Raw genomic sequence first — 215,534 nt, 5'->3', positions numbered from 1 at the left:
ACATTTTCTTCTGAATTCAGTTTTGCTGTTCCCCATTGTTTTAGTATAGTGTTTATTTTTCCAATGCTTTTGAGCATTTCCATATTTCTCCTTGCTGTGATCTAAATGTTACGCACCCATCAAATTTGTATCTTCAAATCCTAACCTCCAAAGACAATGGTATTAGGAGGTGGGGCCTTTGGAAGCTGCGTAAATTATGAGGATGGAGCCTTCATGAATGGGATTAGAGCCTGGATAAAAGAAGCTCCAGAAATATCCCTAGGACCCTCCACCATGTAAGGATACAATGAGAGGTGCCTGCTATGAACCAGGAAGAGGACCCTCACCAGAAGGCAACCATACTGACATCTTGATCTTGGATTTCCAGCCTCCAGAACTATGAGAAATAAATTTTGTTATTTAAAATTACCCAGTCTATACTCTGGTTTCTCTTCAGATCGTATAAAATTACCCAGTCTAGGGCAACTGGGTGGCTCAGTCAGTTGAGCTTCCGACTTCAGTTCAGGTCATGATTTCAAGGTTTGTGAATTAGAGCCCCCCCACGTTGTGGAGGAGCTCCCATCCTTACTGTTCCACTCTACTGCCTTACCAAGAAAGAGAAGCTAGTATATTCCATCCCATTTATGGATCCAAGTATCCCAGACATATGACATTTTGTCACCAGGCTAATTCCTTAGGAAAACCCGTTCCATTTGCCAAGCAAATAATACAAAATTAAACTTGCAAACCTTTTGGCTCACCCTCACATTCCAAGAAGAGTAATTTCCTTAGAAGTATAAGGAATGAAAATCTGACTCACAACAACTAATTCTATCAAATATAGTTCTGTACTGCCTCTGACTTTGCCTTTCAGCTTAAATCACTGCCAAGACTAATAGATCCCATAATACTTTCAGGATATAGAGAATAATTAGTGAAATTCATCTCATGGTACAAAATTTTAAAAAGTATTTTTGGGGTGCCTGCGTAGCTCAGTCAGTTAAGTGTCCAACTTCGGCTCAGGTCATGATCTCACAGTTCATGAGTTCAAGCCCCATGTTGGGCTCTGTGCTGACAGCTCAGAGCCTGGAGCCTGCTTCGGATTCTGTTTCTCTCTCTCTCTGCCCCTTCGCCGCTTGTGTTCTGTCTCTCAAAAATGAATAAATGTTAAAAAAAATTTAAGTATTTTTGAAACTAGTAAACATTTATCTTCCAAGGCTATTCTCTTTTCCTTAAAGTATCATATAATAATCCACATGATAGTTTTGCAATATAGATTCCCTAATATTGTTGCCGATTCTTCTCTTATAACTCACTGCCAAAACAAAATAGATTAGCATTTCACATTTTCATTATTATCTAAATATTCAAAACTAAAACCAGGAATATGGAAGGATACAAACAAAAACAGAATACATCCAAAAATGGATAATTTGATACATAAAGCCTTTCTTATTTTGTGGTCATTTGCCTATAATTCCAATAAGAACATTGTCTTGCATATAACAAATACCCAATAAATATTTGTTGAACAAACAAATGAAATCTTGATTGTAACAGATTAAAATAAGCAAATCAGCAATATTCATAAGCATAGTAGAAAATTATTTTTCTTGCCTGCCTCAAACATATTCATCCTATACCAGTGATATGACACCTATTTTGGTGCATTTCTATCCACCATTTGTATAAACATGGTGCCTTCTTAAAACCAAAAGATAAACACGAGGACAAAACTAACAAAGCAGAGATTCTCCAGGACTTTGAATCTAGAGGATAGTTGGAATTCATTCCTCCCAGTAAAGGTAACTTAGCAAGATAATTAAGTAGTCCTTGTTGTCTGGACACTTGGAATTATTCTAGTTCTTGTAAAATTTAAGCTTGATTCTTTAACTTACCCATGGATTTTATTGATTCCCCAGTATCAACATGTTAAAGATGTCTTTTCTGCTTAAATTATCCAGAAGCAATTTCTATAACTTAAAAATGAAGAACAGGCGGGGCCTGGGTGGCTCAGTCAGTTAAGTGTCTGACTCTTGGTTTTGGCTCAGGTCATGGTCTCACAGTTCATGAATTCAAACCCCACATCAGGCTCTGTGCAGGCAATGTGGGTCCTGCCTGGGATTCTCTCCTTCTGTCTCTGCCCCTTCCTCGCTTCAGTTCTCTCTCTCTCTCTCTCTCTCTCTCTCTCTCTCTCAAAATAAATAAACTTAAAAAAAAAGGAAAAGAACATAATTCAGCTTCCACTTAGGATATACAAAGTTGTAAGGACTATCACACTAAAGCTAAAAACTAAAAGGAAAAAGTGTAGTTAATCTACAAAAGCATAACTTTCCTTGAGCTTCAAAGAATTGAGATCACAAGGCAACTGAGTAATCTGAGTTGCAATGAGGCACGAGTTCCTTCAAGGAGAGAAGGAACACATGAACCATTTGACCTTTGGCAGAGTAGGGGAAAAACTGGCTGCCACTAGGCAAGTGAGTAAGAAAAAGAATAGCTATTTTTTTTTTTTAATTAAAGACACATGTGGGCTGATGCATCAGTTTGGGATAGCTGAACATCCCAGAAACAAAGGGAGATTGCATTCATCCTCAAGTTTTCCCATAGACCTCTATAGGGCGCTCACAAAAAGACTGGGAGCAGGGAGGGAGATTTGAGAGAGCCATATGCAGGTATGAAGAAGTAATGGGTGACTGTTTGGAAATGAGCACAAGGCCTTATTTGCTTCCCTGTTTTCTTCTCTCCTGTGAACCAAAAACTTTAAATCGCTAGGAGGAGGGGCAGCAAACCCTCTTACCTGCAGGTTTTAGACAAAACCTCACTGCATCTAAGGAAGGAAAGCAGCAAAATTCACCTGCTTCTGGAGGAGAGGCAAAAAACCACCTTGGATCTTGAATGTTACCAAAGTTCCGCTGCCACTGGAGGAGAGACAAGAAACTCCTGCACAAGAGCAACCCCAGATCCAAGGCAGAGTTTGGTTGCCACAGGTAGGATGTGCGGACATACTGAGAAAGCTCAACCTCCAAGGCCCAGCTGTATAGGGCCTGCCAGAGAATGAGGCTACAAGAGGACAACAGAGAATCCCTCCTGCAACAGCATTCTACCATTGAGGGAGCAGCAAAAGTGTGAGTAGAGACTGAAAGTTAAAAGTGGAGCAGAACCAATTAGAGAAACCCTCCCGCACTCTGTCTCCCATCCCAAGCACAAAGGAGTACTAGCTCCATTGCTGAATTTTAAGGCCGTGTTACACTGAAGACAAAAAAAGCAAAAACAATACCCAAACCTAATTCAGCTTTTGACCTTCTCAACTCAAACCCACATTAATGGTCTGACAGAAGAAGAGGTACTCCCCTATCCAGGAGTAAATACTATTTACCTTGTCTCTACTGTCCTACGCATAATGTCTCACAGGTCAATAAGAAAATTACACGACTTTTATTTTCATTTATTTTTATTTTTTTTAATTTAAACAAAAATTTTTAATTTATTTTTTATCTATTTTTGAGAGAGAAAGACAGAATGCAAGCAGGGGAGGGGCAGAAAGAGAGGGAGATACAGATCTGAAGCAGGCTCCGGGCTGTCAGCACAGAGCCCAACGAGGGACTCGAACTCACAAACCATGAGATCATGACCTTAGCCAAAATTGGACGTTTAACCAACTGAGCCACCGAGGAACCCAACAAGCCTTTTAAAAAGCAAGAAAAAACAACCTACTGAGAGGAGATAGAACAATAAACAATAAACACAAATGTCACAACTATCAGACAGAATCTTTAAAATAATCATAGTTAATAAAGAATCAAATGTAGAAGTTAATAGAACACAAAAATCAATGAGGAAAGTCAGCAGAGAAATAGATCAAGAGCCTCCTAAATTTCTGGTGAAATTCTATTATCAAAGAGACTATGAATGCTGATTGAAACAACACTTAACTGTTTGAGATTTAAAATAAACTTCAGGTTCCCAAGCTTGCACCAGCAAAAAAAAAAAAAAAAAAAAAAAAAAAGAGCTGTGAAAGCTGGGCAGGTCTGTCTAGAAGGATTTGCTTATGGATTGGATGTGGGATATGAGAGAAAAAGAGGGGTTGAGAAGGTCCTATTCATTCTGACTAATTGGAAATATGGACACACATTAACTGAGGTTTGGTGGTGGGTGGGGCAGGGGTTGATGGGGAGACAAGAGGGAGTTCCATGTTAGACATGTTAAGTTTGAGACATTTACCAGACATTCAAGTGAAGCACTCAAGTAGAAAGTTGGATGTATGAGTTTGGAATTTGGGAGAGATATCTGGGCTTGAGAAATAAAATTGGGAGTTAAAAACATATAGATGGGATTTAAAGTCATAAGTCTAGCCAAAAGTACTGAGAAAATGTATATTCATAGAAAAGAAAAGACCTCAAAACTAAGCCCTAAGGCATTCCAAACTTAAAAGATCAAGAAGAAGAGGACCCAACAAAGGAGACTGGTCCATTATCGCAGAGATACCTGATTATATGAAGGGTTGTATAATCCTGACGCTGACAGTTATAACTGAGCCATATTTGACTGGTCACTTTAAAGGTCTGGAAATATGATTGATTTAAATAAGCAGTCACAATATTCTTACCTGTACTAGATTTTTGAGCTATTTACTTATTTATTTTGCCAAAGTTAAATAATTTAGTATGAAAAAATGGTATTTGCTTTTCTTACAGTATTTTTTTAGAAAGGTACAGAGTGGTTAGTTTTGCAACAATTTGCATTTAGTCAAATGTCATACCATTTATATAAATCTGTGAATGTAACAAATGAGATATGGCTTTTACATATTGATGAGAACTTCAAAATTTTTCAGTTTTCTATATTTTTAATATGAATTGTGGCTGTATTTTTTTCAGAGTCAGTTATGAAGTATGACATATTTCTGTGCAATAATGATGCTGCCTAGCTTCTGTACTGATGCGTTGCCATCTGGGGCCTTGCTGAACCTGGAAGGACTACCACTCATAGGAAAAGCTAAATCCTGGAGACAGCAAGCTGCTGGCCTGTCTTTCATATGCGAACTACCAATTAAGAGCCCACACAATCAACCACTTCCTCTAATGGGCTCTCAAACTCAGGGCCACTTTTACTCTGCCCTAATAACCAGGCAGGGCCAGGTGCCAGGAAACTAGCCCATATCTCCCACAGACTGCTGAAATTATTCACACTAGCAAATCCTAAACCTGCTTACCTCACCTCTCCTGTTCCTTACCTCAGAAACCATAGTAAGGTTCTTGCCCACATTTTCCCCTCCTGCTTTTGCCTCCAGACGGACTGTGATAATTCCCTATGTGGCCCTGCAGAGTGTGCTGGGCCTTCTGGCTCTAGGGCTCTGTGACTACAAACTTTCTTCATAACAGCCATTTCTGTTTGCATCCTACCGTGTGTAATTAAGACAAATCCCAGGTAGACAGGACACCTGGGTGGCTCAGTTGGTTAAGCGACCAACTCTTGATTTCAGCTCAGGTCATGATCTCACACTTCCTGGGACTAACCCCCAGGTCCAGCTCTGTGCTGACAGCATGGAGCCTGTTTGGGATTCTCTTTCTCTCTCCCTCTCTCTCTGCCCCTCCCCTGCTTGCTCTTTCTCTTTCTCCGCCCCACTCCTCAAATATATAAATGAACTTAAAAAAAAAAAAAATCCCAGGTTACAAATTAAGACATTCTGCATTTCACCTCACAGTAGGAGCTTTACTTTAACAATACCAATAGCCAAAAAACTAGCTCAGAAAAGGCAAAAATCCTTGCAATTCTAGTTTTTCTTAATGTCTGGCTGGCTTTTTACTTTGAGAAACAAATGATATGTTGTCATCTCTGGTTTACTGCAGGGAGTGTTAAGTAGGAAAATAAAGCTTTCCATTGTCACCATGTAGCATAATTGAAGACTTCAAGGTATAAGGTTTTCAGCTGAAAGAAGCTTCTGTCATTTTTCCCTTTCTCTTTGAGCTATTTTCTTAATTCATCTTTGAAATGATTCAAATCTTACTCCAGTTCTACCTTATTTTCCAGTTTTCTTTTCTGATAATTCTCTGCAGCCACTTTATTTTTACCTCTCTTATATTTATCTCAAATTCATACAAGTTGAGTCTTACTGAATTGCTCCTTTGACATCTTGTATTAAAGTCATTAACGCAGAAATTAATGATATTTTAATATGAAGAAAGGGATGTGGAGAGCTTTTGCCCTTAGGTCATCTCTCGTGAGATTGAATGCTTATCTTTTGTGAGAGGAGATGACCTATGTCCCCAAAAGATTGGACTGTGTCTAAGGAGCACTTTGGTGTCCTTCCAGGGCCTCTCTCAGTCTTCCACTTGAGAGTCACTGAAGCCATGTGGTGTCCATAAATGGAGGTTTCCCCTGAATGTTCCTGCCATACCATACCATGTTCTGACTTGAGTTCAAAGAAATGCCAGAAGTCAGAATCATCAAGGTGTGATGGTCTTCAGGGTGGTTTGGGCCAAAAGTTTTATAAAGTGATAGATTAGAAATAGCAATGTTAATAATGATATTAATGTCAGTATCATTTAGAAGTTCAGAAAGAGATTGGCTGAAAATACCCAAGGAGAGGATACCTAATTGTTCATATTGGGCTGAATGCAAAATAAAATTCGTCACCTCATTAGTTTTTACTTTATTATTGGTTTGTATAATAAATTCAAATTTATTATTATTTTCTTTGTCAAGTGATTGGGGTCTCTGTGGGGAGAATTCAACCAAAGAAATCCTCAAAATATTGAGAAAAGTTAAATTACAGTTATCTACTTCTTTGAAGCAAAAAGAAATGAAAAAATTAACGTATATAAATGGTAACTATTGTCAATTTCTAATAAGTTCAGATTCCAGATTAGGTGCTAAGGTGAGTGTCAACCACCTTGTTATTTTAAATGTTAATATACTAATTCTGGAGTGGATCACAGCTCTCCCCAAACTAACTGTGTTCTTTTGTACAGTATTATCATATCATATTGTATCATATTACCGTGTATCATATTATGCCGTATTAACCATGGCTGATAGAAAGACAGACGTTTCAGGCAGCCGAAGCTGGTTTGGAATACTGAAGACTAAGCTGTCAAGGAAGCTGGAATGGTCCAGTAGAAGGGATGAAAATATATCTGCATACACCTCATTGTCTCACAAACTGGAAAGTCTGCCTGCAGAAACGTGGGAGCAGCTAGGAGATATGCTGCTGGTTGACTGGGATGGAATACAACCTCTTATGTGGCTACAATTGAGCCAAATAAAACTTTCTCTTGCCTCTCATAGCATTGTTTTTGTCATTCTTTTTTATGTTGTTCTGTTTTGCCAATTCATGTTCTTTTGATCACTATCTGAAATTAAACAGGTCATGACTTACCATAGGTTTATATCTTGCAAACAAAGTCAAATCCACATCTCACTGGGATGGCAATTGGGTCCACTGTGTTGGGCTCTGGGGCATATGCTGGGCTCCCTAAGAGGTCTTGCTCCTTGCTCCTTCCCCATTCCTTTCCTGCTTCCCTTCTCTACCTCCCATCTTGGGGCAAGGGTGGGGGCAAGAGTCCAGGAAAGTTTTATGAAGCCTTGTCTCACATACACTACAGATTGCTTGCAAATTTGCAACTTAAAAATTTTCTAAAAAAATAAAATTTCTAGTCCAACTATGGACTATGTCACCAATTGTAGGACTCCTGAGGACAGCTGAAAAACCAAAATCAATGCTAGATGAGAGCCAAAGACACAATACTATACATGAACAGCTATTATAACGTTAGCTGGTATAATTATTGTGTTAGATACAGCACTATTTCATCCAATCCTGCTAAGAATCTTATAAGGTAGGTACTATTACCATCCCCATTTTACAGTTACAAAAAGTGGTTTAGAGAGGTTACCCAAGATGACAGAGTGGGTAGCAGAGCTGGAATTCAAACGCAGGTCTACACAACCTCTCAACTCGACGTCTGCACAAAGGAAATGCTCATTTATTCCCTAAAAGTCATTCTCCAAACTTACCTCTCTCTCTTTTTGCCAACACTGTCTCCTACACAGACTATCCTAAGTCCCCTAATTTATACAGCCAAAGCTTACTCTACTTCTCATCATGCATGTTGTTATTTCTTTTGACATCTGTCTTCCCTGAGCTCTGCGGGGGACAGAACCAAGTCTGCCTTATACTTAGCAGTTACTCAATACAAGTTTTTTGAATATTTTTTTAAGTCTCATAATTTTGGAATTTCCACTTTAAAATACATTAAAACATATGATGCATACACCCTTGGCAACAAATTCTTTTCTTTTTAAAAAAGCTTTAACATTTATTCATTTTTGAGAGACAGAGACAGAGTGTGAGTGGGGGAGGGGCAGAGAAAGAGGGAGACACAGAATCCGAAACAGGCTCCAGGCTCTGAGCTGTCAGCACAGAGCCTGATGTGGGGCTGGAACTCACAAACCACGAGGTCATGACCTAAGCTGAAGTTGGACGCCTAACTGACTGAGCCACCCAGGCACCCCACAAATTCTTTTCTGTATGTAGTATTCATGAAATGAATATGCTAAAACAAAGAATTTGATTCCCTATGGATAAAATTCTTCTTATAACACCCATATTTATAGAATAAGAGAATATGGCTATTAGGAAATGATCAATTCTGTCATTTAAAAATTAGGACCCATAGGACACCTGGGTGGCTCAGTTGGTTAAGCATTCAACTTCGGCTCAGGTCATGATCTTGCGGTTTGTGAGTTTGAGCCCCGCATCAGGCTTGTGTTGACAGCTCAGAGCCTGGAGCCTGCTTCAGATTCTGTGTCTCCCTTTCTCTATCTGCCTCTCTCTCTCTCAAAAATAAATAAACAACAACAACAAAAAAGATTCTGTGTCTCCCTCTTTCTCCACCCTTCCCCTGCTCGCACTATCTCTCTCAAAAATAAATCAACATTAAACATAAATAAATAAATAAAAATAAAAATTAGGGACCAGACCAAAGTCACATAGTAATGCATAGCAGAACTGGAACCAGGAGCCTGACTTCTAGGTTGGTGATCTTTTGAAGTCCACCTATCATTTAATTCAGTTGGCAGCTTTCTATTTATGGAAATATAAGTTCGGGGGTGTAATTGTAGGGGGAAACAATCTGATCAGGGGAGTTTCAGGGGACCTAGTATCATGTGTACATTTAGAGAACCTGGGAGATGAAAAAAGTACCAGAATAACACTGGCTGAATTCTTAGGTGTATTCAATACATTTGGGTGGAAGCTTTGGTCATCAGGCAGCAAAAGAAACATGGCCTCTTTGTGAACATAAAAATGCTTTTTCTCTTTTTGTTTGCATTTATCTTCCCTGCTACTCTAGCATTGTGATCATCGCTGCATTATGTTATACAGATTGAAACCTTTTGTACACATCCAGTATACTTATTGTGGGAGCAGACTCCCTGCCTTGTCTGGCAGATAAATAGAGTTCTGTTGGTGCTGGTACCAAGACAAGTACTCCGCGGTACAATTTCTGAGGGTCAACTGAGCCATAACACTCATAAGGCATGATGTCTTTAAAAACATACTTGAGAGGGGCGCCTGGGTGGCTCAGTCGGTTGAGCGGCCGACTTCGGCTCAGGTCATGATTTCGCGGTCCGTGGGTTTGAGCCCCGCGTCGGGCTCTGTGCTGACAACTCAGAGCCTGGAGCCTGTTTCAGATTCTGTGTCTCCCTCTCTCTCTGACCCTCCCCCGTTCATGCTCTGTCTCTCTCTCTCTCTGTCTCAAAAATAAATAAACGTTAAAAAAAAAAATTAAAAAATAAATAAATAAAAACATACTTGAGAATCCCCTACTTTCACTCACAATGTATTCCTCCAAAAGTCAAATAAATTTGATGTGTGAAATTCAAACAATAGACATGCATGTTATAGCAGTGTGATGATTTCTGTACCAAGGGAATAAAAGCTTAATTACAATCAAATTTTTAGACAGCACCTTTAAATGATACATTTTATCATTTCTATGTCTTTTAAAAATGTGGGAGTTTTTTACAGTTGATTGACATTGTACCAGGTATCTTATTTCATGTATTAGGCTTACTTGCTATAAATAATGAAGAGACAAAAATACAATGGCTAAAACAAAATAGAAACTAATGATCTCCATGTAACAGTCTGCTGGTAGATGGGCTCTAAGTGGCTTTGCTCCACAAGGTCATTCAGGTCCTTGGGGGTTCTTCTATCTTTTTTGTCCTTATTTACAGGACTGACACTCACTCCAATTCCCATGAGAAAAGGAACAAGGAAGTGAGGACAAGCAGCTTCCTCTCAAAGATGATCTTGCCTCTTGCCTGCTTAAAAAGCCTCTTTGTTAGCTCTTGATAGCCTCCAAAGTAAGTCCAGATTCTTAGTTTGATATAAAAGATCCTTAGAAATCTTTCCTCTTCTTACCTCTTTCATTTGGATCCAATTCTACCACCAGCTCCTCTACCCAGCTGTGCAGTCCCCACGTGAACAGGGTCATATAGCTATCATCCAAACAGTTCTGGTCATGGACTTACAGAGAAGTCTCTATCTCTATGATTAGTTATTCAAAATTTTATTTTTAAAAATTTTTAATGTATATTTATTTTTGAGAAAGAGAGAAGAGACAGAGTGTGAGCAGGGGAGGAGCAGAGAGAGAGGGAGACACAGAATCTGAAGCAGGCTCCAGGCTCTGAGCTGTCAGCAAACTCACGAACCGTGAGATCATGACCCGAGCCGAAGTCGGATACTCAACCAACTGAGCCACCCAGGCTCCTCTCAAAATTGTATTTTTAAAGCACAAAGGCTTTATTAACTATATTAAGTAGCCATGGATATTTATATTTCTATAAGTTTCTTCACAGACAATGATGAAATGTAAGGAGATGCCTTTTTCCTGCAAATATCCCTGCTCTAGATGTCTGGGAGTTCCATTTTCTCTTTCTGCAATGAAGTGGGTAGTAGGTGTTTAGGTTACTCTATTTTTTGGTGGGAAAAAACACTTCCAAAATAAATGCTATATATAAAAAAGTTTTTCTTACTCCCTAGAATCATTTATGTCACTGGGGGAATGGTGAAATGTCAAACCATGACTACATGATTTCATGTAGTATGTTGAAGTATAGTCAAGATATTTCCTCTCTTTCAAGGCCACCCTTCCAGCCATATATGGTAGGCTTAGCCATATATCTTGCTGTGACCAACGAAATGGAGTGGAAATGGTGATACTTAGTAAGCAGAAGTATTAAGGGCCTTCATGTGGTTCCATAATTCCAGCAATCTTCCAGTACAGGCTTCTTTTTTCAGTCTGGCCTATAACATCAGATGATGTGGTCCAGAGTTTACTTAATCTTCAGCTAACATGTAATGAGAGTAAGAAAGAAATATTTTTTACAGTAAGCCATCAAGATTTTGGGACTGTTTGTAACTGCCACACCTAGCAAAAAATGGACTGGTATAATTGAGGCTTTGATATTTTCCTGCTTCATATTTCACCATGTGGATTATGCAGATTATTTACACATACTCATCCTTAATCATTTAAGCATCTTTGGTTGGCTTCCATATGCACCATAGAGAGCTCTTAGCATATATCTTCAAAATTCAAAGGGGGGAGGACATTTACTGGCAAAAGTATCAGGCTTGAAAAGGGAACCTAATGTCCTTTGGCTCAATTCCCTATACAGTATTTGAATATTCTATATGGTATCAGTTTAAACAATTCTAGTGATGAGAAATTCACTCTTTCCTGAGGCAACCTACATCATTTGAGAGAGCTTTCTGTGCTAGAAAATTCCTCCTTAAATTTAGTGGAATTTAGTTTGACCTTAACTTCATACAGCCAGTGGTTCTAATTCTACTCTCTTTGGCCATATGTGTCTCTCTTTTCTCTTCATCCAGTCTCCTCTAGGTGAATTATTTCTGGATAATTCCAATGTTCATCTTAGATCATAATTTAAGGGTACCTGCGTGGCTCAGTCAGTTAAGCATCTGACTTTGGATCAGGTCTGTGGGTTCGAGCCCCACATTGGGCTCTGTGCTGATGGCCCAGAGCCTGGAGCCTATTTCAGATTCTGTGTCTCCCTCTCTCTCTGCCCCTCCCCTGCTTGCACTTTGTCTCTCTCTCTCTCTCAAAAATAAATAAACATTAAAAGTAATAATAATAAATAAATGTCTATAGCCATCAGTCAGCTTCTTTCCCCACTCACCCATGCATCATCCAATGGGCTTATGAACAACGTGGCCATGATGACAGAGATGAAGGTTATGAATGGGTTCGGCAACATAGATTTCCACTCACTAAGGCTTACCTGACTGTAACCACTGCTGAGTATACAGTCTACCAGCAGCAGAAACTAACACTGAGCCCTCAAATGACACCATTCCCCAGGGTGATCAGTCAGCTACCTGGTGGCAGATTGATTACCTTGGACTGCTTCCCTCATTTTGTTCTTTCTGGCTTAGACACTAGTCTGGATACAGATTTGCCTTCCTTGTATTTAACACTTCTGATAAAACTACCATCTGTAGACTTACAGAATGCCTTATCCACACATATATCTTATCTTAACTTATACAGTTAAGATAACAGCAAAAAGAAGTATGGCAATGGGCCCATCCTCATGGAATTCACTGGTTTTATCATGATCCCCCACCATCAGGAAGCTGATGCTTTGATAGAACACTGGAATGGCCTTTTCAAAACTTGGTTATGACATCAGCTAGGTGGAAATATCTTGCAGGGCTGGAGCAAGGTTTGGGCTTTGCAACCACTTTGGACTCCTTCATGCTCCTGAATCAAAAAATGAAGAAGGGAATTACTGTGCTGGCTGAGTGATTGATCCTGACTACCAAGGTGAAATTGGACTACTACCCCACAGTGGAGGTAAGGACCAGTATGCCTGAAATACAAGAAATCCCTCAGGACATCTTTTAGTATTACCACGTTCTGTGACTTATGGTCAATAGAAAACTACAATAATCCAATCCAGATAGGACTACTAATGGCCCAGATCCTTCAGGAATGAAGATTTTGGTCATTCCACCAGGTAAGAACCAAGACCAGCTTAGGTGCTTTCTGAAGGGACTACAGAATGTGTAGTGGAAGAAGGTAGTTATAAATACCAGCTACGACCATGTTACCAGTTAAAGAAATGTGCACTTAATTGTAATGAGTATTCCTCCTTATTTTGTTATAAACATGTTTGTGTATACATGTGTATGCATATATATATATATATATATATATGCAAATATCTCTGATTTCTTCCCTCCCTCACTCTCCTATAATGTAACATGTGATGTATTGACTTATTATAAATAAAGTATTATTAATCTTACACCATAGTATTTATGTTATGGGATATCAAGGAAAAGAGTAAACATGACTTAAGGATATTATCTCCTTTAGGGGAAAGGGTTAGTGCATTTCAGTTGGATACAGAATAGTTGTATGATGTTAGGTGAAATTATGACCCTGTGTTGTCTTCATTTGGAGATTAAGTATGCTTTAAGAAGATGCATATGGCTGCCAAGTTGACAAAGGGTGGACTTGTAATGGTTAATTTTATGGGTAAATTTCTGGTAGTTAATTTCATGTGTCAACTTGCCTGGACCAAGGGATGCCCAGATAGTTGTTACAACATTATTTCTTGGTAGGCATGTAAGGATGTTTCTAGATGAGATTAACATTTAAATTGGTAGACTGACATATTCCCAGTGTCATGGGATCAAGCCCTTTGTTGGGTTCTGCATAGAGCATAGAGCCTGCTTAACATTCTCTCTCTCTCCCTCTACCCCTCCCCTGCTTGTATGCTCTCTCTCTAAAATAAAATAAAATAAATAAAATAAAAATTTAAATAGATAGATAGATAGATAGATAGATAGATAGATAGACTGAGTAAAGCAGATTTCCCTCCCCAATGTTGGCGAGGCTCATATAATGTGCTGATGGCCTGAAGAGGAAAAAGACAAGGTATCAGAGAATTTGCTCTCTATACCAGACTGTGTGAGCTGGAACATTGGTATTCTGCTTTTGAACTGGGATTTACATCATTGTTATCCCGGTTTTCAGGCCTTTGGTCTCAGACACTAATTTTCTTGTGTTTCTAATTTGCAGATAAAGATCATGGAACTTTTCCATAATTGTGTGAGCTAATTCCTTATAATGAATACCTTAATTATTTAAAAGTTATTTTCAAATTCAAACCCCTATCTAGCTTTTCATCCTGAAATTCAAGCATTATCTCATTTTTTTTCCTTCGTAGTGTCTGGAAACAAAGGAAATAAAATCCTGAATCTATCAAATTCTAGCAATATAACCTTACATTTTCTGTATTTCATTGCCTCATCTTTTTTTTTTCAAGTTTTTTTATTTTAGAGAGGGATAGAGCATGTGAGAGCAGGAGAGGGGACAGAGGGAGAGAGAGAGAGAATTCCAAACAGGCTCTACACTTAGCGCACAGCCTGACACAGGTCTTGACCCCACAACCCTGGGAACAATGACTTGAGCTGAAATCACAAGTCAGATGCTCAACTGACTGAGCCACACAGGAGCCCCATTGTCTCATCTTTAAAATAGAGATAATAACACTACCAATCTCATAGGTTGTTAGAATTAAATTAGATAAAACGTATGTATGCTTAGAACAAGTACTAGCTCATAGTAAATGCTCAGTAAATGTTAGACATTATCATTATAGTGGAAGAGGAGCTTCTGGTTCCCTTGATGCCCTTTTATCCTTACTTGCCTCTCCTGCTGATGATCTGATGTCTGGGAGTAAGACTAGATAATTACCCCAGGCATCACTGGCTCTCACAGGCTTGCTGATTCTTTGAGACTCAGTTGTATCCTCATCTAGCCTCCCCATTTTGGTTGGTCTACCTGTAACTTTTGATTACAGGGTTCTCTGGCCTCCTGCTATAGTGACTCCCTTATAGATATACTGACTTTTTGATTGTCAATTATTTTCTGTGCTTCTGAGGAGCTGATGTCTATTCTGCATTTTGCTCTATTCAACATTTATCTTTTATAATATCTATTCTCTAGTCCTACAGGCTTTGGCTTTGATGATCCAACCTCAATCTTTTTAGAAACCAAAACAAACAACTTTCCTCTGAATTCCTAGCCCTTGAGAATCAAAAGCTCTTCGGTTTCAGGCTGTAATGCCTGCTGAGTGTTTTAAAAATTCCACTTAACATTTCTATAAACTTCTTTGTTGTAGAACTTTATCTACTTTGCCCTGAAGCAGTGAATATTAAAGCCAGTAGGTGGAGAATTTAGGAGCAGAGAAAATAATTTCAAGGAAAGAAAAGAAAATCCCAAACGATAGAAATGTGGTAGATATGATGGATTGACCAAACACGGAAGACACACCATGTACCTGTGTTAAACACAACACTGCATAAAATACAAAATATGTTTTCAACTTATTGGTGAACTCAAAATTAAGGAAAGGAAAATCCAAAGTGCCAGAAGTGAGCAGAAATTCAAAAGTTAGAAGGATGAGCAATAACTTATAAGGTTATCAGGACTGAATATAGTCCTGAAAAACAGAGAGCTGGGATTTTAACATTTGTATAAGGAGGTAAACCCATGGAATGGGTGCCATGCAGGGGTGACAACAGAGTTGAGGTAGTTACATAAAGCTGGGGATGGGAGTGCCTGGCTGGCTTAGTCATTAGAGCATGCCGCTCTTGATCTCGGGGTTGTCAGTTCAGTCCCCACGTTGGATGTAGAGATTACTTAAAAATAAAATCTTAAAAAAAATAATAATAAAGCTAAGGAAGACTTTATGCCACCTTCTCCATGGACTTCCCCAATGGCTCAGGGACAACAAAACATACATACATATGGAACTAAATGAAAAACTCAGAAATAGATACATGAATATATGGAATCTTGGTATGTGGCAAGAATAGAATAAGAAATGATTGGTGGAAGGATGAAATATTCAATAGATGTTGCTAAAAAATTGCAACTCACATAAAAAAAATTATATGAAAAAATTTACTTACCCATGTACAAAAAATATACTCAAAATAGAGTAAATTAGTAAATAAAGGGGAAAAAATCTTTAAAACTCTTAAAACAAAATGAGAAAAAAACACAAGGCGTTTCTTGTATGTAAGGCTACAGATTTTAGATTTTGTCCTATAGGTTGAGGGAGATATTGGAGTGTTTCAAGCATAGACATGACCCATGCAGAAGATAAATGTGCCTTGGAGAAAGAGAATGACAGCAGAATAAGGTATACTTGATAAGATGTTAACATCAGTTGCAGTACCTCTTTCACATGAAGTGTTGTTGCTAGTGAAAATCAACACATCCCTGAGCCTTGTATGTAAGTCGTTGATCCAGCTTATGCTTTTATTCTCTAAACCTATTAGGAAAACTATCATAAACAGTTTATTTTCAGCTATTAGGACCAATATATTTTCATGCTCCCACCTCATTACAGCAACTCTTCATCCCATACCAACATCTAGTCATTAGGACATTAATGGCTTCTACATTCCATAGGCCTATACTATGCTATATTTCACTGATGATATCCTGATCATTTACCTGGTCTGCAGAAAGTAGAAACTCTTCTAGACATTTTGGTAAGATGCATGAATGTCAGGTGGTAATAAATAAATTCACAAAAATTCAGAGGCCTGACACCTCAGTGAATTTTAGGGTTCTAATTTCTCATTTCTAGGAACATGTTAAGTTATCCCATCCAAAGTGAAAGACAAGTTGTTGTATCTGGCCTCCTTACTACTAAGAAAAGAGCTTAACAATTAGTGTGCTTCTTTGGACTTTGGAGATAATATATAATAATCATTTGGTTGTGCTATTCTGACCTATTTACTATGTAATTAGAAAAGCTGCCAATTTTGAATGGGATTTGGAAGAAATAAAGGTTCTTGAATAGGCCAAGCTGCCATGCAAGCTGCTCTTCCACTTGGGTCATATAACCCAGCAATGTAATGGTGCTGAAAGTATATGTAGTAAACAAGGATGCTACATGGAGCCTTTGACGGGTATGTATAAATGAACTACAGTGCAGACATGAAAGATTTTGCAACAAAGTGATGCCACTCTCAAAATATAACTACACCTCTTTCAAGAAATGGTGTCTGGTTTGTTACTGGGCCCTAGTAGAAAAGGAATATTGACTCACCATGGACCATAAAGTAACATGTATCCAGAGCTGTCCATCATGACCTGAGTGTTTCCAGAGCTGTCCATCATGACCTGAGTGTTGTCTAATCCACCAAGTCATAAATGTTGCTGTGCACAATAGCACTCTGTCATAAAATAAAAATTATATGTATGAAACTGTGGTCTTGAGAAGGTCCTGAAGATACAAGTAGTTTTCATGAGCAAATAGCCCAGGTACCACAGCTTCTATTCCTGCTAAAATTTTTCCTTCCTCTTATGGGATGTTCCCTATGGCCAGTTGACTTAGGGGAAAAAAATGTTTAATTTTACATATTATTCTGCATGATATGCTGACACTACACAAAAGTGGAGTGTGGACTACTACAGCACTATAGCCCCACTCTAGAGAGGCCTTAAAAGGAAATCCTTCCAGTGGGTAGAACTTTACCCAGTATATCTGGTTGCTCATTTTTCTGGCATACCAGAGGTAGAAGTCTACTCTAAGTCATGAACACTGCCTAATGATTTGACTAGATGGTCAGAGAATTGGTAGCAACACAACTGGGAAACTAGTGACAGGAGCTACTATATGTAGATTGATGTTTTTGGAAATGACGATATTTGTGTTGCAGGTAAATGCTCACCAAAGAACAAGCTCATCAGAAAAGGCTCTCAATAATCAGGTGGACATGATGACCGATTCTGTGGCCATCAGTCAAACTCTTTCCCTAGCCACCTCATCCTTGTCTAGTACAATCATGACAAATTGTTCAAGGCAGCAGGAATAAAGGTTATATATTTGCTTAGCAACACAGACTTCTAGTCACCAAGGCTGAGCTGGCTAATTAATCTACCAACCATATGGGGCCATTCCCCAGGGGAATCAAAGAAGCTCCTGACTGATTGTATTGCCTATTTACATCTTGAAAGACAGAGCACTTTGTTCTTACTGTAATAGATACTCAAGATGTGGATTTGTCTTCCCTGCCTACAACATTTCTGCCAAAGCCATCTATGAACTTAGAGAATGCCTTATTCACCATCTGTATATTCCACACATTGCTTCTCATCAAGAGGTTCATTTTATAGTGAATGAAGTATGGCAACAAAAACATGGAATTCACTGGTCTGATCAAGTACTCCACTACTCTGAAGTGGAAGAGCTTTTTGAAGTTTCAGTTAAAAGCATCAGCTAGGGGGCGCCTGGGTGGCTCAGTCCATTAAGTGTCTGACTGGATCGCAGCTCAGGTCAGGATCTCATGGTTTCGGCGATAGAGCCCTGCATCTGGCTTTGTGCTGACAGCATGCAGCCTGCTTGGGATTCTCTCTCTGCACCTCTCTCTCTCTTTCTTTCTCTCTCTCTTCCAAAATAAATAAATAAGCTGTGAAAAAATTTTAAAAAATAAAACATGTTTTCAAAAGAGCATCAGCTAGAGGACAACACTTTACAAGGCTGGGGTAATGTCGCATAGGATACAGTGTGTGTTCTAAATCAGTGGCCAATATATGATGCTCTCCCATTTGCAAAAGTTTATAGGCCTGGGAATCAATTGGCTGAAAAGGGAATGTTTCTCCTCAATATTACCTCAGGGCCAGAATTAGGATGAAATGAACGAAGCACTCAACTACAGTACAAAATTTGAGTGTCAAAAAACTTAATAATAAATTCTAATATTTTAATGCAACATTTTAAAATAAAAACTAACAAAAAATAATGATAAATAATACACAAAAATTTTAAATAATATCTTTGTTTGCTTTATAACTCTATGTTATTGTGCAAAGATAACAGTCATTTCCTATCAGCTCAGAATTCCTGGGTCCAAATGGATATCACACCCCCACCAGGTGGATTATAATGGCATGCAAACAAATTAGGCAACCTCAGGTACCTATATAGTCATGCTTTATATTGTTGTTGTTGCATATTTTCCCTCTTTACATAGGTACTTCCCTTTGTGATCCTCTATGAAAATTTTTGCTTACTGTGTCTATGACTGGGCTGCTGATCTAGACTTTGGGCTTTGCTAATCTAGAGTTTGGGCTTTGCTGGTTAAGAATTCTTAGTTCCCAAGTGTGGCCCATTTCCACCAGGAGACACAGCAACAGTTCCATTAAATTAGAAGTTGAGATGGCTACCTGCCTGCTTGGGGTTTGTTATGCCTGTGAATCACCAAGAAAGAGAGTTAAATATATTACTGGGGTGATTGATTCTGACCATCAAGAAAACATCGTGTTGCTACTATACAATGAAATAAGGAAGAGTATGTCTGGAATGTAAGAGATCACTGGGAGCAACTGAAAATACTTTCATGTTCTGTGATATAACTCAAAAGAAAAAACTACCGACACATACTACAACATGGATGACCCTCAGAAACATTATGCTACTTGAAAGAAGCCAAATGCAAAAGATCACATATTATATGATTTCATTTATATAAAATTTCCAGAAAGGGCAAATCCACAGAGTCAGAAAGTAGGTTTGTTGTTTCCTGACTCTGAGGGTGGAAATAGGGAATTATTTCCAAAGGGACAGGAGGGATCTTGTTGGGACGATGGAGATGTTCTGAAACCGAATTTTGATGATGGTTACACAACTCAGTAAATTTACCAAAAATCATTGAGTTGTACACAAAAAATAGTAAAATTTATGGCATGTAAATTATACTTCAACAAAGCTGTTTTAAATAAGTCAATGGAAAACTACAACAACATATATGCAGGACTCTTAAAGAACCAGACCCTGCAGAAATGAAAGTTTTAGTCACCCATCAAAGAAGGAACAATGACCTACCAAGGTATGTGCTGAGGGCAAACAGGTAGCACAAGGTAGTGATTATAGATACCAGCTACAACTATATGACAAGTTGCGGAAGTAAACAAATTATCTAACATAGATGTGTTAATAATAGTTAGCCAAGTATCTCAGAATTTAAGTTATAGGTTATCAAAAGTGTTTCTGATCCATCTAGAAAAAAAATGGGCATGATCCAATGTACAAGGAAATTTGTATCTCCTTTAGAGAAAGAGTTTGCATGATTTGGGTTGTATAAGAAACATTGGCAACATGTTAGACCGAAGCTTGATTTTGCTGTCATCTTTACTTGATTGTTAAGTCTAGTTTAAAGAAGTGTGTACAAATGTTAAGTTGACAGGAGGTGAACTGTGGTGGCTTTTTACTGTTTCAGCTTATCCAGGCTGGATCTGTTTCCTGTAATCCCCTTTCCTATGTAGTCTCAGGCTACGGTTGGCCACAAGAGAAATTTCGTCAAATCTGTTCAGCGGAAAAAATTTTAAAGTTGCCATTTTTGTGTTCTAAAGTTTGGTATGGGGCACCATCAGCACGGCTGCTCAGACTTGTTATTGCTGATCTTATAGTTAACCTTATTGGTGTGGGATACAATCAGGGTATACAGCTTTTCCAGCTCTCCTCAGATCTCTTCTAGTGTCCTGGGGCCAGGTATGAGTGAAACTCCAAAGTAAAGAACACCAGATTCTCCCAAAGATCCCTCGCACCATGGAGGTTCCAGTTGTCGTCATGGAATCCAGTTTATTCCCATGAGTTCTAGCCATCATTGTAAGATCTAGATTGTTCTTGCTCTCCCCCCAGTTCTCACCCAGCTCCCTTCAACTGCCAGCTCAGCTAACCTATAGTGATGTTAGGCCCACCACCAGGTGCAGAGGCCACACAGTCTGACATAGACTTCTCGATGAGCTTCTACATTTGTGTAAAGTTTACCCCATATCATAAATCCCTTATTCTATATAGCTCAGCGTTGTATTTCTTCTCTGAATGAACCTGGCTGATACAGAAGTTGTGGCAACAATGCTGGCAAGAAGTGATCAACGTTTTTATTTGGCATTTAGTTTGTATCATATGCTATGTTAAGAATTTTGCATGACTTATTCCATTTTAATCTTTACAGCAACATCATAAAGTAGACACTAGTTTCTCTCATTTTGTTGATGAGGGAAATAAGGGTTAGAAAGTCGATAGAATAAAAATATAAAGCATCTGATCCCAGCACAAGCACTGATCTCGAAAGCAGTGTTTGTTATCTTTGTCTCCAGAGTTCCAGCTCTGTACCTATGCTCTACTCAATTGCACATTTTTTCTCCTCATGTTCTCCTTTCAGTAGACTGGAATCACTTCTGAAATTTCCAGAACCAGACATGGCCCATGATTGTGCACTTTTAAAGATCTACTTTTATAGAATACTTAATCTAGCCTTCCCGATACTACCAAGTTTCTCTAGGTCATGGCTCATGTTTTATCCCATGTCCATCTGTCCATTATTATCCTAGAAATGTAGTTGTAGTAAAATACCCTCTTTTTTTTAAAATTTTTTTTAACGTTTTATTTATTTTTGAGACAGAGAGAGACAGAGCATGAACGGGGGAGGGTCAGAGAGAGGGAGACACAGAATCTGAAGCAGGCTCCAGGCTCTGAGCGGTCAGCACAGCGCCCGATGCAGGGCTTGAACTCACGGACCACGAGATCATGACCTGAGCCGAAGTCGGGCCGCTTAACCGACTGAGCCACCCAGGCGCCCCTAAAATACCCTCTTAAGAGAATACCTGAAGTAAAAATGCATGAATCAGATCTCATTCTCTTTATTTCATAAATATTTTTATACAGTCACTGATTCTGTATTGGAAAATTATGCCTAATGCCCCCTTTTAAAGATGCCCTTTCTAAAGGCAGAATGCTTTCCTTTAATTGAATTAGAATATTATAGATATGTTGGTATAGTCACATTTTTTTCTTGCTTTGATATTTCAGGAGAAAAATCATGAATTTTAGATTTATTCAGATCCTCTTATTTAAAGCCTAGAAATTATTTTCCTTCCCCCCCCCCCCCCAATTATTTGGGCCACTTTTATTTTCTAAAGATAAAAATGGAATATTTTGGTATTTTTAGAAGAACAAGATAAATGATATAAGTTACTTGCTCTGTCAATTTATTTTTCTGAAACTGGAAAAAAAATAGCTTAGATTTCAGAAATTAGACCTAGCATCTCAGGGGAATCACAGAACTCTCCCTCTGGATCTTTTTTCTTGTAAATATTGTATGTCTTTAATTGAAGAGCTTGTTAAGCCCAAGGAATATAGAAATTTTATTTCCATTCAGAAACTATATTTCATCATCATATCAAAGGCTTTGAGAATATGCAAGTTGTCAGAAATTAGCCAGTGTAACACTGCAGAGAGATCTTAAACTGCATTTTGTCCTAGTTTTACCTAGTATCTAGGCTAACCAAAGTAAAAAAAAAACAAAAAACCAAACACTTTCTTGAACTTGTAATTGTCTTCAAAATCTAGTAACATACACACACTCACACACACACACACACACACACACACACACACACACACCCTGAGGATGAAAAATGGATCTTTATTCTTATTTTTAAGCTTCAAAGGAAATGTTGTTTAAAAAGGGGCATGGGTCCAGGAAAGACATTATATTGATTGTTCACTACCGTATTCTGTGTGTTCCTTCACTGAGACTATATACGAGGCTTCTTATTTTCATCGGAACTACAATATTAATCAGAAGAGATAGATAAATACAATTAAATCAACTACAAATGTTTCTTGTGTTCTGATTTACTTTGCTGTATTGGAAGTCTCAAAAAGACAGTATACTCTCTGGGCCAACCTAACTTGAAAATTACAATATGAGTCATATTCCTAAAAGAAAAATCGTACTATCATATTCTCCTTTTCAGATGCTATAAAATGGTCTCCAAATGCCAGTCCAATCCAATTAAAATTTCTAATGAAAGCCTTATAGGCCCTCTAGAATTTAAACCCACACAACTTAATTTCTTCTATATTCTAGCCCATGTTTTGCACTCCAGTCCCAGATAGGTCTGCTTATGAAGGCTTATGAATGCTTACCCACTGAAAGTACCCTCCTTCTTTTAAGTTGATTTTGCTGAGTGACCTATAAGCTTCATGAGCTTGGATATTCAAATCTCTTCCCACATCTGGGAAGTTCTCAGCCATTATTTCTTTAAATAAGCTTTTTCCCCCTTCTCTTCTCCTTCTGGAACTTCAGTGATTTGCAAATTGGTCCTTTTGATGGTACCCTGAAGATTAGGTAGACTTTCTTCACTCTATCTCATTCTTTTTTCTTTGTTCTCCTCTGGATAATTTCAAACTTCTTGTCTTCAATTTCGCTGATTCTTTCTTCTGCTTGATAAAGTCAGCTATTGGTGCTCTCTATTGCATTTTTCATTTCATTCATTGAATGCTGCAGTTCCAGAATTTCTGTTTGTTTGTTTTTTTTTATGATTTATAACTACTTGTTAAACTTCTAATTTTGTTCATGTATTGTTTTCCTGATTTCATTGAAGAATTTTTCTGTGTTTTCTTGTAGCTCATTGAGTTTCCTTTAAAAAGCTAATTTGAATTCTTTATTGGGTAAATCATGGATCTGCATGTCTTTGGGTTTATTTACTGGAAGATTATTGTGATCCTTCAGCGGTGTCATGTTTTCTGAATTTTTTTATGTTCTTTGGATTTTTGTGTTGCTGTCTTCTCATTTTAAGTAGCGTCAGTTCCTCCAGTCTATAGTAAATGCCTTTGGGTGAGAAGTACCTTCCATCAGACCCGCTAGAGATTCTGAGTTTTTCTTGGACCTTCCATGAATACATCTGCTCCATGCATCTTACTCCCTCTTGTGGCAGAATTCTTAAGCTACTATGGCTTCTCTCAATCCTGCAACACACCAAGCCCAATGCTGACAGCCTCTTTTGTTTTCCCAAAAGTGGTGCCACAGCTCAAGTTTTGGTCTCTAGCCGGCTGGCAGATTTGGGCCTGCTTTCTGCTTTGCATGCTCACTAGACATCCTCTAAAGCTTGCTGTTGCCCACCATCTTCAAAAGCTTGCGCAGGGTGTTGGCCACAGAGTGGGGAGGCTATGTAGGTGACACACACAGGTGCTAGGGTTGCCCATGGTTCAATTGGGGGTATCCACAGATGAGGTTTTCTCAACACTTTGTGGACAGACTTCCTGATGGAGTTCATAATGCAGTAAATAGGCCCCACTGTCCCTTAAATGCCCTCTGAGTCATGTGTCACTTCCCCAGACTTTTCCCGCCCTCCAGTGATGGAGCTCAGCATTTAGTTCTCTAAATGGGGTGGGAGAGGAATGAGTTTCTTTGGTAGCATCCACACAGCTGTGGAAGCTGGGTGCTCACTCATACCTCTCTCCCTTTGCCTCACAGGAGAAATCATGGGCCCAGGAAGAGCTCTCTTAGCTCTAAACTGTGCCACCTTGGGGGAGGAGTTATTTGGGTAAAATCAAACTGTTCCTCTTACTCCAATGGATCTAAACTCAAATTTTACATTATTTTTCTCTAACAGAGTGCTAGATCTTCTCCTCTGGAAACCTAGACTTCAACAACGGCTCTCTCATACATAGGTGATTGTCTAAATCAGTGTTCTCCAGGGGCTCCTGGACTGGGTTCAAGAGGGGTTGGAGCTAGTTAATGCATCACTTCAATGTCTCTAGCCAAGATCAAGGTCCATCTGCCTATATTACCTGATGCGTGGGTGGGTGAGACTCCTCCTGATGCCCTTGGCCCAGAGCTGTGGTGCTGGATCACACAGCTCCCACAAAGTCCCTTTTATTCATGGATAGGTTCTGCATATTTGTTTTTGGGGAGGGGGAAATAACACATTAAATTCATAGCCAATAGTACTATAACTCATGCCTGAATGAAGCTTAATTTGTAAGGTACATCACTGCTTCCTTGTACTTAGGAAAACATTTTTCCCCCAAAAGCTGAAGAGACTCCCCCCTCCCTACTTCTTAACAGCATTACAGGGGGAAGGGTATCAGGCTCCCAGAAGATTTCCCTGTCTTCATTGTATCCCCTACCCCATGGGGTCAAGTATGACCCAAGCAGAGCCTCCGAAGATGTCACCAGCACTGAAGTCTCATATAATAACAACTTCAAATCTACCAATTTCACTCTCCAATCCAACACACTTTCCAAATGCAGGGACTGGAAGATGGAATATCAGGAAACCTCATTAAGAGAGATAAGGGAGAAAATGATTTTAAGTGGTATCAACATTCTGTAAAGCTCAAATTACACCGCCTCCCTCAAACTGACAAATTAAATAACCCAAACAAATGGCAGTGATGCAGGTCAAAGGGAACAGATGCTGTTCCCTTCATTGTGAGGAGGACAGAAACAACCATGGTGGTCTTATGTCACTATGATGCTGATGTAACTTCTTTACCTTGGCTTTAAAATATATTGTAACATCTGATAAATAAAGCTAGTTCTCTCTTTGCTTTTTGTTTTTAGAATTTTGCTGGCTATTCTCTCTTTTTTGTGGCAGATTGGGATTGGGATAGGTGAAGGTGAAAAATAAAGATTGGATTACAGGAGAGCTATGTCATTTGGCAAGTATGGGAACAACGGTAATTATAAGAACTGTGGAGTTGCTGTAGACTTTTGTTAACTCTTTTAGAAGCCTTGAAGACAAAAAAGACAAGCTCAGGTCATCCAACTATTAATTCATATATTTGTGACTTAATTAGTATTGTTTAAGGTGATCCTTATCTTCTGCAAGCTCTATGAAAATTACACTCAAGATCTGTTTGTAAAGTATCAGTGCTATGACAAATATGGAATGCTCAGCCTTTCCAGGTCTCCAATGTCAAGTCGTGGCCCTGATAGGAAAAGGATGGGATCCTAAAACCCATAGGCAAGCCTGAAACTAATACCCATCAGAATTACTCCAAAGAGCAGAACAGACCCCTGTCCGTTGTTAGAAGAGAGCAATCTCCCCTTAGCTAAAAATCTTGCAAAAACCTCATTTGAGACATATGCCTCAAAGATAACATTTGTCATTATTAAGATCTACCTTCTCCACTCCTCATTGCCTTGAACAGATAGATGTAGTTTCTGCTTGAAGAGAAAGTACAATCATGATTATTCATGGACTCTATATTTGTGAATTTGCCTACCAATTAAAATTTATTTGTAACCCAAAATCAGTACTCACAGCACTTTCATGGTCATTTGTCATCATGCACATAGCTGCAAAAAATTTGAGCTGCTTGTTGCACACATACAAGCTGAAGTCAAACAAGACCATGCTCTACCTTCTTGTTTCAGTTCTCCTACTATAAACAAGCGTCCTTTTTCCGGTCTGTTTAGTGTCATGTTTTCACATTTTTGTCTTTCTTGATGGTGATTTTTCCATTTAAAATAGCCCCCAGGGGCGTCTAAGTGGCTTAGTCAGTTAAGTATTCAACTCTTGGTTTCAGCTCAGGTCATGATCTCACGGTTTGTGAGTTCGAGCCACGCGTTGGACTCTGCACTTACAGTACAGAGCCTGCTTAGGATTTTCTCTCTCCCTCTTTCTCTGCCCCTCCTCGCTTGCTCTCTCTGTATCTCTCTCAAAAATAAATGAAAAAACTTGAAAAAATTAAAGATAAAATAAAATAAAATAGCCCTTAAAGCTAGTTTTGAAATGCTATCTAGTGTTACTAAGTGAAAGAAAGATGTGATGTCTTACAGAGTAAATGTATATGTTACATTAGCTTCATTCAGTCATGAGTTATGGTGCTACTGGCTGTGAGTTCAAGGTTAATGAAAAAATAATACATATTAAATAAGGGATTTTAAAACAGAAACATACATAAATCAAGGTGTGTATTGATTGGTTGAGGAAAGTGTTGTGATTCCAGACTAGTAGAAATCTAACTATGTATTTATCCTACAAGTAATGGCTCAATGACTATATAGAAAATAACTACCTCAAACACTGAGAGTTGACTGCACCTTATACACAAAAGGAATTTCGAGTTATGGCTAAGAAGTATGTATAGGAACTAGAGGAACACCTGTGGGAATAGACTGGTGGTAGTGAAGGCATGGAAATGTAAGACTGGATAGGGAAAATTTCATTGACACAGGGAACATCTTCTCATGCCTTGTGATTCAACATTCTGGCAAGGATGCCTGGAGCCAGTCCTAATATGGTTTGAGACAACATTTTGAAGCCTGAACATGATGATGCCTACATAAATGAGGTGGAGATATTAGAAATGCTTTGGAACAGTATTAAAGAAAGACTCAGAAAGCTCCAGATGTTAGAATTTTGGATAGATATTTAATGTGAGACTGGAGAACCCACCATCTGACTTTGTTTTGTAGAAGAGCCCAGAGGACACATTCTTCACGGAGACAATGAGGAATCCACAAATGAGGAAGCTCAATAACTCAGAGTTGACAGTAGGACATGCTGCCATGGAACAGGTTTTCCTACTTATTACTGGAAGAGTTCTTTTCATGCAGACTGGTAGCATGTAAAAAATTTGACTATTTAACTGGCCATAAAGTAAGTATACACAAATTCAAAGAGTGAAATAATGCACAGAATGTACTCAGACAATTATGCAACAATATTAGACACTTATAGCAAAATCTAACTAGAAAACCTCTTATAGTTTTAGGTTTTACATTTATGTATATCATATATTTTGAGTTAATTTTTCTTTTAAAAATTTTTTTTAAAAATATTTATTTATTTTTGAGACAGAGAGAGAGAGAGAGAAAGAGTGAGAGCATGAGCAGGGGAGGGGCAGAGAGAGAGAGGACACAGAATCCGAAGCAGGCTCCCGGCTCCAAGCTGTGAGCACAGAGCCCGACACGGGGCTCAAACTCACAAACTGTGAGATCATGACCCGAGCTGAAGTCGGACGCTTAACTGACTGAGCCACCCAGGCGCCCCAGAGTTAATTTTTCTATATTGTATGACATATAGATCAAAGCTCTTTTAATATGGATATCTAATTGCTGCGGAGCCTATCTTTCTCCACTGAATATGTAACTTAACCTTATTGCACCTTTGGGAAGGATCAATTGAAAATATATGTATAAGTCTCCTTCTCTATTCTGTTCGGTTGGTCTCTTGTCTATCTTTATAACAATAGTACATTCTGTTGATTTACTGTACATAATATTTATATTTCAACTTTACTAGGGTAAAGGATGCCCAGCTAGCTGGTGAAACAACTTCTGGGTGTGTCTGTGAGGGTGTTGCCAGAATAGAGTAGCATTTGAATCAGTAGACTGAGTAAAGAATATCTACCCTCACCAATGCGGGTGGGCATCAACCAATCTGTTCAGTGCTCAAACAGAACAAAAAGGTAGAGGAAGGTTGACGCCTGTTTTCTTGAGCTGGGGCATCGATTTTCTCCTGCCCACAAGTGACCCGAGCTCCCAGTTCTGGGGCCCTTGTACTCCAGGACTTATAGCAGCTGTGCTGCCTTCTTGCTCTCTCAGACCTTCGGTCTCAAACTGAAGACTGTTACACCATCAGCTCCCCTGGTTCTCAAGCTGTCAGACACTGAATTTATACCTCTGTCTTTCCCTGTTCTCCAGCTTGCAGTTATTGTGGGACTTCCTGGCCTCCAGCACTGTGTGAGACAATTTCTATATTAAATCTCCTCTTATATATATCTCTATATATCCTATTAGTTCTGTTTCTCTGGAGAACCCTAATACTCTGTAATTTTATAATAAATCTTTAAGTCCAGTAGTGTAAGTTTCCCACCTTGGTTCTTTTTCAGAGTTGTTTTAGGTATTCTACATCTTTTGCGATCCATATGAATTTCAGAATCAGCTTGCCAATTTTATAAAAAACCTACTGTAATTTTGCTTGGGATTGTATTGCATCTACAGATGAATGTTGGGGGGGAACTGACATCTTAAAACAGAGTCTTCTGATCCATGAACATGGTGTATTTCTCCATCCATGAACATGGTGTATTTCTCCATTTATTTAGTTCTTCTTTAAGTTCTTACAGTAATGTTTCACAAGTTTCAGTTTATAGGTCTTGCACATCTTTTGTCAGATTTATTCCTAAGCATTCCATATTATTTGATGCTACTGTAAATTGTATTTTTAAAATTTCAGTTTCTAATTGCTTATTACTAAAATGTAAAACCACAATTGATTGTAAAATAATCACCTGGGGGGAGGGGCACCGGGGTGGTTCAGTCGGTTCAGCGTGCGACTTTGGCTCAGGTCACGACCACATAGTTCTTGGGTTGGAGCCCCACATCAGGCTGTGTGCTGACAGCTCAGAGCCTGGAGCCTACTTCGGATTATGTGTCTCCCTCTCTCTCTGCCCAAGAGAGCTTGCTCTCTCTCTCTCTCTCAAAAAAAAGTAAACATTATTTATTTATTTTTTAAAATAACCACCTGGTATCAGGCAACCTTGCTAACTCATTTATTAGTTCTAAAAGCTTTTTTATAAATCTCATGGTGTTTTCTACACAATCTTCTTCAAACAAAATATAGCTTCTTCCTTTCCAATCTGGATGGATTTTATTATTTTTCTTGCCTAATTGCAATGATTAGAACCTCCAGTAAAATGTTGAATAGAAAGGGTGAAAGCAGCCATCCTCATCATGTTTCTAACCTTAAAAAAATTTTGAACTTTCACCACTGTGTATGACATTAGCTGTAGGATTTTTGTATATGGCATTTATCTGGTTGAAGAAATTCCCTTGTCCCAGTTTGCTGAAAGGTTTTGTTTTTTCTTCCAAATCAGGAATGGAAATTGGATTTTGTCAAATGATTTTCTGCATCTATTGAAATGATTATGTTTTTTATTTTACTCTGTTAATGTGGTGAATTACATTGATTTTCAAATGTTAAGACAACTTTGCATTTGTAGGATATAGTCCCACTTGACCATGATATATTATCCCTTCTATACACTGTTGTATTTGATTTGTTAAAATTTCACTTAGAATTTTTACATATATGTTCATAATTGATACTGTTCTGTAGTTTTATTTACTTGCAATATCTTTACGTGATTTTGGTATCAAAGTAATGCTGGCCCCATAGAGTGAGTTGAGAAGTATTCTCTCCTCATTAATTTTCTGGAAGATTTTGTGTGGAATTGATATTCTTTCTTTCCTAAATGCTTTATAGAATTCAGCAGAGTTTGGCATTCATGACTTAAGGTTAGGGCAAACATTTGTTAGATAGGACACAAAAACATGGTAAAAAAGATTGATAAGTTGGACTTCATTAAAATTAAGAACTTCTCTTCTTTGAAAGAGAGCAAAAGGCAAACTACACACTGTTAATAGAGCAAAAAGGCAAACTACAAACTGAAGGAATATATTTGTAAAACCAAATCTGATTAAACACCTGTATTTAAGATATATAAAGAACTTTCAAAAATGTACTAATAAAAAAACCAGTAACACGTAGGTAAAAAGTTTGAACAGACATTTTGCCAAAAAAGACACATAGATGACAATAAGCACACGAAGAGGCATTTGATATCAGTAGTCATTAGGTAAATGTAAATTATAACCACAGTAAGATAATATATTTTGTTAGAATATCTAAAATTAAAAGTGCTAATGTAGAGCAACTGAAACTCTCATACAATTCTATTGGGAATGTAAAATGGTAGACTATCTTAGGAAAACAATTTAGCAGTTTCTTGAAAAGTTAAACATATATGTCCCATATAATCCAGCCATTCTACTCCTATGTATTCACCCAAGATAAATTAAAGTATATGTCCACATGAAGACTTATAAGCAAATATTCATAGTAGCCTTATTGAACTAGCCAAAAACTGAAAACAACCTAAAGGTTGATCAATAGGTATAAATACAGCCATATGTAGAATACTACTCAGCAATAAAAAAAAAAAAACTATTGATACATGAAACATGGATTAATCTAAAAATTATTATGCTAAGTGAAAGAAGGCAAAAAAAGAGTACAGACTGCATGAGAACATTATATAAAATTTTATAAAATACAAATTAATCTATAATGAGACAAGGCACATAAGTCATTGTCTGGAAATAGATGGGCAAGGAGAGGTGGGAGAGAAAGATTACAAAGGGGCATGCTGAAACTTTGAAGATAATGGATATGTTCAATATCATGATTGTGGTGATGGCTTCAGGGGTGTGTGTTTATGTGTATATTATATTTTTTTAAATTCATTGTACATTTAAATATATACAGTTCATTATATGTCAATTTTTCTTCAATAAAGCTGATAAAAATTTAAATACATTAAATATATCATAAGGTAAAAACTCAACTAATAAATGAAGAGAAGATAATTTGCCACAGTATAGATTATAAAGAATTAGGATTCAGTAAATATGCAGATCCCCTAAAAATCAATAAGAAAATAGCTAATAACTCAATAGAAAAGTGGGTTAAAATAATAAATAGAAATTTCATATATAAGGATGCATAAGTGGTTCTCAAATATATGCACTTATATTCAATTTCTTTAGTATGACAATTAAACCACTTTCCAGGTTGGTTAAAATGGAGAAATTAAAGAACAGTAAGTGTATATGAGGATGTGGGGCAATAGGAATTGGCTATAAGTTGGTATAACCACTTTTGGAAACAGTTTGCTACATACAGGAAAATTTAACACACTTAAATTCTACACCCCCACAATTCCACAATTAGCTATATACCTAAATAATTGTCAAATATGTGTGTTTAGAAGCAAGAATACTTATTGCCACATTGTTTAAAAATCATAGAAACAGTCTGAAAATCAGTATATCCGTATATTAACAGTATAAAAGTACATAAAAGTATATAAGCTATGGTATATTCATATAAGAGTATACTCATATTACAAATATGTAAAATGAATGAGTTATAGTATATATATCCACACGATTGTAACTCAAAAACAATGTTAGAGTGAAGGAAGCAAGTTACAGAATAATTCTTACAAATTCTTCTAAATTTCAAAACCAGGCAAAACTGAAGAGTGTATTTTAAGAGCTATTATATGCTTAGGTAGCAAAATACAAATAAAAACAAAAGTCCCACAATAAATATAAAAGAAAGCAAGAGAATGACTAATTCAGGGTACTATGTATCTTTAGATAGGGACAATGAATGAGAAGGTCTCATAGCATGCATCTGAGATACCGTAATATTCTGTTTCTGGTCTGGATATGGGTATATTAATTTTGGTTTATTACTATTATTGAATTTGTACATTTACATTTTACACATTCTTTGTTAGATATACTTTATTTAACAATTTTGGAACACTTAGTAGAAAATACGGAGAAAGGTGACAGATGGTGTGGGAGATTGGCTAAACGGCTAATGCAGTTGTCTACACAAAAGAAATCTAAAGACCTATAGCTCTGTTATCTGTAAGTTGGGGGGTGGGTATGGTGGGTGGCTTGAATAATTATTTGAAGTAAATGAGTTAATGTATGGGCTTTGCATAGTATATGGCCCAAGGTAAGACTCAATAATTGTTAAGTTTTCCACCTTCAACTCTTTTCTCACTGATTCCCATATTCTATATAAGGAGATAGCAGAGAATGAATATATTAGATAAATTTTCAGTACCAATTCCAGAAGTCCAGTACTATCCTAAGTATTCTCAAAGGTTGCCTGACCAATCTTGTATTGGGACTGTTAGTTTGGCTTTGAAGGCAACACAGTAGGGTAGTGGTTCTCAAACTTAAGTGTGCATAAGGATCACACTTAAGTTAAACATGAGAATTACACACATACATAAGGATCATACCTTGTTAAGAGGAAGATTAATTAGAATTCACACAGAAGATTCTGATTTAATAAACTTGAATTGGACCCAGGAATCTGTATTTTTAAAATTTATTTATTTTGAGAGAGAGTGAGCATGCATGGGGTGGGGAGGGGCAGAGAGAGAGTACGAGAGAGAATCCCAAGCAGGCTCCATGCTGTCAGCTCAGAGCCTGACACGGGGCTCGATTTCAGGAACCGTGAAATCCTGACCTGAGCCGAGATTAAAAGTTGGATGCTTAATGGACAGAGCCACCCAGGCACCCCCCCACCAGGAATCTGCATTTTTAAAACAAACACTCCCCAATCATATCCATGCAGATGGTCTAGACTAGACTTTTGGAAATGCTGGTTTTAATGATTAAATTTCTGGAATGCGACTGATCTGGGTTCAGATGAAGTATATCTAGTTCTTTACTTCCTAGGTATAAAATCTTGGGACAGTTATTTTACCTCTCTATGACTCATGTTCATCTTATGAAATGGGACTGTAACAGTTCCCACTTTATAGGACTGCTGTGTGAGTTACATGAAGTGATATATTTTAAAGGTTAGTGCAGAGCCTGGTATGTAGAGAATCTTCTGTCTCTGTTCAAGAGAACTCCTGACAGTGGTGGTGTTAGTGGTGGTGGTGGTGGTGATTTTGTAGTCAATCCAGCTTCTTAACTCCCTACAAAAAATTGATTCAAATGCCTATTACATGCATTTTAGTATCCAAGGTCCTCCTTATGATTTCAAACAAATTTCTGATGGGTTTATATTTTCATGGACCTTTCTGGGTCTGATTTTGTGCTTCTGAGCAATTTTTGTCCCTTATTGTATAATACCTTATGACTTTTCACTTCTTTGCTATAATTTTAAGGCAAAGGTAAAAATGGCTCTTTATACATTATCATCTCCTTCAGAGCAACCACAAATACAAAGCTGTTGCATGTAGTAAAAATTTAGTTGAAAATTTGGTGCCAAGATTAAATGCCATGTAGGACACAACTTGGAATCACATGTTAGATTTTTTAGCTGCCATTGTCTGTACCACTCCATATAAAAACCTTAGTCTCCTGACATCTTGCTAATTCTTCCCTTCCATCTCCCTTATTCCCTACCTCCTGGATTACTCTGAAATTTTGAATTCCCCCTTAATTAAACTGAGCAATTAAGCTCTCTCTAGCTACTCCTAGACTTGCAGAGCTACTTATTAAAAAGAAAAAAACCCAGTACCTTTTATATAGCAAGATTCATCACTTCTTAGAGAAAGCCAGAGATAGAAAGACAGAAAGAAAGAAAGAAAGAAAGAAAGAAAGAAAGAAAGAAAGAAAGAAAGAAAGAAAGAGTGAGGAAGGGAGGAAGAGTGAAGGAAGCAGAGAGAGAAAGAAAGAAGACAGAAAGAAAAAAGAAAAAAAAAATTGAAAAATGACCTTAACTTTCTACCATGGTTCTGCCACATTCCACACATATTATTCAAATAACCCCTTCCTTCAAGTTCCAGATCACAAAAACTAAAAAATCATATTTAACTTCATTCTCTTTAGTTGGATACTCGATAGTTTTTTAACAGAATAATTTAGAAGAAAATTAAACTACCTTTTCCTCCTTTATCCTGTTTCCAGGAAATCAGTGGTTCCAAATAATGAGTTTTAGTGGAAAGAGTTTCTAACACACCTGTGTGAAGTGTAGAGCACTTGAAAGCCTGGGTTTTGGTCCTGGTGTTGCCTCGGAAAATTTTACAAATCACTTAACCTAACTCTCTTCTATTTTTAAAACAGGGAAAATGGGGTGAGGTGTATTAGTTTTCTATTGCTGCTGTAACAAGTTACCACATGCTTGGTGGCTTTTAAAATGACACAAAATTAGGCACCTGGATGGCTTAGTCGGTTAAGTGCCCGACTTCAGCTCAGGTCATGATCTCACAGTTTGGGAGTTCAAGTCCCGCATCAGGCTCTGTCTGTGCTGACAGCTCGGAGCCTGAAGCCTGCTTCAGATTCTGTGTCTCCTTCTCTCTGCCCCTCCCCTGCTCACTTTCTGTCTCTCTCTCTAAAAATAAACACTTAAATACATAAATAATAAGTAAGTAAAATGACACAAAATTATTACCTTACAGTTCAGTAGGTCAGAAATCTGACCTGGGTCTCACTGGGTTAAGATCAAGGTGTCAGCATTGTCATGTTCCTTTCTGAAGACTCTAGGAGAAAGTCAGTTTCTTTGTCCTTTCTGGCTTCTAGAGGCTGCCCACATTGCTAGGCTCCTGGCTCCATTTCTCCATGTTTAATGTCAGCAATGATGTAGAGTCCTCACATTGCATCACTCTCAACTTCTTTGTTTCCCTCTTCCACTGTTAAGGACCCTTGTGACTACGTTGGACCCACAAAGATAGTGCAGGATAATTTCCCTATTTTAATGTCAGCTAATTAGCAACCTTAATTCCATCTGCAATCTTAATTTCCCTTTGTTAACTTAGGTAACATAGTCACAGATTCTGGTAGTTAAGACTTGGACATCTTTGGGAGGACATTATTCTGTCTACCACATCAGGTAACAGAATATTTCTCACATATTTAACCAAAAAATTCTATGATTTTATGATAAAGTCCATCACATTTGGGTGGTAGGGAGGAGAAGGAGTAGTTCTTTACAGTACCACTGAGGAGAAATACTTGTGTTTACTAACACTGTTAAATACATTTTCTTTAGTGGACATTTTTCTTTTACAGAGTGCTTAACTTCTAGTTCATCTAGAAGACGGGAAATTTCTGCTTTTCCACCGATGAGTCCCAGGACTGCTAACTAATTGCCTTATCCTAGGTAAGAAGCAGAAACTGAACCCAAGATACGCCAATGGAATTCTCTCATTAGAAACTGAATTGTGGGAAAAGAACAAGACTGAAAACAATCTATATTTTGCTGTTCCATTGGCTGTCATACGGAAAATGTCGATCAGCAACAACTATTTCAACTCTTTGGAGCTGCCTGGCTCTTGAATGTGCCAAGCCTGATTCTTTAGCTTTCTTTTCTTTCCTACAAGCATCTGTATATTCTGCCATATTTTGCTTTTATTTGTTAACTCCTGGCATGCACTCAGTCAAATTAGTACCCTCTCATTCTTTTTGACCTTGGTGACTGCATTTCCTGTTTTTCTCCCAGCTTGTCTGACAGCTCCAGGCTTTTACCACACCAGGCTCCTTCTTGGACCCCCTTTCTTTTCCCTGTTCTATAACTGTCCATTCTCGGCAGCTTTATCATTCTTTACATTTTCAGTGAGATTTCATTCAGAGCTGTGGCTTTGGCTCTCATATTTACACAGAATTCACAACTTCTGTATTCATCTAACTCGACATTTGCCTGCTATTCATCATCTGCATTTACACTACCAACTCAACCTCACTATGACCCAAGTCATACGCCTCCCATTAATTTAAAAACTAGTTTCTCTCCTTCCTTCCTGACTTCTGTTATCCAGTCACCCAGGATGGAAAATTGATTGAAAGCAGTATTTCTTATTTTCAATGTATGGGGTATCTGTTGCTTTTGTCTACCCTATTTGACAATTTCTTCTAGAAAACTGCACTTCTCTCATTCCATATCAGTCATGGTACCCTGCTTCCTCTCTTCACAGGAATGGTCATGTGGATTATACAGAACCAGTATGTATAATTATTTATAATATTTAGAATTTAATGTTTATTATATTATTATAATTATATAAATGAAACATAAATACTATAATATTTACTTTTTAATGTTTATTTATTTTTGAGAAAGAGAGCAAGGGAGGAGAGGCAGAGAGAAAGGGAGAGGAGAGAACCCCAAGTAGGCTCCACACTGACAGCACAGAGCCTAATGCGGGGTTTGAACCCATGAACCATGAGATCATGACCTGAGCCAAAACCAAGAGCTTGATGCTTAACTGACTAAGCCACCCAGGCACCCCATACTATAATATGTATAATGTATGGATATTGGGAAAGAGAAGGCATTGTTCTTCAGGTTGCTAAGCTGGAAGTATATAAATCTGTCACATGGAGAGAGCCTGTTTGGCAAAACACAATCAATACATAATAACAGATTTAGGACAGATAGCAGAGATAAATACCTTTGAACTCTTGGATCTACCTAAGCCTAAAGCCATGGACAATCTAAACTCTCCAGTTCTTTGACTCAAAAATTCTGCTAATTTTTTGTAAGCTACTTTGAATTGGGCTTGTATCACTTGCTGCATTATATTAAAGAGCCTTAACAGTTACTAAATCCTATTGATTTTACATTCAAATGTCTCACCTGCATCTTTTCTTCTCTCCCACTGCTGCTACACTACTCAATGACTTCATGTAGTTCTTCTATTACAACAACTACCTTACAGGTCTGCTTGCTGCCAATCTTATTTATGTTCATCCTGTATGAACCATCACACTATCAAAGTTACCTTATTAATAAAATGTGAGGTTATATTACTCTTTTCCTTAAATATCCTCAACGGTTCTCTATTGCATGGTGAACAAAGCCCACTTTTTTTTTTTTAATGTTTTATTTATTTATTTATTTATTTATTTTTTAATTTTTTTTTTCAATGTTTGTTTATTTTGGGACAGAGAGAGACAGAGCATGAACGGGGGAGGGGCAGAGAGAGAGGGAGACACAGAATTGGAAACAGGCTCCAGGCTCTGAGCCATCAGCCCAGAGCCTGACGCGGGGCTCGAACTCACAGACCGCGAGATTGTGACCTGGCTGAAGTCGGACGCTTAACCGACTGCGCCACCCAGGCGCCCCTGTTTTATTTATTTTTGAGAGAGACAGAGTGTGAGCGGGAAGGGCAGAGAGAGAGGGAGACACAGAATTGGAAGCAGGCTCCAGGCTTTGAGCTGACAGCATAGAGCCCCACGCAGGGCTTGAACCCACAAACCGTGAGATCATGACCTGAGCCGAAGTCGATGCTTAACCGACTGAGCCACCCAGGGCTTCCCCGAAATTAGCATTATCTAGTCTGAAACTGCCATTCATTCATTTATTCACTCATTCAGTAAATATTTATTGCATACTTACTATGTACCCTACATCATTCTGGATACAGTAAATATAGTGATGACAAAATAGCTTACATTTCAGTGGGAAGGTGGCAACTCTTACAACATCCTTTTATAACATCTGATCTAGTATGATCGAAGGATAATTGTCCTGCAAGACTCTGTTTATGCTGTTCTTAGTTCTCAGTAATCTTCCCCCATTTAACAGCAAAATCCAATGCTAAAATCTCCATGTGGTTGAGATTTAACAGCACTTTCCTTACATTTCCTCAGTGGTTTGTTTATATATATATATATTATAGTACAAAGTAAACTTTTCTTATTTTACTTAATGACTTACATGTCCATCTCACCTTACAGAGAAACTGAGGGAGGAGAACAGGTTTTATTAATCTTTGTACCCTTATTATGCTTTGCATACAGTAGGAACTCTCCGAATGATTATTGTAATAATATAAATACAAGAAAACACTGCATGTTATTGCAAGGTGGGCGTAGGGTTACAGTTATATAACAAAAGTTATCCTAAGTACTTTTCACAGATGATTTCATTTAATCCATATAACTTCACACTTTGGGAAACAAAGAACAAGGGAAATTAAATAATTTATGTGAAGGTCACAGATGGTGGCTATAACAGAACATAAATCCAGATTTTTCTGAATATGAAACTCAACCCTTTTCTAACTCATGACACTCCACTCTGGTTTGTTACTGTCAATACTATGAATGTAATTTTAATTTAGTGGGCCAGATGCACGTTGGCCAAAGATGGGCTTAAATTATAAAAGCTGAGATTTCATGAAAGCTCTTGCCCCATCTGTTCCATGATTTCATAAAGAAACAAATGTTTTATAGATTTGGGTGTTCTTTTTGGTCTATAGGTACTGTCAAAAAATGCACAGCACAAAACTGAAAGAGTGGAAATTTAGCCATAGTTTTGATAAAACACACTAGTAAAACCTGAATATCCAAAAACAAACATATCTTTTCTGAAGAAATGTATTGCATATTAAGAGAGGAAAAAAGTTCTTGGTTTTGTTCTCTCCTACATGCTTTCTCTTTTTTTTCTTAAATCACTTTCAGTTTGTGTTCTAAATTTTACACAAGAGACAAGCTGCAATTCTACTGTTACTAACCCATTTTTGTTAACTTTGAGCAGATTTCTTAACCAGTCAACTATTTTAGTCTCTTCATCTGTAAAGAAATACCCAAAAAGATGAATACTGAACTTCAGATAATAAATTTGTTATCGAACAAAGGGGTTAGAATTATCCCCAAGAAGAAACTTGTACAAGTACTTCGTACTGTACTACAACGCTTTGAACAATTATAATATTTGTAACTTATTAACTATAAAATTACTTCCTCATTTCCAAAGTATTATTCTGCCCTTTGCTTGATATTTAATGTGGTATCATTTGGTTTAGGACACACAATACTGTGTAACAATGAAATATCAGACTCTGTGGACTACTAGTTATCATTCAAAATAATCATAATCTCATGATGGTTTAATAAATTTTTACTTGCACTTATTTTATGTAAAATGCAATATAAAAATAAATGACCTGGTCATCTTCTCCAATAATTAACAACTTCAGCTTATCTGTCCTGGTGATTGTAAACGAAAAACATTTCTGACATACATTACTTTTTTTTTTTTTTTTTTTAAATTTTTTTTCAACGTTTATTTATTTTTGGGACAGAGAGAGACAGAGCATGAACGGGGGAGGGGCAGGGAGAGAGGGAGACACAGAATCGGAAACAGGCTCCAGGCTCTGAGCCATCAGCCCAGAGCCCGACGCGGGGCTCGAACTCACGGAGCGCGAGATCGTGACCTGGCTGAAGTCGGACGCTTAACCGACTGCGCCACCCAGGCGCCCCTGACATACATTACTTTTGAGGGTGTTTTGTTTTAAAAAGTCTTGGAAATCAAGTTGATAATAATAAAAACTAGGGGCGCCTGGGTGGCGCAGTCGGTTAAGCGTCCGACTTCAGCCAGGTCACTATCTCGCAGTCCGTGAGTTCGAGCCCCGCATCAGGCTCTGGGCTGATGGCTCGGAGCCTGGAGCCTGTTTCCGATTCTGTGCCTCCCTCTCTCTCTGCCCCTCCCCCGTTCATGCTCTGTCTCTTTCTGTCCCAAAAATAAATAAAAACGTTGAAAAAAAAATTAAAAAAAAATAATAAAAACTACAAAGTAAATAGCAATAATAATTTACTAATTTTTCTCCACTTTTCCACTCTTGAGTGAAGAGAGAACTCTAGGAAGAAAAGGGCCAAGGTTCTTAGGTCCTAGGCACTATTCTTCTCATTGGTAAAATGGGGGTAATAAAACCTAATCTAATGAGGATTGAGATTACATTTGTCTTGCACAAAACGGCATAAAATCTAGTGCTCTGACACCATTTGAATGATCTTGGCCAAGTTACTTTACTTCTTTGAACTTTCATTTTACTCATTTGTAAAACGGGGCTAGTCTTTCTAGCTTATGCAGGTGTGTTGTGAGGGTCAGATTTGAAAAAAATGGCATGTGAAATGTTTTTATAAAGTATTAGAAAATGTAGAACTGGGGCGCGGGTGGCGCAGTCGGTTAAGCGTCCGACTTCAGCCAGGTCATGATCTCGCGGTCCGTGAGTTCGAGCCCCGCATCAGGCTCTGAGCTGATGGCTCGGAGCCTGGAGCCTGTTTCCAATTCTGTGTCTCCCTCTCTCTCTGCCCCTCCCCCGTTCATGCTCTGTCTCTCTCTGTCCCAAAAATAAATAAAAACGTTGAAAAAAAAATTAAAAAAAAAAAAAAAGAAAATGTAGAACTAATTATTTCCAAAGCAAAATACAATTTTCTCTGCTACATAGTGCTGCAGATTCTTCGGTAAAATATTATATAGGAAAGGATTTAAAGTCTTTTTTCTATAGGATTCCCTTCTTACTGTGTCTGCTTTCCTAGGGAAATAAGATTTAGTTCTATATTTGTACTTGTCTAGGTTATAGGAAAGTCATCAGTGGCAAAGGATAGCAATTGTCTCATGTTAGTTAACGCTAATCATTCAAGAATAACTGAACAGTTAATGAAATTTCTGCCTCTTCTAGTATATAAAAAAACTTCGTGAAACATAGTTTTCTATGTGCTATAAATGATGGTCACCTGTAGAGATTTCTTCTCTAATAAACAACCAACTTGTTGTTAATTAAATGATTGTGAATGTCAACTAACTGAAAACTATGAAACTATACTCTTAAAGTATAATCTTCCTTGAATCAGAGAAACATGTAAGCTAATATAAGAAACAAATAATAGTAAAAGGAAGAAAAATCACAAGATATTTCTAATTGTTGATCATTTTTTTCTTTATTAGTAATTCATTTATTTTCTTAACCAGTGATAAAGTTAAATTGCTGAAATAAATTTAAAGCTGAATATTTTGCTTATTAATTTTCCAGAATGTAGTTATGATGCATCTAACTCTGTAACAGTTGTCAACTGTCTCCTTTGAAAATTAATGATTTGCGGGGCGCCTGGATGGCTCAGTCGGTTGAGCGTCCGACTTCAGCTCAGGTCACGCTCTTACGGTTCGTGAGTTCGAGCCCTGCGTCAGGCTCTGGGCTGATGGCTCAGAGCCTGGAGCCTGCTTCCGATTCTGTGTCTCCCTCTCTCTCTGCCCCTCCCCCATTCATGGTCTGTCTCTCTCTCAAAAATAAATAAACATTAAAAAAATTAAAAAAAAAAAAAGAAAATTAATGATTTGCAACACAGATGGCTGCCCTCTTATTAGAGACCTAGAACTCAAAATCATGTTAAGGAATGGAACAAATTATGTTTATAACTACTCTTTTATTATTAAAGCTGGTCTCTAAAAAGGCACACATTTTAAACAATGAGGACAGTATGAATATTCCAGGATTCTACAAAGAGTCCCTCCAAAATAAAGTATATCAAAAAGTTGTCTTTAATTTGGTCTATATGTGGCTTAATGCTATTTATTGAATTTTCCATGTATGTAGGGCAAATGTCACATCCACAACACAAAACTAAATGTGATTGGAAAGATGTGACATTGTTGCAACATTGTTACATGCTGACACAAAACCTTACATCTAGTCCGAACCCTTTTTTCTCTGTTATTTTCATAATACTTGGATTTCATGGGAACCCTCGAAACAATACAGTAGTTCCTCCCCCACCCCCAATTATCCATGGGGGATATGTTCCAAGAATCCCAGTAGATGCCTAAAACCATGGATAGTATCAAACCCTGTGGATACAGTTTTCCTCTGCATCCATACATATGTTATAGTTTAATTTATAAATTAGGTACAATAATAGATTGACAATAACTAATAAGATAGAATAATTGTAACAATATATTGCAATGAAGTTATGTGAATGTGGTCTTTATCTAATCTTTTTGTTCTGTACTCACCCTCCTCGTGATGATGTAAGATGATAAAATGCCTTCCATGATGAGATGAAATAAGGTGAACGACGTAAATACTATGACTTGATTAGGCTACTATTGACCTTCTGCTGATACATCAGGAGAATCACCTGCTTCCTGACCATGGGTAACTGAAACCATGGAAAGTAAAACTGTGGATAAGGGGGGACTATAGTATAATGAAATTCCCAAAAAAGTAAACTGTATCTCTTGTAGCTCAAGTCAAGGATTTCAAATGGTGAGAAAGCAATTTACCACAACATCCACAGGTTTCTGATCAATGTTATAGACAAATGGTGACTTTGGAGACCATCCACATAGGTTTAAATCCTGCTTCCACCAGATGATAGCTGTGTAACATAGGGTAAGTTGCTTAACTTCTCTGCTCAGTTTTACCTGTCCCCACGTTAAATAATGACAGTAAAGCTACCTTATCTCCCAGCGTTTTGAGGATCAACGAGTTACTATTTGTACGGTACTTGGAATACGGTACACATAATATAAATGTTTGTTAAATTAATTTAACGTAATTGGTAATAAATGGTTACTAAGAGTTTACTGAGGGCCTTCTTAGCACTCTGTTTTTGTCAGTAATGAAAAATATATTTTTTTAAAAATCTGAAAAATTTCCTTGGCTTACTTTAAAGTCACCTGGTATCCATTAAACCTTACTGTGCCTGGTGCCTTGAGGTCACCAAATACGTTTATGTGGTCTCGCCCTCAGGAACTTAAGTCTCTCTGCATTAAGTTTGGCACAAATGCTCGCAAAGTTAAAAGGCACGGTAACAAAAAATATTACAGTGCCACATACCTGTAAGTAAAGCTATGTGAAAAATCAAGTGCTCTATAATGTATATTAATAAAACGCAATTATCAATTGTGAACGCATTTATTCTGACATCAACACAGAAAGCTGCTCAATCCAATGTCTCGCATCAACAGACACTGTGCAGAAATGGTATTTTCCTTATCGCCACCTGGGAGATGTCTGATAAAATCTTGAGAGTGACCCCACAAAATCATGGCGAATGAAAACCGCACTGGAAACATCACGGGGCTTGCGACTGATGCCTGAGAACCGGGAGGACAACGTGGTGGGCTCAGCGAATACCTTGAATCTTCGGAGTAAAGGGAGCTTCCGAGCCACGGTCGACATTAGGGACCAGGTTGTTTCCGCGGCTGAGGCTGACCAGTCCGCACTCGCCAGAGGCAAGAACTAGGGGGTTCCCCTCGCTTGGGATCTCCTACACGCACGTGCGGTTGCCCGGGCCTGCGGGAAGAAGGCGACCTTCGAGCGAGCAGCCGCGGGATTGCGGGGCACAAAGAAAGCAACCCGAGCCCCCTTGCGGCCTCCCGAGGCCCCGCTCCAGGGCTGTGAGACGACGGGTTCCTCGAAGCTAACGGTTCCCACGCCGCCTCCCGTATCTCTGGGATGAGCATCCGACCCAATCCCGGGCCACAACACGCAGTTCGGCGGGCCGCAGAGTCGCCTGTCTGGGTTAGCCTGCACCGCCGCCCCCGAGTCAGGCCCCCTCGCCCCACCGCCCTCGTCCAGGGCGACACGTCACTTCCGGCGCGCGCGCCCGCCCGCGGAGAAAGACCGCGGCCGGCGAGGGGGGCGAGCGAGGGGGGCGGGGCGGGGGAAAGGGGAGTGTCCGCCCGCTGCCGCCGCCGCAGCTACCGCTGTAGCCCCCGGGGCTGGAGAGTTCGCTGAAGCCCTGCCCTCCGAACCGGCCCAGGCTGCTCGTCCGGACTCGGGGCGCCAGCGCCAGGAGCACCCACCGCTTTGACCGGTGCAGAAGCGGGACTTGCCTGAGCCTGTGGAGCGGCGGGGACGGCCCCGGCCCCCCTCCCCTCCCTGACCCCTTCTTTCCATCGCCCCAGTCATGGGGAACGCAGCGACCGCCAAGAAAGGCAGCGAGGTGGAGAGCGGTGAGTCAAGGGCCGGGTCTGGGTACCTACCGGGCGGGCCGGCGCGGGGCACCGATCGCCCCTCCGGGTCGGAGCCCCGAGGCCGCGGGCATGGTCCAGGCCTCGCAGCGGCCGCCGGGAGCTGCTCGAGGGAGCCCTGGGGACCAGCTGCCTTCCTCCTCCATCCCCCCCCCCCCCCCGCCCCAGCTCCGGCGTGAGGGCCCAGCACGGAGGGCCGGATGGAGAGATCGAGGGAGAAGAGTGGTCCCCGAAATTCCCTTTCTCTATAGAGCGAGGGGGACGCACTCGCTAGAACAATTCCCCAAATATGGTCCGGATAAGAAGTCCATAGAACCATCCAAGCCCTTGCTTCCCCTGCCCACGACCACCTCTTTGGGAGCCACAGGTAGTGCTGTGGGCAGAGTTGGCTCTTTTCCCTCCATCACTTGGGGCCAGCCCAACCTATCACAAGGTAAGGGGCTACTAGCCTGGCTTTCCGCAGGTAAGGTTAATTTCTGAGCAAGCGGCTGTGTTTTAGAGACCCTTCCGTCTCTTCAGATTAGGAATGGAAGATATAACAAGACTAAAGTGCAACTTTCTCCTTGAAAAAAGCAAGGCAGGTTTGCCTTTTCTTGAGACATTCAAGACTCTCCTACGGTGTCTGTAAACTTAAAGGTCACTCAAAGTGCTTACAGAATATGGTGAATTTCTTCTGAAAGCTGAAAGTGCAGGCACTCTACATTTTACACCAAATAATAAAAAGTCATGCAAATTGAATTTCTTTATAGTTGAATAAATAAGTAGATAAATAAATAAAATCAGGATAGCTGTGAAAGAAAAACTGGTGTGTCTTTGTCCGGTTCCTCTCAGATTTTATAATTCAGAATGATCAGATAACAAATGGTATTTGTTTTATCACCAGGAGTAAATGACATCTCAGCACTTGAGGGAATGCCAGATCATTTATTTCCGTTTGTGTAAATAGTGTCTTTTAATGTTTCTATGTTTGTAACCTGTTTTAGGTTAATTTTGTAATTTGGCATGAAGGAAATAGCTTTTCTTTTTTTTTTTTTTTTCTATATCAACAAAGCAGAATCAATTTGGAAAGATACAGTCATTCGTTTTGTTTAATGTGAATAATGAGATCAGATTATATGGTTTATGTTTCACCAGTAAGGTTTTAATTTTCAGGAGCCCCAGAAAAGTTTGAGATACTATCATACAAATTATCAATGACCATACTTTAGTATGTGATAGGGAAATTTTTAAAAGCCAATATAGAGGTAGAACTTTGTTATCTTTTCTTTTTCAACTGCAAAAATGTAGTAACTGTACAGAAAGTATAGGAATGTGAAAAGTGTAAAGAATTTTTTGTGTCTGATGAGTTATCATTTTGCCTTTTAAGGTAAAATGTATTAATTGTGTTACAAAAAAGTATGCTTGATAATTGAATCATATCAGTGATTTTCATTAGAAAATACAGGCCTGTACAATGTTTATATTTTTACATTGTAAAAATACAGGCCTGTACAATGTTTATGTTTTTACATTGATAGTAGACTCTTCTCTGATCTGTATATTTCCATTATTAAGTTACCAAACTAATTCTCCCTTAGTACTAATTTGAACCTCATAACTATGGGATAATCTCAGAATATTTACAGAAAACAGAATAAATTTTAAATATGTATTTAAATTATTCCTACGAATAAATTCTTTCCTGAGCTTTAACTATTAGTGACAGTCTATTTAGTAAGTATGTTAGCCAGCTTTTTATGCAAGTTTATTTATGGCAACTGAAGGTCATTATAGTAGTTTGAATAAATATTGTAAAGTGATAAAAGAAAATAGCAAATGATGTCTCATAGGGACAATTATTGAAATGTCACGTGTTGATCACTTTGTAATTTCATTTGGAGCAATGTTATCAGATGTGTGTTGCTGCTGTTCTATAGTTAATAAAGTTTATTGATATCTCTTAAAACTTAATGAAAGAACAGCTTTTACCATTACAGACCTAACTTCTGTTTACTTTTATTTTTTTAATTCTTTTACGTTTATTTATTTATTTTGAGAGAGAGAGCGCGTGCACGTGCAAGTGGGGTAGGGGCAAGGAGCGAGAGTGAGAGAGAGAGAGAAAGAGAGAGAATCCTAGGCAGGTTCCACACAACACAGAGCCTGATGTGGGGCTCTAACTCACTAACCATGAGATCATGACCTTAGCTGAAGTTGGAGGCTTAACCGATTGAGCCACCCAGGTGCCCCTCTTCTGTTTATTTTTTTAAATTATTCTTGACAACATATACCTTTCAAAATTTGAATGTAGTTATTTAAACTTTAGCTAGTAGTAAGAGTATAAACTTTCAGAAATATAAGCGATCTTAGAGATCAGCCTGTATAATCATTCCATTTCAAAGTCAAAGAGCCTGACCTCTGAAGAAGCTGAAGGTGAGATCATATTATTACTGATATCAGAGTAAGGAATAGAATCTGGTGCTCTGATTCCATTCTGCATCACTAAATAATCAATTAATACATACATTTTGAAAATGTCTATCAAGTATATTAGTTCTGTTTGGAGACTCGGTAGGTAAAACCTCAAGAAATTTACAGTGTAGTGTGAGAAAGAAAATATACTTATTGAAGTTAACTGAAAAGTAAATTAGGATAACTGCTAACATTATGGAAAGTAAGATTAGAACTCTGAAAATGACCAACAGGAAAATGTTTGATTTGAAATGATGATTAAAATGTATAACGTTGATTATTATTTGGGGTTTGATCAGGACCATGCCTCATAGAGATGATTCTGGAGTTTCATTATAAAAAGATTCCAGAGGAATGAAGCTTTGGCCATTTGGTGCTTCTGTTGTATTCTATTGAAATCTGTCTATTCCAGGAGGGCACCTGGATGGCTCAGTCAGTTAAGCGTCCGACTTGGGCTCAGGTCTCACAGTTTGTGGGTTCCAGCCCCGCGTCAGGCCCTGTGCTGACAGCTCAGAGCCTGGAGCCTGCTTCAGACTCGGTGTCTCCCTCTCTCTCTGCCCCTCCCCCACTGGCACTCTGTCTCTGTCTCTCAAAAATGAATAAACTTTAAAAAAAAAAAAAGGAAAGAAATCTCTCTACTCTTGGAATAAAACATTTTCCAGGGTAGGACTTGGAGATGCCATTCTCATTTCCACACTTTCTGGAGATAACATTAAGTTGGGTACCTGTTGTTCTGTTGCCATGAACTAAGAAATTGTATTAAGATATCTTGAAAACTTATTGAAAGAACATCTTTTACCATTACATACCTAACTGTGTATTTAAAAAAAAAAATACTCTCAAAAATACGTGTTTCAGAATTCGAATGTAGTTATTTAAACTTCTGCTAATACACAGAAGCATACATTTTAGAAACATGAGTATACAATTTTCTGAGAAGTTTTAAACTCTTGTCATCCAAAATGGTTCTACTTATCCAGTCTCCCACTCTTACTTTACCCACAGTTGCCAACATAAAAAGCAGATGCCACTATTTTATCATGGGAAAGTTCTTTTCATTTATTTCATTTTTTAAGACCCATTAGACCCCACAGGTTGCCTGTGGGGCTTTGTATTACACTCTCATGGCAAAGGTGTTGAGACCAATGGGTGAAGTGTTGATAGAGACTTGGAGGCAGATTCTCCTGTGACTGCAAGTGGTAGAGCCACCTTGTAACCTAGTGTTTACATAATGATCTTTGAATGTTTTCCCAAGTATCTTAGGAACTTTAAGGTGAATAGAAATTAATCAAAGAAAGTCTCCAGTAGACTAGGTTCAACCAAAATGAAGTTTCATAACAACTAGCATTTTTGGAGGGCTTACTATGAGCCTGGTTCTCTGTGTACTTTGCATGCATAATTTCACTTAATCTTTCCAAGCCTGTGAAGTAGTTTAGTTATTTTTCCGTTTTATATATGAGGAAATAGAGGCTCAGAGAGACTAAATGACTTGCCTAAGGTTGTACAGCGAGGAAGGCAAGGAGCAACATTTGAACCTAGGCAGCCTAACCCCAAACCCGAAATCCTAACCACTGTGTGAACAGCCTATGCGTATCCAATGGAAAAGCTAATTCTCAAACACACAGAATAGCTCAGACTTTAATTTTGTTTCAGTTTATTGTCAGTTACAGGAAATTCTGGTTGTTTTCAGTAGTGACTTTATTTGTATATATTTAATTCTTAGAGTTATTGTTTCTGGTACTGTTCTCTAAATTCAGTTTCCTCGTCTGTAAAATGAGGACAAAAGATTAAGTTACTTCGAAAATCTTTAGATTTAATATGGTATAATTTCAAATTAAGCCATATAAATTGATTTATATACTTAAACCCTTCATTGCTATTAGTATTTGTATTTACTTATTTTTTCTCATTTGTGAATACATACTTTCTCTTCCTGACAAAAAGCCAATCAAAAACTTACTATTTGAACTTGTATCGCCATTTTGAAAAGTATTTAGAAATTTGCATTTTACCATGGTTTAGAGGAGCACCATCCAATCAGACTTTCTGCTGTGATGGACATGTTTCTGTGTTGTCTAATGTGGTAGCCACTAGCTGTATGTGGCTCTTGAGCACTTGAAATGTGACCAGGACGACTGAGGAACTGAATTTTTAACTTACATGTGGCTATTAATGTTTGGTGTAGTGGACAGCACAAATTTAAAACATAGCTGTGTAATAAAAATGCTAACCCATCTTTCCATCACTTGGTAACTGGTAGATACTCAACAAGTGTGTGTTGATAAACAGAATGCTGGACTGAGCTTTTCTCATCCTAAGAAGTAACTTATTTCTAAAACATTTCCCCTGAATAAGCCTTTATAAACTTAGTGAACATTACTGTAGCTTAGTGATTTGTGTGTCATGTATAAAGTTCACTACAAAGTTCATTTCCATATTGGGTTCTACTAGAATTAATTTGTTTTAGTTTTCAATACTGAATCTCAGTGAACATATTTTTATTGTAAGTTTTTGTAGATTTAAATGTTGATTAGGAGAAATTTAGTGAGCTCATATCATACTCATGTCTTTAAAGTTTTTAATTATCAGGTATTTTTAAGGGAAAACCAGTAGCAGGTATTTGTACCAATTTACTAGATTGGCAGAAGTATTTGGGAATAGTTTTCTTTGAGTTAAAAAAAATTTTTTTTTTAATTTTTTTTTTCAACGTTTATTTATTTTTGGGACAGAGAGAGACAGAGCATGAACGGGGGAGGGGCAGAGAGAGAGGGAGACACAGAATTGGAAACAGGCTCCAAGCTCTGAGCCATCAGCCCAGAGCCCGACGCGGGGCTCGAACTCACGGACCGTGAGATCGTGACCTGGCTGAAGTCGGACGCTTAACCGACTGTGCCACCCAGGCGCCCCAAAAATTTTTGAAAAAGAAAACAAAAGGTCCCAACAAACAGCAACACTGTCCAAATAATAAATACATTGTTATCTGATCCAGATACATGATTTTGTGATTCACTTTGTACAGATTATCTAATGTATAAAATTATCTCATGTTTAGAAACCATTTTTTCCATTCTCCTGGTCAGTGACCTCCACTTAGGATCTACACAGAATGTTGCTTTTCATTGCCAGCAACAGGATAATTAAAGACCTGAAAGCCAGCTTAGAAAAGTAAGCCACAGTTGAGTGGCAGAAGCAGTCCATGAAAAGATCCTAGGTAAGCCATGATACTTATTAAAATTCTTCAGAGAGTCAGGAGTTGACCATAAATCATTTTGGTATCCCATTAAATTAATAAAATAAAACAATTAGTATAATTTACAAGATTGTCTGTATACCTAGGTGATAATAATGTTAGTACAGATATAAGATCAGATTTTTTTAGGGGAATAAATCTTAAGTTTTGAATAAAGAAAAGTATGTTAAGTAGAAAAATGTGGAATTTATGGAAGTAAATATACCCTGGTCAGTACCACATTATTTTGAGTATTTTAATTTTAAAACTTCCTTCAAGAGTATCCTATATAGTTCTTTTCTTTGTTGGTCCATTCATTCATTCCACATAGTTGAGTTCCTAATATGTGATGGACTCTATGCAAATCTATGGGAGTAAAGATTGAATATGACACTATACCTGCTCCATAGTGCCTACATTCCAGAAATTAGAGACATATTTGTCAACACATTGATGGGGTGAAAGCTGTTACAAGTACTTATGTAAAAACTCAGTGGGGAAACCAGTAGAAAATACGGTCGTTTCCACTGGTGTGGGGAGGGTGAGGTTCTAAAAGGGCTTCAAAGAGGAGGTGAGCTCTGAGTTGAGCATCGAAAATAAGTGTTCAACAGGAGGAAGTGTGCTCTGAGTAGAAGGAACACAAAGTGAACAAAGATGCAGAGGAATGAAACAAAATGGGATATACAGGAAAAGGAAAGTAAGTTGTCCATTGTGACTAACTGAGAGGATAGAATTGGTTGTAGGAAAGAGGGGAAACTATATAATGAAAGATGAGACTGAAGAAATGGACAGAGCCATGTAATGGAAATTCCGATTTTGAATTTTATCCCATAGATATTAGGGAGCTGTGGTGGACTTCAGAATAAGGGAGAGACATGATCAGATTTGGGTTTTACCAAGATTACTTTGGTTGGTAGTGTGAAGATGAGTCACTTTATGGAACGAATGGAGTAAAGGCAGGAAGATCAATTAGAAGACTCTTGCATGCAAGTGAGGGACTTTGAGGGTCTGAATCAAGGCGGTAGAGGTAGGGATGCAGGAAAAGATCTGAAATTTGAGAAGTTTGGAAAATGAAAATGAGCAAACTGTACTTGGGGAATGAAGAAGAAGAGGAATTGGAAATAATGCCCAAGTTTTTCGCTTGTTTGGATGGGTTGTGATGCCAGTAATAGAGTCAGGAAGTAAATAAAAGGCCAGGAGCAGATTTGGGGAGTATTGAATTCAGGGGCATATTGAATTCAGGGTGCCTATGGCATTTCTGAGAAAAGTGATACCTGACTGGTTGTTCTATATGTGGATTGTCTAATTTAATTCTCCCAGTCATGGTGGGGAAATGACCTTGGATGGTTAGAGGATCTGTTCCACATAACATCCTCATTTTGCTCCCTTAAAAAAGGCCAGCTGTTTAGAAATTATAGAACTAAAACACCTGAGGGATGCCTGGGGTGGCTTAGTTGGTTGGGCATCTGACTCTTGATTTCAGCTCAGGTCATGATCTCAGAGTCATGGGATCAAGCCCCACTTTGTAGGGCTTCATGCTGGGTGTAGAGCCTGTTTGAGGTTCTCTCTCTCTCTCTCTCTCTCTCTCTCTCTCTCTCTCTCTCTCCCTCTCTCTCTCTCTCTCTCTCTCTCCCTCTCCCCCCCCTCTCAAAATGAATAAACATAAAAAAAAAAGAACTAAAACATCTAACATAATTCCTAGAAATTCAGAACTACAGCTACTAAAAGTGTAGCTTTTTTGTTTTGAAAAGAGTAAAACCTAAAGCACTGATGAAAACAGTGTAACTTTAAAAGAAACAAAATAATTTAAAATCAGATAAAATATTACTTTTACAGTTAAAGTGTACATCCTGTAAGCTACTGAGTTTGGTAGAACCATGTAGAATAGTGGAAAGAACATGTAAAATACAGTAGCAACATATATTTTACTAAGTAAATACCAGTTTTGTTCCCCTGGAGTGCTTTCAAATAAATATTATAACACTGAGATATAACTTAATGGTAAGGACATGAACTTAGAATAAGAAAAATCTAGATTGTTTTCTAATAGTTTCTATTACTTCACTTTGAACAAGTGTTTGTTTTAATGTCTCCAACGTATACTGTAAAATTGAGAAGAGAGGATTTGATAATGAGGCTGTGGTCTTTTCCAGTTTTATAATCTAATGATTCCAATATATTTATTAAAGAAAGAATGTACATTTAGAAGTACCAACACTTGGGAATAAATTATAGAATGTTCTCAGAAGATTATGTGGAGAAAATTATGTGGGTGGAGAAGTGGTAAATGAGCCTCAGTGTGAGCACATAGAAGGTACTGTATTTAGGGAAATTTTTTACCTGTACCTTCAAGAATGATAACCTATGAATTTTGACCTAGGAAACATTAATGAATCACTATATTGATTGTTGAAGATATTCTCATGTTCTACTACAGGTAAAGGGATCATGTAAATGTTAGTCATCAGAGGAGTGGAAATAAAACACAGAGCATTCTACTATTAATGTAAAACCCTTAGCATACTATGTGTAGTTATGATGTTTTGTGTGTAGTCGAACCAGGGGAAGTTAAGATCAGAGGCAGCTAATAGGTGTAAGAAAATAGAAGGTTTATTGTATGAGAATAAGCTAAAAAAACACAAAACAAACTCTTCAAACTAAAAAGGTTATGGCTACATGATTAAAATGTATAAATCAGGTAGCATTGACAGAACAGCTAGGATTTTTCACTTAAATTTGAATTACAAGAACTCATGAGATATTCCTCAAAACTTAAAAGAGCTAGATGTAGAGCAAATAAAATACAGCAAAACCTTGAGAAACTAGGCTTAGAGAATAAGTCTTTTTAACTGCTTTTTAATCATTTAGGTTTAAAGGTAAAAAAAATCTGTGCTTATAAATTCAGCTAGTATTTTTAGCAACTTAAAAATTGCTAGAAAATTTTCATGCTTTTTTACTCTTTTTATAGGTCTTATAACCCCTTCTGCTTTTTATAACTTCTAAAAGAGTCATTGATATTAACAGATAAACCTTTTTCTTACTAATACTGAGGTTTATTACTATAATGCAAATAATAAATTGTTTTCCCTGATAAGGAGATATAGCTTGAATTACTTAAATTGATATGGATGTATAGCTAAGTTTTTACTTTAATATTCTAATTCATCCATTTATTGGAGCAACTGGGTGGCTCAGTCAGTTAAGATCTGACTCTTCATTTCAGCTCAGGTCATGATCTCACACTTCGTGGGTTTGAGCCCGACGTCGGGCTCTGTCTGTGCTGACAGTGCAGAGCCTGCTTGGGATTCTCTCTCCTCTCTCTCTCCCCCTCTGCTACTTACTCTCTCTCTCTCTCTCTCTCAAAATAAATAAATAAACTTAAAAAAATAATAATTCACCCATTTATTTGATTTTTTAAAAATATCTTGGCGATGGGAGATAAAGAGTTGCCTTTATGGGGGCGCCTGGGTGGCTCAGTCGGTTAAGCGGCCGACTTCGGCTCAGGTCATGATCTCACGGTCCGTGGGTTCCAGCCCCGCGTCGGGCTCTGTGCTGACCGCTCAGAGCCTGGAGCCTGTTTCGGATTCTGTGTCTCCCTCTCTCTGACCCTCCCCCGTTCATGCTCTGTCTCTCTCTGTCTCAAAAATAAATAAATGTTAAAAAAAAAAATTAAAAAAAAAAAAGAGTTGCCTTTATGTAGCTCATAGTCTTTTGGCAGATTTAGATAACTAAAAACATAATTATGAGAATTTTTTAGGACGTATAGTATAGGATGTTTCCTGTGGTGATAATTTTGTTTTTTAACTTTTTGGTTGTAATGTAAATTAGATTCAGTAATGCTCTGTATCTATGCAGATTGGTTTTTTTGAATCAAAGTTAGGACTCTTTTAAAGAGAAATGCACTGACAATTCACAATGATAAATGATGCACCAGCACATGTGACCTTAAAGCTGCCTTAGAAAATCCAGTGTAGATGTTGTATCTTATCTGACTTGCTATTACAAGGTGAAAAGTCCCAGGTTTTATGGCCATGATTTAAGGTTATATTCCCTATTGCCCACTATTCATATAAAGTTAACTTTTCAATGACTTCTGAATTTTTTTTCTTGTAAAATAACTGTTGAATCTAAACCTTTAAGTCCTTGGCAAATCTGAATTCTCCGTCTGGACTTTGTCTTCAAAAAATTAAAGATACGCTCTTGAGATCTCACTTTAGAGTCCTACTTAGTAAAAGGGGGTGGCTGGGTGGCTCAGTAGGTTAAGTATCCAACTCGTGGTTTTGGCTCAGGTCATGATCTCACAGGTTTGTGAGTTCAAGCCCCACGTCGGGCTCTGGGCTGACAGTGCGGAGCCTGCTTAAGATATTCTCTCTCTCTCTCTCTCTCTCTCTCTCTCTCTCTCTCTCTTTCTTTTTCTCTCTTTCTCTCTTTCTCTCTCTCCCTCCCCCTCCCCCTCTCCTTGCCCCTCCCCCACTTGCTGTGTCTGTCTCTCTCAAAATAAATAAATGAAAAAAAAAAGAGTCCTACTTAGTAAAATGAGTATTCAATTTCTATATTACTTACTTATTCTTTAAATATTTCTTTTGTTTAATGTTTATTTATTTTGAGAGAGAGAAAGTCAGAGTGCAAACAGGGGAGGAGCAGAGAGGGAGACACAGGATCTGAAGCAGGCTCCAGGCTCTGAGATGTCAGCACAGAGTCTGACACAGGGCTCGAACCCATGAACCGTGAGATCATGACCTGAGCCAAAGTCAGAGGCTTACCCAATTGAGTCACCCAGGTGCCCCTCTATATTACTTATTCTTTTTTTTTTTTTTTTTTTTTTTTAATTTTTTTTCAACGTTTATTTATTTTTGGGACAGAGAGAGACAGAGCATGAACGGGGGAGGGGCAGAGAGAGGGAGACACAGAATGGGAAACAGGCTCCAGGCTCCGAGCCATCAACCCAGAGCCCGAAGCGGGGCTCGAACTCACGGGCCGCGAGATCGTGACCTGGCTGAAGTCGGACGCTTAACCGACTGCGCCACCCAGGCGCCCCGATATATTACTTATTCTTAAGTAGATGACCATACGGCATCATCCAACTATTGTGCGTAAGCCACAAACTTAAGAGAATATGTTTGTACAGGTATAACTTAGCTTTTTTTGTAGGTGCTAATTCTGCTGATAATTTAGCCCCTCTAATCCAAGGAGAAGAGCTTCCTATCTGAGTAGGAGCCATGAAAGATTAAATTGGGGAAGAATATGAATCCCTCTTTAGGCTGTAGTCTTGAAGTTACTAAGTAAGTCATAGTTCATCTGATAGAATGACAGAGACAGAAAGGTCATTTATTTGTCATTCATTCAATCCTTTAGTTATTCTCAATCAGTATTTACTGAGTGCCTACTGTGTATCAGATTCTGTGCTAGTCCATAAATGCAAATATGTGAGTAAACATAAGACTTGGTTCCTGTTTTAAGCTGGGAGACAGATACATACAGATATTTATGAAAAAATGTAGGGTGATACACAGGTGCCTAAGATTTGATACTAGGCTGAAAATACAACGTAGGAGTGTATATAGGATTAAGTGTTGAATTCCTGAGATCATCTTGGGAGATAGACTATAACCAACTTAAATAGAAACTGGCTTTGAGTCCATTTTGGAGATGTTTACATCTGTGATTATAACACTTAATAGTAGCATTGATTTCTCCATTGTTTCTCCCACTGTAATCTCTAAGGGCAGAGACGGTATCTATCTTGTTTAGTGTTTTAATCCCTAAAATTTGGCACAGTTCCTAGCCCATAGTGGAAACTGAAATCATCTATGGTTAAATGGATACAAAATTTAAGCTTCTTGTAGAAGTGTTTACTCCCCATCTCTCCCCTTAGTTGACAGGTACTTTCTCTTCAATGTATTGACTATTTGGGCCTGTTAGTTGATTTTCTTGAGAAGAGGGTACCTCTTTCCTTGTTTTCTCAGCATATAGTAGTTTGACATATATCACAATTATATCACTTTTAACTGGTATGGAGAGATTGGTCTCAGACTTCAGGTAGGAAGACATTGGATTAGGAAAAACTATCATGCTCCCAACTTCTTGAAAATCCCTGCTCATTTGAGGCCTACTATAGTCTGAATGTTTGTGTTTCCTCAGAATTCATATGTTGAAATCCTAACCCCCATGGTGATAATATTAGAAAGTGCGGCCTTTTGGAGAGTGCTCCCTTGCCCCCTCTGCTAAGTGAGGTTGCCATAAGGAGGAGATGGCTGTCACTTCTTCAAGTGGGCTCTCACCAGATACTAAATTTGCTGGCACCATAATCTTGAACTTTCAGTCTGTAGAACTGTGAGAAATAAATTTCTTTTGCTAATAAGCCACCCAGTCTATGGTATTTTGTTATAGCAGCCCGGACAGGACCAAGACAAGGCCTAAACTAGTCAGCTGTACTACTATGTTCCCATCCTTGTAGCTTTCATTTACCAATCTCTTAACTTACTTTTCTTCACTCATCAAAAACTTTGGCACGGGGCTCACAATCTTTCTCTGTACTCTAAGCCCTGCATTTATCCTAGGTGGTTTCAAATTCTATGTGGATGACCCATTCATTACCATTGCATCTCAGTTCCTTGACCACATTATCTTCTATCCCCTTCTGTTCACTTCATTTCTAATAGCCAGTCTCACCAAGAATCTTGTCATATTTATTAATTGCTCAATAATCACCAATGTATACATGCCATTTTCTGATCACAATGTCCCCTAATTTTCTTTGCTCTTTAAATATTCTCACTATTATTCTTCATCAGAATCTTTCGTCCATCTGTCCATCATGTCTCACTTCATTTTCCTTTTTAACCAGTTTCGATTACATGGTCCCTGAAATCCATTGCACTTTTGTCTTTTTAGCACATCTTTCTGACAAAAATCTAACTGATAAACTCAACTGTCTGTTTTCTTAGTGCTTTCAGCTAAGAGCTAAGCAATACTAGAGAAAGCCACATAGAAGGGCACTATAAATGTAGCCTCAGATAGGCTGTCAACATGATTTGACGATTCTACCATATTTCTCTGATCAACACTGTCTCCCATTCTTTATAATTTTTATTTTATTCACTTCACACTTCTGAAGTCCCCATTATCTCATTTCTAAGAGATGATCTTGCCTCATATCTCACAAAGAAAATGAAATGTATCAGATGAGAGAACCCCTTCAACTTCTTTCTATAAAACACGCACACCTCCTGTATTTTAACTTAATCTATCTTGTTATTCTGTTCTAATAGAAGAATTGCCTATTCTTTTTATCTATTGTTATATCACACATCCTTCCTTCATTTAGTGGCTTAAAGCAATGACAGCATTTATTTTGCTTAGGAAAGTACAGTTTGGGCAGAGCTCTACAAGGACACCTCATCTCTGCTCTGTTTGACAGCAGCTAGCTCAGCTCAAAGGCCAGGGGCTAGAATCACCAAAAGTCTTGCTCATTCATGTGTTCTGGTTTTGCTGGTTGTAGGTAGTTGGAACATTAGCTTGGATTTTCAGCTGAAACATCACATGGCCTCTACATGTGGTTTGGGCTTTCTTATAACATGGTAGCTAAGTTCTAAGGGAGAGAGAGAGAGCCATGTGGAAGCTGTATCACGTTTTATGAGTTAACCTCTAAAGTAATATCATTTCTGCTGCCTTCTATTTATTAGAAGTCACTTAGATGTGTCTATATTTAAAGGAAGGTGAATTAAATTCCACCCTTTGATGGGAGGAATGTAAATAAATTTTTGACCTGTTTTAAAAGCCACCACATGATACATCTTTACAAGGCCAATCCCTCCACCATTACTTTGGATCTCAACCCTTCTACTTTCCCAGGGACCTATGTATGCTATTGCATATTCTTCTCTTTCATATTCAGCTTGCTGTCTTTTCTTTTTTTTTTTTTAATTTTTAAAAATTTGTTCTTGAGAGAGAGAGAGAGAGAGAGAGCGCCTGACGTGGGCCTCGAACCCACAAACCGTGAGATCATGACCTGAGCTGAAATCAAGAGTTGGATGCTTAACTGACTGAGCCACCCAGGCACCCCATCTTTTCATTTACTTTCAAATGTATACTCCTTTTTCTTTACCTTTCTGTTTTGCTTATTGACTCTGCATTCTCCCCCTTCCCTTTTTCATCTCTTACCTAGTAAAGTGAACTGGCCTAAAGTAATGTGGCCACTTCAAGTTGCCTTTGGTGGCCAGGCAGGTAATGTCAATGTGTATTAGATAAAACCTGAGAACAGGATTTTTACAAAAAGAGCTTTTTTCTCTTGCTATATTATAGATATTGACAATTATGGTGCACAGAACATAACATGTTTAGGGGCACCCATGTGGCTCAGTCAGTTACGTATCTGACTTCAGCTCAGGTCATGATCTCGTGGTTCATGGGTTCAAGCCCCTCAATCGGGCTCTGTGCTAACAGCTCAAGAGCCTGGAGCCTGCTTCAGATTCTCTCTCCCTCTTTCTCTTTTCCTCCCCGACTCACCCTGTCTCTCTCTCTCTCTCAAAAAATGAATAAACATTAAAATTTTTTTTGAAAAAAAGAACATAACATATTTAATGCAGTTCAGCTTTTAGAATACAACTTTTTTGAAAGGTGCAGTTTACCTATAAGTACTTCAGTAACAACATAAAAACATAAAAATGTTAAAACAAGAGAGGGGCAAGTGCCTGGAAGTGTATATATGCAAAGAGATTACTATAATGCTAGGCCTTGGAATGTATGCTTTTTAAGGAGGAAAAAGAGGTTATTTAGGTGTGAAATACAGTGAAAAGGACTGGAGATCTTGTTAAGGTCTGAAGATTGTTGGAGTTTAGATATCGGAGTGAGCTAAAATGATAGATGGTTGTCGGAGAGAGAATAGAATGAAATGAATCTAGGGTATAATCTTTGAAGTAAGTATCTAAGGTAGAGTAGGGTGGGAATGTACATATTGAGTGAATATAGATATTAAATATAAAAGTTTGGAGTATATATACATATTCTAAGAGCGTATGTATTAAATGAACTACAAGTATGCCAGTTTTATCTGTCATGTTAAATATAAGAAATATATGGACAATATCTGTTTAAAAATTCTATTAAAAATTTAGCAAAGTACTTACAATTTTGATTTTAACAGTGTAATTTTTAGATGAAAAGACAATATATCAAATGGGTTTTCATGGCATGAGTTTTCAATTTATGGCGTATAGCCAAGACAAAGTAGTATCATGTTGGTTTATATATTCTGTATACACAAACTTCAGTTTAAATGTTTCTGTTCTTGAATTTAAAAATGTTCATTTTCAACTACTTGCATAAATAGGAATGTATTTTTATTATCTGTGGAATAAAATATCTGTGTATTTTATTATCTGAGGAATGTATTTTTATTATCTTTATTAACAGCAAATATAAATTTATCTAATTGAGAAAGGAATTGAGTTACATGGTCCCCCCCCCCCTTTTTTTTTTAAATAAATTAACTGAATATCCTATGAGAATTTAGAAGCTAGCTACTTTGGTGATTCGAAGTTATTTAGCTGGACACTTAGTATTATTAACCTGGTGTCTGGATCACACCTGAGATCCAGAAAGTAATAAAAGTGTTCTCAGAGAAGCAATAGCAGATATTACAGCATATTTATATCAGCTCAACAGATATTACAGCATATTTATATCAGCTCACATAGCTAATTTCAAAATCTTTCCTAATCTGCAAAATGAACACAGTACTGAGTTGTGAGATTTAGAAATCACATATGATGTGTTTCTCTTGGCACCTGGAAGATGGTCAGTAAACAGTAGCTATAGTTTTGGGGGAAAATCCTTAACCACTGTCTGTATAGACTGGGCACATTTTTAAGCAGGTTGTCTGAATTACCAGTCAATGAACAATTAGAAACTGCAAATTAATTTAGTAGAGTAATGTTATATTTATTTATAAGTATAAGTAGCTGATTTATATTCATAATTTCAGGATCGTCAAGAATAAAAAGATAAACATTCAGAGGGAGTTTTTAGAGTTATCTATCAAAACTTTAAAAATTACATGAAGCAGCTTAAGTCATTTATTTCTCACAATAACCCTATGTAGTAGATAACTATTGTTATCATTTTTTCTAGTAAGAAAACCAAGGTTAGAGATGTTAAACACACAGGTAGCTCAATGGCAGAGCTGAATGTGACACAAACTTAGCTGATCTAATAATTCAAGGCCTTCATAATCACTGTGTTACACTACTCCCTAACATGATGATGATATTTGCTTTCAAAAATTGGGCATTTGAGACTGTCCTAGAATCTGAAGGGCCCCTAGAAGCTCTACCTATCACCTTTTTAGAATATCACTTAACTTCTCCTATGTGCCAGACACTGTTGTCAGCGCTGCATGTATAATAACTCATTTAATCTTCACAGCCCTTTGAGATAGGAACTATGGTTGCTCTTATTTTATACAAGAGGAAATTTAGGCACAGAAAAGTTAGGTAACTTGTCCAAAGTCATGACTCTAGAGTCTGTTTCTAACCACTGTATCATACTGGCTACTTTTCTAAAAAGTTGTTAATTTTCTTCTGCATTTACGTATCTATTTCATAATAATCTTTCCAGTGATAGGAAACTCATTACTCTGTAAGGCAATATATCAGTCAGAGCTCTATCAGAGAAACAGAATCAGCAGGATATATATTAAGAGATATATTACAAGCAGTTGACTTACTGATTATGGGGGCTGGCTAAACAAGTCCAAAGGGCAAGTCTAAAATCCACAGAGCAGGCATTTAGGAAAGACAAGCAGGAACTCTTGGCCAGGCTGAAGCTGCAGTCCAGGGGCTGAATTTCTTCAGGGAAGCTTTAGTTTGGCTATTAAGGCCTTTCAACTGATTGAATCTGACCCACCCAGATTATCTAGGATAATCTCTTTTACTTGAAGTAAACTGATTATAGACTTTAATAACATTTAAAAGATACCTCTACAGCAACACCTAGATTAGTGTTTGAATAATTAATTAAAGACTGTCCTAGCCAAGCTGGCACAAAGTGATCATCACTGGCACCTTTTTTTTTTTTTTTTTTTAAACGCTGGAGTGGGTTTGAGGTGGTCAGTGGCTTTCATTTTCCCAAACTACAAATGGAACTTCTGTTTGCTTTTCAACCTTCATGTATTTTTTGATCACTCCTGCCACTTCCTCAACTTCACCCCACCCAGTTGCCACACCCAAAAAGATTTTAGGTGTTTTGCAATAGAATACATCTACATAAAGCATATTACCTTTGAAACAAAAATTTAAAAATAAACAAGAGCCTCAAAATAAAAGGTAGAACTATGATTGAACCGGAAAACCTATGCCGAAGCTAGTTACTGTATTTGAGCATAAAATTAGCACTTTCTACATGGCAGGAGAGGTAGTTATACAGTATAGAACCTCTTTTCCAAATTCACAGTTCTTTTATTTTTTTTTTTTGTTTATTTTGAGAGAGAGAGAGAGAGAGAGAGCGTGAGCAGGGGAAGGGCAGAAAGAGAGAGGGAGGGAGAGAGAATGCCAGTCAGGCTCCATGTTGGCAGTGCACAGCTGGATGAGGGGGTCAGTCTCACGAATCAGGAGATCATGACATGAGCAGAAATCAAGAGTCAGAAGCTTAACTGACTGAGCCACCCAGGCACCCCCAAATTCATGAAATTCTAATAGGAATTTAGCATCAAATTCTAACAGGAAATTAATCTTTTAAATACAAGGCGCTTTGGCCTACATAATTAACAAGATCATTATTTAATAAAAGATAATTCTCTAGATTTCTAGATGCAAGGAGGGTTTCAGAGAGATGCTTACAAGTTATTATTATTTCTATTATTATTATGGTAATTCTTTTTTATATCTTGACCATCTTGTCCTCTTTAGATAAATAATATTTAAAATGCTATAAGGTCCTTTACTGAGACATAAAGATTTAAAGTGATACCTCATAGACCTTTAAGTGGACTTAAAAGGCTTACCTTAAGTGTGTATCTCATAGACCCTCTCACTTAAGAGTCAGGATTTGGAGAAATGAGGACATTGTCCTATAGCAGCCTAACATGAGGCACTAGGTAGAGAATGGCCTCTCAGAAAGAAATGTGAATACAGCTTTTGTCTATTGAAGTTGATTATAATTTGATAATAAATCCACAGCTTTTATTATTATTCTCAAAATATAGTTGACTTATAATGTTCTATTAGTTAGAGGTGTACAAAATAGTGATTCAGTATTTATATGCATTACAGCATATTACAGTGATCACCATGATAAATCTAGCTACCATCTGTCATCAAAGTTGTTACCAATTATTACCTATATTCCTGCTGCTGCTGTACATTGTATCTATCCCCTGTCATATTTATTATAAAGCTAAAAGTTTGTACCTTTTAATTTCCTTCCCCTACTTGCTCATCCCTGCACTCATCTCCCCTCTAGCAACCACAGATTGTCTGTATCTATGAGTCCATTTCTGATTGGGTTTTTGTTGTTCTTAATTTATTTTATTTTTAGTTTTTCACATATAAGTGAAATCATATGGTATTTGTCTTTTTCTATCTGACTTATTTCACTTAACATACCTTCTAGACCCATCCAAGTTGTTACAATGTCAAGATCCATTCTTTTTTATGGCTGAGTTCCATTATATTTACTAATTATGTTGAGATATGTTCCCCTTATACCTACTATATTGAGTTTTTATCATAATGATTATTGGATTTTATCAAATGCTATCTTGCATCTATTCAGATGATCATATGAGTTTTATGTTTAACTTTGTGTGTAGTTTATTGTGTTCGTGGGTATTGAACCATCCTTGCGTGGGTATTGATTCGTGTGTATTGAACCATCCTTGCATCCCTGGAATAAATCTCACTTAATTATAGCGATGATCCTTTTAATGTATTGTTGAATTTGGCTTGCTAATATTTTGGGATTTTTGCATCAATGTTCCTCAGGGATATTGGCCTGTAATATTTTTTTGTGTGTGTTGTCTTTCCTCTTCAGTTTTTTGCAATAGTTTGAGAAGGATAAGTATTAATTCTTCTTTAGATGTTTGGTAGAATTCACTTTGAAGCCATCTGTTCCTGGACTTTTGTTTACTGGGAATTTTTTGATTACCAGTTCAAATTCATTACTAGTAATCAATCTGTTCAGATTTTCTAATTCTTCGTGATTCAGTTCTAGTTTCTAATTATGGCCTTTTCTTTTTCATTTAATGAAGTCCATTAACATTTCTTGTAAGGCCACTTTGGTGTTGATGAACTCCTTTAGTTTTTGGTTGGGAATCTCCTTATCTCTCCTTCAATTCTGAGTGATAATCTTGCTGGGTAGAGTAATCTTGGTTATAAAGTTTTCCCTTTCAGCACTTTAAATATATCATGCCACTCCCTTCTGGGCTGTAAAGGTTTCTGCTGAAAAATCAACGGATAACCTTATGGAGGTTCCCTTGTATGTAACTATTTCATCTCTTCCAGCTTTTAAGATTCTCTCTTCAACTGTTGACATTTTGATTATAATGTGTCTTGTTGTGGATCTCTTTAGGTTCATCTTATCTGGAGCTCTCTTTGCCTACTGGATTTGGATGTTTGTCTCCTTTGCCAGGTTAGGGAAGTTTTCAGCCAATATTCCTTCAAATAGGTTTTTTGTTTTCTTCCTCTCCTCCTGGCACCCCTATAATGTGAATGTAGTATGCATTATGTTATCTCAGCGTTTCCTTAAACTATTCTCATTTTTCAAATTCCTTTTTCTTATTGTTTGATTGGTTGATTTCCACTGCCCTATCTTCCAGATTGCTGATCCATTCATCTGTATTACCTAATCTGCTCTTGATTCTCTGGAGTGTATTGTTCATTTCAATTGTTGTATTCTTTAGCTTTGATTGGTTCTTTTTTAGATTTTCTATCTCTTTATTGAAGTTCTCACTGTGTTCATTCTTTTTCTGAGTTTGGTGAGTATGTTCATGACTATGACTATTCCTTGAACTCTCTAATATATTAGTTATCTCCATGTCATTTCATTCTGTTTCTAAGGTTTTATTTTGTTCTTTAACTTGGAACGTATATCTCTGTCTTCTCATTTTGCCTAACTCTATTAGTTTCTATGTATTAAGTCGATCAGTTATGTCTCCCAATATTGAAGGAGTGGCTTTATGCAGAAGATGTCTTGTGGGGCACAGTAGTACAGACACTCCTGGTCACCCTAGCCAGGTGCCCCAGAAGTTACCTGTGTGGGCTTTGTGTACCTCCCTGTTGTGGCTGGGTTATGATTGGTGTGCTCATGGTATGCAAGACTTTCCCCCAACACAGCTGTCTGCAAGGTTTAGCCATGACTGCTTCAGGCCGCTAGGGAGCGGGTCTGGCCCCCTGCCCATCTGGCTGAGAGGCCTCGCTGTTGCAGGTATACTGGTGCGTGGGGTTGGTTCCTAGTGAGGCTGGCTGCAAGGCCTCGCTGCCATATCTGTAGATGCCCTGGTGGTTGGGGCATTTCTCTGGCATGGTTCACGTTGAGATTGGATTATGACTATCATAAGTGTTCTAGAGTGCTGGACTGGCCCCCTGGGGCAAGGATGCTTAGGAGAAGCTTTGGTGCTGGCCCAGAGCACCCACCAGGAGGGTGATTGAATGGGATGATTGTGCAGGGGAATGTGGGCATGGGGCAAGCCGTGCTAGTACACTAGATGGAGAGTATCAGAAATGACACCTGCCAGCACTGGCAGGGAAGGGAAGTGCCAAAAGAAAAAAAATCAATGGTGCTTCCCTGACACATGCCCTAAAATTAGTCAATAAATCTCCTTCATGTATTACCCAGGTGCTTTTTAAACTGCTGCCTCTGCCCTGGGACTGGGAGTGGGTGAGATTGTGCACATGCCCTTTAAGAGCAGAGTCTTGATTTCCTATTATTCGCCAGCTCTCCTGGACATAAGCCTAGTAGATTTTCAAAGCCAGGAGTTGTGGGGGCTTGTCTTACTGGTGCAAGTCCCATAGGCTTTGGAGTCCAGTGAAGGGCTGGTACCCCTCATTCCTCAGGGAGGGCCTCTATAGCTGGGATATCCCTCTTGATTGTAGGTCCTTGTACTGAGGGTATGGGTCCTGACAACCCTTTCTTTCCACCCTTTCTTTCCCTCTCAGTGTGGCTTTTTCTTTATATCCTTAGTTGTGTATGATCAGGTCTGCTAGTCTTCAGTTCATTCTTAGAGATATTTGTTCTATATGTAGTTACAGATTTTGGTGTGTCCATGGGAGGAGGCGAGCTCATCCCACTCTGCCATTGTGATCCCACCCCCTAACCCACAGAGTATTAACAGAAATTGTATCTCATTGATTAAAAGGGGCAGAGAGAGTTCATAATGAAAAGAAGCCTCTGACCTCTCAACCTCCTGTGAAAAGGATGCAGGCTCAGAAGCTGTTCAGCTCTAAACACGCCATTTCTTATGGAAAATGAAGGATGACTCAGAGGATGCAGCCAAGAAGCCAGAGAGTAGAGCTAAGAGACATGGAGAACCACTGCCAGGACTAATTAAAGAACTGGTGACATGTACGCCACTGGATTTCAGAATGGCTATTGACCAATGACTGTTACTTGCCTCTAGTTTACTCCCTTTTTGAATGGGAGTGTCCATTGCAATTTTCCTATTCTTTCCTCACCACTGTATATTAGGTGTGTGTTGGACAGTTAACTTGTATCTTTAGTCCACATGTCTTCAGATTAGAAGAAGTGTACCTGAGAAGCTGCAACCAAGAAACTGGATCTGAGGAGCCTCATCTACAGCTGCGCCTGATTTAGATTAGGCCCTGGATTTTGAGCTGACATTGTAATGTAATGAGACTTTTGGGGCCTTGGGAGGGGTTGGATATATTTTGAAAATGAAGGAGTGTAAATAATATATGGCCAGAGGGCAGACTGTGACAGTAAAGATGGGTGCAAATTTTTCACCACCCTTCCCATCTGAATCTGGGCTGGGCTGGGCTTGTGTTTGTTTGACCAATAAAATATGGTGGATGTGATACTGGGTCAGTTCTAGTCTTAGGCCTTTGAGAGGACTGACAGCCCCTGCTGTCATACAAGCCAGATGCTATGTAAGAAGTCTGGCTATTCTGAGACCAGCATGCTGTTAGAAGCCCAACTAGCCACTTGGAGAGAGAAAGAGAGGATAAAAGGTGAGTGAGAGTGTGAAAGATTAGCCATGGGGAGTAGTCCCTAGGCACTAGACAAGTGAATGAAGCTTTCTTAGACCTTTCAGTGAGCCCATCCTTCAACTGAAATCAGATGAGTGACTGACTCAACCAACAGTGAGAAGTGAGATGACAGATGTTAGACCTCTCAGCTGGGCTATTCCAGCCATCCTTAAGCTGTTTGAGCGACCAGCTCACACACCAGACCTTGTAGAACAGAGATGAGCATTTCTACTGTACCTTATCCAACTTTTTGAATCACAGAATTGTGAGCAAAATATGGTTATTGTTTTAATACTCAATTTTGGTGTTTGTTACATAGCATTAGACAACTGAAACACAAATGAAGGAACTGAAATACAGAAAAATTCTATCACTTGCCCAGCTTCACAGAGACAGTAATAACCATTGCCTTCAATCACAGTTTAAACTGCCTATGTCCTTCTTCTTTCCAGAGGACACTCTGGGGCCCTTTTTTTCCATCATTAACAAACCTGTGTACACCTAGAGATTTTTTATATAATGCCAGTTCATTCCTAGCACTTTTCATCTAATAGTTGGACAGTTATGGTTAGCATATCTCTTGACTTAATTCTACAGTAATGATAGAATCTGAGGTATGGTTCAGGACTAATCCTTAGTTTAAAAACATCTCAGGTGGGATCTCCTCTGAGCATTTCATAAAAGAAATCCCTCACACAAAAGCATGTAGTTATTAGCAAAGTGCAACTGACTAAACATTTCTTAAAGGAAATTCAGGATAGTTGATACAATTTGCCAAAAGGTAAACAACTTAATTCTCATGAGACATTAAAGTTTTTCTCAAATGTCCTTCTGATTGCAGTATTGATTAGAGTTCTTCTCTTTTGACCATTCTCTAGAACAAAATTCCATCCTGGTCACTTTCCTCCCTTCCGGATATTTTCATTTGGAACATCCAATTCCTTCTCACCTCCTTATTTGCAGAGAAACTTGTCTCTTTCACAGAAACTCCAGTCTAACACGTGTGTTTTTGTTTGTTTTCTTAGAGTGAACTTATCAAATTATTTTTCTCAACAAGGGAATTTTCATCACTATTAAGATGAAAAGTTCCACTCAGCGTTACTTATATATAAGAAAAAGAGAAGACATGTCTCAACCAGAATCCCTCTAGTCACAGATGAACACTGTTACTACTTTTTGTTCAATATATTTTTTTGATAAATATATGGATGAAGTTTAAGAAAAAATGAGATAATAATAATAATAATAATAATAATAATAATAATATAGTGCTTATTATGTACCAGGCACTATTATAAATGCCTTAATCTGATTTATTTTATTTAATCCATCTCACAACCCTATGAGGTCTGTAGTTTTATTAACCCCATTTGCAGGTGAAGAAACTGAAGCAGTTAGGTAATTTGCCCAAGATCACATACCTGAGGTCCAGGTAGTCTTTACCTTAGAGCCTGCACTTTTAACCATTATTCTAACCTGCCATCCATATTAAACATACTGACTTATACTTTGTTTTTGTTTTTTATGTCATGAATTTTTCCATGCAGTCAGATATTATTTTGTAGGGAATTGTTTGTTTTTACCTTCACTATGTTATGTTTAGTAAATAATAACATATATAGAACTAATTTTGGGGGGGTTATTTTTTTTATTTTTGAGAAAGAGAGCACATTGCATGTCAGCAGGTTAGGGGCAGAGGGAGAGAGAGAATCTTAAGAAGGCACTATGCTCAGAGCAGAGCCCAATACAGGGCTCAATCCCACAACTCTGGGATCATGAGCTGAAATCAAGAGTTGGACACTCAACCGACTAAGCCAGTCAGGTGCTCCAAACTAATTTTTTAACTCTCCACTTCTATAGTAACCATCTTTCTACTTTTAATAGCACTAATTAGTTTCGCCTATTGTAGAAATGTAATCACACATCGTGTACTCTTGGAAATTGTCCTTTCTCTTTGCAGTGTAATAGTCCTTTTTTTTTTTATGTTATAGTTTTTCTATTCTGTTGGAATGTGAATGTTTCCATTTCAGGACTATTATAAATGGTGCTGCAATAAACATTCCTAGTACATATATATTGGTGAACATATGTATGCATTTCTATAGAGTATATAGCCAGTGTGGACATTTAGCTTTAATAGATATAGTCAAACAGTTTGTTTGTTTATTTATTTATTTATTTAAATTCAAGTTAGTTAACATTCAGTGTGGTATTAGTTTCAGGAGTAGAACCCAGTGATTCATCATTTACATATTATACCCAGTGCTCATCCCAACAAATCCCCTCTTTAATACCCATCACCCATTTAGCTCATCCCCCCCTCCCCACCTTCCCTCCAGCAACCCTCAGTTTATTTTCTGATTTAAGAGTCTGTTATGGTTTGCCTCCCTTTCTGTTTTTATCTTATTTTTCCTTCCCTTCCCCTATGTTTATCTGTTGTGTTTCTTAAATTCCACATATGAGTGAAATCGTATGATATTTGTCTTTCTCTGACTGATTTATTTCGTTTACCATAATACACTCTAATCCCATCCATGTTGTTGCAAATGGCAAGAGTTCATTCTTTTTGATTGGCAAGTAAAATCCCATTGTATACATTTAAGATATGGTCACATAGTTTTCTAAAGTGGTTATACCAACTTGCATTACTACCAGCATTGTATGAGAGTTCTCATTGTTCTACATTCTCACCAACTTTTAGTTGTTTCTTGTTTGTTGCATTCTGGTGGGCGTTACAATCACATTTGTATGACTATGTAGTGTTCCATTGTATGGATGTGTACTTTTTAAAAACGACAGCTCCTATTGTTGGACATTTAAGTTGTTTCTGTTCTTTTTTTGAAAAAAAATATGAAGTATTGACACTAATGTTCTTGTCTGTTTTTTAAGACTTCTAATACACGTTTCCTCTGGACATAATTATACAAATAACATGAGTGTTTCACTGAAACATTACAAAAATGAGTTATTATAACTTTTACAACTTTACTCAGTAAAAGATAGCATCTCATATTTTTAACTTAATTTTATTTCCAGCAAAGTTGAACCTGATGTTTGGCAATTTTTATATTTTTAATAAACAATTTGTTCTCATTCTGTGCTAATATTTCTGTTGAAATATTTGTAAATGTCTCTATTGCCATTATCAACCCTTTCTGGCTTTTTATGTTACGTACTTTTCTATTCATCCTTTAACTTTATAAAAACTTCAGGATTTTTGTAAGCAAATTTATATTTTACAGTTTTTATCTTTGGTATGCTTCAAAGGGCCTACTCCTATTTTCAGCTCTTACATTCTGCTCTCTTCTTTCCCCTTTGTGTGTGTGTGTGTGTGTGTGTGTGTGTGTGTGTGTGTATACACATCTGTGTCTGGCAAGCATCATCAGTAATCCTACTGTTACTCTATAAGCTTTTTTCTTTCTAGTAGAGTTTCCCTACTCTATAGTGTTTCCCCAAGCGAGTTGTTTACTCAATTACTCCAAATACCATCACTTCCTATTACTTCTTATCTTTGTGACCAGCACATACCTCTCTTCTATTCTCCAGGCATAGCTAATTTTTACTGGATGTGTTTCCTAGAAAGTCAAATTGAGGAAATTATCTTTTCCCTAAATCTACATCCCCTATTTTGGTGAAAATGGATAACTTCCCTAGTCATGTAAGCCAGAAATCTAGGAGTCATTCTAGATTCTTTCATTTTTCTTATTCCCCTACCTCTCATTGATGACTGGATCTTATCAATGATTTGTCCCCTCATTTCCAATTTTACTGTGCCTAGCTTAGTTCAGATCTTTATCATCCCTTTCCAGGATATATAAAATGTTGCTTAACTAGTCTCCCTACCTTTATTTTTCTTAGCCATCTCCCAAATCTGATATGGTTACTCCTGCTTAAAATTATTTTTATTGTGCTTCATTGCATATAGAACAGAATCTATTCCTAGCATGGCATGCAAAGCCTGTCATGATTTGGCATGATTCCTTTTATCTTATTTTTTTTTCCCTTCCTGTCACACCATATAGTGCTTTTAAGACACGAGAAGATACTGTTATTACTGTGATTGCACTGGCATTGTTACTACTTTAACACCCAAAGTTGTAGTATTCAGAAGTATGTCATACACAAAACAATTCTTTTCTGTACTGCTAGCTAATATTAAGATATTACAAGTCAATTTTGTTTTTTTAGCAAAACAAATCAGTCCACTATTGGAAAATGTATCAGGTTAATTCAAAACTAAATCAAAATTATTTTGCCTGCTGTTTCCTGCTTGGGATTATCTATATTAATAGCTTGCGTTAGTATGGATTATTGAAGATTTACTGTACCTGAATTTTTCTTTTATTATTTGATCGTATGGAAATATTCCAAAGGAATTAACCAAGGATATAAATAGTATGGTATTAGAAATACATAATTACTAATTTTTTGATGGCACTTTACTTGGCAAGTATGCTTTTTCAAAGCTATAGTTTCTGAAATTCACCCTCCTTTTTTTTTTTCCTTAAGGCCTTTATCCATACTATCTACAGTCTAGAAGTCTTTTTATCTTATCTCCCTTTTCTGATTAACTTTTTGGCACATCCTTCACATTTCATTGTAACCATTATGCTTTTAGGAAGGTGTTCTCTGATCTTCCCACACTAGATTAAAGTCTCCTGTTATATTTTTGTAGAATCCTGCCACTTTTTTTTCTTTTTATAATATAAACTTTCCCACTGAACTATAATATTTGTTTCTGCTCAGATTGAAATCTAGCACGTAGTACTAGTAGCATAGTAGGCACTCATGAAATAGTTGTTGAATAAATGAATAGTTTCTTGATAGGCAAAAAAGAATAGGTCTGAAATATTTTTCAGAGAGGTTCTTGTTTTAAATATAACCATGACAACTTAATTATATCAAAAATTACTGTAAAAAATCTCTACTGACCCTGTAGAATGATTTCCTAACAATTTTTATTTTGTATTTCCTGCTTTTTAAAAAACATTTTTCTCATTTTTATTTATTTTAGAGAGAGAGCATGAGTGGGGGAGTGGGACAGAGGGAGAGACAGAGAGAGAATTTTAAGCAGGCTCCATGCTCAGTGTGGAGCCCGACACAAGGCTTGATCCCAGGACCCTCGGATCATGACCTGAGCCAAAATCAAGAGTTGGACTCTCAACCAACTGAGCCACCCAGGCACTCCTATTTATTTCAAATATAAGATTGGGAAGATAGCTATCAAAATACTTCTGCTTGGTAGTAGAGAAGACTAGTTATGTCCCTGGAGATAATTATAACCATGTATTTCAATTTCAGGCCAGGGTTGACTTGTTTGATTAGAAGCAATGTCTTAATAGGAAACTAATATTGCAAGTGAGTCTTGTGAGCTTGACTCCAAAACGCAAGATCAAACAGATTATTCTGTAGAATTGAGAATATAGTGGTATAGCAATGAACATTCATTGGTGGCATTACCATCGGCATTGGAGAGGAATGTTCATTTTATAATAGACAGCATCCTGAGTAGATTGCTTCTCATTGGTGGTATTGCCATCAGCATTGGAGAGGAATGTTCATTTCACAATAGACAGCATCCTAAGTAGTTTGCTTCTCAACTGTGTCTTGCCTTCTTTGGTTTTCTGCCTTTACCTGGTTTTCCATTCTTCCTAACAATTCTATAATGTGCCCAGTGAATAAATTCCTTTTCTGTTTTTTTTTGTTTTGTTTTTTTTCTAGATTTCTTCCACTTAACATAAGTTTTTGGTTGTGTTTTGTTTTTTACAACTAACAACCTACTACATTTCCTAAAGGGAAACCTAATTAACATTAATGAATTAATTTATGTCCAGCCAGGAAAGGCAACTTGGTCTTTTTTGTATGCATGTTTCATAGGGCTTCCAGTAAGTCAATGAAAAGTACTCTTAGGATGTATAGTTAAGCTCTTTGGCACAGGAATCAAAGAGCATAAGACTCTAAATGATAGTTCGGAGAAATATTTTTATGTAGAACTCTGAATGACAGTGTTTCATATTCCTTAAGAAAAGAGATTGGCAGGAAATATTTTCAATGCATAAAACAGGATTAATATCCAAAATAAAAACATTTTATAAATCAACAAAAAGATAATAAATGAGAAAGGAAATATGAATAGGTAAGTTACTAAAGATGAAATTCAGATGATCAATCAACATATGAAAAGATATTTTACCTCACTAGTAGTCAGTGAAATGTGATTTAAAATAACCTGTCTTTTTTCATTCTCCAGATGGGCACAGATGAACAAGTCACATGTATAGCAAGCATGTTGAGTATAGATTGGATTGGGCACTCCTGGGATGATTTGGTTGTACTTATTAAAATTAAAAATGGGTATAAACTAGACCCAGGAAGTTCCCTTTTAGGTTTCTCCTGAATAGAAACACTTAACACATGTGCAAAAACAATTATGTATTAAAAAAAAAAAAAGTGACGTTTGGCAAGGATGTGGAGAAATTGGAACGCTCATACATTATTGGTGGGAATGTAAAATGGTGCAGCCACTTTGGAAGCAGTTTGTCAGTTTCTCAAAATGTTAAGCACCAAATTACCACATCCAGCCGTTTTACTCCTAGAAATCTATTCAAGAGAAAAACATATGTTCACACAGTAACTTATACACGAATGTTCATGGCAACATTATTTATAATAACCATAAAGTTGGGGTGCCTGGGTGGCTCAGTCAGTTAAGTGCCTGACCTCGGCTCAGGTCATGATCTCGTGGTTTGTGAGTTTGAGCCATGCATCGGGCTCTGTGCTGATGGCTTGGAGCCTGGAGCCCGCTTCAGATTCTGTGTTTCCCTCTCTCTCTCTACCCCTCCCCTGCTCACGCTCTGTCTCTCTCTGTCTCTCAGTAATAAATAAATGTTAAAAAAATTATAATAACCATAAAGTGGAAACAACTAAACTGGTGATAGAGAAGATGGTATATCTATACAATGAAGTACTATTAATATTAAGTAAGCAATAAAGAGAAAGTATTGATACGTGTGACAAGATGGGTGAACCTCAGAAACATTATGCTGAATGAAAGAAATGAGACACAAAAGCCACACACTGTACAATTTCATTTATATGAAAGGGACAAAATCTGCTGAAGGAGAAAGTAGATTAGTGTAAGGCTGGTGGTAGGAATGGAGAATGACTGCAAATGAACATGAGGATTTGGGGGAGGTGAAGAGAAATGTTGTAAGGTGAAATAGTGATGATGATTGTATAACTAAATTTACCTTAAAAATCCTCCTGAACTGGATTATTCAAGTTGGTTAATTTTATGGAATATAAAATCTATCTCAGTAAAACTAAAATAAAAATGGTTAATAGCTGGGGATTTTATAAAATTATAGCCTGAGATGTAGGCCAATGCTTGTATGAAGGATAGCTGGAAGAAATTATGACCAGAGGCATATCATGACTTTTAGGAGAAATAAACAAAATGGAAAAACACAGAGATAGAAAGAGAGCTGGCAGGGGGTGGTGAGGAGATACACATTCCCTGTAATAATGGAAACAGAAATAACCTAAAGGCCCATCAACAGAGAAACAGCTAAGTAAAATATGGTGCCTTTGAAGAAAGTAACTTGCAAAAAGATGTGTACAACATAACACCATTCAGATACATTTAAAAAAAATAGTACTATAGGGGTGCCTGGGTGGCTCAGTCGGGTAAACGTCCGACTTCAGCTCAGGTCACGATCTCGCGGTCCGTGAGTTCGAGCCCCGCGTCGGGCTCTGGGCTGATGGCTCAGAGCCTGGAGCTTGCTTCCGATTCTGTGTCTCCCTCTCTCTCTGCCCCTCCCCCGTTCATGCTCTGTCTCTGTCTGTCTCAAAAATAAATAAACGTTAAAAAAAAAATTAAAAAAAATAGTACTATAAATATTTTCTGTGGAACTATGTGTATATAAAAGTATAAAAAAGAGATTTGAAGGCTACACACAAATTTAGAGGCAAAGCAGAGAAATCAGGATGTGGATAGAAATCAGGAGAGCTTTTAGTATTATATGCAGTGCAAATTTATTCAAAACTCAAAATTATTTAATTTTTTAAAGTATAAACAGAAAAATGGACTTGAAGCAAATATTCCAAAATACCAATAAGTAGTATTTCTGGGTGGCGGGAATAAGGATGAGAAAAGAAATCAAAATTTAAGAAACAAATATAAAAGAGCCGTCTTTTTCTTTGGGTTCCTAATGTAAAGCTGTTTTTTTAAAAAATGTAAAAGTGAAAAAAAAGTTTGAAAATGGTAGTGATAAACCTGTGAGCCCAAGGCAGACCCAAGGATAGCAGCAATAGTAAAACAGCAGTTTCACATAATAGTATTGGTCAACTTTCCAGATTATAATGTTTTGAACATCTTATAGCCACATGTGACACATTTACCATCCTCTATTTCTTATTCAACAACAATTAATCATGCTTATAAAATCTGATGGTGTTTTTCAAACCACTTACATTATTCATTTCTTCAACTGAGGAAAGTGGGAACTCACTTTCTGTCATTACCTAGCAGCTCTTAAAAGTCATTTACTTACAGAAATAGTTGCTTTCTCTAAAAAGTGGAATAATCCAGGGGCGCCTGGGTGGCTCAGTCGGTTAAGCATCCGACTTTGGCTCAGGTCATGATTTCGCAGTCTGTGAGTTTGAGCCCCACGTCAGGCTCTGTGCTGACAGCTCAGAACCTGGAGCCTGCTTCGGGTTCTGTGTCTCCCTCTCCCTCTGTCCCTCCCCTGCTCATGCTCTGACTCTCTGTCTTTCAATAATAAATAAACGTTAAAAAAAAATTTTTAAAAAAACAACAAAAAACTAAAAAGTGGAATAATCCAAAAAAATTATACTTGTTTTTGGAATATTATTAAATGAGTTTCTTTCAGTTGCAAGGAGACACCCAGTTGAAATTGAAACACAGGGGCCCCTGGGTGGGCTCAGTCAGTTAAGCATCCGATTTCTGCTCACCTCATGTCACTGTTCTTGCATTCGAGCCCCACGCGGGGCTCTGTGCTGACAGCTCAGAGCATGGAGCCTGCTTCAGACATGTGTCTCCCTCTCTCTCTTCCCCTACCCTGTTCATGCTCTGTCTCTCTCTTGGTCAAAAATAAATAAACATTAAAAAAAAAATTAAGAGTGGCGCCTGGGTGGCCCAGTTGGTTAGGCATCCGACTTCTGCTCAGGTCATGATCTCGCTCGCGGTTCATGAGTTCCAGCCCCACGTCGGGCTCTGTGCTGACAGCTCAGAGCATGGAGCCTGCTTCAGATTCTGTCTCCATCTCTCTCTGCTCCTCCCCTGCTCGTGCTCTGTCTGTCTCTCTCTCTGTCTCTCTCTCAGATATAAAAAATATTAAAAAAAAATTTTTTTTAATGAAACTAAAATGCAAAGAGAATTTTCTAAAGTAAATTGAAAGTTCTAGGAATGCAAACTGGTGCAGCTGCTCTGGAAAACAGTGTGGATGTTCCTCAAAAAATTAAAAATAGATCTACCCTATGACCCAGCAATAGCACTGCTAGGAATTTACCCAAGGGATACAGGAGTGCTGATGCGTAGGGGCACTTGTACCCCAATGTTTATAGCAGCACTCTCAACAATAGCCAAATTATGGAAAGAGCCTAAATGTCTATCAACTGATGAATGGATAAAGAAATTGTGGTTTATATTTATATACACAATGGAATACTACATGGCAATGAGAAAGAATGAAATATGGCCTTTTGTAGTAACATGGATGGAACTGGAGAGTGTTATGCTAAGTGAAATAAGTCATACAGGGAAAGACAGATACCATATGTTTTCACGCCTATGTGGATCCTGAGCAACTTAACAGAAGACCATGGGGGAGGGGAAGGTAAAAAAAAAAAAAAAAGGTTAGAGAGGGAGGGAGCCAAAACATAAGAGACTCTTAAAAACTGACAACAAACTGAGGGTTGATGGGGGGTGGGAGGGTGGATGATAGATATTGAGGAGGGCACCTGTTGGGATGAGCACTGGGTGTTGTATGGAAACCAATTTGACAATTTCGTATTAAAAAAATAATAAAGTAAATTGAAAGTTCAAGTGATGAAACTGGCTTTAAGAATTGTGGTATCCAGGACCTTAAGTGATGTTATTAGATTTATCTGTCTCTCTTTCTGTATCTTTCTGTCTGTCTGTCTCTCTGTCCTTTCCTGTCTTACAGTACTGACACAATTTTTTTTTTTTTATGGTCAGAACCTGGAGTTGGAAGTCACTGAAATATTGGCTCTAGGAAACCTTATTTCCATGACCTATGCTTGCCATCAGAAATATACAATAAAGGGCCCATTTCTACTTTTCATATATCATAGAAGTGCACTTAACAGAGAGAACTTTATTTGCATCTAAACTTTAAGAATAGGGAATCCAGGAATTATATTTTATAGCTTTCCAGACTCTCCTACTGTTATAGAATGGAAAAGATGTTGAATGAGCCAATTTGCAATATCCAGTACGGTTCCCTCCTTTGGCTGTTTGTCACTTATATATACCCTTTTACCGATGTTTCCACACAACAATGGCAACTGCAGTATGCTGCATCTAATTTAATGCTGCTATCCTTCGTATAACTGAAAACACATTCAAACTTTTACCCAAAGGGAGAGATGTAAAATTCCATCAGCTCCTGTATCAATCTGTGGATGATACTCATCTCAGCTATTAGATCACAGTGATTTTCTGCTGCCCTGGTGCTAAATTATTAAGTTAACCACCTTATATAAAGTTATTGGGGAAAGGGCAGAAGGAAATTGATGTGTTTATATATACACACACATCCATATGCACACACATAGCAGAGCAAAGTAGTATTTATGGGTAGCTGCTACAATCCTAGTTCTGTCTGGAAGTTGGTATTATATATATAACCTCTCCATTGTTCATTCCATGTTCCGTCTGCCGGCATGTAAGTTCGAAGGGCTTCTATTTAAGGATAGTAGTTTAGATCATCATTCTGGAGTTACTGAGAACTTGGTAGTGTTTCCTATATTGGAATGCTGCGGTAACCTATGTGTTTTTCACAACTCAATATGGAAATTATAAGAAGATACTCCACAAGATCTCCAAGGAGCAGTCGTGTTCTTTTCTGCCCACATTTTATAGCAAGAACCTATGTCTCAGTGATAACCAGAACTAATCACCCAAACAGAAACAATAACTCCCTATTTTGCCTGTTATTTTAGTGCAAAGAGGAGATGAGACCAGAATACTCAGGTGACACTCTTAGCTTCTAGTTCAAGGGGTTCATTGTTATGTGTTCTTGGTAGGAGTATCCCTTCCATGAGCACTAAAATTTCTACAGCATCCAAAGTCACAGGGACAGGAAGCAAACATTCGTCAAACGGATAATTAAGGATGATACTATTTTCATTAATTCCAGGATACATACTTTTCTTGTATGTTATCGTTTCTGAAATTAGGATGCTTCCTAAACTTGGTGGTATCCTATAGTTACTGTCTGTCAGGCAATACCTGTGACATACTTGTAATTGTCTATGCATGCACAAACATCAGAATAGAGATATTGGAAGAAAATCTAGGAGGTGGTAGTAGACCACTGCAGGAAACATCGCGTGAACAATATTCTTGATGTCGTAAAGGACAATATTCGTCTAAAAACTCACCATAATGACTATGAGTCAAAAAATGATTCCACAGAGTCAGAATCTGAATGTGAAGGACTTTTAGGAATCCCTGAACCACATAAATGTTTTTCTCATCTTGTGTGTGCACGAGTGATATAAGATAGAAAGTTACAACAAACTACGTCTAAAGTAGTTCTAAAGAAAAAAACTGTAACTAATAAAGCATTACCTCATAGTTTAATTGCTGCACTTTTTTCCTTTTTTCTTTCTTAGTAATAAATAAAATAATGATGATTCTTAAACAACTGAATAGTCTTAGATTCAATGAAATAGTGAGGTCTACCACTCTGACCTCTAGCCTCTGGTTCTCACATCTATGTTTTTTATGGTTGAAGAAACACCTATGACAGATTTCTTTCGTATATGACTATCAGATATCAGGACATTTCAGGTTTTCCTGATGATATTTAATCCTAAGTAATTTTTGAATGAATAATATTCATTAATCATTTTGAATTTAAAAATTTTTTCATGTTTTGTTTATTTTTGAGAGAGAGACAGACAGACCATGAGCAGGGGAGGGGCAGAGAGAGAGGGAGACACAGAATCCAAGGCGGGCTCCATGCTCTGAGCTGTCAACACAGAGCCCAATGCAAGACCCAAACTTACAAACCGCGAGATCATGACCCAAGCCGAAGTTGGATGCTTAATTTACTGAGCCACCCAGGTGCACCGTGTGATTCACTTTTCTAAATAAGAATTTTTATTTATTTCATGGCTCTTTTCAATCTGTTTCATATTCCATTATGTTTCTATCTAAATATTGTCTTACTTCTGTAATACATAAATTTAAAGATGTAAAAGGATGTTCTCCTCATATATGTTCAAGTCAGGAGTTTGTAATTTCTTTTTTATTGAAAAATTCCCAAACCTCTTCCCAGTTGTAGCTAAACTGACATATTCCTATCTCAATTTCCCTTAGCAAATTCTCTAAAATGCCTGCAGCCACTTCTTAACACCTGACATAATGGGAGTGTGAAGGAGGAGAAGTTAGAATGTAAGGAGACAGCAGTTTTAATCAATTGTAGTTAAAAATATCTCACTTTTGCAAATCTTACAAAAGCATATATTCTTGGGAACACAATGCTAGGGTCTCTCCCAGGGCATTATAATTTTCCCCTGCACCTGAGATTTCCTAAAATTTAAGGTTCTTTAGCTTGGCAGTTAATCTGCTGTGGATCTTGGATTTCAGTTCTCTCTATGAGGGAATGCCTCTCTTCTGGCTGGCCACTTATGACTCCCTTACCCACACGCCTTTCTCTGGGGTCCCTAGGACATAAACACATTTTTCCTGCCATTGCAAGGGAAGCTCGCTGTCTGTACTACTCTACTCCACAACCTGGCCTAGGTGGCTTCATCCACCATAGTATCTGCATTTGGTGCATTTGGTAAGTCCACTGAAACAGCTTCTAACTCCTGTAGACTTTAGAGGGTAGCAGATAGGTCAGATCTCTGAGTGTTTCCCCAGAAGCCCCTTACTTGACTTGAGGTAAAGGTGAAACACCACGTCTGCCACATGGTGTTGCCTACCTCATAACTTGCTCCACAATTCTCTCCGGGAATCTCTTCTGCCACTGATGTAAGTTGGCTAATGTTGACAGATCTGGTTTCATGATCTCTTAGTTTGTCTCTGTATAGATGGCTTAGTCTCTGAGAGTAATTAGCACTTCTTCTTTTGTGTTCAGTGTGGAGGGGCTGGTCACCTGATGGAAAACTAAAGAGAATCATTTTAATACCAATTGGTGTCTTAGGTGTCTACTCAATTGCTTTTAGCTCTGTTTTCTCCTGGAAATCCTGTACTGAATTGAGCAAATGTTTTTGAGGGCTTATGTGTTCTAGGTTCTTTGATAGGTACTGGGAATGCAAACATAAACAGATCCACTGTAAATTCAAATGCAATATGAAGAATAATATGGTTAACCTACCATACTAAGCCATAGTTTCTAAACCCCATTTGAAAAACCCAATATAAAAACAGCTGTTTTCGGGGAGCCTGGGTGGCTGTCAGTTGAGCATCAAACTTCGGCTCAGGTCATGATCTCACGGTTCGTGAGTTCGAGCCCTGCGTCCGGCTCTGTGTGGACAGCTCAAAGCCTGGAGCCTGCTTCGGATTCTGTGTCTCCTTCTCTCTCTGCCCCACCCCTGCTTGCGATCTGTCTTTGTCTCTCAAAAATGAACAAACGTTTAAAAAAATTTTAAACAGCTGTTTTCTTTAAAGTTATATGATCACTTACAAAAGATTTGGTTTTGCCATTATGTAGTAATTATGATCAAACTTAAGAAATTAAATATATTACATAATACATTTACTATTAATTTTTCATTAAATTGTAAGTGAATTCAAATGTGATATTGGAATGTTGTAGGGGACTTTGGAGGACTTCATTTTTTCATTGAGTTGTATAAATAGGGAAGATTTGTCAGGGTAAATGGGGATTAGTTTCTAATGTAGTGGGTTATGTGGGAATTTTACAGTTTGATTTGTATACATGCAGTGATGCTCTTTTGTATCTCTAGTACATAAAATTTTTATGTTAGGGCCTGAAATTGTCTTTGTTTGGTATACTGCTAAAACCTTAGGTAATGACAATAAAAGGTTTTTCTGAATTTGTATGTGAAGCCTACATGGCCCCATTCTGCCACCTTCTGGCTCACTTCATATCTTCTAGTGGTATAAATTAAGAGTCCTCTAACTGTTCCTGCCATGGTTAGTTAGCATCACCGTATCATTTATTTTTGGGCCTGGGAGATTTCAGATGCGGTCAGTGTGAGCTGTGACATAGTTCTAATGCCCTAGGCTCACATTTATTTCTTAGTTCTAAAATGTGTCAGAGTTTACTGGAACGTGATACCTACCACATGATGACAATGACGGGTTATTGCCTTTAACAGTATATAGCTATAACTACATTTTCCTCAAAATTAATAGATATTACTTGAAATTAAAACATTCCAAGTTTGGTAGATATTTGTCACAGTCGCAATAAGAAAACTATTTGGAGAGTGATATAGAAATGAAAGTTACTTAAATCATTGCTAAGTTCTTAAAAACTAATGTTGGGTTCAGTAATCACTTATCAGAGCTTGAAATAAAAGGAGAAGCCATGTGCATGGTGATGTAATCTTAGTACTTTATATCCTTGGCTTTGTGACTCTTCAGTGTATTTTCATTTATTCAAAAAAGATTTTGGTAAAGGCTTAACACTTTTGAAAATAGAATTTATTTGAAATAAATATATACTCTTGGGGAGGTAGGTAGAAAGAATTAAAATAGAATATAGAATATTACAATTTTTCAACCTTTTACAACTTACTTTACCTCTCTGTTCCTCTGGAAAATGAGATAATTATTCATCTTAAAGGTATGTTGTTGTGAGAAGTAAATGCATTATTTACTTATTGCAAAAGGCTTACAACAATGTCTGACATGTGCTAAGGATTATCATCAATCTTAAAACATTTAATATCCTAGACAATGTTTATATTTTCTTACAGTTTTATATCCAATGTTAGAATAGAGAAATTGAAGATAGTGGAAATGCATATTCTCCTAACGTAGTATAGAAATAAATATATGAGATATACTGGGGCCTAATAAAGGCTCTCTATTTCTGTGACTCATCTTTGACTTGAGAAACCTAAAATTTTATCATAAAAGAGCCATGGTATCTCTTAAAAAATGAATCAGTTCAGAAACATTTGTTGAATGCTGACTGTGTGATCACCATTGTGTTAGATTTAGAGATAGAAAATTATGCAAGAAACTTACAAGAAGAGTTAGAAGTATAAGCATGTAATTATTGTATAGTGTGGTTAGTACAATAATAATGTGGGTGTTAATGTATTTTAGGAGTTAGAACTGAGGGAATAACATTGCAATAAACTTAGGGTAATAAGTAGGAATTTGCCAGGAGAAACTCATCTTACGTAAATGGGACTCTTATGCTTAATTTTCTGACTACTGGTTTAACTGCACATCCCCACATTTCATATTAGTACTACTATACCGTCTTTCATACCCAGAATGCTTTGTCATCACCTGAAGAATGGGGTTTTCAGGTGTTTATATTTTAGTAGGGAAGATCTAGCTTCCATTGTGGTAATTCTGGGTAAAGGTAAACTAGTTTTCTATTGTTATCTGAGCCTGTAGCCCCCTACATTCACCTCCCCATTCTGTGGAGCCAGAACTGTCACACTGGCATTTGGATACCTGAGGCCTGAGCTTGCCCCTATCTAGACTGATGGGGACTCTCATTTGAGTGAAAGGAGGTAGTGGGAGATGAAGGATTAGATTTCATCTTCTTCACTTGTGTATCAAGTACGTATGTATGTATGTTTATTTTTGAGAAAGAGACAGAGACAGAGTGTGAGTGGGAAGGGGCAGAGAGAGAGGGAGACACAGAATCTGAAGCAGGCTCCAGGTTCTGAGCTGTCAGCATAGAGCCCGATGCAGAGCTTGAACTCAAGAACTGAGAGATCATAACGTGAGCCGAAGTCAGACAGTCAACTGACTGAGCCACCCAGGTGCCCCTGTATTAAGTATTTAGAACGTCCCTGCATGGAGATGTTGGCTGCCTGGCCATTATCTTGGCTAGTGAATCAGTAGTGAGTCAATGGAAGATTCTCATCAATGTAAAGGACTATAAGTGTTAGAGGGAGAGAGTGGCTGCATCAACCATGATTAGAGGCTTCATATTTTCATATTTCATATATTTAGTATTCTGGCAATAGAATCCCACTTTCCCCACCCCCATCACCTTAATACATACGAGTCTTGTATTAGTTTTCTATTGCTGCCGTAACAAATTACCATAAATTTAGTGGTTTAAAAAAATCCCATTTATTATCTCACAATTTTTAGGTCAGGGTTCTTTCTGATAGGCCTTTATTTGGTGTTTCTGGGGAAGAATCTACTTCCACGCTCATTAATATTTTTGGCAGAATTCACTTCCTTGTGGTTATAAAACTGAGGTCTGTGTTTCCTTGTTGGCTGTGATGTGGGGGCTGCCCATAGCTCCTACAGGCCTTTCTCTGGTCCTTGCACATGGACTCTAATAACCTCAGAGCCAGTAATGATGCGTTGAATCCTTTTCTTGTTTAGAATCTGACAACTTTTTGTCCTGGCTCTCTTCTGCTTCAAGCTGGAGAAAGTTCTCTGCTTTTAAGAGCTAATATGATTAGATCAGTCCCGCCTAGATAATCCACAAGAATCTGTTTTAAGGTCATTAATTAGTAACCTTAATTACCTCTACAAAGTCTCTTTAGCCATGTATTGGTTTAGATTTTGTAGGCCATGGGAAGTCAATTGAGTTTGTTTTTCTTTGGAATGACACAGGATTGTGTTTTAGTAATATGACAAATATGATGAGTCAGAACTAAGACATTGGAAGTTTAGAGAAGAGAGGACCTTTTCTCTAAACCTGTGGTGTGTGTATCACAGTTTCACAGTCACCACTGAGAGGGAGATTTATTTAATATTTTAAGTAAATGCAAGCCATTCTTTCTGTCCCTGGACAACTGGAGATATAAAACACTTGATACATAATTTTAAAATAAAATTTAGAATGCAGTGATGTGTTCCAGATACCTATCCAACTCTTTTTGAAATTTCCAATTTGATGTCTAATATGTCCAATAAAACCTTTCTTTATGACAACATGCTTCTAACCTATTCTTCACCTTTCCCCCATCTTAGTAATTGTCATCGCTCCTTACCCACATGCTCATTGGTATTATAATACCAAAAACGTTGGTGTTATTTTTGATATCTTCCATTTATTCACTCTCTAGGTTCAGTCTGTCAGCAGATCTCGTTTCTCCAAAATGTATAAATGAAATCTGGCCATTTCTCTCCCTTTCTGTCTGTCACCACAATCTCAATGTTAAGTGACCACCATTTCTTGCCTGGACTTTGCAGTAGTCTCAATTGTTTTCCCTTCTTCCATTCTTGCTCTCAATTTACACAGACCGTTTCCCAATCCATTCTCTGCTCAGTAGTACTATTGTTTCTGTCCATTCTTCTGTCACAGTCTTTCATTCACTGTTTCTTCTTCCTGGTTTACTCTTTTTCCATCAGCCTTTGATATGCTCCTTTTCTTATACTCAGGTCTTGACAACTCAAATTAAAGTCATGTTCCTCAGACATTTTTGATCACCCTATATAAAGTAATCCTCTCCCTGCAAGTTACTTTCTATCACATCTTATTTCCTTCTTCACATTTCTTAATCTGAGAAGGAGAGTGAATAGGTAGGATCAAGTACATATTCATTCTTACCTATAGCCTTCATTCAGATAGATTTATCTTCTTGAATTGCCCTTGTTCCTTTTTCTGTTCTATTATAAATCCTGCCTTTCCTCCAAGACCCTTCTCAAGTTTTACATATTCTGTTCCATTTTCTTCAATACCTAGTATACACTGAACTCTTTCTTATCTTTAAGGTTTTTTGATGTTTTAAAAAGTCCCTTTAGCCCTTTGAAGTCCCGTAAGCAGAAAATACTAATAGCCTGGGATGTTAGAGTTCTAAAATGGTCAGTCTTTACTTTTATATTTGCTGTGATGTCTTCCATATAGATTAAGTGGCTGGAGTTCCTTGATATGTAAGAAGTATTTCACAAACATGTTTGTTTGCGTTAGTGTATCAGTAAGGTTTCTTTGTTAAAAAATTATTATCTCAAGCCATAGAAGATTAACTATTTAGAAAATTTTGCCTCCATTGTACAGCTGTATATTTAATTATATGTCATATAAATCTTCAGTTATTATCTATAGTAGATATTACTAGCTTTTACTTGACTTTTCTTGGGTAGTCACCCTTTTTTTTCTTGGGTAGTCACCCTTACATAACTATTTTATATTCTCTATGATTCAATGCTTGGACATTATGGACAGTCAGTACATATTTGTGGATAGTTATATATTCTCTATTTCTTTGTTGATTAGGTAAAAAAAAAATCAGGTCCATAGGAATATGTTCATAAGTTCTCTGCAATTTAGCTTACTTAAGCTTACTAAATGAGTGCATTACACCAATATTAAAAACAGTTTCTGAAAAGTTAATAAAACTAATTCATTTTTGGAAATATCTGCCATTCTTCCAAGGAATAAAATATTCACTAGTAGAATTTTACTGATTCAAGACATCAATATATGTCCTAGTTGAGTGAGTGTAGGGAAATGGAAAAATTTCACCATGTGTGTTACCAAGATACCTTATAAAATGTGTACTTTTACAAAAACCAAAAAGTAGAATAAGCTGCCTAAGTTGAAAAATTAGATAGTAATTGATCCATCAAATAAAATCTGAAAAACAGGTGCAAGAGGGGTTTAAATATATCATTAGTAAGCATGATAATTTCCCCTTAAAAATACCTGTAAGACATTGAGTCAGATATTCTAATGCCTTTATTTGTTGGGAGAATTAAAACCAAGAACAAAAATGCCGTAGTATGAAACTCTGCAGTAGGTATTCTCAACTGTATCAGTATTTAAAAAATCTATCTTTCCAGGGAAGAATGAAGTTATTTTATCTGCTAGTGTTACTAATAGTTGCATTTAATTAGGTAAAGAGTGTGAGTTCAGAACAATTAATCATTTGCCATAACTGTTATTCTTAGTACAATACTAAACTGGTTTACTGTGTCTATAATATAAATGAGAAAATTTTTTGCTTTATTTTTCTTATATTTGATAGCTATACACAGCAAATTTAGTTCTTATTCCTAATTGGACTCTGACTTTTGAAAAGTTATTTTAATAATCCATTGAATTGTCTATATTAACTGTTTTCCTATCTGGAGATTTACAGGTTTGTCTTAATAATACTTCCAGTGAAAAACTTGGGGTGCCTGGGTGGCTCAGTCGGTTAAGTGTCCAACTTCAGCTCAGGTCATGATCTCACAGTCCGTGAATTCAAGCCCCGCGTCGGGCTCTGTGCTGACAACTCTGAGCCTGGAGCCTGCTTCAGATTCTGTCTCCCTCTCTCTCTCTGCCCCTCTCCTGCTCATGCTCTCTCTCTGTCTCAAAAATAAATTAAAACATTAAAAATAATTTTTAATAAAAAATAATACTTCCAGTGACTACATTTTATGCTTTGAATAAATTTATTATTTCCTATTCTTATATCATAAAATTATATTAAAGATGAATATATGTTCAATGAGAATTTTTTATTTAAAGAAAACTGATTTGGGGGCGCCTGGGTGGCGCAGTCGGTTAAGCGTCCGACTTCAGCCAGGTCACGATCTCGCGGTCCGTGAGTTCGAGCCCCGCGTCGGGCTCTGGGCTGATGGCTCAGAGCCTGGAGCCTGCTTCTGATTCTGTGTTTCCCTCTCTCTCTGCCCCTCCCCCGTTCATGCTCTGTCTCTCTCTGTCCCAAAAATAAATAAACGTTGAAAAAAAAAAAATTTAAAAAAAAAAAAAAGAAAACTGATTTGCACAACTTTTTATTATGTAAAAAAAAAAAAAGGTTTTTCCTAGGACTCTTTAGAATCTAATCTATTTTTCATTAAAGTTTATTTGCATAATGTAGGTACCCATCTGCTAAAAAGCACAATTTTCTTTATTTTATTTTATTTTATTTTATTTTATTTTTATTCTTTTAATGTTCGTTTATTTTTGAGAGAGAGTACTCATGCACCCAGTGGGGGAGGGGTGAGAGAGAGAGGGAGACCCAGAATCCAAAGCAGGCTCCAGACTCTGAGCTGTCAGCACAGAGTCCAATGCAGGGCTCAAACTCATCAACCATGAGATCATGACCTGAGCCAAAGTCTGATGCTTCACTGACTGAGCCACTCAGTGCCTCTAAAAAGCACAATTTTAAACAGGGCGTTTAAACAGTTTTAAACAGGGCGTTATACAGTACGGGACACAGAACTAATGCCTTTCATGTTTTAAGAACAATATTGTCTTGGTGTCACTGGAATTGTCCACTCATATCTATACCATTTTTTCCATACTGCATACATTGACTCTTGCAGTACATGTGCCACTTTCTCAGAAATACTAACTATTAAAATGGAATAGCTGTTTATAATCTTTTTGAACAATTTGGATGCTTCCAGTGCTTAGACTTTAAAAAAGTGATATTGTAGGGGCGCCTGGGTGGCGCAGTCGGTTAAGCGTCCGACTTCAGCCAGGTCACGATCTCGCAGTCCGTGAGTTCGAGCCCCGCGTCAGGCTCTGGGCTGATGGCTCGGAGCCTGGAGCCTGTTTCCGACTCTGTGTCTCCCTCTCTCTCTGACCCTCCCCCGTTCATGCTCTGTCTCTCTCTGTCCCAAAAATAAATAAACGTTGAAAAAAAAAAATTTAAAAAAAAAAAAAAAAAAGTGATATTGTAGTATACTTTGACTTTCTTTAATATGACTTAAATAAATAAGAGTTATATAGTTATTAATCAGGTGTGTTAATATAATATAATACCTGTCTACATTTTCATAACATTTACAATTTACAAAGAGAATTCACTTACATTATCTTGAGTCATACGTAAAACCGGTAATAACATTCAGGGAAGGTATTAATGATCTTGTTTTGCAAAAAGAGGAAACCAAGGATTACAGAGATAACTAATTAGTTTCAAAGTGTCATAAACCCATTTATCAGCAAGCATAATAATAAATCCTAGGTTATTTAAAATACTCAATGTGTAAGGAGCCAGTTAAGAAATAACTAGCTTGAATCCCATTCTCCACAGTTCTCCCATCTACAATATTTCCTCCAAATTATCTATTCCGAACTGTTTTAAGAAAAGTAATATCTGTCAGCAGTTTTAATATTATTAATATGCCTATCTTTATTCATTGATTAAACAGATAATCAGCAAAGATGATACAACTTTAAACATTTTTCCTTCTGTCTTTTTTATTTTATTTATTTTTTTCAGGTAGAGAGAGAGAGAGGGATGGGTAGGACAGAAGGAGAGGGGGAGAGAGAATCTTAAGCAGACCCCATGCCCAGCACTGAGCTCAACAGGGGGCTCAATCTCACAACCATGAGATCATAACCTGAGCTGAAATTAAGAGTCAGATGCTGGGTCGCCTGGGTGGCTCAGTTGGTTAAGCATCCGACTTCAGCTCAGGTCATGATCTCACGGTCCGAGAGTTCGAGCCCCGCATCATGCTCTGTGCTGACAGCTCAGAGCCTGGAGCCTGCTTCTGATTCTGTGTTTCCCTCTCTCTCTGCCCCTCCCTTGCTCATGCTCTGTCTCTCTCTGTCTCAAAAATAAATAAAAACATTAAAAAAAATTTAAAAAAAAAGTCAGATGCTTAACCAACTGAGCCATCCAGGCACCCTTATCCTTATGTTTATTGTAGCACTATTTACAATAGCCAAGATATGGAAGCAACCCAGATGTCCATAGAAGAATGAATAAAGAAGATGTGGCATATATGTGTGTGTGTGTGTGTATATATATATATATATATATATACACACATAAAATATTCACTAGTAGAATTTTACTGATTCAAGACATCAATATATGTCCTAGTTGAGTGAATGTAGGGAAATGGAAAAAATTTCATCATGTGTGTTACCCATACCTTATAAAATGTGTACTTTTACATGTCAGCTGAAGATAAATAAGGGAGGAAAACCAAAAAGTAGAACAAGCTGCCTAAGTTGAAAAACTAGAAAGTAATTGATCCATCAAATAAAATCTGAAAAACAGGTGCATTATATATATAATGGAATATTATTCAGCCATAAAAAGAATGAGATCTTGTCATTTGCAACAACATGGAGTGACCTAGAGGGTATAATGTTTAGTGAAAAAATTCAGAGAAAGCAAATACCATTTGATTTCGCTCACATGTGGAATTTAAGAAACTATACAAACAAAAAAAGACAATCCCAGTTTGGAGAGGCATCCCTCCTAATCCAGCCCTGTCTAGGCTTTCTTTCTAAAGAGGGGGAGGGGGGAAGCTATATCATGGAGAAACACCTGTGAAGGTCAAAGCCCAGAAAAACAGGCCAAATAAGAAATAAAGATTTAATTCTAATATTACAGAATGCTTTTCCTCCCCCACCCAAACCCTCATACCAAAACCAAAAGAGAAAAAGCCAACTATCCAAATAAGCAGATATATAACAGGGATCCAGTATAATAATAGAATTACAGCTGAAAAAGCCATGGACTCTCTGAAGAGAAGTATTGAGGGAAGCCCACAGTCAATAAGGGACAAAAAACAAAGATAATGGAGGAACTTGAAGCTTCTGACACTTATTACACACAGCTCACCTCCTGGCCAGTCTAACAGATCCACATAGTAAATGCTTACTTACCTCTTCCTACTTCCCAATACCAAATGGTGAACTTTCAACAAAAAGAAGACATGCCTAAAGACAAGAAAGAATAGTGTGAAAAAACAAAGAAAGCACCAGAACCAAACTCAGATATTACAGATGTTGGAATTATTAGATAGGGAACTTAAAATAACTATGATTAATATGTTAAGAGCTCTAATAGAAACAGTAAACTATATGCAAGAAAACATGAGCAATGTAAGCAGAAAGAAACTAAGAAAGTATCAAAAGCAAGTGCTAGAAGTAAAAATAAATAAATAAATAAATAAAAACCCACTAACAAATAAATTGTTTTGGATGAGCTTATCAGTAGAATAATATAGCGGAGGAAAGAATCAGTGAGGTGGAACCTCACCTTAACATGTTTGAAAAAATAGGGGGCACCTGGGTGGCGCAGTCGGTTAAGCGTCCGACTTCAGCCAGGTCACGATCTCGCGGTCCGGGAGTTCGAGCCCTGCGTCAGGCTCTGGGCTGATGGCTCAGAACCTGGAGCCTGTTTCCGATTCTGTGTCTCCCTCTCTCTCTGCCCCTCCGCCGTTCATGCTCTGTCTCTCTCTGTCCCAAAAATAAATAAACGTTGAAAAAAAAATTAAAAAAAAAAAAATAGTACTCATGGAAAGTATATTCTCAGATCACAGCAGAATTAAACCAGAAATTGATAACAGAAATTAAGCTGGAAAATTCCCAAATATAGAAATTAATTAAAGAGCATACTTTTAAATAACACATGAGTCAAAGAAGAAGTCTCAAGAAATTTGAAAATAATTTAAATGATAATGAAAATACAATTTATCACAATTTGGGGAATTCAGCAAAAACAGTGCTTAGAGGGCAGCTTACAACCTTAAGTTTCCACTTTAGGAATGTAGAGAAAGGAAGCAATTTAAGCCCAATGCAAGCTAAAGAAATAATACAGACTAGAAATTGAATACAGGAAACCAGTGAGAACAATTATTTTTAAAAGTTTGTTCTAGGGGCGCGGCTGGGTGACTCAGTGAAGCATCTAACTTTGGCTCATGTCACAGTCTCATGGTTCATGAGTTTGGTGGGGCCCCACATCGGGCTCTCTGCTCTCAGCAATAGAGCCCACTTCAGATCCTCTTTCTCCCTCTCTCTGCCCCTCCCCTTCTTGTATGCACACTGCCCCCCCCCCCAAAAAAAATAAAAAAAATTTAATTCTAAATTTGAAAATCTAGATTTTTTTTTTAATTATCAAGTTAGTTAACATACAGTGTAGTCTTGGCTTCAGGAGTAGAACCCAGTGATTCATCACTTACATATAACACCCATTGCTCATCCCAACAAGCGCCCTCTCTAATGCCCATCACTCATTTGCCCCACCCTCATCAACTCTGTTTGTTCTCTGTATTTAAGAGTCTCTTATGGTTTGCCTCCCTCTATGTTTTTATCTTATTTTTCCTTCTTTTTACCTATGATCATCTGTTAAGTTTTTCAAATTTCACATATGAGTGAAATTATGTGATACTAGTCTTTCTCTGACTATTTCACTTAGTATAATACCCTCCAGTTCCATCCATGTTGTTGCAAATGGCAAGATTTCATTCTTTCTCATCACTTAGTAGTATTCCATTTTATATATACATATGTACACACACACACACACACACACACACACACACACACACCACATCTTCTTAATCCATTCATCAGTTGTTGGACATTTGGGCTCTTTCCATAATTTGGCTGTTGTTGATAGTGCTGCTATAAACATTGGGGTGCATGTGCCCCTTCGAATCAGCATTTCTGTATCATTTGGATGAATTCCTAGTAGTGCAATTGCTAGGTCATAGAATAGTTCTATTTTTAGTTTTTTGAGGAACCTCCACACTGTTTTCCAGAGTGGCTGCTCCAGTTTGCATTCCCACCAACAGTGCAGTAGTGTTCCCCTTTCTCCACATCTTGCCAACATCTGTTATTGTTTGAGTTGTTAATTTTAGCCATTCTGACAGGTGTGAGGTGGTATCTCATTGTGCTTTTGATTTGTTATTTCCCTGATTGAGTATCTTTTCATGTGTCAGTTGGCTATCTGGATATCTTCTTTGGAAAAGTGTCTATTCATGTCTTTTGCCCATTTCTTCATGGGATTATTTGTTTTTTGGGGTATTGAGTTTGGTAAGTTCTTTATAGATTTTGGTTTCTAACCCTTTATCTGATGTCGTTTGCAAATATCTTCTTCCATTCCGTCGGTTGCCTTTTAGTTTTGTTGATTGTTTCCTTTGCTGTGCAGAAGCTTAAATTTTTTTTTAATGATTTTTTTTAACGTTTATTTATTTTTGAGACAGAGAGAGACACAGCATGAACGGGGGAGGGTCAGAGAGAGGGAGACACAGAATCCGAAACAGGCTCCAGGCTCTGAGCTGTCAGCACAGAGCCCGATGCGGGGCTCGAACTCACAGACCGTGAGATCTGACCTGAGCCGAAGCCAGCCACTTAACCGACTGGGCCACCCAGGCGCCCCTTAAATTTTTTTTTTAATTAAAAAAACTAAAAACTTGATCTAGGGAAAATTCAGTAAAATTGATAAATATCTAGCCAGGCTAATAAAAAAAAAAAAAAAGATGAAGAACACAAATTACCAATATTAGAAATCAAAGCTTGAAGATCGCCATAATCCCCATGGGCATTAAGAGGTAATAAAAGAATACTGTGAAAAATTTTAGACCCACAAGTTAATAACTCAGATGAAATAGACCAATTTTTTGAAGGAGATAGATTATCAAAACTTACACAAATAGAAATAGATAATCTGAATAGATCTATCAATGTATCTATCTTAATCTATTAAGACCAAATCAATAATTTGAAAATTAATAATTAAGAAATAATTTCTCAAAAAGCATCAGGACTAGATGCATTCACTAGTGAATTCTACCAGATACAACTCATTTATAAGATAATCCATTTTAAAAATGGGCAAAAGATCTGAAAAGACATCTCACTAAAGATAATGATGGTAAGTAAATAAGCCTAATGAAAAGATGCTCAACATCATTTGTCCCTAGGGAATTGCAAAATGAAATAATAAGATACTACTATACATCTTTTAAAATGGCTAATGTTACAACATACACAAAACTGCTGATTTCTAATAAGGACATAGAACAACAGGAACTCTTCATTGGTGGTGGTAAATAAAAATGGTACAGCCACTTTGGAAGACATTTTGGCAATTTCTTGCAGAGCTAAACAGAATCTAAACATACAATCCAACAATCACATTCCTAGGAATTTAATTTACTATGCTAATTTAAAAACTACATCCACACAGAAACCTGCACATGAAAGTTTATAGCAACTCTAGTCATAATGGCCCAAAACTGGAAGTAACTATGACCCTTCAGTAGGTAAATAAACAAACTCAAGTACATCAATACGATAGGTTATTATTCAGTGATAAAAAGAAATAAGCCATAAAACCACAAAAAGACATGCATGTATTTTAAATGCATATTTCTAGGTGATAGAATAAGATTGAAAAGTCTGCATAGGGTATGACTCCAATTTTGACACTCTGGAAAAGGCAAAACTCTAGCAGTGGTAAAAAGATCAATAGGTGCTAAGAATCAGGGAAGCTCAGGATATTTATAAAGGTGCTAAACTATTCTGTTGATAATGTAATTGTGGTTACATGACATTATACATTTGTCCACACCCATAGCACCCACAGTACAGAGTAAATCTTAATGTATGTAATTTTCGTCTTATGTATGTAATTAAAAAAAAAACACATCATTTAGAAAGTTGGGGGATCCCAGAATGAAATACAGACTGTGACAAAACAATCTAACTTTATTACAAACTCATGAAACAGCCTCACTGAAGATGAGGCCAAAGGTGCTGATCTAAGTAAATTTGGAAATAGGTGAAATCTGTAAGGTTAGAGGCAACAGAAACTGCATAGTAGTGTACTTGAGTTAATAAAGTTGTTTCCCATGAGGATAAAGTTGTTAACTGTACCAGCTTAACAATTCTGATATTTCCATATGTGTATACTGAAATTGAACAAGTAAGTAAATGAATAGTGGATGGTTGGAGTGGGAGTTTTCAAGTAAGAAAGAGGAGGAAGTTAAATGAATCATGCAGTAATGAATTAGAGTTGGAGATACTAGAAAGAACTCATCTTTACCTTATTATAGACACAGATGATTATATGTAGAAATACTTATAGATATGGGTATATACACATTTGGTACACACATGTATTTTTCTGCTCTGTCAGCTGAGAAGGCCTAAAGGCAACAACACTCCAGTAGCAACAAGCTCACCTAGTTCCCAGATCTTGGTTTGTAGTACCATTGTCCAGTAAGAGGAACTAGAGCTCCTTGGAGAAATGGCTGATTCTAGGATTGATGCAGGAAGTATACAAAATGAGCATGGGCCATTTTATAGTGCTAGTAAGCAAGTGTTCAAATATACATGCATGTGTGCACGTGCTTATGCACACACACACGATTGTATATCAAAGTGGCATAGGAAGCAATTGAAAGTTTCCAATGGCCAAAACTTGAATGATTTGAGCAATAAAATAAATAATGTAGTATTGGATTATAGCCCAAAATATAAAATAAATATCCATGAGTCTATATAGAATGTAAATAAATGATTGAATAAATAAATGGGGAAGAAGAGACACAGTGCCCTAGCAGAGGAATTCCACTCTGCCTTGAAGAAAGTAGAGTGTAACTCCCCATTCCTTAAGCGTGCACTGGGCATAGTGACTTAATTCCAACAAGTACGGTATGGAATAGGTGGAGGCACCTGAAAAACACTACCTCAACCAGGTGATCAAGGATAGCATTCACATTGATAAGTCGTGTTGATAGTATATACCCTTGATATGATGTGATATAAATGTTATTTTTACTTCTTTGGACCTCAGTGCCCATAACCCCAGCCATCATGAAAACAACAACACACAAATAGTAATTGAGGAACACTGTACAACATACCTGACCAATACTCCTCAGAATTGTCAAGGTCATCAAAACAAGGGAAATCTGAGTAAGAGTCTAAGGAAACATGAGTCATCATAGCTAAGAAGAGCCAAAGCAGACAGGAGTACTAAATGTAATGTGGTATCATGGGTGGGATCCTGGAACAGGAAAAGGACATTAGTTAAAACCTAAGGAAATGTGAATAAACTACAGATTTTGGTTAACAAATGTGTATCAACATTGGCTCATTAATTATACAAATTTACCATACTAATGTGAGATGTTAATAATAGTGAAAAACAGGTGTTGGTTATATAGCAACTCTGTACTATCTTTGTAATTTTTCTGTAAATTTAAAGCTGTTATAAAATAAAAAGTTTATTTCAAGAAAAAGTTCCATTTTATATGTCTTAAAAATATAAACTATATTGTCAGAAAGTATCAAGTTGCTGGGATTCAGGATGGAAAGAAGGAAAAATTATGAAGAGGCATGAGAAAAGTTCATTATCTTGCCTTTGGTCCTGGTTTCACAGTTGTATTTATATGTCAACATCAAATTCTACACTTCACATATTTGCAGTTGATTTTATGTCAGTTATATTCATTAAAGCTTTTTTTAACAAATAGGGAACAAACAGAAAAAAAGTAACAAAATAATAGACCTAAAGCCAATTATATCAATAATTGCAGCAAATGTAAATGATTTAAACAAGACTCAGCTATGTGTTATATATAAGAAATTGACTTTAAATATATTGATATAGTGTTTAAATGCAAAAGACTGGAGGGAAAGATATGCCATACAAATACTATTTGGTAAAATTTGTGTTGGCAGTATTAATATCATACAAAGTTGACTTCAAGAAAATTAGCCAGGATTAAGAAGGGATATTTATAATGCTCAAAGTGTCCATTTGGTAAGAAGATAAAACAATCCTAAGTATATATGAATCTAATAACAGAGTTTCAAAATACATGAAGCAAAAACTAATATACTGAAAGGAGAGAAATACGAAAATCTACAAAGTTGAAGACTTCTTTAATCTTCTCTCAGTTATCTATGGAACAATTAAACCAAAAATCTGAAAGAATATAGAAGACTTGAAAAACACCATCAATCATATTGACCTAATTGACATTTATAGTATACTTAACAATTATAAAAGACACTCTTTTCAAATGTTCATGGGACATTCACCATCAAAGACCATATTCTTGGTCATAAGACAACAATTTAAAAATTTAAAAGAATTAAAAATCATGTTCTGACCATAATGGAATTAATTAGAAATCAGTAAGAGAACTAGATACCAGGGAAATTTTTCAGATACTTGGAAATTTAAACAATACACTTCTAAATAATCCTAGGTATTATCCCAAAAAAAGTAGAGGGAAGGAAAAAAGATAAGAGCAAGAATCAATGAAATTAAAAACAGAAAGAATGGTAGAGAAAATCAATGAAAACAAGAGGTGGTTCCTTTAAAAAAATACTTAGAATGTTTTTGCCAGATTTACCAAGGAAAGTAGGCAAATTACCACTACCAAAAATGAAAGAGGGGATGTAACTACAGATGCCACAGACATTAAAAGGGTAATAAAGAGATTTGAAACATTGTATTCACATAAATTTGACAACTTAGTTGAAATAGACCAATTGGTGAAAAACAAACTACCAAATTCACCAAAGATGAAATAGACAACTGAATAGTACCATATCTATTAAAGAAATTGAATTGGTATTTTTAGCCTTTCAAAAAAGAACTCGTGGCCCAGATAGTTTTCCTGACAAATTCTACCAAATATTTAAGGAAAAAAATGATACCACCTTTTTGCAGTCTCTTCCAGAAAATAGAAGACAGAATACCTCTCAACTTGTTTTATGCCCTCATCCTTAACCTGATATCAAAATCATTCAAAAACGGTAATGAAATTAAAATTTGAAAATATTTCTTATAAACATATATACAGAATTCTCAAGAAGTATTCATAAGTTGAATCCAGCAATATATAAAAAGAATAGTACATTAAAACCAAGAGGTATTTATCCTGGGGATTCAAGCCTGGTTCAATATTTGAAAATTAATCAGTAACTGTAATCTATCATATTAATAGACTAAAGAAGTAAAACCATATGATCATTACCAATAGATGCTTAAAAAGCATTAGATAAAATTAACATCCCTGTAAGGTAAAAATACCTAGCTAGGAATACAAAGAAACTCCTTATCTCAATAAGGGGCAATTACAAAAAATGTCAACAGCTGACATAATAAATGATGAAAAACTAAATGTTTTCTTTCTAAGATTGGGAATAGGGCAACGATGTCCACTCTTGATACTCTTTTGTTCAACATTATTACTAGAAGTCCTAGAAATAAAACAATCTGTTCAAAGATGACATGATTGCCTTCATAGAAAATCCTAAGAAATCTACAAAAAGACTCATAAAACTAATAAGTGCACGTAGCAAGGTTGCAATATACAAGGTTAAAATATGAAAATAAGACCTATTTCTATACACTAGCAGTGAACAATTGTAAACATTTTTTTAAAGTACATTTACAATAGCTCCAATTTAAAAAATGGTATGTAGGTATAACAAAATATGTGCAGGATCTAAATGCTTAAAACTTTAAACACTAATGAAAGAAATCAAAGACCCAAGTATCATTAAGAGATACATTATGACCATGGATTGAAAACTCATTGAGATGGCATTTCTCTCAATAAACACAATCTTTTTTTTTAAATTTTTTTAACGTTTATTTATTTTTGAGAAGAGAGAGACAGAGCATGAACAGGGGAGAGTCAGAGAGAGAGGGAGACACAGAATCTGAAACAGGCTCCAGGCTCTGAGCTGTCAGCACAGATCCTGACGTGGGGCTCGAACTCACAGACCGCGAGATCATGACCTGAGCTGAAGTCGGACACTTAACCGACTGAGCCACCCAGGTGCCCCTCAATGAACACAATCTTAATAAAGTCCCAGCAAGATTATTTTTGTAGGCATAGACAAACCTAAAATACATACGAAAGGTTAAGGAAGTCTAACAGTCAAAACAATAAAAAAAAAAAAAGTTGGAAGATTTACCCTATCTGGCTTAAGACTTACTCAAAAGCTACAGTAACCAACATAGTAGGGTATTGATGAAAGAATTGACACATCAAATCAGTGGAACAGGACAGAGTCCAGAATAGACCCCGACAAATATATTGTTAATTGATTTTTGACAAAGCTGCAAAGTAATTCAGTTGTGAATGGATATATAAATTGTAAATCCATACACTGGAATACTATTCAGTAATAAAAATGAGTCAACTATTGAAACACAACATGGATGAATCTTAATTGTTATATTGTGCTAAATGAAAGAAGCCAGTCTTAAAAGGTTGAATACATTTATAAAATACAGGAATCCATTTATTTTTAAAAATTTTTTATAAATGTTTATTTTTATTTTTGAGAGGGAGAGAGAATGAGTGGGGGAGGAGCAGAGAGAGAGAGAGAGAAAGAGAGAGAGAGAGAGAGAATAAGTGGGGGAGGGGCAGAGAGGATCTGCATTAACAGCAGCAAGCCTGATGCAGGGCTTGAACTCACGAATCATGAAATCATGATTTGAGCCAAAGTCAGATACTCAACCAGCGAGCCACCCAGGTGCCCCATGAATCCATTAAAACATTTTGTGAAAGGCAAAACTGTTACCCTAAAACCTTTATTTGAATAGCAGAGGTCATGGTCATATTATGTGCCCTCTATGTGGAACAAATAACATCATTTATGTATCGAGTATGCTTCCATGTGTTTCTTTTAACCTCGAAACTCTGACGTGTATAGTTATGCTTGGCCTCAGCATGATTGTAAACCTAAAGGTAGACATTGAAATCACATGGCTATAATGTGACCGACCATCTAAAGGGAAACATTCTAATAGCAGATTTTTAGACTCGAGACAGTATATCCAAGAACTAATTCTTTTATTCGCACTTCCTCATCTTTGTTTGAAAAATGCTGCATTTGAAAAAAATCTTTACTTCTTTTGGTAATCACTGTTGTGCAGTACGAAGGAGCTCTGATCTAGGAGCCAGAAGACTTAAGTGACTTTGGGCAAGTGACTTCGTGTTTAGAAGTTTGTTTTCTCATCTTAAAGTTAATAACACCTGTCCTGCCTACTTAATTTGTAAAGATCTGATAAGCCAGTGGAAACCATTTTATATGTTGTAAAGTAATTGGTAAGTGTAAGTTTTCATTAGTATTATTAAATATAAGGAAAAAAACCCCAGGATTTTGTGGTATCTTAAGATAATCAAAGGAGATTCAACTCTGAAAATTGTTATGATCTCAAAAATTAATGCAGAATGAATAATAAGGACTTTGTGACCTCAAAGTTGATTACTCCGGTTTTATTATCACACGTTATTTAAATTATTACTAGAGTATAAAATATGCTCTTGTATCAAATTTGGAGTACAGCGCTAGACATCTTAGTACAAATTAAAATTCTGAAAATACCGTCGGGATGAAATACGAGCAATATACTTCTTAAGATTAATTTGAATTATGAAGGAATTCTGTTTTAGTTAAAGCTGTAGTTGTTTCCTTCTATCAGTAGATGCCAGTAGAGTTCTTCTTTTTAATAAAGTCAAATTGCCTAAGTACTTCCATAGCAACAACTTCCTGGTCACATTACCATATATAGGAACATGCTCTGCAGACTAAAGGTTCTACTTTCTATAAGGACTTGGTAACAAATGGAAACAGTTTTATTGAAGAAAAAAAAAAAAGCCCAGATTTCATCACTAGATGAAGCTTATTTCCCCTTCCTCCTTCTATCCCTCCTCCTCCTCCTCTGCTTATTTTGCTGTAAGCATTATGCATTGTTTTAAATAAATTAATCTTAGTGTTCTAGTTAGGAATCTGGATCATCTGTACTAAACTTGAGCAAGGTTGAATATGCCTAGCTAAACATATTAAAAATGAATATGGTGAGACAATTGTTAGGATTAACTTGTGCATTTGGCAAGGGAATACCATGAGTATGATATTTTGGAAGGTTAATGTGTCAGAGATGAGTGATTGAAAGAAATGACTGGAAGTAGAGAAAACAAATTATTTTAGAAATCAACATTTGCACTAATAAAAATGACACCCAGAGAATGAACAGAATTTAGTAACAGACTGAATATACAGAAAAAAGAGTTCAGTGACATTGCATAAACAAAATTAAAACATTTTCAAGTATTTGATTTTTATGCAGACCTTCAATTTGTTAAGAATGAATGCTTTCTTCAACGTATTTATTGAGTCTGCAGTATATGTATTACATTTATGAATTCAAGTGACTCACAATTTGAGACATAAATTTACAAACAGCAAGTTTTAACACAAAGATTTAAGATTGGTGGAAACAGGTGAGAGTGATTTATTTTCTAGGAAATATGTGGGAAAACTCAGTGAAGAGGTGACAATCAGAGTGGTCCTCGAGGATGAATAGAATTTCTCCTAAGATAGTAAGTCAGAGAATTCAGGAAGTTCATCTCCTTCTGCCCCTATAGTCCTTCCATACTCTGAGGTGTTTATTAAAGACTGCAGAAACTTGTTCAGTGTCTGTTTTGTGTAAAGTACTGTCAGCTGTTAATAAGTTATCTATTCTTGTACACACGTATTTACACAGAAAGCTGAAAATGTTGAAAGTTTAGTCCTATAGATCCTGTTGGCCATTTGTTTACATTGATACTAATTTTATTACACAAGACAAAGTGTACACAAAGGAGCTGTTACTTGGCAAAATTCATTAGTCAGTTTTTCGTGGATATGTGTATGTGTTGTCCTAATTTGATTACATTATTGCTCCTACTTATTCTTTTTATTATGATTGTTCCTATCCTATTAAGCAGTTGGCAGGAAATCTGGACTAACATATTTTTTTTTAATTTTTTTTTTTAACATTTATTTATTTTTGAGACAGAGAGAGACAGAGCATGAACAGGGGAGGGGCAGAGAGAGAGGGAGACACAGAATCTGAAACAGGCTCCAGGCTCTGAGCTGTCAGCACAGAGCTGGACACGGGGCTCAAACTCATGGACCGCGAGATCATGACCTGAGTCGAAGTCGGATGCCCAACCGACCAAGCCACCCAGGCGCCCCTGGACTAACATATTTTTAGTTAGATTCTTCTCTCTCCCAAGGAGAAAAGCATATAGATTTCTCATCCTTTAATTAGTGTCAAAAGGCAAGTACTCAAAATCATCATTAAATGCCACAGGTTACTTTGTTTCCTGCAAATAGACAGTTGCAAATTTTATTTACTTTTAATCAAATGAGTTGTTTCTAAGTCAGACCTAATTAGGGATCAGGTAAGCAGTAGTACTCAGTGTTTAGTTTTAAAAATTAACGTGTTTCCGTAATCTAGAAGGAATTTGTTTTCTCAGTTGAAATGTCTTGTTGTGGCTGATTTTATATCACTGTAAATCTTATATTTTGTTCCTTTTTTTCAAATTTTAGAATGTTTTAAAATGTACTGCTGATAGGGCACTTGTCAGCAGATTGTCAGTTTGATAAGCAGTAGTCCCATACTTCGTTTTTGTAGTTCCTGTATATATTAGACTTAAGTCAATGAGTTAGCAACATTCAGTTCTTTGTTTTAAATGCTAGTTCAAATTTTTCTCAGTTAAAACACATGTCATATAGTTGTTTTGCAGAAGTTTTTAATATTCATTTTATATGAGTTTTTGATGAAAAGTTAGCTGCTTATAAGGATTCATAAAATCTGTACATTAGCTGATTTCCTGGAAACCACACACAACCTTTTTAACCTATTATATTTGGAAAGTGGTTTGGCCTTGAATTGTTTGCATAGGGTTGTAATACATGTTTAACTAGTTTTCCTTTTTAAAAATTTTTTTCAGTCTGTATATAAAGCCTTACATTTAATGTTGTCATTAACCTATTTATTAATATTAAACAGTCTTAAGTTTAAAATATTTCGGGCTGCTATCGCAAGGCTTTAAAGTCCCCATCTTTAGTTGAAATGAAGAATTTTGCTAAGAAAGGCTCAGTAATGTACTGTTTTATATTAACAGGAAACAGAACAGCAGTAGTGGTTTGAATACCCTGCAAACAGGAAGTTTGACACTTGCATAGCTCTTAGCTTCTGTGCAAGAAGTTGTTGAGCTCCTTCTGGAAATATTTTCAGTTACTTTAAGTAAAGTGCAAATGCACATGAATGGCAGCTTATAGAGAACTACCCTGTAACCAGTATACAGGTACAACTGCTCTTCAGAAATTGGAAGGTTTTGCTAGCCGATTATTTCATAGACATTCTAAAAGTACTGCACATGATCAGAAAACAACTCTGGAAAATGACAGCCTTCATTTCTCTGAACATACTGCCTTATGGGACAGATCAAGTAAGTTTTTTTTTTTTTAATGATACATTTTTAACTAGAAGCTAAAATACTAATTGGAATTTTAGAATCAAACATAAAGAGCAATGTTTTGTTTGTCTTTTTATGATTTGCACAAGGACATTTTGCAGGATGAAGTTGCAAAATTCCACAAAAACTTGATTATAAGTTGAACTGAATTGTTTAGTTCATTGTTTTGTTTTATATCTGACCACTAAGTGAGTATCAATAGGAAATCTTTCTACAAAATTATTATCATCTCTAGGGTATGTTACTGTTTTTTTGTTTTTATTTTTCTTATATAAAAGTGAAGAGCCTAAACTTTAGAAATAATAATCAGGTTATTTTTAAAAAATTGTTTGGGTTCATAAGTCCTAAATTTCAAAGGTCAGAAGACTTGAATTTATAATTCAAGTTCTATTATGTTTACTATTTTTTATTTTTAAATGCACGTGTGAAAGTGACTTCAGTTCACAAGCAGGATTTCTAATACAAAAGCATAGTATAATTATTCGGTGTGAAATCTTATATTTATAACATTAGAAATATCAAAAGCTTTTATAATTATATTTTATGTTACTTATAATTACGGTTAAAGGAGGAAAAAGTTGTTTATGCATACATCACATTCTTTCCAGGCATGTTAAAATGTTTGGACTTGCTGCTTTGCTAAAATGGTGATATGTAACCATTTTTGGTGGCGTGCACTTTTAAAAGATAAATTTCACGTATAAACAATACCAGTGCCTCCATTCCACTTCTCACCTTGGACCCTCCCCAAGGTATTTTTGTCATTGTGATTAAAGGAACAATAGAATTACCCTTGGTAGCCTTGCCCTTTTTGGTGTGTTTGTTAATCAGATAGCACTAGGTTTTGCCCTTTTCTGTTTGTATATTCCATAGCAGTCTAAAAACACAGTTTAAAAAGACAAAACAAACCAAGAATGCTTTACAAAATTTACTCCCTATTTTTTACAGTACCTTCATAGTTCTATAGAAGCTTATTTGAATTATTTGTTTACTACATCAGAATTTTTTACCTTCTTGGAGCTGTTTTAGGGAGAAAGTAAAGAACATATATATGTAAAATTTTTCTTATTCTAAAGGTTTTGTTTATAATTAATCCTTACCATATAGCAGGTGGATAGGTGAGGAATCTCAAATATCTTCAAGTCAATGAACTGTTAACTATTGAAATAATACTACATTATTAAAATTTACCATGCAACAGAAGTTTGTTATTCATTCAACTTGCCCTATTCTGTTAAATTGCAATCTCCTAGGTCCTTTTGGAAATCTTGCATTTTAAGACCTTTTAATTAAATGTTCAATGAAGAATGAGGACACTACTGAATTAGTTTCTGTTTCACTGATACCTACTCATCCAAATAGTGGGTGTTTAGTAAATGTATCTCAAATGAATGAATATCACAGGCTTGTAATAATTAAAAGTTATGTTTGAACTGTACTGTCACTATATTTTTTTAATGTATGGGGCCTGATGTTTTCTGAAACACATTTTAAAACCTGGCAATTGAAGATAACATCATGAGCCATGATTTCTTTTAGAAAAAGCAGACTGATAAAATGCTGTTAACATTTTTCTTTATTATGATGTCACAAAATAAACTAGTATTCTTGTACACAAGTAAAATTATATGCAGATCTCATAGCCCTGCAAATAATAGGCATACTTAAAGAGTAACTGTATCCATTAATCAAGTATTCTTCTACTTTCTTCTTTCATATCCCCAAAATAATCAAAACAGACACAATAATGTTGTATGTTTAATGATGAGTGCAGTAAACATGGAGCTCTAGTCTTCTACTATGGAATGTGTTGATATAGAGGAGAAAACACTGATACAACAGAAAAAGAGGAATCCTATCATTTCAAAATTCCAAGGTTTATTTTTGTGCTGAAAACACCAATTATCATTTACAGAGTGAGTTATGGAAGGAATTTTGACTATATGGGTTTTTATGAAAACCACATTCTTCAAAGCTACTCAAAGCATTCTACTTGTATGACTTGTTTGACAAGGAAAAGGAATGTACTATCTACTGATAACAAACACTCTGAATATGCTTGTTCCAACAGTGCTATTTTAAGAAATCAGCTAAGCACAGAAACTACATGTAATTTTTTAAAAATTAGATGTGTGAACTATTGAGTAAAGGTTAACTACCAATTTAGGTGTTTATGAAATGTAACAAGTTTTAATGCAAGTTTCTTTCTTCTCTAGTGACACTACGTATAGGAAGAAATACAGAATAAAAGCCAAATTGTAGTTTCCAGGTGGTTTAACTGTGTTTCATCTTTTACTACTAAATTAAGTAACAGGAATTCCTGTTTGATGGCATAAATATTTAACAGCTGATGCCATCCACATATAAGTACATGTTCAAAAGAAAAAAAAAACATGGAGGAATTCTGCTTTTTGTTCTGACTCCGAATGAATGGGAATATTGACATTCATTGAATTCTCTTTGTAGCAAATGTATTATGGTTAGCTTTTAATCTTCCTTTGATCATAAATGGTGTATCGAATTATATAATGCTGAACTTGATTGAAGTTTTTGCGTTTTAAATCTTAGACTTTATACACTTAATGAATGTCTAATAACAACATTTAAAGGACTGAATAGGTAAATACCGTCAAACACTTTACTTATTCTCCTTTCCCATTAACTGACAGGCTATTTTTTCTGGTAGATACAAATCCATGAGTGAATCTTAGATTTAAATACCATATTAAACAAATAAGCAATTTTGCATATGGATTTCTTCAGGTAGAGTAAGATAACTAAAGTGGTTTATCAGACCACCTTATCTAGTCAGTTTTACCTTTCCAGTGCTCATACAATCTTCAAGATGATTCACTTTCATATTTATTTCTTAGGCCACTGAATCTGTGTCATTGTAACTTCTAAGCTAGAGGACCTTCCGCATTATCCTTTTATCTACTTTTTCCATCTGTAACTATTCCATAAGCTTCTTGGTAGTAATCCATTTTTATTTATTTGGCAAACTTTTTTAATTTCTTTTTTTTTTTTTGAAGTTTATTTATTTTTGAGAAAGAGAGAGACCGAGCAGAGATAGGGCAGAGAGAGTGAGAAAGAGAGAATCCCAAGCAGGCTCCACACTATCAGTGCAGAGCCCTGCATGAGAGTCAATCCCACGACACTGAGGTCATGACCTGAGCCAAAATCAAGAGTCAGATGTTTGATCCAGCCACCCAGGCACCCTTTGGCAAATGTTTCTGAGAATTTACTATCTCATAGTCTAAACATGCTCTAAGAAAAATAAGATCTAGTTCTTACCCTCCAAAACAAGAGTAGGAAGAGCATACATACGAACAATATTTAAGGTATAGTGAAAAGGTCACTTAAAAATGTATAAGTAGCTTAATGTGGAGCTTAGTGTAAGAAGAAATTAACATTAGGGGAGATGGGACCTTCAAGAATATAAAGAATGAATTGAATTTGGAGACTCAAAGAAGGAGGAAAGATTATTTTAAGAAAATAAACAACATACACAAATAAGTAAAAACATGAAAATTTAGGATTTACTTATAAGACATAGTAAGATATTGTCCGGAAAGGTAGTCTGTAGATCTGATCTTTGAAATCCATTAGATATTCAGAATTTTGGACTAAATTCTAATAGTGAGGAGCTAATACAGTTTTTTTTTTTTAAGTGGAAAATAATATGTATGCAATCTTTTGTTAAAAGAGCCTAAAGAATTTGCTTTTTAACTTGCCTAATAAGGGAGAAGTTAACTTGCTAACTCTACTACAAGGAAATGTATTTGGATACTATACATATTCTGTTTGAGCTGGGCAGTTAATTAGAACCAAGACTTTTGGTCACTACATGAACATGGTAATGAATAGTCAGACAGTGGATTCCCTTTATAATAACAGTGCTTATTTAAGGTGTTTCTTCTGCCTGGAATTCCTTTTCCTTTCTTCTACCAATGGTGGGATCTGCTCGTACTTTTAGACCCTGCTCAAGTACTATCCCTGTAACAAAATCACAAAGCATTCTATTCCTCTGTTTTTCACTCTATTAGAATTCATAATCTCTTCCTATGTTCTCATATTATACTCACTTAAAATACGGTTTATTTTATAGATTTTAAATTATATTACCTTAGTCCTTAGGTTACGTATCTCCCCTATTTGAACTCCTAGAAGGCATGAATTTGTCAATTTATTTTTGGTATCGCCAGCATAGTTCTCAATAAACATCGGAGTTTTTTGTTAGATTGCCATCAAATATCACCATGGCCTTACACTAACGGGCTTTCTCTAATTTGTTCTATTGTGATCTTTGCAGTTTATCTCAAAGACCTGTGGTCATTAACCAGAAGCCGTAAAATGCTGACCTGAATCTGGAAAATATTACATGCCAGAGGCACTAAACTTTTCACTGTTACCTGTGTATTTTGATCACGATTGTTTATATGAATTTGAGTAATCAGCAGCCCTTTATACTAAATTAATCGGGATATTAAATGATTTAAAATTAGAAAATGTTTCCATGGACTATTTGGCAGTGCCAAATAGTGTAATAACATAAAAAGTAGCTTTTACTTGCTTGTAAGAATATTTGCAAGAATAGCCATTCTACATGGTTAGGGAAAAAGGAAGGTTAAGTATATATTCTAGGTAATGTCTTGCTACTCAGAGTGTATTAGCAATCCAACAGTATCAGCATCACCTGGGAGCCTGTTAAGGCAGACTTTCAGGCCTATCAAACCTACTCAGAATCTGCATTTTAACAAAATTACCCAGCTGATTCATATGCACATTAAAGTTTGAGAGACACTTTTCCCCTAGTAACATTTTAATCTGATTGCCAAATAATATATCTTCACTGGAGAAAATTTGCAAATCTTAGGAAAGAAGAAAGGAAAAAGTAAAAATAACACTATCCCACCAAAAGATAATCACTGCTAACATCTTTTGTGTATATAGTCTTGTGATAGATACACAAGATATATATATATATATATATATGTATATGTATACACACTATATATATCTTGTGTATCTATAGTCTATTTGGTGCATAGATAAACAAATTTCTACCAGCCCCTAAATTTGGATCATTTAGCATACAGTGTTTGATAACATCTTTGCTAATCACACAGAGGTGTTCCACAAGGGCAACCGGGTGGCTCAGTTGGTTAATCATCTTACTCTTGATTTCAGCCCAGGTCATGATCTCACCGAGGTGAGATCCACCCAGTGTGGAGCCTGCTTAAGATGCTAAGGTTCTCTCTCCCTCTACCCTTGACCCACCTCAGAAAAAAAAAAAAAAAAAAAGAGTTGTTCCACAATATCTTTTAAGATGGCTGTTTTGTATTCAGTTGTAAGAATACATCACAATTTATTTAACATATCACTGGTCATCGAGATTGTTTTTAATTTTTTGCTATTATATAAAAAATGCTGTAATAAATATCCTTATAGCTAAATCTTTGTGTATGTTATTTTTATATTTTATAGGACAAATTTAGAGAAATGTTATGACTATTTTAAGGCTTTTGTATTAAATTAATTGCACCCTAAATGTACATGTAATATATCCTTTTGGAGTTAAATTTGTTTCAATGTTCAGAGAAGACATTTAAAATCCCTACTATAATTTTCTGGCACATCAAGCATGCTTTATTTTCTCCTTTATTATTAGTGTTTATCAGATTTTTCCACTTTTCAAAGCTGGTCAGTTATTAGTAGCAAACAGTCTGAGAGACATGTTTTATTTGTTTCTTTTAAATGTTTATTTTTGAGGCGTGTCTGGGTAACTCAGTCAGTTAAGCATCCGTCATCGGCTGAGGTCTTGATCTTGTGGTTGGTGGGTTTGAGCCCCACATCGGGTTCTCTGCTAATAGTTCAGACAGAGCCTGGATCCTGCTTCAGATTCTGCGTCTCCTCTCTCTGCCCCTCCCCCACTTGCTCTCTCTCTTTCTCTCTGTCTCTCAAAAATAAACGTTAAAAAAATGTTTATTTTTGAGAGAGAAAGAGAGCATGAGCGGGGGAGGGGCAGAGAGCGAGGAAGACACAGAATTTGAAGTAGGCTCCAGGCTCTGAGCTGTCAGCACAGAGCCAGACACGGGGCTCAAACTGGTGAACCACATGACCTGAGCGGAAGTCAGACACTTAACCCACTGAGCCACCCAGGCTCCCCATGAGAGACATGTTTTAGTTGCCGAATAGAGCATTATCATTACGTGTTCCTTGGTAATCAGCAGAGCATAACTTAGTTGGGTTGGAGATTCAGTCATATTATAAAGAACATTACATAATTCTGATTGTGCAATATAGCAGTGACTCCTGTCCCTTCACTGCCACATTTCCTGGGTGGAATATTTTCATATACATTATCACATGAAACATTTATTTACTCTCTGCCAGGCATTGTTCTAAGGACACTGCATATATTCGTTTATGTAACCCTTTAAAAAAACCAGCTTTTAATACCTGTTCTGTGAAACCTTTCTACATGTGTGTAAGAAAAACAGGTCTTTGGCTTCTAGAGCGAAGATTTGTGTCTTAAGTTTCCTGTTAGATGCAGAGACAGCGTGCTATTATGAGGACCAAGAAAAGCAACAGGCTAGAAAGAGAACTTTGAAAATAAGATGTCCATGTGAAAAGAGCCAGTAAGCTGGAAGTTGGAGTGATGCATTCTCTGAAGGATTGAATATTACTTGCAAGCCCTAAAGTAATGACTGCTTTCAACTATGCTCTTAACTAGTTATGTAACTAGTATGACCCACTTAGGATACAAATAAGGTTTCATCTTTTTAAAAAATTTTTTTTAATGTTTATTCATTTTTTTGAGAGAGAGCGAGGGAGACACAGAATCTGAAGAGGATCCAGGCTGTCAGTACAGAGCCCAATGCAGGGCTCAAACTCACAAACTGTGAGATCATGATCTAGCCGAAGTCGGACGCTTAACCATCTGAGCCACCCACACGCCCCAGTTTCATCTTTTAAATATTCGAATTAATCATTTGCATTCATCTACTCATACTGGTAGGGCTGCTAAGTAGCTTTTCTCTTGGGGTCTCCTTCCAGCCCCCTTCACATCTTGCTAAACTTCTGACAGTTTACTCATTACAGAGAGTCTAATCTTTCTAAAGTGTAGATACAGAGAGGAGTATTTTGATTAGTATATAAGCTAGTGGTCTCATTTTTAGCTTCTGTTGATTTTGCCACTGCCACGTGGTTTTACAGTTCAAAACTGATCCCGAAGGATTTGATGTATACTTGCACTTGATGTGATGACACTGACCCTTGGGGAGATCTTAGTGGTTCTTAAATAGGAGGGTGACCACCCTTTCCAGTGTTATGCTCATCCAAGGAATATACCATAGGATTTAGTTTCCTTAATTTATAATTCTGTGCCTTTTGATCCTGACTTCTATGTCAGGTTGAATGTGTGAGAAGGTTATCTTTTAGTTTAGCCCTTCCCCACCCTGTACCAAAATCAGCCTTCCTCTCTTTTTTTTTTTTTTAATTTTTTAATATTTATTTATTTTTGAGACAGACAGAGACAGAGCATGAGCAGAGGAGGGGTAGAGAGAGCGGGAGACACAGAATCTGAAGCAGGCTCCAGGCTCTGAGCTGTCAGCGCAGAGCCTGAACGCAGGGCTCGAACTCACGAGCTGTGAGATCATGACCTGAGCCAAAGTCAGACGCTTAACCTACTGAGCCACCCAGGTGCCCCAGCCTTCCTCTCTTAAACATCTTTTCCAGGGATAGCAGACTGGTTGTCTGTAACCCAAATGTAGCTCACAGATATGTCTTGTTTGGTCCTCAAGGTATTTTTTAAAATAATTGAATTTGGCACCATTCTTTTATATAAAAATATAAAATACAATGGTTTTAAAACTAGAGATTTCATATTAACATCTGGACTTCATATCCTTGAAATATTAAAGAAGTTGATTTCAGTGGCTTCTTATTCCCATTAAGAACAAATGGGCAGCACTGAATGAATATCCTCTTTAATCAGGATTAATACTAATTTATGCTAACCTTTACTTCTATTGTTTTGCCTGTATGGCCTCTGTAGGCACTTAAATTTGGCCTATAGTGCCTCCATTGTTGAGCCTAAATCACCAACTCACATTCTCTTTTCCTCTTTGATAAAGCTTACTTAGTGTGCCTTCCTACTCATGGGCCACAGATACTATCACTAAAATTCATGAAAGAAATTCTGGTAATTCTGAATCTTAGAAAGAATGGGGTCTAGGTTTTAATCCCTTTCTTTTAGAATCCTTGTTTTATTTTTAATGCGGATCTACTTCCTCCTTCCCTTTAATTAGTTTTGTTTACGATTGGGTATTAAGAAGGAACAGCCTGGGGCGCCTGGGTGGCGCAGTCGGTTAAGCGTCCGACTTCAGCCAGGTCACGATCTCGCGGTCCGGGAGTTCGAGCCCCGCGTCGGGCTCTGGGCTGATGGCTCAGAGCCTGGAGCCTGTTTCCGATTCTGTGTCTCCCTCTCTCTCTGCCCCTCCCCCGTTCATGCTCTGTCTCTCTCTGTCCCAAAAATAAATAAAAACGTTGAAAAAAAAAATTTTTAAAAAAAATAAAAAAAAAAATAAAAAAAAAAAAAATAAATAAAAAAAAAAAAAGAAGGAACAGCCTTTATCTCACTCCAAAGGGTTTTTGTTAGATCATTCCCCCAAGCTAATGGATGCCTACCAGCCTTATATTTACATAATTAAGTTGTCCACTAAAGTGATTCTTCCCAGAACATAGAAGACCCGCTTCAAGCCACTGTCTCTACATCCATAGAGAAGCACTTGATAACTTTCTAAAAAACTAAGTATAATTTGTGTATACCATAAACTCACTTGTTATAAGTACAGTTCAATGGTTATTAATAAATTTATAGAATTTTGTAGCTATCATCACATTTCATTTTTAGAATATTTCCATCCCCTCAAAAAGTTCTTTTGTACCCTTCTGCAGTTAGTCTCCACTTTACTTCAACCTCAGACAAATCCTGATCTGTTTTGTATCCCTATGGATTTTTGTCCCTACAGATTTTCCTTTTCTGGACATTTTATATAAATGGAATTATACAATATGTAATGCAATCAATTGTTTCTGGCTTCTTGCACTTAGAATAATGTGTTTGAGATTTATCCATGTTATAGAACATATCAACAATTTTATTGCTGAATTATAGCATGCTTTATGAAAATAACACATTTTCTTTATGCACTCAGGAGTGTTTTTGGTTATTTGATTAACGTTTCTATAGACATTTGCGTATAAGACTGAGTGGACAAATGCTTTCAGTTCTTTTAAGTAGATGTCTAGGAGTAGAATTGCTGGGTCGTTTGTTGAGTTTGTGTTTATTCTTTTAAGAAACTTCCAAATTGTTTTCTTAAGTGGTTTTGCCATTTTACATTGCCACCAGCAATGTATGAGGGCCACATTCTTTACATTCTTGTCAATACTTGATATCATCAGTCTTTTTTATTATAACCATTCTGTTATACGTGAACTATTGTTTGAGTGTGGTTTCAGTTTGTATTTCCCTAACGATTGATGATGTTGAGCATAATTTCATATGCTCTTATGAGCTGTTCGGGTATCTACTTTGGAGAAATGTGTTTTCAAATCTTTTGCCCACCTCCAAAATTTAGGATTTTTACCTTCTTACTATCAAGTCTTGAAAGTTCTTTGTATAGGCTGAACACAAGTTCTCGACCAAATAGATAACTTCCAAGTATTTCCTCTCATTCTATGGCTTGTCTTGTTTTCTTAAATGATCTCTTTGAAGAAGAAAAGTTTGCAATTTAATTAAGTCTAATTTATCATTTTTACCTTTATAGATTGTACTTTTGGTGCCAAATCCTAAGAAATCATTGTCTAACCCAAGGCAATGAAGATTCTTATTCTCTGCTCTCATCTAGAAATCCGTTTTTTAAGTTGTTTTGTATATGATGTGAGATACGGAGTGAAGTTCTTTTTTTTTTTTTTTTTCCTCTTCATATGGTTATCCAATTTTTACTGCACTTTTAATCCAATTTTTAGCATCAGCTATCAGTTTCTTTTAAAAAAATATGCTGGAATTGAGTATTGTGATCCATGAAGATGAAATATTTCTCCATTTAACAGACAGCCTTTAATTTCTATGCAGTTTTCTACTTGTTAGTGAAGAAGTCTTGTTAAAATTGATTTTGTAAAGTTTATATTAAAATTCCAGTTAGTTAACAGTGTAATATTAGTTTTAGGTGTACAATATAGTGAATCAGTACTTCCATAAAACACTCAATGCTCATCACAGCAAGTGTGCTCTTAATCCCCATCACATTTTTTAGTCATCCTCCCACCCACCATGGTTACTCTGGTAACCATCAGTTTGTTCTCTATAAGTTGAGAGTCTAGTTCTTAGTTTGCCCTCCTATCTTTTTTCCTTTTGCTCATTTGTTTTGTTTCTTAAAGTCCATATATGAGTGAAATCATTTGGTATTGTCTTTCTTTGACTGACTTATTTTGCTTAGCATAATACTCTAGCTCCATCCGTATTGTTGCAAATAGCAAGATTTCATTCTTTTTTATGGCTGAGTAATATTCCTGTGTGTGTGTGTGTGTGTGTGTGTGTGTGTGTGTGTGTGTGTGCGCGCGCGCGCGCATGTGTGTGATTGATTTTTAAATATTTTATTTTTGTTAATACTCTTGTGAATGGAGTGATTTCTTTCACATTTGGATTGTTGTTCCTAGTGAATTAAAATCTAACTGATTTTTGTATATTAATCTTACATCCTATGATGTTAATAAACTTATTTATTAATTCTAGTAGTTTCTTTGTAGATTTTTAGAATTTTCTACATATATAATTATGTCATAAAAAAGCAAATAAAGACAGCTTTCTTTCTTATTAATCTGTATACCTTTTTCTTACCTCATTGCACTGGCAAGAATCTCTAATATAAAATGGCATAGAAGTGGTGAGTGTAGACATTCCTGCCTTATTCCCAGTCTTAGGGGGAAAACATTCCGTCTTTCACCATTATATATGATGTAAGCTATGGAGTCCCCTACACACTTGCCCTTTATCAACTGGAGGAAATTCTCTACGAGTCCTAATTTGTTGAAAGCTTTGATCACAGGTGTTGAATTTTTGGAATACTTCTTCCTGTATATTCAGACAATTATGTAGTTTTGTCTTTTATTTTATTAATACAGGGTATTCCATTAATTGATTTTCAATGTTGAACCAATCTTGCATTCCTGGGATAAATCCTATGTGGTCGTGGTATATAATCCTTTTTCTATACTGCTGGGTTAGGTTTGTTAATATTTTGATAAAGATATTTGCATTGTGATGGATATCGGTCTGTAATTTTCTTTTGATCTTTGTCTAGCTTTGGTATCAGACATTATGGAATAAGTTGGGAATGTCACATCCTCCTCTTTATTTTGAAAAAGTTTATATGGAATTGATACTATATCTTTGGATGTTTCATAGAATTCCCCAGTGAAGCCTATGGACCTGAGCTTTTCTTTGTGAGAAAAATTTTAATTATTAATTCAACATTTTAATTTGTTCACGGGTATCTTCAGATTTTCTATTTCTTCTTGAGCTAGTTCCAGCACCTGTGTCTTTCTGTGAATTTGTCCATCGCACCTCAGTTATATAATCAAGATAAAGTTGTTTATAGTATTCCTTTATAATTTTTTAAATTCGTCTAGTGTCAGGGGTGATGTTGTCTTTTCATTTTTGATTTGGATAATTAGTATCTTCTCTATTTTGTCTTATTTTGTTTTGTCATGTTTTGTTAGTTTTAATTTTTCATCAGTCTAGCTTTATCAGTAAGACTTTTGGACTTACTCATTTTCTCTGTTGTTTTCTATCTTCTATTTCATTGAAGTCTGTTCTGATCTGCTGTTTGGTTTTGGTTTAATTTGATCTTTTTTTCTTGAGTTTCTTAAGGTGGAAGCTTAAATTATTGTTTGAGACCTTCCATTTTTTCTAATATAGGTGTTTAAATCTACAAATTTCCCTCTAAGCTCTGCTTTGTCTACATTTCATAAATGTTGATTTTTTTTGTAGGTTCTTTTACATTCAGTTCAAAATATTTTCTTATTGCCCTTTGGATTTCTTTGTGATTTAAATCCAAGTATTTCAGGATTTCCAAATTTTCTGTTACTGATTTCTTTTTTTGTTTGCTTGTGTTTTTTTTGAGAGAGAGAGAGAGAGACAGAGAGAGACAGACAGAGTGTGATGGGGGAGGGGCAGAGAGAGAGGGAGACACAGAATCTGAAGCAGGCTCCAGGCTCTGAGCTATAAGCACAGAGCCCAACACCGGCCTTGAACTCACAAACCCCAAGATCATGACCTGAGCTGAAGTCCAACATTCAACCAACAGCCACCCAGGCGCCCTCCATCTGTTGCTGATTTCTAATTTAATTCTGTTGTGATCAAAGAACATATTTTGAATGATTTTTCAGTCCTTTCAGATTTGAAATTTATTATAGTATTTAGCCTATGCTTAATGTGGAAATTTCCATGTGTGCTTGAAAATACTATGTATTTTGATGATGTTAGGTGCTGTGTTTTATAAATGTCAAAATTTAATGGTATTATTCAAAGTTTTCTCCATCTTTGCTGATTTTCTGTCTAGTTTTCCCATGAATTATTGAGAGGGGAATATTGAAATCTTCAAATATAATTGTTGAATAATGACGCCCTCCTTTCAATTCTCTCATTTTTGTTTTAGTATTTGGGGGCTGTTTTTTTTCAGTGCATATGCATTTCTAATTGTTAACTCTCTCAGATGTATTGGCCTTTTTATCATTATGAAATGTCTTTTTTTGTCTGAAGTACTGTTTTTTTTTTTTTTTTTTTTTTCTCTTAAAGTCTATTTTGTCTGATACTGATTTAGGTACTCCAGCTGTCTTGTGGTTACTATTTTCATGGTATATCTTTTTCTTTTCCTTTTCCTTTCAACCTACTTGTATCCTTAAATCTGAAGTGTGGCTCTTGTAGACAGGATATAGTTGGTCCCTGCTTTTTTCTTTTTTTAATCCTGCCTTTTTTTTTTTTTATCCAGTCTGATAATTTCTGCCTTTGATCCATCTTTGTTCCATTCACATTCAGTGTAATTATTGATATGGTTGGATGTACATCTTCTACTGTGCTGTTTGTTTTCAGTATGTCTTACAGTTTTTGTTGTTATTGTTTCCTTTTCATTTCTTTAGTGTTAAACAAATATTTATTAGGTGTCATTTTAATTTTTCTTTGTTTTTTAACTAAATTTTTAAAAGATATTTTCATACTGTTTGACTTAGGGGTTATAATGTACATTTTATCTTATCGCATTCTACTTCAGGATAAATCTAGTAAATCTATTTAAATCTAGTAAATCTATTTTGATCCAAGATAGCTCCATATCTTCTCCAACGCTGTGTTATTATTTTCACACATATTACATGTGTATTTTTGTAAAACTCAGCAATGCAATTTCATACAGCTGAAGTCCTTTAAAGAAATTAAGAGAACAGATGGGGCGCCTGGGTGGCGCAGTCAGTTAAGCATCCGACTTCAGCCAGGTCACGATCTCGCGGTCCGTGAGTTCGAGCCCCGCAGGCTCAGAGCCTGGAGCCTGTTTCCGATTCTGTGTCTCCCTCTCTCTCTGCCCCTCCCCCGTTCATGCTCTGTCTCTCTCTGTCCCAAAAATAAATAAACGTTGGAAAAAATTAAAAAAAAAAAAAAGAAATTAAGAGAACAGAAAAGTATGTATTTATAAAATCTTTTACTTCTATTTTTACCATTTCCAGCATTTTTCATTTCTTCCTGTCAATTGAGTATTGCCTAGTGTCATTTCCTTTCATCCTGAATGACATCCTTAAGTATTTCTGCTTGCAACAAACATTCTCAGTTGTTTATTTGGGAATGTCTTTATTTCACCTTTGTTTTTGAGGGATAATATTTTGGATAGAGAATTTTTGTGAACAGGTTTGTTTCTTTTTTCTCTTGGCACTCTGAAGATATCATTCCACTGCCTTCTAACCTCTCTTATTTCTGTTAAAAAGTCATTGATCATATTGCTTTTTCCTTGTGCATGATTAGCCATTTTTCTCTTGCTGCTTTTAAGATTTTGTCTTTGTCTTTCAAAAACTTGACTATGATGTGTCTAGGTATGAATCTCTTTGTGTTTATTCTAGTTGATATTATTTGAACTCCTGGATCTGTTGGGTAATGTTTTCCACATTGGACTTTCAACCATTATTCTTGAAATATTTTTTCTTTGCCCTTTGTCTTTCTGCACTCTTTTTAGGATTCCTATTACATGTATGTTGGTACCCTTGATATCCCGCAAGTATGTGAGGATCTGTTCATTTTTCTCCAGTCTTTTGTTCTTTGTATTCTTCGGTCTGGATATTTCTGTTCATCTGTCTTCAAGTTCGCTAATTAAGTCTTTGCCCTCCTCAGATCTTCTGTTGGGCCTATGTAGTGAGTTTGTAAATTTTGGTTATTGTACTTTCAATGTCTATGATTTTTATGTTGTAAATAGTTTCTCTCTCTGTATTGAAACTCTCCTTCTTATATCATTGTCATTATAATTTCCTTTAATTCTTTAAATGTAATTTTCTTTTATTCTTTGATGTATTTATCATAGCTGTTTTGTCTGCCAAATCCTATATTTTTACCTATTCAGAGACATTTTCTGTTGACTACCTTTTCTCTTCATTATTGTCACATATTTTTGTCAAAAAACACTGATTGTTTTAAAATACTATTTTTGTGGCACTTCTGGATTCTGATTCTCTTTTCTTCCTGGTTGTATGTATGTATGTATGTATGTATGTATTTTTAATAACTTTTTTGGCCTTAATATATGGACTGTCCCCCATGGTGTCTGGCTGCTAATTTCTCTGCTAGGAATTACCCTGTGTCTTTGTAACTTAGTTGTTATTCAGTGATTGATCAGAGGTTGTCCTCAAACGCTGTGAGCAAGTCTGCATTTGTGGGTTGAGGAGCACATTCAGTGTTGAAGTGGTTTTCAAGTCTGTACCAGCTTTAAATTTCTGTAGGGTCCTCTGGGGTCTCCCCTACAGGAATAGCTTCCCAGTTAGCTAGGGATATGTTTACATCCTCTCTGACTCTCTCATTTCCATTTTCTGTGTTAAATTTCTTGCTAGACTACCAGTCTGCTGCTCACCCCTACCAAGGCCACAACTTGAGACTAGCAAAGCTGGACACTTGCCCTGTTCATTTCCTACAGTTTGCTTTTTTTATTGACAACATCACTTGTGTGGGATTTTTTGGCTTGCTCTGTATACCACGTCAGCCCCTCTGGCAGCAAAGCTGCTAGTTGTCAAGGCCAGCCCCACCTGATGGAAGTACTACACTGACTGAGCTGTTGGGGGAACAGGAGCAGCACTGAACAAGACCACCTTAGACTCCCACCGTTCTTATACAGAGTTCAGCAGTTTTTCGTGAATAAATGCTTCTCAATTTACTGTCTGTGATTGCTAGGTTCCCAGAGCCATGAAGTCATCGTTTTTGGCAATTTTGTCCAGCTTCTTAGTTGTTTCATAGGAGATTTTCTGGCTTATTCATGGCCCCATCACCAGAAGTCCTAGCTCACCTGGGAGCTTTTCAAATGGCAAGTTCACTTGCTGAAGTTCCACTTAATGAGGTACCATTCTATAGATCCTTTGTACCATTTTGGTACAAAATTTAGGTCTCTGGGAATCAGAACAGTCTGTTCATCATGCCATCCAGTCTGCCCACCTTGCTATACAATCTGTCGTCTTAATCCTTTTTGATGTAAGGAATCTCACACTTCAACAATGATCACCAGTAACTTTTTGTATGTTATTCCCTTTTGAAAACCACGTTACTGGCATCTGACGCTGTTTGTAATGCCGAATCGAAGTTTGTAAATGCATTCTTTTATGATTCTGCTTTATAAATGAAATCTGTAGTGTTGTGTTTTGTCTCTTCCGTAATACAGAATGTTTAAATGGTTAACATTTGTGCTGCAGTATAGCTTTCTGGCTCATGAAAAATGAAAGCTATCAGCGATCTGGGCAATAAGATTCATCGCCAATAGTCACTAGCAACAGCACACAGCATTTTAATATCAGTGAGGTCCACAGCTAGCAGTAAGAGCTGGTGTAATTGAAAGACGTTTAGGTGCAATCATTCTGCTGTTTGTTCCTTGCCAGGTTCAACATGGGATTGTGTGAGTATTTGAAGAAAACAGCAATTTTTTTTAGATCTTTGAAAGATGTAAAAAGGGTAGATAAGTGCTTAAATTTAAGAAACGTGGTAATTTTTAAATCATGTGGCTCTAAAATAAAAAGATATTTTATTTGTCTTGCTTGATTAAAGCTTTAGAAAAGCTACTCCTTGGTTACAAGTGAACCGATAATTCTGGTCTAATGTTGCCGTGGTAACAACTCATGCTGATATAATTGAGAACATCTTATACATCCTGGTTTGAACATTTTCTCCCTGCCATTTTGAGTTGTTCTAGTGGTATATGAAGGAGGCTAGAATAACCAGCTTGAAAGAAATTAAATCTAGTTATACACATCTTTGGCATTAATCTGATGTTTACTAGTGATATCTCATGCTGGGCAGTTATGCTTTGCTTCTAGGGGCTTTTCTTTTTTAAACAAAAGAAAGCTATTTTCATTTTCTGTGTGCTGCATGTTCCAGTGTATGTGTTTACACCATCGGTTCTTCCACCTCTAGAGATTAGCATAACTCCCTTTGCTGTTGGATTGTTGTTTTGAGCAATATGTTTTGGAAAGGTTGGTTTTCATCATGAGTGGTAAGTATGCTCTCGGAGCCACTGCAGCTATATTTTTTTAGAAATATTTAACTATACGAGGGAAAAATATTTTCTAAAGGGGCAATTGTAAAGCCAGAGCTACAGTGAATTACATTTTCTATTGATGCTTTTGCATTTTGGCATTATAGTAATTTGCTTTTAAAATCCATTGAGAACTGTGAACAAGTAAAACCACTATTAATAGTCGATACCAATAGTCATTTTCTAATTTTCTTTATGGTTTGATTTATTGTATTCATTAAATACTGTTGTTGCTAATTGTGTTATAAATTAGTGAGTAAAAGACCCACCATGATAAGGGAGGAATTTCTTTTTATTATCTGATCCTGAAGATAATTGAACTTTCCATTTATTGGCTTTGTCATTCTAATGTTAAGTCTTGTTAGCTTCTTTTTTATTACATTTAAAAAACCCTAGTCTTGAATAAGATGCTGCCAGAATTTTGTTGGTTTACTGGTTGCTTTTAACTATAGTTCTTTGAGAAACAGAGATTTAATGATGAAATAAATATGTGCATTTTGGTTTTAGAGGCTTTATTAAAATTTTTCAGAGATACTTTTTTGGGGGAAATAATTTGTTAGAATAAGTACTTTCATGATCATTAGTTTCCTTTTATGTTTTTATAATGTGGCTTATTTTTTTGAAACATTTCCAAAAATGCCTTTTGAGAAAATATCTTACAGTATATACTGCAGTTTATCATAGGGTGAGAGCTGTTCACTTTAAGCCAAACCTGCAGCTAAAAATAGATATCCTGTTGTTAGAGTGAGAAATATTTGCTTACAGCATAATTCATTAGCATCTTTTTGCTTAACTAAAGAGGATATTTATAAGTTAACCCTTGAATTGAAGACATTTTTAGGAAAACTGTTATATTATTTTTCTTATAACGTAACAGTCTATAATTTACACTTAAAAGATTTGGAATTGGAATCCAGAACCTGAGAGAGTTGGATTTTTGCTATATAATGATAGAATTCAAAACAGATGTACCTTTTCTTCTGTAAATGAAGATCACCTCATTACTGCCAGTAAATATTCTTTTCTCCTGTTTCCATATAACATAAGCCTCTTCCACACTGTTAAGTATTTGTTTGTGAAATGATGTTAGACATTAAAGGACGTTTTTATATGCAAGACATTAAGAATTGTTACTGTTATTTTCCTGTTATTTTCCTGTTAGTACACAGATCCTTCTGATTTAGTGTTTTAAATTTGGGCTAATATTTACAAAATTAACATGTTAACATTTCTTAGAATTTCTATGGGTATCAAAATTGAATACGCCTGGTTTTCATACTTCAAATATTAGATTTCTTTGACTCTGGCCAATGCGTGTTTTCTCTTTGAAAGTTCAGTATAAAACAGAATTTTTAGGTAGCCACTGTGGTGTTCTAGAGGTTTTACAGTTGGATGTATTGGTTGTTGCTGAAGAAGATTGTTTCTGCTTCTCTATTGCTTTATTTCTCTTTGAAGAATCTATGGATTATTCAGGTAGTATTTGATACACTTGGCCATATTGGCTTGTCTAACACAGCAATCACAGTAATTACAATTAGACATTCTGACTTTTCAGTATTGTCCAATTTCAACTAATTTTACTCCTGTCATAAGTGGTTATAAGCCTTAGCCATCAAAAGGTGGAAAATTACAAATGAAGTGTGATTTTATTTGTAAAAATAAGCAAATGTTAGACTTTTTCATCTGAGTTTATAGCCATACATGTGGTTTTTATGCGCACGTGGTATTTTTCTAGTTAAAAAGCTACTCTTTTTCTCCTTCCTGCCTATTAAGTGTTAGGTTTCTCAGAGAATCTATCTTTGGACCTCTCTTAATGCTATATTCTCTCTGAATGATCTCATCCATGCCCACATCTTCAGATGTTACCTGAACATTCAGTTCAAAAGTGAATTTTCTCTTTCTATCCCAAATCTATTCCTTTTTCATTGATCCTGATTTCTGTTAATAATCCCAGACCCACACAGGAATTTAAAACAGAAACCTTGTAGTCATTCCTAACTTGTTTTTAACCCACCCCAGGCATGCACTCACCCATTAACGTCTATTGATTCTACATCAGTAATGTCTCGGAAATCACTCAATTTTCTCTAGTCTCACTAACACTAGGAATGCCTAAGATTAGGTATTCTGTATATCCTCAGCCCTATTGCAGTAACTGCTTCACTAGTTTCTCAGCTTCCAGTTTTATATCCCTCCAGACGACTTAATGTGCTGCCATTTTTTAAATGCCAATATGCCCATTTCATAACCCAACATGAAAACTTACAGTTATTCTTTATTGTATCTAATATCAAGGTTAAACTCCTTAAAGTAAGGCATGTAAGATCAGTTACCTACTATTCTGGCTTTATCTGCATCTCTCTCATAAAGTTCTGATCTAGCTATACTACATATTATTCCTTGCTACCTTTTCATATGTATGTATTTTATCATAAAAATTATGAAAACCAGCTATGCTTTTCAAATGCCTTCATCATTGACTCTGTAGATTAGGTGATTCCCCTATACTCCCAAAACAATTTTTGTATTATACTGAAATTATATCCTGGCATGTCAGTTTCCATTCTCCAAACTTTGAACTCCTTCAGTTGAGGGTAGTGGTGCTGAGTTCATCTATGTGTTTCCCATAGTTTACCCCTATGCACCAAACATAGTCATGAATTCATAAATTCTTGTAGAATAAACGAATGACTAAAAACTACCCATATTTGAGTACTTTTCTTACGTTATCAATGAAAAATACCAGTCATGTATTTTAATTTTTGGTTCATATGCTTATCAGAATATAACTAGCACCCTTATTCCAAAATTCCAGATGAGAACTCTTATTGGCCTAGCTCCAGTGGAGAGCAAATCTCTGAAGAAGTTTACCCTGCTATGAATGACAGGAAAGTTACCGAATTGATCACAAACATTTACTTAACTCCCCTTTCTAGGTCTATATTTTCTAGATTAAAAATATAAGGACACAAAACTGGAAAATCAGTGTATCAGTTTTGATTTTAAGAAAGCGTACTTGCCCAGAAATATGCACTATCAGATTAAAGATCAGACACCAAAGTCTAAGCAACAGTTTTACTTTGAGGAGCTTGCCTTCATGGAAAATAAGTAGATAGCAGTTTCACTCTCACTAACTTGGAGGGATGGATGAAGCTTACAAGAAAGAGACTTGTGGAGATGAGTAGAAGATCCAACACTTGTGATTACTTTCATTTTAAAACTGTCTGGACATCCAAGAATTTGTTAGACTATTCCAAGTTGAAAACGTGGCTATTCTACTTCCAGATATAACAGGGCTCTTCCCTGACTTGGTAGGTATCACCACCGGCCAGATACCCTGTAGTCCTAGCTCCACTCCCATTTCTGAAAGTCCCTGTATTATTTAACTGATAATATGAATATGTACCAATTAAAACATCTGAGAAGTTGATTCTAACACTCTCAAAATAGGAGGTGAGGAAAACTACCTTATTTGGGTGTGTTTGTAAAGTTTTGAAAGGTTTCTCATTGTTTAGAAATGGATAAACAAGAAAAGCAACAATATGGAGCCTATGAAAGATTATGCATCACTTAAGGATAAATCACAGACTTCAAGAGGAAAAGAGTGAACTTATATTTTGAAAATATTTGTGGGAAGGGTTTAAAAACAAGAAATTATAGGTAGTCCGGGTTCAATTCTTTAAAATTCCAAGTGAACATGAATCTGTGTTTATTTGAATGATAAAAGAAAGAGAGAGAGACTAGGATGAAAAGAACTGGCTGAGAGGCAGGAACAGAAAAGGAATACTAATGATAAGGGATGGTTATAAGAAGATGAACCTGGTATTTGCAGAACATAAAGCTGCCTTAGAAGCATTAAAAAGCAAAATAATCACTACAGGAAAGTAAATTAATGATATGAAGAACTAGCTTGATAAATCCTACTAGAGTGTCAGGGGAACGGACAAGATAAAAGTTATGAAGTAAAAAGTATGTCAGATAAAAGTAGGAAACTCTACATTGAATGAATAGCATTCCTTCAGATAATGACTAATAAAACAGGAGCAATAATAAAAAATATGATTCAGGAAAACTCCTTAGTTGGAAAAAAACTCTGAATCTGTAGATTCAAAGAGCTCATTGTATTTTGACAAAGATTAACACAAACACCAACACCTAAATATATCCCTTTTTTTTAAAAAGCTTATTTCTTTATTTTAAGAGAGAGAGAGCACAAGAGGGGGAGGGGGGCGCAGAGAGAGAGAGGAAACAGAATCCCAACCAGGCTCCACGCTGCCAGCAGAGAGCCCAATGTGGGGCTTGAATTCACAAACCGTGAGATCATAACCTGAGCTGAAACCAAGAGTCTGATGCTCAACCGACTGAGCCACCCAGGTGCCCCAATACCTGAATACATCCTGATAGAAGTTTTGAATTTCTAAGGTAAAAAGCTCTACAAACATCTAGCTATCTTTGCATCTTACAACTTAACACAAAACTTGTCTTATAAAGAAAAAAAAAATCCAAACAGATCAGATCATTTGAAAAGCTTTCTAGAGCAAAGATTAATGAAGACACAACAGTATCTAGAAATGCTGAATAAAATGTATCAAGCATCCCTTGAAATGAATATCTGAATTTACAAGAATATAATAGAAACCCTCAGTGTACAGAAAGTGAAGTGGTAAATGAAAATCTTAGGTGTAAGGGGAAGCATACTTTGACTACCCTGAGGAGATTTTCATTCCTTGGCTAGCCAAAGGGCTTTCATTTTAAATGGCCTCACGGAGACAGAAGACAATTTATTAGATCCATGCATCTTAGGATTTCTTAGACCCCTATGTAAAGCCAGGATCCTCAAAGGATTGTAACCTCAGTGAAAGCATAGTTGAGAAAATAAAACCTCTCCACTGACACAGGGAAAAAATAAGGAAGCTTGTATTTCTTGGCCTAGATTCCTGGGGACATGGGAGGAATGTGTGTATGTGTGTGGGATGCCTCTCCTGAGAGATTGTAATCAACTGCTTCTCCAGTAAATTCACATTTTAATCTGTATTAATTATGTGGTTTAAGAATCACCAATAAAATAAAATAAAATTATTGTGACAGTCCCAGGCTAGTAACATCCACGGGATGCCAGGCAGAAGCTAATACAAAACATATTCCCAGGTCAAACCCTGCAGGTTTATCATAGATAAAGCCCAACTGAACTTTAAATTCACAATCCAGGGATGCCTGGGTGGTTCAGTCGGTTAAGTGTCCGACTTCGGCTTAGGTCGTGATCTCAAGGCTCATGAGTTCAAGCCCCTCATTGGGCTCTGTGCTGACAGCTCAGAGCCTGGAGCCTGCTTTGGATTCTGTTTCCGTCTCTTTCTGTCCCTCTCCAGCTCATGCTCTCTCTCTCTCTCTCTTTCTTTCAAAAATAAATGAACATTAAAAAAATTAAACATAAATTCACAATCCAAAATCAAAATAGATACACACACATCTACTATAAACAATATTCAGCAAATACAACAGGATTAGACCTTTCCAAGAATGTCAAGAGGTAGAATTGTCACAGACTACCATTTAAAATTAATAATCACACAAAAACATATATATGTAAGAGAAAAAAACCAGGCATCTCTAACAGAACCTCAAAACATATAAAACAAAATTGACCATTTAGAAGGAGAAATTGTAAATATATAAGATTTATGGATATTTATAAAGAGTGTTATGCTAGTATAACTAGTATAATCACCTAGTAATGGGGGAATACACAGAAATGTATAGAACACTCAACTAACCATATTCAAAATATTTTAAAGAATTGACATATAGGCCATAGTCTCTGCCCACAAAGCAATTAAGTTTAATCAGTAAAAAAGACTAATGAAACAGATTAACAAACACACAAATATTATATTTAGGGATTACAAAAATTCAAATAACTCAGGTCAAGAATAAATTCATGAAGTTAAAATTCAGCTATCAATGAGAATTTGTGGGGTACATCTAAAGTGGATTTAGAGACAAATTTTTAAATGCTTATGTTAGGAAAGGAGAAGGACATTAATGATGTAAGTACTCAAGTAAATAAGTAGAGAGAGCAAGGCAAGGTTAATCAAAGGAAGAAAAAGACTAAGGAAGACATGAGCCAAAACCAGTAGAATAGAAAATAAAAATCCATCAGAACCGAAGGTTAGTTCGTGGAAAAGACTTTTGAAAGAACTGATGAGAACTATACCTATTTAAGATTTAATCATAATTAAAATCTTTTTTCAAAACTTAACAAAATTAGGACTGGGCAGTTTTCCAATCAAGTTCTAGGAAATATTCAAAGAATGAAAATTTCAGTCTGGTACAAAATCTTTCAAAGAACTGAAAAAGAGGAGATACTCTTAAATTTATTTATTGAGTCAAGTAGAGCTTTACAAGTATGGGAAAAGAAAATTAATTAGAAACATTGTCTCTGAAGTTAGGAACAGGAAACGGATGCTCATTGTCTGTTTCTGTACAATATTGAACTCTTAGTCATAACCTGCACAGTAAGGCAATAAAAAAATGGATGGAACAAAATTGTCATTATTCACAGATGATAGGTCTGCTTAGAGAATTCAAGAGAACCTACCAATGTTATTTTAGAATTAATAAGAGAGTTTGCCAGATACAGTAAGATCAATATATAAACATCAGTTATACATCAGTAATAAACAAATGGTAATTTTTAATACTTTTTGCTTTAATAAATTTTGCTTTTACAATAGCAACCCAAACTCTAAAGAACCTAGGACTAAATCTAATAAAACATAATAAGACTTTTAAGGAAAAAAATTATAAAATTTTACTGAGAGACATTTACCTAATCTTTAACAAGAAGATATGAATTCAGGGGCCCCTGGGTGGCTCAGTCGGTTAAACATCCGACGCTTGATTTCAGCTCAGGTCATGATCTCATGGTTCATGAGTTCAAGCTCCACATTGGGCTCTGTGCTGACATCGCAGAGCCTGCTTGGGATCCTCTCACTCTCTTTCTCTCTCTCTCTCTCTCTCTCTCTCTCTCTCTCTCAAAACTAAATAAACATAAAAAGACATGATTTCATATCCATTATATTAGTGACACATTTTGTTGAGGGTATGGGTCATCAAAGATATGGTGACAAAATAAACTTGCACAACATATATTGAGCCACTTACTGTATTACTGTGTGGTAAAGTTGAAAATGTACACACCCTATCAACTAGGGATCCACTCCCACCTCTATACTGTCTGATAGCAAGACAGAATATTTTAATTCAGAACTGAATGGAAAATCCTTAGCATATGACTGTGATAGATATAATATTACTCTAAGAAAAAGTCTCTGAACAATTAGGGAAGTAAAGTACATTTCTTGAAAGAGCATTTTGAAGATTACTTGGGTTGTTTATGGCTAGAAATTTAGCTTAAGTTTTTATTACCTCATCCTGTCAGCATCCAGGTTCTCTAATCAAACATGACTTGGATGGCCAAGAAAATCCACAGCATCCCTAAAATAGACAGCAAGTTGGGAGAGAGCGCATGTACATAACATGAGCTGTGAATTAGTACACTATGTGGATTCATTGTATATCCATCTCTCTATGTACATATTAGTTAAATAAATTAATGTTTCTGTAATTTGATCATTTAAATATATGTCTCACAAAAAATTATTTTGTAACAGGTTAGTGAAAGTTAGTCAATTATACTGTTCACTTGTAACCAAGACTTGATAAAGAATTAACCAATAAAAAAAAGTATAAGAAAAAGAAAGAGGAATAAAATAGATAATACAATAGGAAATGTAGTTTTTATCGCCTGTTAAATTTCCAAACACCCATTCATCTGTGATTTTGTGCAAGACCAAATGATATCTTAGAAAACAAAAGTAGGCCTAGTCCCATCCACTGAAATGTACAAATGCAATTGCAGTAAAGTTATTTTTTACACTCACTATAAATTTTAAGATTATAGTGAACTTGCTCTGAGTGAACTTGCTTGAATATGGTGAAGCAAATAAAGCATCCCTTGAGCAAAGTGAACACACTGCTCTACACATTAAAGGGATAGAATATGATATTTTTTAACAGATTTCTAGAATAGGGTTTGGCTGGTTAAAATAAATATATATATATATATATTTTATGAATGTGAGGGTATGGGTTGTAAGCCTTAGATAAAAACACTTTTGAATATGGATGCCCAAGTATTTTTCATTCTATTTCTATGTGTAAATATACTAATGAGCATATGGGATAGATACTTCTTGTGGGTATGTTATTTGATGTGTTATTTAATCTGTTTAACTTATTTATTCCTTTTGACCAAGCACGCAAATCATCAGAAGCATCTGGTAGGAAACCATTTTTTACAGAATAATTCTGTTTCCTTTGTTGCTATAAATTGCATTTTTATTAGGTATTTTGTGGCAACTAGAATGTTTTATATTTAGTTTACTGAAAATATTTGTAGTGCAGTGTATGTGTGTGGGGTTATTCTTAAAAATAACCATTGTAGAGCTCTAAACAGGGGTGTGTTTGAAATAGGGGCGCCAGAACACAGACACTTAACTAGATTTACACTTTCCAGAGGTTTTGGAAGGGATTGTACTGTTCTGTTATTTGCTGATAGAACTTGGTGTTTTCATAGGTAATTAACCTCAGTTTCCATCCTGTTCTGTGCCTTCTGATATATACCAAATAACTCTTAGACTAATGCTTTAAGGTAAAGGAGGAAGATGAAAATAATTTAATTGCAGAGATCAGGAGGCCCATGAATTATAATCTAAAAAGTAAAAAGTTTTAAACTATTATTTCAAAAAAGGTATTAAGAAACTTACCACTCTTCATAGTACCTGATAGGTTCTCCTTCCCTCGCAGGAGATTTTAGAGGAATAGCCCCCTCCCTTATTCCCTACATAGATAGCCATCAAAGTCTAAGCCCCAGGCCTCAAATCCCCACCATCACTGCTCTTTACTCCATCTGGCTCCCCTCTTCCTTAGCAAATGATCTTGCTTCTTGTTTTCCAGAACAAATAGGGTCTAGCAATTGTGACTAACTCTGTTTACCCCCTTTCCTTCAGACACATTGAAAAGCATCACCCTGGCAAACAGTTACCCTCATGTTTGGGCACCTGCTTACCTACACACTTCACCCCTCACTGTTACAGGGCACTTATACTATGCTGCAGCTGTGCAAGTCAGTTGCCAATGCTGGGATAAACCATGATGTTTCCTCCATACCTTATTATTATTATTATTATTATTATTATTATTATTATTTTAACATTTATTTATTATTGAGAGACAGAGAGAGACAGAGCATGAATATGGGAGGGGCAGAGAGAGAAAGAGACACAGAATCCGAAGCAGGCCCCAGGCTCTGAGCTGCCAGCACAGAGCCCCACGCGCAGCTCAGACTCACAAACCGAGACATCATGACCCAAGCCAAAGTTGGACGCCCAACCGACTGAGCACCCCTACTTCCTCCATACCTTTTTACACAAGATCGTCCCAGCCTAGAATGCCTTCTTCCTCAACTTTATCTGGTAGAGGAACTCTGTCCTTAAGACTTAACATAATGCTGTGTCCTCTATGCCTTATTTTTACCTACCAATTTCCTCTTTTGAGCTCTTATAGTACCTTATGATTCCCTTAGTTGTAGTTTTTGTCATATTGCATTCTAATGTTTCATCTCTCTCCCCGTTAGCTTTTCACCTCTTTAACAATGTAAATATATGTGTTCTCTGTAGTGTTCCCAAAGTCTCGCTCAATTTCTGGCACCACAAAACAGTGCTCAATAAATGTTGTTAAAAAGATTGTTAAAACTGGCACCAAGGAAGTAAATGCCTGAAAGACACTAAGGTCTTTCAAAAGGGAGTTAACGAAGTTTTGAAATGAATGTTGTTTTTCCTACAGTAGAGTTTCAAATACATAACACAAGTCCAGTGATGGTATTGCAATAGTTACAGGCTGTGTATTTCAATACATATACCACTTCATATTGTTAGCACTATTGCTCTGAGAGTTAAAAGTTTTTGTTAGTTGTTTTAAGAATTACAATGGTATTGATTTTGACACTAAACAACAAGTACTGATTTTATTTCTTTAGCATTTAATTGTAAGATGTCCTATTTGAATATGTGCTGTCAAAATATTGAGTTTCTGTATTAATGTTCTATTTCTATACATAATATTCTGAGACAATGTATATAGGTGACTTCGTGCTAATATGTTGTTTTCATGAGCGTTATTTAATCATTGTTTAATTAATTTTTTTTTTTTGAATACAAGCTTGCTCCTCTTCAGAAGTATCTGGTAGGCAACTACTTTTTAATAAAACAAATGTTACCTTTCCAACTTTTTCTTTGGTTGTTTGCAAGTTGTTATGCTCCTCATAAGTTATATTTTTATAAAGTATACAGAGTTAATACAATATTTTAGTTGATGGACGAAATGGTTTAGCTTTATATTGAGTTTGGTCTATAGAAATGATTTATATTGCACTTTTTATGTGATATTTTAGAAACAACAAATATAGCCCTGGAAAGTAGTGGGAGTTGTACAGGGTAGCAGAAGAAAGATTAATACACACCACTTAAATTAGATAACCCAGATTAATGAATGTTTTTTTAAATAAAATATACTGTTGTAAATTTTGAACAAAATAGCTACTATTTGAATATTTACCCCAGAGAGTTTGTATTGTTTTGTTCTATTTTCTGTTTGTTTCTCTTTTCTTTGTTCTGACATACATTAAATAAAAGTTTAATAAAGCTGTGTTTTTATTGTAAAAGACGTGTTAGAGAGGGAGGTGACACTTATTACGATAAACTAGAGAAATAAACATCTGGAGTAATTGTAATCTGTAATAGTAATAGATTTCTAAACTCTTCTTTCAAAACATGAATGATAACCTCTTTTAAGCATTGGAAAATGGCATCCTATAACTAACAACATGCTCTTGTTATATAATAAGCAGTAATGTAGTATAGTTAACACAGAAACCAAAAGTGCCTAATAAATACATTTTCTAAACCTAATTAGTGAAACATTCTTATTCATTGTAAAATTATCTGCATATTATGGAATAAAGATAAGCCATACTTGACTTTTTAATGAATTTTCCTAATGTTTAAAATGAACTTTGTAATCTAATTTTTAAATTATGTCCTGTGTATAAATATATTCAAAAATATTTTGAGGGTGATAAGAATTACATTTTTTGTACATTTGTGGAAACACATAAAAATTGTCACTTTGTTTCTTCTTTCTTTATCTCATAAGTGTGGGTAAACATTCCTATTTGTAGGAATAGATTCCTGTGGTATGCTCATTTCTGCAGAATACAATGCAATCTCTAAATGATACAAATTGAAAAGAATATAAATTTATTTGGAAATATATATATAATTGAAATATATACTCCTAGGAAGAAACTGATTTAATTTTTGGTGTGCCCTTTTCATTTTTTGTAGTACATTATTGACTGTTACAGAACACAATATACTTGCAGAAAAATTCTTCATTGAGATCTTTTCCTAAGGAGAGTTATTAATCACTGTAAGGTGCTTAGCTACCCATAATCGTGGAGCTAAGAAATACTAGGACCAATATTATAATTCAGATGTGCCAAGCTCCAAAACTTAGGGCTGTTTCAGACTATCACAATGGTTTAAACTGTTAAATGTAGATACTGTGTACATATTAGAGCACAATAAGAAAACCAAAATATTTAGAACTTCCAGTTCTAAAGTCTGGAAGTCTGGATTGAATGTGCTGCAGTGTTTGAATGTGGCTGTCTCTCCCACCACTTATTTTGTTAATTAGCTGCCAACACCTTATGTCAGTGGGTATAAATTTTTTAAACAACCAGAGAAAAACATTTAGAAAGTGAAATTCACCACTGTCTAAAAATAATAAAAACCAAAGCAAATACATGTGGTTCTAGATTGCCTATTGTTTTTAGAGTTATTCATAACCCAGCATATTGTGAAATATTTTATTTCTGGTGTTTGTATTTATAAGATGTATATTTTGGTTAACTTATATTTTTACAGAGTTAACTATGTTCATCTTTGCATCTGAGTAGTGCACATATAAACTAGAGATTTTCTGTGTGTATATATACTTACGTGATTAAAAAATGTTTCGAAAAGAGTTTGCTTCATGGAAGTATTTAATGACATTATAATTAATGCTTATCCTTACTCTAAAAGGGAATCTCCTTATTTGTTGAAATAATTCACAAAATTTAATAACTGTGATTCATACCTATTCTGATAATTTTCATGTAAGACCTTTTTGAGAACTGTTACTTCCTTTCTGTAACGTTACTTATCAGTGAACTTGGAACATTGATGAGTACAGAGAACATTTCAAAGAATTTCCTGAATATCCTATTAGCAAATGAAATTAAGTAGTGCCTGAAATTTTTCGTCTAGCTCATTCACCGAGTAGGGAAAAGGAAGTTTTCTTGCAGTACATGCACCATCTTTGGCCAATAATGCCAGTCCTTCCATTGACCAGTTACTTTTTTCTTAACTCCAGATCCACTTAGCAGGAAGTGACAGGAGAAGCTGAAATAGGATGTTGAGAATTTTTTTTTTCTTTCCCTGATTCTCTTGCTTGTCTCCAAATTATCTATACTCATGCAGGCATCTGGAGAGTTTATACTGCAACTTGATGTACAAGTTCTAAAAATAGAAGATAACCAAAAACATTTTTCAAAGGAAATCAGATGTATATTTTGGGAATCACAAATTGTTGTTTCTTAAAAGCCACAGTTGCATTTATCAGGAAATTATGTTTTTAATTTATCATAGCTGTCATCTCTAAAGCAATGCCATTGCAAATATGTCTGCTCCATGCAAAAGAATACATAAATTAAATAAACACAATCTTACTTATAAAACCACTCTTCTTCAGTTGTAACTAGTACATTAACTTTTAGAAGTAGGATGGCCTGAACCATCCTAAACTCAAAATGTAAGACTTATCCACCCCCAAATCCACCCCCGGGAAGAATGAGATCATATCTGCATAATGAGGTACAATTATTTGATTCATTGTTTTGGTGGAGGAGATTTTCATACAATGGGGGAGAGTCTAATTTTAAAAATTATTTTTCTCAAATTTTCTAAAATAGGTATTTTGAGAGTATTTTACAGCAAAATACAGTGACAGTTTATATAAAGTAGTAAAATAATGTCTTCAGAAATGAACACTTTAGTGTCACTTAAAAACTAACGTCTGCTCTTGGTGCTTGTCATCACCATTTTGAAATCTCAAAACCTTTAGAATGCCAACAGCCTTTTTGGTTAGTAACAGTGTTTTGGCAAAGTTCTTTTACAAAAGTGAAGGAGGAAATAATAACATATATCTTAAAATGCCTCACTTTAATACCACTACATCATTAGAGACCTCATTAAAGAATTTATGAGCCTCTCACTTCCAATGTTTGGTCTTTTCTTCTTCTTATCATCATCATCATCACTCTTAGTATTTCTGAAATAAATGCCAGCGTGCCACTCTAAGTTCATTTTGCCTAGCCTTTTACTATTTCAACACCATTTAAATTCTATTGTCTTCTTCATTTTTAGATTTAGATATCCGAGGAATACTCAGAACTTCCAAACAAAAAGAAATACTAAAATAAATACCTCTTGAATCACCAGGTTTTGCTCTCAGACCTAACTGTAAGAACAAGAATACATTTTGTTAATGCCATCTTATCTCTGGAATCCTTTTCCTATTTGTTTTTAAATGCCTGAAGTCATTTTGTAAACAGAAGTCATTATGAAAACTTCATGGAAAGAAAATGAAAAAGAGGAAACCTTTTAAATGATTCGTCATTTAACAAATCTAAAGCTTCAAACCACAGCATGATAATGTGGCTGTTATTGATCACTAGATAAACATCTGGTTTTGAACGCTTTACTTTAGTGTACATTTTAGATTAGGCATTCAGGCATGTAGTTTTGTTCTAAATTTAGAATGAGATTTTTTTTAAGCTGTTTGAGTGTTTTGTTTTTGGTGTTTTGTTCTGTTTTTGTCTTTGGTGGCCATCCTTTATTATATGTAGCCTGTGTTCTTCCCTTTTCTCTCTGCCTTCAGCAGAGAAAACACAAATCCAATAACATAAATCTTTATAAACCTGAAAACAGCCCTCCATCAAAGTCAGTTATTTTTGAAACTCCACAAATCAATGAGTTCACATTCATCAGATAGCTTCAACTTGTTACTTTTCACGGCTTTGTTAATATCACTGATGGCTTACTAGCAATCAGTATTTTGATCTACATTGATTTATAACTTTTTTATGTTACTTTCAGGTATGTTTTCAGGAACAGTATTTTTATTATTAGATTTGAAATTATCAGAGTGATCTCCATATAAAATAGTATTAGAGATTCTCAGAAATTTAAGAAAATATTTGCTTCTTATTTACAGAAACTGAATAGCTCTCTAGTTTATCATGGTTATGAATACATATTTCATGGCAACAAAAGTTGACATAAGTCTGTATTTTTAAAGTATATTTACATGTAATATAAATATTCTTACAAGACAAAATTTGTTTGTTTTTTTAATCTATTTTCAGTGAAAGAGTTTCTAGCCAAAGCCAAAGAAGACTTTCTTAAAAAATGGGAAAATCCTACTCCGGTAAGGACTATTTAAAATTTTCTATGATTTAAAAGTCCTATGTAAAAATCATGATTCTTGCCCAAGTAATTTACTAGTTTAGAAACTTTAAAGTAGCATTAAACTTTCACGTTGCATTTTAAAAAGTGAGCTTAACATGGGAGTTTTGCCATAATATTATCTTAACATTATGTTTTGATTTGCTAACTAATAATTTTATATATACCTAAATTGGAGGAGGAACTAATTTCCATTATAATATCTAATTACAAATTTTGATACTAATTACAAGCTGCTACAAACTCTTGATATTTGTTAATATTATAGTAATTTTGATTTGTGCCTTTGATAGCATATTTGTTATCTTTATTAATTACCACAAACGGATACTGTTGTGCAGTTTCAAATCCTTAATCACAAATACTTGGCTATTGACAACATACCAAATACACAGAGATCCTTCTTCATAAACATTGGATGAGGTAAATTCTACATAAATACTTTTAGATTGTAGCTGAGATCTAAAAACTGTGTATAAAAAGAGCCATTTATATTTGCCAAAAAATCTTTTTGAAGTTATAATTAATGAACTTTAATAACAGATTAAATTTTGAATACCTATTTTCCAACCACAAAAATCTTTATTTCAGATGTCTTTCTCACTAAAAAATATTTAATTCTGAATATTATGTTTTAGGAAGATACCATCATTAAGAGTAAGAGCATGATCTGTAATTTAAAACATAGTCACTCTAGTGATCACAAAAAGTTAGGCATTATCTAACGTGGAACATTTAAGAGAGGTGAGGAAAATGGCACATTTGTATGAAAAGCATTAATAACTAGCAAAAAGGGATGTTCTGTTTTTTGTCTATTACTTAAGTCAGTTTCCATTACTTAGTTGGGGACTACATTAAATGTTTCAATCTGTCTTGCTAAAACCAAAAAATGAAGCATTAATCCATAAAATTGAATAATTCAATCAGAATTACAAGGTTTTTTTTTTCTTTCCACATTGATATAGAATCTCATAGTAATTTAAAATCATTAGCATTTTGAAATTAAAATTTGATGGAAACAAGTTTTATAAGTAAAAACTTAGAGCTGCTTGCTCTCTCTAATGATTCAGCAAGAAACTCTGCTATGTCTCCAAAGGCAAGCTTTGATTTGCAATAGAGATTAAATCCAACTATAGTGAACTGCAGTAACTATCCAGATTCCTTGCTTATATAAGAATCATATTACATCACATTTTTCTCAAGCTAAATACTGTACAGACTGTGTACAGTGCACACATATTTTTTCCCAGGATTTTCATGGAGATCTTTATAATGAAAACCTATTAAACAAATGGGTCAGCAATTACTACTTGTGGCTATTTAGCACATAATTTCTTCCTAGTAATTTTCATTTTGTTGTGGCAGCAACAAATTCAATAGATTGATGCCTCCAATTCTTTTTTTCTATGCTATAGTCAAAGCCAAACAAAGATGTTTGCTCATAACAAAGCATCTATTGAAGGAGAAAAAGAGACTGATTATTGTTCTGGGACTTTGACTTTTGGTTATCTTGTGGGAATAAGGAACTCTTCTTTCCTTATTATTATATTTTAGGTAATACTGGGTTATTATAACATCAGAGAGAGAGAGAGCCATTAGGATCTTTCATGCTATTATTATCTAGTCCTATGAGCTTGTACAAAGATATAAATGAAGTAAAGTAGTGCTTTCTTCAGAGGTAACTCCAGAGAAAGGACTCTGATCCCTCAGTTTATCTGTTCATTAGAATTATTTGTGAATACACTGAGACCGTTTGGCATCTACGATTGCCTTTGTCAGTATACTTCTGGTCAGTTTGTAATTATTAAAATACGGAACTAATACTAAGAGTCTAATACTAGGAATTCATATTGGAATTCATTATCATCTTTAGTACTAATTTCAGCTTAGGCTCTTATTTCCTCCCTAATATTATGTAATGCTTTATTTTACAATATAATCTCTTTTCAAATATTAAGATTCTTTTTTTATTCAAAGGGAAAAATAGAACCAATAACCTGGGATCTCAGTAGTCTCTTTGTATTGTTTTTAAATGGACAGTTTTAAATTAAATTATCTCTTCTGATTATATATAACTAAATCTGTGATAGTCACCATAGTCTTATGAGAATTTCTGATTTTAAAGTTTCTTTTATTTTTCATGCATTTGTAGAATAATGCTGGGCTGGAGGATTTTGAAAGGAAAAAAACCCTTGGAACAGGTTCATTTGGAAGAGTCATGTTGGTGAAACATAAAGTCACTGAACAGTATTATGCCATGAAGATCTTAGATAAGCAGAAGGTTAGTGCATTTGTTATTATTTACCTGACAGGTAAACTTCAGTTTTATCAGCTAGATTATTAAACAGATGCAATATACCGACTTTCCATTGATATCTTCAGATAATTTTATTGTTGCAGTAAATTTTCATTATTATTTCTTGTCTGTAAGATACATAGTTAATAGTTAAGTATATGGGGATACATTATTATTTCCATAATTACATATACAATAGGTATGTGTATGTTTACTAACAAAATTCAACATGTAAAGAACAGGTATCTCTACTACCTTTTGCCTTATGGAAAATGCAGGGATCAGGTGTACTTGACCTTTAGAGTGAGGAAACAGAAATTTAGTGATTTTATTTTGTGACTTATTTTAATCAACAGTAGAAGCACTTTAGTATGATTGAGTTTGTTTAATTTAAAATGTCAGTTAAAGCAGAGAAAAAGTTGGAATCCTAATACTATAAAAAATATCAAATGAATGGGGCACCTGGGTGGCTCAGTCAGTTGAGCATCCGACTTTGGCTCAGGTCATGATCTTGCGGTCTGTGAGTTCTAGCCCCTCATCAGGCTGTGTGCTGACAGCTCAGAGCCTAGACCCTGCCTCAGATTCTGTGTCTCCCTCTCTCTCTGCCCCTCCCCCTCTCGTATTCTGTCTCTCTCTCTCTCTCTCTGTCAAAAATAAATAAGCATTAAAAAAATAAAAAAAATCAAATGATTATGTTGTACACCTGAAACTAATATAATGTTAGATGTCAATTAAATCATTTTGAAAAATCAATTTTTAAGTATTTATCACATATTGGTATGTCTGATGAATCAGGAGGTCTGAAGATAGTTATGCTTTAAATATTAAGCTTTTATTTTCCTGATAATCACTTAGGATGAAGGGAACATAAAAGATGAATGGCACATCTTAATAGATTATCTTATAGATATTATGTTCCCAAGAATAACACTTTGGCTTACTGGGATGTAGGAAAATGTGGAGGAAATAGTACTGAGCTAGTAGTCAGGGTTATAGGTAGTGGCTAGACTGATGCTGTCTAATAAAAATATAATGTGAGCCACATAAAGGATTTTAAATTTTTTAGTAGCCACATTTAAAAAGTAAAAAGAAGTAGTTGAAATTGATTTTAATAGATTTTATTTAACTCAGTGTATCCAAAATATTATTGTTGTACATGTAATTAATATAAACATTGAAATATTTTACTCTCTTCCTACCAAGTCTTCAAAAGCTGATGTATATTTTATACTTACAGTACATCTCCATTCAGATAAGCCACATTTCAAGTGTTAAATTTCTCGCGGCTACCATGTTGGACAGCACAGCATTAGACTGGTCTGAAGTTCCAGTCCAAACTCTGATTTAAAACAAAAAACAAATCTAGCCTCTAACATGAAAAGGAGTAATGACTTAAGTCTTTCTAAAATTAAATACACATGTACATGTTTACAAATACATTTAATTGTGCATCTTTGTCTACTGCCCTGTATCATGTAACTTTGGTAACCAGGAAGCATCCTGAAAAAATAGTTTAATCACTTCCTATTAATTCTTTAACTTACAACAATTTAGCTGTTTCCTTGTTTTATCTCCTACCTTTTGCTACTCCACTGAAACGGCTTTACTGAGGGTCACCAATCCAGTGGCCTAATCAACAAGACCAGGGGGCTCTTTTTGCTCATCTTATATGACGTGTTTTGTTTGTTTGTTTGTTTTTTAATTTACATCCAAGTTAGTTCATATATAGTGCAACAATGATTTCAGGAGTAGATTCCTTAATGCCTCTTACCCATTTACCCCATCCCCCCTCCCACAACCTCTCTAGCAACCCTCTGATTGTTCTCCATATTTAAGAGTCTCTTTTGTTTTTGTCCCCCTCCCTGTTTTTATATTATTTTTGCTTCCCTTCCCTTATGTTCATCTATTCTGTGTCTTAAAGTCCTCATATGAGTGAAATCATACAAAATTTGTCTTTCACTGACTAATTTCACTTAGCATAATACCCTCTAGTTCCATCCACATAGTTGCAAATGGCAAGATTTCATTCTTTTTGATTGCCGAGTAATACTCCATTTTATATATATATATATATATATATATATATATATATATATATATACACACACACACACACACACACACACACACACACACCACATCATCTTTATCCATTCATCTATCGATCCACCAATGGACATTTGGGCTCTTTCCATACTTTGGCTGTTATTGATAGTGCTGCTATAAACATCAGGGTGCATGTGTTCCGATGAAACAGCACACCTGTATCCTTTGTATAAATACCTAGTAGTGCAATTGCTAGGCTGTAGGGTAGTTCTATTTTTAATTTTTTTTTTTTTTAAATGTTTATTTATTTTTGAGACAGGGAGAGACAGAGCATGAACAGGGGAGGGGCAGAGAGAGAGGGAGACACAGAATCAGAAGGAGGCTCCAGGCTCTGAGCCATCAGCCCAGAGCCCGACGCGGGGCTCGAACTCACAGACTGCGAGATCGTGACCTGAGGTGAAGTCGGACGCTCAACCGACTGAGCCACCCAGGCGCCCCTCTATTTTTAATTTTTTGAGGAACCTCCATACTGTTTTCCAGAGTGGCTGCACCAGTTTGCATTCCAACCAGCAGTGCAAAATAGATCCTCTTTGTCCACACCGTTGCCAACATCTGTTGTTGCCTGAGTTGTTCATGTTAGCCATTCTGACAGGTGTGAGGTGGTATCTCATTGTGGTTTTGATTTGTATTTCCCTGATGATGACTGATGTTGAGCATTTTTTCATGTGTCGGTTGGCCATATGGATGTCTTCTTTGGAGAAGTGTCTATTCACATCTTTTGCCCATTTTCTTCACTGGATTATTTGTTTTTTGGGTGTTGAGTTTGACAAGTTCTTTATAGATTTTGGATACTAACCCTTTATCTGATATGTCATTTGCAAATATCTTCTCTGATTCTGTCGGTTGCCTTTTAGTTTTGCTGATTGTTTCCTTCGCCGTGCAGGAGCTTTTTATTTTAATGAGGTCCCAATAGTTGATTTTTGCTTTTGTTTCCCTTGCCACCAGAGACATGTTGAATAAGAAGTTGCTGCCACGGTCAAAGAGGTTTTTGCCTGCTTTCTCTGCGAGGATTTTGATGGCTTCCTTTCTTACATTTAGGTCTTTCATCCATTTTGAGTTTTATTTTTGTGTATCGTGTAAGAAAGTGGTCCAGGTTCATTTTTCTGCATGTCGCTGTCCAGTTTTCCCAGCACAGGACTTGTTTTAGAACCCTTGTCCCTTGCCTTCTGTAACCCCTTGTTCTTTAAATTATGCTCCTGCCTTTTTGGGCTCTTCTTTAATGTGCCTTTTCCTATTATTTTATCCTTCTGTCTACTCTTTAAAGATTGTTACACTCGATCTCTGGACTATCCCCTCTTCTTGTTTTCATGTTCTGCACCCTCCCTCTGAACTCTTATCCAAGCTTCGACTCATCCTTGAACTCTCCACCCCTAATTTGTACAATCTGAGCATGGAGCTCTTAGAAACCAGCTAGTTCATGTTCTGTTTTCTAGATGAGGTCATTGGGCCTTAGAGCAGGTGATTTGTACACTCATGTTGGTAGCACAACAACAAAATGCTTCAAATTTTTTATTTGAATCAAATATTTTTTATTAAACCTGCCGTTAAAATGTTATTGTCTGGATAACCCCTAATATTTTGTTATCTTTCTTAAGGAATTAATAGAATATGCTTTAGTCATAATGTATTACAAGGATTACATAATGTGCCATTTTTATGTTTAAAGTATTTAGGGAATACGTTTTTAATAACTTTTTTTTTTTTTTGGCAAGATGGTGACTTGTTAAGTAAATTACTGAGAAAGTTACCTCATGGTTAAATCATAGCAGAAGAATAGCTGCCACTCTAAGTTATTTCTGCTATGGCAGTGTTCTAGATTTATTCATAATTAAGACAAAGATTTTATACTCTGAATGTTTCCAAGTTTATTTATTTGAATTTGACAAAGGTGAGTAATAAAATAATACTCTATAGTCACTTTTTCTGTTAATGATGTCACAAACCTTTCAGTTTTGGCTGTTCCTGTCTTAAGGGTTGAGGGGAAGGAAATCAGTGCAGGAATTAAGGAAAATCATATTTCTTCATTCTATACATTGTGTCAAGCATTGCTAGGTACTTTATATTTACTGTATCAATGAATCTCCACAGCTTTGTGTGATATTAATCTCCCTTTTAAGCCAGTGACCCTTCTATTTAAGTAAATTTTCCAAAATCAAACAGGCTAGTAAGATAAACCAAGAATTTGATTAGGGTTGTCTGATCTTTGTGCCTATACTCCTTGTTTATTTTTCCTTTAAAATGTATTTGTTATCCCTAAAGTACCACTACCTAGTTTGGTCCCTTATTAACATTATCTGGGCTTTCACAATAACACCTTAATTTCCTCAACCCCAGGCTTTTCACCGTCTATTAATTCACCTTCCTCACTGCCAGAAAAGTTTTCCTACCATATCATATAACTTTAAAAAAAAATTTAATGTTTATTTATTTTGAGGGAGAGAGAGACAGAGTGCGAGCCAGGGGAGGGGCAAAGAGAGAGGGAGACACAGAATCCAAGGCAGGCTCCAGGCTCCGAGCTGTCAGGGCTCAGAGCTTGGTGTGGGGCTCGAACCCGCGAACCGCAAGATCATGACTTGAGCTGAAGCTGGATGCCTAACCGACTGAGCCACCCAGGTGCCCCACCGTATCATATAGTTTTATTTACTCAATCAAAAATCTTCCTAATATTTATTAAATAAAAATAGAACCCTGCAGTCTACTTCCAACCCTTCATAACTTTCTTCCATATTCTACCATAGTCTTATTTCACACTCTTCCCCTATATGTCCTCTATTCGCTACTTCTCTCATTGAAACTTGACCCTCAGAAGTATACAGTGCCATGCTGGGTGGGACAGGGGAGCATGTGATGACAGATACCCCATCTTCCTTATTAATAACTCCTCAAGTATTTGGTGAGAAAAATAAATCAGCTGATAAGTAATCATTTATAAATGCTTTTAAATATACATATTTAAGCCAACAGAAATATTAAGAAGTAAATATAAATTTTATATGTATTTTGAAAGTAGAACATGGACTAACCCCCCAGGGTTACTTATTAACTTTTCTCTGCCATTTAGTGATATTTCACTACCAAATCTTGAGAAGCACTGTCCTAAGCTCTTGTCAAATGAAACTAGCACTCGCACTTACCTTTGTGTATTTACCCCTTCAGGTAATGGTTCTGGATATTAACCCTGTGCTGTTTCCTCTATCTTTTCCTAACCTTTGTCATCTATTCATCTATAAGGCCCTGCTGAACTCCTACCCTTTTTAATAGGCTATAATAACAATTGGCATCTTTTGAGCTTTCACTTTGTGCCAGGCACCATGTTAATCACTTCACATGCATTCACAGAGCCACTTTTAAAGTAGGTATTATTATCCGTGTTTTATAGATGAATAACCTGGAACTTAAAAAGATGATGTACTAGGCCTAACATAAACATTTTCTTGTCTAAATACTTACAACCCATAACTCTCATTTGGCAATTATTCATCTATTAATATTCACATATTCATACACCATACTTGCAAATAGATTTTATGCAGCATTAAGGCAGACATTTTCTTGTCTTTATCTTGATTGCATTATTAGGCTTCATATGTAGTTATACACACACTTAAAAGTAAATTAGATTTTAATTAGTTAATTTTTTAAATTAACTTAAAAATTAACTAAGCACTTATGCTTTGCCACTTCATATATCATGGATTCATTTCTATTTTTAATTGTTATGCCCTACATACACATGGTTGGCTTAGGGCTATAATGCAGAAAGCCTCTCTACTGCAATTTTTATTGCTTATTTCAAAGGAAGTGCATTGTCAATACCTAACTAAAAATCTGCTAGATCATAATATACAAAAGTAAACAAGGTGATACATCTAGACAATGGATGTACTTTCTGCTATTCAATGCTCAAAAGAAATGAGCTATCAAGCCATGAAAAGACATGAAGAACTTTAAATGCATATTATTAAGTGAAAGAAGCCAATCTGAAAAGGCTGTATACTGTATGATTCCAACTATATGACATTTTGGAAAAGACAAAACTATGGAGACAGTAAAAAGATCAGTGATTGCCTGGGATTGGTAGGGAGAAAGGGATGAATAAGTGGAACACAGAAATTTTAGGGCAGTACAAGTAAACCCTAGTGTAAACTATGGACACTGGGTGATAAAGATGCCAGTGTAAAAAAAAAAAATAATGTGTCAATGTAGGTTCATCACTTGTAACAAATATACCGCACACCTGTGTGAAGGGGGGGGGGGGTTGGGAAGATGTTGCTAGTGGGGGAAGCTATGCGTGTGTGGGGATAGGAGGAATATGGAAAATCTCTGTATCTTCTGCCCAATTCTACCGTGAACCTGAAACTGCTTTAAAAAAAAAAAGCCTATTTTTTTAAAAGTAAATACAAAGCAATAGTAATTCTCGAGCCAATGTTACATAATTTGTTATGATAAGTATGGACTAATTAGTTCTGTAACTAGTTAGAATTTAGACAGCAATGGTCCAACCACTTCATATTACATCAAAAACAAACAAAACAAAACAAACCTGAGATCCTAAGAGTTGAAATAACATCTCCAAAAGCCACAAAACTGCTGGATGAGAAGGCCTAGATTAGAATACAGATCTTTTGACTCTCAGTCAAGTATTCTTTGCTCACTACTATTTTTATACTATAATTGTATATACTAATAACTGGATGGTAACTAGACTTTGCCTATGTTCAACTTCTTGAATTCGGTGACTGCCCCACACTGACAGTAAGCTTCTAGCAAGAAAGACTGCCAGCTGCTAATGACTTATACATACACCAGACAAGTATTTATATCTCCCTAAGGTCACCTTTTCTTAAATTAAAAATAGAATCACATGTGGGATAGAAGCACAGTCTTTGTGAAGTCAAAATAAGTCACTTTCCCCTGCTGCTATGTATTTGATTGAGTAGACAATCCAGAAGAAGCTTGATTAATCCTAAATAACCTATTTGCTATAAAGATATAGTTGGTCTTTTGCCCATATTTTGTGTGTCCTCTCCTGTGGCTGCACAAATTGATTTTTTAGAATTTAATCTTCTATTTATTCAGGTATTAGGAAATGAACAGATTGTTCATTTTTACCCAGTTTGAATTGAAAGTGTTTTTCAATTATTGGCTTTTCTTCAATTCTTAATTTCCTTGCTGATCTTCTGAAGATTGAAAATCAGTACCTACCTATTGCAGTGATTTGTGACTGTAACTAATTAGGAGCTGCGTATTTTCACATACTAATTTCTTTTCAGTTATGTATTATTTCTTTTAAGTACTTCTTAGCTCTTGCTTCTTGACTGAAAATTATAGTTGCCCTTCTTAAGACCAAATTTTAAATCCTCTGCTAGGTGTTTCATTTGAATCTGATAAAAACCTAGTTATTGGTTATTATCATACCCTTATCCAACTTAGTGATTTTGCTTATCCAAGCTCGTTATATGGTAAGCATTTTATTTATGTTTTATTCTTTTAAAATTATAGTAAATTTTAAATTCTGTTCAAGTACATTAAATATATTTATCTCTCAATTACAGGTTGTTAAACTGAAGCAAATAGAGCATACTTTGAATGAGAAAAGAATATTACAGGCGGTGAATTTTCCTTTTCTTGTTCGACTGGAGTATTCTTTTAAGGTAGATTTTACAATATTCAAATAAAATAATTTTACCCTCACATATTTTTTAAAATATGAAACTGTGATAGGATTCTAAGCCATATGACAAACATGGAGAATATGAATAAATAAAAAAGTAATATATTTAGATTTTATGTTTGTAAACTTATGTTCATATTTGAAAAGGTTTTGGCTTTCCCTAGGGAAAATTTTAAAGGTAATGTGTAATTTTTCATGACATGCTATTATAAATTCAAATATTTCCATTTATCAAAATCCATAGTAATATCTTATTAAGCAGTTCTTACAATCTTGCAAATGAATACGCCCACCTAACTTCTTTTCTCTTGAACCTTTTCTGACACAGTCTTACCATCCTCTTTTCCTTAGTAATTTGTGTTCTAGTCTTTCCGTTTATGTAAGGCAGGACAGTCTTTGGCCCTCCCTCAATGTTCTCATAAAGTTGAACAAGATTTATTCTTTAAGTTGATAGCTTTTCAACTCTTTAGAATGACACTTGGCATCTCGTAGTCTTAATTCCTAAAGCATTTTAACCTTTTCCCTTTTCCTCCTTTATTCTTTAAATCAGATGAACACCTGTATGTTTAGGATGATATTAAAAATCATTCATCTCTCTGACGTAATTTAGTACATAAAATGTAAACATTCTTACTTTTTCAAATTGTTGTTTTAACTGTTATTCCTTTGCATCCACTATAGTATTAAGTCACGGCTGCAGTGTTTAATTGTTCAAAAGTTAGGGTTCCCTGCAAGAACAGGAACAGCAAATATCCCAGACTAATTTGTGGCAAGAATACCTGGGCTGGGGGTGGGGAATGAATTCCCCACTGAAGAAAAATTAGAGCATCTTCCATTTATTCTGTCTTTCCCAATGTTAGTAATCTCTCGGGTTTTTTAATTTGTCTTTTTCTAATTGAACATGGTGTCATCTTTAAATATTTCCTTGAAATAATCTCGGTTTCATAATTTTGATTTACTTATCCTTTTTATTTGTTCATAGGATAATTCTAATTTATACATGGTTATGGAATATGTCCCTGGGGGTGAAATGTTTTCACATCTAAGAAGAATTGGAAGGTTCAGGTAACTAATACTTTATCCTCCTCAAATCTTTTTTAAGTTATTGTCAATGCTAACAATTTATTTCATTTCATTTAGTAATATGTTAGCTATATGAAAAATTACATGGAAACATTCATAAGAGGCCACACCCTACTGAGTTTTAAAAATCAAATAAAAGCACCATGATAGCAATGTAAATATTCTACCATTGGTAGATATTGTGAAGATCCATTGTTTGGAGGATTTTCAGAAGATGCAAAAATTGAATTTAAACATACTAGTACTTATTGAACAAATATTAATACAACTCTGGGGAAGAGGTTTGTGTAAAGATGAAGAAAGGAATAAATGGAAAAGATAATAATGGCATCATAGTGATGTGATTAAGAAGTTCATTTTGCACAAATTTAATTCTCCTTAAAGTTTTTGTTGAATTTTAAAAATATATACATAATTTTAAAAGAGTTTGTACCTTGGGGCGCCTGGGTGGCAGTTGGTTAAGCGTCTAGCTTCGGCTCAGGTCATGATCTCATGGTTGGTGAGTTCGAGCCCCGTGTTGGGCTCTGTGCTGACAGCTTGGAACCTGGAGCCTGCTTCAGATTCTGTGTCTCCCTCTCTCCCTGCCCCTCCCCTGCTTCTCTCTATCTCTCTCTCTCAAAAATAAATAATAAACATTTAAAAAAAAAAGAGTTTGTACCTTATTAGGTTATTGCTAACAAGGCCACACAGTTTTTAAAACAGGTTATATTGGGGCTCCTGGGTGGCTCAGTCGGTTAAGCGTCCGACTTCAACTCAGGTCACGATCTCTCGGTCCTTGAGTTCGAGCCCCGCGTCGGGCTCTGGGCTGATGGCTCAGAGCCTGGAGCCTGCTTCGGATTCTGTGTCTCCCTCTCTCTCTGCCCCTCCCCCATTCATGCTCTCTCTGTCTCAAAAATAAATAAACGTTAAAAAATTTTTTTAAAACAGGTTATAAATTCTGTTAACTTTACCTCTGTGTAATAATTTGTAAGCTACTACTGTTCATTAGTAATCACTGAAAGAATGCACGTCCAGCTTCATTTAGCACATTATGAGCTGGTATGATGAAAGCACGTACAGGAGTGCAAACTGGCTGATGATGATAATCCGATTCAGAAAGAGATGATGATAGACTCAGATTATCACAAGATCGTATTCAGTTATGGGCCAACATTAGAGTTATTTTAGTTACCTGAAGCCTAAGCCAAAATTCACTTATTGAGCTGATACGGTAAGGCACCTAATACGTGTCAGGCACTGTGCTGATGCAAAGCAACTTCTGTTTATCTTTAATGATTTCCTTTTACCTCCTGTTGTCCTCTCTTCTACTACCCTTGTCCACGCAGGCCCAGCATCCTCAGATTGCCCTTGATAATTCAGTTTTACACTGAAGCATTACACCTAAACCTATCTTCAAAAAATATTTTTTCCAGTCTCTATCATTACTAACTTCTTTCCTTTGCAACTACCCACACTCCTATTTCTTTAATACTTGACTTGGTACTAGGAGGAAAGCGAGTTGATTGCAATAATTCACTATTGAGACACACTGTCTTTTCTAACTTTTCACTCATACTACACGTACACTTGACAAGTTGTTAACTCCTATCCTAGGAACTTTAAGACAAGAAGAATATTGAGTTATTATTGAGCATGGCTTTAATCAGAATCAGGGCAGTCATTATTCTCTACTTAAATAGCAACTGTCTAGACTTAAAGCTGCTTCAGCATTAAGTCTTCCAATAGAATATTTTGCTTTCATCTTTCAACAATTGGATCACAGACCTATGTAATGTTTGTGTTCCTCCAATCAAATATCAGTGTGTGGAAATAAATATAAAATGCTTAGTACATCTTATATTTGTGATGATAAATTTATATCTATTTATAAGATGCTAAGTGCATCTTGTATTTATAGATGCATGGAGAAAATTGGAGGGGACTTCCAGGTCAAATAAATGTTTCCAAAGTTAGGGATATTTCAATGACCAGGATGATTCTTCCAGTCTCCCCTTAAAATGTTCCCCTGTTTCTTGTCATACAATCTATGGTACAGAATTTATGGTGTTGAGATGGGGCTGAAACTGTAATGGTATTATAAAATAATCTCCCCCAAAGTTTGTTTCTTTACATATTCATTTATTCAACAAATATTTACTGAGCACCTGATATGTATTAGGCTAGAACCTAGGAAATAGAGTGACAAGCAAAAGGAGCAGCATATATAATCTTTTTTGGAATTTCTATTTCTGGTGCTATGAGATCAAATTCATGCCAGCCATCTTGAGGGAAGTTCTATTCATAGTTCATGTTATTCATTGAGGACATAAATCTGAAAGTCATTGCAGTTTATCAGGCCAGTTAACAGAATTCATTGTGTACACTACAAGATGAAAGAGAAACTCAAACTAGAAAATCAGTACATCCTTTGGAGTAATGCTCTGAATGTGGCATCAACATGACACTTATCTGTCAATTGATCTAATCTGTGCATACAAGAACTGTACATGTTTACACAAACATACAGATTACCCCTGTGTTTATATATCTGTGTAAATATGCATAGTAGAAGATTTGGAAATTCAGACACCATGATTGTATCTATGCTTTCTGGATAGGATTACGGGAGCTCTTTATCCTCCATCTATATTTTTTATGCTTTTTTAATAATGAGAATATATTGTTTTTGTAATAGGAATAGTCTGGGTCAAATGGCATCAGTCTGCAGATTAATGCAGTTAAACAACTTCTGTGTAGTGAAATTCTTTAAGCACTTGAAATTTATGAGACAGGTACATGGAGCTTATCAACAGTAACAATGGCCTGATAGACCATGTATTGTTGACATGTTTGCTTTTCAATCATTCTCAAAGTGAGACATAATTATAAAAGCATCAATAGCCTCTAATATGGCCGATAAGAATTTAAAATAAGATGGCTGTTTTAGAGTTATATTTTTCTTCAATGTATGCTGCCCCATAAGCATATTAAAGTACTATTATCTGAAGATAGTTCAGAGGTTTAGTAGATATTCAGAAACTAACAAGATTCTTAAATGTTTAAAAGAAAAAAAAATTGGCTTCCAAAATATTTCTACCCTATATTAATTTTTTCCATAATCTACTAATTACCGTGTGTTAACCCATTTTACAAAAATTCAGTGTTTTCTTTTTCTTCGCAGTGAACCCCATGCACGGTTCTATGCAGCTCAGATAGTGCTAACATTCGAGTACCTCCATTCACTAGACCTCATCTACAGAGATCTAAAACCTGAAAATCTCTTAATTGACCACCAAGGTTATATCCAGGTATGACTTGAACACATTATATATAATGTATTACTAGGTAAAAGTTGTATGTATTTAACCTCAACTACCAATATTGGATGTTTTTTCTTTGAGTGAGACAGTTATTTCTTCCTAACAGCTTAGCATCATGTCTGGCATATGGGAGAGCTTAACAATCTTCCTAATAGCTTAAATGAGCTCACGGTTCTGCCACTATTGCAGAGACCAAAAATCCCATCAAGAATAGAACCTGTTTACACCTCCCATAGTCTGCAGTTGTGAATTGAATGAACATAGGCTCCTACGTACAGAAATACATAGAATAGCTAAATTTGTGAGCTCTCATTTAGTGCCAGGCATCATTCCGAGTGTTTTACATGTATCATCTTTTTTTGTCCTGATAACCTTATAAAGCGTAAGTACTGCTGTTACCCTCATTTTGAGGCTAACAGAACTAAGGCACAGCAAATCACACAGGCAGTAAATGGTGGTCAGAATTTGAACCCAGCTGTCCCCAGAGTCTGTGCTCCTTAACAGCAGCAGCCAAAGGAGCCCTGGCTACCAATACGGAACTGGTGGGGGTGTTTTATTTCCACTTCTGTGAATAGACCGAGAACATCCCTTTTTCCACACTTATCAATAGGTTCTCCTGTTGATACTTTTGTATTGCCAATGACGTAACTAATGGCAGAGCAAGAAATACTTCTTGGACCCAAGAAATACTTCTAGCATTGCTTCATTTTTGTTAAAAGCATTTACTTTTACCATTTTGTGTGTGTTTATTTCTTTGAGTCAGGAAAAGGCTCTCCAGAGTGAACCTTCATTCACTAATAGTGGCCTGCATGGATTGGTCTCAGTTACACTGACTTAATTTTTTTTCATGGTTTTAATTTTAACCCTGATTTTTAACTTTGAACTGAGGTGCAACAAATACATTTATTGTGAAATAATGAATATTCACAAATTTTTTTTTCTTTCATAGGTCACAGACTTTGGGTTTGCCAAAAGAGTTAAAGGCAGAACTTGGACATTATGTGGCACTCCAGAATATTTGGCTCCAGAGATAATCCTTAGCAAGGTATATTTATAATGTCATTATGTAAGAGTAAAAATATAAGGCATGCATCACTGTGGACTTTTATAAAAACAGTTTACTGATCTAGTATTACATTTTTACTTAATCTAAATTATGAATTTATGTCTGTTTGATTACTAAATAATAATTACTGGCAGTCTACCACTAACTCAGTAACCTCTCAATTTTAACTCTGGATCTAAGAGAAATAGTATGGTAGAACATAGGGAAAATAGTCAATGATATTGTAATAACTTTGTATTGTGGCCTATGGTAACTAGATTTGTCATAGTAATCATTTCACCATGTATATAAAATGTTGAATCACTATGTTGTACACCTGCAAGTAATAGGATATTGTATGTCAACTATACTTCAAAAAAAGTTAATGTGAATAAATCTGATCTCGAGATCCATATTTTTTTCTTCCAGTCTTACTGAGAAGTAACTGCCAGACCTAACTGTCTAGGTTGAAGGCATACAGTGTAATGGTTTGATTTACATAGATTGTGGGATAGATTACCACAATAGGTTTAATTAACATACATCATCTCATGTAGATGTAATAAAAAGAAAAAAAAGTCCATGTTTTGAAAGACAGTTGTTGATAGTCTGTTGAGGATTGTTCTACTTTTCAAAACAGTGAAAATATGGTAAGAGAAGTCTATAATCATACCTAAAAGGATGGTTCCATTCTGTTCTCCGTTCCACTGCCATCCCTAGGTGGAAACAGCTAGAAAGGAAAAATTAACAATAACTGAGCACAAACAGGAACAATGAAAGAGAAAGGGATAACACACATGCCTTGATAGTTACAACCTGAATAACTATAAATAACTCTATAATAAGAATAAAATAAATGATCTCATTCAGCTTTCCTCTCAACTTTGTAATTTAAATCATCTATAACTTTTTAGTCTTTTATAACCTAAATATCATTGCTGTTAACACATTTCTTTTGTAAGTACACCTACCAAATAATGATGACAGAATAAGCACCAGAACTTTAAAAAATGCATATATATTATAAAAGTAATAGATGTTCATTTACAAAATTTGGAAAATGCAGAAAAATCAAAAGAAACAACCAAAAAAACCTATAATCTCACTACCCAGAGGTAGCTTTTTTTTTAAAGTAATTTTTTTAAGTTTATTTATTTATTTTTTTGAGAAAGAGCACAAGCAGGGGAGGGGCAGAAAGGAGAGACAGAATCCAAAGTAGGCTCTGCACCATCAGTACAGAGCCCCACGTGGGCTTGAACTCATGAGCTGTGAGATCATGACTTGACCCAAGATCAAGAGTTGGACACTTAACCGACTGAGCCACCCAGGTGCCCCAAGGTAGCCTTTTTCAATATATTTTTCTGTGCATGTTATCATAGTTGAGATACAGTGAATGTACAGTTTGTATTCAGCTTTTTTCACTTGAATGCTAACAAGCACGCAAACATTCTAATGGCTTATTTGAAATGTTATCATAAAGTATTTTGCCATTCTTCTATTGCTAAATATTCAAGTCATTCCTTTTTCCTTTTTCTTTTTCTTTTTTTTTTTTTGCTATTATAAATAACTGTGATAAACATAAATATTTTATACATAAAGCTTTTTCTGCATTTCAAATTATTTTCTCAGGACAGATTCCCAGAAGTAGAATTACTGGGACAAAGGGTATGAACATTTTTAAGTCTCTCAATAAATACTGCCAAAGTGCTTTCCAAAAAGATTGTAACATTTTATACTCCTACTACTTCATCACACTGTATCCAGCATTAGATATTTGTAGTTTCAGAATAATTACTAATGGGGCACTTGGGTGCCTCAGTCAGTTAAGCATCGGACTCTTGATTTTGGCTCAGGTCATGATCTCAAGGTTCGTGAGTTTGAGCCCCACATCAGGCTCTGCACTGAGGGTATGGAGCCTGCTTGGGATTCTCTCTCTCCCTCTCACTACTCCCTCTTTTCCCCCTGCTCTCTCTCTCTCTCAAAATAAATAAACACACCTTTAAATAAACAAACAAATAAATAAAATAATTACTGGTTTAATAGGCAATAAATGGTATTTCATTATTTTAAGTCTCATGCCTTTGATTATTAGATTTTTTTAATGCTTTACAGACATTTGGTGGGTTTTTTCTGTGTGTATGAGTTATTAGTTCATGTCCTTTGCCCATTTATCTATTTTAATTTAGTTTTTCTTACTGATTTGTTTTAATTCTCTATACTTAGGGTATTAAAAGTATCTGGCATATTTTTTATAAATATTAGCATACAATCTCAACATAGAAACCAAAGCTTAGTAAAAGGATCCAGCTCAACATCACGTGCTTCCACTATACTAAAAATATCATAATGAATGACATTACTAGTGACTTAAAAGAATTAAAGCATAGTTGATGCCCATTTCTATTAGCAAAACAAAGTGCTATTCATCTTATGCTAGTCTCCCTTTAAAAAAACATACAGAAGCAGAAAAAAATCTCTACATTAGATTTTAGCTAATAATTTGAAAATTAAATGATTTGTAAAGCTAAAATTTTGACAAAACTTTGGAGTGTGGGGAGTGGTGAAGGTAATTTGAGGGCAGACCAGATCTGGCAAAAACTCAGTTCATTTCTCTCCGTGATCAAGTTGAATTTTTTTCCATAATCTTTTGTGCCAGCTGACATTGACCATAGTTGATAACAAACTTTATATAAACATGTTAATATTGTACTTTTATTTTCTTACAAATACTGCTAGCTCTTAATTTTAGCAAGTTTAGTATGGAAAAAAACAAAAATAACTTTAGAATTGTACCTTTGGTTTACAATGTACTTTTATTTACATTTTTTCCTTTTATTTGATAAAGTTCTTACAAAAACCTCAAGGATTAGTTATCTTTTCTGTACACCTTTTAGAGATGAGAAGACAGTAGGATAGCTACAGTAAACTTAAATATTTACATTTATTAGGCTCCAAATTAAACTTGTAGCTTTCATTAAGATCCTGTGAAGTGGAAGAGAATGCCCCTAGTATAATCACCCTCCTAACGTCAACAATATAGAGTATTTTGAAGTCAACTCTGCTGTTTACTACGAAGTCCAGTATCTACTGTTCTGTATAAAAACCTTTGGCCTTTCTATGAATGCTCTAGAAAACCTGATTTATAAGGTTATGGACCAAGAATGGACTTGAAAAAGTAATTTAGCAAGTCCCTTCCTATTGTTGAGCAACAACTAAATTATCCCAAGTAATTAGGGGATATTTATTGTCTACAATATTCTTAATGATTTTAGGAACGAGATTTAATAATATTTCCAATTCCAATATAATTGGAATATAGCCAATATCTGTAAATTCTCCCTGTTTAATTCAAGTGTGATCTGATACATTTTGTTCATTTTTTATTCTCTCCTGAATAGCTGTGCAGCAACTGCTCTTTAACAAATTTCATATGCTTGAAGATCATTTTGAAATCATCTATGACTTCATTCCCTTCTGGTAGATTAAGTAATAACTAATATTTGCTGCTGGTTTATCTTAGGGCTACAATAAGGCAGTGGATTGGTGGGCATTAGGAGTGTTAATCTATGAAATGGCAGCTGGATACCCCCCATTCTTTGCAGACCAACCAATTCAGATTTATGAAAAGATTGTTTCTGGAAAGGTAAGTAATACATTTTATTATTCCTCTATTACTTGTTATTTCTATAATGAAATGTAAGATTTGTATATTAAAACCATTTGATGTCATCAGAATAATTACCCTAAATTGGAAAGAATACAAAAATACCCATAGTTCCTGTCTTTGTATCTAGCATTCATTTAAGATAACAAAATAAACATTAAATCATTGCAGTTTCTTAAGAAAATGAGGCAGTTTTACAAACAAGTTAGCAAAAAGATAAAGCAATTTTCTTTTTTATCACTTATAAAATATAGGATCATACCTCTCATTCTCAATATTTCTCTAAGTAAGTAAATTTTTACTTACTTAGTTATTCATGTGGGTATCTCCTTAGAGAGAAGTTTTAGGGGCTGTTTTTGTATCTCCTTGTTTTTTCAGGAGAGTCTTGTTTGAATTATGCCAAACACCACAAAATTGGAAGCAAATACAAAATAGATAAGCCTTTATAAAATGGAAGTTCAGAGAAAGGATATTTATATAATTGTTCATGTTGATTGTGATTATAATTGCCATTGATCTTTAGCAAATATGGCAATAACTTTTTTTTGAGCATGAGTAGATTCAATATATCATAGTATTTTACATTTTGTAATTACTCCATAAACCTTCCTTCTTTTGTAATCCCTAATTTTGTTTCCAAAAGTATCTCAAAACAAACCATTCATTCTTGCCTTAGCATACACTTTTAAAAAAATACTACAGTCGGGGAGCCTGGGTGGCTCAGTGGTTAAGCATCCAATTCTTGATTTCAGCTCAGGTCATGATCTTGCGGTTCTTGAGTTCAAGCCCTGCATTGGGCTCTGTGCTAACAGCGTGGAGCCTGCTTAGGATTTTCTCTCTCTGTCTCTCTCTCTCTCTCTCTCTCTCAAATAAATAAACAAGCAAACAAACAAACAAAAAAACTTAAAAAAAATACTACAATTTTAATAGAGTTGAGTCTGATTCTTTCCACCGTAGAAAGAATAGGCTTTAAAAAATTCCAAAAAGACCTTCTATACATTTATGATAGAGTTTATAGGAAGGGATATTTTCCCATTTTTCCCTTTTTCCTATTCCTACATGTGGTACACCCCATTAGTTTATCTTTCTTTTTTCTTAGGTCACATAGCCCCATTTAGAATATGACCAGGAAATAGAGCATTAATCTTGACATAACAGTACCCTGAGATGTGATGTAGTTGACTTTTTTCTATTTTGTAACCTTAGTCTAAGGCAGAGAATTGCCTAATCAACCTAGAGAATCTGGAAGGACATAGAGAAAAAGTCTCTATTTCTTTATACCTCAGCCAGATTCACACTTTACATTTAGTGTAAAAGCTGACCCTCAGCTCCATGAACTTAAAATTTGTATCACCTATATCACCTGAATGTCCCTAATGTAGTAATTTATCTTTTTTACCAATATTCAAATTTAAATCATGGATGCCACACAGCTGGACTGTGAGGACAAGACACCAACAGAATGAGTCTGTCCAGCCCTCTAGAATCCACATCTCAACACGGTATTGTTCCATATCTTATAGTGTATACGTAGTCTACAGGGATCACAAGATTTTCAGTTATATTTCCCTTCATTTTATGAAAGTTTTATCTTATGGCAGTATTCACAAACTATGGGACTAACTAAAGAACTTACACTTCAACTATGTCAAAAATAAAAATTAAATACTTCTTAAAGATAACTAAGCTAGGTGTTGAAAGATTTACACCAAGGTAATACAGAAAGGCAGAAAGGAATACTTAAGTCATTAGGTATCACTGCTGTCCTTGTTACATTTGTAGGTATCTAGGCCTCAGGTTTCTTATCCTTGTAACTGTTTTCATCCAGCAGAATATCAAAGGCACAGTAAAAGAACTTTTGAGATGAACAAAACATCAAGAAAAAGTAGTGTACAAGACAGGTATTAATTTTCTAAGAATTTGAAAGGTGATTATGTAAAATCTCAAGAAAGAACATGACCCAAAGGTCATATGAAGAATGTTGAGAGAACTGAAATACTTTAAAATCACTGAATGAAAGAAGCATAGAGTAGTCCACCCTTGTCTACGGTTTTAGTGACCTACAGTCAACTGCAGTCCAAAGCGGGCGATCCTCCTTCTGAGGCATCATCAGAAGGTCAGTAATAGCCGGCCACTACAGCACAACAGCTGTGTCATTCACCTCACTTCATGTCATCACATAGGCATTGTATCATCTCACATCATCACAAGAATGGTGAGTACTGTACTGTAAGATAGTTTGAGAGGGGGACAGAGAGAAAGAAACCACACCCACATAACTTTTACTACTGCAGCATGTTGTTGTAATTGTTCATTGTTTTTAATCTCTTACTGTGCCTAATTCATAAACTAAACTTTATCCCAGGTGTATGTATGGAGATAAAACGGTTCAGGGTTTTATCAAAGGGTTCAGCAAAAACCAAGGATGCAGAAATTCTACTAATAGTTATTAGAAATTCTACTTCTAATTTAATTATAGGTCATTACAAAGCTTCTACGTTGCTTTTACTTATGCTTTATAAAAGAAGTAAAACTCTCTGACAAGGATGCTGTCATAACTAAATTTCCCTTATTTAGAAAAATGGCTTTGTTTAAAATGAGTCTATCTTCATCTGTATGAATAGGCCTTCACTAGCCAATCATGCCACAATGTGGAAGAAAAATGTTTACCTGTTTATGAATATGTTTTTATTTCATATCAAACTTTAATAGTCAGGCTCCAATATTAATATTTAAATCTGTGTATATTCTATAATCATAACTGTTTAAATCCTAGTCACCTTATTAGAAGAATGGCAACATAAAACTTTATCTTATCACAATATCTGATATCTTTCTTCACTTATTTAGAAATATGATAGGATGTTTGGTATACTATTGTTTTTCAATTAGCAATAATCGCGCCTCGGGTAAACCTCATTGGCTACGATACTGCCATGATGCAAAGCTTGGTATACTATTGTTTTTAACTAAAGGTGCCAGATTATCGTGTCCCATATTGGAAATAAAGTTATTTTCTTCCTTTTTCCCCTTTGCTCTTAAAGTAGAACTCATGAAGCAGAATATTGGTACTAACTGATCTCTAGGATTTACACTGTGTGAACATAAAGTCATATTCATATGCACCATTCCCAGTAAAACCATCTGTTTCAACACTCAAAGCCAAACTGGAATGTATCCCTATCCACATGACAAACACATTACAAGTGTTATTATCTCACTGGTTAGTAAATAAAAGCCAAATTGGAGAATAACTAATACTTAAATTTTTTCATTGTTCAAGTCATTAAAACTCAAATTTTGGTCTTCCAAATCCTATATTTGTATTTAAAAATCTTTAATGATTTGAATGATATATCATTTAAAATATGTTTCAATCATAATTTTTTTGCTGATTTTTTAAAAGTGTGTTATTATTTTATGCAACATTTTATATTGATTACTCTCTCCATTCTGAAGCCATAGATTATAGGTATCAGTAACATCAAAGTTAAAATAAAATGTATTTAATGAAGTGATTAATTCACTGAAATACACATATTTGAAAATCAGGTTGCTAAGTATTTTCTCTATTACAATATTTTAACTCAAGTTGGTATTTTTAAATGCACAGAAAGATGATCAATCAGCTTGTTAGATTCTCTCCTACACATATTTTGCCTTTAAAAACGGAGGAGGTGGTATTTTAAATGTCAAATTATTCATGTGATATCAAGGTTCAGGTTTAGAAATGCACAGTTGACAGAAAAGTCTTAATAATTTTCACATTAAATTTGACATTAATTAGCAATATATATACTGAGTTTCTTATATAGTCTTTAAATTCCATACTTCAGTGCCATATACTCTATGATAAGAATCAGTTATGGTTCCTACAGCAACTCTATTTAGCTGCATCACTCTGAGAAATATATAAGTTAATATTGTGTTCAAAAATGATACTTGAAATAAGGCAGTCAAGTAACAGCTGTTGTGGAAACCATAACTTTAGAGTCCTTGACTTATGAAATTTAAAAAAAATTTCTGAGCTGTATTATATTTAAAGTAAATATTAGTCCACTTTTAATGAGCACCAAAAATGTACAAGGAGACACTATACAAAATATAAAGTTGTAAACATACATATATAGAGAATGATCAAAGAGTCAGTTCATTTTTTCCTGAAAGGAAATTCATATTCACATGAAGGATAACTGATTAGCAGCCAAATAGCTCTTCCTTTCTGTCTCAGGGGTCCCCAAAGCCATTCCCATTTTAGGTGATTTGCTAGGAAGACCCAAAGACTTCAACATACAGCAATACTCAAGAAATGAAGCCCTTATATTATAACAAGTACCTTCATTATAAGATACCTTACAATGAAAAGATAGTAAGTACAATCAGCAAAAGGAAAGGCTCATGGGGCAGCGTCTAGAGGAAACTAGGCACAAACTTTCAAGAGTCTTCTCCTAGTGGAGTGACAAGAGATGAACTTAATTCCTCCAGGCACAAATTGTGACAACATGGGTAAATGTTGTCTCCTAGGGAAGCTCATTAGAGACTCAGTGCCCAAGGATTTTATTGGGATCACATATACACCCTCTACCTAGCCCATACCTACATCCCAAACTGACAGAGCAAAGTAGATGTTTGGCATAAGCCATATTGTTTGTACCAACAATCTAGGTACAGTGAACCACTCATATTATTTAGGGAAAGTTTCATATCAGTGTGAAGAACTGTTACCATGCCAATTGCCAGATCCTGCCCAAGGCTAAACTTGCAAACAGGCTTTCCTTAAAGGTAACAGTCCCAAGCCTGCTATATTAGCTCTTTTCTGCACTATTCTGTTTCCTAAATAACATACACATAGGCAGAAATACTACTGTACTTGTTCTAAGATGCCATTGTTAATGCTTTTGGGGAAATTAAAGTGCCATTTTTTATTTGGCTGTGGCTATAGTTAAAGAAACTTAGATAACTCAGTAGTCATTTTCATAAAATTCAAAAGCAGTTTTACCATTTGCCTAAAACCAAGGCCATTTTTTAACACTTTGCTGTGGTCATTTAAAATTCTTAATAGCTGCTTTGAGACAGTCCTTACTTTAGTGGTCTTTTGGGCAAATGATGGCAATTTGTTTTGCAGGGGAAGGAAGGAATGAGGATTGGGTAGGTAATGGTCCTCTGTAACTGTCTAGGTTTATCGTAACTACCACTGTTTCTGCATAAATAAGAGAACAGATCAGAGAGCCCAGCTGTGGTAGTAATATTTATTTAAAAAAAAATTTTTTTTAACATTTATTCATTTTTGAAAGTGAGAGAGACAGAGCATGATTGGGGGAGGGACAGAGAGAGAGGGAGACACAGAACCGGAAGCAGGCTCCAGGCTCCGAGCTGTCAGCACAGGGCCCGATGCGGAGCTCAAACTCATGGACTGTGAGATCATGACCTGAGCCGGAGTCGGACACTCAACCGATTGATGCACCCAGGTGCCCCTGTGGTAGTAATATTTATAAGTATTTTTTAAATGTACTAGATCTTTCTTTTTATATATAAGATCCAGGCTGGTTAAGTTTCCTCAGGTCCTTTGAGGCAGTGTGGAGGTTGGTACCATATCTATAGAAAGCTTAATGTATGAAAAGTTGTTATGCCTTTTGAAAAATTTACTGATGTATATGCTCATTTTTGCTAGATAAATTTGTTACTGGGATACAGATTTCTTAGAACTGCACCTAATTTGGGCCACCTGGGTAGTTCAGTCAGTTAAGCATCTGACTCTTGACTTTGCCTCAGGTCATGATCTCACAATTCATGAGATCGAGCCCTGCATCAGGCTCTGCACTGATAGCCCAGAGCCTGCTTGGGATTCTCTCTCTTTCTCCCTCTCTGTCCCTACACTGCTCTTGTATGCTCTCCCTCTCTCTCAAAATAAACAAACTTAAAAAAAAAAAAAAAAACTGTACTTAATTTGAAAGGTAACTTTTAAAAATTTATTCTAGCATGCTTGTGGACAGAAGTTAACAGATTATTGTTTGTTGGCTGGGTGCAAACTCTTTTGAGTCACTTAAGCCAATAAATTTTATCTCAATGCATAAAAAGTAATGTGACTAGTTAAACCATCTCCCTGTCACTTGTAGAAGAATAGCAGTAAAAATTTTCCCTTCTTGTTCAAAGACCAACTTCGTAATTCTGTGATTAAGCTGAGCATAGACAAATTTGATTTTGGTCTTATTTTATTTCTAAAGCTAAAAAAAAAAAAAAAAAAAAAAAAAAAAAGTAAAGCAGTTAGTGAATTTAAATCCCCTGGTATGGGTATGGTAACAACATGATCAGATTTGCTTTATGGATGTAACTTCCTCTTAATTTTTAGAAAATACTAATTTTCCTAAAACCAAAATGTACAAGACTTTATAACCAGTGCTGAGGGGCGCCTGAGTGGCTCAGTTAGTTAAGTGGCCAACTCTTGGTTTAGGTTCAGGTCATGATTTTGTGTTTGTGAGTGCAAGCCGCCTGTCAGGCTTTAGCACTGACATTGCAGAGCCTGCTAAGGATTCTCTCTCCCCTACTCATGCGCTTGCTCTCTCTCTCTCTCTCTCTCTTCTCTCTCCAAATAAATAAATAGACTTTAAAAAAATGTATAACTAGTGCGGAAAACAGAATCAATGTTCTATTGAGTGAATTCAGATGTGAATTTCTTAGTTGGTTTAACATATTACATAATGAAATTTGATGAAGTTATTTAAGGTATCAGCTATAATTACAATGCTGTCCTTATATAAAACAGGGTCATAGTTGTCCTTTTTCTCCCTCACTCTACCAAATTTAAGTACCAAAAGAAAAGAAGAAAGTGCTTTTTCTATAAATGAACAGGTGGAGCATGAGACACGAAGGAACTTCTTGCATTTTCCGAACGATGTTTCTAGCACAGACTAGTCTAGATATCTAATGATAGATATTGTTGCCTTCCAAGTTCCTTCTTTGATTCAAAAGTCAGCTTCAGATCACTAAAATATTATTCTAACAGAAAAATTGAAAAAATTAAAAATGTATTGAATTAGTGCCTTGCATCAGTTTCATAAAAATTAACTAATTTTTTTCACACCTGAGGCTATTCATCATTTTATAGAGACCAGAAAGGTGAAAGAGTTTGCCCTAACGCATAGGGAATGTATGTAACTGGAGCTGGGAATGGAACCCAGGTACTCTTTCTATTGAAGTGATAGGCTGGTGGGACTTTTGAGATGGTAAGAATGTTCAACTTTATTCAGTTTAACTCCCTTATGCTATATGTAGGCAAATCAAGACTCAGAAGTGCCCAAAGATAAAAGGTAGTTTGTGGCAAAGCCAGAAATTGGATTTAGTTCAGTGGTTCATTTATTATTTGTTCACTTGGCTTCAGTAACTCTTCACAATCTTAGTTTTATTCTGCATTACTGGTCTCTCCTTGTTGATCCTCCTTGCCTTGGTCCTCTTCTTCCTCTACACTTCCTCCATTGGTGGATTCATCCAGTTTCATGACTTTAAATGCCAACTGACGATTTCCAAATTCACTTTTTCAGTCCATACCTGACTCTTGGGTTGCAGACCCTTGTAGCCAACTTCTTACCTGAGATCTCCATTCAGGTATTCAATACATATCTTAAATTCAATCTGTCTAAAACTAACAGATTTTTGTTTTCCCTGGCAAATCTGTTCCTCCCACTGCTCTTCCCGTCTCAGTTGATGGCAACACCATCCTTTCAGTTACTCAGGCGAACATACTCTGGAGTCTTCACTCCATATCTAAAGCACAGGAAAACCATTTTGACTCTATCTTTACCTATCTTTAGCATACACACAGAATTCAACCACTTCTTGCCACCTCCACTGATATTGCTCTCTTCTGAGTCACTAGAGTGGTTCTTTAAAAATGTTAAATTAGATCCCGTTACTCCTTCCAGAAGCTTGCAGTGGTTCCCCATTTTCTTCAGAGTAAACATCAAAGACCTTACAATGCAAGACTTTGTGAGGTGCGATAGGATGACAACATTTGTAAAGGATCGCTCTTGTTGCTAAATTATCATCTATCATCTCTCTTCCTCACTAGGATGTAAACTCTGTAGGTAGGACTGTTTGCTTATTTTGTTTACTACTATATGCCAAGCACATTGGTGCCTAACACATGGAAGGTGTTTGATCATTATTTGTCAGATGTGAATTCATGCGTTCATGTAATATTCATTGAGCTCATATTATATGCCAGACCGTGCTGGATACAGTAAATTAGTTATGGTCTCTGCTTTCATGAAGCTCTCATGAAGTGGACACTCACTCTCAGAGATACTGACTTAGGTGGTCACCTGTGTGTTCTAAACATGTATTTTTTTAGTTGTCACAAACTTTTTGATACACACTATATGTCAAAAGCTTGTTCTGATGTCTATACCTCATTGTAGAAATAGATTTATTCTCATGAATAGATTAGGAAACTCAGAAGTAACTTAGTCCCTAACCATTGTTAAAGCATTCTAAACAGGAAATATCGGGCAAAAAAGATCAAATAAACACTCTAGGAAGTGTATATTGCACAAACACCTCTTTCATGTTAAATAATGCCAGTTTGCAATAATCTTCTCTCTCAGATCTAATGGTTTAATGGGTCCAGACTTTTTCTTTTCCACATCTGGCTCTTTACAGCTACTTTCACATTGTTTGCCCCATAATGGACTATCAGAGAGACGTAGGAGTCAGGAGGATTCAGTTATTTTCCCAACAATGAAACTGACTGAGTTGGTAGTCTCACTGGAGCTTGGTTTCCTTATCTTAAATGAAGATTTGGATTAAATTAAACTAAGACTTCCTTTGCTCCAATATTCTAGGATTCTGATTTCAATTTTTACAGCAGTTATAATCAATAATAATAATAGAAATAATACTCTTCTTAATACAGTTTTGAAGGAAAAATTATCATGCTTCCCATGATAGAAACCGTTGGTGTTTCCAAGTTAACATGCCATAAGTAAAGTCTTGCATCTGAAACGTAATTGTGTTTAAGTCATTTTCTGGTTTTTGCTAATTTCAATTTGATGAATCAACATGGCTCTTTGGAAGGTCAAATCAACAAAGAAACTACATTTCTGATTACATTTCAGAACAGTCATGGAAAAAATACTTTCACAATGATTCTCATTATTTCTCCTTCAGTATACTTAAAGGATATGACAGATTCTCATCATTAACATCATTAACATGCCTACTATGTGAGGTGGGCTGCCTGTCAGAATCTCTGGGGAAGAAGACTTGTGATATGGAGGTGAAGAGGATATGTCTGTCATGTGATAAGTTTTCCAAATGCCGATGTCTACCATCATAAGCCCCTACTATAGCTCCCCATTTGAGAATTCCCTGTTCTAAAGATTACAAAGATACATACGCACATTAATCCAAGACCAACGCTTTATCTGCATTCCAAAATAAAGATCTACTCTATTTAGGTGTGTATATTCTTTAGGCACTCTATTGCACGTTACCTGAATTCAGAAGATAATTAAAAAAATTTTTTTTGATGTTTATTTTTTTTTTTCAACGTTTATTTATTTATTTTTGGGACAGAGAGAGACAGAGCATGAACGGGGGAGGGGCAGAGAGAGAGGGAGACACAGAATCGGAAACAGGCTCCAGGCTCCCGAGCCATCAGCCCAGAGCCTGACGCGGGGCTGGAACTCACGGACCGCGAGATCGTGACCTGGCTGAAGTCGGACGCCTAACCGACTGCGCCACCCAGGCGCCCCTTTGATGTTTATTTTTGAGAGACAGAGTGTGAGTGGGGGAGGGGCAGAGAGAGGAAGACACAGAATCCAAAGCAGGCTCCAGACTCTGAGCTGTTAGCACAGAGTCCAACGTGGGGCTCGAACCCACGAATCATGAGGTCATGAGCTGAGCTGAAGTCCGACGCTTAACCAACTGAGCCACCCAAGCACCCCTCAGAAGATAATATTTTTTAAGTTTATTTAATTCTTTTTGAGAGAGAGAAAGAGAGAGAGGGAGAGGGAGCGTGAGCAAGGGGAGGAGCAGAGAGAGGGAGAGAGACCCCAAACAGGTTCCAGGCTGCAAGCACAGAGCCTGATGGGGGCTTGAACTCACAAACCATGAGTTCATGACCTGAGCCAAAACCAAGAGTTGGACGCTTAACTAACTGAGCCACACAGGCACCCCCAGAAGATAATGTATATGTAGTACATTATTGTCTACCATTCTAAACATCACGAAAGGGAGAATAACTGGCACATTACGTTGAACAGTTCATGCGGACTCTATTCTAAACAAAGACAGCTCTACTTCAAATAAGCTACTTCTTTGGAATCTAAGCAAAGTTGGAATATAACCACTATAAAAATAAGTCATGTTATTTTTAGACACTATGCCTTTTGAATACCCCATATTCTCTAGTTTCTACTCCAACTGGGATAAATGAGGAAATGTGCAGCAAATATTTTTAAGATGAAAATTTCAGTCTTTTAGAAGTGTCCTGACAATAACTCTTTTCAGGTTATTGAATCATGAAAAACAGTATAGAATAATTAAGGATATATACTCCAGAGCCAAGAGTACCTGGTTTGGGATGATAGCTCTACCACTTATTAGCTCTGTAATCTTAGGCAGATTACTTACTTGGTGTCACGTTCAATTGTATCACCTGTAAATGGAGATAATAATCATGTTTACCGTAATGTTAGGTTATGAACCAGTGCACATAAAGTTTAGCACAGTGCCTAACTTCTAATAAGCCATTATATTAATAAAATGTTAATTTGGAAGTAAAAACTAAAGAAGGAGCAATTCATGTGCCTTTTTTTTTCTTTTTTGGAACATAAACCCTCTTATACTCTGTGGTAATACGGGCTTTGCTAAAATGAGGCTTTCAGTTGCTGATTTATTTGAGTTGATCCCAAATCCTGTTGGGTCATTAGCTATTCAACCTTCAAATAGTCCTTGGTTGTTGGACACAAATTTTAGTTTTCCTCTGGTATGATGATGACTTTAGTTTATTATTTACGTGAAAATTTTTTTGATCTGTCACTAGGAGAGAAAATAAAACTTCTGCACAAAGTAGAGAAGATACTGCTTCTCAGGCTTTCATGAATAGAGATAAAAGCTCAGAATTTCAGACCCAGTGCCCCTATCATTTGAAGCCCCAGGATCAGCATTTTTACCCTCTACTCCTCCAGTTGACTCTGATGAAAGTGGGTCCTAGGACCACACTTGGAGAAGCATTTATTTACAGAATAGCATAAATAGCAGTTGGGAGACTATAGTTATGAGTCTGGCTTTGCCATAGGGTCTAGCTTTGCATGCTTGTGATTTAATTTCTACTTTGAGACTATGAGAATGCACATCATGTTGCGCTTTGGAAACTCAGAATATATATGTTAAGGAGTTATATTTATTTGAAGACAGTGTAATAAAGAACAAAATTTATGAGTCTAGGAATCATGACTAGATTTCTAGTCCCAGCTCTGCCACTTTATAGTCTAGTGATTGGGTAAGTTATACAATGTCTGCGAATCCTAGTTTCTCCATCTTTAGAATAGAGTTAATGCCATATTCACCAAATATGTCATAGTTCATTGCTATATATCTCGTGCCTAGAGCAGTGTGGTACATAGTAGGTCTTAATAACTAATTGTTAAGTAGATGAACTACATTATTTGAAATGACACAATAAATTCTGGGAATAAAAACACAAAATGGCACAGTACCTTCCCCCCAGAAGCTCATGATCTGGGGGAAACAGACATACACAAATATTACAACATACCTCAATAAAGATCGACTGAGGTAATGTCATGATACGCGATACAAGTTATAAGGTGATGGTGGCACTTGTAGAGAACCACAGTAAGAATGCAAGGAGTTCATAAATGGGGTCTATTAACCCTTTAAAGCATTTTCTTCAGATGTCTATGGTCCGTTGAAGGTGAGGCCATGATAACCACTGGAATGTGAATTTGACTACATGGTGTGTTCATACAGGTCCGATTCCCATCGCACTTCAGTTCAGATCTCAAGGACCTTCTAAGGAACCTGCTGCAGGTGGATTTGACGAAACGGTTTGGAAACCTGAAGAATGGTGTGAGTGATATAAAAACTCACAAGTGGTTTGCTACAACAGATTGGATTGCTATTTACCAGAGGAAGGTGAGCCATTTCTTTCTTTAATTTAAAAGCTTTTGGAAGTTAGTATTTAAATTATATGTGGTAAAGATATTTTCAGCTTAACACGTGGTTTTAATTTTTTTACCTTTGAATTAATCCTATGCAGGACTTAGGGGACCTTTCCAGCCCACAATTTAAAAATGAGTTTTTAAAAAAATGAGTTTTCTACTTGATTAAAGAGAAGGCATATTCTATTTTGACCATCAATCTGAAATTTTTTTTTAACGTTTATTTATTTTGAGAGAGAGCGCATGCATACATGCAGGAGGGGCAGAGAGAGAAGGAGAGAGAGAATCCCAAGCAGGCTCCATGCTGTCAGCACAGAGCCCAAGGCGGGTCTTGATCTCACAGAGCGTGAGATCATGACCTGAGCCGAAATCAAGAGTCGGATGCTTTACTGACTGAGCTACCCAGGCGCCCCAATCTGAAATGCGTTCAGTGTCAAATTTTGCCTACCCTTGCCTCTTACTCTTCACAATATTATGGTCATTATTAAGTAAACAATGTCCTAAGGGTTTGCATTTCAAAACTGATGTGAAGCCGCATTAGAAAGACAAATATAAACAAATATATTCTCCTTCCTGGAATTGGCAAACAGCTGGATTTAATAACATTTAATAGCTAGATTCATCAGATATTTTTCAGTCTTTATCACTTTACCGTTGTAACAAATTGAGACATTGAAGAAAGATTTTGCTGTGCTGAGTTACTTTTCTCTCAACATTGCTTCTCAAATGCCTAAAGATAATTCGTATTTATAAAGTGTTGTCATCTTGAATATATTTAATTTTTTATTTTTTTTCCATAAAACCAAAACTTCTAATGTTTCAGAGACTTGCCATATTTAATAATGCTATGCAGCCACGAGTGAATTTCCTTAGGAAAAAAATGTAAATGCTATAAATTAATATTAATAGCACGGTTTTCCTAGTTTATATCTTTTGGAAAAGAATATAAAAACAAAGCATTAAAAGAATTTAATAATGCAGCAAAGACCAAAACAATATGAGGGCAGTAGTCTCCGCATCTCATAAGATGGGTTCAGAAACTTCCTAGGCGTTAAATTCATGAAACAGCCCTTAGCATTATTATCTCAGCTGGATATGTTATGTAGTCAAGAGCAATTCTATCTGGGTGATTTATTGAATCTGTATTTTCTTCTAGTGCTTTTTGATCTAACTTCTTTTTGTTGTTGTTTAGTAATTAGCCAGTTACCCTCTCACCATTTGTTGAATAACTCTTCTTTGACCCCTTGTTTGAAATTCCGCCTTTGCTAATGCTGAATTATTACATACTTCAGTCTGTTTCCGACTTTATGCTTTAGGGGTTCTTTCTGTCTATTCTTGTACTACGCACCACACTGTTTCACATACCTTGGTGGTAGCTTTTATTCAATTTCCAAAATATTTGTATATTTAATATGTGGAATTCTTAGCAATGTTCAAGGAAAAGAATACATAGTTCAATATTTTTTAGTTGTAAGAAAATACACAAAACAAAATTTGCTATCATGCAGGTCAGTCATATTAAGTGCATACTGTTGTGCGACCACGACTGCCGTCCCTCTCCAGAGCCCTTCCATCTCGCAAGATGAAAACTGTGTACCCGTTAAACAAGGACTCCTGTTTTATTGGTCTCTCCAAATATCTATATTGTCTTTGGGGCTCTTAATTGGGATAACAGTATATTAATTAGAAGAAAATCAAAATCTTGAAAATTCCTCATAATTAAAATGTTTACGTTTCTGCCCCGTGTTGGGCATAGAGATTACTTTTAAAAAAGTAAAAATTAAAATCTTCTCCTCAAACATATTCAGTGCACCACCTAATATTAATAAAGTCCCTATTTTAAATAAAGGAAAGCCATTTTAATTTTAGGATCCAAGGAGAAAAAATGTTCAGAATTCAGCAATGCTATTTTTCTAAAAGGGACATGTTTCTTTCCAACTTCCCAGAAAGTTTTGATAGCTAGATATTTTAAACAAAATAAACTTGGGAATTAAAAGGAAGATTAAGAGGAGTGCCTGGCTGGTTCTGTCAGTGAAGCATGTGACTCTTGATCTGCAGGTCATGAGTTCAAGCCCTATGTTGGGCCTAGAGCCAACTTAAAAAACAACAACAACAACAAAAAAAACAAGTATATCTAAGAATTACCTGTAACCTCAAGAGAAAGGAATTAAGGAAAAGGATAGAAATATAAAGGCTTGAGAAATAAGGAACCGATAAAGGAAAATCTGGAGTTCTGTAACCTAAAGTGCCAGTATTTTGATACCAACAGTTAATTATCCTAGAACTCTCTTAAGTATTGTACCATTCCTTGAATGAAAATGTTGAGATTAATAGCAAACCTACTGTTTGCTTTCTCTTTTTTTTTTTTTAATTTTTTTTTAATGTTTATGTTTGAGAGAGAGACAGTGTGAGTGGGGGAGGGACAGAGAGAGGGAGACACAGAATCCGAAGCAGGCTCCAGGCTCTGAGCTGTCAGCACAGAGCCCGATGTAGGGCTCAAACCCATGAGATGTGAGATCATGACCTGAGCCAAAGTCGGCACCTTAAGTGACTGGGCCACCTGGGCACCCCTGTTTGCTGCTGTTTCTAATGCTGTTATCATTTAGGGACTTGAAGGCATTTAAAGATGCTACCATATAATAATGGTGGGAATTTATTTTCCTTAGTATTTAGAAACTGTCAGGTATTCATCATTCCTCTTTCTGATTCCAATATTTGTGGGTTTGGTTTTTTTTTCTCCATACCACCATGCAATTAACTCAGTTCTTAACGCTGAACCTGGAGATAGCCGCAGACCCCACAGGCTGAGGGCTCAGTCCCAGAAGAGTGCCCTCCACCTACCACCACTGCAGACATTAATTGCAAGTTAGGCACCTGCTTCTGACTAAGCAGCTTTAGATCAGAGGTTTCCCACAAACCCCTCCTAGGGTTCGATTAATTTGCTAGAGCAGCTCAGAGAAGTCAGAAACTGCTTACTGTTACCAGTTTATTATAAAAGAATGTAACTCAAAGACAGCCAGAGGGAAGAGATGCATAAAGCAAGATATGGGGACGGGGCTCAGCGCTTCCTGCTCTCTTCAAGCACGCCACTCTCCCCCAATCCCCACTTGTTCACCGGCCTGGGAGCTCTCCCTACCCCATCCTCTTGAAGTCCTGTGGCTTCATTAGGTAGGCATGATTATTTAAATCATTGGCCATTGGTGACTAAACTCCGTCTCCAGCCCCCCACCCTCCCCACCCCCGCTCCTGGAGGTTAGGAGGTGAGACTGAAAGTTCCGAGTGTCTAACCAGCACCCATCCTTAGGTTACCTAGGGGCTTTCCAAAAGTCACCTCATTAACATAACACTTATGACATCCAAGAGTTTAAGGAGCTCTGTGCCCGGGATTAGGGTGAAGACCAAATACGTTTTTCCTATGATAAATCAAAATATCACACTTCATTTTTCTGTCTCATTTCCAGGTGGAAGCACCATTCATACCAAAGTTCAGAGGCTCTGGAGATACCAGCAACTTTGATGACTATGAAGAAGAAGATATCCGTGTCTCTATAACAGAAAAATGTGCAAAAGAATTTTGTGAATTTTAAAGATGGGCAACAAGATGACATCAGAGCTCACACTCAGTCTTTGCACTCTGTTGAGAGATCAGGTGGAGTCGAGACCGTCCTTGTGAAGCAGTTACCTAGTTCCGTCATTCCAGCGACTGAGTGAGGTCTTTATTGCCATCGTCCGTGTGTGCGCTCTGCGTCCACCTATGTAACAAGGCACCGCTAAGCAAGCATTGTCTGTGCCATAACACACAACTAGACACCTTCCCGCTTCCCTCTGGTTGGGCTTTCTCCTCCCCTCCACCCATTTCTTCCTTTTTCATGTTCGTCGGGTTTTCTCCAAGCAGTGCTCCATTTTATTTTGTGGGTATTTCAGACGGGCAGTGTTATGGCTCTGTGATATTTGAAAGGAAGGGTAAGTGTTACCTTCGGTAGTTCTTGCCGTTATGGTTGTTGGTCAATGGCTTGAGGCTGTACGGCCAGTAATTATTTTTACTTTGAGTAGCTCAGACTCAGTTTTGCCAAAACTTCTGACAGTTTTTGAAGACAGAGTGTCGTATCAACAAGGCAATTTATACAAAACAAAACAAAACAATACCTTTTGCAGAACTCACCGCTCTGGTGAGACATTTGGATAGACATTTGGATAGAGGAGCTACACCCGGCAATTTGGATTTCTAGAGATCAGAGGTTCCGTCTCCCTTCACCACCTTTTGTATTTTCCTCCCGGTGAGTAATCGGGTGACCACCTGTGCAGTGTGACACATGCAGCTCACTCACAGGAGAAACTAAAGCTGTGGGTCCCATCACTTGGTAGGGGACCATCACTTGGTCATTGCTGTAGGGATTAGGGCTTTAAGATTTCTACACCTTCGCTCCTCCGTAAGGGTTTTAGCCAGTATTTTGACAGAACGCGACTGATGAAGAAAGGGACAAATTTTTTAGTTTCTCAAACAAGTCCTCCTTGTAAATTTTTTACGGGAAAAAAAAAAAAAAAACGAACTAAAAAAGATCATTAATGTGGACAATTACTTTGCTGAGTCCAACAAATGGCTTGATGCTTGTAAGCAGTGTAGAGACACTCTTATTTATATAGGGATTTTTCTGTTTGTTTTGCTTCGCTTTGTTTTGTCACGGTTAAGGACAAAAGGAGTTGTTGCCAGGTTATTCCAGCACACAGTATCTGTCAGCCCGAGGGAGAGGCACTGTTGTAGCTTCAGCGTTCATCCTATGCCTCATCCACGAGGAAAAGGGACAAAGTTTTTAAAACTGCCACAACTGTATTTTAATTTTGAGGTGTGATAGTTTTAGACACGTTAGAATTTCCAGCCTCTTTCCGTACACAGCATGTATGATCATGCAGATGCAATGTTAGTATTTGAGTTTAATTTTTTTTTAATTCTTTTTTGCCAACAGCATTGCTGTCAGTGGAAATTTCAAGCATTTTTGCACAGTTAGTTCCACGTTTGTTGAGAATCCATGGCTTAACTCTGTTTTTAAAGTATTTTTTTCTTTGCTTTTAAATTTTCCCATCTGGTTTTATCTCCGTGTGTCAGTGACCTATCTTAAAACAACACACCAAAAGAGCTGAAAGTAAACTGTGTTCATTTTTTATGATCAATTTACATGCATATAAGTTGAGTTATTTTTAATCAGACTGATCTTAATGTATATAAGCATTCTATTTGCTTCATTATTGGTGCCGGTCACTGACAACTTCTTTATCTCTGTACCACACTCTTGTAAAACCTTTGAAGACATTGAAAAAGCCTGTCTGGGATGTTCTCTGCATCCATCTGTACATCTTTTGGTTGTCAAGTGTTCCTGCATGGTTATGTCATTTAAGAGCTGATAACTGATTTCAGTTGGTCCACTTATATTTAAAATGTGCAAGAAAAATATGATATACTTTGCTGTATCAAGTTTTATGTGACAAAAATATGTCATTCATGTTAATAAATTTAAACCATCATTTCTATAAAATATTTTCATTCTTTTTTTTGGCCCAAGAACATGCTGGTCGTTGTATTCTATATGTATGCAACAAATACCATGGTAGCTTTATTGTACATTATTGTAGAATTATTTTAATAAATCATGGGGATGACAATTTGATTATTACATTTTAGTTTTCAGCAATTGAGAAGATTTCTCTAAGTTCTAAAAAGACGTTTTAAATAAAATTACTACTTGCCCTGCACAACTTGCTGTAGAATCTGCCTAGGTAGATGACCTCTCGGCATGCGTTGGTTTTGAGGGCTATTTAGCCATTCCCATTTCTCTCTCCACTTAAAGGACATGAGCAAGCTTTCAGATATGTCAAGGGAGTCTATTTCCAACCAATCAAAGACGCGGAATTAGAATATCTTCAAGTTATATAAAACTCCCAGTTTCAGCCACAATTTAGCCAAGAACAGGATGAAAATTTGAATAAGAAATCAGTGGAATGAATCAGTGTTTAACCTCAGATTACATTATTTGAAGCAGAAGAAATTACATTTTTCCTCAGTAAATGATAAGGAGATGGCACTGCAGAGGAGGGACCCCTTGACTCAAAGTCAAGACATCTGGGTCTCAGGTCTGGTCTGTCACAGTCGGCATGACCTTGGCCTCAGCTCTCTCTTCTACAAAATGGAAGAATTCCATTAGGCGGTTTCTAAGGTCTTTTCTAATTTTTACATGTCATGACAAAATTCTTTTTATTTGACATTTTGAAGGGATAATGTGCTTTGAAGTAAATCTCGGTAAGGTGATATTTTAGGGCATCTTTCTTCTCCTTATCTCTTACAGTGTTCTTACAATTTTTTGAATATCATAAGGACCTTATGTCTGTTTTGATTCCTTCCTCCTTCACTGATGCTAAATATCCAACTGATATCAAACTGTCAACCTACCAAAAACAGATATTGTGGCTTGTGGGTATTGCTGTCTTGTTTTTGATATGTTCTTGTATTGACTGCCCATTGGCCTGAAAATACTCATCATAAGCCTAAAAAAAAAAAAATCATTTTTCTTTCCCACTGACTGTTTTATCTGCTTGTTGTAAGAATCAAATGAAATAATGTATGTGAAAGCACCTTGTAAACTGTAACCTATCAATGTAAATGTTAAGGTGTGTTGTTATTTCATTAATTACTTCTTTGTTTAGAATGGAATTTCCTATGCACTATTGTAGCTAGGAAATGCTGAAAACAACTGTGTTTTTTAATTAATCATAACAGCAAAATTAAAGTATCTTCAAAGGATAAAACGGTGCCTTGAGTTCTATTTGGTGCCCTTATCTCTTGATTTCTTTTCCACGGATACTACAGATGCCTATAGTTTTCTAGTTTCTATGTATTCGTGCTGGTCTTTGGTGATGGGAACAGAGTAATAGGGGAAGAATGCCCGCCAATCTAGTCCAACTGATTATATATTAAGAAAATACTAGATTCATTCCATAGTTTCTAAAAAGTGTTTCTACTTGGGGCGCCTGGGTGGCGCAGTTGGTTAAGCGTCCGACTTCAGCCAGGTCACAATCTCGCGGTCTGTGAGTTCAAGCCCCGCATCGGGCTCTGGGCTGATGGCTCAGAGCCTGGAGCCTGTTTCTGATTCTGTGTCTCCCTCTCTCTCTGCCCCTCCCCCGTTCATGCTCTATCTCTCTCTGTCCCAAAAATAAATAAACGTTGAAAAAAAAAAATTAAAAAAAAAAAAAAGTGTTTCTACTTCCTCATGCTACTAGTCTAACTTACTCTTAACTTAATGTTGAAAATTTACATATTTAAATAACTGACACTGCAGGAGCCCTCATCCGTATATTGGAACAATGAACTATGAATTTTTACCTTTTTCTTCAGAAGTGTTGTTGAGGTTCATATTACCTCTTCCGATTTTCGCTGATTGGTATGTGTTTCTACAGTTGTCCTTGACCTCAAGAAATAACTTTCTAGGTATTTAACACCTTACCATTTTTTATTGTTATCATTGTTACTGCAAACACTTACAAATATTGATGTACTTTACAATACCATGTTTACTATTTTTATACCAGTGCTTTATTTTATCATTGTCAGGGCTTAATACAAAATACCAGTTTTCTCATTTCCTTATACGGCCAATTATAAAATTCTAGCCATATCTTCACTCACTCCAAATCATCATTTGAAATCCATTTAAATTTTCTCTTATGCACAAATATTGGATGTGAAGTTAAATGGCTTTCGTTTCAGCCTTCCTGAACATTTTCTATATGCTTTTTTTAATAGCGTTTGACAAGGGCTCTCTGATAAGGGCTGAATTGTGTTCCTTCAGAATTCATATGTTGAAGTACTCAGAATATGAGGAGCTCAGAATAGGACTGTATTTGAAGGTAGGACCTTTAGTTAGGGTAAAATGAGGTCATATGGATGGGCCCTAATCCGATTATGACTAGTGAATTTACAAGAAGACATTAGGACATAGAACACACAGACCCAGAAAAGACCACAGGAAGACCTAAGAGGAAGGCGACCATCTATAAGCCAAGGAGAGGGGTTTCAAAAGAAGCCAACCCTGCTGACACCTTGATCTTAGACTTCTAGCCCCTAGAACTGTGAGAAAATAAATTTCTGTTGTTTAAGCTACCCACTCTGTGGCAGTTTGTTATGGCTGTCCTAACAAACTGGTACGCCCACCGCGGTGTTCCCATGTGTACACGATATTCCCATGGTGAAGGGCTTGCATTGATCTCACTTCAAATGCTTTAGAATTGGCCCAAACTGAAATAATTTACCATAAGCAAAAACCAAGCAAACAAAAACGTATGTCATTGTGGTCACAAACCTCAGTGCACCTGTTTTCTTACTTCTCTTCTTTTCTGGAATATAAGCAGGAAACAGAAAACACTAGCAACTGAGTATAGGGGAAAGCATGGGTGGCTGAAAGCACTTGTAACTCCGGGTCAGACTTACTCTCGGCATCGAGCTATGCCAAGCAAGCTTTTTGAAGCTGTGCTAATACAACCTAAAACTGAACAAATCATTAAATTTAGAGCCTCTGCGCATCTGTTAATGGTGATGTTGATGAAATGGCCAAAAGGAAAGTGGGAATGAGGATAAAGTAGTGGTGAGGAAACCCCAGTTGGTTTGTCATCTGATTATTCAGTGGTTAGTAATGCTCGCAGTAAATGATTACCTTAATGTGTTAATTTTCTATTGCTAGTATAATAAATTGCCACACAGTTAGTGGCTTAAAACAACATAAATTTATTATCTACCAGCTCTGGAAGTCTGATATCAAAAATGAGTCTCATTGGGTTAAAATCAAGGTATCAGCAGTACTGGATTCTTTCTAGAGGCGCTGGGGGAAAATCTCTTTTCTAGCTTCTAGAGGCTGCTCACTTTCCTTGACTTGTGACCCCATCCCTCCATCTTCAAAGCCAGCAATGTTGGGCTGCATCCCACTGACATCCTCTTCAGCCTCCCTCTTTCACTTTTAAAGACCCTAGTGATTACATTGAGCCATCTGGGTATACAGGCTGTTCACCCTATTTTAAGATCAGCTAATGAGTAACCTAATTCCCCTTTACCATATAACTTATCACATTCACAAGTTCTGGAGATTTGGACATGAACATCTCTGGGGCAGAGAGAGGACAGGGAGAAATTATTCTGCCCACCACACCTAATAATGTCACTTTAGGTGGAAAATATGGTTATGTCTAAGGTGGAATTAGAGACAATCTTTTCACGATTCAAAGACAACGTGGGCTTCCTGAAGTGTAGTGGTTAGCATGCAGTGAATTTTCAAGTACGCTATCACAGAACTTGAGTAGCAAATCAGTTCTGAATGCCTTGAAAGATACTCATCACTACAGCAAAAAACCAAAAAAAAAAAAAAAACCAAAAAAACACACCACAATTGTATGTCACTACACACCAATAAAAAGACGAAAATTAATAACACTGATAATACCAACCGTTGGTGAAGATGGAGAGGAACTGGATGGAACTGTCCTGCATTGCCAGAAGGAATATAAAGTGGAACAGCCACTTTGCAAAAAACAGTTTGTCAGGGGCGCCTGGGTGGCTCAGTCGGTTAAGCATCCGACTTCGGCTCAGGTCGTGATCTCACAGTCAGTGAGTTCGAGCCCCCTGTTGGGCTCAGTACGGACAGCTCAGAGTGGAGCCCGCTTCGGATTCTGTGTCTCCCTCTCTCTCTGACCCTCCCCCGCTCATGCTCTGTCTGTCTCTTTCTCTCTCTCTCTCTCTCAGAAATGAATAAGCAATAAAAAAATTAGATATTAAAAAAAAGTTTGGCAGTCTGTATAAAGTTAGCCATTCACTTATCATAGGATTGGTTACCCATTCTATTTCTACGTGTTTACCCAAGATAATGAAAACATATGTTAATAAAAGGTATAAATGTTAAACAACTTTGAAACAGTCCCCAAATGAGAACAATTCAAACAGCAACAGATGAACAGATCAACAAATGGTGCTATATCCATACAATGAAATACTACTCACCAATAAAAAGGAACAAGCTACAGATACAAGCGGCAACATGAGTGCCCATTTGATTGTCTACACCTGTCAAAACTCATTGACCCAGGTACTTAAAATGAGTGCACGATACCTTTGTAAAGGTGATTTTTAAAAGTATACAAAGAAAATAAATTTTAGTGTAGACACAATTATAACAGAAGGTTAGTGATCTAGAAGATAAAGTTTAGGAAATCTCTCAGAATTTATATTCCAAAGATAGAGACAGAAAAATATGAGAGAAAAGAAACAAGGTGAGTTAGCCTCAAGACATGATAATTGTCTAAAGTTTTAAAAAGAAGACACAGAAAAATGGAAAAGTAATGTCTCCAAAGTTCTGAGGGATTTTTTTTAACTTAGAATTATACACCTAGGCAAACAGCTGTTTCACTGCAAGGTGGGGGGGGGGGGGGGAGGGGGCCTTACTTTCATTCCCAAGCACCCTAGCCCTCTAGCGACCAGATAGGCCTTGCTAGTGGAAAGTGATGGTAAAACACTGGAAGGAGCAGAAAGGTATAACCAGAGTGTTTCCCTCCCTATCTCTCTCTGTGATCTGTATCATCTCTGGAGTCTTCTCCATTGTCCCAACTTCTGGTCACTGTCATCGTTCTATGTTCTACTAGGTAGTCCTAGTTTTTGAGCTCTGTGAACCCTGGCTCCTCCTTTTTTCCTCCAGTCCACAGCTGATAGAGCTCTCTGCTGCTGCTAGTCTTTGGGTGACTTTACCATTTTAATGTCTGTCTTTATTTTTAGCTGCTTTTATAAAGGTTTTTTTTCAATGTATTCTTTAGTGTTTATTTATTATTTTGAGAGAGAAAAGAGAGACATGATCAGGGGAGGGGCAGAGAGAGAGGAAGACACAGAATCCGAAGCAGGCTCCAGGCTCTGAGCTGTCAGCACAGAGCCTGACACAGGACTCAAACTCACAAACCGTGAGACGATGACCTGAGCTGAAGTTGGACACTCAACCGACTGAGCACCCAGGCGCCCCTATAAAGTTTTTAATAATAATGTGACCAATGCTCTTTTTGTTATATAAAGTGAAGCTGTTGGACTCTATTTTTCCATCACCTATGTGACCAATGTCTTCTATTAAATGTCCTCTGTTGAAATACCTAGAATGGTTTCTGTTTTCTTGGCTGGACTCTGATTGATGTTCCCATTATCATCGGTCGTATTCTACATTGTGCTAAAGGATCGTAGCCATCACAGTAAAAGAAGAAAGAACAAAGGTGATCTTAGCCATCACAGTAAGAGAAGGAACAACAGTGGTAAAATAAAGGCCACTCCAAAGAAAATATATTATATATATTATATATATATATATATATATATATATATATATATATATATATATATTTAACCGAAGATACAATTTAGGAACTTCTAAAAGTATATGAGAAGAAAAATGGTCCCACAAGGAAGAAATAGCTTCTGGAAAGCTTAAAGAAAATACCCCCCAAAAAACATCATTAGGAATAAAAATGAGACAGACACAGAAGAGCTTTAAAAATTCTGGTCATGGTAGAATTTAAATGACATACAAACCCTTCTTTTCTCTTTTGCTCCAAAACATATAGAAATGATAGAATATATTTTAAAATATCTTTAAGGACATAGATTGTATTCAAAACAAAATCAACAGGGGTGCCTGGGTGGCTCAGTCAGTTAAGCGTCCAACTCTTGACTTCGGCTCAAGTCACGATCCTGCAGTTGGTGAGATCCAGCCCTGTCTCGGGCTCTGTGCTGACAGCAAAGAATCCCTGCTTGGGATTCTCTCTCCCTCTCTCTCTGGCCTATCCCGCTCATGCTCTCCCTCTCAAAATAAATAAATAAACATTTTTAAAAAATCAATATCTCCACAGACCAGAAACAGAATGGAAAACGCATGGTGGTGAGTGGAGAGGACTCCACAGACTTAACTAACATACAGAGAAGATTTTTATTACAATGAGATAATTACAGAATGCAGAATAAAAAGATAAAGAGATTAAAGAAAATTCAAAAATGGTAATAGATACTGAGAACAAAGATGATCCACTATTGGCATCCTGAATTTTGAAATTAATGAATGAAACAAAAAAATATTCAAATATATGGCACAGAAACTTTTCACTAAAATGAAGCAAAAAACTGAATTTACTTATTGAAAGAAGGCACTATTTTTTTAGGGGGAAAGGACACAGAGCCTTCAACACCAAGCCATGCTCCAGGGAGGGTTTTGAACTCCAATGAAATTTTATGCATAAGAATTCAGTCACCTTCAAGGTGGGGGCAGAATCGGACCGGCCTCAGATGTCTCCATAGTTATACTTGTGCCAAAAGACAATTAAACAATGGCTGTAAAGTTCTAGGGGAAAGAAAGTACTAGCCAAAATATTACACCCAGCCAAGTCGCTTTTAATTTAAAAGCATGAGTCAAGTCCCTATTAATAACCAAAAGAAAGAAATTGAAAACCTATGGGTCCTTCATATCCAACTAGATATATAAATCAAAATAAAGAACTTTAATGAAGAAGCAGTGACAAAAAGCCCCTGGTGAACCCTGAATCTGTCTAAATGTCATACTGATTACAAGCAGCTATGGTAAGTAAAGCTATACAACCAAATATAAGTGTTTTAAACCTGGGCAAAATCAGAATAAGATAACTAGAAAAATCAGAAGATGGGGAAAGGAAGGGAGACTTGTAATTTCTTATCTTTTATTGCAGGAAGTCAACTAACAGAATCTAAAATTAGTACATGCGGTTAAATAAGATAACGACTAACTTCTAGATGATTTTTCATAATTTTGTCACTACTTTGTGGTTTTCATTTCTACTTCTTCAACTTCTTTTTCTTGTGTTAAATTCAATTACATTTATTTTCAGTTCAGTTTCTTTTGGTGAATTAGATTTTATAACATAAGTGAAATTAAATTGAAGGCTTTCTATTAAAGAATAAGATCTAACTTATATAAATCACGTGCTATCTAGTGATGTGTCACTCCATCTCTCTGGCCTTCTGTCTCTACACGGGCATAGGAAGAGGCCTGGAATGTTACTCGTGGTGTGAGACTTGGGGTTATTTTATAATTTCTTCCTTGCATTTTGCTGAATTGCTTGCATTCTTTTTTTTTTTTTAATGTTTTTTATTTTATTTTTGAGACAGAGAGAGACAGAGCATGAGCAGGAGAGGGGCAGAAAGAGAGGGAGACACGGAATCCGAAGCAGGCTTCAAGCTCTGAGCTGTCAGCACAGAGCCCAACACGGGGCTCAAACTCACCAACTGTGAGATCATGGCCTGAGCCGAAGTCATGCTCAACCGACTGAGCCACCCAGGCGCCCCTGCTTGCATTCTTTATAAGGATAAAGTAGTTAATCAAAAGTAAATAGGAACACTGAAATTTTTAACCATTTTTTAAAAATCAAATATTATGAGACTTACTCTTAGCAATTAAGCCATTTTCATCAGAGTTCTATCTCCTTAAGAAATCCAAACTCTTTCTTTCAAGATTAAAAATGAGATATTTGGGGCGCCTGGGTGGCGCAGTCGGTTAAGCGTCCGACTTCAGCCAGGTCACGATCTCGCGGTCCGTGAGTTCGAGCCCCGCGTCAGGCTCTGGGCTGATGGCTCGGAGCCTGGAGCCTGGTTCCGATTCTGTGTCTCCCTCTCTCTCTGCCCCTCCCCCGTTCATGCTCTGTCTCTCTCTGTCCCAAAAATAAAAAAATAATAAAAAAATGAGATACTCTATCACTGATAATGCTTTTGAGCAAACCAACAGATATCACTGAAATGGCCTCATGAGCATTATCATCGCTGTGAAGAAATGTTTCCATCTCATTCATTCCTCATTCCCAAGCTCACAAGCACCCTTCTCTTTAACAGCCAGACCATTGCCATATGGAAAAAAGAGATTCTTTACTTCACTGCCCATTTCTACAGAGTACACTGAAAACTCATACTCAATGAGCACAACCAACTTGTTACTAAATTTTTTACTATTTTCTTTATACTAAGTCAAAGTCAGGAAGCACACAGCTGAGTTAAGTGCAGACTGTTCTCTCTGAATAAATCATGTGGTTCCTGGCATCCAAAAAAAGCCTCTTTCATTCAAGTAGCAGTGTCCCTCTTTGTTGCTTACTGATCTGTGGATAACCTCATTCCTGTCTATACCATGGCTCAGAAAGTAATCGCAAACCAAACCAAAGTTTTCTTCCTGCATCGGCAGAACACATATACTCAACACCTAAAACCCGACGTAGAATCTCCTCAGTGGTCTTACCTACCTTGTTCTAGATAGCATGCCAGTGATTTTTTTTTTTCTTTCCCTTAATACGTACTTGTTGGTCATTGGAGGCTGGTTTTGCACACTTCTTAATAAAATGTGACTGGTAATCATTCTTGCTATGTGAGGAAGACCATGAGTCTTGCTTTTGTACTTCTGGAATTGATAGTAGTCAAGATTCTCTCAGGAGCAAGTAACAGACCACACCATGCAAAGCAGCTTTGTCAAAAAAAGGGAAGCCGTGAACTCGCACAACCAGGAAGTCTGAGGGGGGACTTCTGTCACCGTAAGGTCTCAAAGACCAAACTATATCATCAAAACTCTGCCCCTCTCTTAACCTGTTGGCCCGGCTTTCTTCAGTATTAACTTCATCCTCAATAGGCACTCTCCCTGGGGCAGAAAATAAAACCACCAGCCACTCCAGGCTTGCACTTTCAGAAGTGGGTATGGTCCCAGATGAGGGAGACAGAGATCTCTCAGGCACTGTGTAAATCCAGAAAGGGAACTCTGACTGGTCCAGCCTGGGTCAGAGCCTACGTCTGTGCGTGGGCAAGGGAATATACAGAATTGATAGCCTCAACAGAATTACATGGACTGGGGGAGGGGTGGTTTTTCCAAAGAAAGGTGTGCTGGTCAGACAGGGGAAAAAAGTGGACGTTCACCAAAATCTTCCACATTGTCAACAACAAAACCAACAGTTTTGTATGGAAAAGAATTATTTTGTGTTCTGGAAAACCTTTGTGTTTACCAAAGTGATGGGTATAAAAACTTCACTGCCACTTCTTAAGAAATGATCCTATAAACAACATCAAGGGCAAGGGGCAAATGACTGACCAATCCTACAAAATTCTTTCAATTCAAATGTGGTTCAACCTCAGGAAATCAATCATTACTGTAATTAACTACATTAGCATTCATTCCATTTTTAAAATATCTTAGTAAACTGTGAATAGAAGAAAGCTTTAGGAACACGGTACTGGTAACATATAAGAAACCTATCACACATATTTACTTTACAGTGAGATATTAGAAGCATTCATATTTAAGTGAAGAACAAGACACCATTATTATTCAACCTTTTCTTGAGACCTTAGTCAATGCAATAACATCAGAAAAATCAACAGGCAAATAAATGGGCAAATGTGCCTACATTTAATTTTTTTTAACGTTTATTTATTTTTGACAGAGAGAGAGACAGAGCATGAGCGGGGAGGGGCAGAGAGAGAGGGAGGCACAGAATCTGAAACAGGCTCTAAGCTCTGAGCTGTCAGCACAGAGCCCAATGTGGGGCTCGAACTCACAGACCGCGAGATCGTGACCTGAGCTGAAGTCGGACGCTCAACCAACCGAGCACCAAGGCTCCCCAAATGTGCCTACATTTAAAATGTAAGACAATAGGGATGCTTGCTTGGCTGCCGATTAAGTGTCCCCACTTGAGCTCAGGTCATGATCTGACAGCTCATGAGTTCGATTCCCGCATCGGGCTCTGTGCTGATAGCTCAGAGCCTGGAGCCTGCTTCAGATTCTGTGTCTCCCTTTCTCCCTGCCCCCTCCCTTGCTCATGCTCTGTCTCTCTCAAAAATAAAAATAAATGTTTAAAAATAAATAAAATAAAATAAAATCTAAGACAGTAAGTTGAAAAATTACTAGACTTAATAAGAGAGCAGAGTAAGATGACAAAGCACAGATCAACCTACAAAAATCAATAATTTACTCTTACGATTTATTTTTTTTTTATTTTTTTTTTTAACGTTTATTTATTTTTGAGACAGAGAGAGACAGAGCATGAACGGGGGAGGGGCAGAGAGAGAGAGGGAGACACAGAATCCGAAACAGGCTCCAGGCTCTGAGCCATCAGCACAGAGCCCGATGCGGGGCTCGAACTCACGAACCGCGAGATCATGACCTGAGCCGAAGTCTGACGCTTAACCGACTGAGCCACCCAGGCGCCCCACGATTTAAATAATTATAATTGGAAATGTAATTTTTAAAACCCCACTCATAATATCAACAAAACTCTTATGATACCAAAGACTCAATGTAACAAAAAAGGAGTAAAATCTGACTGAAAACAACTGTAAATCCTTATAGAAGAATATAGAATATAACTTGAATAATATAGAGAAAAATTATGTTCCTAGATGGAAAGAGTGATAAAGACTCTCTCTTTGACCAAACTTTAATCAGGGTCCTTGAGCCCTCTTTTCAACTAGTCCTCATCCTTGAGCTCTGTCTTCAGCCTGCCTACCCCAGTTTTAGAAGAATCCTGTTAAGTCAGTTTATCAAGAATCCCCCTACCCTTGATGTCTCCCTCCTCTCAGTAATTTTTCATCCACCAAACCCCTCCCACTGCTCATTGGCTATAAATCCCCTCCTATCTTCGTTGTATTCGGTGTTTAGCCTAATCTCTTTCTCCTATTGTGATAGCCTTAACATCTATTGCAAAAGTCCTGAATAAAGCCTTCCTTACCAGTGTAACAAGTGTCCCAATAACTTTTTTCTTCAATGAAAGTCAATATTATAAAGAGTTTCTTCAAATTAATCTATAATTCAATATTTTCCAATCAAAATCCTGGACAATCTTTATGGACTTTACCGACATATTCTCAATATTCCATGAAAGCATACAAATATAAAATTTTACAAGATGCTTTTGTAAAATAACAAGGAAAGGTAAATTGCACTGCATGTCTAAAGACTACAATAAGAACAATATGGTACTGGTGAGGTGCCACATAAAGCCGATCAACAGAAGACAACAGTTCAAAAATAGTCCCAAGAATATACAGAAGTTTACAATCTGATGAAGATTGCATTTCAAAGCAGTGAGGTGGGGGGAGAAATTAATACTCATACGGTGTTGAGACTACTGGCTATCCATTTGAAAATTTTAATAAGTATAACAAACATTGAACTAAACTCCAGATGGATTAAAAACAAAATATAAATAATAAAAGTACACATTAGAAAAAATCAGAATAATGTCTGTGTAACTTAGAATATATATGCATCTCTCTAAGCAAAACCCAAAACCCTGAAGCAATAAAGGAAAAGCCTGAACACTATAAATTTAAAACATAAATTTAAAATGTATGAAGAAACCTCCATAAACAAAATTTGAAAATAAATAAACTCTGAAAGAAAATTTTGAAATATATATTACAAAGGATTAATCTCCACTATACATAAAAAGAGTTCGAGCAAAAGTGAACTCAACTTAAAGTTGGAAAAAAGAATATGAATAATTCATGGAAAAATATAAATGGCAAATTCCACTCATATTAGGAATCAGCATGAAGTGAATACAAGATGATGAAACAATTTAAAAGATTAGGGAGTGGAGGAATAATCATTGATCATGTGTAAGAACTCAGAGAGGTTATTTCCTATGCATTGTTTCATGGCAAGTTGTGTGGGGATTGGGGTAAAAACCAACAAATATAAAGATACGGAAGATGTGGAATATAAGAAATGGTGAGATCAAACCAAGAGTTCAAGAACAAGAAATCCCACGTGAAAACAGAGCAGCAGACCTAGAAAGCAATTGATCCAAATTGGAGTCCAAAAATGAAACATGCATGTTAAAATATGGTGTGGCTTTTGAACAATGATGGAGTATAAGAATTCATTTTTATTTAACACCAGGCACATTTTATCTTTTGTGGTAGATAGAATAATGACTCCTCAAAGATATTCATGTCCAAATCCTTGGAATCTGTGCCAGTGTTAACTTATATGGCAAAAGGAGCTTTACAGATGTGACAAAGATTAGGACGTGTGAGATGGGGAGATTATTTTTACTTTTTTTAAATGTTTTTATTTACTTTTGATACAGAGAGAGACAGAGCATGAGTGGGAGAGGGGCAGAGAGAGAGAGGGAGACACAGAATCTGAAGCAGGCTCCAGGCTCTGAGCTGTCAGCACAGAGCCCGACGCAGGTTTGAACTCACAGACTGTGAGATCATGACCTCAGCTGAAGTCAGACGCTTAACCAACTGAGCCACCCAGAGGCCCCAAGAGATGGGGAGATTATTATGGATTGTCCAGGTGGGCCCAATCCAACCATATGACTGTTTCATAACAGAGAACCTCTCTAGGCTATGATCAGAGAAAAATGTAATGAAGGAAGAAGGATCAGAGTAATACAATGACTGGCTTTGAAAATGGAGGAAGGGGACACCTGGGTGGCCCAGCCGGTTAAGTGTCTGACTGTTGATTTCAACTTAGGCCATCATCTCAAGGTTGTGGGAACAAGCCCTGTGTCAGGTTCTGCACTGACAGCACAGAACCCACATGGGATTCTCTGTCTCTCCCTCCCTCTCCGCACCTTCCAGGCTTGGGCTCTCCCCCTCAAAAATACATAAAAAATATACTTTAAAAAAAAGAGAGAGAGAAGAAAATGGAGGAAGAAGCCGCGAGTCTATGCAGGTGACCTATAAGAGCTGGAAAAGGCAAGAAAATAAATTCTCCCCTAGAATCTTCAAAAGGAATAGCCCTGTAAACACCTTGAGCCCAGTGAGACCCCCGGAGGACTTTTGACTCCCAAAACTTTAGATTTGTGTTGAGTAAGCCACGAAGCAACTGTGGTGTTCAAATTTGTTACAGCAGCAGCTAGGGGCTAATGCCCTCTGCAAGGTGCCGGAATCATGACGTTGACCTTTGGCCCTGCAGTGAAAAGTATTTCATAGTCAAAGCGGCATAAATGTATTTTTGTTTCTCAAACTTTTAGACTCAACCTACATATATTATAAAATAAGACTTGAATATGGTTACAGAATAGAAGGTAAACATTAATTATCCAAATGACAGAAATTAGAAGGTGGAAGGAGAGGTGGAGAGAAGTGCCCTTACCTGACAAAATAGGAACTCAGAGATAGCACTGAAAAGTTGTTGGAATAAGAAAGAGATTGAAGTATAAAATGTGAAGTTACACAAAGGTAGTGACAGAAGAACTAAAGATAGTGTTAATTAACAAAGATTAGGATGAAAAGGGGGAAAATAACATGGAGTGGCATAATATCTAAAACGGGAAAACCAGCAAATAACAATATCAATGTAACAGAGTCACACACTTCACTTCGCACATCACTTAGAGCAGAGAAAATGTAACTCCTTTGCTCCTTATCAATCCAGTCCCCCTCCCAACCCCACACCCTCTGGCTGAGGGAAGAAACAGTTTTTATATTATTTGACTAAAAGCATACTCCAGACTAATAAATCAAGCCATTACTTTAGGAAATATTCAGTTTTTTTCTGAGAGTTTCCCCCCTACCTGATCCCCTCCCTGAGATAATGTGTCTGCAGGAGGGGGTGGGGGTTGCAGTTCACTTGTGTGTCCTCACTGCACTGGGGAAAGTGGGGGGGGTCCTACCTCATGCTGGACCTTGGATGTGATTGGCATCTGTAGCTCTTTGGTATCGTGTGCCCTGCATTTTTCAATGTGGTTCCTTAGTTAAGCTCTCCCATATGCCAGGCACGATGCTAGGCGTGAGCCTACATCATCGGCTCTTCTGCGTAAGGTACCCCCATGTGCTCCAGCCCTGTGGAGCTCCCCCTCATCTCAGCTCACAGCATATTTTGTCCACATTAGACATTTGGCTGCCCTCTGCAGTGATCCTCGGGCACAGTAGTTCTGAACATATGGATGCACCGCCATCTGTTGTGAAATTGCCACTGGTATGTCACTACTAATGATTAAAATAGCAAACATCCTCCATGATTCAAGTAATCCTTTTAATGGCATGTTCCCAATGACTTGCCGTCTAACACATTTTCTTGAGCGAGCAGAAGAGGAGATGTGGTAGCGATGTCTCCACAAACCCCCAGGGGAGTATGTCACCCATGGGAACATCACCAGAGGGATGGTAGAAATGTCCAGGATTGCTGACATGCTTAACTTGCAGCAGGTCCTGTGCTCTCACATGCTCTAGTGTGACTCCTGAACTTCATCTCACCAGATTGGCCTTCCAATCGGAAAGGCAGGGGTTGGGTCTTACACCCCTTTGGATCAACATGACAGTCCCTTCACAAAACATGTGTTGATTTGTTTCCCAAATGTTGGCCTGAGAATACTCTGGATAGGCTAACATAAGCTCTCCATTCTGGCACACAAGCACAAAAATTAGATTTTACAGCTATTCTATATCAGCAGCATCATAAGTGGAGCAAAGTGTGGGCTTTAAAATAACATCTACCGGAATAATATCTTGGCCCCATCATTTACTGCTTGTTCAGAAATGAGCAAGTTGCTTGGCCTCACTGATGCTCAGTCTCTTCACTTGTAAAATGGAGATTTAAGAAGGCAAATAAAATTGAAACCAGTTAGGGACGCCTGGGTGGCTCAGTCAGTTAAGCATCCAACTTCGGCTCAGGTTATGATCTCATGGTTCCTGGGTCTGAGCCCCGCATGAGGCTCTGTGCTGACAACCCAGAGCCTGGAACCTGCTTGGGATTCTGTGTCTCCCTCTCTCTGCTCTATCCTCCCTCCCCTCCATCTCTCCCCTCCCTCACATTCTGTCTCTCTCTGTCTCTCAAAAATAAATAAACTTAAAAAAAAATTGAAGCCAGTTAAAAAAGAAAAGCATAGGAACGCCTGGGTGGCTCAGTCGGTTTAGCAGCTGACTTTGGCTCAGGTCATGATCTCACGGTCCATGGGTTTGAGCCCCGCCTCCAGCTCTGTGCTGACAGCTCAGAGCCTGGAGCCTGCTTCAGATTATGTGTCCCCCCCCCCCCCTCCGCTGTCTCTCTCTGCCCCTCCCCCACTCACACTCTGTCTTGCTCTCTCAAAAATAAATAAAGGTGAAAATAAATAAAAAAAGAAAAGAAAAGCATTTAAAGCATCTAACACATTTCCTGGTTCACAATAGGTATACAGTGAATGTAAATTCCTTTCCCTCTCTCCATTTCCCTCAAGGAACAGCAGGAGATAATACATACAGGGACACAGGAGAAGAGAAAACCTCAGGCATCAAAAAAGTGATGTCTGGGGTGTCTGAGTGACTCAGTCGGTTGAGCATCTGACTCTTGATTTCAGGCTCAGGTCATGATCCCAGAGTCGTGGGACCTGCATCAGGCCTCACATTGGGTCTGGAGCCTGCCTAAGATTCTCCCTCTCTTCCTCTGCCCTTCCCCACACACACCCACTGCACATGCGTGTGCTCTCTCTCTCTCTCTTTTTCTAAAAAAAAAAAAAAAAAAAAGATATCTGGTAACTGTCGTCCAGGAACTGGCTTTATTTTTTGTCCCTGGGTCTGTACTAGTACAGTTGGGCAGATTGGGAGTGACCGTGGGACTGCCCTTGAGCTGATCTTCCCCCCAATTCTTCCAGTCAGTCTACAGGCTTTGCTGGGGGCTCTGCTGGCCAGGCTTCCTGTGAAGACAAGTGCCCCTTTGTGCCTGTTCCTTCCATTTTTAGAAAGATGACTAATCTCTCTGTCTGAGAGAAATGCCTTGTAAATTGTGGTCCTTGCCCAGATCTATGACTAAATTGCAGGAGCCTGCAAGGTTCACAGGGTCCTGGCACTTCCTGAGATGGCGTTGTTGTGGGATTAGAAGCAGGACCTAGAGTGTCTTTCCCCTGTGCATTTACACAGGGAGAGTCTTCAGACCTGGGAAGAAACACCTAGGGATCACCAAGGAAAGGGGCAAAGCATTTATCTACTCAAGTTAACCTCTTTTTCCCTGAAACATCTTTTTTTTTAAATGACACATTAGCCAAGTCTTGCTCTTTTGTCTGGGTCACGGGGAAAATCACGTTATTTTAGAAAGGAAATGAAGTGGCATTTCTTGGCAGCCAATTTTGAATTCTGCATTTTAAATCATTCAAAGAGCTTCTGCAGCTGGCGGAAGATAGAAACTTATTTGAAGAGACGAATGAGAAACTCATCAAAGAATTACAACTCCTTGGGGTAATTTTGATCATAAATAGGACAGATGCCATCTGTGTAGCATGGTTCCTTCATTCATTCATTTGTTCATTCAGAAATATTATTAGGCGTGTCTGTTGTGAGGGCCCTCTGCTAAGTACTCATGTCACAAAGACGCTAAGACACGAAGATAGGAGACATGTACGTGAGCAAATAATTAAAGCCACACGAGACAGGTGCAGTAAAAAATGCATAAGCAAAGCACAATGATTGCTGGGAGGAAGGGCTGTGGAAAGGCTGCAGGGAAGGAGCCGGGAACATTTCACCATTTAAGTAAGCCCTGATTTTCAGGGTAAGGAGGAATAATAGGTCTCTAGGTGGATCAATGGGAAAGGGTATTCCGTCAAAGGGACCAGTGAGTGGTAAGCCATATCCCATATACAGGGAACTGCAATTAATGTTCTGTAGTACTGAAATACCAGACAGCAGTGGAAAAGTGGTAAGAAATGAGGTTGGAGAGATAATGCTGGGTCACCATATGAGAAGCATGGAATGCTATATTATGGACTAAAGTCTAAAGACTTCATCCTGTAGGTTATTGGAAATCACTGAAGAATGTTCCACAGAAGTGAAAGAAGATGTGATCTAAGTTGCATTTTAGAGCATAGGCTGGAATCAGGAAGAATGGATCCTCAGAGATGAGCAAAAAGAGTGTTGGGGCACCTGGGTAGCTCAGCAGGTTAAGAGGCTGACTTCGGCTCAGGTCATGATCTCACAGCTCATGAGTTCAAGCCCCACATTGGGCTCTGCGCTGATAGACACAGTAGATAGAGCCTGGTTCCGATTCTGTATCTCCCTCTCTCTCTGCCCCTCCCCCACTCATGCTCTGTCTCTCTGTCTCTCTCAAAAGTAAATTAAAAACCATTACAAAAATTTTTGTTACAAAAAAGGATTATAATAATCCAGGAAAGAGGCAATCACAGCCCCAAGTGCAAAGGAAGGGGCAGACTGTTAGGACTTGGTGACCATTGGACTAGAAAGTGAGGGACTACCAGGTCTCAGGCTCAAGAAGCAGACTTGTGCAGAGGGAGCATGAGTCACTGTGGCTGTTGAAAATATAGTTGGGGATACAGTTGTCAGCAGATCAGAGAAATCTAAATAAACAGATCGCTTTGGGAGTCATCATACACAGTACAGGTGGTAGTTGAATCCTTAAGCATAATGAGATCATTTCCAGGGGGAATATACAGAGCAGAGGTTATAAACGGACAGCTCAAGACCAAATATAGCAATAGATATGTTTGGCTTGGCTCACATAATGCTTTTAAAGATTAAAATTTATTGCCAATATTTAAAGGCTGTGGAATGTAACAAAGAAACAAAAGCTCTGGCTTCTCTGAAAAATCAAAAGATTTGGCAACACTGGGCACACATTCTCACATAACCACAATTGGCCGGTTGATCAGCCAGGGTTCCTTTAAAAGGGGCCCAGCCCACCACTTCGTCTCCCGGTCCAACTTCGCTCACTGACACCACCTGTTTGGCCTCTGAAGGCCTGGTTTGCAAGGGGAGGGCTACAAAACAACCACAGTAAGGGCCAGCAGCAGCAGAGCGATGCTCCCCAAACTGCACCCAAAGATAGCCACATCCAAATGCCCAAACCTGTGAAGAGGTTAAAGTACATGGCAAAGGGGGCAGCAGATGGAATCAACGTTGCTCAGAGTATCGTGGATTGCCCCTGTGGGCCGAATCTAATCGAAAACTCTTCACACGTGGAAGGGGGAGACAGAAGAGGAAGTCAGAGTGATGCAGCACGAAAAAGACTCAGGCCAGTGTTGCTGGCTTTGAGGATGGATGAGGGCCATGAGCTTCTAGAAGCTGGGAAAGGCAAGGACACAGACTCTCCCCTGGAGTCTCCAGAAGGAAACACAGCCCTGCTGACACCCTGATTTTAGACCTGTGTTGGACTTCTGACCTACAAAACTGTAAAATAATAAATTTGGGTGATTTCAAGCCACTAAGTTGGAGGTTATGACAGCCATAGAAAACTACTATGTGGCTGACAGAAAATTAGTAACCAGGGAAAGAGACAGAAAAACCAGACAGGGAAGAACCAGAGGGAGTATAGTTAGATAATCAAGAGAGGACTTATTTTTAAGAAGATCCCATCAAATGACACTGAGATGGCAAATCCAGTTCTGAGGCAAAGGGTGAAATGTACCTATAATGCCCAAGTCTAGGGGCATATCAGAATCATTCAGGAACACTGTTAGAAATATCAGTTCCTTGGGTCCGCCGTGGGCTACTGCTCTAGGCTCTGATACGGAGCCATGTTTAGCCATCTCTGAATGAGATGAACTGGACCTTTACTAGATTAAATGAGTACTTCATGTTTGTTGACTCAGCTCTTACTCTTAAGGCTCCTTGTAGCCTTTTAGCAGAAGAAAACCCATTTGAAATTTAATGCCACATTTTATTAAAGCTATTTATCTGCATGATTTTTATCCCTATGTGGATAATAAACTCCTTGCAGGCGGTAGGTGCTTGCCAAATATTTGCTGAGTGCATAAATGAAATGGATGTAGCCACTGGAGAACTCTGTTGTTTTCTAAAGCTAGCAGGATGAGCAGAGATCATTTATCTCTTAAGCCTCTATAAATTATACAATTCAGATTATTTATGCATGTTCATTTGTTATATGGGTAAAGTTGTAATTTTCTACTTAGATGCCTAGAATCCTCCACTACTTGTCCGATCATCAGAACCAGCCAGGACTAATTCTCAGAGGGGCTCCTGGAACAGTGTGACGAGGTACTTCCATTCACAATCTCATTCCCGAAATGGCCTTAGGTAATAGTACACTATCTTAGATAAAATGAAATCTACCTTTAACCTAATCCTGGGGTTGCAGAGAAAATTCCAGTTCAATACTTACAGAGTGGGCCTAGGAGACTGGCCTCTGAAAATCATTGAGCGAAGAGTACCAGCCTCGGAGTCACAAAGGCCATCCTCCACTTAGTATAACTCTGATGGTCCAGGTGTGACATCCGTGTGGGCCCTGGACACACTGGGTGACAGAGGCCAGGAGCAAATTACCAGGGCCAAGGAGAGTGTTGTGCTGCTATAGTTCCAATGCAGGGGGAAAAAAATCCAAAATCTGTTAGTGGAAGGCCAAATTCTGTTACTAGAAATCAAGCAGAACTTTCAGGCAAAAGGGAGAGCCTTGAGCTGAGATCTAGAAAGTGGAGTCTAGAAGATTCTGAGAAACATCCTGCTTCCTAGGAAGAAGGGTTATCAATCAACTGTGCGGAGAGTAATAAGAGTGGCTGACAGAGAGTGCTATATATGTATTCACGTCAGGGATGTCAAGAATGAGTATGACAGCATTGAAATAGTTGGGACGGAAGCCAGGTTGCAATGAGTTAAGAATATGCTTTTGAAAAGCTCAGATGAAACGGGAAAGTAGGTCAGGGTGCTAGAAAGAAATGCCATAATAAAGGAAGATTTTTATTTTGTTACTATGTGCTTGGTTCTATTTTAAGGATTAAGGGGACTTGAACATACATACTATCTGAGGAAGGGAGAGGCTTAAAACACAGGAAAGAAAATGATTTTTTAAAAAATGGAACAAAGATGGAGCTGAGGTGAAGAGATGGGAGCGTCAACACTAGGCACAGGTAGAGTTAGCCCATAAATATTTATTGAGAACTTACTATGTGCCAGGCACTGTCCTAAGTGCTGGGAATAAACAGCACAGACACTGGCATAGTCCTCCTCTGGTGACACTGGCAGTCTAGAAGAGTGTGGTTTCTTTCAGTCCCCTTTAGTTGTGAGTGACAGAAGCTCAAGCAGCTTAAGAGTAAACGAGACTTAACTCGTGCAACTGAACAAATCCAGGCATGGCTGCCTCCAAAGATTTATCAAAATATTACGGGATTGTCTCTGTCTCCCACTCTGTTTCCCTTTTCTCATGCAGTCTGTACCCATGTGGTAGCAAAGACAGTGCCCACCATCTCCATCATTATATGGTCTATGAGGCCCAGGGTCTCAGTAAAATAAATAGACCACATCTCAATGTCTCTGCCAAGAGTCTCTGGATTGACTCTGAGGAGGCAAGGTGCCAAAGGGGACAACTCTGAAGATGCAGAGAGGTGAGAATGGGAAGGTTGATATCGAGCAAACTGGTTTTCTCAGAAAATCAGAGGCCAGTGCCTACGCAGAGAGGGCGGGGGCAGAGTAAGTTAGGAGGTTTGTGGAGAAGGATTAAGCTTTTTTTTTTTTTTTTGAAATATGAAGATTTAAATAATTGATTCTTTGCAAACACTATAGGTGACATTCCTTGCCTATCAAGCAGATAATGGAAGACACGTACAAATGTATACAGTATGTATAAACACATTAAGTTACTATCACAGAAAAAGAGCACATAATATATGCAAAAAAGACTTGTGGTTAATTCTTTCTTTTTATCTCTGAAAGATTTACTTCCTTCTGCCCATTCTTGCTTCAGATCATACGATAACAAAAACAGGAATGGATTTTCTTCCACCACCCCTCCTGTAGGATTAAGCTTTTGAAGAGCGGTGCCTGGGTGGCTCAGTCTGTTGAGCATCAGACTGTTGATTTCGGCTCAGGTCATGTTCTCACAGCTCGTGAGTTCGAGCCCCACATCAGGCTCTGCTCTGACAGTACGGAACCTGCTTGGGATTCTTTCTCCCCTCGCCGCCCCCCGCCAACCCCTCAAAATAAAGAAACTTGAATTTTTTTTTTTTTTTTTAAGGTTTGGAAGAGTAGCTGAGGAATATAGGAAAAGGCACAGACCCTTGACAAAAGGATCATTAAGGGTTAACTGATTTTGAAAACCATGTATTTGTCACGGCCCTAATCTGCACAGTTATACAATTTCCTCTGCAGGCTCAGCCCTGAATAATGATAGCCATGGCCATTTGTGTAGAAAGGCACAGTGAGGAGCCCAATCTTCCTCCCCATTCTGGGGCAATTTGGCTATCAGGCAGACACCCAGGAGCTGTATTGTACAAAGGCTCCGAAGTCTCTCAGGAGAAGTGGGAAAGAAAGGCAGAGGATGGACTTGTAGGACACTGACTTTAGGTAATGCGATCCTCCCACGTCTCAGGAAACCACCCATTAAGGACAAGACACTCAGTGGGTGGCATGAGGATGCCCAGTGCTTGGATCCCTCCTGGACCACAGCTCCTTGAAAATGAAAAACATGCCACTCACACTTCTGGCTGGCACCTGGCAAATGCTTCAGGCCCTGCCCCTGATATATTTCTCCACCTTTAAATGGTTAAGGAACGAACTTTTATTATGCTCCCCCCCACCCCAAATTCCTCACACTTTCAGTCTGATGTCTCATTTAGCCCTCTCATCATATTGAGAAGACGGGTATTTTTTCCCTAGTAGCATAGAAGAGGATGTTAAACTTGCTCAAGGTGACACAGCTAGCAAGGAGAGGGCCTGGGGTAGGTAAGGCCATGCTTTTTTGTCTGTTATGTGCGCTCCTGTTTTCCATCACCGCGCCTCCTAGAACATGGTTTGCTACACTGGGGCCAAAGATTTCTGAAGGTCTTTGTTGATGAACCTGAAAGGCATGCTAGGTGAAATAAGTGAGTCACAAAACAACCAATATGATGATTCCACCTACATGAGGTACCTAGAGCAGTAAGTTCATAGAGACAGATGTCTCTATGTATGTCAAATGTATTCTCAGGGTCTGTGAGAATGCCTTCTTCCTTTAGAGGGCCTTTAATTTGCTTCAGTTCCAGAGACTTTGGCCTGAAGAACTGTGCTCATGTGCGGGAAGACACCTCTCCGTCCTGAGCAGGTGTTGACAGGAACTTCAGGAACAAATCCTAAGTCTGTCATGGTGTGGGTTATGAAGGACACAGGCCACCTGGCTAACCATCGCGGTACCTTTGCCAGGGAGATGTTGGAGAGGGATGGCAGTGGCTTCGAAGGAAGCCAGGAAGAGACATGTAAGCTGCGAAGTGGAAAATATCAAGAACGATAATAATTGCAGCAGGAAAAAACAAAACAAAACAAAACAAAACAAAACAAAACAAAACGTCATTGCCTTTCAAAGGGCAAAGTCCAGGGGGCTGGGAGCTTCAGTCTAACACTCGAGGAGGCCCAAACCAAACAAGTGTCACCCTCTCCCACGCTTGCTCCCAGGACCAATGGAAAAATGAGATTCGAAGGTTAGGGCTACATAGAGTGTTACATTTAAAAAGCACCTCTACTTTAAAAAAAAAATCTTTTACTCCTTCCAAAAGCACCTCCAGTAAGGTATCATTAAGGGCATCTTCGAGGGAAAGAAGCAGAGCTTGGAACAGAAGGTTAAAGCAAGATAGTAGTAGGGGCAGAATCAATCACAGGACCTTCCAGTCCAGGTTGCTTCCACTGAGCCCACTTGAAGTACTGAAGACATCTCCTTGAGTTACCTGGTTAATATATTTTCAGATCAATGTGCCATTTTCTCCTCCTGCAGTGCGTCAACAGATGTTTTACAAAGCAATATTCTGTACAGTGGAACAAAGGTCTTTGATACTCCACATTGAGTTAATGGGAAGTTTTCTCTGACTCCTCACCAGGTGAGGCCCTCCCTTAAATAAAGTCAAATACGTAATTTGCTTTCATTGCTGTGGTGAGCACAGTTAAGGCTTTGGAAACAGAAGGAAAGAAAATAAGACTTTGGAAACCACTACATTCGTTAAACAGGGAATGCCCTTCCTTTGGTCCTTCCCACCATGTTTTGTTTTCTGGACGACCCCCCCATTAGAGCTGTCCATACCCATCTAGGGCAGAGGCAATGAAAGGGCAGCACTGGGGCTAGCACCACTGGCTGATAGGATTTGTCTGACTTCCACAATCATTGAGAGTTTTTCCCCCATGTGTTTTAAATATTTACTTAGTAACCAATATTTAAAATGTGTTTAAGACAATTTAAAAAAAAAATCGAATTTCAGACCCAATTCAAAAACAAACAACATGATCAGAAAATGAGGAAAGATTTGAACAGACATCGCTCCAAAAAAGATATACAAATGGCCAACAAGCACATGAAAAAATGCACAACATCACTAATCATGAGGGAAGCAAAAATCAAAAGCACAACGAGATATCACTTCACACCCGTTGGGATAGCTAATTATAGAAGGAGGAGGAGGAGAAGAAAAGAAAATAACAAGAGTTGGTTAAGATGTGGACAAATCGGAGCTCCTGTGTGTCACTAGAGGGAATGTAAAATCAGGTGGCCATTGAGGAAAACAGCATGACAATTCCTCAAAAATATTTAAAATAGAATTACAACACAATCCAGCAATTCTAAATCTGAGCATATTACCCAAAATAAGTAAAAACAAGAACTCAAACAGCTATTTGTCCTCCCATGTTCATAGAGCATTACTCATAATGGCCAGAAGATGGAAGCCACCCAGAAGTCCAATGAGGGACAGATGGATAAACAAAATGTGGTATATGCAAACATGAAACAATGTTCAGCCTTAAAAAGGAAGGAAATTTGGGGCGCCGGTGGGGGGCTCAGTCGGTTAAGCGTCTGACCTCAGCTCAGGTCATGATCTCACGGTTCGTGAGTTCGAGCCCCTGTGCTGACAGCTCAGAGCCTAGAGCCTGCTTTGGATTCTGTGTCTCCCTTCTCTCCTCCCCCCGCCCCCACCCCATGCTCTGTCTCTCTCTTTCAAAAATGAATACACTTAAAACTTTTTTTAAAAAGGAAGGAAATTCTGACATATGCTACAACATGGATGAACCTTAAAAACACTATGCTAAGTAAAAGAAGCCAGTCACAAACAACAAACATGATGATTCCACCCATATGAGGTACCTAGAGTAGTAAATTCATGGAGACTGAAAGTCATCCCCATCATATCGTCATATTTTCTGAGCAGGGAACATTCTCCAGCATGTAAGTGTTTTTCCTTGGCCTGGATGGTCAGGTAGAAGGCCACTCATAGCACATGCTATCTCACCTGGGACCCTGGTAGCCTGGAGATCATAAATTCCTCCAGCTAGGGCAAGAAACTCAGGAGCACAGTTTCCAGTTCTGTACCTAAGGAGCTTGGAAATCACCATTCTGTCCCAACAACAAGTAAAAAGCAGAACAAACTAAAAAGTAAACAACTCTTCTTGAATATATAAGAGAGGAGAGGACAAGGCAAACCACTGCCCCTAATATTAGAGAGACAGGCAAATGCAGGAAGTCACAGCTTACCTGAGCAGAGACTCTTGAGTGGAAACTGCCCTGGGAGCCAGCACCAGGCCAGGAAAACCTGAACTGTAATTAATGATTTAAAGAAGGCTCAATGTGGGCAAGTCTGAGAGTTAATAACTACAGAGGAGCCCAGTTTTAAATAAGGCCCCAAACTCTTGTGAATTTTACCCCCAAGAACTTGACCAGGTTATCACAATAAATAGCCAAGAAAAAAATCCCTGGGCTTCCAGCAGGGAGAGGGGAAAGGGAACCATTTTGAAAGAAACCAGAGCTCTCGCTTCTTAACAAGGCCTACTGCAGGTGAAACTAATAAACCAGAAACTGACCTGCTAAGGTATTATCAGAGCTTAAATGGCCTGGAAGAAGAGAAATACCCAACGCCAGTCCATCCTGTCCCACCTAGGAGGGAAAAAACCCTAAGAAATACCTGAGCAATTCCAAGTCCAGAGGCATATGCTCCCTAAGAGACAGAGACTCAATCATAGGACTGTAGAATTTTCCCTTTCTCCCCACACCTCACACCACATTACTAAAGACCTATTTAGAGAAGTTCCTTGGTTCATCGTGTCCAGTAATCAAGAAAAAAATCACAAGGCATACTAAAAGGCAAAAAAAAAAAAAATTTTGGAAGACATAGCAAACATCCTAGCCAGAGGTAGCAGGGATGTGGCAGGAACCAGAGTAGGATTAATATGGTTCAAAGGGATATTTAGACAGCATGAAAGAATGGATGGACAATGTAAGCAGAGAGATGGAAATCCTAAGAAAGGACGAAAAAGAGAAGCTAGAGATAAAAAAAACACTAGAACAGAAATGAAGAACACCTTTGGGCTTATTAGTGGATTGGACAAAGCAGGGGAAAGAATCTCTGCACTTGAGGATATATCAGTAAAAACTACCAAGACCAAAAACAAAGAATAAAGATTGAAAAAAGTAGAAGAAAACATCCAAAGGCTGTGGAACAACAAAAAAAGATGTAACATACGTGTAACAGGAACATCAGAAAGAGAAGAAAACTGAGAAAGGAACAGAAGAAATATTTGAAACAATAATGACTGAGGGTCAACTGGGGAAATTTCGGACACCAAGCCACAGATCCAGGAAACTCAGAGGCCACAAGCAAGATACATGCAGCAAAAAAACAAACAAGCAGGGGTGCCTGGGTGGCTCAGTCGGTTGAGCGGCCAGCTTCGGCTCAGGTCATGATCTCACGGTCCATGAGTTCGAGCCCTGAGTCAGGCTCGGTGCTGACAGCTCAGAGCCTGGAGCCTGTTTCAGACTCTGTGTCTCCCTCTCTCTGACCCTCCCCCGTTCATGCTCTGTCTCTCTCTGTCTCAAAAATAAATAAACGTTAAAAAAAATTTAAAAAAAACAAACAAGCAAATAACAACTACTACATGTAGGCATGTCGTTTTCAAATGATAGAAAATCAAAAATGAAGGAAAAAATCCTTTAAAAAGCCAAAGGCGGGGGGGAATCTTACCTATAGAGGAACAAATATAAAAATTATATTCAGCTTTTCCTCAGAAATCATCTTAAACCAATCACCTAGACCAAACATCTGAAAATTCTGAACCCTACAAAATTAGCATTAATAAAGAAATAAAGATTTTCTCAAAAAAATGGAAGGAATGTGTTGTCAATAGTCCTGCCTTGCAAGAAATGTTAAAGGAAGTTTTTTAGACAGAAGGAGAACGTAGATCAGAAACTCAGATCTAGGGGCACCTGGCTGGCTCTGTTGGTTAAGCATCTGGTTCTTGATTTTGGCTCAGGTCATGATATCACAGTTTGTGGGCTTGAACTCTACATGGGGCTCCACACTGACAGTGCAGGCCCTGCATGGGATTCTCTTTCCTTCCCTCGCTGCCCAACCCTGCTCATTCTCTCTCTCTCTCTCTCTCTCTCTCTCTCTCTCTCTCTCTCTTTCTCTCCAATAAATAAATAAATAAACTTAAAAACAAAAGAAACTCAGATATACATAAAGAAAGAGCATCAGAGAAGAAATAAGAAACAGTGAAGATAAAATAAAAACTACTATCTTTTTATTCTTTAAAAAAAAATTTTATTTATTTTGAGAGAGAGAAAGAGAGAGAGAGAGAGCTATCAGGGGAGGGGCAGAGAGAGAGGGAGAGAGAGAGAATCCCAAGCAGGCTTCACACTGTCAGTAACAAGCCCAACACAGAGCTTGATGTGGAGCTCAATCTCACAAACCGTGAGATCATGACCTGAGCCCAAATCAACAGCCAGATGCTTAACTGACTGAGCCACCCAGGCACCCCTATTTTTCTTATTCTTAATTGACCTAGCCAGATAATTGTTTGTTCAAAATATGAATAGCAACCATGTATGCTTATGAATATAGCTTATGGGTGCATATATTCTTATGTATGTATGTAAGATAAATGACAACAATGACACAAGGGAAGGGAAGGAGGAATTAGTATTTTGTTGATATAAGGCACTTGTACTACCCAGGAATTAATCTAGGCAGAGAACTTAACACCTTCACAAAAATTAACTTAAAATTGATCATAGACTTAATATAAAGCACAAAACAATAAAACTCCTGGATGATCACATTAAAGAGAACCTAGATGACCTTGGACATGGAGATGACTTTTATTTATTTATTTATTTATTTATTTAAAAAAAAATTTTTTTAACGTTTATTTATTTTTGAGACAGAGAGAGACAGAGCATGAATGGGGGAGGGGCAGAGAGAGAGGGAGACACAGAATCGGAAGCAGGCTCCAGGCTCTGAGCCATCAGCCCAGAGCCCGACGCGGGGCTCGAACTCACGGACTGTGAGATTGTGACCTGAATTGAAGTCGGACGCCCAACCGACTGAGCCACCCAGGCGCCCCTGGAGATGACTTTTAAATACAAACCAAAGGCACAATCCAAGAAAGAAATAACTGATAAGCTGTACTTCATTAAGATTAAAAGCTTCTGCTCTATGAATATTATCAAGAGGGGTAACTTTTATTTTTACTTTTTTATTATTATTTTTTGTTTGAGAAAGAGAGAATATGTCAAGCAGGGGAGAGGGCGGAGAGAGAAAACCTCAAGCAAGCCCCATGCTCAGCATAGAGCCCAATGCGGGGCTCAATCTCATGACCTTGGGATCATGACCTGAGCTGAAATCAAAAGTTGGATGCTCAACCAACTGAGCCACCCAGGTGCCCCTATTTTTATTTTTAAAATAATCTCTACACCCAGTGTGGGGCTCAAACTCAAAACCTCAAGATCAAGAGTCAGGTGCTTTACTGACTGAGCCAGCCAAGTGCCCCAAAACTTCTGCTCTGTGAAAGGCAATGTGAAGAAAATGAGAAGATAACCCAGAGACTAGGAGTATACCTTTGCAAAAGACACATCTGATAAAGGACTATTACCCAAAATATACAAAGATCTCTTAAAACCTGACAATATGGAAATGAAAGACCTAGTTACAAACAGGCCAAACACCTTAACAGATACCTCACCAAAGACACAGAGATGGCAAATAACCATATGAGCTCTTTGCCTCATCTACTGTGAGAATGAAGATCATTCTCAGCAGTCAGATTACTGACATTCCAGAAAATGTCAACATCACTCTGAAAGGATGCACAGTTATTGTGAAAAGCCACAGATGAACCCTGCAGAAGGACTTCAAAGCACTTCAATGTAAAACTCTGTCTTCCTGGAAAGAAAAAGAAGAGGTTCTAGGTTGACAAATGGTGGGAAAATAGAAAGGAACTGGCTACTGTCCACACTTTCTGTAGCCATGTACAGAACGTAATCAGGAGTGTTCTATTTGGCTTTCATTATAAGATGAGGTCTATGTATGCTCACTTCCTCCATCAATGTCATTATTCAGGAGAACAGGTATCTTATTGAAGTCCAAAATTTCCTGGTTGAAGAATACATCTGCAGGGATTGGATGAGATCAGGCATTGCTTGTTCAGTGTCTTGTACCCAAAAAGATGAGTTAATTGTAGAAGGAAATGACATTGAACTTGTATCAAATTCAGCTGCTTTGATTCACCAAGCCACAACAGTTGAAAACAAGAATATCAGAAAAGTTGGGGATGGATCTATGTCCCTGAAAAAAGAATGGTTCAGCAGGCTGATGAATAATTTCTAAGTTGTCCAGGAACAGAAACAAAATGGTAGATGATCCTTTTTTTTTTTTAGTTTATTTATTTATTTTGAGAGGGAGAGTGTGAGCAGGGGAGGGGCAGAGAGAGAATCTCAAGCAGGCCCTGCACTGTCAGCACAGAGCCCGACATAGGGCTTGAACTCAGGAACCAAGAGATCATGACCTGAGCCTAAACCAAGAGTTGACCGTTTAACCAACTGAGCCACCCGGACACCCCAGTAGATGATTCTTAAGGCCTATCTGTGATATTTTAAAGATACAATAAAAGCCCTGTATTTTTTTTTTAAAGCGTATGAAAAGATGCTCCACATAATATGTCATCAGGGGAATGCACAATAAAAGCACAGTGAGATCCTACCACACGCACCTATCTAGATTGGACAAAATCCACAATACTGACAACACTAAATGCTGGTGGGGTGTATACAACAGGAACTCTCAGACATTGCTGGTGGGAAAGCAAAATGTAGAGTCACTTTGGAACACAGTTTGGCAGTTTCCTACAAAACTAAACATACTCTTCCCACATGATCCAGCAATCAGGCTCCTTGACATTTACCCAAAAGAATTGAGAATGCATGTCTGCATAAAAACCTACACATGAATGTTTATGGCTGCTTTTCTCAGAATTGCCAAAACTTAGAAGCAACCAAGATGTCCTTCAGTAGGTACATAGATAAATAAACTGAGGGCCATCCAGACAATACAGTATTATTCAGTGCTAAGACAGAACGAATCATTGAGCCATACAAAGACATAAAGGAAACTTAAATGCATACCACTAAGTACAAGAAGCCAATCTGAAAGGCTATATACTACATGATTCCAACTATGTGACATTCTAGAATAGCAAAACTATGAATATGGTTATTTCCAGGGGTTAGTTAGGAGAAAGGGATGAAAAGGTGGACCACAGAGGATTTATAGGGCAATGAAAACAGTCTATATGATACATGTCATTATGTATTTGTGGAAACCCATAGAATGTACAATGCCAAGAGTGAACCCAAATGGATGATTACCAGAGGGCATGAGGGAATGGGCAAATGGGTGAAAAAGAGTGGGAGATACAAGCTCCCAGTTATGAAATGAGTACATCATGGGAATAAAAGGTATAGCATAGGGAATATAGTCAGTGGTATTGTAATAGGGTTGTACCATAACAGGTGTTAGCTACACTTGTTATGAGCATACCATAACATATAGAGAAGTTGAATCACTATGCTGTACCCCTGAAACTAATGTAATATTGTGTGTCAAATGTTCATAAAAAAAAGTGAGCCCTAATGTAAACGATAGATTTTGAATGATTACGATGTGTCAGTGCAGGTTCATCCATTGTAACAAGAATGCCACTCTGGTGGGGGATGTTGATAATGGCAGAAGCTTTGCATGTATGGGAGACAGAAAATCTCTGTACCTTCCTCTAAATGTTGCTCTGAACCTAAAATTACTGTAAGAAAGGAAAGTCTTGAAAGAAACCCAGGAGCTGGCTGAGGTCTCCTGGACACGCAACAGCATTGCCGCCAGGGGCACATTATGGGGGTGACCCTGGGTTGAGTGGGAGAGGTCAGTTACTCAGTCCCGTGTTTGAGGCAGGCACTAGAGCAAAGAAGGGACAAAACACAGAGGATATGGAAGTAGGAAGAATAAGGAAGCCCATCAGTTCAAAAAGAGTTTCTAAACTGGAAGAACTAACAAGAGGACAAATTGGGGAGAAGAAAAGCTAAGGGTTAAACGGAAGTCAGAGCTAGGTGCTGGGGCTTGTCTGGTTCCATCTGGACCTCAGAAGTACAGAGTGCCAGCCTGAGTGTGCCGGTCCCATGTGGTTCCTGGGTGCCACCTCTCCCTCGAGACAGCTAGATGTGTCCCTGAAAAGGGAGGAGAACAGCAAATATATCAAATTCCATCCTGGAATATATTTTTGGAATTTTATTTCGTTCTCCAAAAACCTGTCAGACAATGCCCACTTCAGTGATGTCATCAAATGATTTCTTCAATAGGAAAAATCATAATCGCAGGATTACAAAGACCATTATAGAAAACTTGGACAAGTTGTACACATAGAAAACTGTTACTAGGGTCTTACACATAGCCAGCATTTGCTAATGTCCAGTAGGCACTGACCTTCCCGCACTGAGCGGTTTCTGTGATTGTAGCAGATGGAAGACTTGCAAACTCAAGGCTAAGTGTATCCATGGACTGACTTCCTTCTGGCCCTGAATTGACTGACTTAGCAATATAATGTGTGGTAACAATGTGCAAACATGTCATAAATCTTCATATATTCGGCATTTGACTCTATTACTGTGAGCCTTCTGGAAATGGGGATTACTTCCCTGTTAGGCAGTCTTGATGTGGTTTTTGCTTTCCTTAGCTTGTTCGTGTGAACTTGTGTGTTTTTATGATGTTAGTACAAACAAGTATATTGATAGGCACTAAGCACCATGTTAATTGTTAACCCAGCCTGGAAAAGTTTCGTAATTTTCTTTGATCTAACAGACATTTCTTTCAATAGAAAAATAAAAGTTAGAAGTAAAAAGCATTATGTGTTAAGATTAGTTGAGAAAGAACATTCAGTTGGGAGCTTTCATTAAATTAATTTTAATTAAGGGGCGCCTGGGTGGCTCAGTGGGTTGAGGGTCCGACTTTGGCTCAGATCATGAACTCGCGTTTCGTGGGTTGAAGCCCCGCGTTGGGCTCTGTGCTGACAGCCCAGAGCCTGGAGCTTGCTTCAGATTCTGTGCCTCCCTCTCTCTCTGCCCCTCCCCTGCTCACACTCTGTCTCTCTCTTTCTCAAAAATAAAGATTAAAAAAATTTTTTTTAATTAATTTTAATTAAATACTACTGTTTTGAAATCCAAAACCAGGACCAGAAATTTCGCAGAGGTCAATGGGCTATACACAAGGAGAGCTGTGCCCCGAAAGTTGAATAATGACTTAAGATTCCCCAAAATACTGAGCTGCTTTATTTACCTCGCTAACAAATACTGAAGAAAATTAAGATGGAACCTATTTTTCTTCTAACATTGGATGGCTCCTCAGTAAATCAGGAAAGAAACCTGTGATGCATGGTCAGGGAACAATGAGGCAAGGACAGATGTACTGATTGAACAGCTACTTTGTGCTGGGGGTTTCGGCAGGTTCTGAGGGAGGTGCAGTGGAGAGAGAGGGTTAGGTCAGGGAGATGGGACAGGCAGTTCTCTGATATCCAAAACTGCCTGGGCACCTCCATGGCTGAACTTTCTGGGTTCATCACTTCCTTTCCTACTTCTCTTGTTTCAGTAAAGCTCTGTTGCTTGGAAACTCACACAGAAGGTGAAGTGGGAGTGTTGCAAACCAACCTATCATAACACTGTTTTTATTACCTTTATGGCAGTTCAAGGTGAAAGACTATATTTAGCCTTGTCTTTTGCTTTCTCCGGGAAATTCCAGACGAGTGCAGAGAAGCTATGAAGTTTCTCTTGTCTGTTGGTGGGACCCTGTGCTCTCACACTCTAATCTGCAGGAAGGCTGAGGTCCAGAGGGCCATCTTCTCTAGGAAACGAATAGTCTAGGAGCCATTTATGAAACAGGGCATGACTGCCATTCCCTTTATCTCCTCTTAAGTTCCACAGTATAACCTTAGATATGGGAACCTTTTTTTTTTTAACATGAGTTTTACATAAAGAAATGGCTGGTAGCTATTTCCGGACCAATTTATCTGCTGTTTTGGGAACCTCTTCAAGAAAAAGACATGATCTGTCTGACATCCTTCACCCACCCACTCCACATTCTCTTTTCTGATGAAAAATGTTCTGTGGTAAAACTCCCTTTGCATCAATCTTAGGCTTGAAAGGCCATCAGGCTAACACAGGACGCTGTACTTTCCCATAACAAGAAAATAAGCAATTTGGGTCTTTTTAAGTGAATGAAAACAATTCCACACATTTTTTTTCAGAAATAACAAAAAACTGGAAGGGAGTCCCAGGGAAGAGCTAGCAAGCATTGCCAATATGCCAAACCCCCATATACTTAACAGGAAGAAGGCATTTGATCCTTTCTCCACACCACTGCATATCTGGATTCCTGACCTTGATCCTGCTTTATTTATTTGCTGTCTTTCACATGTCAGGTTATAAATCATCATTCACTTCACCCCAACCTTGCCAGAAAGTGTCTCTAGTTCCATAAAGCGCACCGTAGATGGCTTTCCCGTTAAGGGCACAGGGCCTCAGTCAAAAGGTCTGGATTTGAGACCCGTGTCCATCATGTACATGCTATATAACCTCGAGCAATGTTATTAACACTAGCCTGTTTCCTCATCTGTGAAATGGGATAACAGTAGTACCTACTTCAGTTTCCTCATCTATAAAAAGGAAATAATGATGTGACACATCTCACTGGGTTAGCGCAAAGAGGAAATGCAGTGAATGAATGCAAGGCTCACAGTACAGAGTACGGTATAGAGCAGGCATACAAGGATGATGACATATTATGAAGATGGCATCTAGAAAATGACTTTCATTTGAGGGTGGGTGGGACACAACAACACAGAATGACAAGAGCTCTCCTCTGGCCTCTATGCACAGACTAAGAAATGCTTAAAAGGCCTTGCTACAGATGGCCTAAACTAGCTTTATTCCCCAGCTGTCTCTGAACCTCAATGTCCCATAAGCAGCTCAGACTCTATATATTCACACGTAGGTCATCTTAACTCTTTTTGACTCTCATGTCAACTATGTCCATCCTTCCGTATGTATTGATTCTTACCTGTCCCTGCAAATCAGGACTCACTCTGAGGCCTCCCTCCTTCATCCTCTGCCTCCCTAGCCATTTCGCCTTCTGAAAATACCCTGAACCCATCATCCGTGGCACCTCTTGACCGCCACTGCCTTACATTTTGCCTCCTCCTCTCTCTCCTACACTATTCCATAGCTTCCTAGCCACTTTTTCTCCCCAATCTCTTTGCCCTCTGCTTTACCCTATTCCACCCTTACAGTGAACATTCTAAAAAGCAATTTGGTCATGTGACCTCTCTAACTAAATCCCTGCAATCGCTCCCTATTAATAAAAGGATTATCTCCAAACTCCTTGGCCAAGCATATAGCCCTCCATGCTCTGGCTCTCCTTTCCTGTGCCAACCCCATTCCTGCCAGTCTCTCATGAATGCCCTACAGTCCAGCAATGGCAAACTCTTCTGACCTCAAGAAGATTGTGGTAGCCACACTCCAAGATGCTCCCCAGTGATCCGCACCTCCTGGTGTTCATGCCCTTATGAAGCCTTCTCCCCCACTGTCTCAGAGTTTCTCTGAGTGACCAATAGAATGGCACAGGTGGTGCTATATCACTTCCGAGATGAGTTTATAAGTGACTAAGGCTCCTATCTTGAACTAACTCTCCCTCTCAGATCACTTGCCCTCAGGAAACCACGTCATGTAAATGACTCTATGGAAAGGCCCACGCGGTGAGGAACTGCAACTTCCTGTGGACAGTCATATGAGTGAGCAGGGTACTGCTTGTCCAGCCCCTTCAGATGACAGTGGTCCCAGCCAACGTCTGAGAACAACTCCATGAGAGACCATAAGGCAAGACCATCCAGTCAAGACTCTTCCAGATTCATGATTCTCAGCAGCCATGTGAGATCGTAGACATTTATTGTTGTAAGCTGCTAAATTTTGAAGTAATTTGTCAGCAACAGATAACTGACGTAAAAGTCGTCCTCATTTATACCTCCTATCCCTTGCATATTCCTTTATACATGGTACCTGTTGTCCATTCCCACGATGTAAGCCTCAGCAGAAAAGTAGCTTATTCCATAAAGCTGTCCCACTCCATCTCCACACCCTGTCTGGTCTGTCATTTGTGCTTACATAGCATCTGGTATGTATCTCTACTTTGGCACCTGTCACACTGTCCTGTGTGGTGGACTGAACAGTGGTCCCTAAAGATGTCCATGTGCTTATCCCCAGAACCTATACATTTTGCCTTGTATAGCAACAGGGACTTTGCACGTGTGATTAAGTTAAGGATCTTGAGATGGGGAGATTATCCTGGATTAGGTGGTTGGGTGGGTGTCATCACAAAGATCCATGTAAGAGGGACCCAGGAGGAGTCCAAGTGAGAGAGATGGCCAAGGATGGTGGAAGCAGAGACTGGAATGATGTGCTCTGAAAGATGGAGTAGGGAGTCACAAACTAGGAATATAGGCAGCCGTGAAAGCTGAAAAACACAAGAAAATGAATCCTCCTCTAGAGCTTCCAGAAGGGACACAGCTTCCCGACACCTTGATTTTAGTCAAATAAGATCCATTCTGGACTTATGATCTCCAGAACTGTAAGAGAACAGATATGTATTTTAAGCCACTAAATTTGTGATAATTTGCTATAGCATCAATAGGAAGCAAATACATGCTGTGTCTGTTTGTTAACCACCTCTGCCCCCACATAGTTACAATTTTTCTCATGATGAGAATTTTAAGATCTACTTTCTTAGCAACTTTCAAATATACAGTACAGTATTATTAATTATTGTCATCATTCTGTACATTATATCCCCATGATTTACTTCTCTTACAACTGCAAGTTTATACCTTTTGACCCCTTTGCCACCTATTCCCCCAATACCCTACCCACCGCCCCCCACCAGCCCCTGCCTTTGGTAACCACTAAACTTCACATTCTTTTTTTTTTTTAAACTAATTCCTCAAAATCTATGGTGTGTTTTACATTTCAATCCAGTTGACTACATCTCAAGTGGTGCCACCAGTGGTCACCTCGTTGGACAGCATAGCTACAAGCTTTACAGGCCTTTGTAAGGACATTGGTTTATACCCATAGGAAGTAGGGAGCCATTACAGAGTTTTGAGCACAGGAGTGACAAAATCTAACTTATATTTTAAAGGATCACTTTGGTTGCTGTGTTGAGATAGCCTATAAGGGGTGAGCTGAGAAGCAGGGAGGCAGACAAGTTGGAAGGTTATGGTGGTAATACAGACAAGAGGTGGTGGGGTCCGGTGCTCCTGCAGCTTGTTGCACCCATGAGTGTGGTATCTGTCACCCCGGAGTGGAACTGGGGACAGAGAAGCGTGCCGGGCTCCGGCGGAGAGCTGCGCGTGCTGCGGGGCACAGCTCTCAGGACGGACCCGGTGGTGGCACGGCTCGGCTGGGCGCCCAGCGAGCGCCACACCCCCACGCTCCCTTCCCACAGATGATGGGGGTCCCACCCAAGGGGTAATGGTGGAGATAGAAGAAAGGGTTGAACTCAGAACATATTTTGCAGAAAAGCCAACAGGGTTTCCTGACTCACTGGATGAAGTAAGAGAGAGAGAAAGGAGTCAAGAATGAGACCAGTGGAAAAAACGCTGTGAATGTTTCTGTGGGTTTTAATCACTTAACGTCTCTGCACTTAACTTTTCTGAGGCTGCCTGCCTTTTCTCTGTAACAAGGAGACAACACCATTCTAAGAAGATGAGCCCCAGGATCAGAGGCTATAGAGCAAAAGTGTGCCAGGTGTGCCTGGGAAGACCAGTGTGGTTGAAGAGGAGCGAACAAGGAGAGAAGTAGTAGGGATGTGGTTGGACAGAAAGGTAACAGGATGTGGGTTATAAAGGAACCATGTTGCTCTCCCTTCAATTTCAGGGAATACAGAGCATAACAAGTAAACTCACCAAAAAAACGAAACGTATGCCACCATGCTACGGTTAAAAACTCGGCTTCAGACTTATCTAGGCCAAAACAGTCTATTTTTGCAGTCGTTTTTCTTTTCTTTTCCACAAATTCAGTTCATCTAATATATATAGAAGGTGTAGACAATGTGAGCAACGGAGCTCTTTTGATTTGCTGAAGAATGAGAACGCTGTTCAGAGGCAGAACTGCCATGAAGGTAATGAAGCTTAATTATGAAGACTCTTCCAAGGCTCTAGACTTGATTTTGTATTCAGACTTTGTTTTATCCTTAAAGAAGGCTTCTCCCCAAATTGGATACACTTCAGGCTCAACAGAACCTAGATCTCCTCCTACTCAGGAAAAACATTTTATCTCAGACGTCTCTTGGGAATAAAAATAACTGACTTGGGTAAAAGCAGGGAGGACTTGGACACGCCTTTTGTTGAGCACACCTGGCCTGGACCAGTCATTATGCCATACCCACTCAGCTTCTGCCCTTTGGAAAGGTACAGTTAAATAAGAGAATTATGTAGGAGGATTTATGTTTGTCCTGCCCAAGTCTGTTGATCATAAAATCAGGTGTGTTGCTTTTAAAAAGCATAGATTCCTGGGCCTTACCCCAGATCTACTGATTCGGTGTCAGGGGGGTAGGGCCCAGGAATATTTACTTGAAGAAAGCTCCATCCATGGGCCCCAGTGTGTTATGGCCTCGAAAACATCATTTTGAAATAATAAGATGTAACTCTGGGAGTTCCTGGGAGGAAAAGCAGTCTTGGTCCCAAAAACTGGGTGGGAGAGTTCCTGAACTGTTCACTATTCAGAGAGACGGTCAATCACAGACTCATAGTTTGGGCAGCTATTCCTGTGCCCTTGAAGGTGCACCCAATAAAATGAGGGGCCAGCACGGGCTACCTGAGACCAGGTGCAGATGAGAAGAGATGAACTCCATGATGATGCCCTCAGATGGCCTTCAAGAATGTGGTTGTGTTTCTCTCTCAGGAGGGGCCTTTGGCCCCTACAGGGACCTGCATGGGAGCATTTGGAAAGTTTGCCTTTCTCCTGGACTTCCAGTTTCCACAGAGTGGCCTGATCCGGCTGGGCCACAAGGAGAGGCTCAGGAGAGTGAGGCCAAGGACCTTTGCTTACGTGACAGAGCTGCAGTTAGGAGACGCAGAATGATGAGCTACAGGTACCCAACCAGCAGGCTGACAAATCTGGGATGGTGTAAGTCTGAAGGTGTCCTCAGGGGCAACTCTTTCTTTCCCTATTGACTGGAATAAAAAGTTTGTTTTGCTCTAGGAAAGAATGAGGCCAAAACAGAGCATCCGTGCTGAGAAATGGAAAGAGAAGAAATCCTGACGACAGGATATGTCCCTTTCTGAGGCCAGCCCTGCCTTTCTTCTCCTCACTCGTATGAATCAGTAAATTCTCTCTATTTTTATTTTTATTTTTTACATTTATTTATTTTTGATAGACAGAGACACAGAACACAAGTTGGGGAGGGGCAGAGAAAGAAGGAGACACAGAATCCAAAGCAGGATCCAGGCTCCGAGCTGTCTGCACAGAGCCCGACGTGGGGCTCGAACTCATGAACTGTGAGATCATGACCTGAGCCAAAGTCGGGCACTCAACCGACTGAGCCACCCAGGTGCCCCAGTAAATTCTCTTTTTTGCTCGAGATAGTTTGAGTAAGCATTCTACTTGTGTATGTGAAGTGTATTTTGTGTGTGAATTTTATTTTGCCTTATTTCATTTCATTTTCTTCTACTTTTGTAAATACATAGGAAAAACCGGAAGAATATTTACTGCACTGTTAGCAGGAGATAAGATTGGGGAATTCTTATGGTTCGAGACTGGTTACTGATGATGGGCACGTATTATCTTCATAATAAAATGCTAAATGAAAAAAGGAAAGGGAAGAAAGTCACTGAATGGACCAGATACTCACCTGCCCCCAAATCCCTGATTTTCTTGGCAGAGAGGAAAGAGAATTAGAGGCATAAAATAGAATAGTTTTTGCTGTTATCCAATCAATACTATATTGATTGAGATAGTAAGTCAGGGAGAAATAGACAGACTTAGTTACATACAACTAAGAGAGCTTGCGTCATAGGAAATTAAATGCTCAGAGCCTAGCCAGTCAATGAAAATACAAAAAGAGATAAAAAGTGACCATTACCATTTAAATCTCACAGTTTAGGGGTAGGAAAGGTGGGTTGGGGGGGGAGGGAGGGGGAAGCAGTATCCTACTCGGGGCTTCTCTCCAGAGGTGCCAATTAGAGACTGGGACCCACTGACCAGAACACAGAGGGAGTCTCTGTAGGTGCTCTGAACTTGCAGGATGACCATTTCCAGTTACATGGGGTGCCCGGAAGCCCTCATGAAACAGTCACTTTAAAAGGACAATGATATTACAAGAGAGGGGGTGGAAAGAGCTCTTGCAGAAGAATTAAGAGGAGTCAGCAAGTCATGGGGAGTTACAAAGGTTAATCCAGAAGCAGAAGTTCTCCCTGCCAACTGAGATGGTATGGACCCCAAGGGTGTGGCTTTAATGAACTCTGTTAACTCACTCAAAAGACTCAGAGTAAAGGACATCCCATGGCTTCGTATATCATTAGGGAAGCAACGTAAATATATATATTTCCTCTGATTCACAGTACATCAGCTTCTAGGGATTAATAAAAGAAAGTTTAAATCTCTCAGTAACAACTCACACATAACCACAAATGTTGCAAATCTGTCATGTAGCAAGGAATCTGAGATGGGTTGATACTCTAGGACGAGTGTACCAGAAAGAACATGAGGTGAAAGGGACTGAGTCAGAGGCAGTATCAGCTTCTATTTTCAGAAAACAGCCACCCTGGACACAAACCAAAAAGGTAGGTGCTGTGTAAGCCCTTGCACTAAGACCAAACAAACCCCGGTCACAGCTGCACACAGAGATAGCAAAGCGCTATCTCCCCATCTGGGGAACTAAGATAAAGATTGCATGACAACATAGTTCTGCCGCAAAGAAAATTTGCACCAGCGTTCACCCCGCCTGTGAGTTAAGTTTCTTTCTGGCCTCCCCGCTGATCTGCAGCCTGTAGTTCCAAGTTCTTTCTCTACCCAGAAGTCCACTTGCCATACTAATCACCTCTAGACATACTTATCATTCGAGAGCTGTCTTATTTTAGCAGCTAGATAGAGGCAGAGGCAGAACCCAAGCGTGAGTGTTCATCCTGACTTCAAATTTGGCTTTCTTTTTCTTTCTTTAGAAACCTGGATTTATGGCATCCCAGGCCATCCATCTATCCACATCCATCTAACCAGGAAAATGTCACTACTAATGACAGGTGCGGGAGAGATGGACTCAAACAAGACATTAACGGAGCCAGATGTGAGTGTGATGCCACCATTAAAATGGTAGGACCACAGACTTACTACCTCACTCTCGAAACTTCACTCTCTTCAACCTTAAAACGCAGCTGACGATAGGTGCCTTTTGGAGTTGGATTGGCAATAGGACCTAAGGGATGCCATCGCTTAGAATGCTCCTTAAGTGACCGTTATTATTATTATTGAGACTGTTAATGGAGGGGATATCTGAATACACTGAAGTTTACACGGTAGTGCCGTTAGCTCCGAGACATAAGAAAGCGTGGGCTGTTACAGAAGAGCAGAGGAGAGGCTTCTAAATCAATACTGAGTGAAGGTGTAAAGTGAACTTTCAGAATTTTGAAAAATGGGTAGGAGTTACCTAGATGAAGAAGACAGGCTGATCATTTCTGGGAAGAGAAAGCAGCAAGTATTAAGGCATGGAGGTGTGGAAGGCCATTGTACGTGGTTTTGGAAGAAGGCCCATACCATGGAAGTAAAGAAAGGGTTGAGGAGAATGGATGGCCGTGACACAAAAAGGGCAAGACTGGGGCCAGAGTCTGAAGAGCCTTGTATGCTAAACTAAAAGGGTTGAACTTGAGTGTTAATGCTGAGGGGAGACATGGAAAAAATTCAAGCAAGGGAGAGGTATGATCAGATTCGTGGGAGGGGTAAATTGGAAAGAAGTCAAACTAGTGGCAAATGCTTAAGCTACCAGCTGACAATGTGAATTCCAGGGCTCATTTGAAGACCAACTTCAGGGGAGCCTGGGTGGCTCAGTTGGTTGAGCAAGCGTCCAACTCTTGATTTCAGCTCAGGTCATGACCCCAGAGTGGTGGGATCAGAGCTGGGGGTGGAGCCTGCTTAAGATTCTTTCTCTCTCCTTCCCCCTCCACTCTGTCTCTCTCTCTCTCTCTCTCTCTCCCTCTCTCTTTCTCTCTCTCTTTCCAAAAAAATAAAATTAAATTAAAAATACAAGATCTGAAGACCAACTTCAAAGCAACTATGTCAGAAGAACCCAGTGCTTCAAGGTAAATTTTATTTACAATAAAGTTGAAAACAATTGAGATGCCATATAGACTGATGGATAAGAGCATAGAACTGTTTGTGTTTAAATCAAGACTGTCATTTCCTAGCTGGGTGATCCTGGGTCAAGTATTTAACCACCTTGGACCTCAGTTTTTCCATCTGTGACATGGGATCAACAATGGTACCTGTCTCAATGGGATGCTGTGAGGATTACGTACGCGGTTGGAGCAGTGTCTGGAAAGAGCATCACTCATTAATGTTGACCAGTACTGAGGAGTGGAATTGGTGCTGTGAAGGCTGCTGGCCCGCTAAGACAATCTCCGTGAGATGGCCACCTTTCTTGACTTCTTGGCTTTGACTCTATGAACAGAAATCAGCTGTTAATTAAGCCACATGGGCTCATAGTAATTCCCAATTACCAAGTGTATGTAAAAATAACATACTTAATAGTCACTTGAGCATCAGGATCAACTGTAATGCCTCAGCTCAGTTAATTATTTCAAACACTGTAAGACAAGCTACAAACCTATCATAGTTACATTTTTTTCTTTTTATTCCTATTTCTTTTTTTTTTTAAGTTTACTTATTTATTTTGAGAGAGAGTGAGCAGGGGAGGGGCAGGCAGAGAAGGGGACAGAGGATCCAAAGCAGGCTCCAGCCTCCATGCTGACAGCAGAGAACCCGATGGTGGGCTCAAACTCACAAACTGTGAGATCATGACCTGAGCTGAAGTGGGATGCTCAACCAACTGAGCCACCCAGGTGCCCCTATTCCCCTCTATTTCTTACACTATAAAATATTTGGTGCTTGCTAATAACATACATGAAATACATGTACATTACAAAGCATAACAATAAACCCATTAAAATCACTATTCTGGAGCATTGCCAATGCTACTGAAACTCCCCATATGCCTGCAATGATCCAAATGTTTATGCCCCTCCAGATTCATATGCTGAAATTCTAACCTCAAAGGTGATGGTAATCTACTGAAGGTAGAGGCTTTGGGAGGTGATTAGGTCATGAGGGTGAAGATTTCATGAATGAGATCAGTGTCCTTATAAAAGAGGCTCAAGAGGGCTCTCTGTCCCTTCCACCATGGAAGGACACTGTAAAAGGTCTATGAACCGGGATGGACACTCACCAAACACCAAATCTGCTGGCTCTTGATCTTGGATTTCCAGTCTTCAGAACTGTGAGAAATAAATGATTTATTTATGATATTATAGCAACCCAGATGATTAAAGCAATGCCCCTCTCTAATCTGTGCACCCTGCCTTCCCCACCAGAGGCAACCACAGCCCTAAATTGTATTTGTCATTCCTTCCCTTTTATGTATATAGTATGTACCATTATGTATCTTTAATCAACATATTGGGATTTTCATTTTTTGAATTTTGTACAAATGACATTCCAATGTATTTATTTATTTGCCTGTAACTTGTTTTTTCCCTTAATATCATGTTGTCCATATGCCTGTGGTTTATTCATTTCTCTGATGTACATTATTCCATTGCATTCCTATTCCATAATTATTTATGGATCTACTCTCCTAACCATGAAGATTTGGGTTATTTTCCATTTTTTGTGTTGTTGACCAATGCTGGTATATATAATCTGGCACTGGTCACCTGTCGCCATTGTGCAAGAGTTTTCTCTAGAGTCCTACACGATTCCTATTGCTGTTGTAACAAATTACCTCAAATTTAGTTGTGCAGCGGCTTACCACAACACAAACTTCTTACCGTCTGGTGCTGGACATCAGAAGTCTGCCATAAGTCTCACTGGGCTAAAATCAAGGTATCAGCAGGGCTGCATTCTTTTCTGGAAGGATCTAGGGGAGAATCTGTTTTCTTGCATTTTCTGGCTTCTTGATACTTCCCCTATTCCTTGGTTCATAGCCCTCTCCATCTTCAAAGCTAGCAACAACTGATCAAGAATTTCTTATAATGCTATCTCTTTGGTTCTGACTTTTCTGTCTCCCTCTTCCACTTTTAAGAACTTTTGTGATTATTGTGTCTTCCTGCATAATCTAGGATACTCTCCTCATTTACAGATCAACTGATTAGCAATCTTAATTCTATCTGCAACCTTCACACTTCTTTGCCATGGAACCAAACACATCCACAAGTTCTGGGGATTAGGATGTGGGGATGGGAGGGTGTGAATTATTCTGTCTACCACTGGGATAAACCTAGGTGTGGAACTGCTGAATAATAGGGTATATGGATTTTCAATTTTACTTCAAAATGCTAAATTCTTTTCCAAATTAATCACACTATGAAAGTAAGAGTTCTGATTGCTCTACACCTGAGAACACAGCCTGCTGAGACTTTGAAAATTCTTCCAACCTGGTGGGTGTGAAACCATAGCTCAGAATTTGGATTTCTATTGTCCTAATATTGAGATTGAATATTTTAATATGTTCCTTGGCCACATGGGTTTCCTCTTACGGGAAATGGTTGTTTTTCTATTTGGTTGCTAGCTTTTTTCTTAAAATTCTTTAATCACTCTTTATTCATCTGGATATTAGTATTTTGTCAATTCAATGTACTACAAATACTTTCTCCCCATTTATGTTATGTTCTCATGAATCAAAGTTTCTACTCTGTGCTCAAATTTCTTCAATATTTTTCTTTATAAATTGTATTTTTGTGTCTTTAGAAAATTCTTTCTTATCCTGTTGGCAAAAGGAACATCTCCTATATTTTCTTCCAAAAATTTTAAAGTTTTTCCTATAACATTTATGTTTTTAATCCACCTGAAATCGATATTTATAGTATGATGTGAGGCAAAGATCCAGTTGCATTTTCCATCACCTGGAAAACCAATTGTCCCAAAGCCAATTATACTTACCATTGTGCCATTCACATTGTATATCAAGTTCCTCATATGCCACGTCTGTTTCTGGGCTTCCGTGTATATTCTATTAGTCAATTTATTTCTCCTTATGCCAACATCACAGTTTCTTCATGCATTACCTCTATAATATATCATGCCATTTGGTAAGACAAATTTCTACTGGCCTTGTTCTTTTTTTTTATTTTTAATAACGTTTTTATTTATTTTTTGAGAGAGAGAAACAGAGCATGAGCAGGGGAGGGGCAGAGAGAGAAGACAGACAGTCCGAAGCAGGCTCCAGGCTCTGAGCTATCATCACAGATCCCAAAGTGGGGCTTGAACTCACAAACTGGGAGATCACAACTTGAGCTGGAGTTGGATGCCAAACAGCCTGAGCCACCCAGGCATCCCTACTATCCTTGTTCTTCTTTCGTAGTATCTAGATATTGTTTACCCTTTGTGTTCCTATACATTTTAGAATCAGCTCAACTTCTTTAAAACACCCTATTGAGATTTTTATTGCAACTTCACTGTGACTACATTAATTGTGGCAGACTTGAAGTCTTTACAATAATGAATACTCTTATTCATGAACATGATATATCTCTATTAATTTACACATTCTCTAAATGTCTTTCAATAAAGTTATATGATGTTTTTATAAAGGTCTTGCACATAATCGGTGAGATCTATTCCCAGTATACTGCATTTTTGTTGTACTTGCAAATGATACATTTTTCAAAGTACATTTTCTTAATTTTTTTGATGGTAATTGATATTTAACTCCTATCTATCAAGTTATATTATTAATTTTAATAATTTTACATAGATTTTTTTTATTTTTCTATTTGGCTAATCACATCATCTTTTAAGTAATGGCAATTTTTAAAAAACTTGTTACTCTTTTTCTTTACTAACTGAATGGCTACGACTTCCAGTATGTGTTGGCTAGATGTAACATTAACAGGCATTCTTGACTTCTTACTGATTTCTAAAGGAATGCTTCTAACTTTTCACCAGTGAGTAAAATTGTTGTGAGTCTTTGGCAAATACTTTTTATCAACTCAAAGAATGCAATTTCTATTTCTAGTTTACTAAGAGTTTTTGTTTGATTGATTGTCTTAACATGAATAAATATTAAATTTTATACAATGATTTGTTTGCAACTACTGAGATGAGTATAGTATGTGCTTATTCTTCACTAACTATAATTTGGTGAATTACATTAATTGATTTTCTAAAGTTAAACTATTCTTTTTTTTAATTTTTAAAAAATGTTTATTTATTTTTGAGAGAGAGAGAGAGAAAGAGAGAGAGAGAGACAGAGAATGAGCAGGGGCAGGGCAGAGAGAGAGAGAGAGAAAGACAGAATCCGAAGCAGGCTTTAGGCTCTGAGCTATCAGGCACAGAGCCTGATGTAGGAGTCACATCCACAAACCGTGAGATCATGACCTGAACCAAAGTTGGACACTTAACAAACTGAGCCACCCAGGTGCCTCTAAAGTTAAACTATTCTGTGTTCTTTTTTTTTTTTTAATGTTTATTTATTTTTGGGACAGAGAGAGACAGAGCATGAACAGGGGAGAGGCAGAGAGAGAGGGAGACACAGAATCGGAAGCAGGCTCCAGGCTCTGAGCCATCAGCCCAGAGCCTGACGCGGGGCTCGAACTCACGGACCGCGAGATCGTGACCTGGCTGAAGTCGGACGCTTAACCGACTGCGCCACCCAGGCGCCCCTAAACTATTCTGTGTTCTAAGAATAAACTCAATTTGCCATAATGTATTATCTTTCATGCATTGTCAGGTTAAGTTTTTTTAAACTGTTTTTGGGGCGCC

At 37.3% G+C, this 215,534-nt stretch overlaps 1 protein-coding gene, 1 non-coding gene and 1 pseudogene across 4 annotated transcripts; 2 read left to right on the top strand and 1 right to left on the bottom strand.

The window, feature by feature from the left end:
* Positions 1–43,843: 43,843 nt before the first annotated feature.
* Positions 43,844–171,051, top strand: PRKACB (protein kinase cAMP-activated catalytic subunit beta). 3 transcript variants are annotated; one of them, XM_047870594.1, is made up of 10 exons: positions 43,844–44,129; positions 132,805–132,866; positions 135,057–135,185; positions 142,862–142,960; positions 143,963–144,045; positions 147,224–147,350; positions 148,312–148,407; positions 151,928–152,050; positions 164,063–164,227; positions 167,715–171,051. In XM_047870594.1, exons 1-10 carry the CDS (start codon positions 44,084–44,086, stop codon positions 167,838–167,840), a joined length of 1,056 nt encoding a protein of 351 aa, XP_047726550.1. In that variant the 5' UTR covers positions 43,844–44,083; the 3' UTR covers positions 167,841–171,051. The 3 variants fall into 3 exon arrangements, with proteins under 3 accessions (XP_047726550.1, XP_047726551.1, XP_047726549.1); XM_047870593.1 differs by lacking the exon at positions 43,844–44,129 and adding an exon at positions 101,064–101,355; XM_047870595.1 differs by lacking the exons at positions 43,844–44,129; positions 164,063–164,227; positions 167,715–171,051 and adding exons at positions 101,059–101,355; positions 153,903–155,371.
* Positions 154,875–155,020, bottom strand: LOC125174117 (U4 spliceosomal RNA). Its single transcript, XR_007155258.1, has one exon. It is a non-coding gene; the product is annotated as a U4 spliceosomal RNA (small nuclear RNA).
* A 27,172-nt stretch (positions 171,052–198,223) lies between the features above and the next one.
* LOC125173401 (60S ribosomal protein L9-like) lies at positions 198,224–198,803 on the top strand (annotated as a pseudogene).
* Positions 198,804–215,534: the final 16,731 nt, after the last annotated feature.

Source organism: Prionailurus viverrinus, chromosome C1 (genome assembly GCF_022837055.1).
Source record: "Prionailurus viverrinus isolate Anna chromosome C1, UM_Priviv_1.0, whole genome shotgun sequence".
NCBI classification, from domain to species: Eukaryota; Metazoa; Chordata; class Mammalia; order Carnivora; family Felidae; genus Prionailurus; species Prionailurus viverrinus.
The sequence above is the reverse complement of the archived record's forward strand: the minus strand, read 5'-3'. Positions and strand labels throughout refer to the sequence as shown.

Bases quoted from the DNA above. Each gene is read 5' to 3' on its own strand.
- PRKACB (XM_047870593.1), top strand. From the start codon at position 101,172: ATGGCAGCTTATAGAGAACTACCCTGTAACCAGTATACAGGTACAACT. The intron at 135,186-142,861 runs GTTAGTGCATTT...TCTCAATTACAG, and splicing joins AGATCTTAGATAAGCAGAAG to GTTGTTAAACTGAAGCAAAT. The intron at 164,228-167,714 runs GTGAGCCATTTC...TCTCATTTCCAG, and splicing joins TTGCTATTTACCAGAGGAAG to GTGGAAGCACCATTCATACC.